The sequence below is a fragment of the Muscardinus avellanarius genome, assembly GCF_963383645.1.
Source record: "Muscardinus avellanarius genome assembly, contig: SCAFFOLD_36, whole genome shotgun sequence".
In the NCBI taxonomy this organism is placed as follows: domain Eukaryota; kingdom Metazoa; phylum Chordata; class Mammalia; order Rodentia; family Gliridae; genus Muscardinus; species Muscardinus avellanarius.
The window spans coordinates 1-265,000 of NW_027664401.1; the positions used below are offsets into that span (position 1 = coordinate 1).

Below are 265,000 nucleotides of genomic sequence, written 5' to 3' on the forward strand. Positions count from 1 at the left end.
TTCTAAAAGTAGAGAATGGCAGGTTCCATTTACAGATAGCTCAATTACATCACAAAACTGATTTGTTCTTTGCAAAGGGAAGAGATATTCTAAGAATCATACGGTACTTCACAGGGAAGCCAGGTGTAGACTCTAAAACCTGTAATCCCAGTGTTTGGGAGGGTGAGACAGTATGATTGTAGGTTCCTTGCCAGCCTCTGCAACATATTAGTCCCAGAGGAACTTCTTTGAAATAAAACATGCAATAGGGCTGGGGTTTCCCTAACAGATAGGGTTTCCTATCTGTGGGTCCAGGCTCCAGTGCCACAAGAAATACAAGAAGAAAGAGGAGGTAAAGGAGGAAGAAATATAGAGAAAATAGGCAGAGAGAGAGAGAGAGAAGGGGGGAGATTTTACCTTATGTCATTTGTGAAACTGCAAGTGTTCTTTACCCACAGAGTTAAGATTTTCTTATAGCATTCTGGGTCTCTGAGCAGCCCGGTAGTAGATTTCCTATTTTCCATGAATGAGATACTGGATTCAATGGTCAATACCAAAAGGACATGATATTTTCATTTCTTAAGTAAAAAATTAAGCAATTTTAAAAAAGAATTAATCTTTTTATGAAGTCAAATTTAAGGAGTAAATGTTTACAAGAGGTTTTAGAGTAAAACATAATCATATGTCTTTGTTAGTTCCTTCATCCATCCCTTGTAAATATATGTATATTTTACCTCATTATACTAATGAATCTTTAGTAAGATAATTTAAAAGGGCTTTCTACCTTCATCTGCTCCTGTTGTTTTTTTTAGTTTTTACTGGTGAATTGTACTCTTACATCTTAATGGAGTACAAGATGTTAGAGGCATACATGCACACCTCACTCATTTAGCCCTTCCTCAATGTCTACCCCATTCCCTCCATCCTTCCTCCTTCTCATGTTTGGCTTACTGATTGACTTTGATAGTTTGTGAATGTGCATCATGTACATTCGGCAGTTTCCCTCTCCCCCTCACATCCCACTCGTTAGATCACCTTATTTGCTCATCTGTGGAGTTCTTTGTCTAGAGTTTCTTTGTAACCCTTTTTCTTTCTGAAGTTGCTCCCTATAGAGGATGTTTCTATATTGCTGTTGACTCTAAATTGAAATTGAAAGTAGTCTCTCAATATATTCAGGCATGGTTAAACACATTTTTCTTTCCATCTGACATTTGAAAGGCACCATCACCATATCATTACAGCCACGAAGTCTCTATTAGGTTCAGTGCAATATATAGGCACAGATTGGAACATAAGTACAAAATAGCTTTAATATCAATGATTGGCTTTTCAAGTTTAGAGATTTTGGTTATGACTGTTTAGCAAGGGCGAGATGCAGTTGTTTTGCAGCATCAGCCATAAGGTAAGAAGTGCTCACATAGTGTTGGTTGATAGATAATAAACTATCTGTAGAGGATAGATTACTTAGTAAATAGAAGGATTGTCCAAAACAAAGGACAGGGTGAGATTCACAGCATCTTCCAGTGCTCACAGCATGCCACAAGGCAAGACAGTGGCCCCTGGAGTGAATGTTGTGAGTTAAACATACACACACAGACTCAATCTGACACACATGAGGATTACAGAGTGTTCCATACAGTTAATTGATGGGTAAAGCAAGAAGAAGGATAGGACTTCTGCTGTTACACAAAGGGCAGCAGAGAAAGGAGCATTCCTACTGTTGTCCACTCTATGGTGTGAGATATTATCTCCCTAGAACGTATTTGTCCCTGGGGCAGGACATTGCCTCTAACACCAAGAGTCAAGGTCTCTTCCCATTCTCAACCCAAACAGAAACTGCTGGTAAGAAAGATGCTCTTCAAGTCTCCCATCAAACATGAGAAAATGAAAGAGACAACATAAAGCCTAGTAGAAAGAGAAGGAAAACCCCATAAAGCCGACTTCAGTTGACCTGAAACTGTTCATCTTGAAAGAGGCGGGCCCAGCAGCACCTGGAGTCATGAGTCAGACCTAAAGAACAGTGGACAGCGACCTGGAGCCGGGCAGGGGGGGTCGGGCCCAGCCAGGCAGAGGCGAACACAGAGCAGATAAGAACACTTTTCACATAAAGTTGACCTCTTGACCCTATCTCACCGCCACGCACACCCCAGTCACTCCTTATAATCCCTCTTCTTGGAGAGAAACAAGGCAGCTTCTATGTGAAGTTCTTCCTTGCATTACTTTCCTATCCCAGTTTCCTATTTTTTTTAACTATTAAGCATTTTTTGGCATATTTTAATATATTTTTGTGCTTTTGTTGGTGCATATAGTCTCACATCTAATGTAAATCTGTTGACAATGAAATACATGCGCACACTCTTGGTTCCTCCTCCCCATTTTTCTTTCTCCCAGTACAGAGCAAACAGATTGACGTCAGTATATATAATGTATACACCTAGTCTATGGTAGTATTTCTATGAATGAGCCTAAATCCTCCTGCACCCCTACCCTTATGTCTCCTCCCTGACTCCCCTGATGTTTCTCCTCATCTAGAGTCTCCCTTGTATCCCAGTAACTCCCTATCCTGCACATATTAAAGAAAATATATGATTCTCCACTTTCTGTGCTTGGCTAATCTCACTTAACATAATGATATTCAGGTCCTTCCATTTTTTTGCAAATGATGTAAATTTATTTTTCTTTATTGCTGAGTAGAATTCCATTGTGTATAATTCCCATAACTTTGTAATACATTCATCTATTGATGGACACCTAGGTTGGTTCCATAGTATGGCTATTGTGAATTGTGCTGCTGTGAACATGGGTATGCATATATTACTGTAGTTTTCTGGTTTCAACCCCTTTGGAAAGATTCCTGTAATGATATGGCCAGATCGTATAATAGATCCATTCCCAGTTTTCTAAGGACTCTCCACACTGATCTCCATATGGATTGCACTAGTTTCTAATTCCATAAAAAAGGCAGAAGGTTGCCTATTTCCCCACAGCCTTGCCAACATTTATTGTTATTTGGCTTCTTTATGATTGCCATTCTGGTCGGGTTTAGATGAAAATTTTTGTGTAGTTTTTTTTTTTTTTTTTTTAAGTACTAGAGATTGGGCCCAGAAGCATTCTACCTCTTGGCTATATCCCCAGGCCTATTTTTAATTTTTTTTGGAAACAGAGTCTCACTAAGTTGCAGAGGGCCTCATTCAGTAGCTGAGGCTAGCCACAAACCTGGGATCCTCCTATCTCAACCTCCTAAGTACTGGGATTATCAGCATGTGTCACCACGCCCAAGTTCTGTGTAGTTTTGATTTGCATCTCCCTGATTGCTAAATGATGTTGAGCATTTTTTCATGTATCTATTGGCTATTTGTATCTCCTCTTTGGTAAAATGTCTATTTAATTCAGTTGCCCATTTCTTGATTGGATTATTTGCTTTTTTTGTGTAAAGTCTTTTTTTAAAGTTTTTGTATATTCTAGAAATTAGACTTTATCAGAGGAATAGCTGGCAAAGATCATCTCCCATTCTTTAGAATTTCTCTTGAGGATTTCCTTTGATGAGCATAAACTTTTTAGCTTAATGCCATCCACTTATTTCTTCCTTAGTTTTATGAGCTTTGGAGATCTTGTTGAGAAAATTTCTTCCTCTGCCTATATTTTGGAGTGCTGAACCTATGCCCTCCTCTAACAGCTTGCTAGATTCTGGTCTAACTGCCAGGTCTGTGACCCATATCAAGTTGATTTACGTTCAGGGTTAGAGGTAAGGACTTTTCTCTATTTTTCTACAAATCAATAGCACCATTTGTTGAAAAGGCTCTCTTTTCTCTACCATAAGTATTTGGCCTCTTTGTGGAAGATCAATAGACAATAATTGTGTGGGTTAGTTTCTGTATCTTCTGTTCCATTGGTCTGTGTGCCTGTTTTGTGTCAATACCATGTTGTTTAATTACTGTATCCCTGTAGTATAATTTAAAGTCAGGAATTGTGATGCCACCTACATGGATATTGCTGAGTATTGCTTTGGTTATTATGGGTTTTTTGTTTCTCCATATGAAGTTCATGGCTGATTTTTCTAAATCTATGAAGAATAACATTGGTATTTTGATAATGATTGCATTAGTTCTATAGATCACTTTGGGTAGAATGACCATTTTGATGCTATCCACCTGCCTATCCATGAGCAAAGGAGATCGTTCCATCTTCTAAGGTGTCTTCAATTTCTTTCTCTAGTGTGTTATCATTTCCATTGTAGAGGTCTTTTACCTCTTTGGTTAGGTACATTCCTAGGGATTTTATTGGTTTTGAGGTTATTGTAAATGGGATTGTTTTCTGTATTCTTCCTCTGTGGATTCATGGTTGACAAATAGAAAAACTGCTACTTCCTTTAAGTTGATTTTGTATTCTGCTAATTTGCTGAGTTGATTAATCAGCTCTAGTAGTTTTTTTGGTTGAGCTTTTGAGTCTTCTAGATATAGGATTATGTCATCTGCAAACAAAGAAAATTTTTATTTTTTTCCTATTTGAATTCTTTTGATATGCTTCTTTAGTCTTATTGCTCTGGCAAGAGTCTCAAGGAATATATTGAAAAGGAATGATGATAGTATCCTTGTCTTGCTCCTAATATTAGTGGCAATTCCTGCAGTTTTTCCCCATTCCATATGATTGGTTTTGAGTTTATTCTATGTTGCCTTAATGATGTTGAGATATATTTCTTCAACTCCAATTTTCTGCAGTTTTTAAAAATATGAATGGGTGTTGGATTTTGTCAATGCTTTTTCAGCCTCTATTGATATTATCATGTAATTTTTGTTCTTAATTCTACTTATGTGTTGAAAAACAAATTTATTTGCATATGTTGGAGCCAGACTTGCTTTCCTGGGATGAAACCAACTTGGTCATGGTATACAAGTTTTATGATTTGATTTTGAATATGTGTGGCACGTATTTGGTTTAGAAGGTTTGCATTATGTTCATCTATGATATTGTTCTTTAATTTTCTCTTTTTTGAGATTTCATTATTTGGCTTTGGTATTAATGTGATACTGGCCTCAAATGAGTTTGGAAGAATTCCTTCACTTTTTATGGTAAATATCTTTCTTTAGTGCATTGTATTTAAACATCATAATGGGGTAAAAAACTTGTGTAGACATAAATGCACATATCACCCAGCCAGCCCCCACCATGTCCCCACCTCCCTCCCTCCCCATCCCTCCCTCCCATGCTTGGTTTAGTGGTTAATTTCGATATGAATAAGTACATCATGTGCTTTAAAGAGTTTCCTTCTCCCCCCACCCCATCCCCACAGTTAGGTTGCATTATTTGCTCCTCTGTAGGATCTCCTTTTTTACCTGGAGTTCCTTCTGTGACCCCATTCACCCTAGCTTTCACATATTAGGGAAAACATCCAATTCCTTACTTTCTGCAATTGACTAATCTCGCTTAGCATAATGTGCTCAAGATCCATCCATTTCCCTGAAAATACCGCCATTGTATTTTTCTTTATGGCTGAGTAAGATTCCATTGTGTACATATCCCATAGTTTTGTACAATCCATTCATCTGTTGACGGACATCTTGGCTGTTTCCACAGTTTGGCTATGGTGAATCGTGCAGCTATGAACATAGATACACATGCATTAGTTTGGTAGTTTGGTTTCCTATCTTTTGGGTAGATACCCAGAAATCGTATTACTGGATCGAATGGTAGATTTGTTCCCATTCTGCTGAGGATTCTCCATACTGTTTTCCAAAGTGGTTGCACTAATTTGCAATCCCACCAACAATGTCTTAGAGTTCCCACTTCTCCACATCCTCGCCAGCATTTGTTGTTGTTTGTGTTTTGAATGATTGCCATTCTAGTTGGAGTTAGGTGAAATCTCAGGGGAGTTTTGATTTGCATCTCTCTGATTGCCAATGATGCTGAGCATTTCTTCATGCATTTATTGGCCATTTGAATTTCTTCTTTCGTGAAGTGTCTATTTAGTTCACTTGACCATTTTGTTATTGTATGCTTTGTTTTTTTAATGTTGATTTTCTTGAGATCTCTGTATATTCTAGATATTAGTCCTCTATTGGAGGTGTAGGTGGCAATAATGTTGGACATTTTTTCATACATTTATTGGCCATTTGAATTTCTTCTTCTGTTAAGTGTCTAGTTCTTTGCTCATTTTTTTTGATTGGGTTATTTGTTTTCTTTGTGGTAAGTTTCTTGAGTTCTTTGTATATTTTAGATATTAGTCCTCTTATCAGAGGAGTAGTTAGCAAAACATTTCTCCCATTCTGTCAGCTTTCTGTTGATATTCTTGATAGTTTCCTTTGTTGTACAGAAGTTCTTCAGTTTAATGCAATTCTATGTATTAATGTGTCATTTAATTTCTTGTGCCTTGGGGGTCTTGTTGAGACAGTTTTCACCTTTGCCTATGTGTTGTAGTGTTGGACCTACGCCCTCTTCACAGGCTGCAAGGTCCCTGGTCTGATTTCCAAGTCTTTGCTCCATCTTGAATTGAATCTTGTGCAGGGTGATGAAGTGGGGTTTATTTTCATTTTGTGTATATAGTTAACCAGTTTTGCCATCACCATGGGTAGGAGAGGCTGTTTTCCAGTCTATGTTTTTGGCTCCTTTGTCAAAAATCAGTTGGCTGAAAGTGTGCAGATTTGTTTCTGAGTCTTCTATTCTGCTCCATTGGTCTATGTGTCTGTTTTTGTTGCAGGGCCATGGTGTTTGTATTACTATGGCTTTGTAGAATAGTTTGAAGTCGGATATTGTGATTCCTCCTGCATGGTTTGTTGCTGAGAACTACTTTGGCTATTCTGGATTTTTGTTGTTCCAAATGAATTTAATGACTGATTTTTCTATGTCTTTGAGGAGTGACCTTGGTAATTTAAAGGGTATTATGTTGAATCTGTTGATCACATTTGGAATAATGGCCATTTTTATATTTATTCTGCCTATCTAACAGCATGAAAGATCTTTCCACCTTCTGTGGTCGATTTTGTTTTTTTTTAATGTTTTATAACTGTTTATACAGGTCTTTACCTCCTTAGATAGATTTATTCCTAAGTATTTTATTTATTTTATTATTTATTTATTTATTTAGTGAAGTACTGGTGATGGAACCCAGGCTTATTCTGCCTCCGAGCAATACCCCAACTCTATTTATTTATTTATTTATTTATTTATTTATTTACTTACTTATTTGTTTATTTGTTTGTTTTGCAGTAATGGGGATGGAACCCAAGGGAATTCTACCTCTGAGCTACAATCCCAGCCCTACTTTTTGTTCTTTATTTTGAAACAGGGTCTCACGGAGTTGCAAAGGGCCTCACTAAGGAGTAACTAAAGTTGTCCTCAAACCTCGATCCTCCTGTTTCAGTCTTCCAAATACTGGGATTACAAAATCAGTCCTTAAATTTATCTGGAATAACAAAAAGCCCAGAATAGCCAAGGTAGTTCTCAGCAACAAAAACCATGCAGGAGGAATCACAACACCTGACTTTAAACTATACTACAAAGCCATTGTAATAAAAACAGCATGGTACTGGCAAAACAAACAAACAAACAAAAAAAACAGATACATAGACCAATGGAGCAGAATAGAAGACCCAGAAACAAGTCCACACGATTGATTTTCACAAAGGGGCCAAAAATATACACTGGAAAAAAGATAGCCTGTTCAACAAATGGTGTTGGCAAAACTGGCTAACCATATGCAGAAAACTGGAAATTAATCCCACTTTCTCACCCTGTACAAAAGTCTATTCAAGATGGATCAAAGACTTGGAAATCAAACCAGAGACCTTGAAGCTCCTTGAAGAGGGCATAGGTCCAACACTGCAACACAGAAGCACAAATAAACACTTTCTCAACAAGACCCCAAAGGCACGGCAAATTAAAAGGTAACTCAATACATGGGATTGCACGAAACTGAAGAGCTTCTGTTCAGCAAAGGAAACTGTCAAGAGCCTCAATCGAGAGCCAACAGAATGGGAGAAAATTTTTGCCACCTACTCCTCTGATAGAGAACTCATATCTAGAATGTACAGAGAACTGAAGAAACTCAACACTAAGAAAACAAGCATCCAATAACAAAATGGGCAAGTGAACCAAATAAATACTTCACAAAAGAGGAAATTCAAATGGCCAATAAATGCATGAAAAACTGCTCAACATCACTGACAATCAGAGAGATGCAAATCAAAACTCCCCTGAGATTTCACCTAACTCCACCTAGAATGGCAATCATTCAAAACACAAACAACAACAGATGCTGGTGAGGAAGAATGGGAGCAAATCTACCATTTGATCCAGCAGTTCCACTTCTGAGTATCTACTCAAAAGATAGGAAACCAAACTACCAAACTAATGCATGTGTATCTATGTTCATAGGTGCACAATTCACCATAGCCAAACTATGGAACCAGGCAAGATGTCCATCAACAGATGAATGGATTACAAAACTGTGGGATATGTACACAATGGAATTTTACTCAGCCATTTAAAAAAACTAAATGACATAATTTTCAGGGAAATGGATGGAACTGGAGGACATTATGCTAAGTGAGATTAGTCAGCCACAAAAAATAAGAAATGAGATGCTTTTCCTAATATGTGAGAGTTAGGGAGAAATGGGTCATAGGAGGAACTCTAGATGAAAAAGGAAATCCTATAGAGGAGCAAGCAAGACAACCTAAAGGAGGAGAAAGGAGGGGGGAAGAAGAAAATCTCTAAAACACACAAAATACTTAAACATATCGAAGTCAACCACTAAGCCAAGCAAGAGAAGAAGGTACGGGGAAGGAATGGGGTGGGAATTGGGTAGGGGTTAAATCAGGGATATGTACATGTATGTACACACAAGTTCTTTACCCCAATATGATGTATGAATATAATGCACCAATAAAAAAATAAAAAAACAATAATAATATCCATGTTAAAAAAGTAAAAAAAATCCAAACAGAAAATATATGCTCACAAAATCAGTTGAATTTATAAAAATCTGTGAGCTCAAGAAGTGAAACTATATATAGTAAAAACTATATTCTGCTATAATTTTTTTTCTCTTACTGAAAGGGGTTAGAATATAAAGCTCTAGCTGGGTATGGTGGTACATCCTTGTAATCCCAGTACTTAGGAGGCTGAGACAAGAGGATCGTAGGTTAGCAGCCAGTCTCAACAACTTACTGAGGTCCTTTTTTCTCAATTTAGTGAGATCCTGTTTCACACTAAAAACATAAGGCTGGGAGTGTAGCTCGGAGATAGAATGCCTTTGATTTCAATCCACAGTACTACACGCACAAATGTAAGCATCTATCTACACAAGGTAAAAGTTTTCCAGTGTTACATCTCTCAGAGACAGCAAGTAGGTGGTCCCAGAGAGGTGGCTTTAAAGTAGACAACTACCTTCTAATGTTATTTAACTTGTGGTGGTGGAAAGGTTTTTTTTTGTTCTCTTTCCCTCCACACAATGTAGGGTGGAGGTTTAAACCCTGCCCTCCATGGCCAGAAACTGACCCAAAGTAGCATCCCAAATTGTTAGAGAGCCCAGGTCAACCAAGTAGCTTTTTTTTTTTTTTAACCCAGTTCTGATTAGCTTAGAAAACATGCTGCTGAGGCAGCCATCCATTCTCATGCAAAGTTAGCTAAGTTAGAAATGGCTTTTTGACTGCAGCCTGAACCAGTCCTGGGGGCTCTACCCTGAGGTCACCAGGGATTGATAGTGACCTGCATGTAATTTGACCCCTTCACATAGCTGCATCTGCATGCAGGCAACAGAGAAAACCCCTTGTTGTTTTCATGGGACTGTGGACCACCCGGTCAAATTCCGGTGTGCATGTGCTTGCTTCAGCTCTAAGCACCACACACAAGGAATAGGGTTAGTGGAGACCTGGTGTGCTGACTCCCCCCTTGCTGCTGTGGCTTCAATGCATCAGCTGGGGGGGCAGTGGTTTGATGCCCACAGTGCCGTGGAATCCTGTAAGCCCAGTGCCACCCATGTACTTTTAGCCAGACCAAATCTTAATGTCAGAGTTGAGGCAGCTGCTGCAATAGCAGCAGTCACGACAGAGACAGCAAGAAGCACCAATTTCTGGTTTTTTTTTTTTTTCCTGTTTAATTGCTCTGTTTCCCATCTTATGCACATGGGCACCCAGCTACTTTGCTTTGCTGGCTCTTATTTTTAAGAGGCGCAGTACAGACAAAGTCTAACTGTAAGCCACATGGGGTCAATCTGCTAGATCTGAACCTTTAAGAAACTGTGGCAGAAGCCCCAGAAGAAAAAGCTCACTTTTTTTCACTTTCTGAACAGAGGTGTCTCCTCTTACAGGGTTCTTGTCCATTGAGTTTTGTCAAATGAGGTCCAAGGACTAGTGAAATATGGAAGTTTCTTGTAAGTCAGGGAGAGAGAGAAGACAAAGCAGCCCCCCCCACCAAGGGGGTGTGCAGAAAGAGGGTGACCACCGGAGCTCTTGGGAAGAGGGCCTTTAAAGGTTATTGAGGTTTCCCATCTGCTCTCTTATGATTGGTCAGAATTGGATTTGGGGGAACCAATAACTTTTGTACAGTCTTTATCCTTAATTTGAATTGTTCTCTGGTGGGCTGGTGGGCACTGGTTTCCTGGTGCCCACCCATCTGTCCTCTTCCTTTCACTTACCCCCCACCTCACAACAGGTGATGCAGGTGTCCTGCTGTATCCTTCCTCTTCGCAGGTCTTCTGCCCTGACTCACTTGGGAGGCTGAGACTGGAGGATCACAGGTTCAAAACCAGCCTCTGCAACCTTGCGAGGCCCTCCATAACTTAGTGAGAACTTGTTTCAAAATAAAAAATAAAATAGGGCTGAGGGTGAGCTCAGAAGTAGAGTGACTCTTAGTTCAATTATCATACCACAATAAAAAGAAAAAAAAGAAAAAGATTGCCCTGGAAAAAATACCAAAAAGTAATTTAATTTATAAGAACATCCAGTTTTTTCTGTGATGCTACTATTTTAAGTTTAATTTTACTTGCAACACTAAAAACAAAAACAAAAACTGGCATAGCCTGGTGTTAAGCCCAGTTCTTGGGAGATTGAGACAAGAGGAACACGGGTTGGAGGCCTGTGAGACCCTGCCTCAAAATGAAAAAAGGGCTAGTGTTGGGTTATACGGGGACAAAGAAAACACAGTTTGATGGCAAGAAACAGGGTTTGTTCAGAACTAAAACCTGGGAGGAGGCAAGTGACCAGGAGAAGAGTCCACAAGTGTCAGGGGCCCCCTCCTTACAGTCTTGGGCCTTTTGTAGGGTGTTAGGAGTCAGAGAGAGCAAAGCAGTCATGTATTTCTCCAATTGGTGGGCTTGATGCTGGCCAGAGGAGGTGAGTTCATGAGACTAGGGGCAGGCGATGGTCAAGGTGTTTATGTTTGTGCCTTTCCTGGGTCCATTTGTTCTCGGTCCTCTGTGGTCAGACCTCACACCTGAATCTTACCATCAAATCTCACAGTGCCCACAGCTAGGAGTAGCTACGAGTGGCTCGGTGGTCCATTCCACAGTACCACAAACAAACAGACATAATACAAATGATACATTTGGTCTTATTATACCTGAAAATTTTTTATCACTCATATATATGACTCTTAGGCTCCAGATGTACCTCCCAGATCTGCCTTATCTAGGGCTTCCTCAACTTAGTGGGCTGGCAGTGCACAGGGCAGTAGGGAATGCGCCCGGAGGGAGCAGCCCCTTTGCTCACTGAGTCACTCTTCACAGAGCTCTAAGAGGCAGGCAGCACGGAAGCTGGACCGCATCTCTCACCGTATGGCAGAGCAGGAGATGGACTTTGCCGACCAGAAAGCCCAGTACCAGCTCGAGATAAGACACCTCAGGTGGATACTACAGGAGAAGCAGGAGGTCTTGGATAAGGTGCAGCGACAGAAACGGTACGGTCACCCAATCACAGCCACCAAACAGGAGGCCCTTTGTGTCAGTGCTTCATAGAATTTTCTGGTAAAAACCCTCTGGGCCTGCCTCATTTGCTTGATTCATTTTGTTTTTACATATTATCTAAATTTAACATTGGCCTCGATTTTTATTTGCCCCTCCTTTGCTTTATTCTCCTTTTTAAAGGTTTGTTATTTGAGCTGGATTTCTGAAAATAATGCAGTCCTCTAACTGCCTCTCCTATTTATTTCTTTGTTTATTTTTATTTCTATTTTTAGTTTTTGTGGGTCTGGGGATGGAACGCAGAAGCATTCGACCACGAGGTACACTCTTTGTCCTATTTTTTATTCTTCATTTTTAAACAGGGTCTCACTGAGTTGCGGAGGGCCTCACTAAGTAGCTGAGGCTGTCCGCGAACTGCGATGTTATGGTCTCATCCTCCTGAATGCTGGAATTACAAGTGTGCGTCAGCACACCTGGCTATAAATTGTGTGTGTGTGTGTGTGTGTGTGTGTGTGTGTGTGTGTGTGTGTGGTACTTTGGATGGGACATAGGGGCCTTCTATTTCTGGGCTACACTCCCAGACCAATTTTATAATTTTATTCGAAAACAGGGTCTCACTAAAGTTGCTTAGAGCCTCACTCAGTAGCTGAGGCTGGCTTAGAATCTGTGTGACCCTCCTGTCTCAGCCTCCCAAGTACTGGGCTTACAAGCATGTGCCAGCACGACCAGCTTAGTAACCATTAATTCTACTCTCTACTCTGAGATCAACTTTCTTCAACTTCTTATGTGAGTGAGATCATGTGGTATTTATCTTTCTGTGCCTGGTTTATTTCACTTAACAATGTTCTCCTGTCTCAAATGACACAATTTCATCTTTATAGCTGAATAATATTCCATTGTATATATGTACATTGTGCATATTCCATTGTGCCGCGTGTGTGTGTGTGTGTGTGTGTGTGTGTGTGTATGATACTGAAGGCTGAACCAAGGAGCATTCTACTTCTGAGCTATACCCCCAGCCCTATTTAATTTTATTCTTTTTTATTTGGAAGCAAGGTCTCACTAGGTTGATTTGGTCTTAAACTGGGATCCTCCTGTCTCAGCCTCCCAAGTCCTGGGAGTACAGGTGTGCACCACCATGCCTGGTTTGGGGGTGTTTTTCATCAAGCTGTGCCTGGTGCTTGGCCAGTAGCATGGACTTCGAGGAAGCAATGGCTCACAGGAAAAGCAGCTCTGGACAAGTTGGCACGTCACCACCTCCCTCAGCCTCCTGCCTTGCTGTGAAAACAATAGTGCTATGTCCCGCACTTGCTAATCCAGTTTCTAGCATTTTCCACAACCATCTGGTAGTGTCTGAGAAGAGGTGGCCTCTCAAGCCCTGTGCTGCTGGGCAAGGCTTTTCCTGCTCCCAGGCAGAGGCCAGCTGTTTCCTTCCCATGCGCTGCCTGGAGCCCCTGCCCTGTGAGGTGGTGGCTGGTTTGTTCCCCAAGGGCGCAGGCTGGTGAGGGCATGAATGCCCTTGTCTGTCCTGTTATCCATAGCAGACATGGTCACTCACCCAGAGCCCCTGTCTTGCCACATTTCTGTATCTTGCAAGCCTCGGCTTTCTCTGGCCACTGTCCCTCCTGCACAGGGTCCAGGTCAGCATCTGTGTCCTCAGGTAAGTGCCCCACTCCTCTGGCTCCTCCCCTCACCCCCTGACTCCTCGTCATGTCTGAGCCCATCGGGGCTTCTCTAGGTGGATGCCTGTGAAAGGACCCCAGGTTGCAATGGGATAGCAGAGGGAAGACACTGGAGAGCCTGAAGACTCATGCTGTGGTGCCATGGTGAGGCATAGCTCTGTGGCCTTTACTGGCTCAGGCCGGCCACCACTGCCACATGTTATCACTGCATGTGTTAATTCTTTAGGAAACAGGGCATGCATGTGTGTGTGTGTGTGTGTGTGTGTGTGTGTGTGTGTGTGTGTGGTGTTGATGCCCAAATCAAAGAAAAGTCCACATGTAGAGGGCAAGGTAAGGAGTCTTTGCAGCCAGGGTCTGTGTCGTTTTCTATTGCCAATGGACCTGGTGCTCCAGAGCTGAAGCAGTGGCTCTGTCCTCTGGTGCTATGCAGTCTCACATTTCAGTCCTGACTACTTTAGATTCATAAAGGCTCTATAAATGTTTTTAAGTTGTGTGTGTGTGTGTGTGTGTGTGTGTGTGTGTGTGTGTGTGTGTGTATTGTATGTGGTGATGGGAATTGGATCCAGGGGCATTCTACCTCTGTGATACTTCTCCAGCTCCATTTTATTTTTTATTTTGAAAAAGGGTCTTGCTCAGTTTCTGAGGCTGGCTTCGAACCTGTGATACATCTGATTCAGCCTCCCAAGAACTGGGACTACAGGCATGTGCTAATTTTTACCCTCCCTAATTTTTGCTATTTTGAATGTTTATTTTATTTTGTTTATTTCTCTCAGAATAATGGAGAATCAGCTTGGAGTTTTTTGCAACTCTATGTCTAAGGACAACCAAAGAATGCTAGAACCTGAGAAGAAGCTTGAAGTTGTTTGCACGTCTACCTCCAGAACTTGTCAAGGAAACTCCAGAGAAGACAAGCATATGGGATGCCTCGAGAGCTTTCCAGGACCCCTGCCCTAACATCAGCTCCCAGAGGAACCTTTTTTCATGGACTTCCTCATATGCACATAATAATTAAATGCTGAAATGTATGAAATACTTTTTATAAATTTAAATACTATTTAAATATTGTTTAATGTTATTAATCTAAAGGGTAATGTAAATAAAATCATTCATGTTAAAATTGAAAAAAATAGTTAGCTTTACATGTTTGTTGATACAGATGCAACTTTTCTTTTGATCAGTGGAGATGTTGAGTCTTTTGACTTTATTAAAGTTGCTGAATAGCTTTAAATTCATTATTGTCCTTTTCTGTTTTACTTGTGAAAATATAATGCACTAAGGGGGAATGGAACAACTGTTTGTATTCACCAGTTATAATGAGGAGAAGGTTTTTGTGTAAGTATGTGTTACGGTTTGAATGGTGGGGGTTCATTTTCTTATTCAACTAAAATTTGTCGAATAGAAAAATTAATACTAATAGGCATCTCAATGCAGCTTTAACAAATCTTTATTATGAAATCCATAGGAGATAGAGCAGTAAGAAATGGAGAAGGAAAAAGCAACATGCTGACCCACATGCTGGAGAGCCGGAAAATGGAACTCTGGCCCCTTTTGGGGACGCCCAACCTTTAAATAGATCTTGTATTGGTAGCTTTCTCATCAGCGTCACCAAGGCAATGCGCTAGTTACTTATTCCTTAGCCAGGTGGTGCCTCCTTTTCTCTGGACAGTGCACTTACTAAGTGCAAGGGTCAAGAATCTACCTGGCCCTTGTCTCTATTGTATTGGGCAGTATTAGTTGCTCATCAACTAGGGTGCTTTGAAGCCGCACACAAAGTTTACCTTTCCTTTGCCCAGGCCGGATCACAGAGGAGAGGAGGTAAACAGAGGCCCCGGTTGCCTCTATAGCTTAATCATTAGATTGAAGGGCAAAGACAGAGAGGAACTCTGCATTGTGATAGCTGCAGCCCCCTCCCTGCCTGAGTGCCTGCACAGCACTCAGGCCCTGACTATATTTTACATTTTGGATTATCAAAGCAATTTTCCAATACCAGCACATTAATTAATACATTTTGACACCTCTTCCCAATACTGGTATAGTATGTATTGTATAATTGATGCATGTTTATTTTTAGCATTATTGGTGTTAATAAATGAACAAATGCCTATCTGAAGGAAGAGCTAAGAAAAAAAGAAGGCTAATCAGTTCTTCAGTTTTTCATATTAGGCAGGAGCCTGGCTATTTGCTTGATAATGCCTCTGGGCTAGAATCTAGAAGAGTACATTAGTCTTTTCCACAGGCTCCCTCTGAAGTGAACACAGTAGGTCCTGCAAGATAAAGCATATAACTCTGGAGAAAAGAGAAACAATGCACATGACTGCCATTGTGCTTCTGCCTCCTGTTTACACTAGGCAAAACAAATCTCACAATCACGCCACCCTTCTGAAGTGTAAGAAAGTACATAAAAGAACTTGCATATTCTGAACTCAGGGCTTTGACCTGGAGCGTTGCTACTGAGCCTCACCAGTGAATAAAGAGACCTGCTATCCTAGTGGTGAGATAGAATAGAAGAAATAACATTTTAGGTAGAAAGGAGGCATATTGGGAAGGAAAGAAAAATACTGTTTTAAAATCTGAAATCTTCAGATTCACAGTGATAACAGAGCTTGGTTATGCTTAAAAAAGCCAGGCCCACACTTTCAGATCATAATGGGCTGGCTCAGGAAGTTCCTGCGGCAGTTAAACCTGAGAGAGATTCACCTTTTGTCAGAGTTCTAAGAAGATCCCCAGCCAAGTCATGAACCTTTTGTTAAAGAGCCCTGCACCTCAGCAGCCCCACCTTCCTGTCTCCTCCACTACTGAGGAGTCCTGTCCCAAAAAAGGATTCCTACCTTTTGTGAACCAGAAAGCTTCAAAACGAAGAGGCAGCCTTCTAAAAAATCGGACCGGGGGTGTAGCTCGTAGGTAGAATGCCCCTGGGTTCCATTCCCTGTACTGAAAAAGAAAAAAAATGAAGGTTAGTTCTCTTGCCTTCTTGCTGGTGAAGTCAGCATGCCTGAACTCTTTTGAAGTTCATACACGAAGGTCATGTATGTGTTTCCATACATCAGACAAGCATCTGGAGGGTACGGTATTTGCTCACACCTACGGCCCTTCCAGGGGAGGTCAGAGAAGGCCTTGTGATGGCTGGCTGGCACCCTAAGTGAAGTTGTAGTGACCCAGGGAAGAATCCAGAGGAGGAATAAACTTACAACATCATGGGAAAGAGGAATAACAATGGAGCAGAGAATGCCCACAACCCACAACATCATAACCTGATAACACAGAAATTCAGAGATCTCTAGAAGATCAAATTGGGAAGATAACTTTAGAAATAATAGAGGACTTTTGAAAAGAATTCAGAGAGAGTCAAAAAGAGATAAAGGATACAATTAGAGAAGTAAAAGCCTCAATTCAAAGTATAAACAACAGATTATACCACATGGAAAATAGAATCTCACTCCTAGAAGATGATCACTCCAAAAATGAACACATATATTTTTTGGGGGGTCTGGGGATGGAACCCAGGGGCATTAGACCTCCGAGCTACACCCCCTGCCCTATTTTTTATTCTTTATTTTGAAACAGGGTCTCACTGAGTTGCAGAAGGCCTCACTAAGTAGCTGAGGCTGTCTGTGAACCACGATCCTCCGGTCTCAGCCTCCCGAATGCTGGGATTACATGTGTGTGCCACCACGCCCGGCTTCATATTTTCTAATTTAGAAAAAATAATCCGACAGCAGGAATCTGACACTGAAGAAATATGGGCCCATTTTAAGAGAGCTAACCTAAGAATAATTGGAATAGAGGAGGGAAAAGAAGGTGAAACCAAAGGGATCAATAATCTCTTCAAGGAAGTAATAGGAGAAAATTTTCCAAACATAGAGCAAGAGGTTGATACACAGGTCCAGGAAACTTATAGAACTCCCTTTAGACAGGATTGGAGAAGAGGATCCCCACGCCACATAATTGTTAAAATGACTAATATGGAAGCCAAGGAGAGAATCTTAAAGGCAACAAAAACAAAGGGTCAAGTGACATTCAGAGGCAAACCAATTAGAATCACTCCAGACTTCCCAAACCAAGTCATGAGAGCCAGAAGGGCTTGGAGTAACATATTCCAAACTCTGAAAGAAAACAACTTCCAGCCAAAAATTTCCTACCCAGCAAAACTATCAGATTAGATGGGGAAATAAGCTTCCATGACAAACAGAAACTGATGTAATTTATGTCTTCAAAACCAGCACTAGAGAAAATACTCAAGGAGATTAACTGCAAAGAAGAAATAGGTAATAAATGCCAGAACCAAAGAAACAAGATTGCCCATACAGCAGACAACTAAGAAGAATAAACAGTATCTCAAATAGAAATAAAATGTTAACATGTTAGGAATTAAAAATTATCTCTCTATAATCACACTGAAAGTAAACGGCCTCAACTCTCCAAGAAAAAGACATAAAGTGGCAAAAAGGATTAAAAACCAGAATCCACCCATCTTCTGCTTACAAGAAACACACCTGACAAGTATAGATAGGAATAACCTCAAGGTAAAGGGCTGGAGCAAGGTAATCCATGCTAATGGTACTCGAAGATAAGCAGGAGTAGCAACTATGATATCAGACAAGTTAGACTTCAAACCCAAACTTGTTATAAGAGACAAAGAAAGTCATATTTTACTGGTAAAAGGAATAATCCAGCAAGAGGAAATAACAATTATCAACATCTATGCCCCAAACATAGGTGCAGCTACTTTCAAAATCAAACACTTTGTGACATGAAGTCACACATAAATCCGAACACAATAATACTGGGAGACTTCAACACACCTCTAACAATACTAGACCGATCTTCCAGACAAAGGGTCAGTAAAGATGCCTCAGAACTAAAGAACACCATTAAACAAATGGACCTGTTGGACACATGTAGAATATTGCACCCAACTACAGCAGAGTTTACATTTTTCTCAGCTGCTCATGGAACCTTCTCCAAAATAGATCACATCCTGGGACACAAAATGAGCACTAGCAAATTAAAAAAAAAAGTTGCATACTTCCCTGTGTCATTTCATACCATAATGGAATGAAACTAGAAATCAACTATAAGAAGACCCAGAGAAACAACATAAACATGTGGAGACTGAACACCACACTTCTGAATGAAGAATGGGTCATAGAAGATGTAAGAGGTGAAATAAAGACATTTCAAGAAACAAATGAAAATAAAGATACAACATATCAAAACCTCTGGGACACTTTGAAGGTAGTATTAAGAAGAAAATTAATAGCACTGAGTGCTCACATAAGAAAAACAGAAAATCTTCAAATAAATAACCTAACGACACACATCAAAGCCCTTGAAAAGCAGGAACAATTGAACCCCAAAGCTAGCAGAAGACAGGAAATTATTAAAATTAGAGCAGAAATTAACGTAATAGAGAATAAAAACAATACAGAAAACCAACAAAACCAAAAGCTGGTTCCATGAAAAAATTAACAAGATAGATAAACCACTAACAACCTAACCTAAAAAAAGAGACTCAACCCAAATTATGAAGATAAGGGATAAAAAAGGAGAAATTACTACTGACAGTGTAGAAATCCAGATGATTATCAGAAACTACTTTGAAAAACTATACTCCAACAAAATGGAAAATCTGGAGGAAATCGACAACTTCCTAGATAAATACGACCTTCCTAAACTGAGTCAAGAAGATATAGAGCACTTAAACCAACCAATAACAATCAAAGAGATTGAAACAGAAATAAAGAGCTTACCATCAAAGAAAAGTCCAGGACCAAATGGTTTCCCAAGTGAATTCTATGAAATTTTTATAGAAGAGCTAACCCCAATACTCCTCAAACTATTTTGCAAAATAGAAAAAACAGGGACTCTCCCAAATACATTCTATGAAGCCAACATCACACTAATAACCAAACCAAATAAAGACAGTTCAAGGAAGGAAAACTACAGGCCTATATCTCTGATGAACATGGATGCAAAACTATTAAACAATATACTAACAACACGCATTCAAAACCATATCAAGAAAATCATACACCATGTCCAGGTAGGGTTCATCCCAGAGATGCAAGGCTGGTTCAATATATGAAAATCAATCCATGTAATTCATCATATAAACAGAATGAAAGACAAAAATCACATGATCATTTCAATAGACACTAAAAAAGCATTTGATAAAATTCGACATCCATTTAAGATAAAAAAAAAACACTGCAGAGAATTGGAATAGAAGGGACATATCTCAACATTATTAAGGCAATCTACAATAGGCCCACCACCAACATCATAATAAATGGGGAAAAACTTCAAGAATTCCCCCTAAAAACCGGAACGAGACAAGAATGTCCATTATCACCACTTCTCTTCAATATAGTACTAGAGACTCTAGCCAGAGCAATAAGGCAAGAAAAGGAAATCAAAGGAGTACAAATAGGGAAAGAAGAACTCAAACTTTCACTATTTACAGATGACATGATACTATATTTAGAAAACCCAACAAACTCAACCAAAAGGCTTACAGAACTGATCAACAAATTCAGCAAAGTATTTGGATACAAAATCAATCTTAAAAAATCAGAAGTTTTCCTGTACACCAACCATAAATCCACTGAAAAATAAATTCAGAAGACACTTCCACTCAGGATCTCCCCCCCCAAAATTAAAATATTTAGAAATAAACTTGATTAAGGAGATAAAATATCTCTACAAAGAAAATTATATAAGACTGAAAAAAGAAATTGAAGAAGATCTTAGAAGATGGAAGGATCTTCCATGTTCATGGATTGGCAGAATAAATATCATTAAAATGGTCATCCTTCCAAAAGTGATTACAGATTTAACACAATGCCCATTAAACTACCAAGATCATTCCTCACAGACATAGAAAAATCAGTCCTTAAATTTATCTGGAGTAACAAAAAGCCCAGAATAGCCAAGGTAGTTCTTAGCAACAAAAACCATACAGGAGGAATCACAATACCTGACTTTATATTACAATGCCATTGTAATAAAAAACAACATGGTACTGGCAAAAAAAAAAAAAAAAAAAAAAACAGATACATAGACCAATGGAGCAGAATAGAAGACCCAGAAACAAGTCCACACACTTTTTGACAAAGCGGCCAAAAACACATACTGGAATAAAGATAGCCTGTTCAACAAATGGTGTTTGCAAAACTGGTTAACCATATGCAGAAAATTGGAAATTAATCCCACTTTCTCACCCTGTACAAAAGTCAACTCAAGATGGACCAAAGACTTGGAAATCAAACCAGAGACCTTGAAGCTCCTTGAAGAGGGCATAGGTCCAACACTACAACACATAGGCACAGACAAACATTTCCTCAACAAGACCCCAAAGGCACAACAAATTAAAAGGAGAATCAATACATGGGATTGCATGAAACTGAAGAACTTGTGTTCAGCAAAGGAAACTATCAAGAACCTCAATCGAGAGCCAACAGAATGGGAGAAGATTTTTGCCACCTACCCCTCTGAGAGAGGACTAATATCTAGAATATACAGAGAACTCAAGAAACTCAACACTAAGAAAACAAAGCATTCAAAAACAAAATGGGCAAGCGAACTAAATAGACACTTCACAAAAGAAATTCAAATGGCCAATAAATGCATGAAGAAATGCTCAATATCACTGGCAATCAGAGAGATGCAAATCAAAACTACCCTGAGATTTCACCTAACTCCAACTAGAAAGGCAATCATTCAAAACACAAACAACAATAGATGCTGCCGAGGATGTGGAGAAGTGGGAACTCTAAGACATTGTTGGTGAGATTGCAAATTAGTGCAACCACTTTGGAAAACAGTATGGAGAATCCTCAGAAGAATGGGAACAAATCTACCATTTGATCCAGCAATACCACTTCTGAGTATCTCCCCATAGGAAAGATAGGAAACCAAACTACCAAACTAATGCATGTGTATCTATGTTTATAGCTGCACAATTCACCATAGCCAAACTATGGAACCAGCCAAGATGTCCATCAACAGATGAATGGATTACAAAACTGTGGGATATGTACACAATGGAATTTTACTCAGCCATTTAAAAAAACTAAATGACATAATTTTCAGGGAAATGGATGGAACTGGAGGACATTATGCTAAGTGAGATTAGTCAGTCACAAAAATAAGAAAGCAGATGCTTTCCCTAATATGTGAGAGTTACGGAGAAATAGATCATAGCAGTAACTCTAGATAAAAAAGGAAATCATACAGAGGAGCAAACAAGTCAACCTAAAGGAGGAGAAAGGAACGGGGAAAAGGAAAATCTCTAAAATACACAAAGTACTTAAACATATTGAAGTCAACCACTAAGCCGAGCAGTGGAAGGAGGGACAGGGAGGGAATGGGGTGGGAATTGGGTAGGGGTTAAATCAGCGATGTGTACATGTTTGTACACACAAGGTTTTCACCACAATATGATGTATGAATATAATGCACCAATAAAAATTAAAAAATAAAAATAAACAGAAGAAAATAAAGAATTTTATTAAAAAGATAGATATACAGAAGACATTAAAGCCCCATGCCATTCAGAAATGGCACAGGGGGCTATTCGAGCAAATTCACCAAAGGAACCACATGTGGACCCGGCTTAATAATCATAATAATAATTATCAATATATAATATTAATATATAATAATTAATCATCAGAGCTTTCTCAAATCTTCCTAAGCCATTCCCAATACTGATACACTTAGTCCTTTTTATTTTGAACCAGAGTCTTGCTGAGGTTTTGAGGCCTTTCTCAGTCTCCAAAGTACTAGGATTATAGGCACCACACCTGGCTGTGAACATTTCATTTGCCTTTTTTTTTTTCTTGTAGTACTTTCGGGTGGTCTGTTCTTTTTTGGGTGTGTTTTTTTTTGCGTGGTCATATGGCACATTTCTCAATAATTTTACTCTTGTTCCTCATTTTCGGAACTTATCTGGCCTCTGATATCCCAGTTCAGTTAGCAACAAGACTCCTCTGTCAAGTCCAGGACCCGGGATGAGCCAGCAGGGATCCCACTCCACCCCAGCCTACAGGATCAGGGAAGTGGGCTCCTTCCTAGTTCCTACCAGTGGCTCCTGTCCTGTCCAGTTTTTCTCCTGCCTGCCCTCCACCTTCCACGGCTCCGGATTGGCTGTGGTGTCAGTGACTGACACCTGATCCCTCCAATAAGAGAGACAGTGCAGCCACTTTCCTATTGGCGGAGATTCAATTAAAACCCAGTCGTTGCCAAGAGCAACATTTGTGAAAGCGGCTTTGACTCTGATTGGTCAAGGCCAAAACAGCCAACTGCAGAAGTTGTTGTTGGGAAGTCTGAGAGAAAAGACAGCTGTATTTGAGGCAGAGAAAGCACAATAGTTTGATTGGGTGATAGTCTTAGGTCTGTGTCTGGGGCCAGGCCACCTCCAGGAGCAAGGATGCTCCAGCAGCTTCGGAAAAGCAGCCGGAGACTGTTGGTAAGTAGATCCCACAGGTCCTGCCCTAGCCTGGTGGTGCCTGGACTAGGGGTAAGAAGTTGGGGCAGGTTTGGGGTTTGTCCTGAGACTGAGACGAGGCGGGGCATGAGAGGGTGTGGTTTTCAGTTTGACCTGACCTGAGTTTTCCTCTTGTAAAGAATCTTGTCCTGTGTTCTCCACAGACAGACAGGAATTATTGTCTGTTTAGCAGCTTTTGCTCTGTGTCGGGGAGTGTGCTCCTGCCAGGCACAGACTGGCTCCACTGCTGGATCCCCCATAGGGGATCTTCTTGACTTCTTCCTTTTCCACCCGCCCCATCCACCCATTGGCATATCCACCGATTCCACCCACCATATGTACCTGCAATTGGTGCCCACCCGACCACCAGTGTCTGGCTGCCTGGCCTGCTCCCTAAGCAGCTCCTCGCTAGCTTCTCTGCCTTCACCCTTGCTCTCACTCGAGGTCCATTCTCTGCATGGCGTCAGTCATGCCTAACATGTGCCATGCCGTGGGTGGGATCCCCAGCACTATACCCCCAGAAAAAGTTGGTAGAACCAAGTTGTAGGTGAGCAGTAGGGAGGTATCAGAGGATTAGGGGACCAGGACCCTTGAGGAAGTAAGAAGGACAGCAGGGGTATTCAAAGGATGAGACTGGGAGTATGAGCACACAGCGACAGAGTGGCCATGGGAAGATTTGCAGGGAAGCAAGGCAGGCAGAAGGAACAGAAAGGGGGAGGCCTGAGTGGAGCCGGTGGGGGAGGGGCGGGCAATTGAGGGCACTGGGTTCTAAGGAGGGCAGTGGCACGATCAGGCTTGCGTTTTATTTTTAATTCGTGTGTGTGTGTGTGTGTGTGTGTGTGTGTGTGTGTGTGCGCGCGCGCGCGCGCGCGCACATGTGTGCGCGCATGCTACTGGGGTGGAACCCAGGGGCTTTAATACCTCCAGGATACACTCCCAGATCTATTTTATACTTTATTTGGAAACAAGGGCTAAGTTGCTGCGAGCATCACTAAGTAGCTGAGTCTGGGTTCTAACCTGTGGGATCCTCCTGTCTCTGCCTCCCAAGTGCTGGATTACAAATCGGCACCAGCATGCCGAGCTCTAGGTTTGAGTTTTAAAATAATTTATTTATTTTTTTGGTACTGGGGTTCCTGGAAGCCCTTCTATCTCCGGGCTACACTCCCAGACCTATTTTTACATTTTTATTTGGAAACAGGGTCTCCTAAGTCAGCACGCGCGGCTAGCTTCGAACCTGCGCGATCCTCCTGTCTCTGCCTCCCAAGCACGGGGATTACAAGCGTGCGCCACCACGCCCGGCTAAAATAATTATTTTGAGCCCAGGGTGGTGGCGCAGGCTTGTAATTCCAGCATTTGTGAGGCTGAGACTGGAGGATCGCAGTTCGTGGATAGCCTTAGCTACTTAGGCCCTGGAGTAGCTTGGCACAATCAATAATGTAGAACATAGTGTCTTTTGGGAAAAAAATCTTGTGACCTCATTTTTTCATTCTTTGTTGCCAAATTGAAGATAATTATGAGCAACCAATAAGGTTAAGTATGAACTAATGTATGATAACGAGCATGAACATAGTTTTTTTTTTAGTTTAATTATTTTTTATTGGTGCATTGTAATCATACATCACATTGGAATACAAGAGTTGAGAGGATATACAAACACACATCATCCAATTAGCCCTCATCCAATCCCCATCCCATTTCCTCTGCCTCCCTTGATCCCGTGCCTGATTGGTGATTATCTTTGATACATTTGTTTACGTACATCCTGAGTTTTAAAGAGGTTCCATCCTCCCCCATCACATTCCCTCTGATTGGTCAACTTAATTGCTTCTCTATAGGGCCCTTTCTACTACTTGATCTCCTGTTAACCCTTTCCTCCTAGTTTTAGCTAATTAGGGGAAGCATCTGGTTTTTATTTTCTGTGCTATTTCTCTGTGCATGCTGCATTGCAAATTCCGATCCCACTCTGGACGGCCCCAGTAGTGGCCTGGCCACCTGGAGGACTCTGATCCCGACCTTGCTGGCTCCATCATGGGCCTTGCCTCAAGGCAGGCTGCCATCCCAACCTCGCTGGCCCCCACACTGGCCTAAACTCTAGGCAGGCTCCAATCCAGGCCTCGGAGGCCTCAGTAGTGACATTGTCTCATGGCAATCTCTGATCCTGGCCACGCTGGCCTCGGCACCGGCCTAACCCTTTGGCAGTCTCTGATCTCGGCCTCGGAGGACCCGGCAATGGCCTTGCCTCATGGCAGGCTCCAATCCCAGCCTTGCTGGCCCAGCACCAGCCTAACCCCTCTACAGGCTCTGATCCCAGCCTTCAAGGTCTCAGTAGCAACTGTGCCTCATGGCAGGCTCCAGTCCCAGCCTCGCTGGCCCTGGCACCAACCACACCCCTCGGCAGACTCCGATCCCAGCCTTGGAGACCCAGCACCGACCTATCCCCTCGGCAGCCTCCAAAACCGGCCTTGCTGGCCCTGGCACTGGCCTAACCCCTCGGCAGGCTCCGATCCCGGCCTCGAAGGCCCCAGCACCGGCCTTGTCTCACTGCAGGCTCCAATCCCAGCCTTGTGGACACTGGCACTGGCCTAACCCCCCAGCAGCCTCTGATCCGGGCCTTGGAGACCCCAGCACTAGCCTTGCCTCACGGCTGGCTCTGATTCCAGCCTCCCTGGCCCCGGCACCGGCCTAACCCATCTGCAGGTTCCAATTCCAGCCTCGGAGGCCCCAGCAATGGCCTTGCCTCACAGCAGGCTCTGATCCCAGCCTTGCTGGCCCCGGCACTGACCTATCCCTTTGGCAGGCTCCAATCCCAGCCTCGCAAGTTCCGGCACCAGTCTAACCCATTGGCAGGCTCCCATGCCGGTCTCAGAGGCCCCAGCACTGGCCTTGCCTCACAGTAGGCTCCGATCCCAGCCTTGCTGACCCTGGCACTGGATAACCACTCGGCAGGCTCCAATCCCAGGCTCAAAGTCTCCTGGCCCAGACTTGCTTCACAGCAGGCTCCAATCCCAGGCTCGCTGGCCCCGGTACCAGCCTAACCCCTTGGCAGGTTCCAATCCTGCCCGGCCTCGGAGGCCCCAGCACCAGCCTTGCCACATGGCAGGCTCCAATCCGAGCCTTGCTGGCACCGGCACCAGCCTAACCCCTTGGCAGGCTCCAATCGCAGCCTCGGAGGCCCCAGCACTGGCCTTGCCTCATGGCAGGCTCTGATCCCATCCTCACTCGCCCCTGCACTGGCCTAAACCCTTGGCATGCTCCAATCCAGGCCTCGGAGGCCTCAGCAGCGGCTTTGTCTCACGGCAAGTTCCGATCCTGCCACGCTGGCCTTGTCACCACCCTAACCCCTTAGCAGGCTCCTATTCCAGGCTCGAAGGCCCCAGCACCAGCCTTGCCTCACAGCAGGCTATGATCCCGGCCTTGCTGGCCCTGGCACTGGCCTAAACCCTCAGCTGGCTCCAATTCAGGGCTCAGAGGCCTCAGTGGGGACTTTGTCTCATGGCAGGCTCCGATTCCGGCCACACTGGCCCCAAAACTGGCCTAACCCCTTGGCAGGCTCCTATCCCAGCCTCGAAGCCCCCAGCACCAGACTTGCCTCACTGCAGGCTCTATTCTGGCCTCACTGGCCACAGCACCGGCCTAACTCCTCAGCAGGCTCTGATCCTGACCTCAGAGCCCTCAGTAGCAACCTTGCGTTATGCCAGGCTTCGATCTCGACCTGCTGGTTCCGGCACCAACCTAACTCCTCGGCAGCCTCTGATCCTGGCCTCAGAGACCCCAGCACTGGCCTCGCATCATGGCAGGCTCTTGCTGTCCCTGAAACCGGCCTAACCCCTCAGCAGGCTCTGATTCCTGGCTCGGAGGCCCCAGGCCTTGCCTTGCTTAACAGCAGGCTCCGATCCCAGCCTCGCTGGCTGGGGCACCAGACTAATCCCTTGGCAGGCTCCAATCCCTAATCCCTTGGCAGGCTCCAATCCCACCGGCCTCGGAGGCCCCATCACTGGCCTTGCCTCACGGCAGGCTCCGATCCCAGACTCGCTGGCCTGGGCACCGGCCGTTCCCTCAGCAGGCTCTGATCTTGGCCTCAGAGGCCCCAGCACTGGCCTTGGTTCACGACAGGTTCCAATCCCGGCCTTGCTGACCCTGACACCGGCCTAGCCCCTCAGCAGGCTCCAATCCCTGGCTCGGAGGCCTTAGGCCTTGCCTTGCTTCACAGCAGGCTGCGATCCCAGCCTCACTGGCCATGGCACCAGACTAACCCCTTGGCAGGTTCCGATCCTGACCGGCCTCGGAGGCCCCAGCACCAGCCTTTCCCCTCGGCAGGCTCCGATCCAGGCCTTGGAGGCCCTAGCACTGGCCTTGCCTCATAGCAGTTTCTGATCCTGGCCTCTCTGGGCCCAGCACTGGCCTAATCCCTCAGCAGGCTCTGATTCAGGCCTTGGAGGCCTCAGTAGGGACTTTGTCTCACATCAGGCTCCGATCCCAGCCACACTGGCCCCGAAAACGGCCTAAACCCTTGGCAGGCTCCGATCCAGGCCTCGGAGGCCTCAGTAGCAGCCTTGTCTCATGGCAGGCTCCAATCATGGCCTCGGAGGCCCCAGCACCGGGCTTGCCTCACGGGAGGCTCCGATCCCAGCCTTGCTGGTCCCAGCACAAGCCTAACTCCTTGGCAGGCTCCGATTCCAGCCTTGAAGGCCCCACCACTGGTCTTGCCTCATGGCAGGCTCCGACCCTGGCCTTGCTTATCCCGGCACCGGCCTAACCCCTCGGCAGGCTCCGATCCCAGGCTCGAAGACCCGAGGCCTGGCCTTGCTTCACAGCAGGCTCTGATCCCAACCTTGCTGGCCCTGGCACCAGCCTAACCCCTTGGCAGGGTCTAATCCCGCCTGGCCTTGGAGGCCCCAGCACCTGCTTTACCTCAAGGCAGGCTCCAACACCAACCTCGCTGACCCTGGCAGTGGCCAAAACCCTTGGCAGGCTCCAATCCAGGCCTCAGAGGCTTCAGTAGGGTCTTTGTCTCACACCAGGCTCTGATCCTGGCCACACTGGCCCCGAAACCAGCCAAATCCCTTGGCAGACTCCAATAGTGGCCTTGGAGGCTCCAGCACTGGCCTTGCCCCATGGCAGGCTCCTATCCCAGCCTCGCTGGCCCCAGCACTGGCCTTGCCTCACGGCAGGCTCCGATCCCAGGCTTGGAGACCCCAGGCCTGGCCTTGCTTCACAGCAGGCTCTGATCCCAGTCTCGCTGGCCCTGGCACCAGCCTAACCCCTTGGCAGGGTCTAATCCTGCCTGGCCTCGGAGGCCCCAGCACCTGCTTTACCTCAAGGCAGACTCCAACACCAACCTCGCTGGCCCTGGCAGTGGCCAAAACCCTTGGCAGGCTCCGATCCAGGCCTCAGAGGCTTCAGTAGGGTCTTTGTCTCACGCCAGGCTCTGATCCTGGCCACACTGGCCCCGAAACCAGCCAAATCCCTTGGCAGACTCCAATCGTGGCCTTGGAGGCTCCAGCACTGGCCTTGCCTCATGGCAGGCTCCTATCCCAGCCTTGCTGGCCCCAGCACTGGCCTTGCCTCACAGCAGGCTCCAATCCCAGCCTCGCTGGTCCCGGCACCAGCCTAATCCCTCGGCTGGCTCCAATCCCAGCCTTGAAGGCCCCAGGACCGGAATTGCCTCACTGAAGGCAATGATTCCGGCCTAGCTGGCTCTGGCACCAGCCTAACCCCTCGGCAGGCTCCCATCCCAGCCTCAGAGGCCCCGTCACCAACCTTTCTCTTCGGCAGGCTTCGGTACCAGCCTTGCTGGCCCTGTCACTGGCCTAACCCCTCGGCAGGCTTCGATCTTGGCCTCAGAGGACCCATCACTGGACTTGCCTCACGGCAGCCTCCAATCCCACCTTCACTGGCCCCAGCACCGACCTTTCCCCTCGGCAGGCTCTGATCCAGGCCTCAGAGGCCCCAGCACTGGCCTTGCCTCATGGCAGGCTCCGATCCTGGCCTCTCTGGCCCCGGCACCAGCCTATGCCCTCGGCAGGCTCCGATCCAGGCCTTGGAGGCCTCAGTAAGGGCTTTGTCTCATGGCAAGCTCCAATTCCGGCCTCACTGGCCCCGGCACCAGCCTAAACCCTTGGCAGGCTCCAATCCAGGCCTCGCAGGCCTCAGTAGCGGTCTTGTGTCATGGCAGGCTCCAATCCTGGCCTTGCTGGCCCTGGTACCGGCCTAAACCCTCAGCAGGCTCTGATCGCAGTCTCAGAGGCCCCACGACTGGCCTTGCCTCACGGCAAGCTCCAGTCCCGGCCTCGCTGGTACCGGCACCGGCCTAACCACTCAGCAGGCTCCGATCCCGGCCTTGAAGGCTCCAGCACTGGACTTGCCTCACTGCAGGCTCTGATTCTGACCTAGCTGGCCCCAGCACTGGCCTAACTCCTCAGCAGGCTCTGATTCTGGCCTCAGAGGCCTCAATAGCAACCTTGCCTGACAGCAGGCTGGAATACCAGCCTTGCTAGCCCCGGCACCAATCTAACCCCTTGGCAGGCCCAATCCCAACCTCAAAGACCTCAGCTGCAGTCTTGCCTCATGGCAGGCTCCAATCCCAGCCTCGCTGGCCTTGCACTGGCCTTTCCCCTTTGCAGTCTCTGATCCTGGCCTCGGGCACGGCCTCCTGCCATGCACCATGTCTTCCTGGGGGTAGGCCAAGACACCTGCCCCCCGCCCGAGGCATTGGTCTTCCGGCCAGTGCCTCTGGACCTTTTGAGGGGCCACTGGGCCCCGCGCGCCCCCTGCCCGGGGAACGAGGGCTTTGTGGCCGAGGCCCCAGTCCTTCCGGGGGGCCGGTGTGCCCTGCGCGCCCCCTCCACAGTGCCCATGATCTTGTGGCACAGGCCCAGTTCTTCTGGGAGGCCAGCGTACCCCACGCGTTCCCCGCCCGGGGCCCAGGGCCCTGCAGTCCCAGCCTCTGGACCTTCCCAGGGGCGAGCATGCCCCACGTGACAGCCCGCCTGGGATCCAGGGTCTTGCAGCCCAGGCCCCGGTTCTTCTAGAGGGGTGGGCATGCCCAGCAAGACTCCTGCCAGGGTCCCAGGGCCTTGCGACCTGGGCCTCTGGTCTTTCCTGGGGTTCGGCGTGCCACACGCAAACCCCGCCTGGGTCCTAGGACCTTGCGGCATGGACCTTCAGTCCTTCCGGGGGATCGACGTGCCCCGCGTGAAGCCTGCCTGAGCCCAGAGCCTTGCGGCCCGGCCTGCAGACCATCCGGAGTCCGAAGTGCTCCACGCGACCCCCACCTAGGGCCCAGAACCTTGTGGCCCCGGCCTCCGACCTCCTGGGGGGCGGAGGTGTCCTGCGTGATCCCCGCCAGGGGCCCAGGGTCTTGCTGCCTAGCCCCAGGTTCTTCTGGGGGGTCCAGCGTGCCCACCATGCCTGGCTCCATTATTATTGTTGTTTTTATTATTTATTACTTAGTATGGTCCTGTGGATTGAAAAAAGAAGCATTCTACCCCCGAGCTATACCCTCAGCCCTTTTTAAAATTATATCTTATTATGAAACAGAATCTCATTAAGTTGTTGAGGGCCTCGCTGAATTGCTGAGGGTGGCCGCAAACCTGTAATCCTCTGTGTCAGCCTCCCAAGTACTGGGATTCTAGGCATGAGCCACCACACCTGGCTGAGTTAGTTAAAGTTCTGAGACAGGGTCTTCCTAAGTTCTCTAGTCCCCAAAGTGTGATCTTCCTTTTTTGGCTTCCCGAGTACCTGGAATTACAGATCTTCATCCTCATGTCCAGCCTGAAGTCCTTTTTGTTTTGTTTGTTTTTCTGGTGATACTGGGGATTGAACCCAGGGGCATTCTACTTCTGATCTATACCCCGGTCATTTTATATTTTATTTATTTTTGTGTACTGGGGATTGAACCCAGGGGCAGTCTACTTCTGAGCTATACTCCAAGCCCTATTTTTATTCTTTATTTTGAAACAGGGTCTCACTAAGTAGCTGAGGCTGGCTTTGAACTTATGATCCTCCTTTTTCAACTTCCTAAGTACTAGAATTATAGAAATGTGCCACCATACCTGGCTAGAAGCATAGTGTGTGTGTGTGTGTGTGTGTGTGTGTGTGTGTGTGTGTATGTGTGTGTGTGTGTATTACTGGGGATTGAACCCAGGAGTATTCTACCTCTGAACAACACCCCCAGCCCTATTTTATTTATTATTATTATTATTATTATTATTATTATTATTATTATTATGATGTGTGTGTGTGTGTGTGTGTGTGTGTGTGTGTGTGTGGTACCAGGGTTCCTAGAAACCCTTCTATCTCCGGGCTACACTCCAAGACCTATTTTATATTTTTATTTGGAAACAGGGTCTTTAAGCCAACGAGGCTGGCTTCGAACCTGTGCGATCCTCCTGTCTCCGCCTTCCAAACGCAGGGATTACAAGTGTATGCCCCTATGCCCAGGATTATTTTTTATTTTGAAACAGGGTATCACTAAGTTGCTGAGGGCCTCACTAAGTACCTGAGGCTGGTCTAAAACCTGATCCTCCTCTTTCAGCTTCCCAAGTACTGGGATTACAGACCTGTACCACTACACCCAGTTCTTGATGCATATTTTTGAATTAGAATTTACCAGTTCAACTGGGTATGATGGCTCATGCCTGTAATCTCTGTTGGGAAAATGAGTAAAGAGGTTCTCCATTCCAGGATGGTCTTAGCAATGTAGTGAGAGCCTGTGTCAGAATAAAACGTTTTTAAAAGGGCTACAGGCATAGCTCAGTGGTAGAATGCCCCTGGGTGCAATATCCAATACAAAAACATATATATATATATATATATATATATATATATATATATATATATATATATATAGAGAGAGAGAGAGAGAGAGAGAGATTTGTGGTACTGAGGATGGAAACCAGGGGCATTCTACCTTTGCGCTACATCTTCAGCCCTATATTTTAATTTTAATTTTTTGAGGGGAGGGGTACTTGGGATGAAACCCAGGGCTATTCTACCTCCAAGCTACACTTCCTGCACTATTTTTTAATCTTTATTTTGAAATAGGGTCTCACTGAGTTGCACAGGGCCTCACTAACTAGTAGCTGAGGCTGTCTGCAAACTTCAATCCTCCTGTCTTAGTCTCCCAAATGCTGGGATTACAAGCTTGTGCCACCACACCGAGCAATGATGATTTTACAAATGGAAATATGTTAATTCATTTTTATTCAAAGCATTAACATTCACAGCAATTTCCACTGTTCAGATATACACAGCTGATGGACAGCCTGTGGCTGCACTGTCTAGAAGTTAGACAGATCCATTAATAATTCTATCCATAATGGTAAAACAAGAACTTCTGTAGAGGTTTGTATCCTGGAAGAGGGAAAATAAGTCAGCCTAGAGAGTTGGCCTGGGTCCTCCTTGAAGGAGTGTGGAGAGCACATTCCAGGTGGAGAAGATGACATATAAGAAGGACTAAAAAAGAATGTACTATTTAGCAGGGCGTGGCAGTCCATGCCTGTCACCTCAGTGCATGGGAGGCTGAAAGAGGAAGATCACAAATTCAGGGACAAGAACTAAGACCCTGTCTCAAACTATAAATAACTCAGCCAGGTGTGGTGGCCCATGCCTGTATTCCCAATATTTGGGAGGCTAAGACAAGATCGCAGATTCATGGCCAGCTTCAGCAATATAGTGAGACCCTGTTTTAAAAATAAAATATAATATGGCTCGAAGTGTAGCTCATAGGAGGAACGCCACTCAGTTCAATTCCTAGTACCCCCCCAAAAGAAAAAAAGATTGTGTTATTTGCTGTTTGGAAAATGGAAGGCAATTGTGGGTGGGCAGAGGACTCGCAAGAGACATAACTGGTGCATTGGTAGGAACCAGCTTGTAGTAACCTGTGCCATGCTACAGCATTTAGTGAGCAGGAGCAGGGCTGTCCTAAATGAGCCCTACTCATCAAGTGAGTAGGGCAGTGCCTGAGGGTGTTCATGCTAGGTAGAGTTTAGAGCATCCTGTCCTTTAGACTAGAGGTATGAGAAGCCAGGCTTGGTAATGCATACGCGTAATCCCAGTACTTGGGAGGCTGTAACAGGAGGATCACAGTTTGGAGACCACTGAGGCTGGTCAGTGAGACCCTGAGTGAGACCTGTATCAAAGTAAAATATATGCCAGGTGTGGTGGAGCACACTTGTAATCCCAGCATCAGGAGGCTGAGACCGGAGGATCTCAGTTAGCAGATAGCCTCAGCTGCTTACTGAGGCCCTCCATAACTTAGTGAGACCCTGTTTCAAAATAAAGGATAAAAAATAGGGCAGGATATATAGCTCGGAGGTCAAATTCCTCTGGGTTCCATCGCCAGACACGCAAAAAGAACAACAATAAAAAATCAAAGTAAAAAATATTTATTTACGTTGGCAGCATCCTACCGACCCCTCCTGAAGAACAGCGGCACTGTTGCCAGGAGCAAGGGGCTTATGATACACAGTGCTTCACTGCCAGTTTCTTTTAGATGGATATAGCTGCGACCTGAAACTTTTAAGTCCTTTCCACTTCAGATGCAGGTCTAGGTCTTTCATAGAAAACTACCCTCGCAGGCTTTTTGCTGAGAATGAGAGTCCCTGACTTCTTAGGAAGATCCCCAGTGGCCGGCTTCATCTTAGCTGAATCAGGGCATGCCACCTGCAGCCCACTAACCTAAGTGCCCAGGCCCAGCCCCAGACAATAAAGCCGCAGCTCAATCACAGGGCTCCTCCAGGCGTGCCTCCTTCACCAGTTGCTGTGGTCCTGTTTTTTCTTGATTTTTAACTGTGCAAACCAGGCCCTGTAGGTTAGGGTGAGGGTGGCTGTCACCTGGACTGAGTGAAGAAGGTGTGGGTTTGCTGTGATACCGCTTGTCCTACCACTGGCTTGAATTCTGGGGTAGAAGCATTACTCAGTTGCTGGATACTTGGAAACTTCTGAAGCAGAAGAGAAGCTTTAACTTTTCCAACACCTGGGATCTGTTGCACAGTTCAAAGGAGGGATGGCTCAGAGAGCAGAGACCTTTTCTTCCTGAGGAAAGGGTTTTTACTGGGTTCTTTGGATTGCTCAAGAACCTGAAGGAGAAATTAAAGAATTACAGAAGCGCCCCCTGGAGAACTGGCAATTTTCTTAAGATCATTTTCCTATTTGATTCAGCTTAATTTAGGGTTCAAATGTTTTCACGTGCCATGAATATAACTTTCCAGACAAGAGTAAAATTATTGAGAGATGGACCATATGACCACACAAAAAAGATAAAAATAATTGACAAAAAACATATTTTTTTCAGAATCTTAAAGCTAGAGGTAGTGAAAAACATGGTCTGAGGAATATAAATACTTTCATCATATGGTCCAGAAAGAAATGACCAAGCTGGGCATGGTGGTGCATGCTTTTAATCCTAGTACTTGGGAGGCTGAGACAGGAAGATCACAGGTTTGCAACCAATCTCAGCTACTTAAGCCCTCCAAAACTTAGTAAGACCCTATATAAAAATCAAGAATATAAAATAGGGCTGGGGGTATAGATCAGAGATAGAATACCTTTGGGTTTATTCCCCAGTGCCAAACACAAAAAGAGGCCAGAGCTAGCCGAATGTGGTGGAACACATCTCTAATTCCAGTACTTGAGAGGCTGAGCAGCTTTGAAGCCAGCCTCAGAAACTTAGATTCTGTTTCCAAATAAAATAGAGCTGGGGGTATAGCTTGGAAAGAACATGCCCCTGAGTTCAATCCCCAGCACTACAACAACAAAAAAATGAAAAAGTCATGTTTACAGCCAGGTGTGGTACCTATAATCATAGTACTTGGGAGGCTGAGATAGGCCTCAAAAACTCAGCAAGACTCAACCGGGCATAGTGAGTACACTTGTAATCCCAGCATTCGGGAGGCTGAGACCGGAAGATCACAGTTCGCAGACAGACTCAGCTACTTAGTGAGGCCCTCTGCAACTCAGTGAGACCCGGTTTCAAAATAAAGAATAAAAAATAGGGCAGGGGGTGTAGCTCATAGGTCAAATGCCCCTGGGTTCCCTGCAGTATTGTGAAAGAGAAAATGAGCACTTACTAATTGGATGATGAGGCAAGATGCTTCTATCTGGTTGGTCACAGGAAGTAACACCATCCCCAGGTCCAGCACAGTAAACTTCTGTATGGCTGAAAAGTACTGTTCACTCATCTGGGTTTTTTCAACTACTACAATCCCTTGAAGATTTCCAGACTTCAAAGAAAAATACATCATTTTGTAACAAATTTACAAAGTTAAGAAAGCTATCACTTTGCATTTGAAATGGCTAATGGCATTATATATAAATTATTACAAGTGATGGAGGAAACGCTGTTCAATTTCAGTTTAATTCAGAACTTAACATTTGTAACTTTTGTTCTGTGTGTAGTACTGGAGATTGAAACCAGGGATATTCTACCTCTGAGCTACACCCCAGTCCTTTTAAATTTTTTTGTTTATTTTTTATGTGTATCTATTTTTATTGGTGCATTGTAGTCAAACATCACAATGGAGTACAACTCTTGTGAGGGTATACCAGCAACATCATTCAATTAACCCGTATCCCCTCCCTGTCCCATTCCCTCCCCATCCCTCGATCCCATGCTTGATTTGGTGATTAACTTTGATTCATTTGTTTACATATATCATGCATTTTAAAGAGATTCCATCTTCCCACATCCCATCCCCTCTGATTGGTCACATTAATTGCTCTCTCATGGGGCCCTTTCTTCAACTAGATTTCTTCCCTTACCCATTTCTTCCTAGTTTTTGCATATTAGGAAAAGCATCTGATTTTCTATTTTCTGTGATGATTCTCTAAGTATCCACATTGCAAGTTCTGATTCTGCTCCTGAAGGCCCCGGCGCCAGCCTGGCCCACTGGAAGACTCTGATCCTGGCCTCGCTGGCTCAAGTACCAGCCTTGCCTCAAAGCAGGCCCCAATCCCAGCCTTGCTGGACCCAGTTCTGGCCTAACCCCTCACAGGCTCCGATCCCAGCGTCGGAGTCCCCAGCACTGGCCTTGCCTCACGGCAGGCTCTGATCCCGGCCTCACTGGCCCCGGCACAGGCCTAACCCCTCGGCAGGCTCTGATCCCAGCCTCAAAGGCCCCAGCACCAGCCTTGCCTCATGACAGGCTCCAATCCCGGCTTCATTGGCCCCAGCACCGGCCTCATCCCTTGGCAGATTCTGGTCCGGGCCTCAGAGACTCCCACACCGACCTTGCCTCAAGGCAGGCTCCAATCCCAGCCTCACTGGTCCCGGCACCAGGCTCATCCCTCGGCAGACTCCGATCCCGGCCTCGGAGGCCCCAGCATCAGCCTTGCCTCATGGCATACACTGATCCTGGCCTCACTGGCCCCGGCACCAGCCTCACCCCTCGGCAGGCTCCAATCCTGGCCTCTGAGGCCCCAGCACCTGCCTTGCCTTACAGAAGGCTCCAATGCTGGCCTTGGCTCTGGACTCACCCCTCGACTGGGTCCAAGGCTGAGGATGGTCTTGAGCTTGCAATCCTCCTCTCCTCTCTCAGCTTTCCAAATACTAGAATTAGAGGTATGTTCCACCATGCCTGACTTAGTACTTACATTTCTAATTCGAACAAGTCTCTTTCTGTAGCCATTTGCTGCTACCAAGTCAGCTGTGGTGATATAAAGAATGCAAGATCTGCTGGACAGGTAAAAATCTACCAGTGTCAGGCCATCCTCAAAAATGTGTTTAATTTTCCCTTAAAATGGAGGAAATGAGCACTGTTAACTTAGGCAATAGGTAGATTTTAAAATTTATTTTTATGATATATATTTTGTGTGTGTGTGAGTCTGGGGATGGGACCCAGGGGCATTCAATCTCAGAGCTACACCCCCTTGTGATGACTAGCTCAGTACTGGGCACAATAAATCCAGCACTGAGTCCGCTTGGGAACAAGAGTCTCAGAAAGGTGGGCAAAGGTTTCGGTTGTAGTTCTGCAGCCACTTATCTGCAGCGAATTTTTCCCTTTTTATGAAATAAACTCCTTAAAGTTCCTGTTCACGGCACTAAAAGTGGAAATTCCTCTCCGTGAAAAACCTGAAATGACTGACATGCACAACTGCCTCTTGTGAAATTGACAAAGTTTTAATTTTCATCACCAGTACTTGTACCCAGTGTAAGCACCAAAGGACAATAGTGAGGAATTAAGTGTAAACAAGATAAACAGGATAAAAGAAGATCCATGGCATCACAGTTTAAGATTCATCTGGGACTGGGCGATTAAAGTCAGCCCCCTTGGCTTTTGTCACAGGTTTCTGGCCTTACAGGTAAACCCTAGGGGGCAAAGTCCGGAATCTGGAAAGGCGAGGGGGGGGGGGGTCACACCAAAAGTCCGTTTTGGAGAAATTCAGTTTTCTAGGATCTCCTTTGATCCTTCCAGAGTGTTTTGTCCCCAGGGATTAGTCCAGGCCCTCCTCTATCAAGATCCATAGGGCTGTGGCGAGGATTTGTCCGGTCCTGTCTGCTCCGCCATCCCCTATAAGGCAATACTTATATTACAGTTAGTAGACAGGGCAAAAACATTATAACACAGGTGACTGGATTTCTATAATTGTTCTTTAATGCATAATCTTGAAGCAGACTTTTGGGTTTTTTACTCTCCTGCTGCTGAGTCACAAACAGTAGGCTTTTGCTAGAAAAAAGCTTATTAGCATCTCTTAAGGGGGAAACAAATGGTCCAGATTCCAGAGACAGTTTTACATCTCTTTGGGAAATGGGGCAAAAGGTAGGTTTGCAGCTTCCCCTGCTGGCAGAGAGGTGCTGGGAGCTAATCTTTAGATCAAAGGACCTGCCTGCGGAAAGGCCGAGAGAAATTTTGCAGCCCCTGAATTCTGACTGCCCTTTATTACAGCTGGAACAATACAGAGAAAGTCTGAAGGCTCAGACATTTTACTAGAAAATTTATCTTTCATGGACTCAACTTCTTTCAGAGTCCTAATTCTTAAGATCCTGTTTTAAATCATTGGAGCTTTTTAGTGTAGAAATCTAAGAGCAGGGAGTATTTTTGCCAGAGATGACGTTTCCTCCTCGGGGCTCGCCTCCGTGAGGCCTTGCCAATTAATACAAGCATTTCTCACGCTCATATATGCCAAGAAGGGACAGCAGCACCCCCTGTCCTATTTTTATTCTTTAATTTGAAACAGGATCTCACTAAGTTGTAAAGGGCCTCACTAAGTAGCTGAGGCTGTCTGAGAACCATGACCCTCTGGTCTCAGCCTCCTGAATGATGGGATAACAAGTATGTGCCACCATGCCAGGCTAAAATTTGTTTTTAAACCACAGAAAGGAAAGGGCATATGACAGAAGGCAGGCCACTGACCTTGCATTTTCTATCGTCCCCTAAGACTCCGACCCGCAGGGGCTTAGAGAACGACACAGACACCTTTTCGGCTGAAATATGAATTCTTCTTTAATGGATCCTTTTGTCTCTCAATATGTCTCTCTCTTCTTTCTTTCTAATATGTCTGACAATGAGTACACAATATATATCAGCATCATAATCCCTCCTTCTATTCCCTACCAACCCCAAGCTTCCACAGCTAGGGCATGCACACTTCTGACTCTCTCATAGGCAGGCTGGTGGTAGGCGTCACTGATCATTCTGCAGGCATGTAGCATGGCACACTGCGCATGCTCAAGGAGACGTCCATCTTGTGAGTCTCATGACTTGGCTGCAAGCCTAGGCGCCATCTTGAATCCACGCTGGCAACAAGCCTGGGTGCCATCTCAGTCCAGCCGAGTGGGCCCCGACACATTTCCTGTGCCAGCTGCTACCCATGCCATTTCTCATTGGCCACAATGTGCCCAAAATGTACATGTACTGGACCCACGCGGTCAGGAGGATGCCTTTCCATAGGTGGTCTCGACCTAGTGAGGGAAATGCAATTTACCTCTTAAGCCAGCCTTCCTGCACACAGCCCCAAGGTCCACTGGAAAGCCAGGGACTCTAGCAGGAGCCTGTCTGCTTAATGGTCTTTCAAAGATGGAATTGTGTGCTAAAGTCTAAAAACCTGGAGATTATGGCCCTGGCAGCTGTGTTCCTCATTTTCAGAACTTGTCTAGCCTCTGATATCCCAGATTGTTCAGTGCCATGGCTCCTCTGTCCAGTCCAGGATCTGAGATAAGCCAGCAGGGAGCCCCCTCTAACCCAGCCTAAGGATCAGGGAAGCACATTCCTTCCTAATTCCTACCAGCTGTGCAGGTCCAGTTTTTCATCCTGCCCACCCTCCACCTTCCTTGGCTCTGGATTGGCTGCTGTGTCAGAGATTGACACCTGAACTCTCCAATAAGAGCTAGACAATGCAGCTGCTTTCCTATTGGTGGAGATTCAAAAACACCTGCTAGTTGCCAAGAGCAACCTTTGTGAAAGCAACTTTGAGTCTGATTGGTCGAGGCCAAAACAGAGCCAACGGCAGTTGTTGTTGTTGGAAAGTCTTCTGAGAGAAAAGGTGTTTGGATTTAAGCTAGAGAAAGCGCAATAGTGCGATTGGGTGATAGGCTTCGGTCCCTGCCTGAGACCAGGCCACCTCCAGGAGAGAGGATGCTCCAGCGGCTTTGGAAAGGCCGCTGGAGCCTGTTGGTAAGTAGATCCCACTGGTCCTGCCCTCACCGGGTGGTGACTGGAGTTAAGGGTAAGAAGTTGGGGAAGGTTAGGGGTTAGTCCTGAGGCTGAGACTGAGACAGGCGGGACATGAGAGGGCGTGGTTTTCAGTTTGAGAAGACCTGAGTTTTCCTGTTGTAAAGAATCTCTGTTCTGGGTTGGCTGCAGACAGACAGGAATCACTCTGTTAGCAGCTTTTGCTCTGTGTTGGGGACTGCGTTCCTGCCAGGCTCAGACCAGCTCCATTGCTGGATCCCCCATAGGGAATCATCTTGACTTTTCCCTTTTCCACCCACCCCATCCACCCATCAGCAAGTGCACCGATTCCACCTACCATATGTACCTGTAAGTGGTGCCCACCGACCTCCAGCGTCTGGCTGCCTGGCCTGCTCCCTAAACAGCTCCTTGCTAGCTTCTCTGCCTTCACCCTTGCTCTCACTCGAGGTCCATTCTCTGCAGGGCATCATGTGCCATGCCCTGGGTGGGATCCGCAGCACTATACCCCAGAAAAAGTTGGTAGACCAAGTTGTAGGAGAGCAGTAGGGAGGTATCAGAGGATTAGGGACCAGGACCCTTGAGGAAGAGAGAAAGACAGCAGGGGTGTTCAAAGGATGAGATGGGGAATATGAGCACACAGCAACAGAGTGGCCATGGGAAGATTTGCAGGGAAGCAAGGCAGGCAGAAGGAACAGAAAAGGGGAGGCCTGAGTGGAGCTGGTGGGGGAGGGGCAGGCGGTTGAGGGCACTGGGTTCTAAGGAGGGCAGTGGCATGATCAGGCTTGCGTATTATTATTTTATTTCTTTTTGTGTGTGTTTTGTACAGGGGGTGGACCCCAGGGGCTTTTCTACCTCCAGGCTATCCTCCCAGACCTATTTTATATTTTATTTGGATACAGGGTCTCACTAAGTTGCTCAGAGCCTCACTAAGTAGTTGAGGCTGGCTTCAAACTTGTGCAATTCTCCTGTCTCAGCCTCCCAAGCGCAGTGATTGTAAGCATCCACCACCCCGCCCGGCAATGATAATTTTACTAATTCAAATCAGCATGTTATTGAGTTTTTATCCAAAGCATTAACATTCAGAACAGTTTCCACTGTGTGCAGATATAAACAACTGATTGACAGCCTATGGTGGCACTGTCTAGACGTTAGACAGGTGACTGGCAAGGCCAGGGCAGCTGCTCTGGGAAGGACTACAGGCCCCATGGTGGACAGGTGCAGTGGTGCCCCCTGGTGGATGCACTGTCTGGCATATGGGGCTTGGGAATGGGAAGGCAGAGTGGGGCTCCTGGTGGGCTGGATCCCTGGTGGCCAGTGCAGGTTTCACTCCCACGTGGTGATGGTGATGGCGACAGGACCAGGCGATTCCCACCCCCCATGTCAGTGACCTGTGTTTTGTTTGTGCAGAAAAACATCTTCCCTTGTGTCCGGCCGGCAGCTGACATCGATCCCAAGACAGCTGTGCCCTGCACACCTGCTCCCTGCAGCCCTAGCCAGTCTTCAGAGAGACCAAGGTGAGTCTCAGATGGCCAGGCACTGAGGTTTTCCCTAGCTCAGCACCAGGTCCTGGATCCTGGAACTGTTCAAAGTGGCCAGAAAAATCACAAGACTTATCCTTACAAATATTTACCACAGTGCTGTGGTGCTGCACCTAATCTGGCTTCTCTGAGGGCTCATGGACTTGGGGATCTAGTCAAGTAAAGTGCACGATGTTCTCACATTTCAGGATTGGATGCAATTAGTATATTTTGAAATATAAGCATTAAAGTCCATATGCTTGGGTTAATACTACTTATTCTCTTTTGTATTATTTGTGCTAGAGATGGAACCCAGGGCCTTCTGCATGCTAAGCATGCTGTACCACGTAGCTACGTCCTCTCCACCCCTTTTATTCCTGAGACATTTTTCTATGCCCTCCAAGATTTTAGATAGAGTTTTGAAATTTTTTTTTTCTTTACTGGGGATGGAACCCATGGTCATTCTACCTCTGAGCTATATTTTTTTTCTTTATTTTGAAACAAGGTCTCACTAAGTTGCAGAGGGCCTCATCAAGTGAGACTTTCTGTGAACTTGAGAGTCTCCTGTCTCAGCCTCCCAAGTACTGGGATTACAAATGTGTACCACCACACTGGGCTTGGAATATTTTTTCCATTCTTTCTTTCCTTCTTTCGTTCTTTTCTTCTTTTTTTAAAATGAGGATTGAACCCAAGGACAATCCACCAGCCCTTTTTATTTTTTATTTTATAATTTGAGACAGGGTCTCACTAAGTTGCTGAGGCTAGCCCTTAACTTGTGATTCTTGTGTCTTAGCTTCCCAAGTACTGAGATTACAGGTAAGTGACAGCACACTGTTTTGGGACTATCCCCAAATACATTGACTTGAACCTAGGGATGGTGCTGCATGCCCATAATCCCAGTACTAGGGATGCAGAAGCTTTCTTCAAACCTGCAATCTTCCTATGTCAACCTCCCAAGTACTAGGATTATAGGCATGGGCCACCATGCTGGGCTAGAATCCCTAATAGTTATGAAGTTCAGTTTATCAAGTTTCTTTACTGGATCATACCAAAGGAATCTTTGCCTAATCCAAGGTCACAAAGATTTTCTCCTATGTCTTCTTCTACAAGGTTTAGACCTGGGCTTTACATTTAAATTCATGTTTTGTTTGATTTATTTATTATTAATTGCAATTTTAATTTTTGTAGTACTGTGGATTGAATCCAGGGGCATTCTACCTCTGAGCCACACCCCTAGTCCTATTTTGTCTTCTTTATTTGAAACAAGTTCTCACTAAGTTGCAGAGGACTTCACTAAGTAGCTGACGCTAGCTGTGAACCTGTGATCTTTCTGTCTCAGCCTCCCAAGTACTGGGATTACAAGTGTGCGCCACCACGCCTGGCTTGATTTATTTTGTTTTGTTTTGTGGCACTGGGGATAGAACCCAGAGACAGTCTGCCTGCAGGCTACATCCCAGTCCTGTTTTATTATGTGTTTGGAAACAGAGTCTAGCTGGGTTGATGAGAAATTTGCTACTTGCTGAGGCTGGCTGTGAACCTGCACTCCTGCGGCCTCAGCCTCTCAAATACTGGGATTACAGGCATGTACTATTATGCCTGGCTTATTTGATTTAAATTTTATATATAGCATGTAATATATTGTTAGGGTCCGAGAGTCACCCCCTTACCCAAATAACGAAGGACACACCAAGGTTGCAACTCACAAGCAGAGTTTATAGTGCTGCAGCTCTTACTGGCACGCCAGTGGTCGAGACTCCTTCACTAGCTTGACTGTCAGTAGAGGAATTGCCCAGCAGCTACCAGAGGGAGCCTCTGGCCGAGCTAGCGTTCAGCCTCAGTAGACAGCAAGGAAAGTGGTCGGAGCTCGACCCCTAGCACACTTCAGGCTCTATATTTATAGCCCCTGAAGGGGTGGCTACACACGTCACAGCCCGCCAAATTGTAGGATACAACCAATCAGATAAAAAGGTAAACAAGTATAACCAATAATTTCAAAAGAAAGCACACACACACTTGAATCACAGCAAATAGTCTTAAAGGACAGCCTTTCTACGTCACTGCCCGCCAAGGAGTGACTTTCTCTTTCATGCTCGGTTACTATGGTAACCTTCAGCTCGGCCCTTGAATACCAGGTGTCTTCTTTAGATAAGGTTTATAGCGGGCTTGGAACTCACTTCCAAGAAAAGTAGCTTCATATAGCTTCACTCTCTAAACTACTTTATACTATTTTAAAATGTTTCAAACTTTAGTAATATCCTTAAAATAATTTCTAACAGTAACTTAGGTTTTAAAATAAAACAACTTTTAACATTAAGGTAGCTGGGATATAAGCAAGCAGTTTCACAGAAGCCAAAACTCAGGCAGTTATCATAAGCAGGAACTTATAAGTTGTACTTTATATTGGCAAGTGGGGTTACCGAAGCAGAGACTCACAGTTTTATTCTAGGTTAATTCTTCACATTTTAATTTTATCAGGAGAGGGGAATGTTTCCTCACAGTACTCTCACATGTTTTTGTTACTCTCTTACTTCTACAAGGGTCCTATTTTAATTCTAATATCCTGCTTTCTTATTTCTAGTAGATTCCCTATACTAGTATTGTCAATATCTTAGATTCTTCTTCCTGCATTCCTTCAATATAAATCCAAGTTATTCATTTATTTACTTTTACATATGGATAATCATTTTTCCAGCAGCATTTGATGAAAGCCTAAAGCCTGGTGTGAGGTGCACAGCTATAATCCCAGTATTTGTGAGGCTGAAACAGGAGGATCACAGGTTCCAAGGTAGCTTCAGCAATGTAGGAAGACCATGTTTTCAGTTTAAAAAGGCCAGGGATGTAGCTTGGAAGTAGAATGCCTCTGGGTTTAATCCTCAATACCACATAAATAAATAACTATGTAAGTAAACACACACAAGTCTGTACTTTGTGTGTGTGTGTGTGTGTGTGCGTGCGTGTGTGTGTGTGTGTGTTACTGAGTTGTGGAACCCAGGAACTTTCTACCTCTTGGCCACACACCCCAGCCCTATTTTTTATAATTTCTTTGGAAACAGAGTCTCACTAAGTTGCTGAGAGCCTCACTAAATAGCTGAGGCTGGCTTAGAACCTATGCAATCCTCTTGTCTCAGCCTCCCAAACACTGGGATTATAAGTGTGTGCCACCACACCCAGAAAAGTCTGTACTTTATTACTTATATATTGCTATGTAACAAATCGCACCAAAATTTAGTGGTTCAAACATCAAACGACAGTAATTTTTATCTCACATTTTACTTTTTTTTTCCCCTTGGGTACATGTGCATCGAACCTCTGAACTACAACTTCAGTCCTATTTAGTTTTTCTTCTTCTTCTTCTTTTTTTTTTTTTTTTGGTGGTATTGGGGTTCCTGGAAATCCTTCTGTCTCTGGGCTACACTTCCAGACAAATTTGGAAAAAGGGTTTCTTAAGCCAGCAAGGCTGTCTTTGAACCTGAGGGATCCTCCTGTCTCTACCTTCCAAGTGGGGGATTACAAGCGTGTGCCACCTTGCCCGGCTTTTATACTTTATTTTGAAACAAGCTCGCAGTAAGTTGCAGAGGTCCTCACTAAGTAGCTGAGGCTGGCTGCAGACCTGTGATTCTCCTCTCTCAGTATCACAAGCACTGGGGTTACAAGCGTGGGCCACCGTGCCAGGCAAAAAAGTGAATTTCAAATTGGAATGGACATAACAGAAGCAAACGAAAGGACATAGTTCACAACAGAGGAATTATGACTCCACACAAATAAGTGGAAAACATTCAGTAATCTCAATAAGAAATGTTTATGTAGAGAATGAAGTTTAAAGTTTTTGGCAAATTTTAGACAAGTACTCATACATGTGGTTGCAGGTTGAAGAAATGATTTGTGAAATAATTTCATGCTGTATCATGTAGGCACAAAATATTAATTTCATTTGTCTCAGCAACTTATGGTGTGGTGGTTTGTTGTATAGAATTAACACTTAGTAGAGAAGAGGTTATCTGTACATAGATCTTCATTACAGGCTTATTTATAGCAGTGAAAAGCCGAGAATAAAATCAAAGGCCACTGAACAGGGGAATTGCTGAGTTGGTATATCTACTTGATTCTTCCCTTTGTGTGCATGCAGTAGGAGTCAAACCCAGGGCTTTATGCATGCTAAGCACATGCTCCACCACTGAGCGACGCCCCCAGCCTTTTTCCTATTTTTTTTTTTTGGTAACACTTTTATGGACTATACTCCCAGACCTCTTTTATATTTTTATTTGAAAACAGGGTCTCTTAAGGCCAGTGAGGCTGGCTTCAAACTGGAGTGATCCTCCTGTCTCTGCCTCCCAAGCACAGGGATTAAAAGCATGTGCCACCACGCCTGGCCTTTTTCCTAATATTAAAATATTGGCTGTAAGCCGGGCATGGTGGCACACATCTATAATCCCAGTACTTGGGATGCGAAGATAGGAAGGTCATAGCTTTGCAGCCAGCCTCAGCTGTTTAGGGAGGCCCTCCATAATTTAGTGAGGCACTGCTTCAAAATAAACAGTAAGCCAGGCATGGTGGCACAGGCTTGTTATCCCTGTGTTTGGGAGGCTGAGACAGGAGGATAGCACAGATTCGAAGCCGGCCTCAGCTATTTAATAAGACTCTCAGCAACTTGGTGAGACCCTGTTTCCAAATAAAATATAAAATAGGTCTGGGAGCATAGCCTGGAGGTAGAGAGCCCCTGGGTTCCAGCCCCAGGACCACCAACAAAACAAAACAAAACAAAATAAAAAACCCAAATAAAGAAAAAATATAACTGGGGGTGTAGCTTGGAGGTAGAATGCTACTGGGTTCAATTCCCTGTTCCACAAAAAATAATAAGTTAATTAATTAAATAGGCCTGGGCATGAAGTTTGGAAGTAGAATGTCCCTGGGATCAATCACCAGCACCACAAAAAGGAGAAAAAAAATTGGCTATAAGAACTTATTGTACACAAGACAAACTGTATATGTGTGTAGTGGAAATTATAAAATAGGAAGAAAACTAAAAAATCCTAAGAGAGTACAAAGGGATGGATTAGTGGGCAATTTCATCTTTAGCTGACATATATTATGTGATATGACACTTTTCTGTTGGGAGCCTGGAGGCAGCACCATTAATATGTGTATATGTCAATGCCAAGTGTTATGTTTATTTTACTCTTTAATGTTTTAATACAGACCGTGTGGGCAGAGTGAGAAGAGAAGACCGTTACGGTTTTTGGAATTGTTGAGCTCTGGGAAGAAGCTGATGTTGAGTCACAGGTGAGGGACATGTCAGTGATACTGTGGATGCTGTATCATCCAGGACTCAGGTGATTGCAATGTTCTGGAGTTTCTCCCTCAGAGTTAACGCAGGGCAAACTGTACAGTGTGTAGGGGCAAGCATTTTGTTTTGTGTGTGGTAGTGGAGATTGAATGCAGGGGCGATCTACCTCTGCACTATTGTACCAGCCTTATAATTTTTTAATTTTGGGGTACTGGGGATGGAACCGAGGGACATTATTCTACCTCCGAGCTACACCCCCAGCCCTATATTTATTTTATTGTTTATTTTGAAACAGCGTTTTACTGAGTTGTAAAGGGCCTGATTAAGTAGCCGAGACTGACCTTGAAACATATCCTCCTGTCTCAGCCTCCCAAATGCTCAGATTCCACGCGTGTGCCACCAAGCCCGGCTTTATATTTCATTTTGAAATAGGGTCTCACTAAGTTGCTGAGACTGGTCTTGAACTGGCAATCCTCCTGTCTCAAACTCCCTAGTACTGGGATTACAGGTGTGCACTACTGCACCTCGCTGACTAAGTATTTTCTCTTCTGCATTTGATAGATTTTGCTTTGGGGTTTATAATTTTTTTTGTGGTAATGGGGTTCCTGGAAGTCCTTCTACCTCCGGGCTACACTCCCAGACCTATTTTATATTTTTATTTAGAAACAGGGTCTCCTAAGTCAGCGTGGGCGGCTGGCTTCGAACATGCGTGATCCTCCTGTCTCCGCCTCCCAAGCGCAGAGATTACAAGTGTGTGCCACCACGCCCGGCAGGGTTTATAATTTTAATGTGTTTATTTGTTTAGCTAACATTTAACCTCTTTCCTCTGTCTTTCAAAGTCAAGTCGTTTAAAGACAACAGCTTCACATGCTAAATGTTGATTTCTATCAAAGATGAATAATGCGGCTCTGTCCTCTGACCCTGAGCTAATTTTCCTGTCACTCCTTTAGTACCAGGCTACACATTACAGCCTTTCTTCAAATTCACACTCAGTGAGCTTTCTTACTATTTTCTTAGGGTTTCTAATACTTTGCTTTAATTTCCAAATACAGAAGACTTTTGACTTTACAAATTAGTGTTGTTAGGTTTGGGGACTTTATGTGCATGAAATTATGGAACACATATTTCTGCATATGATTCCATTGCTCTATATGTGTAGAAATGTAAAATGATGTCTTCCAGAGCCAGGTGAAGTGGTGCAAGCCTATAATCCTAGACCTTGGTAGACTGACAGCAGGATTTCAGGTTCAAAGCCAGCATGTAGTCTCTTAGTAGGACCCAGTTTCAAAATAAGAAAAGAGCTGAGCTGAGGGTGTAGCTCCTGGCTAGAATATTTCTGCATCTGATCCTTAGTACTACACACAAGCACAAAACTTCTATCTTCCTATTCATTTGAACATTATATTATCATTATAGTGAAGTGCTCTATCTTTAAAAATGCATCTTGATGCGTACCTGTGATCACAGTACCCTCAGTAGGCTGAGACAGGAGAATTGCAGGTTTGAGTCTAGTCTCAGCAGCTTAGAGAGATTCTCAGCAGCAACTTTGTAAGACCCTGTTTCAAAATAAAAATAAGGCTAAGTATGGTGGCACACGCCTGTCATCCAGTACTTGGGAGGCTGAGACAGGAGGATTGCGTTTGAAGCCAGTCTCAGCAATTGAGTAAGACCCTATTTCAAAATGAAAAGATCTAGAGGTGTAATTTGGAGGTAGAATGTCACTGGGTTCAATACCCAGTGGGATTAATAAATTAATACATACATATATAAAGTAAATATAAGCCAGGCATGGTGGCGCACACTTCTAATCCCCGCGCTTGGGAGGCAGAGGCAGGAGGATCGTGGAGACTTGCTGGCTTAAGAGACCCTGTTTCAAAATAAAAATATAAATAATAGGTCTGGGAGCATAGCTTGGAGGTAGAAGGGTTTCCGGGAACCCCAGTACTACACAAAAAATTAAACATTTCTCAGTAGAGTTAATTAACATCCTTATCTACTTTTTCAGCAGAAATTAGAAACTTAACATTATACCTATACATAATGGAAAATTTAGCAGACGTTCAAAGCCTTCCCTTATAAGGTTTGGATTGAGAAACATAATATCTTCTCTCAGCATTTTGAAAACATCATTTGTTGCAGTTAAGGGGGTTCTTTTTCAAATCTCCTGTAAGAAAAAGCCTGTTTGTGCACCTCTGCTCAGCATTTGCAGCCAAGTCACATGTTTAGGAAGTGAACTTGCAGGCACAGAAGGGCATGCCTGGAATCCCAGTATCTGGGAGGCTGAGACAGCAGGATTGCAGCTTAGTGAGACCTATTTAAAACTAAAAATAACTAGGAGTGTAGCTCAGGGGTCATGGCCTCCTGGGTTCAATCCCCAGTACCACAGGGGGAAAAAAGGGTGGGGAGAAAGTGACCTGACAGCTGTCACTCATGGTCCTGCCTATAAAGATGGAGCCCTGAACTCCTAGGCAAGAGTCAGAGGAGAGCCCAGAGAGGACGCAGATCTGCTCAGATCCACCAGGACAGGAGGGCTCTAAGGTTTAAGATTCAATTGTAAGAAATAGTGGAGATGAAATTCCTAAAGCTTAGAAACTCAGCAAGAGCCTCAGGAAATTAATAAGACCCTACTTCAAAACTAAACAATGGGCTGGGGATGTAGCTTGGAGGCAGAATGCCCCTGGGCTCACTCTGCAGTATCACAAAATAAATCAATAAATTCCTAAAGCTAAAGCACACTAAGAAGCCCAGAGCGCAAAGGAAGGACCTGCACAGGTGACGCCGAGTCCTCTGTCCCGCGTACCCTTGGGAGGTGTCGAACACCGCACTCACACTTATTTCCTCTTTTCCTTCCCCAGAATGAAGAAAGACCGGTATTTAGGAAGCCTCCTCCATCCCCAGGTATTTGGCTTTTGAGGTTCATTATGATTGAAAAGTTTTTGTTGTAAAGCCAGGTTGGTGGCGCATGCTTGTGATCTCAGCATTCAGGAGGCTGAGGCAGGAGGATCACGGTTTGCGGACAGCCTCAGCTACTTAGTAAGGTCCTCCGCAAATTAGTGAGACCTGTTTAAAAATAAAGAAGTGAGTGAGGCTTGGTGGCACACGCTTGTAATCCCAGCGCTTTGGAGGCTGAGACAGGAGGATCACACAGGTTCAAAGCCAGACTCAGCTACTGGGTGAGGCTCTCAGCAACTTAGTGAGACCCTGTTTCCAAATAAAGTAAAAACTAGGTCTGAGAGTATAGCCCACAGGTAGAAAAGCCCCTGGTTCCACCCCCAGTACCATATAAAAAGAAAAAATAAACCAGAAAGAAATTGGGAAGTGGTGTTGTTAAGCTGACACCTTTGCCTCCAGAGAGAAGACCCAGCCACTGGGTGGTGGATATGGATGTCTGCATGGGCTGTGCTCAGGTCCTGAGTGTGGGGGGCTGTGGGATGTGTGTGTGTCCTGGGGTGGTGGGCTATGGGGTGTGTTTGGGTTCTGGGGGAGGGGGGCTGTGGGATGTGCTTGGGTCCTATGGAGGGGATTAGGGTTAGGGTGGTGTCAGGCCCTGGGGAGTGGTATATGTAAATCAGCCCACTTAGGGGCTGACTGTGGGATGTGCTTGGGTCTTAGAAGAGGGGATTAGGGTTAGGGTGGTCTCAGGCCCTGAAGAGTTGGTATATGTAAACTAGCCCACTTAGGGGCTAATCTTTATGGAGTTCACCTTCATTGCATTTTGTCAGCTGTAGCAGCTTTTATAGTGGATTGAAATTTTTGACTATCATATATTACTCATGTGGAAATCCTCTTATTATCTATCCTGCATATCTTGATTGACAATATTTTTATCCTTTTTATTTTGGTGTTTTTGATATTATATTTTGGGAAAGTGCTGGGGCTTTCTAGCAAGTTTATTCTCTATGATACTCTGCTAGCCAGGCGAGGTGGTGCACACCTGTAATCCCAGTACTTGGGAGGCTAAGACAGGAGGAGCAGAGGTTCCTGACCAGCCTCAGCTACAAAAAGCGGTACATTCAAATACACGCACAGCCTCTCTTGATGGCTCCCTCCTAACCTCCTCCAGCTCCTGCTCCTCCCTCTCTGTACATACTGGTAAGGTTGTTGGTGATACCTTCATCTATGGACATAATATTTCTGCTGTTTCCTTCCCCAAGATTCCTCTCCCTCCCCTTCTACCTCCCCAGCCCCTTCTCCTACTCTACTGGTCCCTCTCCTTATTATCACCAAGTTTCTCTTTCTTATTTTCTCTCTAGCTTCAGCTATAAGAAAAATCATATGACCCTGACTTTCTGAGACTGATTGATTTCACTTAGCATCATGTTCTCTGATTCCATGTATTTTCCTGCACATGATGGGATTTGGGTCTTTAGTGTTGAGTCAAGCTCCATTGTCTATATAGACAACATTTTCCTTCCCACTCATCGGATGATGAATGTTAGTTCCATAATTTCCCTTTTGTGAACTTTTCTGTTTTCAGTATGAGATTTCTAACTTTAATTCTTTGGGAAAGAAACCAAAATTATAAGTTTAATTCCTCTGGGAAAATAGCAGTGGCATAGCTATTCATTTTGTGTGTGTGCTGCTAGTGTTTGAACCCAGAGGCATTCTCCCTCAGAGCTACACCCCAGCCTTTTGATTTTATACTTGTTTTGGCACAAGATCTCTCTGTTGTTGAGAGTCTCAGTAAGTTGCTGAGGCTGGTCTTGAACTTGCGATTTTTCCATCTCAGCCTCCCAACTATGTGGGATTACAGGCTTGTGCCACCACTCTGGCTGCTATTCATTGTTTTTCTTTCTTTTTTTATGATACTGAGGTGGAACCCTGGGACATTCTTTTCCCAAACTCTACCCCTGGCCATTTTTTATTTTTTATTTTGAAAGAAGTTCTCACTAAGTTGCTGAGGCTGGACTTGAATATGAGATCCTCCTATATCAGCCTCCCAAGTACTGGGATTACACGCATGTACCACCATATGCAGATTGCTCCTTAAAACCCTTTGCTATCTCTTGCTTCCTCCCCCAGGTACCTCTAGACTCTGGCCATAAATCTCTCCCAAGCACAGAAATTGTCACAGGACAAAATGACATCAGACTGAGTATAATGACTTTATTGTGCTTTCTCTGCAATTCTCTGAATGGACACCGTAGCTCCAACTCCCAACCCTCCCTCTCACTAAGGGAGTGCTCTAGGACAGTGACCTTGAAGGCCTTGGGGAATGGGTTTTAAAACCTTCCTGAGGTTTTCTATCTGTTCTTTTATGATTGGTCAGAATTGGGTTGGGGGGGGGGACCAAGGACTTTTGCACAATTTTGATCCTTAATTTGAATGATTTTCTGTGGGCTGGCCCAGGCCCTGATTCCCTGGGGCCCCTCAGTCTCTCCCGTTCCTGCTCACCTCCCCAACCTCACAGAAAGGGGGATGCAGATGGCTGCTTTAATTCTTCCTGTTCCCAGGTCCTCTGCCCTGCCTCAAAACTTCCACTCTGCATAAAAATCTCACCTTTCCTGTTACCTCTCTTCTTGCCACTCACTGAAGCCTCACCAGACCATGCACTCACTTTTAAAAAATTTTATTTATTTATTTTTAGTACTGGGAATTGGACCATTCCACTGCTAAGCTACACCCAGCCTGATTTTATTATTATTTTTTATTTTGAAACAGGGTCTCTCTGGGCTGTAGAGGACCTCACTAAGTTGCTGGTCCTCCTGTCTTAGCCTTCGGAGTGGCCACCATGCTGCCCGGCTGACCACCCACTCTTTCCTGAACATGTCATTCCTGATCCACTGATCATACCAGCCTTGAGCGTTCTGGGCGAGATGAAGGTCAATGTACCAGTTTGTGTCCCAAATTGTTACCAGTGATCTAGTAAACTGCCATCAGCCCTATTATTATCAATAAGTAATCATAATGCATTAAAAAGTTACTTGCAATCCTGTAGAATTAGGCGTAAGTTGTTGTAAAATAAAAAACAAACGAACCTGTTTTGTCAGAACTGGCAGTATAAAGAAGGTAGCACTGGAAGTGTCTGAGTCATCTGTAATGCCAAATACCCTTCATTAACTCTTAATGTGGTTAGGCTTTGGGACCCAGTGTTTGGAATCTCAGACTTACACGCTTTTCCCATAGGTCACACAACCTATGATCTTCACTCAGCCTTATTATTTATTTATTTTATTGGAGACTGAACCCAGGGAATAAAATAGGCCTAGGGTGCAGCTTAGAGGTAAATGCCTATTCATTCAATTTTAAGTACCAAATACATTACATGTGTGTGTCTGTGTGTGTGTGTGTGTGTATGTACACATATATGTATATATACCATGTATATATGTATATATTATATATAATAATATATATATTTTTTGTGGTAACTGGGGATGGAACCCATTCTACCTCTAAGCTACACCCCTAGCCCTAGTTTTTCTTCTTTACTGTGAAACAGTCTCACTGAGTGGCAAAGGGCCTCACTAAGTAGCTGAGGCTAGCTGCAAACCATGATCCTCCTGTCTCAGCCTCCCAAATGCTGGGATTACAAGTGTGTGCCACCATGCCTGGCTTAAATATTATTTTATATGGAGATGTACAGTCACTACTTCTGTGAGCCTAAAAGGGAACAAAGGCAAATGATCAGCAATTTTTATAAAATCATGACAGGTCTGACATAATTCATGACATTGAATTGCTTTTTTCAGGAGTCCCTGAAACTGAATTAATTCATCTAAGGAAAAAAAATCAAGAACTGGTGAATGAAAATAATGACTTGAAAATGATGATCCATCATTTGAACTTACAAATGAGTCAATATCAAGCAGAATTTGGGTGTTCATCCAAAGAAGAGGTAATGTTTTCAATTATGGAAAATCAGACCTTTTTTATCCTTTTACTGTTGAGTCAATTTATAATTCTCAAGGGTTCTTATTTATTATAATTTAGCTAAAAAGATGCATCCAAAGCACAGTCTTTCTAAAGATCATTTCATTTCCTTTCTTCCTTCGCCATAATAAAGAAAAGAAAGACCCTGTGTAAAACACTGGGGTCATATAGAAGGTCAATTATTGGAAGTCTATCTCATCTGCTTCATTTTCTATCCTGTTCTTAAGAGTTATATCTCTTACTTATCAACACACAAACTTTGAAAAGAAAGGAGATGGACATATATTTTTACTTTTGTGTGTGTGTGTGTGTGTGTGTGTGTGTGTGTGTGTGTATGTGTTGTGTGTCATGGGGCTTGATCCCAGGGGCATTCTACCTCCGAGTCACACTGCTGGCCCCATTTCATTTTTTATTTGGAAACAAGGTCTCACTGAATTGCTGACGCCTCACTAAGGTGCTGAGGCTGGATTCAAACCTGCGATCCTCTTGTCTCAGCCTCCCAAGTACTGGGATTTACCATTGTGCACCACCACAGTTGGTGGATTTTTACTTTAGTAAAGTGATTGTTGAATTCAGTTTTACAGACTCCTACTGAGCAAGCTACTATGTCAGATGCTGTGAGGAATGCAAGGTAAAGCAGGTCAGGCCCCTGGTCTTGGAGAACTCAGGGTGTGAAGGACACATATGGACACAGGAGGAAGACATGTGCCTGGTCCTTGCTGAGCCTCGCGCATCCACCACTGCAGTCAATTTGAGAGCACTCTCCTCACATCAAGGAATTTCATACCCACCGGCAGTCACTATTCATTTTCCTTAGCATCTGTTCCCTCCACTTCAACCATATAGGCATCCACTACTTTCTGTGTCTATGAATTTGCCCATTGTCAGAATATTTTTTTGTGTGTGTGTTACTCGGGTTCCTGGAAACCCTTCTACCTCCGGGCTACACTCCAAGACCTATTTTTATATTTTTAAAATTTGGAAACAGGGTCTCATAAGCAGGCGAGGTTGGCTTTGAACCTGCGTGAATCTGCTGTCTCTGCCTCCCAAGCTCAGGGATTAGAAGCATGTGCCACCACGCCTGGCTCTCAATTTTTTTAAACTCCACTTAGCATAATATTAATTGTGTGTGTGTGTGTGCGCGCGCGCACGTGTGTGTTACTGGGGATAGAGCCCAGGGGCATTCTACTTCTGAGCTACATTCCCAGACTTAAATTATTATTTATTATTATTATTACTGTTATTATTATTATTACTATTATTATTGTTGTTATTATTATTATTATAATAATTATTATTATTATTATTTGGTACTAGGGCTCCTGGAAACCCTTCTACCTCTGGACTACACTCCCAGACCTATTTTTATATTTTTAAAATTTGGAAACAGGGTCTCATAAGCAGGTGAGGTTGGCTTTGAACCTGCGTGAATCTGATGTCTCCACCTCCCAAGCGGAGGGATTACATGGGTGTGCCACCATGCCCACTGACCTTTTTTATTTTTTGATTTGAAATAGGGTCTTGCTAGATTGCTGAGAGTCTGTGTTGCTGAGGCTGGTCTCCTGTCTCAGCTTCCTAAATTCTGGGATCATTAGTGTATTCTACCATCCCTGGCTTGATATTAACTTTTATTTTTTGATGCTCGATTCTGAACGCAGAGCCTCATGTATGCTAGACAAGCACTCTAGCTCTGAGCTACACCTCCAGCCCCATTATTAGCTTTGTTTTTTGTTTTTGTAGCACTAGGAATGGAACTCAGTGGGTATTCTACCTCTGAGCTATAGCCCAGCACTATTTTTTATTCTTTATTTGAATAAGGTCTCACTAAGTTGTAGAAGACCTCCCTAAGTAGCTGAGGCTGTCCACAAACCACAATCCTCCTGTCTCAGCCTCCCAAATATTGGGATTACAGGCATGCGCCAGCACGCCCAGCCAGTATTACCTTTTAACAAGAAAACATTTTGGGGGTCACATGTTAAAAAATGTATTCCCTGGTCAGGTTCTTGTATGGGCTATGGGTGGGATGGAGCACCCTGGCCCAGTGACAACCTTCCTGCAGCCCCACCCATCCTCTAATAACCCTTCCATACACCTTTCTTCGACTCTATGCAAATGCCACATTTTTGTGTTAACAGCCTTTCTTAATCATTCAAGCCAGAAGTGATATTTCTTTTAAATCATAGTAGACTTTGTTTGTACCACTCTGAAAGCAGGAATATCATTCTGCCCTGTATATTATCTATCTATTGGATTCATTTTTATTAAAACACTTAGGTCTGTTATTAGACTATACAATCCTTGAAAATAATGTTGTGATGTCCATATGACTTTGTGGAAAGAATGAGTGATGAGATAGAATGATTACATTAGAAAGCATTAGAAAGTTTTTATTAAAACTTATTTAAAGGCTTCTTGTGAGGTACTTCTTGGGAGGCAGACTCTTCCTGCCTCTGGGCTTCCGGCCCCTGCCCCTGCCCTTGCCACTGGACCTCGACTTATCACTTAGTGAGGCCCTTTGCAACAGAGTGAGGCCCGGTTTCAAAATAAAGAATAAAAAACAGAGCAGGGGTATAGCTCGGAAATCAAATGGCACTTGGTTCCATCCACAGACACCCCCCACCCCCCAAAAAAGAAGAAAAAAACCCAAAAGGACTAAAACTAAACTAGGCGTGGTGGTACACGCTTGTAATCCCAGTACTTGGGAGGAAGAGACAGAAGGATGACAGGCTCATGTTCAGCCTCAGCTACTTAGTGAGGCCCTCCACAGCTTAGTGAGACCCTGTTTCAAAATAAAGAATAAGAAATAGGGGGGACTTCCGGGAAGATGGCGACCGAGAAAAGCGGGGCTTAAGAGCCCCGCTAACAACAAATCTCCATTAACACAAAATCAGTGCCTTTCATAGCCAGAAAACACCATCACCAGTGAAATAAAAAATCACCAGGCTCCAGAGAGAAAGCAGACTGAGAACAGAGCCACAGAGGAGATAACCGGCCTCAAGCCCGAGGACGCGGCAGACGCGGCAGCAGCGCCATACTGCCGGCGGCACTGGCGAATTCACAGGACGGCTATAGCAGGCCGAGGTGAGCCGCTGCGGAACAGCCAGGCGGGATTTCTCTGCACAGAGAGCATCTAAAGCTCCCAGTGGCCGAGCTCAGCACACGCTGCAGGGATTCAGAGTGGATTCAAAACCAAGAAGAAAAATACCAGCCCCACAGCCAAGGGCGTGGCAGTGGCACCATATTGCCACCGGCGTCAGCAGCACTGAATTCAGCGAGGCCAGTACAGCTACATCTGCGTACTCTAGAACAGTGAGTCAAATTGCGGCCCACAGAGGAGAAATCCCAGTACTGTACTCACTGGGACTTGACCCAGTGGGGGAGGGGCGGTGGCAGAGATATCACACCATAGGAGAACGCGCAACCTGGCACCCCCCACAGTCTAAAGCAGCCTGTATCGAATCTCTGGGTCGGAGACTCTGTGATAAAACCCAGTAAAGGAGTAGTGGGGTCTGAGATACTACTGACTCATGATCCAGAACACCTTAAGTGAAGTCATAGTGACCCAAGGGAAGAACCCAGAGAAGGCACAAACCTCCGAAATAATGGGAAAGAGGAATAATACTGGAGCAATAAATGCCCACAACCCCACAACATCAGAACCCAATAAAACAGAAAATCAGAGATTTCTAGAAGATCAAATCAGGAAAATAACTGTAGAAATAATAGAGGTGCTTCGAAAAGAACTCAGAGAGAGCCAAAAAGAGATAAAGGATGCAATTAATGAAGTAAAGGCCTCAATTCAAAGCACAAACAACCGGTTAGAACACATGGAGAACAGAATCTCGCTCTTAGAAGATGAGCAATCCAAAAATGAACGCATAGTTTCTAATCTAGAAAAAAATATCCGACAGCAGGAATCTGATATTGAAGAAATATGGGCCCATTTTAAGAGAGCTAACCTAAGAATAATTGGAATAGAGGAGGGAAAAGAAAGTGAAACCAAAGGGATCAACAATCTCTTCAAGGAAGTAATAGCAGAAAATTTTCCTGGACTTCCGGGAAGATGGCGACCGAGAAAAGCGGGGCTTAAGAGTCCCGCTAACAACCAATCTCCATTACCACAAAAAGAGCGCCTTTCATAGCCAGAAAACACCATCACCAGAAAAACAAAAAAAACCACCAGGCTCCAGAGAGAAAGCGGACTGAGAACAGAGCTCAGGGCCACAGAGAAGACACACGAGCCCGAGGACGCGGCAGCAGCGCCATACTGCCGGCGGCAGCGGCGAACTAACGGACGGCTACAGCAAGCCAGGTGAGCCGCTGCGGAACAGCCAGGCGGGATCTTTCTGCGCAGACAGCATTTAAAGCTCCCAGTGGCTGAGCTCAGCACACGCTGCAGGGATTCAGAGTGGAAATCAAAACCAGAGAAGAAAAAATACGCCAGCCTCATGGCCGAGGGCGTGGCAGAGGCGCCATATTGCCACCGGCGGCGGCAGCAGCAGTGAATTCACCGAGTCCAGTACAGCTACATCTGCGTACTCAAGAACAGTGAGTCAAATTGCGGGCCACAGAGGAGAAATCGCAGTATTGGGCCTCCTGGGACTTGACCCAGTGAGGGAGTGGTGGTGGCAGAGATATCACACCATAGGAGAACGTGCAACCTGGCACCCCCCATAGTTTAAAGCAGCCTCTATCAACTCCCTGGGTCGGAGACTCTGTGATACAACCCAGTAAAGGAGTAGTGGGGTCTGAGATAATACAGACTCGAGAACCAGAGCACCTTAAGTGAAGCCATAGTGACCCAAGGGAAGAACCCAGAGAAGGCACAAACCTCCGAAATCATGGGAAAGAGGAATAACACTGGAGTAATGAATGTGCACAACCCCACAACATCAGAACCTGATAAAACAGAAAATCAGAGATTTCTAGAAGATCAAATCAGGAAAATAACTGTAGAAATAATAGAGGTGCTTCGAAAAGAACTCAGAGAGAGCCAAAAAGAGATAAAGGATGCAATTAATGAAGTAAAGGCCTCAATTCAAAGCACAAACAACCGATTAGACCACATGGAGAACAGAATCTCGCTCTTAGAAGATGAGCAATCCAAAAATGAATGCATAGTTTCTAATCTAGAAAAAAATATCCAACAGCAGGAATCTGACATTGAAGAAATATGGGCCTATCTTAAGAGAGCTAACCTAAGAATAATTGGAATAGAGGAGGGAAAAGAAAGTGAAACCAAAGGGATCAACAATCTCTTCAAGGAAGTAATAGCAGAAAATTTTCCAAATATAGAGCAAGAGGTTGATACACAGATCCAGGAAACTTATAGAACTCCCTTTAGACAGGATCGGAGAAGAGGGTCCCCACGCCATATAATTGTCAAAATGACCAATGTGGAAGCCAAGCAGAGAATCTTAAAGGCAACAAAAACAAAGGGCCAACTGACATTCAGAGGCAAACCAATTAGAATCACTCCAGACTTCCCATACCAAGTCATGAGAGCCAGAAGGGCTTGGAGTAACATATTCCAAACTCTGAAAGAAAACAACTTCCAGCCAAAAATTTCCTATCCAGCAAAACTTTCTATCAAATTAGATGGAGAAATAAGAAGCTTCCATGACAAACAGAAACTGAAGGAATTTATGTCTTCAAAACCAGCGCTAGAGAAAATACTCAAAGAGATAAACTCCAAAGAAGAAATAGGTAACACTCACCAGAACCAGAGAAACAAGATTTTCCATCCAACAGACAACTAAGATTGGTTATCTGTGGAGATTCATTATTTATGTTAGTCTTTTACCTATCTCTAAGTTGTATTGTTTGCCTTTATTGTTGTTAATTTTTAGGATTTCTAGTTGGAATATTAATATACCTTCAGATATAGCATTTGGAAATATTTTATCCAATTCTATTAGTAACTTTTAACTCTGTTTACATTGTCTTTGGATATACAATATTTTCTTTTATTTTTTAGGGAGTTTGTATATTCTTCTGTTGCCTGTGCCATTGAAATCATATCCAAGAAATCACTGCCAATTTCAATGTTGTGAGGTTTTATGACCCAGATTTTCTCCTAAAAGTTTATAGTCTTAAGATTTATATTTAGGTCTTTTATCTATTTTGAGTTAATACTTGTATATGGGATTAGGTAAAGGTCCAGTTTTATTTTCCATGTAATTATTATTTTTCAACAATATTTAGTTAAAAGATTATTATTTCCACCACCAAATGTTCGTGGAAACCTTGTCAAAAATAACTTGACAATATAGGGAAGAATTTAGCTCTAGGCTTGTATTTAACTCCAATGGTCTATATATCTGCCTTTAGAACAGTACTACACTGTTTCAATTATTGTAGTTTTATATGGTTTGAAATCAGAAAATATATATCTGCTAGCTTTGTTCTTTTTCAAGATCGTTTTGGGTATCTAGAATTCATATTCCATATTAGGATAGATTTTTTTCTAAAAAATAAATATATAAATATATGATAGTTTCACCTAAAAAAACAGAAAAAAATATGCTCTAGTAAGAAAGAAAGCACAATGAAATATTGAAATGCTATCTTTAAATCATCAAACACTTGGTATCAGACAAATGAAACTGTTATGTGAGATTATCATTTTTAATTTTGGATAAATTGCTATAATACTAGATGTCAACCACTAAGCCAAGCATGGGAAGGAGGGATGGGAAGAGAATGGGGTGGGGATCGGGTGGGGGCTGACTGGGCGATGTGTGCATGTATGTCTACAAAAGTTTGTATCCCACTATGATGTATGAATACAGTGCACCAATAAAATAAAATTAAAAAAAAAAAGAAAATTTTCCAGACATAGAGCAAGAGGTCGATACACAGGTCCAGGAAACTTATAGAACTCCCTTTAGACAGGATCGGAGAAGAGGATCCCCACGCCACATAATTGTCAAAATGAGCAATGTGGAAGCCAAGCAGAGAATCTTAAAGGCAACAAAAGCAAAGGGCCAAGTGACATTCAGAGGCAAACCAATTAGAATCACTCCAGACTTCCCAAACCAAGTTATGAGAGCCAGAAGGGCTTGGAGTAACATATTCCAAACTCTGAAAGAAAACAACTTCCAGCCAAAAATTTCCTACCCAGCAAAACTTTCTATCAAATTAGATGGAGAAATAAGAAACTTCCATGACAAACCGAAACTGAAGGAATTTATGTCTTCAAAACCAGCACTAGAGAAAATACTCAAAGAGATTAACCATAAAGAAGAAACAGGTAACACACTCCAGAACTAGAGAAACAAGATTTTCCATCCAACAGACAACTAAGATTGGTTATCTGTGGAGATTCATTATTTGTTTTCTTTTACCTATCTCTAAAGGGTATTGTTTGCCTTTATTGTTGTTAATTTTTAGGATTTCTAGTTGGAATATAAATATACCTTCAGATATAGCATTTGGAAATATTTTATCCAATTCTATTAGTAACTGTTAACTCTGTTTACATTCTTTGGATATACAATATTTTTTTTATTTTTTAGGGAGTTTGTATACTCTTCTGTTGCCTGTGCCATTGAAATCATAACCAAGAAATCACTGCCAATTTCAATGTTGTGAGGTTTAATGACCCAGATTTTCTCCTAAAAGTTTATAGTCTTAAGATTTATATTTAGGTCTTTTATCTATTTTGAGTTAATACTTGTATATGGGATTAGGTAAGGGTCCAATTTTATTCTTTTCCATGTAATTATTTTTCAACAATATTTAGTTAAAATATTATTATTTCCACCACCAAATGTTCGTGGAAACCTTGTCAAAAATAACTTGACAATATAGGGAAGAATTTAGCTCTAGGCTTTTATTTAACTCCAATGGTTTATATATCTGCCTTTAGAACAGTACTACACTGTTTCAATTATTGTAGCCTTATATGGTTTGAAACCAGAAAATATATATCTTCTAGCTTTGTTCTTTTTCAAGATCATTTTGGGTACCTAGAGTCCATATTCCATATTAGGATAGATTTTTTTCTGAAAAATAAATATATAAATATATGATAGTTTCACCTAAAAAAAAAGAAAAAAATATTCTCTGGTAAGAAAGAAAGCAAAAAGAAATATTGAAATGTTATCTTTACATTATCAAAAGCTTGGTATCAGACAAATGAAACTGTTATGTGAGATTATCATTTTTAATTTTGGATAAATTGCTATAATACTAGATGTCAACCAATAAGCCAAGCATGGGAAGGAGGGATGAGGAGGTAATGGGGTGGGGATCGGGTGGGGGCTGACTGGGCAATGTGTGCATGTTTGTCTACAAAAGTTTTTTCTTATCCCACTATGATGTATGAATACAGTACACAAATAAAAAAAAAGCAAAAAAAGGAAAAGCAAAAATCGTGGTACAAAATTTTACTCTTAGCATATTCTTTTGTCATATATAACTTAAAAATAGCAGTATTCTTATTGGTTATTATTTTGTTTGGAAATTAAATGATTTATGAATTAATCAATGAGTTAAGATGTAATAATTTACAATTACTAGGAAAACATTATTACTTTTAATGGAATAAACACAAGGAACAGACACATGATATTACTATCATACATATATAGAAATTTACAACGAGACTGATAATACTCACTTAAGATAATAGCAACTATTGAAAATTCCTCCTAAGACAATTCAAAATAGATCTACAATTTTGGAATATGAAATCGTTTTCTAATAGTGGCTAAAAATCAAATTTAACCAGAAAACATTTTGTTAAAATTGCCTGCAACTTGGGCAATTTTACCTGACCTGTAGCCATGGTAATTAATACTTAGGAGGTACCCAAGCCAGTTTTAAACCTATTAAATCATTCAATGGCCAAGGCTATCTACTCACCAACTAATGTTAGACACTTCTTCCCAAAAGACAGCCAATCAGAGACAAACTCACTGCAAGAATTATGCTCCCAATCACCCACAGGCACCAATCACCAAGGCTATCAGTAAATAAACATGCTATAGGAGTCAACCAACCCACTTATCTTCAGGACGTTGGCCGATCAAGGGCCCCACTGTTCCCAAAATCCTATGTAAGATAAAAAGACTGCTGTTTTACAAGTCACTTGTATACCGTGGCCTGTATAGCTCTCTCTTGCCATAGAAAGAAGACATTCAACATTTGTCTTTTCATTTTAAATATTAAAAACCTTCTTAGTCCTTTTAAGTCCATTACATTGACTGCCCTTTCTATTTCTCAATAAAATGCAATCAACTTTGCAATTCCTTTGATCTGCTTACTATAACTAAAGCTATCATAAATGCCGCAAATGAATAAGTAAGCAATGACCCGTCACGATATTGGACTTTTCTGCCTCTGTGGGAGAAATACAGGCCTGCAGCTCCGCCCTGCCTCGAGGCTGTGAGCGGAGCTCCCTGGCGGCCCAGCTGTCAGCTGCTGTGGCCGGTGGTGCCGAGCGCAGCAGGAGCGGTTGCGGGAGCGGTTGCTCCTTGGCCTGAGAGGTGGACGGGGCTGTCAGGCACCGACACCTCCCACCTGGGTGGCGGTGATCCGTGACCCAGAGGGGGTCCATGCCGCCTCGCTGCCTGTCGGGGGTGGGCTCCAGGCGCCCTCCTCCCCGGAGGACGCTGCAGTCGCTCTCCGGAGATGTTTTGAAGGTAGACCTGACAAGACTGTTGAGAGACCAGATGTGAAGCCTACGGGACCATGAGCCAATGACACCGAGGTATTTTGATGGAGTAACTGGAAGCCTTGTCTTGAGCTTAAGTAGGAATGGGACGGGCGAGAGAAAAGATATCAGGACCTCAGTTGGGGGACCTGCTGAGTTTGCCATGGCCAAAAGCTGACCACAGCGCAGTGTCAACACGTAGCTGGACATGCAGGTCTGGAATTGATGAGACAGAATTAGGCTGGAGACAGATTTGGAAAAAATAGTAGAAACAAAGAGGTAAAAGTCAGGAGATAAAAGGTCAAGGGCTGAGCCAGAGCCACTTTATTGGAAAAGGTAGAGGACAAGGACTTGCATGGACCAAGGAAGATGGACCACACAGGCTGAAGGAAACATGTGAGTGACTAGAGTTTAAAAGTGAATGAAGAACCTGTTAGGCAGGACTTCTCCATCGGGGAAAGGATGCTGACAGCGAAGTCAGATGAATTCAAAGGAGTTAGGTCAAGACTTAGCAAAGAGGAAACCATGTCCACCTGGGCACACACAATTTTGAAGGAGAGGTTGAGTGACAGTGACCGGTTGACTCGAGAGAATGCAGGGCTGGGGAGGGGCTCAGGGAGAGCACTTGCTGGGCATGCTCCTCAATCCCAGCCTCCAGAAAGGAAGAAAGAGCGGGAAGGAAATTCAGGCAGTGGACACAGTAGAGGAATGGCAGAACTGAGTGAGGAGGAGCTCGGTTTCTGTTTGTTTAGCTGCATTTTTTTTCAGGTCTTATGCAATTAATAGCTAGACCATTTACAACACTTTAATTTTTTTTTTTCTGGTACTAGGGATGGAACCCAGGGGCATTCTACCTCCAAGCAACATTCCCAGCCCTATTTTTTATTCTTTATTTTGAAACAGGGTCTCACTGAGTTGCTAAGGACCTCACTAAGTAGCTGAGGCTGTCTGTGAACTCACTAAGTAGCTGAGGCTGTCTGTGTCCTGTCTTAGCCTCCTGAATACTGGGATTACAAGTGTGAGCCACCTCGCCTGGCTCACTTTAACGTTTTAATAACTTGAGCCACCAAAAGTACTAAATTCATAAAATTAAAAACTACACAGTCTTGTGAAAGTTTTGTAGCTACTTACTAGCTGATTATCATTTTGCCTGTATTGTGAATAATGACCACAGACACACTAACATTTACACCTAATTCTACATATTATAGTCAACCATCAAAGTATTAGATTCAAATATGGAATTATATACCAGGAGTAGAAATTCAGAAAAGAATCTTTTACACACTGATATTTTATAATTATATATGCTAGAACTGCTGAGAAACATGGTGTGGTGTATATGGAGATCAGTTTAGAAAAGATGATGTGTGTATAGTGAGCCTTGAAAGAGGATTCTGTGCATCAAGCAACTTAGTGTCTGTGGGCCAAAGCCAGCCCATTGCCTGATTTTGTAAATGAAGTCAAGGGGTCTGAGGAAGGGTTTGTATGCAGTGCTACTAAAGGAATCAAGGGTGTAGTATGTGCTAGTTAAGTACTCTACTGCTGAGCCATATGTCAAACCTCTGAAAATAAAAGTTTTATTGGGATGTAGACATTCCCATTCACTTCTTACCCATAATGGACCTCAGACTGCAGTAGAGACCTATGGCCCCTAAAACCTAAAATATTTGCTATTCTGGATATTTGCAGATGTTTTCAATTCCTGATTCAGCATATCAAAGATCCTTTATTACTTTAACAGCTTTTACTTGCCTACTGAACCACTGATGAAACATGGATTCCCAGTACAACCCTTAGCAATATTCAGATTGACTGGGGGTCCTATAATTGAGTGCTCATGCATTGGGAACAAAAACAAAAGTCTACTAACCAGTAGATTGTCTGGTGCTGGGGAGAGCTCCACTGTGACAGGAAGCTTCTTTTGTAGCTCAGCAGATCTCACAAGTATTAGAACACATTTGCTTAACATGTACCCTCCAACTAAATGCTTTGAGTAGCAACTGTAATTGTGAATTACCCAGGATGCTACTATGCAATTTTGCTTTTGAAATGGTTTCATACTATATCATTTTAGGGATGAGATTGATCACTTACCTACTTTCCTATTGACGAATATTTAGATAATCTGCAATGTTATGATATGAAATTGCAATGATAACTATTCTAAACATACACACATATATTTATGCATGTAACATATTTAAATACCTTTAACATACATACTACATAAACTTCATGTACTTAATGTATATATTAAATGTAGTCATTTGTCATATGTAATAGGTAATGTATAATGAGTTCTTTGAGTGCATGTGTGCATGTTTGTGTTGGAAAATCATGATTTTCTGTCCCACAAGGATCCAGGTATGCAAGTGAAGCTGATAGGTTCAAAGAATGATACATTTAAAATTCAGCCAGGCATGGTGGCACACACGTAATCCCAGTGCTTGGGAGGCTGAGACAGGAGGATCACACAGGTTTGATGCCAGCCTCAGCTACGTAGTGAGGCTCTCAGCAACTTAGTGAGACCCTGTTTCCAAATAAAATATAAGATAGGTCTGGTAGTATAGCCTGGAGGTAGAAAGCCCCTGGGTTTTACTCCAAGTACCACAAAAAAGATTCAGATGCCTGTTCCTAAATTACCCTCCAAAAAGTGTTTTCCAATTGCCTGTGTCAACAGCGCATCAGAATAACACTGTCCTCACTTTTGCTGATGCTAGTTTTTATTATCATTTTTATAAATACTTATCATTATAATTGAGGGAAAGGGTGTGTTACTGTTTGTTTGCAGATTTCTGATAAAGCATGCAATGTGGAAAATGCTTCTGCAAGCTTAAATTTTGTTCATAATGAATAGTGGTCTAAATTAAAGTAGGTGTGATAGGACAATAACACCAGGTCCTGTGAAACGTTTCCATTCTCTTACCAGTCCACTGGTTTACCCTCCTCAGGAGGAAACTGCTGGATACCTGGCTCTCCACTATTGTCTTGTTTACTTGACGTGCTAGCTACCACAGACGTGCCTTCACATTCATTTTCTCTATTTTCTTCATTACTTTGGGGTATTGTCCATTTTTTTCAACCTTTCAAGAAAAAGTGTGATACTAAGAAAGCTGGTACCTTTGGTGTTTTTATTGGTGTATTGCAGTCATACATTTTAATGGGGTATAAGATGGTGAAGGCATTCATGCACACATCACTGGTGGCACTTTTCATTGAAAGACTTATGTATTTTTTTTCACTGAGATTGTAACTTGACTCAGTTTAATTATTATGATTTCATTCCATAACAATATTTTTGTACCCACTCTAACTTTATCATTTTGGCAATTTTCTTTCATTTCTGTCTGAGTGAAAACAAGTTTTCCAAGATTTCGAAGAGCTATTCTCCAGTCCATGCTTTTATTTCCATCCACTCCTTGTTAAGTAACACTCCCCAGGGAGAAGTGAACAGAAAAAGACACAACTGCCCCTTCTGTCTTCACTTCCTGGGTCTTCCTTAAACAGGTTGGGAGAATGTGATCTGGGGCTTCAGCACCAACAGGATCCCTTCCCTCTGTACACTGATCTATTCTTTGTCAAGGCCTTTCCCACTTCTCTGTTCATTTGAATCCTGGGATATCCCAAAGAGAAGGTGCTCACTGAAACAGGAGCCACAACCCCAGAGCACAGTGAAAGTGCCCAGCTGCTAGTATGAATAGCTGCGAGTATAAAGCTCCAGGAAGGAAGCTGCTGCCCAGAGTTCATCTTCAATAGCCACACACTTGTCCAGCTGGAGGTACAGAAGGAATTACCTACTGTCCCCATCATCTACTTATAATTGGAGCAAAAGCAAGAAAAGTGAGATGATTCCTTAAGGTGAGATGATTCCTTCCAAGCTCTTTCATGACAATAACCTAGCATTTATGGCACCAAAAGTGATTAGACAATTCCCTAACACAAGATTAGAAAATGCATCAAATCAATAAGTTAAAAGTGAGACTTTGGCAAAGTAATTTAATGTCTCTTTGCAAGTACAGATGTGTCATGTATGCATAAAGCCTATCTTTGTGTTTTTTTATTTTCTATCAATTCTTATCTGAAAACTCAATTTCCTTCTTTGGAGTCAAGTTGCAAATTTTTGGCTGAGAGTTTATGCTTCAAAGGGACAATAGTATACAGGACAAAATTTACCAAATATGAAACAACATAAGGGAAAAGGCTGATATAACAAATGCACATGAAGGTAGTAAAATTTTTATTTTCTTGTTGTTATTAATTTGGTGCATAGTATATCCATCCTATCAGAGTACTGAGTGTCCAACAGATGCTTGAACACAGCTCTTAGTCCTATCCCCACCATATCCCTCCCACCTCCCTGACACTCCCCACCCATATCTTGCATATTGAAATTGGATGAGTTGTATACATTCATAGCATCATTTCTACTATTACACTCTTTATGACTTTAGCTTTATCCTTGTACTTTGCTCAGTAATTTTTATAATATCTTATCCTTCATTTTATATTTTTCTCTTGGGCCTGAGGGAAAAAACAAAATTATTTTAAGCAAATATGAAATCTGTAGAACACAGGAATAGTTATTTTCCATTTATATAAAGTCTTTGCATCAATAGTTCATTTTAACTCTTTATAAATTTATAGGCTCTTTAAAATACTACTGTTTTCTGCAAGGGCAATTTCACTATAAAAAGAAAGATATGATCTTAAGAAAAAAGAATACTACTACTACTACTACTACTATGACTACTACTACTACCGCTACTACCACTACTATTACTACTACCATAATAACAAAGGAGTAAGTTTAAGCCAGGCATGGTGGTCCATGCATGTTATCCTGGTACTTGGGAGGCAGAGACAAGAAGATCCCGTGTATGAGAACAGTCTCAGCAAAGTAGTAAGACTCTCAGCCAGCTAGGGACACCTTGTTTCAAAAACAACAAAAATAAAAAAGTGCTAGGAGTATAATGAAAAGCAAAATACCCCCGGAATCAATAAACACGATGACACAAACACACAAAAAGATATAATATTATCAGCTACTTAGTGAGGTTCTTTGCAAGTTAGTGAAACCCTGCTTCAAAATAAAGAATATAAAATAGGGCTGTGCATATTGATCAAAGTTAGAATGCTCCTGGGTTTAATTCCTAGAAAAACAACAACAACAACAACAACAACAACAATAACATTTAATTTTAGATCTCAAACCTTCTGACACTCAAAGCAAAAAAAAGTATGTTGCTTGTATTGCTTGATACGAACAAATGGGAAAGATTGTTTGATAAGTTCATTTATTAAAAAGTAAACTTTTATGCATACTAAAACCCATTTGTAATATACTCCCTAAGATCTTCTGTGAGAGAAACTCTTTCCATGTTGACAGGAATTTGCTATTTGCTACTTCAGGATCTAATAATATAATGGCAGAAAACTGGAAAAGATAATTCACCCAGTAAGTTACACCAATGGTATTTTAACTCCTGGAAAAAAGTTCAGCAACACTGTCATTAGTGTAATGCACAGTAAAACCATACCAATATGCAAACACATACCCCGTATGAGTGGTCTATAGAATCAACACAGCAAGGCTGAATTGAGCATTTGTAGGTGGAGATGGAGTTGGAGAAGCATGCCTGCCTCAGGTTGTATGTGCTTATGGAAAGAGGGAATAGGATGCTTCTCTGGGAGCCTGAGATTGAAGGATGATAAGTTAAGGACAGCCTCAGCAATGTAGTGAGACTCCGCTTTTATGAACCCTAAAGCCCAACTGGAATATGCTGCCTACATCCTCATAGGGAAAACTTTTTAGACGGTGACAGGAGGTTGCTCTGTCAGGAACTACTATGCAATTACAATGCACCATTTTGAGCACTGGACATGTTTCAAACTCATGTAATCCTCAATTCTGTGAGACATGTAACAAGAAGATACTTTATAATAAAAGAAACTAGGCAGACAAAGGCTAGATACCTTGCCCAATCTCATACTTATGATCACAGGCAGACCCAAAGTTCAAACCAGAAATTCTGTCTCCACAACTTGTGGATCACAATGTGCTCTGACACTAATATTTGTCTTTAAGAATTTTGAGTGGTATAATAGCAGGTGAATTTATAGAATTGTTCCATTCCTGATTGTGACTGTAAACAGTGAACATTTTCAAATATTTTTTAAAATAGTTAAACAAAGGCTGTTTTGAAAATTGACTTTCAATAAATTACATTTTCATGTTCCTGAAGAAATGTATCAATAGGCACCATTTATTTCAGTTATTCACCCAATACAGAATAAGCTAGTAGAATGAAGCCAGGATTCTATGCTTTACAATGATCTAATGAATTCATCTCTGCTAAACTGTAAATATTTTATTTCTATGCTTCTGCAACAAAAGTTTCCCCTTTAATCTACAATCTGCACATATTAAATTGATACCATGATACCTTAAGTGCTTATACAATCATAGCTAGTCATGGTGACATGGCCAAACATAGGAATAATTAAATTCTGCTCAGTAAAGTCTATGTTTTTATTTTATTCCATAATTTAAAATATCTATTCATGATCATTTATCTTTTATACAATCATTTGCACCTTCATTTACATTAGGATATTACATCTCTTAACAAATTCAGGGAAAAAAAACCTCTTACTATAAAAATATATGGGAATACAAGTTCTAAGGACAATAACTTTACTATAAATCCTCAAAAACAATGATCAAGCTTTCTAATACAAACTCACTAAACTGAATATAAATGTCTTTTTTATTCTATCATATCCAACAGCAGAAAAATATTTTCTAGACCATTCTATGTAAAACAAAATAACTCTATTAAATCCACATTCTTCCTCCCTTATTGCCCTCTTCACTTTGACTGCCTTTCCCAGAACATGTGAGTTAATAAGTTGTCTCTGCTTCTGCACTACCATCAGGCTTCTCTGGGAACCAGTTACTAAAACTGCTCCTTGTTCGAGTCCCTTGTCCCTCTCCCCATCGACCTTTCAACACCACTGATGCTTTTGAATATCTCTCACTTTCCTCAGACTTTAACATTCTGCTTTGTTTTCAGAAAAGGACATCATTACAAACATTTCTACAGAGGGAGTGAGGAATTGATTTTATATATGAAAATATTTAACATCTTTATTCATCAGGAAAATGCAGATCAAAAATTCCATCACACTTCATTTATATGACAATCATCAAAAATACAAATAACAATAAATGTTGTTGAGGATTGGAGAATGGGAGTGGAGGAGGAACACTGTACACTGTTGGGGAATATAAATTAGTACAGACACTATGAAAATAAATATGGAGATTTCTGAAAAATTATAAGTAGAATTCCTGTATTGACACCTCTCCTTTGTATTTACCCAAAAGAATTAAAATGAGCATGATTTAGAGATACAATGTTTATCACAGCAGTTAACAATAGCAAAGTTATGGAGTTAGATAAACGGGTAAAGGAAATAAGATATATATGCATAATGGAGTTTTATTCAGCCATGTAAAAGAATAAAATTGTGTCATTTGCAGTGAAATGGATAGAATTAGATACCATAACTTTGAGCAAAATAACTGAGACTAAGAATATTATTGTATGTTTCCCCTTATATGTGGAAGCTAAAGGAGAAAAAGGGAATGCTACTCAAGTAAAAGGGTGACCATTAAGATAGAGGGCAGGGATCAGAAGTAGAGAGGTGTCAGTAGGGTTACTGAGGAGTGCAACTGACCAACTGTCCATGTATGTGCAAATATGCCACGATGAAACCCATCAGTAAAAGTGAGGCCTACCAATATAAAAGTCTTTGGGTATGCAAAATTGTGAAAGTGGACAGGAATTTGTCCTTCTGTACAGTTTTCTTGGTCTCTGTGTCCTTATTCTACCCCCACATCCCTCTCCCTTGTAAACCCACAGACAAATAGGGCTCCCAATCCAGATTTTCTATATTACAGACAGCATCTGTTGAACCTTATTTTCTGAAAAACTTGTATACTCTCTGACTTTTCAAAAGACAATAAAGTTAATCAGATGAGCCAACACCACACTATAGTATAACCCAAAGCATTTCCATCCTTCATAGTCCTTTGGAAAGTGCTTGTGCAGGACTGAACATTTTTTCTTTAAAAAATTTTTATTCTGCTTTAATATTTTTAATTTATTTTTTTCATTGGTGCATTGTATTTATACATCATAATGGGGTAAAAACTTTGTGTAGGCATAAATGCACCCATCACTCAGCCAACCCCCACCCAGTCCCCACCTCACTCCCTCCCCATCCCTCCCTCCCATGCTTGGTTTAGTGGTTGACTTCGATATGAATGAGTACATATGCGCTTTGAAGCTTTTTTCTCTCCCTATCTCCCATCTCCACAGTTAGGTTGCCTTATTTGCTCCTCTATAGGATCTCTTTTTTTCACCTGGAGTTCCTCCTATGACCCCATTCACCCTAGCTTTCACATATTAGGGAAAGCATCTAATTCCTTACTTTTTGTGACTGACTAATCTCACTTAGCATAATGTCCTCAAGATCCATCCATTTCCCTGAAAATACCACAATTGTATTTTTTATAGCTGAGTAAAATTGCATTGTTTATATATCCCACAGTTTTGTAATTCATTCATCTGTTGATGGACATCTTGTTTGGTTCCATAGTTTGGCTATGGTGAATTGTGCATCTATGAACATAGATACACATGCATTAGTTTGGTAGTTTGGTTTCCCAGAAGTGGTATTGCTGGATCAAATGGTAGATTTGTTCCCATTCTTCTGAGGATTCTCCATACTGTTTTCCAAAGTGGTTGCACTAATTTGCAGTCCCACCAACAATGTCTTAGAGTTCCCACTTCTCTACATCCTTGCCAGCATTTGTTGTTGTTTGTGTTTTGGATGATTGTCATTCTAGTTGGAGTTAGGTGAAATCTCAGGGTAGTTTTGATTTGCATCTCTCTGTTTGCCAATGATGTTGAGCATTTTTTCATGCATTTATTGGCCAATTAAATTTCTTCTTTCGTGAAGTGTCTGTTTAGTTCACTTGCCCATTTGTTATTGGATGATTTTTTCTTTAGTGTTGAGTTTCTTGAGTTCTCTGTATATTCTAGATATTAGTCCTCTATCAGAGGGGTAGATGGCAAAAATCTTCTCCCATTCATTTGGTTCTTGGTTTAGAAATGAGATAATTTAAAATCATGCTCAGAAGAATTAAAAAAAAGCAATAGAACTTTCATGCTGCAACTATATTGAAACCCCAAATAAGAAGCAACATGTGCCTTCTCACAGGTTCTAATATTCCAGTGTTGCACTGACCAGAAAATTTTAAGTTCTAACTTTGATGATTATTCCATTCTTTGTGTCTAGTAACTCAGAGAAAAATAGCTATTGTATCTTAATTTAACTCCATTTATTTATAAATATTACCACATTATGCCTATACTATATTGTACTCCACTAAGATGTACAATCCACCAATAAAAATTTTTTAAAAATAAAATAACAGAAGCATCTCCGAGGACTCGGACAGTGATGGAGATGACAATGCTGCTGCTACTGATCCTTCTCTATCCGACTCAGAACCATCAGAGAGCTTTGCGAGAAGCATGTGTAATCACCACATTTACCTCAATGGAGAAGGCAAAACTCTCCTCATGTATGCAGAGTGATGAGTCATGATGGGGTTAACAAATATAACATTCTTAAAATCAATAAATTTACTTTTTTTAATCTGTGCATTGTAATCACACATCTTGATGAAGTTTAGCAAAATATAGGCTAATCTACACACAGCACTCCAGTGCTTACCCCACTTATTCTCCCTCTTCGGCTTCCTGTGCTCAACACAGGGATTGACTTTGATAAGTGTGTGTATGGACATCATGTCCACTGACGTGTTTCCCTCTAAGTCCCCCATCCAGGTCTGCCTAAGTTAGGTTCCCTCCTTCATTCCACTAAAGTTTTTCCTCCCTTGTCTGGATCTACTTTAAATTCAGAGAAGTCTGCTACAGAGCTTCCTTGGAAGGCCACTTTGAAGATATTCTGAAACACAGGCAGACACACAAATAGCTTGGGAGAGTTCCATTTCTCTGAAAATCAGATCACTTGAGGGGCCAATTAAAAGTTGGCACCTGCCCTGGGGACAGATGATAAGGAACCTCCTACAACTTAAGGAAAGATTCTACAGAAATATAAAGGAGGGTTCAGTTCTGGGGGCAAATGTCAAAGGAAAGTTTGACCTCTTCCTGCAACATCATTTGAACCTATCCAAGAGTTGAGGAGGATCCCGACTGTATTGGCCAGCAGAAAAGACGAAGGGATCCACGGGGAATTCAACATGATGTCTGGGCTCCGTGTGGGCTCCAATTATGGCTGACAGGAGGAGAGTTGTTCACTAGGGTGTGGCTACATCTAGGAAGCTCAGCTGCCAAACCATAGTGCTCTGCTTTGGGAACAGTGGCAGAGCATAAAAACCTATACACAGGTGAAATAAATGAGATGGAGCTTTTCAGGCTAAATATGTGTGTGACCATGAAGACTCAGGGATCTGGATCAGTAAGGACAACCTGGTAGTAAAGCTTAATTCATCTTAACTGGACCATAGGACCAATTTTAAAAGTAACACTGCAGCAACACAGTCAAAACACTGATTCTTCTTTTCTTCTCCATTCTCTTCCTTGTGGAAGAAGACTATGATCCATGTGCTTAAGGAAGCCCTAGGTTCATGGCATGTTCAGGGAGGAGGGTGTAGAAGCAGCTTCCAGGGGAAAGTAAGAAGATTTTCTGCTATGCTGGTCTTTTCCAGATCCAAATAATGAATTAGAAAAAAAAATCAAAGGTGACTGTATTTGACTCCCATGCCTAGGAGTTGGACTTGTAGTGCAATGGACCATGCTGAGAACTCTCAGGATAAAAACTTTAAAGTCCTGGGATATTGCTTTGGGGCATTGCTGGGAAGAGCAGTTCTCTAGCATGCATGAGTCCTAGGGTCAAATCTGAGCACTTTCAAAGGAAACAAAGGGTCCTGACATAAAGACTCCTGCATACACTGCAGCTTCTGAAGGTCACTTTTTGCCTGGATTCTGGCTGATGAAGTGGACTAACCCACCAGCATCCCAAAACTATGGGAACTAAACTGAACTCTGACCAGATATATAAGATGCAACAGTTGTAATTATTGTGAACCTGCATGTAATGTTAACTAGCATTTCAGCTAAACACTTATATATCACAGCCACTGTCTCTAGCATAAGATAATGCCATCCTTCCATAAAAATATTTGGTAAAAACATTGACCCCTCACAGAAGCAAAACCTTTTGTTCTCCACAGATTATATGAAATTGATTGGCCAGATTTTAACCTTGGGTGGCCACAAGAGGGTACCATGGATCTCCCTTCTGCCCTCAGAGGGCAGAGGGTCATCTAAGGGTGACCAGGCCATCCTAATCAAGCTCTCTCCTCACCCTCTGACTCCTGTCCTCCTCAGTACCTGCATGGGATCCTCTTATGGCCCTCAGCATGACCCCATTCTCCCTTTATGCCAGGCCCCTTCGGTGGCCAGTCCCTTCATGGTTTATGTGCTGTTTACTACTAGTGACTTGTATAATTGTAAAAAACCAAAATCCTTCTTTCTCTGCATTCCTCAGGGTATCATCTGCCTCCCCAAGTCTATCTTTTTCACCCAACAGCCTACTTGGCACAACTGTCAGCAGCTCCTCCTGACTCTATTCACCTCTGAAGAGTGGGAGCAGGTCTACCATGATGTGCAGCGAGCAGTCCTTGGCCCTGATGACCACCCTACTACTGACCCTGCCCAATTGGAGAATGTCTTTCCAAGGGCTCACCCCAATTGGGATCACAAGGAAGATGAAGGTAAGAAGTCTCTAGACCAGTACCACCAGACTTTCTTGCAAGGGGTCTGGGCAGCTGCCTATACGACCACAAATTTGTCCAATGTGCAAAGCCCTTCAGAAGCACCCAGTGCTTTCTTGGAGTGCCCCTGAAAATAGGCCATAAATCTGGCTTTTGTTTCTCAGTCGGCCCCAGATATCAGAAAAAGTTACAGAAATTAGAAATTACAGAAATTAGAAGGATTCAAGGGTAAGGTACTGTCAAAATTAGTGGAAATTCATCAATAAGTCTTTGATAACCGGGACCCCTCAGAAAACAGACAAGTGAGGTACCTGGCTAAGATTCTTCTAGCTGGCTTGGGGGACAGCTTCTAGTTATAAAAGACTCTCTCTAAAGGAAAACAGAAGTCCCAAGAAGAACCTCTGCTGGGAAAGGACCAGTGTGCCTACTGTAAGGAAGAAGGTCATTGGAAGAATGAATGTCCTAACAGAAAGAAGGGCCCAACAACTGGACTCCAGTTTCAAAATGAAGAGGACTGAGGAAGTCAGGGCTCCTCTGTATTGAGCCCTGGGATCCCAGGGTAACCTGGATACAGAGAGCATACCTGTCAATTTTCTGGTGGACACTGGAGTCACTTCCTCGGTTCTAACCCAGACTTTGCTAAAGGATAAAGTTCCTATCCAGGGAGCAACAGAAAAAACCCAGAACTATCCAAGGACAAAAGAGAGAATTACTAACCTAGGAAAAGGGATGTTCATCCACTCATTTTTGGTGATTCTAGTGTCCCTACCCTCTGCTGCAGCATGATTTGTTGCAAGAACTTCAGGCCACCATTTTCTTCCAAGGGTATGAGGCTTCTTTGAGCGGGCAAGCTCCATCACACATCTTAGTGACTTGTCCCTTGGGGGAAGAATATTTGTTAAATGATTTTCAAGTAAATTAGATAAATAAGAACAGACTGATCTTTTGGCTGAACTAAAACTCAAGGTCCCTCAGGTCTGGGCAGAAGACAATCCTCTGGAAATGGCAAGACATCAACTTCCCTATTGTGGTTCAGTTGGGCAGCAATGCCACCTCAATAAGAATAAGACAATACCCAATAAGTCTAAAAGCCCAGAAGGGAATAACTAAACATATTAATAGACTTTTCAAGGCTGATATTTTTACCCAGTGCAAGTCTCCATGGAACACTCTACTGCCTATACAAAATCTGGGCACTGACAATGATCGACTGGCCCAGGATCTGAGGGAAGTAAACAAAAATGGAAATCCTACACCCCACTGTGCCCAATTCCTATACTCTTCTCAGCTTCCTACCACTGAGCCATGTCATCTACAGTGTCCTGGACTTAAATGATGTGTTCTTTAGCCTTCCTTTTGGCTGAGGTGAGTCAGCCCCTCTTTGCCTTTGAATGGACAGATCCTGAGTGGGGATTCTCAGGACAGCTCACGTGGACAAGGCTGCCCCAGGGGCTTAAAAACTCACTGACTCTGTTCAATGAGGTGTTAATCCAAGGCTTACAACCTTTTAGGCATGCCCATCCAGAAGTTATATTACTTTAGTATGTAGATGATTTGCTTTTGGCAGCTAGGACTGTATCTGAGTGCCACACAGCTACTCTGAACCTGCTGGAGACTTTTCAAGAACTGGGTTACGAAACTTCACCACAAAGGCCCAGGCCTGCTGTCCCTAGGCCACCTACTTGGGATATTTATTTTAAAAAGGAGTCCTGAGCCTCTGCTTACATCAGATTCAGGCTATTACACAAATCCTGAAACATCAAATCCATGAGTTTCTGGGGCTGCTGGATACTGTTGGCTTTGGATTCCAGGGTTTGCAGAAATTGCTAAGCCACTCGATGAAGCCACAAAAGGAAGGGAAAGAAAATACAATGAACAAAGGTCAAACATGAGGCCTTCCAGGTGCTAAAAAGAGCTTTGACTCAGGCACTAGCCTTTGCCCTCCCCAATTTGGAGAAGTCTTTTCAACTGTATGTGGATGCAAAGGGAGAGATCTCTAAAGTGGTCCTTGGTAGAGGCCAGTTGTTTAGCTTTTGAAGAGAACAGACGATGTGGCTTCAGAATGGTCCAACTGCCTAAGGGCTGTAGCAGTGACTGCCCTTCTCGTCAAGGAGGCTTCAAAATTAGCCATGAACCAAAAGCTTCAAATAATTGTCCAACATGCCATGGAAACTGTTCTCAGATCCCCCCCATCCCAGATGAGTAGTTCTCCAATGCATGATTGACTCATTATCAGACCTTAGTCCTAGATATACAGAGAGTTAAGTTTCTTTTCACTTCATCCCTGAACCAGCCACAATGCTGCCGAACAGTGTCACTGATACTACCCCAGAACATGATTGTCTGATGACCCTGGAAAAATTCCAGGGGACAAGACTGGATCTGAAAGATTCACCCTGGGATCAGCCAGACCAAAACCTCTTCACAGATGGTATCAGCTTTATCCTGGATGGTATATGCTGGAACAGCTTTGGTAACAGCTACTAAGGTAATATGGACACATGCACTGGGATATGGGACTTCAACTCAGAAGTGAGAGCTCATTACTCTGACACAAGGTCTTTGGTATGGCAAAAACAAAATTATTAATGTCTATACAGACAGTTGCCACTGGCCATGTCTATGGGTCCATATATTAAAAACAGGGACTCCAGACTTCAGGATGAAAAGACATAAAAAATGTCCCTGAAATTCTGGCACTTCTGGAAGCCCTCTAGCTCCCCCAAGAGGCCATCATTCATTGTCAAGCTCACCAGAAAGATAATTTCTTTGAGGCCCAGGGAAATAATTTGGCTGATCAAGCTGAAAAAGCATCGGCACTAAAACCAGTGGGGCCATTACAAATCCTGTCCACAATTCCAGACCACCATCTCCTGGAACACCCACATTATTCAGAATGAGATGCCAGGGAGTTGCAAGACAAGGGAGCAAAGATTGACTTGAGCATGGGATGGGCCATGCAGCCAAATGGACAGATTTATATCCGCAAGGCACTAGGAAAAACCCTAGTCTAGCAATTCCATTATTCTACTCACCTGGGAGAGATAAAGCTTTATGAACTCTTAAAAAAGGACTATTACATTATCAAGGGGCGACAGCTTATCCAGGACACTGTGTGTAGATGCTTGATCTGTGTTCAAGTAAATTCCTGGCACCATGGGGGGCCACCACCAAACTCTATGAGACAAACTGTCTGGGAGAACACTGGGAGGTGAACTTCATGGAGGTAAATCCCAGCAAATATCAGTACAGGTATCTCCTCGTTTTTGTTGATACCTACTCAGGATTGGTAAAAGCCTTTCCCACAAGCACTGAGACTTCCCAGGTAGTAGTAAAAAAGTTAGTCTTAGAAATCATTCCTCAATTTGGTATGCCCTTTACTGTGGGGTCTGACGATGGCCGGCCATAATGGCCAAGGTTACAAAAGACTTATCTAATTTACTTAAAATAGACTAGAAACTCCACTGTGCTTACAGACACCAGAGTTCAAGTGGAAAGGATGAACAAGAACCCTCAAGGTAGTCCTCACTGAACTGATTCTGGAGACTGGCGGTAGTTGGGTAGAGCTCCTCCCCTTTGCCCTCTGGGTATGGTGTACTCCTTAGGTAAAGGGAATTACCCCTTTTGAAATTCTATTTGGACATCCACCACCAATACTGTCTAAGTTGGATCAAAACACATATATAAATATTAATCAGGATTTGCTTAGTTCATTATAGGCTCTGCATAAAATCAGGACTGAAATTCAAACTGCAATGGCGACCAGCAGAGTAGATCAGCAGGAGAAGCCTACGCAACTGCTCCATGCCTTCCAACCTGAAGACCAGGTGCTTATAAAAAAAAAAACAAAAAAAAAACTGCCTGTATCTTCTTTAGAACCTGGATGGACCAGTTTGGTCCCTGGATTATGATTCGCATCATGTGAACCTCCATTAAGGTCACTGGAAAGTCAGCGTGGGTACATTGGATGCACATAAAGCCAGCCCCAGACCAGGATCCTGTGGAGAACATGACATGGAAGGTGGCCTGACAATCAGACCCACTAAAGATAGACTTTTAAGATCTTGGTTGTAATAGCCCTCAACTGCCTTATCCTGGTTAAATGTTGGGAGTGTAGCAAATGTCTTTCTTGGGCTACCCCTCTCTATTCATCAAACCTGTTCGCAAGAACTATTACTAGGTAAAAGCTCATGCTCCACTGGTGGTATCACATACTACTAAGAATCTGTCTTCATAAAGGATAATACACAGGGCTGTGGTGGAAGAATAGGACAAGTAGGGGGAAAAAAAGAGAAGTAGTTTTCTGGGAGCATCCCTTAACCCCTAATGCAGGGCTGCCATTCTGTAGTTGCAATAATAAGAATATGGGCTATTATGGAAGTAGGCTGCTATGAATCACCCCAAAAGTGTATGGTGAGTGGAATAACCTCCTGGCAGGTAGTATCATCAGGACAAACTGCAGGGAGAGAATATGCGCTGGGAAAAAAGGTGATATCATGTGTTGGTTTTTGCATCCCCCACCTGGTATGTCGGATGGAGGAGGAGTACAAGACTTAGCCCAAAAAGAGTATATTAAAAAGAGAGTTGAAGCTATCCGATTTGAGCCTGATTTCCCTGTGTACCACCCAGTGCATCTCCCCAAGATAAAAGGGCCCCAGTTTTGGGACCCTGAGACCCAAACCCTGTTGGAAGTAGCTCATGGGCTGTTAAATTCAACAAACCCTACCCTGGCTATGTTTGCAAATAGAGCCCTTGCAGAATTCAGCACTTCTAGTTGATTACAACAGCACCTTGGTCTCTTTTCCATCTCAATGATCCACTCTGTCCCCCAGAGTTGAGATCTCCAGTTCTTGTGAGCAGGATCCTGTAATCTGCACAATGAGTCCAGGCACTGAAGGAGATGGAAACATGCTCTGTGATTTGTGCAGTTTTAATCTGTCTCTATTCACTTTGCCCCCAGGACCACTAAGTTCACCCATAAGTGGCACTGTTTTCTTGTGTGGAGATACAGCTTACAGCATCCTTCTGGCTAACTGGACAGGACTGTGCACATTGGCCTTGCTGCTCCCCAGAATAGACATTGCACCCAATAACCAAACTCTACCCATCTCTGTATATGAAAACTTCAAACCCGAGAGCTATCCAGCTTGTGCCATTGCTTAAAGGATTTGGAGTAGCCACTGGTAAAGAAACTGGGGTAGCAGGAATAGGTACCTCCTTACATTTCTATAAAACCGTGTCAAGTCAAAGATAGATGATTTGCATTAAATATCTGAAACTATTCTGGATCTCCAAGTCCAGCTAGATTCCCATGCTGAGGTGTTTTTGCAGAATAGAAGGGGTCTGGACTTTCTAACTTCAAAAGAAGGTAGGGTTTGTTTATTCTTAGGAGAGAAATATTGCTTTTATGCCAATAAGTCTCATATTGTACAGGATAAGATTAAACAGCTACAAGATAATTTAGATAAAAGGAGGGAAAACAGGCAGCTAGGTATTCTGTGGACAGGGTTACATGGATGGCTCCCGTATCTTTTTCTTCCTTTGGGCTCTGTGCTAGTAATCTGTCTATTTGTGCTTACAGGGCCTTGTCTCATTAATTGCTTCACTGGATACATACAAAATCGCATACAGGCAATAAAGTTAATGGTACTCTGAACTCAATACATTCATCTGGCCAACATGGAGAACCAGGATACAGTATAAACCAAAGATTTTCTTTATGAGTAACAAAACCCAGAAGGGACTGTAAAACCAAAGTAACCCCATTTTGTCTCCCCTGCCATTTTGTAACTAAGTTTTCATTAGCTCTCCTCACCTCCTTCCCAGCCCCTATATAGAGTTGTTTGTGCAAGATTTAAAACACGTGGTTCCTGTCAAACAGGCTCTCGTAACCCCAACATTCTGGTTGGCCTCAGCAACCACCATATATGGATCGCAGCTGTGTGTTCCCATCCTAACCCCCTGCTGACAGCTTTTTGGCTTCTGTATTTGGCTTGCTTGCAGTAGCTCATGTGTTGATTGGGTTAATATGAAATGTGTAAGGATCTGATTGGTCCCTTGTTAGTATAAAAGGTTCCTGTTGCCTGGTCTTGGTGTGTTCCTACACCCATCCTTCTTTGCTGAGGGTATTGATGCTGGCCAGCTAATAAAGGCTTCCTATAGGAAAGACCCCTGAACGCTCTCCTTACTCACTAAAATTGCATTCAACATTAGTAAGGTAATTTAGTTATGTAATTTAATACTTATTTAAACAGCTAATTTGATCCATACTACCAATTTCGTATCTGCCTGTACATGCAAAGTAGCAGACATAGCATCTTGTGAGCTCAAAAGCTCATCATTGAGAAAAACAAATCAGAAGCCTCCTGTCCTGCTGGGGTTGAACATAGTCGAATCAAACAGTTCTCAGATTGACAGTAACTATGCTGATGTCATTTCTCTGAAATAAGTAAATGTAAAGTAGATTTACATGGACAATTCTCTATTTCTTCCCTAGTGTGATGTAATATCTTATAATTCCTAGTTAACTATATATCAAATGAGGAAAAGTATTATTAAAGTACTAATATGAGGAATAATGGTAAAAATGCTAGTCATAGGAGTTCCATGTGGTGATGCTGAAAGTCCGTACTAGACAACAAATGTTGTACAGATCAAATCTTACCACCACCATCAAGTGTATATCATCTTCCTTTGCATATTTGGTGATAAGTAATGTTCCCAAGGTCACATAAGTAGCAAGTGGCAAAGCTAACAAAGTCAGTTTTGTGTGAATCTAAAGCTGATCCTTCTCTCTTTATCACCCACCAGGACTTATGTTGATGAAAGCAAAAGTTTATAAGTTTCTTTCCTCTGCCTATTCCTATTAAAAATAAGAGTATCATGGTGCATTAGAAATGAAAATGAGGGGGATCCTGGGCGGGATTCAGGTGGGGCACGCCGGAACCCAGAAGAGCCGGGGCCCGGGTCACAGGACTCTGAGCCCCGGGCTGGACCACACGGAGCATGCCAGACCCCTGGAGAAACCAGGCTCAGTCGTAAGACCCTGGGTCCCAGGCGGGGGGTCAGGCGGGGCACACTGGACCCCTGGAGAAACCAGGCTCAGTCAGTCGTAAGACCCTGGGTCCCGGCTGGAGGTCCAGCGGGGCACGCTGGACCCTGGAAGAGCCGGGGCGTGGGTCACAGGACTCTGGGCCCTGGGCGGGGTTGTGCGGAGCACGCCAGACCCCTGGAGGAACCGGGGCCCGGTCGCAAGGCCCTGGGCCCTGGGCCCTGGGCAGGGGTCAGGTGGGGCATGCTGGACCCCTGGGAGAGCCATGTCCCAGGTTGCAGGACTCTGGGCTCCAGGTGGAGTTGTGCGGAGCACTCTGGAGCCCTGGGGAAACTGGGCCTGGGTCACAGTGCTACTGAGTGCCTGATCCCACAATCTCCTCAAACCACACATACTGTCTTCTCCAATTAAAAAAAAAGGAAAAGGAAAAGAAAAATATTGGAGAAGGGTCAAGAAGACCATGGCAGATGCCAGGATACTGGAGATGCAGACAAAGTTTATCCAAATGAACTGGAACTTTTGGAAAAATTCCCTGTGAAGGAGGACTGCTTCTTCTCTACATTGTTAAGAATCTTGGACATCACCTGTAAGGAGAGAGTTTAGCGGAGACCAAGGAGAAAGGCAGTGTTGAAAGTGGTCTCTGCGATGGCGGTGGAGACTTGTATTCAGGAGAAGTAGAAATTGGAGCCTACCAATCTTATTTTTTTGGAGAAATTACACCAAATGTCAAATGCTACCATCGCGCATGCTTAGGAACACTGGACAACATTTAGAGTGGAAAAAGAGTTTGGGAAAGATTTAAAATGGTGGAGGCAGTGGCAATGGCAGTGGCCAGTACTCAGGAGAGGCAGAGATCTGATGCATTACACCTGGAACCTTTGAAGTAATAACCCCAGAGGCAGAATGCTACCACCGTGCACTCTCAAGAATGTGGGACAAATGGTTGAGCGAGGAGGGTGTTCGGATTGGAGCTTGCTGAGGGGTGAGGCCGGCAACAGACACAGCAAAGCTGGGATTGGAGCCTGACATGAGGCAAGGCTGGTGCTGGGACCTTTGAGGCTGGGATCGGAGCCTGCTGAGGGATTAGGCCGGTGCCGGGGCCAGCAAGGCTGGGATCGGAGCCTGCTGTGAGGCAAGGCTGGTGCTGGGGTCTCCCAGGCCAGGATTGGAGCCTGCCGAGGGGTTAGGCCGGTGCCGGGGCCAGCAAGTCCTGGATTGAAGCTTACCTTGAGGCAAGGCCAGTGCTGGGGCCTCCAAGGCTGGGATCAGAGCCTGTTGAGGGGTTAGGCCGATGCTGGGGCCAGAGGCTTGCATCGGAGCCTGCCATGAGGCAAGGCTGCTACTGAGGCCTCTTAGGCTGGGATTGGATCCTGCCGAGGGGTTAGGCCAATGCTGGGGCCAGCGAGGCAGGCATCAGAGCCTGCCGTGAGGCAAGGCTGGTACTGGGGCCTCTGAGGCTGGGATCAGAGCCTGCCGAGGGGTTAGGCCGGTGCCGAGGCCAATGGCAGGCATCGGAGCCTGCCATGAGGCAAGGCCACTACTGCGGCCTCCGAGGCTGGGATCAGAGCCTGCTGAGGGATTAGGCTGGTGCTGGGGCCAGCAAGGCCAGGATCGGAGCCTGCCGTGAGGCAAGGCCGGTGCTGGGGCCTCTGAGGCCGGGATTGGAGCCTGGCGAGGGGTTAGGCCAGTGTCGGGGCCAGCGTGGCTGGAATTGGAGCCTGCCGTGAGGCAAGACTGGTGCTGTGACCTTCGAGGACAGGATCAGAGCCTGCCGAGGGGTTAGGCTGATGCCGGGGCCAACGGCCGGCTTCAGAGCCTGCCATGAGGCAAGGCCACTACTGGGGCCTCTGAGGCTGGGATCAGAGCCTGCCGAGGGGTTAGGCCAATGCCGGGGCCAGCGGCCAGCACTGGAGCCTGCCGCGAGGCAAGGCCAGTGCAGGGGCCTCCGAGGCTGGGATTGGAGCCTGCCGAGGGGTTAGGCCGATGCCGGGGCCAACAGCTGGTATCGGAGCCTACCATGAGGCAAGGCCACTACTGGGGCCTGCTAGGTCGGGATCAGAGCCTGCCGAAGGGTTCGGCCAGTGCTGGGGCCAGCGAGAGAGGCATCAGAGCCTGCCATGATGCAAGGCAGGTCCTGGGGCCTCCGAGGCCAGGATCAGAGCCTGCTGAGGGGTTAGGCCGGTGCCAGGGCCAGCGGCCAGCATTGGAGCCTTCTGTGAGGCAAGGCCACTACTGAGGCCTTCGAGGCCGGGATCGGAGCCTGCCTTGAGGCTAGGCTGGTGCTGCAGCCACCGAGGCTGGGATCAGAGCCAGCTGAGGGGTTAGGGTGGTGTCAGGGCCAGTAAGACCAGAATCGGGGCCTCCCATGAGGCAAGGCTGCTGTTTGAGCCAGCGAGGTCTGTATCAGTCCACCAGGTAGCCAGGCCACTGCTGGGGCCATCAAGAGTGGGATTGGTACTTGCAACACGGCATGCACAGAGAAATATCGCAGAAAATAAAAACCAGATGCTTCCCCTAATCAGCAATAACTAGGAGGAAAGGGGCAACAGGAAGAGGTCGAGATATAGAAAAGGCCCTATAGTGAAGCAATTAAGGTGACCAATCAGAGAGTATGGAATAGGGGAAGATGGAGCCTCTTTAAAACTCAGGAGGTACATAAACGAATGTACCAAAGTTAATCACCAAACAAGCATGGGATTGAGGGAGGGGGAGGAATGGGATGGGGACTGGATGAGGTGTGCTTGTTTATCCTCTCAAGTCTTGTATTCCAGTGTGACATATGATTACAATGCACCAATAAAAATAAATTTAAAAAAAAGATAATAAAAAAGAAGAGAAATGAAAATGGGGGAAAAACCTGAACAGCATTTACTATCAGCAATTAATATTCACCCAGGGATGACCTAACATCAGTATTCTTCATTGAAAGCCATTAAAACCAAAGAGTCATCCCAAAGAAAAAATGAGTTTCAATTTCAGTTAGTGCAAAATGTACATTTTCCAGGAAAAGTATAAAAGAAACAGAGCTTTAAAAACATTATAAAAGAGTAGGACTTTTAATATTGAGGCAAAAAGTAAACTAAAATTTTGTACTTAATAAAACAATGAAATCCCTTTAGCCAATACATCAGAAGTAAATGACCACCAAAACTAAATTGTAAGTAATAAAGATGATCTAAGGGAATCCTACTATATGCTGTTGTTTCTGTTGCCCAGTCTTAATCATTGCTAACATGGCATTTCTGATTTTAGGGATTGTTGCCACCCTAGACTATCACCAAGATTAATGACAGAGAGAGAGGGGGGGGAGAGAGAGAGAGAGAGAGAGAGAGAGAGAGAGAGAGAGAGAGGGAGGGAGAGAGAGAGAAGAGAGAGAGAAGAGAGAATTTTACCTTCTGATCTCATCAATTGCATGAACGTTAGCTCCTTTATTCAGAAGAAACTCTATCATGAATTTTTTCTCTTCTCAAAGTGCAAGCAGGAATGGTATCGACAGAGAATTCAACATGATGTCTGGGCTATGTGTGGGCTCCACCTATGGCTGACAGGAGGAGGGTTGCTCCCTAGAGTGTGGCTACATCTAGGAGTACTCTGCTTTGGGAACAGTGGCAAAGCATAAAAGCCTATACACAGGTGAAGTAAATGAGATGGAGCTTTTAAGGCTAAGTTTGTGTGACCATGAAGACTCAGGGATCTGGATCAGTAAGAACAACCTGGAAATAAAGCTTAATTCATCTTAACTGGACCATCAGACACATTTTAAAAGAAACAATGCTGCAGCAACACATTCAAAAGACTGATTCAAAAGGCCTTTTCTTTCCCTCCAGCTTCCTTGTGGAAGAGGACTGTATTCTATGTGCTTAAAGAAGCCCCAGCTTCAGGGCACGTTCAAGGAGGAGGATGTAGAAGAAAGCTCCCAGGGGAAAGTAACAAGATTTTCTGCTATGCTGGACTTTTCCAGATATAAATAGCTAATTAGAAAAAAATCAAAGGTGACTGTATTTGACTCCCATGCCTAGGAGTTAAAATTTCAGTGTAATGGACCATGTGGGAAACTCTCAGGATAGAACCGTAAAGTCCTGGGATATTGGTTTGGGGTATTGCTGGGCAGAACAGTTCTCTAGCATGCACGAGTCCTAGGGTCAATCCTAAGCACTTCCAAAGGGAAAAGGAAGTCCTGATATGAAGACTCCTGCACATACTGCAGCTTCTGAAGGTCACTTTTTGCTTGGTTTCTGGCTGATGAAGTGGACTAACCCACCGCCATCCCAAAACTATGGGAACTAAACTGAACTCTGACCAGATATATAAGATGCAACAGTTGTAATGATTGTGAACCTGCATGTAATGTTAACTAGCATTTCAGCTAAACACTTACATATCACAGCCACTGTCTCTATCATAAGACAATGCCGTCCTTTGGTAAAAATCTCTGGTGAAAACATTGACACCTTACAGGACCAAAAACCTGACTCAGTGTCTGGAGCCAAATTTTATCACCAGCATGAGGGTAGATCTGAAACAATAGAGAGGTTACTTATAAAGTTATTTAGTAAGGTAATTTAGTTAGGTAATTGAAGGGTTATTTAAATAGGTAATTGGATCTATACTACCAATTTCATATCTATCTGTCCCTGCAGAGCTGAACTTACATGCAAACTAGCAGACACAAGCATCAAGCCAGAAGCCTCCTGTCCTGCTGGGGTTGAACATAGTCGAATTGAACAGTTCTCAGATTGACAGTAACTATGCTGATGTCATTTCTCTGAAATAAGTAAATGTAAAATAGGTTTACATGGACAATTCTCTATTTCTTCCCTAGTGTGATATCATATATTATAATTCATAGTCTGCTAAATATCAAATAGACAGACTATTGTCCCAGTTAAAACACTAATATCGGGAATAATGGTAATAATGCTAGTCATAGGAGTTCCATGTGATGATGCTGAAAGCCCATACTAGACAGCAGTTAAATGTTATACAGATCAAATCTTACCACCACCATCAAGTGCATTTTATCTTCCTTGCCGTATTTGGGTGATAAGCAATGTTCCTATAACTAGCGTGGCAGAGCTAGCAATTAAAGCCAGTCTTGTGTGAATCTAAAGCTGACCCTTCTCTCTTTGTCAGGACTTACCTTGATGAAAGCAAAATTTTATGACCTTAAAGATACCTTTTTCCTCTGCCTATGCTAAGTAAAAATAAGAGTATCAAACTGCATTAGAAATGAAAATGGAAAAAATTCTCAATAGCATCTACTAACAGCAATAAATATTCATTCAGGGATGACCTAACAGCAGTATTCTTCGTGGAAAGCCATTAAAAGCAAAGAGTCATTCCATAGACAAAATGAGCTTCAAATTCTATTTGTGCTTAATGTATATTTTCAAGAAAAAGTATAAAAGAAATAGAGCTTTACAAAAACATTAAGAATAGGAAGTTAAATATTGAATCAAAAAGTAAACCAAAATTCTGTACTTGAAAAAAATCAGTGAAATCCCTTTAGCCAATACAAAAAAAAAAAAAATGACCTCCAAACCAAATTGTAAGTAACAAAGATCAACTAAGGGAATCCTACTATATGCTGTCATTTCTGTTCCCCAGTCTTAATCATTGCTAATATGGCATTTCTGATTTGAGGGATTGTTGCCACCCTAGACTACCACCAAGTTTAATGACAGAGAGAGAGAGAGAGAGAGAGAGAGAGAGAGAGAGAGAGAGAGAATATTGCCTTCCGATGTCATCGATTGCATGGATGTTAGCTCCTCTATGAGGAAGAAAATCTATCATGAATTGTTTGTCTTCTCGAAGTGCAAACAATAATGGTGTCAATCCCAGCTGTGAGAAAACAGAAAAGAGTAATTGCAAAATACATTTGTCCCAGCAGAAATGAAAGTCTCATCTGAGACCCTGTGAAGGCGAACACCTGGTAAACACAGCAGCCCCTTTCTTCCCCCACTGCCCTCACCTGCTGCTCCTTCCCTTTGCGATGCCCAGCCCTGCCTAGAGCCCCACAGGAACTCCAGTCTCCTCCAAAACTGACTTCACACTCACACTGCTTCTGAAGACTTTGGCCCCTATCACATTGATTATGGTGGTTTGGAGTTAAGTGATTGCTCCCCATCCTAGAAACCAAGACCTGCCGGAGGGCAGGTGCTGGATCTTGAACCACCATAGCCCCAAGCCCTATGACACAATAGGAGCAGCTCTAAGTGTTTTTTCTTGAAAACATAAAATAAATCATACTCTCTAGAAAAGGGATTTTTAAATGGATATCCCAAACAATATATACTTACCTAGACATGAAAGATTCCATGACCATCTTTTTCAGAAAGAAACAGGACTGGGAGTTATATGTCCAGTACTGCAGAATCTCTTTCACTTTGCTTAATTTTCCTATTGGACAACACTTTTTTTGTGGCAAACACTAACATGTCAGGAATTTGAGTTTTACAAACACAGTTTTAAGAGCTTTTTGATAAAATGGAATCTTCCTTCAGGGAAGGAATAAACGTACCTTGATTCTCTTCTCTGTGGCATCAGGATCAAGATACTGATTTCAGGGCACTTCAGCTCAAAGTGGTCACACTAAGGAAGTGGCTCTGACTATAAAGACAGAGGTTTCAAGTGCACTTTAGCCAACTAAGGACCCATGTGGTTTCTCCTATGGCCTGATGGAAGGGTTTAATCTTAGCTGTTACAGCACTCACATAGCAATGATTATGGGAGCCTACTGCACAGCTCACCTAACAGCAGTGTGGACTCAAAGGAGACCCCTTGTCACTCTTTCAGAGAAGCTTGAAATCCAGGTTGTTTTTCTAAACTGGAAATTGAACAGAGGGAGTTGGGCATTCTACTCTGAGCTACATACACAGTCCTATTATATTTTTTAATTTTGAAACAGGCTCTTAATAAGTTGTTGGGGCTGGCTGCAAAATTCTTATCTTTCGGTCTCAGCCTCCCACTGAGTTTATAAAATATCCTGATTAGATAATATAGTGTCCTGAGATTATAGATGGGAGCCACCACACCTAGGGAAATCCAGACTTCTACATGAGTCTGCTGAATTTGAACTGTTGACTCAACTTATCGATACAAACTAAATGCTGGTATAGACTTTAGTTTGAATCCAATGCATTCCTTTGCAAGGCCTTACACAGATGCTAGAGGTTGGGAACACGGAAAGTCTGCCCTACACATATCACATGTCAGGTACTTTGATAATAAAGATGGTGGGTCTCACCTTGTTTCCTGCTTCAATATTGGCATTGTGCGACAGCAGTTCTGTTGCTATCACCGTGTCTTCATTAAGCACGGCATAATGAAGAGCAGTGTTGCCACTGTGCTCTGCAAAATTCGTGTCAGATCCATGTCTCATTTGAATCTGCACACATTCTGTGTGCTGGCGTTGTGCAGCCTACGATATGGTACAAGAAACAGAAGGTCAATTCAAGGAATTCCAAAGATTTCTATGTAAATGGAGTGAGTGCATTTTTCTAAGCCTGCAAGTCCAGTGTACCTTTATCACGGCTGTGCAGTGCTCTGTGTCATATAGGTTGACTGCACATTTGATTTCCAGGAGGAACGTTACCACGTGGGGATGACCGTACGCGCTGGCAAAATGAAGAGCCATCCTATGGAAGTGAAAGCACTTTTCAGGAAATTGGAGAATACTATCTCAAAACTTTACTTATGGAGATTATGATCAATATTAAGTATCACATGATTTCTCTGCCTTCCAATATTTTATTTTCTTGAAGAAAGTACACTCTTTCATCAGGGTGTGGTGACACACACTTGTGATCTCAGCACTTGGGGGCTGAGACAAAAGGATCACAGGTTCACAGCCAGCTTCAGCTTCTTAGTGATGCCCTCCACAACTTAGTGAGACCCTGATTCTCTCTCTTCTCTGTGGCGTCAGGATCCAGATACTGATTTCAGGGCACTACAGCTCCAAGTGGCCATACTAAGGAAGTTGCTCTGACTATAAAGACAGAGGCTTCAAGGGCATTTTGGTAGCCAACTAAGGGCCCATGCGGTTTCTCCTATGGCCTGATGGAAGGGTTTCATCTTAGCTGTTACAGACCTCAAATAGCGATGTTACAGATCTCACATAGCGATGATTATGGGAGCCTATTGCACAGCTTACCTAACAGCAGTGTGGGCTCAAAGGAGACCCCTTGTCACTCTTTCAGAGAAGCTTGAAATCCAGGTTGTTTTTCTAAACTGGAAATTGAACAGAGGGAGTTGGGCATTCTACTCTGAGCTACATACACAGTCCTATTATATTTTTTAATCTTGAAACAGGCTCTAAAGTTGTTGGGGCTGGCTGCAAAATTCTTATCTTTCGGTCTCAGCCTCCCACTGAGATTATAAAATATCCTGATTAGATAAAATAGTATCCTGAGATTATAGATGGGAGCCACCACACCTAGGGAAATCCAGACTTCTACATGAGTCTGCTGAATTTGAACTGTTGACTCAACTTATCGATACAAACTAAATGCTGGTATAGACTTTAGTTTGAATCCAATGCATTCCTTTGCAAGGCCTTACACAGATGCTAGAGGTTGGGAACACGGAAAGTCTGCCCTACACATATCACATGTCAGGTACTTTGATAATAAAGATGGTGGGTCTCACCTTGTTTCCTGCTTCAATATTGGCATTGTGCGACAGCAGTTCTGTTGCTATCACCGTGTCTTCATTAAGCACGGCATAATGAAGAGCAGTGTTGCCACTGTGGTCTGCAAAATTCGTGTCAGCTCCATGTCTCATTAGAATCTGCACACGTTCTGTGTGCTGACGTTGTGTGGCCTACGATATGGTACAAGAAACAGAAGGTCAATTCAAGGAATTCCAAAGATTTCTATGTAAATAGAGTGAGTGCATTTTTCTAAGCCTGCAAGTCCAGTGTACCTTTATCATGGCTGTGCAGTGCTCTGTGTCATATAGGTTGACTGCACATTTGATTTCCAGGAGGAACGTTACCACGTGGGGATGACCGTACGCGCTGGCAAAATGAAGAGCTATCCTATGGAAGTGAAAGCACTTTTCAGGAAATTGGAGAATACTATCTCAAAACTTTACTTATGGAGATTATGATCAATATTAAGTATCACATGATTTCTCTGCCTTCCAATATTTTATTTTCTTGAAGAAAGTACACTCTTTCATCAGGGTGTGGTGACACACACTTGTGATCTCAGCACTTGGGGGCTGAGACAAAAGGATCACAGGTTCACAGCCAGCTTCAGCTTCTTAGTGATGCCCTCCACAACTTAGTGAGACCCTGATTCTCTCTCTTCTCTGTGGCGTCAGGATCCAGATACTGATTTCAGGGCACTACAGCTCCAAGTGGCCATACTAAGGAAGTTGCTCTGACTATAAAGACAGAGGCTTCAAGGGCATTTTGGTAGCCAACTAAGGGCCCATGCGGTTTCTCCTATGGCCTGATGGAAGGGTTTCATCTTAGCTGTTACAGACCTCAAATAGCGATGTTACAGATCTCACATAGCGATGATTATGGGAGCCTACTGCACAGCTCACCTAACAGCAGTGTGGGCTCAAAGGAGACCCCTTGTCACTCTTTCAGAGAAGCTTGAAATCCAGGTTGTTTTTCTAAACTGGAAATTGAACAGAGGGAGTTGGGCATTCTACTCTGAGCTACATACACAGTCCTATTATATTTTTTAATCTTGAAACAGGCTCTAAAGTTGTTGGGGCTGGCTGCAAAATTCTTATCTTTCGGTCTCAGCCTCCCACTGAGTTTATAAAATATCCTGATTAGATAAAATAGTATCCTGAGATTATAGATGGGAGCCACCACACCTAGGGAAATCCAGACTTCTACATGAGTCTGCTGAATTTGAACTGTTGACTCAACTTATCGATACAAACTAAATGCTGGTATAGTCTTTAGTTTGAATCCAATTCATTCCTTTGCAAGGCCTTACACAGTTGCTAGAGGTTGGGAACACTGAAAGTCTGCCCTACACATATCACATGTCAGGTACTTTGATAATAAAGATGGTGGGTCTCACCTTGTTTCCTGCTTCAATATTGGCATTGTGCGACAGCAGTTCTGTTGCTATCACCGTGTCTTCATTAAGCACGGCATAATGAAGAGCAGTGTTGCCACTGTGCTCTGCAAAATTCGTGTCAGATCCATGTCTCATTTGAATCTGCACACATTCTGTGTGCTGGCATGGTGCAGCCTACGATATGGTACAAGAAACAGAAGGTCAATTCAAGGAATTCCAAAGATTTCTATGTAAATGGAGTGAGTGCATTTTTCTAAGCCTGCAAGTCCAGTGTACCTTTATCACGGCTGTGCAGTGCTCTGTGTCATACAGGTTGACTGCACATTTGATTTCCAGGAGGAACGTTACCACGTGGGGATGACCGTACGCGCTGGCAAAATGAAGAGCCATCCTATGGAAGTGAAAGCACTTTTCAGGAAATTGGAGAATACTATCTCAAAACTTTACTTATGGAGATTATGATCAATATTAAGTATCACATGATTTCTCTGCCTTCCAATATTTTATTTTCTTGAAGAAAGTACACTCTTTCATCAGGGTGTGGTGACACACACTTGTGATCTCAGTACTTGCGGGCTGAGACAAAAGGATCACAGGTTCACAGCCAGCTTCAGCTACTTAGTGATGCCCTCCACAACTTAGTGAGACCCTGATTCTCTCTCTTCTCTGTGGCGTCAGGATCCAGATACTGATTTCAGGGCACTACAGCGCCAAGTGGCCATACTAAGGAAGTTGCTCTGACTATAAAGACAGAGGCTTCAAGGGCATTTTGGTAGCCAAATAAGGGCCCATGCGGTTTCTCCTATGGCCTGATGGAAGGGTTTCATCTTAGCTGTTACAGACCTCAAATAGCGATGTTACAGATCTCACATAGTGATGATTATGGGAGCCTACTGCACAGCTCACCTAACAGCAGTGTGGGCTCAAAGGAGACCCCTTGTCACTCTTTCAGAGAAGCTTGAAATCCAGGTTGTTTTTCTAAACTGGAAATTGAACAGAGGGAGTTGGGCATTCTACTCTGAGCTACATACACAGTCCTATTATATTTTTTAATTTTGAAACAGGCTCTTAATAAGTTGTTGGGGCTGGCTGCAAAATTCTTATCTTTCGGTCTCAGCCTCCCACTGAGATTATAAAATATCCTGATTAGATAATATAGTGTCCTGAGATTATAGATGGGAGCCACCACACCTAGGGAAATCCAGACTTCTACATGAGTCTGCTGAATTTGAACTGTTGACTCAACTTATCGATACAAACTAAATGCTGGTATAGACTTTAGTTTGAATCCAATGCATTCCTTTGCAAGGCCTTACACAGATGCTAGAGGTTGGGAACACGGAAAGTCTGCCCTACACATATCACATGTCAGGTACTTTGATAATAAAGATGGTGGGTCTCACCTTGTTTCCTGCTTCAATATTGGCATTGTGCGACAGCAGTTCTGTTGCTATCACCGTGTCTTCATTAAGCACGGCATAATGAAGAGCAGTGTTGCCACTGTGGTCTGCAAAATTCGTGTCAGCTCCATGTCTCATTAGAATCTGCACACGTTCTGTGTGCTGACGTTGTGTGGCCTACGATATGGTACAAGAAACAGAAGGTCAATTCAAGGAATTCCAAAGATTTCTATGTAAATAGAGTGAGTGCATTTTTCTAAGCCTGCAAGTCCAGTGTACCTTTATCATGGCTGTGCAGTGCTCTGTGTCATATAGGTTGACTGCACATTTGATTTCCAGGAGGAACGTTACCACGTGGGGATGACCGTACGCGCTGGCAAAATGAAGAGCCATCCTATGGAAGTGAAAGCACTTTTCAGGAAATTGGAGAATACTATCTCAAAACTTTACTTATGGAGATTATGATCAATATTATGTATCACATGATTTCTCTGCCTTCCAATATTTTATTTTCTTGAAGAAAGTACACTCTTTCATCAGGGTGTGGTGACACACACTTGTGATCTCAGCACTTGGGGGCTGAGACAAAAGGATCACAGGTTCACAGCCAGCTTCAGCTTCTTAGTGATGCCCTCCACAACTTAGTGAGACCCTGATTCTCTCTCTTCTCTGTGGCGTCAGGATCCAGATACTGATTTCAGGGCACTACAGCGCCAAGTGGCCATACTAAGGAAGTTGCTCTGACTATAAAGACAGAGGCTTCAAGGGCATTTTGGTAGCCAAATAAGGGCCCATGCGGTTTCTCCTATGGCCTGATGGAAGGGTTTCATCTTAGCTGTTACAGACCTCAAATAGCGATGTTACAGATCTCACATAGCGATGATTATGGGAGCCTACTGCACAGCTCACCTAACAGCAGTGTGGGCTCAAAGGAGACCCCTTGTCACTCTTTCAGAGAAGCTTGAAATCCAGGTTGTTTTTCTAAACTGGAAATTGAACAGAGGGAGTTGGGCATTCTACTCTGAGCTACATACACAGTCCTATTATATTTTTTAATCTTGAAACAGGCTCTAAAGTTGTTGGGGCTGGCTGCAAAATTCTTATCTTTCGGTCTCAGACTCCCACTGAGTTTATAAAATATCCTGATTAGATAAAATAGTATTTTGAGATTATAGATGGGAGCCACCACACCTAGGGAAATCCAGACTTCTACATGAGTCTGCTGAATTTGAACTGTTGACTCAACTTATCGATACAAACTAAATGCTGGTATAGTCTTTAGTTTGAATCCAATTCATTCCTTTGCAAGGCCTTACACAGTTGCTAGAGGTTGGGAACACGGAAAGTCTGCCCTACACATATCACATGTCAGGTACTTTGATAATAAAGATGGTGGGTCTCACCTTGTTTCCTGCTTCAATATTGGCATTGTGCGACAGCAGTTCTGTTGCTATCACCGTGTCTTCATTAAGCACGGCATAATGAAGAGCAGTGTTGTCACTGTGGTCTGCAAAATTCGTGTCAGCTCCATGTCTCATTCGAATCTGCACACATTCTGTGTGCTGACGTTGTGCGGCCTACGATATGGTACAAGAAACAGAAGGTCAATTCAAGGAATTCCAAAGATTTCTATGTAAATATAGTGAGTGCATTTTTCTAAGCCTGCAAGTCCAGTGTACCTTTATCACGGCTGTGCAGTGCTCTGTGTCATATAGGTTGACTGCACATTTGATTTCCAGGAGGAACGTTACCACGTGGGGATGACCGTACGCGCTGGCAAAATGAAGAGCCATCCTATGGAAGTGAAAGCACTTTTCAGGAAATTGGAGAATACTATCTCAAAACTTTACTTATGGAGATTATGATCAATATTATGTATCACATGATTTCTCTGCCTTCCAATATTTTATTTTCTTGAAGAAAGTACACTCTTTCATCAGGGTGTGGTGACACACACTTGTGATCTCAGCACTTGGGGGCTGAGACAAAAGGATCACAGGTTCACAGCCAGCTTCAGCTTCTTAGTGATGCCCTCCACAACTTAGTGAGACCCTGATTCTCTCTCTTCTCTGTGGCGTCAGGATCCAGATACTGATTTCAGGGCACTACAGCGCCAAGTGGCCATACTAAGGAAGTTGCTCTGACTATAAAGACAGAGGCTTCAAGGGCATTTTGGTAGCCAAATAAGGGCCCATGCGGTTTCTCCTATGGCCTGATGGAAGGGTTTCATCTTAGCTGTTACAGACCTCAAATAGCGATGTTACAGATCTCACATAGCGATGATTATGGGAGCCTACTGCACAGCTCACCTAACAGCAGTGTGGGCTCAAAGGAGACCCCTTGTCACTCTTTCAGAGAAGCTTGAAATCCAGGTTGTTTTTCTAAACTGGAAATTGAACAGAGGGAGTTGGGCATTCTACTCTGAGCTACATACACAGTCCTATTATATTTTTTAATTTTGAAACAGGCTCTTAATAAGTTGTTGGGGCTGGCTGCAAAATTCTTATCTTTCGGTCTCAGCCTCCCACTGAGATTATAAAATATCCTGATTAGATAATATAGTGTCCTGAGATTATAGATGGGAGCCACCACACCTAGGGAAATCCAGACTTCTACATGAGTCTGCTGAATTTGAACTGTTGACTCAACTTATCGATACAAACTAAATGCTGGTATAGACTTTAGTTTGAATCCAATGCATTCCTTTGCAAGGCCTTACACAGATGCTAGAGGTTGGGAACACGGAAAGTCTGCCCTACACATATCACATGTCAGGTACTTTGATAATAAAGATGGTGGGTCTCACCTTGTTTCCTGCTTCAATATTGGCATTGTGCGACAGCAGTTCTGTTGCTATCACCGTGTCTTCATTAAGCACGGCATAATGAAGAGCAGTGTTGCCACTGTGGTCTGCAAAATTCGTGTCAGCTCCATGTCTCATTAGAATCTGCACACGTTCTGTGTGCTGACGTTGTGTGGCCTACGATATGGTACAAGAAACAGAAGGTCAATTCAAGGAATTCCAAAGATTTCTATGTAAATAGAGTGAGTGCATTTTTCTAAGCCTGCAAGTCCAGTGTACCTTTATCACGGCTGTGCAGTGCTCTGTGTCATACAGGTTGACTGCACATTTGATTTCCAGGAGGAACGTTACCACGTGGGGATGACAGTACGCGCTGGCAAAATGAAGAGCCATCCTATGGAAGTGAAAGCACTTTTCAGGAAATTGGAGAATACTATCTCAAAACTTTACTTATGGAGATTATGATCAATATTAAGTATCACATGATTTCTCTGCCTTCCAATATTTTATTTTCTTGAAGAAAGTACACTCTTTCATCAGGGTGTGGTGACACACACTTGTGATCTCAGCACTTGGGGGCTGAGACAAAAGGATCACAGGTTCACAGCCAGCTTCAGCTTCTTAGTGATGCCCTCCACAACTTAGTGAGACCCTGATTCTCTCTCTTCTCTGTGGCGTCAGGATCCAGATACTGATTTCAGGGCACTACAGCGCCAAGTGGCCATACTAAGGAAGTTGCTCTGACTATAAAGACAGAGGCTTCAAGGGCATTTTGGTAGCCAAATAAGGGCCCATGCGGTTTCTCCTATGGCCTGATGGAAGGGTTTCATCTTAGCTGTTACAGACCTCAAATAGCGATGTTACAGATCTCACATAGCGATGATTATGGGAGCCTACTGCACAGCTCACCTAACAGCAGTGTGGGCTCAAAGGAGACCCCTTGTCACTCTTTCAGAGAAGCTTGAAATCCAGGTTGTTTTTCTAAACTGGAAATTGAACAGAGGGAGTTGGGCATTCTACTCTGAGCTACATACACAGTCCTATTATATTTTTTAATCTTGAAACAGGCTCTAAAGTTGTTGGGGCTGGCTGCAAAATTCTTATCTTTCGGTCTCAGCCTCCCACTGAGTTTATAAAATATCCTGATTAGATAAAATAGTATTTTGAGATTATAGATGGGAGCCACCACACCTAGGGAAATCCAGACTTCTACATGAGTCTGCTGAATTTGAACTGTTGACTCAACTTATCGATACAAACTAAATGCTGGTATAGTCTTTAGTTTGAATCCAATTCATTCCTTTGCAAGGCCTTACACAGTTGCTAGAGGTTGGGAACACGGAAAGTCTGCCCTACACATATCACATGTCAGGTACTTTGATAATAAAGATGGTGGGTCTCACCTTGTTTCCTGCTTCAATATTGGCATTGTGCGACAGCAGTTCTGTTGCTATCACCGTGTCTTCATTAAGCACGGCATAATGAAGAGCAGTGTTGTCACTGTGGTCTGCAAAATTCGTGTCAGCTCCATGTCTCATTCGAATCTGCACACATTCTGTGTGCTGACGTTGTGCGGCCTACGATATGGTACAAGAAACAGAAGGTCAATTCAAGGAATTCCAAAGATTTCTATGTAAATATAGTGAGTGCATTTTTCTAAGCCTGCAAGTCCAGTGTACCTTTATCACGGCTGTGCAGTGCTCTGTGTCATATAGGTTGACTGCACATTTGATTTCCAGGAGGAACGTTACCACGTGGGGATGACCGTACGCGCTGGCAAAATGAAGAGCCATCCTATGGAAGTGAAAGCACTTTTCAGGAAATTGGAGAATACTATCTCAAAACTTTACTTATGGAGATTATGATCAATATTATGTATCACATGATTTCTCTGCCTTCCAATATTTTATTTTCTTGAAGAAAGTACACTCTTTCATCAGGGTGTGGTGACACACACTTGTGATCTCAGCACTTGGGGGCTGAGACAAAAGGATCACAGGTTCACAGCCAGCTTCAGCTTCTTAGTGATGCCCTCCACAACTTAGTGAGACCCTGATTCTCTCTCTTCTCTGTGGCGTCAGGATCCAGATACTGATTTCAGGGCACTACAGCGCCAAGTGGCCATACTAAGGAAGTTGCTCTGACTATAAAGACAGAGGCTTCAAGGGCATTTTGGTAGCCAAATAAGGGCCCATGCGGTTTCTCCTATGGCCTGATGGAAGGGTTTCATCTTAGCTGTTACAGACCTCAAATAGCGATGTTACAGATCTCACATAGCGATGATTATGGGAGCCTACTGCACAGCTCACCTAACAGCAGTGTGGGCTCAAAGGAGACCCCTTGTCACTCTTTCAGAGAAGCTTGAAATCCAGGTTGTTTTTCTAAACTGGAAATTGAACAGAGGGAGTTGGGCATTCTACTCTGAGCTACATACACAGTCCTATTATATTTTTTAATTTTGAAACAGGCTCTTAATAAGTTGTTGGGGCTGGCTGCAAAATTCTTATCTTTCGGTCTCAGCCTCCCACTGAGATTATAAAATATCCTGATTAGATAATATAGTGTCCTGAGATTATAGATGGGAGCCACCACACCTAGGGAAATCCAGACTTCTACATGAGTCTGCTGAATTTGAACTGTTGACTCAACTTATCGATACAAACTAAATGCTGGTATAGACTTTAGTTTGAATCCAATGCATTCCTTTGCAAGGCCTTACACAGATGCTAGAGGTTGGGAACACGGAAAGTCTGCCCTACACATATCACATGTCAGGTACTTTGATAATAAAGATGGTGGGTCTCACCTTGTTTCCTGCTTCAATATTGGCATTGTGCGACAGCAGTTCTGTTGCTATCACCGTGTCTTCATTAAGCACGGCATAATGAAGAGCAGTGTTGCCACTGTGGTCTGCAAAATTCGTGTCAGCTCCATGTCTCATTAGAATCTGCACACGTTCTGTGTGCTGACGTTGTGTGGCCTACGATATGGTACAAGAAACAGAAGGTCAATTCAAGGAATTCCAAAGATTTCTATGTAAATAGAGTGAGTGCATTTTTCTAAGCCTGCAAGTCCAGTGTACCTTTATCACGGCTGTGCAGTGCTCTGTGTCATACAGGTTGACTGCACATTTGATTTCCAGGAGGAACGTTACCACATGGGGATGACAGTACTCGCTGGCAAAATGAAGAGCCATCCTATGGAAGTGAAAGCACTTTTCAGGAAATTGGAGAATACTATCTCAAAACTTTACTTATGGAGATTATGATCAATATTAAGTATCACATGATTTCTCTGCCTTCCAATATTTTATTTTCTTGAAGAAAGTACACTCTTTCATCAGGGTGTGGTGACACACACTTGTGATCTCAGCACTTGGGGGCTGAGACAAAAGGATCACAGGTTCACAGCCAGCTTCAGCTTCTTAGTGATGCCCTCCACAACTTAGTGAGACCCTGATTCTCTCTCTTCTCTGTGGCGTCAGGATCCAGATACTGATTTCAGGGCACTACAGCGCCAAGTGGCCATACTAAGGAAGTTGCTCTGACTATAAAGACAGAGGCTTCAAGGGCATTTTGGTAGCCAAATAAGGGCCCATGCGGTTTCTCCTATGGCCTGATGGAAGGGTTTCATCTTAGCTGTTACAGACCTCAAATAGCGATGTTACAGATCTCACATAGCGATGATTATGGGAGCCTACTGCACAGCTCACCTAACAGCAGTGTGGGCTCAAAGGAGACCCCTTGTCACTCTTTCAGAGAAGCTTGAAATCCAGGTTGTTTTTCTAAACTGGAAATTGAACAGAGGGAGTTGGGCATTCTACTCTGAGCTACATACACAGTCCTATTATATTTTTTAATTTTGAAACAGGCTCTTAATAAGTTGTTGGGGCTGGCTGCAAAATTCTTATCTTTCGGTCTCAGCCTCCCACTGAGATTATAAAATATCCTGATTAGATAATATAGTGTCCTGAGATTATAGATGGGAGCCACCACACCTAGGGAAATCCAGACTTCTACATGAGTCTGCTGAATTTGAACTGTTGACTCAACTTATCGATACAAACTAAATGCTGGTATAGACTTTAGTTTGAATCCAATGCATTCCTTTGCAAGGCCTTACACAGATGCTAGAGGTTGGGAACACGGAAAGTCTGCCCTACACATATCACATGTCAGGTACTTTGATAATAAAGATGGTGGGTCTCACCTTGTTTCCTGCTTCAATATTGGCATTGTGCGACAGCAGTTCTGTTGCTATCACCGTGTCTTCATTAAGCACGGCATAATGAAGAGCAGTGTTGCCACTGTGGTCTGCAAAATTCGTGTCAGCTCCATGTCTCATTAGAATCTGCACACGTTCTGTGTGCTGACGTTGTGTGGCCTACGATATGGTACAAGAAACAGAAGGTCAATTCAAGGAATTCCAAAGATTTCTATGTAAATAGAGTGAGTGCATTTTTCTAAGCCTGCAAGTCCAGTGTACCTTTATCACGGCTGTGCAGTGCTCTGTGTCATACAGGTTGACTGCACATTTGATTTCCAGGAGGAACGTTACCACATGGGGATGACAGTACTCGCTGGCAAAATGAAGAGCCATCCTATGGAAGTGAAAGCACTTTTCAGGAAATTGGAGAATACTATCTCAAAACTTTACTTATGGAGATTATGATCAATATTAAGTATCACATGATTTCTCTGCCTTCCAATATTTTATTTTCTTGAAGAAAGTACACTCTTTCATCAGGGTGTGGTGACACACACTTGTGATCTCAGTACTTGCGGGCTGAGACAAAAGGATCACAGGTTCACAGCCAGCTTCAGCTACTTAGTGATGCCCTCCACAACTTAGTGAGACCCTGATTCTCTCTCTTCTCTGTGGCGTCAGGATCCAGATACTGATTTCAGGGCACTACAGCGCCAAGTGGCCATACTAAGGAAGTTGCTCTGACTATAAAGACAGAGGCTTCAAGGGCATTTTGGTAGCCAAATAAGGGCCCATGCGGTTTCTCCTATGGCCTGATGGAAGGGTTTCATCTTAGCTGTTACAGACCTCAAATAGCGATGTTACAGATCTCACATAGCGATGATTATGGGAGCCTACTGCACAGCTCACCTAACAGCAGTGTGGGCTCAAAGGAGACCCCTTGTCACTCTTTCAGAGAAGCTTGAAATCCAGGTTGTTTTTCTAAACTGGAAATTGAACAGAGGGAGTTGGGCATTCTACTCTGAGCTACATACACAGTCCTATTATATTTTTTAATTTTGAAACAGGCTCTTAATAAGTTGTTGGGGCTGGCTGCAAAATTCTTATCTTTCGGTCTCAGCCTCCCACTGAGATTATAAAATATCCTGATTAGATAATATAGTGTCCTGAGATTATAGATGGGAGCCACCACACCTAGGGAAATCCAGACTTCTACATGAGTCTGCTGAATTTGAACTGTTGACTCAACTTATCGATACAAACTAAATGCTGGTATAGACTTTAGTTTGAATCCAATGCATTCCTTTGCAAGGCCTTACACAGATGCTAGAGGTTGGGAACACGGAAAGTCTGCCCTACACATATCACATGTCAGGTACTTTGATAATAAAGATGGTGGGTCTCACCTTGTTTCCTGCTTCAATATTGGCATTGTGCGACAGCAGTTCTGTTGCTATCACCGTGTCTTCATTAAGCACGGCATAATGAAGAGCAGTGTTGTTTTTTTTTTTCCAAAATGGCGACTGAGGGACACAGCACCTCTCAGTAGCTGAAGTAAATAAAGTTTAAATACTGAGAAAGCAGTGTCTAAATCAACAAAACAAATACATACCAGGAACCAAAACACATCCTGGTACCTTGGCGGAACCCTGAACTTGAACAAGAAGAACAAAGATCGGACACGGGACCTGCTGCAGATACAATCTGACCGCGGACCAGAACGCTGAGCCGCGGGCTGCTTTGGCAGCTGTCCAAGGAGCTGCCTGCCCGATATTTCCACGGCAAGATAATCCGGGAATAAAAACGGACTTAGGGCCGCATCCTAAGCAGCGAGCAGCACCCACCAGAACTCTGTCTGCCCACCAGCGACCGGATCACATCGGCACAGAGACTCACACGGATTCCTGCACCAAGACAGGTACCTGAGGGCGCCCTAGTAACTGGGGTCCTAGCGTGTGCGCAGTCGCAGTCTCAACCCCCCACCACGGGCTCAAGCCTCAGAGCACTCTCCTCGCGCATCCTGCCTGTCCCCTACTAGTAATCAGTGCCTGTACACTGCCCTCCTAAATTGGAGCCTGCTTCTGTGGCTAACCCCTGCCACCTTGCCAGAGCCTACCCTCCAGGCTGCAAAAGCACTGGGAGACCCGGAAATCTCCTTGGGGCACCCCCAGCCTCTACGTCCCGCGGGACGCAGAGACCATTGCTGGACACCGCACACTGGACCCTTGAGCACCTACCCTGCACCCCTGGCCCACCGCGGGGTATTCCCAACCTCCTGGTAGCCAGATGCTTAGTTCTAAGTGAGAACACAGCTCAATACACCTTGGAAGAACATACCAGCAGCAATAGACAGCTGCACCCACTCTCACTAGGGTCCAGTATTAACAGTGCATCCAGCCTGCACTCTTGGAATAGGCAGAGCTCTGGCAGTAAGTGTGGCCACCCAGGAACCAGCATTCATTTGCCCAGGGCACATCTTGGGACCACACCGGCTAGCCCAGCTGGAATTTCCAGAGACACAAGAAAATCCATCGGGCCACAAAATCTGCTCAGGACCTCAGGGGGAAGTTCCAATTACACTTTAGTCACTCTCCACCCCTGCTGTAGGGAAGCACAGGCTGGAGGCGAGGGTGGTGAGTGCAGATGTGCTGACCACAGGTTAGAATTTCGCAGAATCTGTGAACTGTACAGAATCAAATAACAGTGAAACCAGACACCCGGACACATAAACCTAAAGCAGCTAAAGGAGAAAAAGGTGTCCAAACACCCAGAGTGACTTAAGAAGATAAAAATAGAGTACAAAGAAAACTAAGAGACATTGGACGGTATCCTGAAAGCTACCAAGCAATCAGATACGCACATATTATATGGACCTGACCCCATATGCGTAAATAAGGAGGACTGTTTGTTTTACTTTTAATGTGGATGTTATGTTTTCTTTTGCTTTTAAAGTGCTTTTGTTTTAGTATGGTTATTGCTGATTTCTTTTTTTTCTTTTTTTTTTTTTTTCTTCTTTTAATCCAAACTTCTCCTACTTTAACTTGTTGTTTTATATATATATACATTGGATAGTTTGCCTTATTTTTTTATTTCACACGGCTGCTAGTTCCTTTTATTTTATTCCTCTTCCTTTTTCCTCTCTCTTCCCTTTTCCTTCCTTTTCTTTCATTCTCCTCCTTTGATTGGTTTACCTTCCTTTTTCTTGGATTACATAATAGTCTTGGTATCTTGAGGGGATTCTTTTTTTTTTTTTTTTATGTCTGTCTGCTCCTACCAGCATCCCTATTTACAAACCTTCCCACACTAACCTACATACATTTCCCCCCCAAAACTTTTCCCCATAATATACCTCATGGTTTAAAACTCAAAGTATTTTTTATATCCATAACTACTCTACTAACAACAAGAGTCCTAGTAGTTAACTCTCTCTCATTCATAGCAAGTTATTACTTTATCATACTTAAAGTCCTTCTCAACCTAACATATCCTCCACCTAATCTGACTCCTTTACCCATCACCCCAGCTCCTCCCACATCACCCACTTTCAACACTGGAAAGGCTCAGCTGACTGGCCGATACTCCTAAACTCCTAATATTAAGATTTGACTAAACACATTACTCACGAACGATGGGTAGAAATCAGAAAAACAGGACAGAGAACACTATAAATATGAGAACCAGGAGTTATGAAGAGACAGCAGAAATCACGAATACTGACCTACTAGAAATGCAAGAAGGGGAGTTCAGAATCTTGTTGTTCAATATGATGAAAGGTTTTAAAACAAGTATAGAGGAGGTTAAAGATGAAATAGAAACACTAAAAAAGAATCAGAAAGAGGTCTGGAATGAAATGAAAGAGGCAATAAGTGAAATGAAGACAGCAATAGAAAGAAACTCTGGAAGATTAGATGAAATGGAAAACAGAATATCAATATTAGAAGACAGTACATCCCAAACCGAAAACACAGTCAGCGATATACAGAAATCTTTACAGCAACAAAACCTAAACATCCAGCAATTATGGGATAATATGAAGCGCCCTAATTTACGGATAATAGGCATTGAGGAAGGGATAGAGGTACAGACCAAGGGCATATGTAATATCTTCAAGGAAATAATCTCAGAGAATTTTCCAAATATGGAAAGAGACTTGAATCTTCAAGTACAGGAGGCATACAGAACTCCACTGAGACAGGACCAAAGAAAAACCACTCCACGCCACATAATAACCAAATTGACCAGCATAGAGGCCAAGGAAGGAATCTTAAAAGCAGTGAGAACAAAAGGACAGGTGACATATAGAGGCAAAACAATAAGAATCACCCCAGACTATACAACCCAGGTCAGGAATGCTAGGAGAGACTGGTACGACGTGATTCAGACCCTGGAAGAACATAACTTCCAGCCCAAATTAATCTATCCAGCAAAACTACTATTCAAGATCAATGGGGAAGTCAAAGTCTTTCAGGATAAACAGAATCTCAAAAAATTCATGAATTCAAAGCCAACACTAGAGAAAATTCTTAAAGAAATAAATCATAAGGAAGAAAAAAGAAGCAGACTCCAGAATCAGAGAAGAGAGGAAGTTAATAAGTGGGCCATTTAAGTAAAGAAGAAAGATCACAACACCCAAGAGTAGACAGAACACAAAATGGCAGAAAACAAAAAGCATATTTCAATAATATCACTTAATGTCAAAGGACTTAACTCACCAATCAAAAGACATAGACTGGCAATGTGGATTAGGAAACATAATCCAAACATATGCTGTCTGCAAGAAACTCACCTCACAGCCAAAGACATTCACAGGTTGAAGGTGAAAGGATGGAAAAAGATATACCATGCCACCAGTGACCGAAAAAGAGCAGGGGTAGCAACCCTGATATCCAACAAAACAGACTTTAAAATAAAACACATCAAAAGAGACAAATCAGGGCACTTCCTTTTATTAAAAGGAACAATACACCAAGAAGATATAATGATAGTAAATATTTATGCCCCAAATGTGGGTGCAACCACATTCGTAAAACAAACCCTTCTGGACATAAGATCCCAAGTAGACCCAAATACAATAATTCTGGGAGACTTTAATACGCCTCTCACACCACTGGATCGATCTTCGAGGCAAAAGATGAGTAAAGATGCTTTAGAACTAAAGGAAACCATAAACCAAATGGACCTAATAGACGTTTTCAGAGTATTTCAACCAGGAACTACAGAATACACTTTCTTCTCAGCAGCCCATGGAACCTTCTCCAAAATAGATCACATCCTGGGACACAAAGAAAATACCAGCAAATTCAAAAAATGTAATATAATCCCATGCATCTTTTCAGACCACAATGGAATAAAAGTAGAAATCAACAACAGGAAACTCGAAAGAAAGTATTCAAATTCATGGAGAATGAATGATACACTACTAAATGACGAATGGGTAAGAGCAGAAATTAGGGAAGAAATAAAGAAATTTATGGAAACAAACGAAAACAGAGACACAACCCACCAAAACCTATGGGACACCATGAAGGCAGTACTAAGAGGAAAGTTTATCGCATTGAGTGCCCACATAAAAAGGATGGAGAACCACCAAGTAAAGAACCTAATGAAACAACTCAAGGATCTAGAAATTCTGCAACAATCCATTCCCAAAGCCAGCAGAAGACGAGAAATCATCAAAATTAGAGCAGAAATAAATGAAATAGAGAACAAAAAAACAATTCAAAGAATCAATAAAACAAAAAGTTGGTTCTTTGAAAAGATTAATAGAATTGATAAACCCCTGGCCAACCTAACCAAAAGAAAAAGAGAATCAACTCAAATTACCAAAATTAGAAATGAAAAAGGAGATATCACCACTGATAGTGAAGAAATTCAAAACATTATCAGAAACTACTTTAAAAATTTATACTCCAATAGATTTGAAAACCTGGATGAAATTGACAGATTTCTAAACACAGTTAACCTTCCTACACTCAACCAAGAGGACATAGCAAGCCTAAACCAACCAATAACAACCAAAGAAATAGAAACGGCAATAAAAATTCTTCCACCAAAGAAAAGCCCAGGCCCAGATGGGTTCCCAGCTGAATTCTACAAAACCTTCAGTGAACAACTAATACCAATACTTCATAACACGTTCCGGGAAATTGAAAGAGATGGAACTCTTCCAAATTCCTTCTATGAGGCCAGTATCACATTAATCCCCAAACCAAATAAAGATACCTCAAGAAAGGAAAACTACAGACCAATATCCTTAATGAACATAGATGCAAAAATTCTAAACAAAATACTAGCTATACGCATTCAAAACTATATCAAGAGAATAATTCATCACGACCAAGTCGGTTTCATCCCAGAAAAACAAGGCTGGTTCAACATACACAAATCAATACATGTTATTCACCACATAAATAGAACCAAGAACAAAAACCACATCATCATAGCAATAGATGCTGAAAAAGCATTCGACAAAATCCAACACCCATTTATGTTAAAAACACTGCAAAAAATTGGGATAGAAGGAAAGTACTTCAACATCATCAAGGCAATATACTGCAAACCCAAAGCCAATATTATATTGAATGGGGAAAAACTGCAAGAATTTCCGCTACAGTCAGGAACAAGACAAGGATGCCCACTTTCACCTCTCCTTTTCAATATAGTCCTTGAGACTCTTGCTGCAGCAATCAGACAAGAGAAGGAAATCAAAGGAATCCACATAGGAAGAGAGGAAGTGAAATTATCCTTATTCGCAGATGACATGATCCTTTACCTGGAAGACCCAAAGAACTCAACCAAAAGACTTCTGGAGCTGATCGACAAATTCGGCAAAGTCGCAGGTTACAAAATCAACCTAAAGAAATCAGTGGCCTTTCTTTATGCCAACAACGAATCCACAATGAAGGAAACAAAAACAACAATTCCATTCACTATAACCTCAAAACCAATAAAATACCTAGGAATAAACCTAACCCAAGATGTAAAAGACCTCTACAACAAAAACTATAAAACATTAAAGAAAGAAATAGAAGAAGACCTTGGAAGATGGAAAGATCTCCCGTGCTCATGGATAGGCAGAATAAATATCATCAAAATGGCCATTCTGCCAAAACTGATCTATAGGTTCAATGCAATTCCCATTAAAATACCAGTGACATTCTTCAGAGACCTAGAAAAATCAATCATGAACTTCATATGGAGAAAGAAAAGACCTAGAATAGCCAAAGCAATTCTCAATAACAAGAAACACGCAGGAGGCATTACAATCCCAGACTTCAAACTATACTATAGAGCAATAGTAGTAAAAACAGCATGGTACTGGCACAAAAACAGATATACTGACCAGTGGATTAGAATAGAAGATACAGAAACAAACCCACACATCTTTAGTCAATTAATCTTTGACAAAGGGGCCAAACACATACGCTGGAGAAAAGACAGCCTTTTCAACAAGTGGTGCTGGGAGAACTGGCTAGCCATTTGTAAAAAGATGAATCTAAACCCCTATATCTCACCTAACACAGGAATCAACTCAAGATGGATCAAAGACTTAGAAATTAGACCTGAGACGGTGAAGTTAGTAGAGGAGAACATAGGTTCAACACTACAACATATTGGCACAGGCAGTAACTTTCTCAACAAAACCTCCAAAGCTCAGGAAATTAAAGCAAGAATAAACAAGTGGGATAACATTAAACTAAAAAGTTTCTTCTCATCAAAGGAAACTATCAATAACCTAAAGAGGAAGCCTACAGAATGGGAAAGGATCTTTACCAGCCACCATTCTGATAGGGGGCTAATATCCAGAGTATACAAAGAGCTCAAAAGGCTCTACACCAACAAAACAAACAACCCAATCAAGAAATGGGCAAATGAACTAAATAGACACTTCACAAAAGAAGAGATACAAAGGGCTAATAGATACATGAAAAGATGTTCTTCATCACTGGCCATCAGGGAGATGCAAATCAAAACTACACTGAGATTCCATCTAACCCCAGTGAGAGTAGCAAGCATAAAGAAATCAAACAACAACAAATGCTGGCGAGGATGTGGGGAAAGAGGAACTCTTTTACACTGTTGGTGGGAGTGCAAACTAGTTCAGCCACTATGGAGATCTGTGTGGAGATTCCTAAGAAAGGTGGGAATAGATCCACCATATGATCCAGCTATACCACTCCTGGGTATCTTTCCAAAAGGGTTGAATTCAGAGAAATACAGCAACATATCCATACCTATGTTCATAGCAGCACAATTTGTAATAGCCAAAATATGGATCCAACCCAGATCACCATCAACAGATGAATGGATAGCAAAACTGTGGGAAATACACACAATGGAATTCTATTCAGCCATAAAGAAGAACAAAATTTTATCATTTGCAAGAAGATGGAAAGCCCTGGAAAGCATCATGTTAAGTGAGATCAGCCAAGCACAGAAGGAGAAGATACACATGTTTCCTCTAATATGCCCAAACTAGAAAACACAAAGGATACCAGTAGGACCCCAGATATTAGAGGGGAAATACTAGCTAAGTTTTAATGGAAAGATAGGAGAGGAGAAAGGCCGATCTTGATTAAGGAGCATCTTCACCTGAACATGTGTAAAATTATGAATAAGACATGGTTAACCTGGCCAACCATTGGTGGGGGGGGGGAGAAAACGGGGGCGGGGGGAGAGGGCACCAAATATAGTGTAAATGTATACTATTTATGTTCAATAAAAAAAATTGTTAAAAAAAAATAAAATAAAATAAAAAAAAAAAAAAAAAAAAAAAAAGAGCAGTGTTGCCACTGTGGTCTGCAAAATTCGTGTCAGCTCCATGTCTCATTAGAATCTGCACACGTTCTGTGTGCTGACGTTGTGTGGCCTACGATATGGTACAAGAAACAGAAGGTCAATTCAAGGAATTCCAAAGATTTCTATGTAAATAGAGTGAGTGCATTTTTCTAAGCCTGCAAGTCCAGTGTACCTTTATCACGGCTGTGCAGTGCTCTGTGTCATACAGGTTGACTGCACATTTGATTTCCAGGAGGAACGTTACCACATGGGGATGACAGTACTCGCTGGCAAAATGAAGAGCCATCCTATGGAAGTGAAAGCACTTTTCAGGAAATTGGAGAATACTATCTCAAAACTTTACTTATGGAGATTATGATCAATATTAAGTATCACATGATTTCTCTGCCTTCCAATATTTTATTTTCTTGAAGAAAGTACACTCTTTCATCAGGGTGTGGTGACACACACTTGTGATCTCAGTACTTGCGGGCTGAGACAAAAGGATCACAGGTTCACAGCCAGCTTCAGCTACTTAGTGATGCCCTCCACAACTTAGTGAGACCCTGATTCTCTCTCTTCTCTGTGGCGTCAGGATCCAGATACTGATTTCAGGGCACTACAGCGCCAAGTGGCCATACTAAGGAAGTTGCTCTGACTATAAAGACAGAGGCTTCAAGGGCATTTTGGTAGCCAAATAAGGGCCCATGCGGTTTCTCCTATGGCCTGATGGAAGGGTTTCATCTTAGCTGTTACAGACCTCAAATAGCGATGTTACAGATCTCACATAGCGATGATTATGGGAGCCTACTGCACAGCTCACCTAACAGCAGTGTGGGCTCAAAGGAGACCCCTTGTCACTCTTTCAGAGAAGCTTGAAATCCAGGTTGTTTTTCTAAACTGGAAATTGAACAGAGGGAGTTGGGCATTCTACTCTGAGCTACATACACAGTCCTATTATATTTTTTAATTTTGAAACAGGCTCTTAATAAGTTGTTGGGGCTGGCTGCAAAATTCTTATCTTTCGGTCTCAGCCTCCCACTGAGATTATAAAATATCCTGATTAGATAATATAGTGTCCTGAGATTATAGATGGGAGCCACCACACCTAGGGAAATCCAGACTTCTACATGAGTCTGCTGAATTTGAACTGTTGACTCAACTTATCGATACAAACTAAATGCTGGTATAGACTTTAGTTTGAATCCAATGCATTCCTTTGCAAGGCCTTACACAGATGCTAGAGGTTGGGAACACGGAAAGTCTGCCCTACACATATCACATGTCAGGTACTTTGATAATAAAGATGGTGGGTCTCACCTTGTTTCCTGCTTCAATATTGGCATTGTGCGACAGCAGTTCTGTTGCTATCACCGTGTCTTCATTAAGCACGGCATAATGAAGAGCAGTGTTGCCACTGTGGTCTGCAAAATTCGTGTCAGCTCCATGTCTCATTAGAATCTGCACACGTTCTGTGTGCTGACGTTGTGTGGCCTACGATATGGTACAAGAAACAGAAGGTCAATTCAAGGAATTCCAAAGATTTCTATGTAAATAGAGTGAGTGCATTTTTCTAAGCCTGCAAGTCCAGTGTACCTTTATCACGGCTGTGCAGTGCTCTGTGTCATACAGGTTGACTGCACATTTGATTTCCAGGAGGAACGTTACCACATGGGGATGACAGTACTCGCTGGCAAAATGAAGAGCCATCCTATGGAAGTGAAAGCACTTTTCAGGAAATTGGAGAATACTATCTCAAAACTTTACTTATGGAGATTATGATCAATATTAAGTATCACATGATTTCTCTGCCTTCCAATATTTTATTTTCTTGAAGAAAGTACACTCTTTCATCAGGGTGTGGTGACACACACTTGTGATCTCAGTACTTGCGGGCTGAGACAAAAGGATCACAGGTTCACAGCCAGCTTCAGCTACTTAGTGATGCCCTCCACAACTTAGTGAAACCCTGATTCTCTCTCTTCTCTGTGGCGTCAGGATCCAGATACTGATTTCAGGGCACTACAGCGCCAAGTGGCCATACTAAGGAAGTTGCTCTGACTATAAAGACAGAGGCTTCAAGGGCATTTTGGTAGCCAAATAAGGGCCCATGCGGTTTCTCCTATGGCCTGATGGAAGGGTTTCATCTTAGCTGTTACAGACCTCAAATAGCGATGTTACAGATCTCACATAGCGATGATTATGGGAGCCTACTGCACAGCTCACCTAACAGCAGTGTGGGCTCAAAGGAGACCCCTTGTCACTCTTTCAGAGAAGCTTGAAATCCAGGTTGTTTTTCTAAACTGGAAATTGAACAGAGGGAGTTGGGCATTCTACTCTGAGCTACATACACAGTCCTATTATATTTTTTAATTTTGAAACAGGCTCTTAATAAGTTGTTGGGGCTGGCTGCAAAATTCTTATCTTTCGGTCTCAGCCTCCCACTGAGATTATAAAATATCCTGATTAGATAATATAGTGTCCTGAGATTATAGATGGGAGCCACCACACCTAGGGAAATCCAGACTTCTACATGAGTCTGCTGAATTTGAACTGTTGACTCAACTTATCGATACAAACTAAATGCTGGTATAGACTTTAGTTTGAATCCAATGCATTCCTTTGCAAGGCCTTACACAGATGCTAGAGGTTGGGAACACGGAAAGTCTGCCCTACACATATCACATGTCAGGTACTTTGATAATAAAGATGGTGGGTCTCACCTTGTTTCCTGCTTCAATATTGGCATTGTGCGACAGCAGTTCTGTTGCTATCACCGTGTCTTCATTAAGCACGGCATAATGAAGAGCAGTGTTGTTTTTTTTTTTCCAAAATGGCGACTGAGGGACACAGCACCTCTCAGTAGCTGAAGTAAATAAAGTTTAAATACTGAGAAAGCAGTGTCTAAATCAACAAAACAAATACATACCAGGAACCAAAACACATCCTGGTACCTTGGCGGAACCCTGAACTTGAACAAGAAGAACAAAGATCGGACACGGGACCTGCTGCAGATACAATCTGACCGCGGACCAGAACGCTGAGCCGCGGGCTGCTTTGGCAGCTGTCCAAGGAGCTGCCTGCCCGATATTTCCACGGCAAGATAATCCGGGAATAAAAACGGACTTAGGGCCGCATCCTAAGCAGCGAGCAGCACCCACCAGAACTCTGTCTGCCCACCAGCGACCGGATCACATCGGCACAGAGACTCACACGGATTCCTGCACCAAGACAGGTACCTGAGGGCGCCCTAGTAACTGGGGTCCTAGCGTGTGCGCAGTCGCAGTCTCAACCCCCCACCACGGGCTCAAGCCTCAGAGCACTCTCCTCGCGCATCCTGCCTGTCCCCTACTAGTAATCAGTGCCTGTACACTGCCCTCCTAAATTGGAGCCTGCTTCTGTGGCTAACCCCTGCCACCTTGCCAGAGCCTACCCTCCAGGCTGCAAAAGCACTGGGAGACCCGGAAATCTCCTTGGGGCACCCCCAGCCTCTACGTCCCGCGGGACGCAGAGACCATTGCTGGACACCGCACACTGGACCCTTGAGCACCTACCCTGCACCCCTGGCCCACCGCGGGGTATTCCCAACCTCCTGGTAGCCAGATGCTTAGTTCTAAGTGAGAACACAGCTCAATACACCTTGGAAGAACATACCAGCAGCAATAGACAGCTGCACCCACTCTCACTAGGGTCCAGTATTAACAGTGCATCCAGCCTGCACTCTTGGAATAGGCAGAGCTCTGGCAGTAAGTGTGGCCACCCAGGAACCAGCATTCATTTGCCCAGGGCACATCTTGGGACCACACCGGCTAGCCCAGCTGGAATTTCCAGAGACACAAGAAAATCCATCGGGCCACAAAATCTGCTCAGGACCTCAGGGGGAAGTTCCAATTACACTTTAGTCACTCTCCACCCCTGCTGTAGGGAAGCACAGGCTGGAGGCGAGGGTGGTGAGTGCAGATGTGCTGACCACAGGTTAGAATTTCGCAGAATCTGTGAACTGTACAGAATCAAATAACAGTGAAACCAGACACCCGGACACATAAACCTAAAGCAGCTAAAGGAGAAAAAGGTGTCCAAACACCCAGAGTGACTTAAGAAGATAAAAATAGAGTACAAAGAAAACTAAGAGACATTGGACGGTATCCTGAAAGCTACCAAGCAATCAGATACGCACATATTATATGGACCTGACCCCATATGCGTAAATAAGGAGGACTGTTTGTTTTACTTTTAATGTGGATGTTATGTTTTCTTTTGCTTTTAAAGTGCTTTTGTTTTAGTATGGTTATTGCTGATTTCTTTTTTTTCTTTTTTTTTTTTCTTCTTTTAATCCAAACTTCTCCTACTTTAACTTGTTGTTTTATATATATATACATTGGATAGTTTGCCTTATTTTTTTATTTCACACGGCTGCTAGTTCCTTTTATTTTATTCCTCTTCCTTTTTCCTCTCTCTTCCCTTTTCCTTCCTTTTCTTTCATTCTCCTCCTTTGATTGGTTTACCTTCCTTTTTCTTGGATTACATAATAGTCTTGGTATCTTGAGGGGATTCTTTTTTTTTTTTTTATGTCTGTCTGCTCCTACCAGCATCCCTATTTACAAACCTTCCCACACTAACCTACATACATTTCCCCCCCAAAACTTTTCCCCATAATATACCTCATGGTTTAAAACTCAAAGTATTTTTTATATCCATAACTACTCTACTAACAACAAGAGTCCTAGTAGTTAACTCTCTCTCATTCATAGCAAGTTATTACTTTATCATACTTAAAGTCCTTCTCAACCTAACATATCCTCCACCTAATCTGACTCCTTTACCCATCACCCCAGCTCCTCCCACATCACCCACTTTCAACACTGGAAAGGCTCAGCTGACTGGCCGATACTCCTAAACTCCTAATATTAAGATTTGACTAAACACATTACTCACGAACGATGGGTAGAAATCAGAAAAACAGGACAGAGAACACTATAAATATGAGAACCAGGAGTTATGAAGAGACAGCAGAAATCACGAATACTGACCTACTAGAAATGCAAGAAGGGGAGTTCAGAATCTTGTTGTTCAATATGATGAAAGGTTTTAAAACAAGTATAGAGGAGGTTAAAGATGAAATAGAAACACTAAAAAAGAATCAGAAAGAGGTCTGGAATGAAATGAAAGAGGCAATAAGTGAAATGAAGACAGCAATAGAAAGAAACTCTGGAAGATTAGATGAAATGGAAAACAGAATATCAATATTAGAAGACAGTACATCCCAAACCGAAAACACAGTCAGCGATATACAGAAATCTTTACAGCAACAAAACCTAAACATCCAGCAATTATGGGATAATATGAAGCGCCCTAATTTACGGATAATAGGCATTGAGGAAGGGATAGAGGTACAGACCAAGGGCATATGTAATATCTTCAAGGAAATAATCTCAGAGAATTTTCCAAATATGGAAAGAGACTTGAATCTTCAAGTACAGGAGGCATACAGAACTCCACTGAGACAGGACCAAAGAAAAACCACTCCACGCCACATAATAACCAAATTGACCAGCATAGAGGCCAAGGAAGGAATCTTAAAAGCAGTGAGAACAAAAGGACAGGTGACATATAGAGGCAAAACAATAAGAATCACCCCAGACTATACAACCCAGGTCAGGAATGCTAGGAGAGACTGGTACGACGTGATTCAGACCCTGGAAGAACATAACTTCCAGCCCAAATTAATCTATCCAGCAAAACTACTATTCAAGATCAATGGGGAAGTCAAAGTCTTTCAGGATAAACAGAATCTCAAAAAATTCATGAATTCAAAGCCAACACTAGAGAAAATTCTTAAAGAAATAAATCATAAGGAAGAAAAAAGAAGCAGACTCCAGAATCAGAGAAGAGAGGAAGTTAATAAGTGGGCCATTTAAGTAAAGAAGAAAGATCACAACACCCAAGAGTAGACAGAACACAAAATGGCAGAAAACAAAAAGCATATTTCAATAATATCACTTAATGTCAAAGGACTTAACTCACCAATCAAAAGACATAGACTGGCAATGTGGATTAGGAAACATAATCCAAACATATGCTGTCTGCAAGAAACTCACCTCACAGCCAAAGACATTCACAGGTTGAAGGTGAAAGGATGGAAAAAGATATACCATGCCACCAGTGACCGAAAAAGAGCAGGGGTAGCAACCCTGATATCCAACAAAACAGACTTTAAAATAAAACACATCAAAAGAGACAAATCAGGGCACTTCCTTTTATTAAAAGGAACAATACACCAAGAAGATATAATGATAGTAAATATTTATGCCCCAAATGTGGGTGCAACCACATTCGTAAAACAAACCCTTCTGGACATAAGATCCCAAGTAGACCCAAATACAATAATTCTGGGAGACTTTAATACGCCTCTCACACCACTGGATCGATCTTCGAGGCAAAAGATGAGTAAAGATGCTTTAGAACTAAAGGAAACCATAAACCAAATGGACCTAATAGACGTTTTCAGAGTATTTCAACCAGGAACTACAGAATACACTTTCTTCTCAGCAGCCCATGGAACCTTCTCCAAAATAGATCACATCCTGGGACACAAAGAAAATACCAGCAAATTCAAAAAATGTAATATAATCCCATGCATCTTTTCAGACCACAATGGAATAAAAGTAGAAATCAACAACAGGAAACTCGAAAGAAAGTATTCAAATTCATGGAGAATGAATGATACACTACTAAATGACGAATGGGTAAGAGCAGAAATTAGGGAAGAAATAAAGAAATTTATGGAAACAAACGAAAACAGAGACACAACCCACCAAAACCTATGGGACACCATGAAGGCAGTACTAAGAGGAAAGTTTATCGCATTGAGTGCCCACATAAAAAGGATGGAGAACCACCAAGTAAAGAACCTAATGAAACAACTCAAGGATCTAGAAATTCTGCAACAATCCATTCCCAAAGCCAGCAGAAGACGAGAAATCATCAAAATTAGAGCAGAAATAAATGAAATAGAGAACAAAAAAACAATTCAAAGAATCAATAAAACAAAAAGTTGGTTCTTTGAAAAGATTAATAGAATTGATAAACCCCTGGCCAACCTAACCAAAAGAAAAAGAGAATCAACTCAAATTACCAAAATTAGAAATGAAAAAGGAGATATCACCACTGATAGTGAAGAAATTCAAAACATTATCAGAAACTACTTTAAAAATTTATACTCCAATAGATTTGAAAACCTGGATGAAATTGACAGATTTCTAAACACAGTTAACCTTCCTACACTCAACCAAGAGGACATAGCAAGCCTAAACCAACCAATAACAACCAAAGAAATAGAAACGGCAATAAAAATTCTTCCACCAAAGAAAAGCCCAGGCCCAGATGGGTTCCCAGCTGAATTCTACAAAACCTTCAGTGAACAACTAATACCAATACTTCATAACACGTTCCGGGAAATTGAAAGAGATGGAACTCTTCCAAATTCCTTCTATGAGGCCAGTATCACATTAATCCCCAAACCAAATAAAGATACCTCAAGAAAGGAAAACTACAGACCAATATCCTTAATGAACATAGATGCAAAAATTCTAAACAAAATACTAGCTATACGCATTCAAAACTATATCAAGAGAATAATTCATCACGACCAAGTCGGTTTCATCCCAGAAAAACAAGGCTGGTTCAACATACACAAATCAATACATGTTATTCACCACATAAATAGAACCAAGAACAAAAACCACATCATCATAGCAATAGATGCTGAAAAAGCATTCGACAAAATCCAACACCCATTTATGTTAAAAACACTGCAAAAAATTGGGATAGAAGGAAAGTACTTCAACATCATCAAGGCAATATACTGCAAACCCAAAGCCAATATTATATTGAATGGGGAAAAACTGCAAGAATTTCCGCTACAGTCAGGAACAAGACAAGGATGCCCACTTTCACCTCTCCTTTTCAATATAGTCCTTGAGACTCTTGCTGCAGCAATCAGACAAGAGAAGGAAATCAAAGGAATCCACATAGGAAGAGAGGAAGTGAAATTATCCTTATTCGCAGATGACATGATCCTTTACCTGGAAGACCCAAAGAACTCAACCAAAAGACTTCTGGAGCTGATCGACAAATTCGGCAAAGTCGCAGGTTACAAAATCAACCTAAAGAAATCAGTGGCCTTTCTTTATGCCAACAACGAATCCACAATGAAGGAAACAAAAACAACAATTCCATTCACTATAACCTCAAAACCAATAAAATACCTAGGAATAAACCTAACCCAAGATGTAAAAGACCTCTACAACAAAAACTATAAAACATTAAAGAAAGAAATAGAAGAAGACCTTGGAAGATGGAAAGATCTCCCGTGCTCATGGATAGGCAGAATAAATATCATCAAAATGGCCATTCTGCCAAAACTGATCTATAGGTTCAATGCAATTCCCATTAAAATACCAGTGACATTCTTCAGAGACCTAGAAAAATCAATCATGAACTTCATATGGAGAAAGAAAAGACCTAGAATAGCCAAAGCAATTCTCAATAACAAGAAACACGCAGGAGGCATTACAATCCCAGACTTCAAACTATACTATAGAGCAATAGTAGTAAAAACAGCATGGTACTGGCACAAAAACAGATATACTGACCAGTGGATTAGAATAGAAGATACAGAAACAAACCCACACATCTTTAGTCAATTAATCTTTGACAAAGGGGCCAAACACATACGCTGGAGAAAAGACAGCCTTTTCAACAAGTGGTGCTGGGAGAACTGGCTAGCCATTTGTAAAAAGATGAATCTAAACCCCTATATCTCACCTAACACAGGAATCAACTCAAGATGGATCAAAGACTTAGAAATTAGACCTGAGACGGTGAAGTTAGTAGAGGAGAACATAGGTTCAACACTACAACATATTGGCACAGGCAGTAACTTTCTCAACAAAACCTCCAAAGCTCAGGAAATTAAAGCAAGAATAAACAAGTGGGATAACATTAAACTAAAAAGTTTCTTCTCATCAAAGGAAACTATCAATAACCTAAAGAGGAAGCCTACAGAATGGGAAAGGATCTTTACCAGCCACCATTCTGATAGGGGGCTAATATCCAGAGTATACAAAGAGCTCAAAAGGCTCTACACCAACAAAACAAACAACCCAATCAAGAAATGGGCAAATGAACTAAATAGACACTTCACAAAAGAAGAGATACAAAGGGCTAATAGATACATGAAAAGATGTTCTTCATCACTGGCCATCAGGGAGATGCAAATCAAAACTACACTGAGATTCCATCTAACCCCAGTGAGAGTAGCAAGCATAAAGAAATCAAACAACAACAAATGCTGGCGAGGATGTGGGGAAAGAGGAACTCTTTTACACTGTTGGTGGGAGTGCAAACTAGTTCAGCCACTATGGAGATCTGTGTGGAGATTCCTAAGAAAGGTGGGAATAGATCCACCATATGATCCAGCTATACCACTCCTGGGTATCTTTCCAAAAGGGTTGAATTCAGAGAAATACAGCAACATATCCATACCTATGTTCATAGCAGCACAATTTGTAATAGCCAAAATATGGATCCAACCCAGATCACCATCAACAGATGAATGGATAGCAAAACTGTGGGAAATACACACAATGGAATTCTATTCAGCCATAAAGAAGAACAAAATTTTATCATTTGCAAGAAGATGGAAAGCCCTGGAAAGCATCATGTTAAGTGAGATCAGCCAAGCACAGAAGGAGAAGATACACATGTTTCCTCTAATATGCCCAAACTAGAAAACACAAAGGATACCAGTAGGACCCCAGATATTAGAGGGGAAATACTAGCTAAGTTTTAATGGAAAGATAGGAGAGGAGAAAGGCCGATCTTGATTAAGGAGCATCTTCACCTGAACATGTGTAAAATTATGAATAAGACATGGTTAACCTGGCCAACCATTGGTGGGGGGGGGGGAGAAAACGGGGGCGGGGGGAGAGGGCACCAAATATAGTGTAAATGTATACTATTTATGTTCAATAAAAAAAATTGTTAAAAAAAAATAAAATAAAATAAAAAAAAAAAAAAAAAAAAAAAAAAAAGAGCAGTGTTGCCACTGTGGTCTGCAAAATTCGTGTCAGCTCCATGTCTCATTAGAATCTGCACACGTTCTGTGTGCTGACGTTGTGTGGCCTACGATATGGTACAAGAAACAGAAGGTCAATTCAAGGAATTCCAAAGATTTCTATGTAAATAGAGTGAGTGCATTTTTCTAAGCCTGCAAGTCCAGTGTACCTTTATCACGGCTGTGCAGTGCTCTGTGTCATACAGGTTGACTGCACATTTGATTTCCAGGAGGAACGTTACCACATGGGGATGACAGTACTCGCTGGCAAAATGAAGAGCCATCCTATGGAAGTGAAAGCACTTTTCAGGAAATTGGAGAATACTATCTCAAAACTTTACTTATGGAGATTATGATCAATATTAAGTATCACATGATTTCTCTGCCTTCCAATATTTTATTTTCTTGAAGAAAGTACACTCTTTCATCAGGGTGTGGTGACACACACTTGTGATCTCAGTACTTGCGGGCTGAGACAAAAGGATCACAGGTTCACAGCCAGCTTCAGCTACTTAGTGATGCCCTCCACAACTTAGTGAGACCCTGATTCTCTCTCTTCTCTGTGGCGTCAGGATCCAGATACTGATTTCAGGGCACTACAGCGCCAAGTGGCCATACTAAGGAAGTTGCTCTGACTATAAAGACAGAGGCTTCAAGGGCATTTTGGTAGCCAAATAAGGGCCCATGCGGTTTCTCCTATGGCCTGATGGAAGGGTTTCATCTTAGCTGTTACAGACCTCAAATAGCGATGTTACAGATCTCACATAGCGATGATTATGGGAGCCTACTGCACAGCTCACCTAACAGCAGTGTGGGCTCAAAGGAGACCCCTTGTCACTCTTTCAGAGAAGCTTGAAATCCAGGTTGTTTTTCTAAACTGGAAATTGAACAGAGGGAGTTGGGCATTCTACTCTGAGCTACATACACAGTCCTATTATATTTTTTAATTTTGAAACAGGCTCTTAATAAGTTGTTGGGGCTGGCTGCAAAATTCTTATCTTTCGGTCTCAGCCTCCCACTGAGATTATAAAATATCCTGATTAGATAATATAGTGTCCTGAGATTATAGATGGGAGCCACCACACCTAGGGAAATCCAGACTTCTACATGAGTCTGCTGAATTTGAACTGTTGACTCAACTTATCGATACAAACTAAATGCTGGTATAGACTTTAGTTTGAATCCAATGCATTCCTTTGCAAGGCCTTACACAGATGCTAGAGGTTGGGAACACGGAAAGTCTGCCCTACACATATCACATGTCAGGTACTTTGATAATAAAGATGGTGGGTCTCACCTTGTTTCCTGCTTCAATATTGGCATTGTGCGACAGCAGTTCTGTTGCTATCACCGTGTCTTCATTAAGCACGGCATAATGAAGAGCAGTGTTGCCACTGTGGTCTGCAAAATTCGTGTCAGCTCCATGTCTCATTAGAATCTGCACACGTTCTGTGTGCTGACGTTGTGTGGCCTACGATATGGTACAAGAAACAGAAGGTCAATTCAAGGAATTCCAAAGATTTCTATGTAAATAGAGTGAGTGCATTTTTCTAAGCCTGCAAGTCCAGTGTACCTTTATCACGGCTGTGCAGTGCTCTGTGTCATACAGGTTGACTGCACATTTGATTTCCAGGAGGAACGTTACCACATGGGGATGACAGTACTCGCTGGCAAAATGAAGAGCCATCCTATGGAAGTGAAAGCACTTTTCAGGAAATTGGAGAATACTATCTCAAAACTTTACTTATGGAGATTATGATCAATATTAAGTATCACATGATTTCTCTGCCTTCCAATATTTTATTTTCTTGAAGAAAGTACACTCTTTCATCAGGGTGTGGTGACACACACTTGTGATCTCAGTACTTGCGGGCTGAGACAAAAGGATCACAGGTTCACAGCCAGCTTCAGCTACTTAGTGATGCCCTCCACAACTTAGTGAGACCCTGATTCTCTCTCTTCTCTGTGGCGTCAGGATCCAGATACTGATTTCAGGGCACTACAGCGCCAAGTGGCCATACTAAGGAAGTTGCTCTGACTATAAAGACAGAGGCTTCAAGGGCATTTTGGTAGCCAAATAAGGGCCCATGCGGTTTCTCCTATGGCCTGATGGAAGGGTTTCATCTTAGCTGTTACAGACCTCAAATAGCGATGTTACAGATCTCACATAGCGATGATTATGGGAGCCTACTGCACAGCTCACCTAACAGCAGTGTGGGCTCAAAGGAGACCCCTTGTCACTCTTTCAGAGAAGCTTGAAATCCAGGTTGTTTTTCTAAACTGGAAATTGAACAGAGGGAGTTGGGCATTCTACTCTGAGCTACATACACAGTCCTATTATATTTTTTAATTTTGAAACAGGCTCTTAATAAGTTGTTGGGGCTGGCTGCAAAATTCTTATCTTTCGGTCTCAGCCTCCCACTGAGATTATAAAATATCCTGATTAGATAATATAGTGTCCTGAGATTATAGATGGGAGCCACCACACCTAGGGAAATCCAGACTTCTACATGAGTCTGCTGAATTTGAACTGTTGACTCAACTTATCGATACAAACTAAATGCTGGTATAGACTTTAGTTTGAATCCAATGCATTCCTTTGCAAGGCCTTACACAGATGCTAGAGGTTGGGAACACGGAAAGTCTGCCCTACACATATCACATGTCAGGTACTTTGATAATAAAGATGGTGGGTCTCACCTTGTTTCCTGCTTCAATATTGGCATTGTGCGACAGCAGTTCTGTTGCTATCACCGTGTCTTCATTAAGCACGGCATAATGAAGAGCAGTGTTGCCACTGTGGTCTGCAAAATTCGTGTCAGCTCCATGTCTCATTAGAATCTGCACACGTTCTGTGTGCTGACGTTGTGTGGCCTACGATATGGTACAAGAAACAGAAGGTCAATTCAAGGAATTCCAAAGATTTCTATGTAAATAGAGTGAGTGCATTTTTCTAAGCCTGCAAGTCCAGTGTACCTTTATCACGGCTGTGCAGTGCTCTGTGTCATACAGGTTGACTGCACATTTGATTTCCAGGAGGAACGTTACCACATGGGGATGACAGTACTCGCTGGCAAAATGAAGAGCCATCCTATGGAAGTGAAAGCACTTTTCAGGAAATTGGAGAATACTATCTCAAAACTTTACTTATGGAGATTATGATCAATATTAAGTATCACATGATTTCTCTGCCTTCCAATATTTTATTTTCTTGAAGAAAGTACACTCTTTCATCAGGGTGTGGTGACACACACTTGTGATCTCAGTACTTGCGGGCTGAGACAAAAGGATCACAGGTTCACAGCCAGCTTCAGCTACTTAGTGATGCCCTCCACAACTTAGTGAGACCCTGATTCTCTCTCTTCTCTGTGGCGTCAGGATCCAGATACTGATTTCAGGGCACTACAGCGCCAAGTGGCCATACTAAGGAAGTTGCTCTGACTATAAAGACAGAGGCTTCAAGGGCATTTTGGTAGCCAAATAAGGGCCCATGCGGTTTCTCCTATGGCCTGATGGAAGGGTTTCATCTTAGCTGTTACAGACCTCAAATAGCGATGTTACAGATCTCACATAGCGATGATTATGGGAGCCTACTGCACAGCTCACCTAACAGCAGTGTGGGCTCAAAGGAGACCCCTTGTCACTCTTTCAGAGAAGCTTGAAATCCAGGTTGTTTTTCTAAACTGGAAATTGAACAGAGGGAGTTGGGCATTCTACTCTGAGCTACATACACAGTCCTATTATATTTTTTAATTTTGAAACAGGCTCTTAATAAGTTGTTGGGGCTGGCTGCAAAATTCTTATCTTTCGGTCTCAGCCTCCCACTGAGATTATAAAATATCCTGATTAGATAATATAGTGTCCTGAGATTATAGATGGGAGCCACCACACCTAGGGAAATCCAGACTTCTACATGAGTCTGCTGAATTTGAACTGTTGACTCAACTTATCGATACAAACTAAATGCTGGTATAGACTTTAGTTTGAATCCAATGCATTCCTTTGCAAGGCCTTACACAGATGCTAGAGGTTGGGAACACGGAAAGTCTGCCCTACACATATCACATGTCAGGTACTTTGATAATAAAGATGGTGGGTCTCACCTTGTTTCCTGCTTCAATATTGGCATTGTGCGACAGCAGTTCTGTTGCTATCACCGTGTCTTCATTAAGCACGGCATAATGAAGAGCAGTGTTGCCACTGTGGTCTGCAAAATTCGTGTCAGCTCCATGTCTCATTAGAATCTGCACACGTTCTGTGTGCTGACGTTGTGTGGCCTACGATATGGTACAAGAAACAGAAGGTCAATTCAAGGAATTCCAAAGATTTCTATGTAAATAGAGTGAGTGCATTTTTCTAAGCCTGCAAGTCCAGTGTACCTTTATCATGGCTGTGCAGTGCTCTGTGTCATATAGGTTGACTGCACATTTGATTTCCAGGAGGAACGTTACCACGTGGGGATGACCGTACGCGCTGGCAAAATGAAGAGCCATCCTATGGAAGTGAAAGCACTTTTCAGGAAATTGGAGAATACTATCTCAAAACTTTACTTATGGAAATTATGATCAATATTAAGTATCACATGATATCTCTGCCTTCCAATATTTTATTTTCTTGAAGAAAGTACACTCTTTCATCAGGGTGTGGTGACACACACTTGTGATCTCAGTACTTGGGGGCTGAGACAAAAGGATCACAGGGTCACAGCCAGCTTCAGCCCTCCACAACTTTGTGAGACCCTGTTTCAAAATAAAGAATACAAAATGGGGGGGTTGTAGCTCAGGGGTAGAATGCCTCTGGGTTCAATCTTCAGTAATGCAGAAAGAAAGACGAGAGAGAGAGAGAGAGAGAGAGAGAGAGAGAGAGAGAGAGAGAGAGAGAGAAAGAAAGAGAGAGAGAGGAGAGAGATAGAGTGAGAGAGAGAGAGAGAGAGAGAGAGAGAGAGAGAGAGAGAGAAGGAAACGGAGAAAGAGAGAAAGAGTCATTTCTTAGTTATTATTACTCACTAGATTAATAAAAGTGTAGCCTATTTCATGGACATGGGTGGGGCTGTTCTGGGACGGAAACCCAGGACCTGGCACATGCCAGGCACACAATGTCCCTGGAGGGACATCCCAGCCCAAAATGCCAATATGAATGGAAAGAGCACAGCACATGGAGTTAGCTGATTTACTCGCTATTGCTTAGCATTTCTATGTCTCTATTTCCTCGCCCATAAAATGAGCATTACATATAATATTTATCTCACAGGACACCCCAATGGTGATTAAAAGAATCTATGCAAAGTATTTAGATGTCTGCAGCACAAACAGCAGCGTGGTAATTGTTAGATAATAGAATTGTTACTAGTACCTAACAAAACAGCTCAATTAAGAGAAATCATACGATAATACCATTTGTAATGATGTTTTAACTCTTCTGCATTTCACTGCATCTAAGGTGCTCCTCTTTTCACATTGGAAAATCTCTGATTTTGGACACCACTTGTAATTCATAATGGTCAACTCTTTAAACTGGCATCACTTAAAACTTAAGACACAAAAGGACACACAGTGTCATCATCCACTTCATAATGCTCCCATTAAACTGATATTTTCAACAGGTGTATGCCAGATCTCATCATATAATGAGCATTTATATCAATTTTAGTTCTTAAAATTACTTTGGATAATAAAATTAAAAACCTTTGCTTTGATTTGAAGAAACCTTTAAGCTGAAGGAAACTCAAGATTTAAATGAAGAAGTATGGCTTGTTTAATTCAATATTTCCAGTTCTAGAATCAAACATTTTGGAATTATTTCAATAGTATGATTTCTAGAAAAGGAGAAATTTCCCCCACTTAATTTCAACATTCAGTGCTGCTATAAACTTTTGTAAGTGCAGTCAAAAGTTACAAATTGCCTGGCATGGTGGCGCAAGCTTTTAATCCCAGCATTTGGGATTAAATTGAATTGTGGTTTATGGACAGCTTCAGCTGCTTAGTGAGGTACTTTGCAACTCAGGGAGACCCTGTTTCAAAATATAGAATAAAAATAGGGCTTTCAGTGTCACTCGGAAGTAGAATGCCCCTGGTTCCTTACCCAGCACAGCAAAAGAAAAAAAAAAAGCTATAATTTCCTAACTTCAGAAATGCTTTTGTTTGAATGTGTAGTGGAAAGCTCCAATTGAAATGGAGCTACTACTTCAATTGCATACCTGCTAACTTGTTAGACTGAACAGGGGAACATGATTTTGGGGTGAACAGGTCCTGAGAGATATTAGACTCTCTTTCAGGGGTTGTGAAAGGAGGGTGTCATGTATGAAAAGTCTGGTCCAGATGTTATATCTTTGGTGGGGCATTCATTTCAACTACCTCACTATGCCATTCTTGCATGGGGTTGTAACTAGCTTCTGTATTTCTATCTTTTTAATAAACTTCTTTAAATCTTCAGCAAAAGTCCAGGCTAATGTGTATTTATCCTTAGCTAAGGACAAGAACCTGCGGATTTTCAGTTTTTCGGATTTTTGGGTTTTGTTGTGGTTTGAGGGAAATTGTGTCCAGGACCCTAACAGGGGTCCTTGGGGACAGTTTTTCCAAAGCCATAATATCATCCGAAACTGTAACACATTTTGCGTCCAATGTCTTGGGGCAACGTGGGACGTGTGGCTCTGTACTTTTCACAGGACTTTTTGGCCAGTGGGTTGGTGGGCAGCAGCAGCTTTAGCTCCAGCTATAGAGCTGTTGAGCTTTAAAACAACTATAGAGCAGCCTTTGAATCAGTGCATTTCTGAAAGTGAATTCCAGGGCATCTCACCAGTGGTCCTGGTACCACTGCACCCCAAAATATACGTAGCTTCTTGGAGCGATAAGGAATTCCCCCAGAATGACAGCTGTTCTTCCAGAATCTGGGAGGCAATTCTAGTTTGTGGGGACCCTCCGCCAAGGAACTAGCCTTTGGTCGAATCCCCTCCAGGAAGTAAACTATTTATTTATTTATTTATTTATTTATTTATTTATTTATTTATTTGGTGGTACTGGGGTTCCTGGAAACCCTTGTACCTCCCAGACCTATTTTTATGCTTTTTTATTTGGAAACAAGGTCTCTTAAGCCAGTGCAGCTGACTTCAAACCTGCACAATCCTCCTGTCTCAGCCTACCAAGCATGGGGATTATAAGCATGCACAACCACACCTGGCTGCAAGTAAACCCTTTAAGTAGCATAGGCTTGATAGGCCCAATGAGTGCCTGTCCAATGAGTGCCTCTTTTAAAAGCCCTATACAAAGTTAAATCTAAAAAGAAATGCCCATGGCTCACCTTCAGAAAGCTTCCCAAACAGCAGACACCAGCTAGCACCAAACAGGCAATGCCAGCCAGCATCCATTTAAAAAATGGTAGTGAGTTTTTTTTCTGTAATTGGAAACAGGTTCTAGGGAGATAAGCTAGCTTGCTTTGGGCGGCAGCATCTAGGAAGTGTGGCCAATAGCAATTGCGGCCACGTGCACCCTGTTGGTCTGTGAACTATGGCAGTTTGTAGTCCCCAGCAGCTATTGGAAGCCTGAATAGGTAAGCTTCTCCAAGAGCACAAGAAAAAGCCCTAGTCAAAAGTTTTAGCCAGATAACTGCTAGACAGGCTTGCTAGGTGAATGGCCACACCCAGGAGGCATTGTCAGGCATTCAGCAGGCAGTTACAGCTCCATTTGCATAAGAAAGCCCTCAAGGGAGGAAGCTCAGGAGGAGGCCATGCCCAAGCACATGGCAGCTCAGGATTCTTAGACACACCAAAAATTACAGAATATTTTCAGGGAAGCAAATTAATAAGGTTATTAAAAAAAAAACTATTTTCAGCTAGAAAACCTCACTGAGAGGAGGGACAGGTAGGAGGGGCAATGCAGGGCAGAATGGAGGGTGGCTAAAAGTTCAAGCCTGCATTGCCCTTCTGGTGGACTGTGAGGCCACTCTTGTGGCTCCATGCACACAGGCATCCCAGCTGGATGCCTCCAGTTGGGCTACTAGCTTTAGGGAATGCAGGAAACTGCATCTGGACAGAGAAGGGCCACACAGCTCAATTGGATGGGGGAATATGGAGCAAAAGGAAAGGGTGGCAAAGCCTCTTCCCATTTAATACCCTCCTGGTGGGCAGCAAACTGGTGGGAAATGAGGCCACACTCAAGGGACACACACACACACACACACACACACACACACACACACATGATGCAGGGACAGGAGGATGACCTTCTGAGCACAAAATACCTCTCTCTGTCTTAAGATGAGATTCCTGCAATATCCTAAATGCTAGGGTAATTGATTTTAGATTGGGAAGCTCTGGGAAGGGGAGAAAACCTTGCCCAGACAGGCCACTAAAACCCCACCCTTTCTCTCTCAGATGGGGTCCCAGAAATCCATAGTGGAAGCTGGATCTCCACTAGCATGGGTCCTCCAAAACTGGAAAAAAAAATTGACACCAAAACACTAAGGAAAAGTTTAATTCCAAAATGCAAAGATTCTTTGGCATTTGAGCCCAGCCATAGTAAAGCTGGACCATCCCAGGCACAGCTTCAGTGGCCTGGGATCCACAGGGTCTTAGTGCTGCCAGATTAGTCTCCAATTAGTTCTGCCTACGGGCCTCCTTATACCACCTGGAGAGGAGAGTTTAGAGTTCTATCTGTCCATATGTGGAGCTTAAAGCTGTATCACCAACTCAAACAAGTGCTGGCATTCTTAGTTAATTTTGGTAGAAGGGGAGACCATCCTCAGACAAAGACTACTACTGCAGGCTGCCAATTCAGTTTAACAGGGACTTGAAAAGGGAAAGGCAGATGGGCAAAACCCATGAAAAAGATCTGGCTGAGCACAGAAGCCTAAGTTCAAGCCTGTTTTAGGGGTGGAGAACAAGGGCATCTCTGGCATAAATGCCCTGCACTATGAGGCCAAAAAGGCCCTCCAAGGCCTGGCTCATGGAACAAAGGGGGGGCCATTAAATGGCTGAGCACCCCCAGTTCTGGAGGGAACTGGGGTCCCCAGACCTAGCTTCCCAGTGATTCCTCCCAACTCCCACCACCTGAGTTAAGACTAAAGAGCCTTAGGTGATAACAGTGAGATCCCACAGAAGGCCAGATGTAAGGCATTACCCACCTTTCCTGGCCCAAGGTCCAAAAGCTTAGCTAGGTTGAGGGCCATATCAGGCCAGGCCCCAAACTATTTTTTTTACCCAATACTCAGCCTGCGGCTTTCAGGATAACCTGCAATTCTCCCATTCTCAGTTAAACTAAAGATTTCAATTCCTTTCAGGAAATCAACTTGTTTTTCTTTATGCTGGCTACACTAAAATTATTGCTGAAAGTTTTAATTTCAACCAGTCTTAGCTAAAATGTAAACTTCTAAAAAGCTGTCCAATTAGACCTGTATGAAATGTGATTAAATACAATATGGATTGCTTTTAAAGTTCTTTTTCCTTTGACAAAATTAATGTTTTAGACACTAATGATGTTTATCTGATGTCTTGGTTTTCTGTGGTAATTTATAATACAGTTTTTAAGGTGTGTGATCAAATATGATATGCATTGTCTTAAATTTTATTCCTCATGCAAAATTAAGGTTTTAAGGTGCTAGTGGTAGTTATCTAGTGTCCTAATTTTTCATGTGATCTATAGTTCAGTTAAGTTAAGAAAATATAAAATGCAATGCTTTAAAGTGCTCTTAACTTCATAAGTTTTAAAGTAACACTTCAGTATTTTAAATGGGCTTTTCTTAAATTGCTAGTATATGAACAACATTATAAAATGGTATTTTTTTGTTTAGCTAGTATGTAAGAATAAAAGACAGATGTAGAGAGTCTATAGATGTATTTCTTTATATTTTGGTAAATACAGAAAAGGAAATTTTGTGAGACTAAGAAAGCACATTGTAAGGTTTATCCTAAGATTGTCCCAAATGGGAAACAAAAGACCAGGATAGAAAAATTAGAGGGTTAAAATAAGTTGTAAAGCACTGGTGGAATGTTTCTTTGTTTGTAAGTTTTATCCTAAGATTGTCACAAGTGGGAAAGAAAGGACCAGGATAGGAAAATCAGAGGGTTAGAGCAAGTTTGCAGAGTGTTTGTGGTAAGTTGCAGAATGTTTGTGGTATGTTTGTTTGCATATGTGATGAAGATGGATTATTAAAAGAGTGTAGGTTTCTAATAAGCCTATTCCCAAGAGAAAAGTGATAGAGTTCAGCAGCAGGGGTGTACTACGGATAGGAGAGGATAGAGGATTACTTAGAGACACCAAAGTCTGTAATAATTCTTTAAAACTGGCTTCAAGGTTGTTTACCAGAAAAAAGTGACTGGAGACTGAGTCATATCATACAGGGATTTGAAATTTGCTTTAGAAATTAATTCCAAAAATAGCTTGTTAAGTCCACCAGGCAAGCAATCTAGGGCACATGTCCAGGTGAAGATTGGCAGCTTGGTTTCACTCATAAGCCACAGGAAACTTTTAGGTCTTGTCTGACTGGGACATAGTCCTAGATGGCAATGTTACCCTATTGTCAGCGTACCAGCAAGTTAAGTAAACTCCAAACAGTACCAGAGGAAAAGGGTAAATTCTGTTTTATCCAGGTGACCTGGTACTCATCAAATCATCTAAAATCTTTATTCCAAAGCTCATTTCAGGTCTTCACAGTACTAATTCCTGGATTTACTTGGTGCAAAATAAGCTAAATACATCCCAATTTTGTGTATTTCAGCCTAAGTCAGCAAAACAGGTCTTAATTTCTCATTTAAGTGCTATGTTTAGGTTTTCATGGTTAACCTGTATTGTGAGTGTTGTCTCATAGGTTTGAAGCTTTCAGACATCAGATGGTGGTATGAGCAGACCCAAAGAGAAACATCTATGAAAGCCCTTTGTATGGCCATAAAGACATACTCACCCATCTGACTCCCTCACCACCAACCTGCATGAATGTTACCGGAAAGCTGGGGCCCCCAACTTCGTCCCTGTTCAGCTAGAAGCAGTTTATGACTGAATCGACATCCTTATTCCTTTGCTAAGGGGTACATTCATGTGATAGAAATGAGGGAAAATTAATGGAAATTGAGCTCATGTTAAATGTTTATAAAATTGTAAAAGTCAAAATGTATTTTCTGTATCTACCTTTGGCCTGACAGATGTTGAAAGTTACTAGACAGAGGGGGTAATGTACCAGTATTGGGAATGGCCTAGGAAGATTTGAGAATGCTCTGATTATTAATAGATATATTTCAAAAACAATTGTGCCAAAATGGCAGACCTGGGGAAAGGAAGACTTGGTCTTGGTTTCGGTCAGGAAGCACACAGATATTGAAACTTAGATTGACTTAGCTAAAAGTAATTAGCAAGTTCATAGGAGAGGGGAGCTAGGAGTTCTTCTTTCTAAAGATAGATCTACATAATAATCTAGCTAGGATGGGAGGAGGAGATTGACCTTTGTGAGAGACAACTTGGCAGGGGGAGATACCTTACAGAAGGGGAGAAACCTTACAAGGTTTTAACTATGTCAGAATTATGTGAACAAGATGGAGGGTGTCATGTATAAAAAGTCTGGTCCGCATGTTGTATATTTGGTGGGGCATTCATTAGAACCACTCCCCCCATGCCATTCTTACATGGGGCTGTAACTATCTTCTGTATTTCTATCTTTTTAATAAACTTCTTTAAATCTTCAGCAAGAGTCCGGGCTAATGTATATTTACCCTTAACCAAGACAAGAACCTGCGGTTTTTCGAGTTTTTCCGTTTTGGGGGGTTTTGTTGTAGTTTGAGGGAAATTGTGTCCTGGACGCTAACAAGGGTCCCTGGGGACAGTTTTATTCTCAAACTGTGACATCTTCCTCCAAAATCATAACAACATCTTCACAAAATCATAACATATTCTCTGTAACACATAGAATCCAGCTATACCACTCCTGAGTATCTTTCCAAAGGAACGGAAGTAAGAATATCACAGTGATACATGCATATCCATGTTTATAGCACCACACTTCCCAATAGCCAAATTATGGAATCAGCCTAGGTGTCTTTCAACAGATGGATGGATTATGAAATAAGGGAATATATTTGTATCCTCATAAGAGTATGTTTTAAACAGCAGAAGGCTTAAATTTTGATAAAGGCTCAGTTTATTTGTTCAATTATGGGTTTTGATATTTTTGTCAGCATAAATCTTTGTCAAGCAGAAATTTAGAAAAAAACCTTTATCTCATAATTTCTTCTAGTCATGTAGGTTCAGGTATTTCTTTAAGATTTATGATCCATTAGAGTTTATTTTTGGTATGCTATGAGCCATATAGCCAACTTTATTTGGGGTGTTAGAACCACACATTGAGAAAGTTGTTTTTCTTCACTGCACTGTCTGTGCCTTTGTCAAAAAATAAATGGACTCAGAGTTACATCATTTGCACAGAAATGGATTGAACTGGAGAAAATGTTGCTAAGTAAGATTAAAGTAAGATTAGTCAGTAACAAAAAGTAAAATATTGGATGTTCTCCTTAATGTGCAGAAGCTAGAGAGAAAATGAGTCATAGGAGGAACTCTAGATGAAGAATGAGAAATCATACATGAGCAAATGAGGTGACCTAACTGAGGGGGATGGGAGGGAGGAAGAGGTAAATTCCCTAATGTCCATGATATACATTCAAAATCATACCAAAGTCAATCACTAAGCCAAACATGGAGAGAGGAGGTGTAATGTGGTGCGAAATGGGGAAGGGTTAAATGAGTGATGTGTGCATGTATGCCTCTACCATCTTGTACCCCCATTAAAATGTATGACTACAATTCACCATAACAGAAAAACTTAGTGGGCTATCTTATGTGTGCGTCCCGTAATCCCTACCATTATCAGTCCTAGAAGCACTGCCTTCCCAATGGCACATGCTCAGTGGCACAGTATCCTAATGGCACAAAGGTAGCGAGATTGCTTCCTAGCTCAAGGACTTGTATGAATGGCTTAACAAGGGTTCAACTACCTGTCTCTTACTCTTAGTGAGTGAAATTGATCTCCCGTGAAGAGACTAGGATTTTATAAGATGACAAGGCCATATAGAATTTTAATTGATTAGTCCCCACAGATTTACATGTTATAACCTTCTACTAGAAATAGCTTGATGCCTATTGGGTTAACAATTTTGTTGGGGGTAATCTTGGTATCTAATTAACCTCTGAATGCCATTAGATCTAGACTAGACAAGTCAAAATCATAAATGATTTAATTGGTCCAAATATTTGACCAACAGCACAAATTTCCCTAGGATAACAACACAAGCTTAATGTTTGATTAGAACAGCCCATAGTGTAACCACTATGAACGATTTATTTATTTGATAATTAAGGTCTTATGTGATCTGAATTCAAAATGGATTCAGATCTATCCAATTTCTATTTAAATTTTTTTCCTGTATGGAAAAACCAAGAGAAATAAGACTAAGATATTAACTAAGCCTGCTCTTTTAATAGAGTATATAATCTTAATTTAATAATTTTCCAATGCTCTCATCACCCAAGAGCAAGGTTGGGTAACACAAAAAATAAATAAAATAAAATAATGCTCTGGGTATTACTTGTATGTAGAACACCTTTGGCTTCTATTGCCAATAACACCAAAAAATTTAAAAAACTAAAAAATAAAATTTAAAAATCGATGGCCACTTATATAATCACTTGCTCTACTTAACACTATTACTACCCAATCACTATCACTATGTAAATTCTCTCCTCATGCATGAGTCTTTAATTACTATATATACATGTGTATACACACATATATACATATATTTAGCAATTTTATTTCTTCTTAGTTTCATCACACCTTAGTATATACTCTATCTTCTATTCAGGAAAAGCATCAAATTCTAAGTACACATTTATTACAACTCTATGAGTTATAACTCACTTTCATGTGAAGTCATTCTACCTATGAATTCACAATCTCTATATTAAAAGTGTCTCTCACTTTATCAACACTAACCTTAAATCAAGAACGTATATGATAAATGTTACCATCTTGAACATTGGCGATGATGTGATTTCTCTCAACACTCGCAGGCTCCTTTGGACTTCACAGGTTCATCTGAACTTGTACCAGGTGTTTATGTTGAGTATGCAAGCAGGACTATTTGCCCTATTTGTCATCGCAGAATACACTCATCATCACAATAAATCTTTTCCTTTCTCTTCTCCTCTTCCCAATCCTAGTCAAGCACATTATGACCTTCCAAACCTTGAAATTTTCACACATAACACCATCTTCAAAACCCTACTGTATACTCCTATGAAACTGAAAATCCAAGCCATGCTTTCAATATGATCAACCCATCTTTTATGAAAAAACATTTTATCCCCACACTAGCCCTGCGTATCTGATGTATATTCTCTAAATGATACAACAACAGATGATTATCTACATAGATTGTGTGCATTCGTGCCATTTTTCTTAAGTTTTCTAATAGTTCCAAGCTATGGTACTTCTTAGAATTTCCTAAAATCATCTATTACCAGGAAAACAATTCTCCTAATAGGACATGATGACCCATGTTTATTCACAGTGTTTGACTGATACAGGAGGATGGTTGGTTCAAGGTCAGCAAATTTTGTGACTTTCAGCAATTTAGCAAGGCCCCATTTCAAAAAATAAAAGGTAAGCCGGGTGTGGAGGCGCACGCTTGTAATCCTCGCACTTGGGAGGTGGAGACAGGAGGATCACGCAGGTTCGAAGCCAGCCTCGCTGGCTTTGGAGACCCTGTTTCCAAATGAAAAAAAAATATAAAATATAAGTCTGGGAGTGTTGCCCGGTGGTAGAAGGGTTTCCAGGAACCACAGTACCACAAAAATAAATAAATAAATAAATAAATAAATAAATAAATAACATTAATAACATAAAGTAGGGCTGGGAGTGTAGCTCAAATGAAGAATGTCCCAAGGTTCAATTCTCTCTACCCCCTCCACAGGACTCAGAGTTCGAGACTCTCATCAACCTAGAGAGACCTTGTTTACATAATGAATAACTTCTAGGAGATAGGCTAAATTTCCCCAAGAACCTACAGGATGGTACCTCTGAATTTTTTCAACTACTGGAGATAGGAGCGGGCCTACACCTGCATTAGGTCAGAAGCAATTGAAAAGACTAAACAGGATGTAAGATAGTGAATCCTCATAATCACATAAAAATGCTTGCCCTGGAGAGAATGGGCAGATATACACCTAGTCAGGTCAGGAAAACTATTGGTCAGGTAAGAGAGAAGATAATAAATCTTTATAAAAACTGTTCTGTATCCAAAAACTTCAGTGTCTTACTTCCAAGGCACTCCACCACATTTTCTCTGATGTGATGCTTTATTCCTCTGTCCCTTTTTTCCACCTTTTTAAAAATAAAAATTATTTAAGCTTGCAGCATGGTTCTGGCTATTCTTTTCTAAGGTAGCTGAGAACAAGAGCCCACGGCTCCATCTCACACAGTTACAGTTTTGGCACCTCAAAATGGCACTACATCTCACACCATTACACGTGGATCACGAATGGCATGATCCCTTTTTCACTCCCTGCCTGGCTGCAGATTGGTGAATAGGGTGTCACCTTGGGGGCCAAGGCTGTGAAGGGAGCCCTTTACTTGCCCCTCCCAGAGCTGGGGCTGAGGGAGCCTCCTCTCCTGTCTGAACAACCTCCAATCCTGAACTGTATATTTTTACTAGGAGCCCCAGATTCCTGTTTTTTGTTTTTGTTTTTGCAGTTTTGGGGAAGGAACCCTGATGGCATTCTATCTCCAAGCTAATACCCATTCCTATTTTTTATCCTTTTTTTTGAAACAGGGTCTTGCTGAGTTGTAAAGTATCCCATTTAATAGCTGAGGCTGTCCACAAACTGTGAGTCTCCTGTCTCAGCCTTCCAAATGCTGGGATTACAAGCATGCCCCAAGCCACCTGGCTTCCTGTGTTTTTAATATAGTGTACACTGACTGACAGAACTTTAAATAAATGGATTTAAGTATTTAGGAGTAACCTGGGAGTTGACTCCATTCCTTGCATGCATTTGGGGTGATGGCATGGAAGGTCGAAGGCAGCTCTGGGATGTTGGCTACCTGGGGATGCTTCTGGTTCTCTCGCCCCTGCTCAACAGTGTTGAAAGGAGGAAGAGGAGGAGGAGGGGGGGGGAGGAGGAGGGGGAGGAGGAGGAGGGGGAGGAGGAGGGGGAGGAGGAGGAGGGGGAGGAGGAGGAGGGGGAGGAGGAGGTGAGGGAGGAGGAGGAGGGGGAGGGAGGAGGAGGGGGAGGAGGAAGAGGAGGAAGAGGAGGAAGAGGAGATTCCACCATCATTCCTCCAGAGAGGATGCTCCCATGCTGAAAGGCCACAGTACCACAGCACTTGGCAGAAGGTAGGGCATAGCAGGGGTCACAGGCACCCCTGAGGTGTGCAAGGCTAAACTCAAGCTGGCTCAAAACTGCCCCCAAAGACCAGGGCTTCCCTCTATTCACCTGACACCAGCTTCCTCCTTGACATCAGTAGGTCTATGTTGAGAGGCTCCATGGCCCCACATTCAGCAGCCAGTGGGTTTGGCTGCAGTGTGGGGCAATTCAGGGGTGTGTGCTAATTTTCTCTCTCTGTAATGCTGGAGTAACCAACTTATAAACAGAAGAGTGTCATGATACACAGTTTTTGAAGTTTCAGTCCCTGACAGGTTGGCCTCATTGCTTTAGGCCTGTGTTAGCAGTGCACACCTGGGAGGTGGGCTTCACCCTGGGAGGCTGACACAGGAGGATTGCAGGTTCATAGCCAGCCTCAGCAACTTAGTAAGACCCTGTTTTTGAACAAAAATAGAATGGTGCAGCTTGAGTGTAGAGTGCCCTGGCTGCAATTCCAAGCTACAAAATAAATAAATAAATAAATAAATAAATAAATAAATAAAAGCTTACCTCATGGCTAGAAACAGCAAGAGAGCAGGGTCCCACAGAAACCTTTAGAGGAACATCTCCCATGACCTAAAGAACACCAGCCAAGCCCCTCCTCTCACAGTTTCTGCCACTTTCCAATAGCAAAAAGCTGGGGACCAGTGTTATCCCACACGGCTCTGGGGGACACTTCAGTTCTGGCTATAGTCATATGTACCAGTGCTTGGTTAGCAGGAAGACAAACACTTAGATATTTCCAAGTGGGAACTGTTATGAAAGAAATGGAAAAAAGATCAAGAGAGGAAGTTGAGGCCAGGCATCATGGCGCATGCTTGTAATCTCAGGATTTGGGAGCCTGAGACAGGAGGATTGTGGTTTGTGGACAGCTGCAGCTACTTAGAACTCTTGAAACTCATGAGACCCTGTTTCAAAATAAACAAAAATAGGGCTAGGGGATGTAGCTCAGGGGTAGAATGCCCCTTGACTTTATAACCAGTACTGAAAAAATAATGAACAAACTGACCCTAGCCCTGAGCTTCAGTGATGAGCAGGTCTGCCATCAGCCTCTCCATTTCCTCTCTCTCCTGAGAGCCAGTCCACCATTCTGAACTTTCAGGTCCTTTAGATTCATCTCAGCCAGGAGAGGAGCAGCCCCAGGGTAAGAAGAGGAGGGGAAGAAAGGGGGAGGAGGAGCTTGGAAGTCAGTAGCCTAACTGGGGAATCTTCTGGTCAGCTTGCTAGGTGTGCGCTGCACCCCAGCTCTATGTGTACCACAACTCTCCTTGTTCATTTTCCCCCTCTCCCCATTCTTTTCCAAGCCATCAGGTGGAGGAGAAACAGGGAACAGCTTTGGCACAGGGTTTAAGCCCCAGTGCCATCCCTGAACAGGTTCAGGATAAAGTGAATCACATCTCATTTCAGAGGTGAAGACAAGTCTCGAGACCAGTGTGCGGTCTCCAATGTGTCTCCCCTTTTGGGGGGGGGTGATTATGGGGTTGGGGGATTCTCAGCTTCCATCCTCCTTCCCAGAGTCTACTGTGCATGCTGAGCCCCAAATAGGTGCATAGCCCCAGGGAGCTGTCACACCGGTTTCCATTCAGGTGTCCTCCCAGGAGACAGAGCAGCACAAGCTTACACATTCATATACCACCCTAGCCTATCACCAAACTATTAATGTATGAATCCATTAATTAAAAATGCTTACCCATTAATATACCTGTCTAGCCTATCACCAACCTATTAATGTATCAATACATTAATTAATCACTTGTCACTCGTGATTTTTTTCTCTCCTTTTTTTGTGGCATGATACTGGGGATTGAACCCAAGGGCACTCTACCTCCAGGCTACATACCCAGCCCTATTTTTTAAATCTTTATTTTGAAATACAGTCTCAACTAAATTCCAGCAGGACATATCAAGTAGCTGAGGCTGTCTGCAAACCTGCGATTCTTCTGGCTCAGCCTCTTAAGTTCTGGGATTGTAAGCATGCCCCAGCAGGGGTGGCTCACTGCCTTCTCTTCTACTCAGTGTCCTGTCTCCAATGTGTCTCCCCTTTTGGGGGTGATTATGGGGTTGGGGGATTCTCAGCTTCCATACTCCTTTCCAGAGTCTACTGTGCACCCCACCAGAGGTCTCTTGGGTAATAAAGTGGTCCCCTCATACCCTGCTGGATGCCCAGCATCTCCCTGCTCAGTGAACAGAACCCAAAGCCCTATCTGTGCACATGACCTTGAACTAGTGAGGGAAAGAAGAGACAGCTAAAGTCTGACTCTCCTGAGGCTTCCTGAACATTTCTTAGGCTCCTTAGAAATCAGGAGGAAACTCCAAGACAGGCTCCTCCCATTACTCATTCACTGCCTGAGATGGAAACACCAGGACCTGGGAACCTGGACCTTGCCTTGGGAAACAGTCTTCATGCCAGCCCTCCTGTCCCTGGGCTGCTGTCTCCTGCCACAGCCTCCCTCTGAGCCCTAGGCATCTAGCTCCTCACTCAGCACCCTGTGAACACTTGCAGTTGCTGACAGTCCATACGTAGGTCTGGTCTTTCAGAGGATTTCTCTGTGCTACTGCTCTAACAAGGAGAAAATATCACTGTGGAAAGACCAAACTGGAGCTGGGTGAGCTATCTAGTGACTGTAACTGCAGTCCTTGGGAGACTGACACAGGAAAATTGCAGGTTTAAGGCCACTCTAGGCACTTAATGAGCCCCCTGCAACTTAGGGAGACCCTGTTTCAATAAATAAAAATAAAAAAGGGCTGGGAGTGCAGCTCAGAGGAAGAATACCCTGAGTTCAATCACCAGTACCAAAAATAAATTAAAAAATGAATATCCTGTGCCTATCAGTTTTTCATCTCAGGTATTAGTGTCATAGTGGCAGAATGCTAACTAAACAAGCCCTCTAAGATGGCATTCTTTAGGTCTGCTGGTCAATGGCTGCTGGGAATCCACCCCCAGCCCTGAGACTCACTGGCAGGAAAGGTGACAGGTCAGAAACCTGGAAGAACAAGAGCAGAGTTCAAGCTGGACGTGGTGATACACATCTGTAATGGGAGTATTTGCAGGCTTATATAAGAGGATCACAGATTCGAGGCCATTCTCAGTCAATCAGAGAGGCCCTCAAAAAATTAGTAAGATGCTGTTTAAAATGATTCAAAATGGCGACTGCAGGACACAGCACATCTCCTTAGCTGAAAAAAATAAAGTCCAACTACCAAGAAGGCAGTGTCTTGACAAAAAAAAAAATACACAAAGCAGTGCTTCCACACATGAACCAAACAAATACTCATGAACCAAAACAACATGGGATCCACGACAGAAAGAATCCGGTTCTCTGAACACCAGATCCACTGCAAAAAGTCTGAGCACATGACTGACCTGGTGCAGCCGCCGGTGCCATCTTGGGACGCTGTACCAAACTGTGAGTGCCAACTCCAGCTTTGCAGCCCCAAGAAATTTTGAAAAGTAATCCAAGAACTAAGTGCAGAAAGTGGTGGCAGAGCTCCAACATTTTTGTTTTGCAAGTCTGGGAATAAAACCCAGAGGCATTTGACCTCTGAACTACACCCCCTACCCTTTCTTCTTCTTCTTCTTCTTCTTCTTCTTCTTCTTCTTCTTCTTCTTCTTCTTCTTCTTCTTTTTTTGGTGGTTCTGGTGATGGAACCCTTCTACCTCTAAGATACACTCCCAGACCTATTTTATATTTCATTTGGATAACAGGGTCTCTACCTGCACGATCCTCCTGTCTCTGCCTCCCAAGCTCAGGGATTACAAGCGTGCACCACCACACCGGGCTTATTCTTTATTTTGAAACAGGTTTTCACTAAGTTGTGGGGAGCCTCACTAAGTAGCTGAGGCTGTCCTCAAACCACAATCCTCCCATCTCAGTCTCCAGAATGCTGGGATTACAAGTGTGCGCCACCACATGCGATTTGAGCTCCAATATCTTAAGTGACCAGGTCCATGCTTTGGGGATACAGAAAAAGATCCCAAAGCCCATGTGCTCACCAGAGGCATCACTTGCAGTGGCGCGCCATGCCCTCCAGAGACCTGGCCCACAGGATGGCCCGGGAACTGCACTGAGTACTCCTTACTCAGCGGAAGACCACCAGAGCAGCAGCGGGACCCCAGAGGGATAAGACTGGGTGGCCCAGCATGGAGGTATACAGTTAGAACCTACAGAAACACAGAAAAAGCCCATAGGGTTCAAAATGCAGTAACTGCACAGGGTCACAGGATGTCACTGTGAGACTACACAGGGCGGCCTCTGCAGGTGCAGGTAGGGAGGCACAGCCCAGGGCAGGAAGGGAGAGAGCAGAGGGCCTGAGCCCAGGGCAGAGAGCTCAGAGCCAGGGCCGAAGAGTGCTGAGCCCAGGGCCGGGGGCATGCAGAGCAAAGGGCGGGGAAGTGCAGAACCCTGAACTTACATGGAACTAATTACCAGTGTCACTTGAAGCCCTGATACCTAAACACAAATCTGTCAGAGGTGAGAGAGGAGCGCAAACACTCATAAAGTGGGTCCAAAACCTGACAATGGGTTATGGAGCAAATGAGAGACATTGGAATATACTCCAGCAGGGATGTCCCCCCAGTTCTTCAAATCAGAACTCCAGAAATCAATTACTCCATGTAGCGTATCTCATGGACAAACTCTCCTACAATGGGCCCTGTGGTAGGGAGTGGCTGGAGTGGGAAGAACATTAAAGGATGCAATGGGGGCAGCCTCTTTTCTGCAATGGTATCATTCACTCTTCCCTCCTCTTCCTCACCAGGGCTGCTTTTCTGCCCACAGGCCACTCAGCCGTGTCACTTTGGAGGCGCTGTGAGCTGTTGGAAAACCTGCTCATGTGTAGAATGTCACTTTTCCTTCAGAGTTTACAAACTCCATGGCTACCAGCTGCTCTGGCTGAGCCATGCCCCACCCTGACTCTGTGCAAGGAAAATGCAAAACAAAGAGATAAATATCTGTGCTCATCTTTCATGAGCATCGACTTTATTATAAGATTCTCAGAAACACAAATTCATTAAGAACCATGCCAGGACAGGGGGCACTCCCCAGGAAAAGTCTCAAGGTTTTGCTTGCAGGTAGGGAAGTGGCCTTGTGGCTCAGCCTGAAGTCTGTGACTTTGATGATCCCTTCCTGGGCTTCTACCTCCCAAAGGCCAGTGAGCGGCCTACCTGCGGGTAAAGCTCGTGTGCAGAGGGCACCAGCTCCATGTTCTACCTGCTGATGAACATGTGTGCAGAAGGCACAGTTCACTAACCTACCTGCTGATAGACACCTGTGCAGAGGGCACTGCCTCAAGGACATACCTGCTGATGGAGAATGCATGTGGAGGGCACTGGAACACGGTGTACATCTGTGCAGAGGGCACCCGCTCATGGACCTGCCTGCTAATGAGCTCCAGTGTGGAGGGCAGTGGCACACAGCCCTACCTGCTGATGAGCATGTGTGCAGAGAACACCGCCTCATCGGCTGACTGCTAATGGAGCACATGTGTGTAGGCATCGGCTCACGGGCCAACCTGCTAGTGAGTTCATGTGTGTGAGACATTGACTCATGGACCAGCCTGCTGATGAGCATGTGTGCAGAGGGCACCGTCTCACGTGCCTACCTCATGATGAAGCTTAAGTATGTAGGGCACAGGGTTACTGACCTCCCTGCTGAAGAGCATATGTGCAGAGGGCACTGACTCACGGGCCAACCTGCTGATGGAGCCCATGTGTGGAGGGCATTGGCTCATAGGCCAACCTGCTAATGAGCACATATATGGAGGTCCTCAGAATCACAGGCCAACCTGCTAATAGAGCATGTATGTGGAGGGAATGGCACCTGGGCCTACCTGCTGATCCAATGTCAGCATTAAATATCTTTGTCATACAATAATAATAATACTTTTTAGTTTCAGGATGGAGAATTATTTATTTATTTATTTATTTATTTATTTATTTATTTATTTATTGCAGTACTGGGGTTTGAACCCAGGGGCATTTTACCTCCAAGCTACACCCCAGCCCCATTTTTTCTTCTTTACTTTAAAAAAGTGTCTCACGAAGTTCCAGAAGGCTTCACTAAGTAGGTGAAGCTGGCTGTGAACCTGTGATCCTCCTGTTCTAGCCCCCCCCCCACGCCTGGCACCATATTTATTATGAAAGTCTAGTAAAAGACTCACAGGTTTCTGACCATATGGTGCTTTAGTAAGCATAGACGGTTTAATATAATTTATATTTATCATGTAATTACTAGCAAAGTGTTCACAATACAGATTTTAAGGGTACATATAAAATAATATCAATTTGATCTTTTTATGGTACTGGAGGTTGAACCCAGGGGCATTCTACCTCTGAGCTACACCCTCAGCTCCTATTTTATTTTCTATTTTGAAATAGGATCTTTCTAAATTAAGTTATGCTGCCTTTGAAGTTGAGATCTTCTTGTCACAGACTCCCACCTAGAAGGAAATTATAGGTGTGTGCCACTGTGCCCCGCTTAGTATTTATTTTTACTTTATGTTACTTATTATTTTGGGGGTGGGCACAGAAGATTAAGCCTAGGGGTATTCTACCTCTGAGCTAACTTTTCAGCTGGTTTTATTTTTTAATTTTTATTTATTTGTTTGTTTATTGTGGTACTGGGGATGGAACCCAGGGACATTCAACCTCTGAGCTACACCCCCAGCCCTGTTTTTAATTCTTTATTGTTAAACAAGGTCTCACTAAGTAGTTTAGAGCCTCACTAAGTAGCTGAGGCTGTCCTCGAACCACAATTCTCCTGTCTCAGCCTCCTGAATGCTGGGATTACAAGCGTGCGTTACCATGCCCACTTCATTTATTTATTTATTTATTTATTTATTTATTTATTTATTTATTTATTTATTCAGGAGTATTGGGGACTGAACCAAGAGGCAGTCTACCACCAAGATTCCCCCCAGCCCTATTTTATTTTTTATTTTGATACAGTCTCACTAAGTTTCAGAGGGCTCAGACGGTTGCTAAGGCTGGCCTCAAACCTGCAATTTTCCTGTCTGTCTCCCAAGTACCAATATGACAAGCATATGCCACCACTGGTTTATTTTTGTTTTGAAAAAGTGTCTCATTCAGTGTCTGAGGGTCTCACTAAGTTGCTGAGGCTGGCTTCCAACTTGCAATCCTCCTGTCTCAGCCTTCCAGGTATTGAGATTACTAGTATGTGCCACCATTCTCAGCTTGGTGTTTATTTTATTTTCTTTGTTTATTTTGTGGTACTGAGATTGAAACAAGGGACATTCTAACTCTAAGCTACACCCCCATCCCTACTTTTTTTTTTTTTGAAACAGGTTTTTTCTACGTTGCTGAGGGCCTTGCTAAATTGCTGAGGCTAGCTTTAAAACTGCAATCCTCGTCTCAGTTTTCCAGGTATTGAGATTACAGGTGTGTACCACACACCATTTAGTGTCCTTATTTATTTATTTACTTATTTATTTGTTTGTTTGTTTTCAGTCCTGGGGATTCTACTTCTGAGCTACACGCCCAGCCCTTATTTTATTCTCTCTTTTTTTTTTTTCTTCAGTACTACAGATGGAATCCAGGGGCATTCTACATCCAAGCTACATTTTTAGCCCTATTTTTTATTCTTTTATTTTGAAACAAGACTCAATAAGTTGCAGAGACCCTAAGTAGCTGAGGCTATCCATGAACCTGTGATCTTTTTGTCTCAGCCTCCCAAATACTGGGATCTATTTTGTATTGTTTATATTGAAACAGTGTCTCACTAAGTTGTGGAGAGCCTCACTAAATAGCTGTGGCCAGCAAAAAAAACCTGCAATCCTTCTGTCTCAGCCACCCAAGTACTGGGATTATAAACAGTGCACCATCATATCCAGCTAGTCTTTAATTTTAAAGACAAGTTTATAGTTTCTGGTCTAATTTCTAAGTCTTTGATCCATCTCGAGTTGATTCCTGTGCATGGTGAGAGGTAAGGATTTAATTCCACCTTTCTACATACGAATAGCCAGTTTTCCCAGCACCATTTGCTGAAAAGGCTGTCTTTTCTCCAGCGTATGAATTTGGCCCCTTTGTCAAAGATTAATTGGCTATAGGTGTGTGCATTTGTTTCTGTATCTTCTATTCTGTTCCACTGTTATTGTGCCAGTACCATGCTGTTTTTACTACTATTGATCTATAGTATAATATGAAGTCTGGGATTGTGATGCCTCCTGTGTGATTCTTATTGCTGAGGATTGCTTTGGATATTCTGGGTCTTTTCATTCTCCATATAAAGTTCATGATTGATTTTTTTGGTCTGTGAAGAATGTCATTGGTATTCTAATGGGAATTGCATTGAATCTATAAATCACTTTTGGCAGAATGTCCATTTTGATGATATTTATTCTGCCTATCCATGAGTATGGGAGGTCTTTCCATCTTCCAAGGTCTTCTTCAATTTTTTTCTTTAATGTTTTATAGTTTTTGTTGTAGAGGTTTTTTTTTTTACATCTTTGGTTAGGTTATTCCTAGGTATTTTATTGGTTTTGAGGTTATAGTGAATGGAATTGATTGCTTTATTTCTTTCCTTGTGGATTCACTGTTGATGTAAAGAAAAGCCACTCATTTCCTTAGGTTGATTTTGTATCCTGAAACTTTGCTGAATTTGTTAATCAGCTCCAGAAGTCTTTTGGTTGAGTTCTTAGAGTCTTCAAGATAAAGGATCATGTCATTTGCAAATATGGATAATTTTGATTCCTCGCTTTCTATTTGAATTCCTTTGATTTCCTTCTCTTGTCCTATTGCTGAGGCAAGAGTCTCAAGGACTATATTGAAAAGGAGTGGTGATAGTGGGTATCCTTGTCTTGTTCCTGATTTTAGGGAAAATTCTTGCAGTTTTTCCCCATTAAATAGAATGTTGGCCTTGGATTTACAGCATATTGCCTTAATGATGTTGAAGTATGTTCTTCGGTTCCAATTTTCTGCAGTGTTTTTGACATAAGTGGGTGTTGGATTTTGTCAAATGCTTTTTCAGCATCTATTGCTATGATGATGTGTTTTTTGTTCTTGATTCTATTTATGTGGTGAATGACATGTATTGAGTTGCGTATGTTGAACCAGCCTTGTTTTTCTGGGATGAAACCAACTTGGTTGTGGTGTATTATTCTCTTGATATGGTTTGAATGCATGTGGCTAGTACTTTGTTTAGAATTTTTGCATCTACGTTCATTAAGGTCTGTAGTTTTCCTTTCTTGAGGTATCTTTATTTGGTTTGGGGATTATGTGATCCTGGCCTCGTAGAAGCACTTTGGGAGAGTTCCATCTCTTTGAATTTTCTGGAACAAGTTATGAAGTATTGGTATTATTTCTTACTGAAGGTTTTGTAGAATTCAGCTGGAAACCCATCTGGGCCTGGGCTTTTCTTTGATGGAAGGATTTTTAACGCTATTTCTATTTCTTTGTTTGCTATTGGTTGGTTTAGGCTTGCTATGTCCTTTGGTTCAGTTTAGGTAGGTTAACTGTGCTTAGGAATCTATCAATTCTTCCATGTTTTATTGTCTATTGGAGTATAAATTTTTAAAATAGTTCCTGATAATTCTTTGAATTTCTTCACTATTTGTGATGATGTCTCCTTTTTCATTTCTGATTTTAATAATGTGATTTGATTCTCTTTTTCTTTTGGTTAGGTTTGCCAGGGGTTTATCAATTCTATTAATCTTTTTAAAGAACCAGCTTTTTGTCTTATTGATTCTTTGAATTGTTTTTTGTTCTATATTTCATTTATTTTTGCTCGAATTTTAATAATTTCCTGCCTTCTGCTGGCTTTGGGATTAGACTGTTGCTGTCCTTCTAGGTCCTTGAGTTGTGTCAATAGGATCTGTACTTGATGATTCTCTGTCCTTCTTATGTGGACACTCAATGCTATAAACTTTCCTCTTAATACTGCCTTCATAGTGTTCCATAGATTTTGGTAAGTTGTGTCTCTGTTTTCATTTATTTCCATAAATTTCTTTATTTATTGTTGTCCTGTAAGGACCATCTTAGAAATCATATGGAATCCAGTTCTCAGCTCAAGATTGCAAGAATTCAATGCAGTAATTAGAAACAAGCCCATAAAGCATGCATGTCTTTTTTAAAAGAAGAAATAGTATCAAAGCCAAACCCTCTCCAATTAGTTTGCTGCAGCAGATCAAGATTAAAAGTGACAGGAAACTGAAAGCTAGTCCCAAGATTTAAAAGACATTAGTTTTGGCAGAGCTGGATCCACTCTTTGTTCAAAAAATTGTATGATTGTTTTTTATTTTTTTGCCACAGGGGCCAAAGGGGGAGGGAGTGTTGGCACCAGGGCACTCGTTCCAACTTCTTTTCCTGGGCTTTTTGAGGCAAATGTGATCTCCTTCTGATTTTTTAGCATGACCTAGATTTTCCTCTGACAATTTATATACATGAAGCAATTTTTCAGTTGCACTTTCCTATATAAAAAACCGTGCCGTCAATTTGTTGAATGATAATTCTAATTAAAGACTAAATGACCCACCACTAGGGGGAGGTGTTTCTCCTCTTGCCAACAGGCTTTCGTAATATATATGTATATTTTTTCGAATTCTGTCCCATATCTCTTTGTCTAGAGTCCCTTCCTCGGGAAGCCAAAGAATGCATTCTATTGCTAATTTATAGCAACTTTGCAATTCTTCTGGTGACATCTTTATCTTATATTGCCTTAAAGGATGATGTACTAATTTTGTAAAAGGATTCTTACTCACTGCATTTCCCATACTGCTTCCTGGTGCTTTCTTAGCACTACTATTATTAGCTTTCTTATGATTATCTTCGCAATCTTTACTCACGTGTCCTAATTGGCCACATGGGAAATGTACCTCTTTTCCAACCAGAGGTGTTCTTTTTTGAATCTGCTTTATATATGAATTAAATGTTTGTCCTTTCATGACTACAGCGTACATCATTCCCTGAATGACTGCTGATGAGGCATTTAATGAGTGCCTCATGGCTACCTGTTATCCTCTCACCTTCTTAAAACTGATGAGTTTAGCAACGAGCCTGCAGCGCTCTGGCGAGGACCTATCCTTTGCCTAAAATTAAAGAAATAAAGAAAAAAGAGATAGCTTACCTTCCAAGACTCAGTCTGAGAAGACCATTGGGGTCTCAGGCCACCTGGTTGGGCGCCACCTGTGATGGACCAGCTCAGTTGGGCACTGAATCCGTTCGGGACTTAATTCCTGAAAGGTGGGCAAAGAGACTCGGCTGTGTTCTGCAGAGGCCTCTCTGCAGCGATTTCCCTCTCTGGCCAAGTAAAACTCCTTCAAATCCTTGTTCAGCGCTAAACGTGGGGATTTTTCCCAGGACTTGGGAGAGAGAGATCTGAAAATGACTGGACACGGACAACTGCCTCTGGTCCAATTGACGGAGTTTTATTTTTCATAACCAATATTTATACCCTTATCCCCAGTGGCAAAGTGTAAATACCAAAGAACAATAGTGAGGCATTAAGTGTAAACAAGATAAACAGGATAAAAGGAGGACCTGTGGCATCACAGTTTAAGATTTGTCTGGAACCTTGTGATTAAAGTCAGCCCCCTTGGCTTTGTGATTGAGATCAGATTTCTGCCCTCACAGGTGAGCCCTAGAGGGGAGAGTCTGGAGTCCAGAAAGGCAGGAGTCACACCCAAAGTCTTTTTGGAGAAATTCAGCCTTTAGGATCCCCTTTAACCCTTTTGGAGTCTTCCATTCCTAGGGCTTAGTCCATGCCCTCCTCTGTCTAGCAAGGTCCGAGTCGTGTGCGTTTATGATGATCCAAAGGGCTGCGGTGGAAATCTGTCCGGTCCTGTCTGCTCCGCCATCTCCTATGAGGCAATACTTATAGTATAGTTAGTAGACAGGGCCAAAAACATTATGACACAGGCGATTTGATTTCTATATTTGTTCTTTAATAAATAACCTTGAAGCCAGTTTTTTATTGCAGACTTTGGGATTTTACAATTTGTTAGAAGTACTTTTATAGCTCCTACTCTCCTGCTGCTGAGTCACAAATGGTAGACTTTGGTTAAGCCAAGGCCAGGAAAAGGCTTATTTGCATCTCTAAAAGAGAAGCAAATGGCCAAGATTTCAGAGAAAACAATTTCACACCTCTTGGGGGATGAAGCAAAAGGTAGGAGCCCCTGTTTGGAGGCAGGGCAAATTTGCAGCCTCCCCTTCTGGCAGAGATGGTGCTGAGATACAGGAGCTAATCTGTAGATCAAAAGACCTGCCTGTGGAAAGGCCCAAAGGAACTTTGCAGCCCCTCTCCAGCCCCTGAACTCTGACTATGTTTTATTAGCAAGGCAAAGGACATTTAAAGGCTTTTAAAGGCCCAGACATATTACTAGAAAATTTATCTTCCACGGACTCAACTTCTCCCACAGTTCTAATTTTGGGGATCCCATTTTACATCATTGGAGCTATTAGTATAGAATAAGAGCAAGGAGTACTCTGGGCAGAGACAACGCTCCCTCCTTGGGGCTTTGCTTTCGTTAAGCATTAGCCAGTCATGCGTGCAGGCTCACGCGCACAGATGCCGAGGAAGAGGATGTGGTGGCAAGGGCCAGGGGTCTTCACAGACATAGAAAGACCAGAGCCTCTGCCCTGGGTAACTTCTTGGTGATCCCAAAGGGGGAAGAATCAAGACTGTCTTATATGACCTTGGGCTTCCCCCAGGTCAGCAGATCCTGGGAATGGTATGGTCACTGACCATGCTGCTGAAAGCCGGGCAAAGTGCTTGGCACTCCAGTGCCTCTGTATTTTGTTTTTGGTACTGGCTATAGAACCCCAGGGACCTACCTCTGAGAAACATTCCCAGCCCTTGTTTTATTTTAACTTTTGAAACAGGGTCTCTCAAAATTGGTCAGGTTGTTCTCAAACCTGTGGTCCTCCTGTCTCATCCTCCCAAGTACTGCGATTACGGCCATGCAGAACTGCTCCCAGTTCATAGATATCCCCATTTGCTGAGGAGAAAGGAGAGCCCAGAGAAGGGAAGGAATTCTCTGACAGCCAGATGGTGACCTTCAGAATGAGAATGGAAGCAGATTCCTGACACTTGCTCAGACCATACTCACATATTAGAAGGCTCCTTTGGTGACATCCCCAAATGGAAACAACCCTGGTTCTGAAACTCCAGACAGAAATTCCCTGGGTAAATTGGAGTCCACAGAAGCAGAGAAAAACCCCCAGACAGGGTGTGTGTGCCACAGCCTGGGGGCCAAATCAAATCTACCACTTCTTTCTGCAGGGCCATCCAGCTACCTGGCCATCCAGTTTTTACACTGAAAAAGATAAAAAATAATTTTAAAAAACAACTGGTGGACAATTTAATTCCAGCACTTGAGAGGCTAAAAGAGTAGGATCGTAGGTTCAAGACCAGCCTCAGCAACTCAGTGACCATCTCAGTAGCTTACTCTGAACCACCCCATAAGGACTGAATTTTCAGGTTAAACATTATGAAATGGCCATTTTATATAAGTTTTAAAAGACCTGGGTGCAGGAAGGGAATGTATGTGTCTGGTTCTCTTGTTATAATCATAAGACAATAATCACTGATATCTGTTTTACCTCCTCTATGTCACATGTATATGTGAGATTGGTGGTGCACGTTTGTAATCCCAGCATTCGGGAGGCAGATACTGGAGGATCGCAGTTTGCAGACAGACTCAGCTACTTAGTGAGGCACTTTGCAACTCAGACCCTGTTTCAAAAAATAAAGACTAAAATAGGGCTGGGGGTGTATCTTGAAGGTATAGTGCCCCTGGGTTCCATCCCCAGTACCACAAAAACCAAACACACACACACACACACACACACACACACACACACACACACACTTCAAGATTCTTGTGAAACAGGTCAGGTTCTGGTCTTGGCATCTCATTTTGCAAGTAGGCACAATGAACTATGGTGAGGTCAAGTAACACATTCAAAAAAATACAAGATTGACTATTGTATAGGAAATAGACAGTGTGTGCATGTGTGTGTGTGTGTGTGGTGCCACGATCAAAGTCAGGCTGAGTGAGTCCAGGCCCTGCACACTTAACTACCAGGTGCACTTCCAGGCAGAAACCTAACCATGTCAAGTGACCACGTGGCCAACTTGCCCTGCTGTGTTATCTGGCCTATGCGTTTAATTTTTTTATATTGAGGACTGAGCCCAGAGGCAATATACTTCTGAGCTATATCTGTAGCACTCTTGTTTTTATTTATATTGCTATATTGATGAGAGTCTCACTACTCGATGAGGCTGTCCTTGAACTTGCGATACTTCTGTCTGAGCCTCCCAAGTACTGGGATTACAGATATGTGCTATCATGCTTGGCTCAGCCTGTGCATTTTAAATGCTGCATCCTCTTAACAGTGAATTGCTAACTGGCCCATCTGTGTACACATCTGGATTATTTCTGAGTGAACAGCTAAATGTGACTCAATTATTACTGAACCAAGGTCTTCTGACTTGGGTTATCTGTATCTTACAAGCATGTATCTCTTTCCTCATATATTCAGTCTTTCATACCAGGGCTCAGACTCACATTGGTGGTAGGACAGACAGCCAACAATGACTTCACGTGTACCAGGTGGTTGACACTGGGCTACACAAGGGGCAGTGGTGGAGAGGTTCTTCTAGGCAGAGATAGCAGCGTGAGCAAATGCCCAGTGACACAGATGAGCAGCACCCATCCAGGAATACACAGACAAGGCCTCCTGCATGGAGTGACCTCCAGTCACTGAGAACCAGCATATTCATGGACCTCTCACTGAGTCCCCACAGCAACCTTGTGTTAAAGTACTGCTACCAAGCTACAGTACCAACAGCAACTACAATATAGTTAGTGTGTTCAACCTAACTGGCCTGCAAGACCCAACGAGTGTCCTAGGTGACCATGATCCAGATGACCCACATGTCAGAAGTGTTATCTACAGCAAAGCTAGTGAAAGACTAATAATGAATCTCCCAGCAGTGAGACCTCCACAATTAGTGTTTGTTAAGTCAACTAAGAGCAAGTGCCGCTGGAGGCTTTATTTAGGTTTCCCCTGTTAATAGAAGCAGATGTGAGGGTTTCTGGAGTTCTGATACAAGCAGTACAGAATTTCCATACAATCATAAATATGTAGAAAAAAGTCTGGGCTAGGAGTGCATCTCCTTGATAGATCACTGGCCTATCACGTGTGAGACACTGGGTTCAAACCGAAGCACTACAAAAGCAAACAAGCCTGAATGAGAGTAACAATTGGTGAACCTAGTGCTCAGAATTTCAAAAAAATACAAGATTGACTATTGTATAGGAAATAGACAGTGTGTGCGTGCGTGCGTGCGTGCGTGCGTGTGTGTGTGTGTGTGTGTTAGTGGGGATAGAACTCAAGAGCATTCTACCTTTGAGCTGCCCCTCTCCCAATTTCATTTTGAAACAGGACTCATTGAGTGGCTGAGGGCCTAAATTCCTGAGGCTGGCTGCAAAACTGCAATTCTCCTGTCTCAGTTCCCCAAGTACTGAGATTACAGGCATGCACCTCTACACCTAGCTGTTTTACATTATTAAATGGATTTATAAAGTAAAATAAAACAATTTGATTCAGCAAAAATATTTAACAAAAATGTTGCTTGATGTGTTAGTGCACACACGTAACACCAGCAGTCTAGGAGGCTAAGGCATAAAGATCGCAGTTCAAGGCCAGCGTGGGCTACCTCATGATACCCTATCTCAAAATAAAAAGATTTGTGTATATTGCTCAGTAGGTAGAGCACACCTGGATTCAATACCCAAAATAGTTTCAGTGTCTGAAAACCATTGGTTTCCCAGTGAAGTGCTGAGACTTACTGATAGACATAGGAAGTTGTTAAAATTCAATTTAAAAATCTCCCCTTAGATGGTCACCGTGGCACATGCCTATAATTCCAGTACTTGGGGGGGCTGAGACAAGAGGATCATGGGTTAGAGGCTAGCCTCAGTAACTTAGTGAGACGCTGTTTCAAAATAATGTAGGGCTGGGGGTGTAGCTCATAGGTTTTATGTCCCTAGATTCTAACCCTAGTATGACTAAATAAATAGATGAATAATTAAATAAATTAATTGATGAAAAATAAGGGCTGGAGTGTGGAATGACATTTAAGAACACTAACTCTGAATAGACATACATGTTTTTAGATGTCAACCTTGATTTTTTTTTTAAGTTTTTGGTATTGAACCTCTGGGTGCTCAACCACTGAGCTGTAACCCCATCCCATTTTACGTATTTTTAATTTGGAGACAGAGCTGGTGATGATAACACAAACCTGTAACCCCAGTACTTTGGAGGCTGATAAAAGAGGGTCACAGGTTCAAGGCCAGCCTCAGCAATTTGGTGAGGCCTTCAGCAATTTATTGAGGCCTTCAGCAATTTAGTGAGAGGCTATTAAAAAAAAAAAGTAAAATAGAGTTCAGGATGTAACTCAGAGTTAAAATACCCCTGTGTTCAATCCCCAGTGTTCCTCCAAATTGATAGAGGGTCTTACTATGTTGCTGAAGTCAGCCTTCATAGCTCTGGCTTTCTTGGGAGAGGGGGGTACTAGGTAGTGAACCCAGGTGCATTCTACCTCTGAGCTACATCCAAGCCCTATTTTACTTTAGTATTATCCTTATTACACTCTCCCAGTGGGGTTTTAGGAGCTTGGCTGTCTCAGGCCTTGCCCAAGGGGAGCAGCAGCAGTAGAGACCCAGGTGTGGGGGAAGCCAGGCTGCTCTCACAGGCCTCTTCTTTGCAGGCAGATCTTGGCACTTTTGGAAGGAGGAGACCCTGCTGGGGCTGCAGTTGATTCTGGAGCAGCATACAAGCTGACCACCATGGAGACAGTGGGCAGAGAAGCACTGAGGGCTACAGAGGATGCTGCGCTCCTGGGCTTCCAAATCCTACAATGATGAGCCTGTAGCCTTCAGGGCTGGGGGCAGAGAGCTGACTGCATGGTCTATCACTGGAGGAAAAGTGCTCAGCAGCTAGAGAAGTACATCTGAGAATTAAATCTAAAACTTCATGTTACTTTTTGGTGTTTATCCGCTAAACTGTGTTGTGAGTTTGTTTAAGCTTTCAGACTTCAGATGGCATTGCAGACAAAACCCGGCAGACCTCCATCGCAGCCCCTTGGATCGCCATATCTCCCCATGCCAAATATACGGACTAAGCCCTAGGAATGGAAAGTTCCAAAAGAGTTAAAGGAGATTCCATGAGAGGCCGAATTCTCCAAGCCCTGGGCGTGCCTGTGCCTTTTGCAATGTTCACTTTGGAGCTGCCTGTCTCCAAGGGCAGGGGGCTGGATTTGGTCAGAGGATCTGGAGCTAATCTTGAATGCTGGACTAGTGTCCTTTTATTTGTTTATATGTCCTTCACTATTGTTTTGTGGTGTTTACACTTCTTTTTTACTATTAATCTCACTGGTGAAAGAATATAAATTTTCCTGGGTTCTTGTAATAAAGGGTCAATTGCACAAGAGGCATTTGTCCATGTCAGTCATTTCAGATTTTTCCCGGAGAGGAATCGCCACTTTTAGTGCCATGAACAGGAACTTAAAGGAGTTTATTTCATAAAAAGGGAAAATCGACTTCCGGTAAGATGGCGACCGAGAAAAGCGGGGCTTAAGAGTCCCGCTAACAACCAATCTCCATTACCACAAAAAGAGTGCCTTTCATAGCCAGAAAACACCATCACCAGAAAAACAAAAAAAACCACCAGGCTCCAGAGAGAAAGCGGACTGAGAACAGAGCTCAGGGCCACAGAGGAGACACACGCGCCCGAGGACGCGGCAGCAGCGCCATACTGCCGGCGGCAGCGGCGAACTCAGCGGACGGCTACAGCAAGCCGAGGTGAGCCGATGCGGAACAGCCAGGCGGGATCTTTCCGCGCAGACAGCATTTAAAGCTCCCAGTGGCTGACCTCAGCACACGCTGCAGGGATTCAGAGTGGAAATCAAAACCAGAGAAGAAAAAATACACCAGCCTCATGGCCGAGGGCGTGGCAGAGGCGCCATATTGCCACCGGCGGCGGCAGCAGCAGTGAATTCACCGAGTCCAGTACAGCTACATCTACGTACTCAAGAACAGTGAGTCAAATTGCGGGCCACAGAGGAGAAATCCCAGTATTGTGCCTCCTGGGACTTGACCCAGTGAGGGAGTGGTGGTGGCAGAGATATCACACCATAGGAGAACGTGCAACCTGGCACCCCCCATAGTTTAAAGCAGCCTCTATCGACTCCCTGGGTCGGAGACTCTGTGATACAACCCAGTAAAGGAGTAGTAGGGTCTGAGATAATACAGACTCGAGATCCAGAGCACATTAAGTGAAGCCATAGTGACCCAAGGGAAGAACCCAGAGAAGGCACAAACCTTCAAAATCATGGGAAAGAGGAATAACACTGAAGTAATGAATGTGCACAACCCCACAACATCAGAACCTGATAAAACAGAAAATCAGAGATTTCTAGAAGATCAAATCAGGAAAATAACTGTAGAAATAATAGAGGTGCCTCGAAAAGAACTCAGAGAGAGCCAAAAAGAGATAAAGGATGCAATTAATGAAGTAAAGGCCTCAATTCAAAGCACAAACAACCGATTAGACCACATGGAGAACAGAATCTCGCTCTTAGAAGATGAGCAATCCAAAAATGAATGCATAGTTTCTAATCTAGAAAAAAATATCCAACAGCAGGAATCTGACATTGAAGAAATATGGGCCCATCTTAAGAGAGCTAACCTAAGAATAATTGGAATAGAGGAGGGAAAAGAAAGTGAAACCAAAGGGATCAACAATCTCTTCAAGGAAGTAATAGCAGAAAATTTTCCAAATATAGAGCAAGAGGTTGATACACAGATCCAGGAAACTTATAGAACTCCCTTTAGACAGGATCCGAGAAGAGGATCCCCACGCCACATAATTGTCAAAATGACCAATGTGGAAGCCAAGCAGAGAATCTTAAAGGCAACAAAAACAAAGGGCCAAGTGACACTCAGAGGCAAACCAATTAGAATCACTCCAGACTTCCCAAACCAAGTCATGAGAGCCAGAAGGGCTTGGAGTAACATATTCCAAACTCTGAAAGAAAACAACTTCCAGCCAAAAATTTCCTATCCAGCAAAACTTTCTATCAAATTAGATAGAGAAATAAGAAGCTTCCATGACAAACAGAAACTGAAGGAATTTATGTCTTCAAAACCAGCGCTAGAGAAAATACTCAAAGAGATTAACTACAAAGAAGAAATAGGTAACACTCACCAGAACCAGAGAAACAAGAGTTTCCATCCAACAGACAACTAAGATTGGTTATCTGTGGAGATTCATTATTTATGTTAGTTTTTTACCTATCTCTAAATGGTATTGTTTGCCTTTATTGTTGTTAATTTTTAGGATTTCTAGTTGGAATATTAATATACCTTCAGATATAGCATTTGGAAATATTTTATCCAATTCTATTAGTAACTTTTAACTCTGTTTACATTGTCTTTGGATATACAATATTTTCTTTTATTTTTTAGGGAGTTTGTATATTCTTCTGTTGCCTGTGCCATTGAAATCATATCCAAGAAATCACTGCCAATTTCAATGTTGTGAGGGTTTATGACCCAGATTTTCTCCTAAAAGTTTATAGTCTTAAGATTTATATTTAGGTCTTTTATGTGTGTGATTAGGTAAGGGTCCAATTTTATTCTTTTCCATGTAATTATTATTTTTCAACAATATTTAGTTAAAAGATTATTATTTCCACCACCAAATCTTCGTGGAAACCTTGTCAAAAATAACTTGACAATATAGGGAAGAAGTTAGCTCTAGGCTTGTATTTAACTCCAATGGTCTATATATCTGCCTTTAGAACAGTACTACACTGTTTCAATTATTGTAGCTTTATATGGTTTGAAATCAGAAAATATACATCTTCTAGCTTTGTTTTTGCTTCGAGATTGTTTTGGGTATCTAGAGTCCATATTCCATATCAGGATAGATTTTTTTCTGAAAAATAAATATATGATAGTTTCACCTAAAAAAAAGAACAAAAATATTCTCTGGTAAGAAAGAAAGCAAAAAGAAATATTGAAATGTTATCTTTAAGTCATCAAAAGCTTGGTATCAGACAAATGAAACTGTTATGTGAGATTATCATTTTTAATTTTGGATAAATTGGTATAATACTAGATGTCAACCACTAAGCCAAGCATGGGAGGGAGGGATGGGGAGAGAATGGGGTGGGGATCGGGTGGGGGCTGACTGGGCGATGTGTGCATGTATGTCTACAAAAGTTTGTATCCCACTATGATGTATGAATACAGTGCACCAATAAAATAAAATTAAAAAAAAATAAAGGAGACCATATACAAAAAAAAAAAAAAAGGGAAAATCACTGCAGATAAGCGGCAGCAGAACTACAACCGAAGCCTTTGCCCACCTTTCGAGAAACCAGTCCCAAAGGGTCCCGACACCCTGGCAAAGTCCTTAGTGTCCAGCTGAGCTGGTCAGTAGCACCGCATGGCCTGGCTTCTTCTCCTCCCTAGAGCTGAGAGCAAGGACCAGCTACTGGAGGACTGACAGGGTCCGTCCTTCTCCAGATCACTGAGGCCAGAAACTGGACCTGGCTGTGGCCCTGCAGCCCAACTTCACCTGCCTGGGGAAGTCCCTGCTGATGGCCCTGAGACACCTGGCCCGCTCACCATCCACCAAAGGTACTGCCTCTTCGGGCTCTGTCACCAGCTTCCTGAAGGACATTCTGCCCTCCCCACCTTGCCTTGGCCCCTCACCTCAGGGACCACCTGCCCCTCTCCACTCCCGGCCACACAGAGGCCAGAGCAGGAGCTCCTGGGCCAAGGGGATTGGGTGACTTGCATTCATTCAGGAGGGCTGCTGGCCCAGGCTCACTGCCCATCACTTTGCAGGCTGCAGAGATTGAAGTTTTCTGATTGGCCTCAGTAAGGCAGGCGATGACAGAGTTAATAGACACGTGGTACTCCAGGGGACCTGGGCACCCATGAGCTCAGCACAAATGAGGCTCCTGTGCTCAGATGTATGTTATGACCTCTGTGCCTTCATTTCTGTCTTGAATAGTTTGTCAATAGCATTTAATAAAAAAAAATTGGAGGTTTAGCCAGACATTGTAGTGCAAGCCTGTGATCCCAGTACTTGGGATGCTGAGATAGGAGGACCACAGGTTCAAGAACAGCTTCATTAACTTAGTGAGGCCCTCAGAAACCTTGTGAGGTTTTTTTTGTCAGCATTTGGACATATCCAGGTTTTATTACCATTGTATCTAGAAATTTAACACTAGCATCTCTGCAATACTCCCCTGAAGAGGGAGAACACTATACACAAATATTACACACTAAGAACAGACCACATCTGAGAAGACCATTTCTCCATCAATAAACCTAACTTGACAAACCAACCAACTCAAGGTGGCTGATTCTAGTTATAGGACATAAGTGAACTTTTTACTTAGTGAACATTGCAAATAATATTAAAATGTTATGCAGAGTTACAAAAGTTACAAAAGTTCAGAATTTTTCCCTAAGACTATATATATTTAGACAGGTTCCACAATATAAAAACCTGTACCTTATAGCACTCTGAGGTTTTAGCAAAGCATACATTATAGACACATTCGCCATACAGTGCAATTTTATTGTGTAAGACATGAATAATAGTGCACTTAAATCCAAGAGTCACATTCAAATATATCAAGAATACAATCCAGATACCCGGTTATTGAAGAAATACATATTTTTTTATAAACTAAGTTGTACACATACAGTATTTTTAGTGTAGATGGTGGTAGACAAATAAGTATTCTAAAGTGTGGAATTCAGGGTGTATCTGTGTGGAAATAACCTCTCCAAAGATAGGTGCATTTTAAAAGTAAAGCAAACACAGGCAGTGTTGCACAACTCCCTCTTATTACAAATCACAAAGCGTTAATCCTTAGATGAGCAGATGGTTAAACAGAATGGCTCTGAAAGTGAGCAGGCTCTCAGGACAATGTACCTTGTGAGTTACTGTTTCAAAACAAAAATAAAAAGATCTTGGTGTATAGCTTGGAGGTAGAGTGCTTCTAGATTCAATCCCTAGCACCATATACATACACACACAAAAGCAGGATGTTCAATGATGTGTGTGTGTGTGTGTGTGTGTGTGTGTGTGTGTGTGTGTGTGCATTACCTCCAAGCTAAACCCCCAACCTTTTATTTTTCTTTCTTTGTATGTGTGTTTAGTACTGGGGATTGGACCCAGGGGCATTTAACCTCTGAGATACACTATACCTCCATTTCTATTTTATTCTTTTATTTTGAAAAAGAGTCTTACTAAATTGAAGAGGACCTTACTAAATTGCTGAGTCTGGCCCTGAACCTGTGATCCTCCTGTCTCAGCTTATATTTTATTTTGAATCAGGATCTTTCTGGGTTGATGAGTTTCTATTTGCTGAGGCTGTCCTTGAACCTGCGATCCTGTCTTAGCATCCATGTACTGGGATTAGAAGCATGCATCACCATGCCTGGCTTCCATTTATTCTTATTATCAACAGGTTAATCCAAAACATGAATTGATGCTTAAAAATGTTCCAGTGTAGCTAGGTATGCTTCCAGGTGCACACCTGTAATTCCAGTACTCGGGAGGCTGACAGGCAGATTGTAGGTTTGAGACCAGCCCAGCAAATAAGTAAGACTATCCACCTAGCGAGAGCCTGTTTCAAAATAAAAATAAAATAGGGCTGTAGGTGTAGCTCAGAGAATTTTCCCGGGTTAAATCCCTGACCCACCAAAAAAAGCTACAGCATATGTCATTGAACTGTGAAGAATGCAAGGTTTTCACTGGAGATCTTGAGAAGGGGTGTGTGTGTGTGTGTGTGTGTGTGTGTGTGTGTGTGTGTTACTGGGGATGGAACCCAGGAGCATTCTATCTTTGAGCTACACCCTGGTCCTTTTTTGAAGTCATTTTATTTTTTGAAAAAAGGTCTCACTGATTTGCAAAGGGTCTCACTAAGTAGTTGAGGCCATCCGTGAATTGTGATCCTCCTGAATGCTGGCATTACAAGGTTGCGCCAGCACACACAGCTAACTTGAGAAGTTTTTGTTTGGGGTTTTGGGAGAGGTTATTCCTGAGGATTGAGTCCAGGGGTAGACTACTCTGAGCTACACCCAAGCCCTTTTTCGGGTTTTTTTTTGTTTGTTTGTTTTTGTTTTTTGGTGGTACTAGTGTTCCTGGAAACCCTTCTACCTCCGGGCTACACACCCAGATCTATTTTATATATATATTTTTGGAAACGGGGTCTCTTAAGCCAGTGCACGTGGCTTGCTTCGAACCTGCGCAATCCTCCTGTCTCCACCTCCCAAGCATGGGGATTACAAGCGTGTGCCACTATGCCCAGCAATCTTTTTCAGTTTTAAAGGTTGAATTTTAAGAAAGGTGCTGAAGTTGGCAGTGAACATGTGGTTTTGTCTTACCCTCCTAAATCAGGGTCTCACTAGTTGATGAGAGTCTCGCTGCTTGCTGAGGCAAGGCTGTCCTTGAACCCGCAATCCTCCTGTCTCAGCCTCCCTAGTTTCAGGATTACAAGCATGCACCACCGTGACCAGCTCCAGATTAAGATTTTGGTGTATTTCTTTACAGGAAGTTTTCAGTCCACAGAGATACCTAGAAAACTGTGGGTGTTGTGTACAGACAGCTGTATATAATCCCGCTCTCCTATAGCCGCCATTCATCCCAGTGAGCGCTCTCCTCCTTCCTCCCTCCCTCTCCTGGTGGAGGGGCAGGTGCCTGAGGGGGGGACACTTACTGCTGAGCACCTATGGCTGTGGCGGCTGGGTGGGGTGGGACTTGGTGTGAAGGACTTGATGCTGTGGGGAGCAGGGCCAGGTTAGAGGCCTGGTGGGCACCTTCTACGGGCCGGACACTCACTTGGGACCTGGCAGGAAGCCGCCAGTGATGCCAAGGGCTATGGCACTCCTCCTTTCCTTCACAACTCAATTTGTACACAATCCTGCTCCACCTCCCAGACGATGGGCACCTTAGAGCTGGCTCCTGGAGCTGCGGGTGTGACTTACAACCCCTCTCCCTGACACCTGACTGCCCAGGAGATCAACTGAGCGATGAGTAAGGACAGATGGGCAGCCTGTGATCCTCCTGCTTCAGCCTCCCAAGTGACTGTGGTTACAGGCGTGCGCCACCGCCCTCTAGTGTGGATTCCAACTTTGCTCCACTGTGGCTAGAGCCCAGCTTGGGGTGGGGAGCCTGTGGCTGGCAGTGGAAAGGGCGCAGGGGGACCCAGAGTATTCACCAGGCTGCTCTCCCAGGAGATGGGGCACTCCAGAACTGCAGGTGGGACAACACGGGGCTGGGGCTCAGTATCTACCAATCCTCCAAGGCTCCCACCACCCAGGCCAGCTTCCAGCCCTGCACCCTGGAGGGGGCCATGCTACCTACCAAGTTGATGGCCAGTGAGGGAGAGAGGGAGGATGGGTTAGAAGAGATCAGAGCGAGGCTCCTGGTGAGGGCCTTGTCTTTCTCCCACTCCTACCCAGTACCCATCTGCCACCAGCTCCCAAGGAGCCCAAGGATGCTCAGAGGCAGGTGTGGGCCTTCCCTTTCCCAGACAGGGCTGCTTGACAGCTGGGGCTGCCCTGGAAAGGGGTTCAGGGGATGGAGGGCAGGCTGGGCCCACTGAGTCCCCTGGAACTGTTCCATGGGCATGGGGCTGGGGAGGGAGAAGAGCGCCTGTTTCAAAATAAAGAATAAAAAGTAGGGTGTCTGCGGCGCCTCCCTCATTGGCGCTCGCGGGTCCTGATAAGGGGCAGCCCTGCTCGGTCTCCTGCTCCAGCTTCCTGCTTCCCCACTATCCACATGCTCTGCTGCCTTCTGACCATATAATGGTAGAGTTATTTAATATCACTGTTTGTCTTCTACACCGAGGGTTAATTACCTAGCAGGGGTGTTGTGTGATTTACATGAAGTAGATGTAAAAATGCTTAGAACCGATCCTGTCACATTGGAAAAGGTGGCCAGTAGTCGCCGGGCTGTGATTTCCTCCCTGAGAAGCCCACAGTTCCTGAACGCTTCGGAGAGCAGAGGTGGGTGCTGAGCTGAGCCATGGAGCCTCTGGCCCCTGCCTGGCCCTGCAGGAAACAGCTGTTCCTAAGGATTCCCCCGCGTGGTGACCTGGATATGGAGGAGAAGAGAGTGGGAGAAAGGAAATGGGGAGATGATAAATTATGCCCTGAAAGCTCTTTGAGGAGACTGTTTAACTACCAGATGAAGTTATTATAACAAGAAAATAGGGATAATGAGCTGGGCATGGTGGTGGGCGCTTGTAATTCCAGGGCTTGGGAGACTGAGACAGGAGGATCGCACAGGTTCAGAGCAGGCTCAGCTACTTAGGCTCTCAGCAACTTAGTGAGACCCTGAGACCCTATAAAATAGGTCTGGGACTATAGCCCGGAGGTAGAAAAGCTCCTGGGTTCCACCCTCAGTACCACACACACATACACACACAATGAAAAATAAAAAGACTAAAAAATAGGGCTGGGGTATAGCTTGGAGGTAAAATGCCCCTGGGTTCCATCCCCAGTACTGCAAAAAAAAAAAAAAAAAAATAGGGTTAATGTTATTCATTGCTAAGACGGACCCTTTGATGAACTATTTTGTTGCTGTTCTTAACTTTCTCTCTCTCTCTCCCTACCTCCCTCCTTCCCTCCCTCCCTCTCTTCTCTCTTCTCTCTCTCCTATAAAAGTCTTCTATAAAAGGACAATATTTATTTATCTACCTATTTATTTATTTTGGTACTGGGGATTGAACCCAGGGACATTCCACTCCTGAGGTACCCTTTTATTTTGACTGAGGGTCCCATTAGTGGCTGAGGCTGGCCTCCAACCTTGTGTCCTCCTGTCTTAGCCTCCCAAGTACTGAGATTACAGGTGTGCACCATGATACCCAGCTCTCTTATTAATTTCTAAAAACTCTCATGCAGGAGTTATTTAGAGTAATATTTTACAATTCCAACAGGAGGATTTTGATGGAGAGTGCTGTGGTTAATTAGTAGTGTAATTTTGTTGTGATTTAAGTGACTTGTCCTTTTATAATTTATGGATATTTCCTTGCTGAGCTATTGTTACGGTCTCTACTCTGATATTTAATAAACTTTTATTTATCAACACCTGGCTTTATTTCTTAGAATCCGCGCTGGGATTGGTCAAGTCTGAGCTTCTGTCAAGGGAAATAAGGCTTTGCCCCACTGTATTTGTGTAATCAGGTTATAGGATTGAAACAGTCTATTACAAGTGACTGAGCCATTGCAAAAACAAACAAACTGTGGGATATTCTTGAAGAAGGAAGTATTGGAATGTAGATTATTTGTTTACCTGCAGAGACATGAACCAGCTCAATGCTCTCTTCCTCCTCCTCCTCCTCTTCCTCCTCCTCCTCCTCCTCCTCCTCCTCTTCCTCCTCCTTTTCCTTCTTTTATGGTGCTGGGATTGAACCCAGGGCCTTGTGCATGATAAGCACACATTCTGCCACTGAGCTATACCCAGGCCCTCATTTTATTTTTCATATAAATGTTGAGCCTAAAGCCAATTTCAGCCATCAAAGTACAAATTTTTTTTTTCTGGTACTGGGATGGAACCCAGGGGCATTCTACCTCCAAGCTACATCTCCAGCCTTATTTTTTATTCTTTACTTTGAAACAAGATCTCACTGAGTTGCAAAGGCCCTTTCTAAGTAGCTGAGGCTGTCCTCAAACCTGTGATCTTCCTGTCTCAGCTTTTCAAGTACTGGGATTACAAGCGTGCGCCACCATGCTTGTAAAAAAAAGAATGAATTTTTAAGGCTGTTTCAAGTCTACTAGTGTGACTTGCAAAGGTAAACATCAAGTAGAAGGATTAGGAAAATGGAGGAGAAAAGAAGAAGAGCGAGAAAGAAATGCAAAGCAGCAAAAGAAAATTAGCTAGAGTAAGGATTTATTTCCATTTTTCTGCAAATGGAGTGAAAATTATAAAACACTAAAGAAATTGAAGAAGATCTTGGAAGATGGAAAGATCTTCCTTGCTCTTGGATAGGCAAAATATCTTGACTTGCAGGCAGCATATAGATGGATAGAGCTCTCACCCTGCACCAGAATCAACTTGAGATGGATCAAAGTTCTTGAAGTTAGAACATAGACTATAAAGAGGAGGGCATAGGTTCAATACACCAACATATAAGCACAGGTAGAAACATCCTGAACAAGACCCCTAGAGCTCATGTAATTTAAACAAAAATTAATAAGTGGGATAGCATCAAACTAAAAGTTTCTGCTCACCAAAGAGTCTAAAGAGAAAGTCTAGAGAATGGACTTTACCATCTATCCCTGTGACAGAGGACTAATATCTAGAATATACAAAGAACTTAAACAACTCTCCACTAGAAAAGCAAATAACAATCAAGAAATGGGCAACTGAATTGAATAGACGCTTGACAAAAGAAGAGATACAAATAGCCAATAGACACATGAGAAAAATGTCCAACATTGCCAGGTGTGGTGGCACACGCTTTCAATCCCAGCATTTCGCAGGCAGAGGCCGGAGGATTGTGGTTCGTGAACAGCCTCAGCTACTTAGCGAGCCCATTTGCAACTCAGCGAGACCGTGTTTCAAAAAATATAAAGACTAAAAAAAAATAGGACCGGGATGTAGTTTGAAGGTAAAATAACTCTGAGTTCCATCCCCACTACTGAAAAAAAAAATGTCCAACATCATTAGTGGTTAGGGAGATGCAAATTAAAAGTACACCGAGACTCCATCAAACGCCAATCAGAATGGCAATCATCAAGAAGTCAAATAACAATAAATGTTGGCAAGGATGTGGAGAAATAGGAACTCTTCTACACTGTTGGTGGGAGAGCAAACTAGTTCACCCATTATGGAGATCAGTGTGGAGATTCCCTAGAAAACTGGGGATGAATCCACCATGTGATCTGGCTTTACCACTCCTGGGTATCTTTTCAAAGAGGTTGAAAACAGAGAACCACAGTAATATGCATACCCATGCTCAGAGCAGCACAACTCACAATAACCAAACTATGGAACCAACCTAGGTATCCATCAACAGATGAGGGAATTACAAAATTACGGGAAGTACACACAATGGGATTCTCAGCAAGAAGAAGAAAATTATGTCATTTGCAAGAAGATGGAAGAACCTGGAGAGCATTATGTGAAGTGAGATCAGCCAATCACAGAAAGTGAAGGGTCACATGTTTTCTCTAATATGTGCAGGATAGGGGGCGATCGGGATACAAGTAATTGGGATAAAATGGAGGAGAAACCCCCGGAGCCAGAGAGGAGATCTAAGGGTAGGGGAGGAGGAAGACTGAGGTCCAGTAACAGAAATACTGCCATCAACCATGTGTATACATGTGAATATACCAATGTCGATCTTGGTATTCTGTACTGGGAGGGAGGGAAATGGCGGGGGCATGTATGTCATTGTTAACGCGATTTACATTATGATGTGGCACTATAACACATCAATAAAAGTACATTGATATAGCTTTAATAATTAGCTAGAGAAGGGAGATGATGGAAGTAGAGAGAAACAGAGAACAGCCAGGGTGTATCTAGAGATCATCCTGTCTTTTCCAGACATTGACTTGAATGGACCTCAGAAACAGACTGATCCTTAGCTGTGATCACACGATTCTTGCTTCCTTCACTTGCTTTTATTGGCGCGCTGTGCTTGTATCATAATGAACTCAGACTTGCCAGGTGAAGCTCCTGGGACGGGCCCGCCCTCCACATGAGCTCCATCTCTGGTCCCCGGTGCCATCCCGTGAGCTTCACTGGCAAGTCTGAAGTGTCCGAGGCCTGGGGGTGGGCAGTAAATGAACTGCACTGGCCTCAGAGGACAGCGGGGCCACAGGTGCTCAAGGAAGAGCCCGCGCGCCCTCTAGTGGCCGCCTCCTGCCAGGCGAGCAGGCCAGGAGGGAGGGAGGGAGTGAGGGAGGCTGAGCCTGGACAGAGGACACCTCAGAGGGGGGGTGAGGGCTAGAGGAGGCCCTGAGGTGGGAGGGCTGGGAAGCAGCAGGGGGAGGAGGCTCTGGGGAGGGCCCGCCCACGGCTCAGATCTCTGCACTGCCACCCTGGGCTGCTCAACCTGTTGAGGGCTGTCAGGGGCTTGGGGGAGTTTGGCACCAACTGGGGACTCTCCCCTCTAAGGGCTGGTAAGATTCCCTCCCCTGCTGTGGCACCAAGTGTCTCAAGGCACTACCAGATGTCCCTGGATAACAAACCCCCCTGCTGAGTCTCGCCTGTGCACACTGACCTCCAGGAACAATTCAAGATGAAACCCTTCCCCTCTTGGCAGACTCTGGAGTCAGGAGGGACAGAGACTGAGCGATGGCCTGTCACTGGTCGGTCCTGGGGAAGGCGCCTTAGGGCCATGGGACCTGGGGCCTGAGCCTCAGCAGGGAGTGACGGTTTCCCAGGGTCCGTAACCACCCTGATGGCACCACGAAGTTTCATTACAGCATGGGACGGGGGAGATCCCTGGGCCTTGGGAAGAGGACCATGTGACACAAAGCCACAGGACAGTCCACCAAGCTGCCCTCTCCACCTCAGGAGACATCTGGGCAATGAAGGCAAAGTCAGTTCTGTGTGTAGAAGAAATGGCTTGGTTCTTAAGGCAAAATAAAATGGGTCACAAAAGGGATTTAGGCATTCTGAGCTCGTTTATTAGTTATTTAATTGCCTTATTTGATGCCAAGCTATGTTTCTTTGAACGATGTCAGGAACAAACACCAATTTAGTCATTCCTCCTGCCTGATTACTGGGGCCTTAATATTGAGAGCTTGGGCTGGGGAATTAGTCATATACTTGGGAAAGGTGAGCTTTTTTCCCCTAAAGGGAAAGCCCAAACATTAAAAAGTGACCAATGCCTGTGGATTGTTTTTTTTTTTTTTTTTTGGCTTCATTCTAAGTGATATCAATTACATGTCAAGGTCCTTTTTGGTATGGGGCCGGTTATCTTGCTTTCTCACACTGTGCTCTGGGAGGTCATAGACATTATTGTATTATATTTGTAGGTGTCAGTGGACATTTAAGTCCTAAAACTTGTCCATTTATTTAAAAAAAGCTTGTTTTTGCAGTACACATCTTTGCAGATGCCCTATATTAGGATTATAGGAGTCCTCCTGAGATTTTACAAAGAGGAGACTGAAGGTCAACCTGGAAAAAAAAGGGAAAGAAAATAGTTTTTAGAAATAGATATAATTTGCTCTTATCCTATGTCTATATTGGCTTAATAAAAAAATACTTTTAAAAGGTTTTCATTTTAGTTTTTTTTTGTGTGTGTGGTACTGGGGGTGGAACCCAGAGGGTTTTCTACATCCGGGCTATACTTCCATACCTATTTTATTCTTTATTTTGAAACAGGGTCTCACTAAGTTGCTGAGAGCCTCACTAAGTAGCTGAGGCTAGCTTCAAACCTGTGTGATCCTCCTGTCTCAGCCTCCCAAGCACTGGGATTACAAGCGTGCGCCACCACACCCGGCTTCATTTTAGTTTTTTTCAGATTTTTTCACTCAACCATAGTGATTTTTGATCTGTGGTTTATCTCGAATACTGGTCCTTTTTAAATGGTAACGCTTTGTGTTGCTGGCAACATTGATCCTAATCTCCCTCTCCTTCCAAAGCTATAAGGCTTTTATAACCCACACGCAGGTAGAAGGCTATATTTTACTTAAATATAGCTTAACATTTGGACCGTCCAATGTATTGTTTCTCTACAAAATCAGGTTACCCTGTAAATAACATTAACATAACCAGAAATGTAACAAGGGCAGTTAGTACACATCAAATTTATTTCTAAAATATTGCCGTGGATTCAACCCCCTGAATTCCAAACAGATGTACTTCCAGAGTATTACACATGTCCTATATATTTTACATTTTTTTGGTTCAAACCCAGGGGATCGACACGATAATTAGATTGAGAATATCTGTACCAAATCCAAACCATTTCCCTGATCCTTCCCCACGGGAGGAGTTTCTTTTTTAAAAGAAGCCCCTGCACATTTTACATTTTATTTGTCTACCACCTTGAGGGCAGTTGCTGGGTCTGCCAAGGCTCAAACAGGAGGGCAGGGAGGCCTGCTGGGGTGCTGGGTGTGGATGGGGTGGGGTCTGCACTCACCATGGCTTGGTTGGCAGCGCCCCTTCCTGCCAGGAGCCTGTGGCTGCAGGTGTGCGGGCCTGGGCAGGGATTGGGCGCCGCTGCCCTCTACCAGGCCAGAGCTGCACAGAGCCACTGGCCATGGGCGCTGGGCTCCCATCTGCCAGGGCAACCAGCTCAGGAGTCCCTGCTCGCCCCTATGGCACACAAGTCAAGCTTGAGATGGGGGCGCTGGGCAGCCCCCCTTGGGCATCCAGGCACCTCCCCTGGGTGGCAAGCAGGCCCCTGACGCCGGCCAAGGACCCGGGACACAGGCTTTCCCTGAATCCCTGGGACTTTCATTTCGGCCCTTCCTTCAAAAATGCCCAAATCACTTCTCGGATCAGCGGTTAAGAGTCCAACTGGCTGAAAACACCATTGTTTTCCACTTACATGCTTTATTTTGTATTCCAGACATTTTGCATACATATACTTTTCAAGATTAAAGAATTTGGGGATTTGTTTTAACTAATGACACATTAATGAAACTCGGGCAAGTAAAAATCCAGTATTAACTACTGGAAACTCAAACACGCATGAGTGTGTAATCTATTAAAGACGATGAGCAGAAACACGTGTGCTTTTGCCCAGGTTTCTGCAAAATACAAAATAAAAAGGAAATCTAAACAGAATTAATTTTTTTTTGGCTTAAAATTTAGCAGTCCTGCAAACTTGGGACCGCTTTCTGTGTTGGGCGGGTGCACCCACACTTTGCAACTCGTTGCCCCCCAGGAGTAGACGCCGAGGGGTCTGAACACAGTGGCTTCCGGGGTTGCTCGGCAGCAGCGCTGCGCGGGGTTGGGGCCCAGGACTCTCCTCGCGGGGCCTCCGCGCCCAGCCCGGGACCCCCGCCACGCTCGGCTCTGGGTGTGGGCCCTGAGGTTTCGGGCTGCTTCCCCCCAACTTCGCTTTGTTGTGACCTACCCACCCGAGAATAATTGTCCAAAGCCAATTGTGTCTGCAAAGCCACACTTTATTGCAGGTTCAAACCTGGACCCAAGCGCATGTGTTTCCACATAGGCAGCAAGGGCCCAGATCTCCATTTGGGGGGAACTTACATACTGTTTTACAACATTTTGCAAGTCATCTTTTTACATCATTGATGAGGCTTTTACATTTTACAATTCTATACTTTAAAGTAACTTATACAGACATTTTTAAGATAACAGGGGTAAAGGTAGAGGGTCTCTTATCTGAGGTATGCGACCTGGACATGGGCGTCTGTTCTTAGTTATCTTGGGAATTTTCTTGTGAGCTATTTCCCGCCTTTGTGCCTGGGTTTACAACTTAAAGAGAAAGTTAGTTTAAAACTTTTTATTTATTTATTTATTTATTTATTTATTTATTTATTTATTTATTTATTTATTTTTGGTGGTACTGAGGGTGGAACCCAGAGGCTTTCTATCTCCAGGCTATACTCCCAGACCTTTTTTATGTTTTATTTGGAAACAGGGTCTCACTAAGTTGCTGAGAGCCTCACTAAGTAGCTGAGGTTGGCTTCAACCCCGTGTGATCCTCCTGTCTCAGCCTCCCAAGTGCGGGGATTACAAGCGTGCACCACCACGCCCAGCCGCTTAAAACTTATTTAAAACTACAATTAAACTCTATTGGGAGAACACACTAAAATATTTATTTTATTACTACTTTGAATCCTAATATTTATTATAACAAATTGTATTATTAAAATTTAAACTATATTAAGTATTTTATTTTTAACCTACAATTATGTACCACACAAATGTTTTATTGTTGATTGACAGTATTAATTTATCTATTATTACGCAGCACACCACAGCACACCTAATGTATTTAACACTTGATCACAGCTTGTTATATAAAAACTTCAACTTATTTTAATATAAACAAAAACCTAAATATTAAGCACAACAGCTTCTCCCCAACTTGGAAACCTGCTTCCAGCAGGGACCGGGCACATTGTCGCAGCGGGAGCCAGAATGGCGCAGGGTAAGCGCCTGCCATGGGACTGCCCAGCGCTTCTGCCCCTGGCCTGGAGGGCTGCCCCCCCAGGACCCAGGCCCAAGGGCCCACAGGTGGGAGGAGTCAGAGCCGGCACCGCCCACTCGGGTGGGCGGGGTCGCAGGGCAGGGCTGCTTTGTCATGCGTGGGCGGTCACCACTCCAGTCCTGCTCCAGTCCTGCTCTAGGCATCCAGGCGGCTCCAGCGCTCCAGCCCTCTCCAGCAGCCTCTCCAGCCTTTCCAGCCTCCAATGGGTCTCCAGATGCCAGCTGCAGGTCTGACTTCTCCTCCCGGGGATGCTCGCTGGGGTGGGGGTTGCAGGGGGCGGAAGGGGAGGAGGGGGCGCCAGCGGGAGCACAGCCCAGTAGTGGACAAGTCCCTCTCGCTCCCGGGCCCCATTGATAACTGGCCTGATCAGAAATTTATGGATCAGGCCAGGATGGCCCGGGGAGCCACCGCCCCCCACCTCCCGGTTGCTGCCCCCCCCCGGTTTCTGCCCCCACCCCAGCGCCCCCTGACCCTGCCCGCCCCTCCACCGCTGCCCCCGTTGTCCGCCCCCACCCCGGGTGCCACTCCCCGCCCTGCCAGCCCCTGCCCGCCTTGTCCCAGGGAAGCTTGTGGGGAGCTGCTGGGGTGAAGTGCCCGCCTACCCAGGGGAGGCTGAACTGGAGCTGAGGGCGCTGCGGTGTCTCCTGCTCTGGAGGGTCTGAGCAGCCACCAGGGGCGGGATTCCGGCGGCCACGCCCTCTGCCCTGGGCTTGGCCGCTGGCCCAGGTGTCCGCCCCCACCTTCGGCGCCCCCTGACCCTGCCCACCCCCCCCCTGCCGCTGCCCGGGTCTCCGACCCCCACCCCGGGCGCCCCCTGACCCCGCCCGCCCCCTCCCGCCGCTGCCCCCAGTGTCTGCCTACACCTCGGGCGCCCCCTGACACTGCCCAACATCCCGGTCGCTGCCCCCGGTGTCCGTCCCCACCTTGGGTGACCACCGACCCTGCCCGCCGTCCCTGCCGCTTCCCACTGTGTCCGCCCCCAACCCGGGGGCCCCCTGACCCTGGTCGCTGTCCGGGTCGCTGCCCCCAGTGTCCGCCTCCACACCAGGCGCCCCTAGACCCTGCCCACTGTTACCTTCGCTGCCTCAGGTGTCTGCACCCACCCGGGGCGTCCCCTGACAATGCCCGAGGTCCTGATCGATGCCCCCCGGGCGACTCCCCCTGTCGCTATCCCCTGGTGTCCGCCGCCTCCCCAAGCGCCCCCTGACCCAGCCCACCCTCCCCAGTCACTGCCCCCGGTGTCCACCGCCTCCCCGGGAACCCCCTCCCCCGCCCTGCGCGTCCCTGCCCGCTGTGTCCCGGGGAAGCTGCTCAGGTGACACAGGTCTCCTCAGGAGTGGCAGAGCTGGAGCTGGGGACACTGCTGTGCCTCCAGAGTGGCCACTGGGGGCGGGGGTCTGGCGGCCACGCCCCCTGCCCCACCTCAGCTCTGGCCTTCCATCAGGTTGTTTAGGTCCAGGGCGCCGGACCCCCCTGCAAGCTCAGCAGCCGCCTGCTGTTTCCTGCCCCTGGGTGTTTCCTGCCCCTGGCACGCTGCATGGACCTGCAGGGCTCTTTGGGAACTTGGCTTCTCAGAGCTGCAGCTTTCCCTGATCCCTGGCCCCTATGACGCACACTGCCCGGCCTGGAGAGCCTCCTCCCCGCAGGGCCCTCACTGCGTGCCCTGGCCATCACTGGTGGCCCTCATGGCTGCCCGCCCCACTCAGTCCCTCCTCAGACAATGTCCTCCCGCTGGTTCATATCGCCCTGGAGCATGCGCCAGTCCGCAGGGCGCCCTCTCTGGCCAGGTTCTCCCTGGCAAAGCCCTGGACCCCGCTGGACTGCTGCCTGTGGGGCCAGGGGCCAGACTCTGAGCCCCTGGAGCGCCAGGGGCTGAGGCTGGGGCTTCCCATCCTGAGCCAGAGCAGCCGTCTGGGGGTTCCTGCCTGCCGCCCCCACCTGGGGAGCCACAGGTCCCGGGGTCCACCTGCACGTGCCAGCTCAGTGCTCACAGCACCTAGACAGCCCGGGACTCTGCCAGGTGGATGTTGAGTGTTGCTGGAGCCAAGTTGAAGGTAAGCCAAGTGGCTTGGGGGCTGAAGCTCTTGAGCCCTGGGGGCGGGAGAGGTGGACAGTCCTGTGGCTGGGAAGGGCCCGGGATGATCTTGAGCAGGGTGGGGACGTGGGGTACTGGCAGTCTGTGTCTCTGCTTTCTACATCTGTCCTGCCCAGAGCACATGCTGTCTGTCTTGCTCACCTTCCTGGTGCTCTTGTCCTTATCAGCAGCAGTTTGGCTTTAGCCCTGGGGCTCAGGCCCTGGGGACAGACTCTCTTCTTTCTTTACTGTCTCCCCAGGGCAGGTGGGTCTGGCCAACTCAGCAGGTGCACATTTTGTGACTGGGACCATTGTATCTGCTGCTCACCTAGCAGTCATTTGACTGGCTCTTTCTACCCCAGGCCTGGAGTGGTTTTCTGATTTTTTTTTTAACCTTCTTGGACAGCAGTTGCAGAAAGAGAGGCTTGGGATGCTCCTTGAGATTGGACTTGGAAGGAAATCTTGCACCCTCCTTCAGGTGTCCTCTCTCTGCTGATGCCTTCTGGCCTTGGCAGCTGGGTGGGGGAGGGGCCTCTGCTTCTGATCAGTCAGGATGAAGTGTGTCTGAGGTCAGAGACAGAACTTTTGGTTCTGGTTAATTTCTGTACTGGGGTCGGCAAAGGACCTAGGAGGACGCGCTGGTGGGTCGCCGGTCAAGGGTCTTGCAAGACCTATCTCATATCTTATTCAAAATCCAAAATGTTCCCGCATCTGAATTTGTTTATTATCTTGGAGTGTTTGGGACGTTCAGGATTTCAGGTGGTGGGATGGAGGCTGTTCAGCCTGTAATCGCCCAGAGGCTAGGAAGGTGAAGTGCATTCAAGTATGAGAACTCGTGGCAGATGCTCAGCAAGTGCTTTCTTTCTTCCCTCTCTCTTCCTTCAGTGAGTGGTGAAGACATCTTAGGGCCTGAAGCACTGAGCTATGACAGGGCCTGAGCAGGAGAGCGAGGGAGGGTAGAGAGAGACCAGTGTCCAGCTCTTACAAAGCCTTTACCACGGCCGGGACAGTGGCCAAGTAACAAATGATATGCCTGAGGTTTCAGGCAGAGATGAGAACAAAAATAGAGTAACATGGCAGTGAGTGGTCATGCATGGGTGAAGACACTTCAGGGACTCTGAGAGGGTGTTTGGAACCCAAGAAGTAAACCCTTCTGTAATCTTTCTCCCCCTACCCCACACATGGGGATTTTGAAATCCCAATGAATGAATTTGGACAGGTTCTTTAGCAGTGAGGGCCCTAGAATTGTTTTCAATTGAAGGCCTGTTCCTCTTTGATGACTTAGTATGTAGTTAGTTTTAAATGTCAGATTCTGTCTCTCTCCATTTAAGCCCAGTGGTGCCACTGAATTTGAAATCTTGTTTTAGGAATGCTGATTCTGGGGAAGAATCCTAGGCAGTAGATAGAGCTAGCCTTACTCTCTGTCCTCATCGCTGGCAGCAGTCAGAGCTGCCCTGGTCTCAGCCCAGGGGTAGTGTGGGCTGTGCTCTGGGCCGCACTCCCTTTCCTCCAGGCCCTGATGGCGCCTCCAGCCTCGCGAGCTGAGCTGTCTGCATGGCTGGAGATGCCTTTCCTTCCTGAGCCCTGTGTCGCTTTCTTCATGTGTCTCGCAGTTTCTAAAGGGCTATTTTAAAGAAACATCACAAATTATCTGAAAGTTTTAATAGCCGTCAAAAGGAAAGGGCTGTAATTAGATCCCTGTGGGCGGAGTTTTGGTGGTGACCTTGCTGAGCCATGCGTCCTGTCCTGTCTAAGCCTCCGCTTTCTCATCCAGCAATGGGGGCGATGACAGCTACCTTTGTGGCGTGACAGACACAGTGCTGTGGAATTTCCAGAGCAACTTTTGCAAGTTGTAGAGGCTCAGCCAAAGAATGACGTGTTGTTCCCCGAGGATGTCAGATCTAAGAGTGTGTCCACATTCCCGGAAAAGAACCATTTGTCCCTGAGGAGATGGCCTTCTATTTTCCCTTGTCTTCTATAGGCTTCTGTAACTAACCTAGCATTACTGCTCTGGGCACTGTAAAGCCTTGGATGAGACCTAGAAAACACCCACTTTTCAGGGCCATGAATTAATTTGTGTGGGCTGAAGAAATTATGACCTGGGTAGGGCCCAGGAGAACTTTTTTCTTCTTTTTTGAGGTACTGGGGATGGGACCCAGGGGCATTCTGCCTCTGAGCTACACTCCCAGCCATTCTTTATTTTGAAACAGGGTCTTACTTAGTTATGGAGGGCCTCAGCCCTATTTTTTATTCTTTATTTTGAAACAGGGTTTCACTGAAAGTTGCAGAGGGCCTCAGTAAGTAGCCGAGGCTGGCCGCAAACCTGCAATCCTCCTGTCTCAGCCTCCCAAGTACTGGGATTACAAGCATGCACTACCATGATTGGTTCCAGAAGAATTTTCTAGTCTTCTTGGGAACTATACATCTCTGTTCTAGTTGTTTGTTTGTTTGTTTGTTTACAGTACTGGGGATGGAACCTAGGGCATTGTACCTCCAAGCTACACCACCAGCCCAATTTTAAGTCTTTTTGGTATTTGAATCAGGATCTCACTGAGTTGCAAAGGCCGTGCTAAGTAGCCGTGGCTCTCTGCAAACCATGATTCTCTGGTCTCTGCCTCCTGAATGCTGGGATCACATGCGTGCGCCACCACGTCCGGCCATCTCTGCTCTAGTGATGGAGACTTATTTACCACCTGTTTTCTCCTTCCTTTCTGAGACTAGTGGTAACAGTCAATCTTCTAAGCTTCATCATTGCAGACTGTTAGGGAAGTATTCCCAAGGACCTGTGCTACATGAGAGAACATACTTCTTGAATTTTTTTTTTTTTTTTTTTTGCAGTACTGGGGATTGAACTCAGGGGCATTCTATCTCCAAGACACACCCCCAGCTCTATTTTTTAACTTTTATTATTTATTTTGAAACAGGTTTTCATTCAGTTGTGGAGGGCCTCACTAAGTAGCCAAGGCTGGCCGTGAACCTGTGATCCACCTGTCCTAGCCTCCCAAGTACTGGGATTATAGGCGTGCGCCTCCATGCCCAGCTCTTCTTGGGCTTTTTGATCTGAACCCTGCTGACTGCTTGCCTTCCACCATGACCCACTTCACATTCCATGTTCTGGCCAGATTTCACCATTTAATAGTTTCAGGCCCTACCATGCCCTGTCTTATACAATACCAACCCAACCCACAATCATTCTTCACTGAACTAATTTGTGTAAGTCCTTAAAAATTTAGCTCATTGCCCGATAAGAACTGCAATGGTGGATTTGAAAATATTGATAAGAACAAAATATAATGTTCACCCAATTCTTTCACACAACAGGGAATGCAAGGAAAGTTGTTTCAGAAATAAGCAAAACGCAGAGGAAAGTTCCTGATGCTGACTTGTAATTCTAGTTCTTAAGAGGGTGAAGCAGGAGGACTGCAGGTTCAAGGACAGCCTCAGCAAGTAGTGAGATTCTCGCAGTGGCACTGTGAGGTCTGGCTGTGAGGCCTGGCCAGAGGAGGTGAGAACAAAAGAGCTCCAGCAGTGGCAGGAAAGTAACCCTAACCCCTCCCCTGCCCCAGCCTCATTAATCTACCTGTCCTGGCCCCATGTCAAGACCATCAATAGGGAAAACCCACAACTGCCTAGCTCCGATCCCTCCTAATGCCCCATAAAAAGCACTTAGTCTGTAAGGAAGGGGACTTTTTCTGACTCTCATCGGACCTCTTCTCAGTCAGTTCCCCCTTTCAGGCTTCCCTCCAATAAAAGAGCCTGTTCTGGTCTCTAAGGCTGTGTTTTCTTTCTTTTCTCCCTATATTACCTAACAGTTATCAACCTAGTAAAACCCTTTTCAAAATAAACTAAAATAGGGTGGGGGTGTAGCTCAGAGAAAGAATGCCTTTGGGTTCAACCCCAAGTACCACACACACACACACACACACACACACACACACACACACAAAGTTCCTGACATGCTGTAACTACAAGCCAGATCTCATTTGGATCTGAAGCCCCAATGTTCTACCCTGGCTGCTTCAGAACCTCAAGTCAAGAGAACTGAATTTCAAGCAGTCCCTTCTCAATGTCTTATGTATCAAATAAAAGCAAAAGACTTATATGGAAGAACATATCTTGATCCCAGGCTTTTAAGAATTCCTATGACCTGGGTGTGGTGGTGCACACATGGAATCCAAATATTTGGGAGACAAGAGGATCACGGGTTCAAAGTCAGACTCAGCAACTTAGCGAGACATGTTTCCAAATAAAATATAAAATAGGGCTGGAGGTATAGGCTGGAGGTAGAAGACCCTTGGGTACCATGCCCAGTAAAACACACACACACACACACACACACACACACACACACACACACGCCATGCATGATGGCACATGCCTATAAGACCCTATTTTAAAATAAAAAGAGCCAGAGATGCAGCTTAGAGGTAGAATGTTCCTGAATTCAATCCCTTGTACCAAAAAAAAATTCCCATAAAGAATGGTCCCCCCAAAATAAATAAGTAGGACATGGTTTGAGACAATCAAGCACACAAAAACAAGACATCATAAGCAATAACTACCCAGAAACAAGACAATAAAAATAAACCTATGGTGACTTTCAAATATTAGAATTATCAAAGATTATATTGAAATTATATTTAACAAGTAGATGACCAATTTGAAAGAAATATTTTCAAAGAATGATGAATTAGAAATTGTCTATGCAAGGCTGGGCATGGTGGTGCACACTTGTATTCCCAGCATTCAGGAGGCAGTGACTGGAGGATCGCTGTTCGCGGATAGTCTCAGCTACTTAGTGAGGCTCCTTGCAACTTAGTGAGACCCTGTTTCAAAAATAAAAAATAAAAGCCAGGCGTGGTGCACATGCTTATAAACCCAGTATTTGGAAGGCTGAGACAGGAGGATTGTGGTTTGAGGACAGCCTCAGCTACTTAGTGAGGCCCTTTGCAACTCAGTGAGACCCTGTTTCAAAAATAAAGAATAAAAATAGGGCCGGGGTGTACCTCAGAGGTAGAATGTCCCTTGTTCCATCCACAGTACTGCATGAAAGAAAGGAAGGAAGGAAGGAAGGAAGGAAGGAAGGAAGGAAGAAAGAAAGAAAGAAAGAAAGAAAGAAAGAAAGAAAGAAAGAAAGAAAATTAACCATGCAGATTTAAAAGAAAAACTAAAGCCAGGTGTGGTGGTACATGCTTGTAATCCTAGCATTTGGGAAGCTGAGACATAGCATCGTAGTTCACGGCCAGCCTCAGCTACTTAGTGAGGCCCTCTGCAACTCATTGAGACCCTGTTTCAAAAATAAAGAATAAAAAATAGGGCTGGGGTGTACCTCAGAGGTAGAATGCCCCTTGTTCCATCCGCAGTACTGTAATCCCCCGCTTGGGAGGAGGAAACAGGAGGATCTTGCAGGTTCAAAGCCAGCCAGGCTGGCTTAAGAGACCTTATTTCCAAATAAAAGGTATAAAATAGGTCTAGGAGTGTAGCCCCAAGGTAGAAGGGTTTCCAGGAACCCCAGTACCAGTACCACCTAAAAAAAAAAGATTAAAAAGAAATAGAAGCCTTTGCCAATTATATGGTTGTGTATGTAGAAAAACCTAAAGCTACAAGAACTAATGAGTTTAGCAAGGTCCATATACACAAACCAGCTGTATGTACATTTACTAACAATAAGCAATAAGAAATTGAAGTTCACTGAGTGTGAACAAGCCTATAATCCCAGTACTTGAGAGGCCAGAACAGGAGGATTGCAGGTTCAAGGAGAGCCTCAGCAACATAGTGAGACTCCTAGCAGTGTACTCTATTTTGAAAAAAAATTAAACAGAGAACTCAAGAAACACAACACTAAGAAAACAAAGCATCCAATAACAAAATGGGCAAATGAACTAAATAGACACTTCACAAAAGAATACATTCAAATGGCCAATAAATGCATGAAAAAATGCTCAACATCACTGGCAATCAGAGAGATGCAAATCAAAACTACCCTGAGATTTCACCTAACTCCAACTAGAATGGCCATCATTCAAAACACAAACAACAACAGATGCTGGCGAGGATGTGGAGAAGTGGGAACTCTAAGACATTGTTGGTGGGATTGCAAATTAGTGCAACCACTTTGGAAAACAGTATGGAGAATCCTCAGAAGAATGGGAACAAATCTACCATTTGATCCAGCAATACCACTTCTGGGTATCTACCCAAAAGAAAAGAAACCAAACTACCAAACTAATGCATGTGTATCTATGTTCAGAGCCGCACAATCCACCATAGCCAAACTATGGAACCAGGCAAGATGTCCATCAACAGATGAATGGATTACAAAACTGTGGGATATGTACACAATGGAATTTACTCAGTCATCAAAAAAAACCCCTCAATTACATCATTTTCAGGGAAATGGATGGAACTGGAGGACATTATGCTAAGTGAGATTAGTCAGTCACAAAAATAAGAAATCAGATGCTGTCCCTAATATGTGAGAGTTAGGGAGAAATGGGTCATAGGAGGAACTCTAGATGAAAAAGGAAATCCTATAGAGGAGCAAACAAGGGAACCTAAAGGAGGAGAAAGGAGGGGGGAAGAGGAAAATCTCTAAAACACACAATGTACTTAAACATATCGAAGTCAATCACTAAGCCAAACAAGGGAAGGAGGGACGGGGAGGGAATGGGGTGGGAATTGGGTAGGGATTAAATCAGAAATGTGTACATGTTTGTACACACAAGTTTTTTTATCCCAATATGATGTTTGAATATAATGCACCAATAAAACAATTTTAAAGATTAAAATAAATAAATAAATAATAATAAAAAATAAAAAAATGAGAGATCAAAGTTAAAAAAAATTAAAAAAATTAAAAGGGCTGGGGGTGTAGCCCAAAGGTAGAATACTACTGGGTCCAATTCCCAGTACCACACACACCTCCCCCCAAAAAAAGAAAAAGAAAGAAAGAAGAAAGAAAAAAATTGGTTACAAATATATATCTAAATACATATATTTATTTATCTACTTACTTTGCGGCACTGGGGATGGGATCTAAGAGCATTCTACCTCTGAGATACACCCTCAACTCTATTTTTTACTTATTTTTGAAACAGGGTCTCACTAAGTTGCAGAGGACCTCACAAAGTAGCTGAGACTGATCATGAACCCTCAATCTCACTAAGTTGCCAGGCTTACTTCTCAACTTTTTTTTTAAGTTTTGGGGATTGAACCCAGGGACATTCAACTTCTGAGCTACTCCCCAGACCTACTATTTATTCTTTATTATGAAACAGGGTCTCACTAAGTTGCAGAGGCCCTCACTAAGTAGCTGAGGCTGGCCACTAACCTGTGGTCCTTCCTGTCTCCGCCTCCCAAGTTCTGAGATTGCAAGCATGCACCACCACACCTGGCTGAAGTTACAAATATTACTTATGACAGAATATAAAAGATGAAATTGTTGGGGATACTTTACAAAACAGGTGCACAATGTGTTATACACTAAGAACTATGTAACATGACTGAGAGGAGTTAAAGAATATGTAAATAAACAGAGGGTACAACGTGTTCCTGGATGAGGAGACACAATACTATTAATGTCTGTGCTTCCCAAATGGTCTATTGCTTTAATGGGATCTCAGTTAATACCAGAGCAGCTTTTTCTTTTGTTAAAAATTGACGGTGGTGCACGCTTATAATCCCCGCGCTTGGGAGGCTGAGAAAGGAGGATCGCGCAGGTTCAAAGCCAGCCTCAGCTGGCTTAAGAGACCCTGTTTCCAAATAAAATATAAAATAAGTCTGGGAGTGTAGCCCCGAGATAGAAGGCCCCTGGGTTCCATCCCCAGTACCATACACACACACAAAAAATGTTCTCAAGTTTCACCTATGTTATAGCATATATCAGAATTTCATTTTTTTCTAAAAAGAAATGGTTATTATTTATGGGTAAATAATTCCTTTTGAGCCAGGCCTGGTGGCACATGCCTCTAATCCCAGTACTTAGGAGGGTGAGACAGGAGGATCACAGGTTTGAAGTGAGCCTCATTAACTTAGTGAAGGTCTCAGCAACTTAGCAAGACCATTTCCAAATAAAAATAAAAGAGGGCTGGGGTATAGCCCAAAGGTAGCTGCCAGGGTTCTATCTCCAGTACCACAAAAAATAATTCCTGTGAATATATATGTATTACCTATTTCTTTTTTGTAGTTAACCTCTTTTGAGTATTTTCTCTAGAGTTGGTTTTGAAGACATAAATTCCTTCAGTTTCTGTGTGTCACGGAAGCTTCTTATTTCCCCATCTAATTTGATAGATAGTTTTTCTGGGTAGAAAGTTTTTGGCTGGAAGTTGTTTTCTTTCAGAGTTTGGAATATGTTACTCCAAGCCCTTCTGTCTCTCATGACTTGGTTTGGGAAGTCTGGAGTGATTCTAATTGGTTTGCCTCTGAATGTCACTTGGCCCTTTGTTTTTGTTGCCTTTAAGATTCTCTGCTTGGCTTCCACATTGGTCATTTTGACAATTATGTGGCGTGGGGATCCTCTTCTCTGATCCTGTCTGAAGGAGTTCTATAAGTTTCCTGGACCTGTGTATCGACCTCTTGCTCTATGTTTGGAAAATTTTCTCCTATTACTTCCTTGAAGAGATTATTGGTCCCTTTTTTTTTTTACCTTCTTTTCCCTCCTCTATTCCAATTATTCTTAGGTTAGCTCTCTTAAAATGGGCCCATATTTCTTCAATATCAGATTCCTGCTGTCGGATTTTTTTTTCTAAATTATAGACTATGTGTTTGTTTTTGGAGTGATCATGTTCTAGGAGCGATATTCTATTCTCCATGTGGTCTAGTCGATTGTTTATACTTTGAATTGAGGCCTTTACTTCAATGATTGCATTCTTTATTTCTTTTAAACTCTTTCTAAATTCTTTTTGAAGGTCCTGTATTATTTCTACAGTTATATTCCTGATTTGATCTTCTAGAGATCTCTGAATTCCTGTATTATCAGGTTCTGATGTTGTGGGGTTGTGGGCATTCATTGCTCCATTGTTATTCCTCTTTCCCATGATTTCAGAAGATGTTAGATGTGAAAACCCAGGGTCCTAAAGAAAAATAAAGTTTGAGGGAGTGCTACCCTTGGAGAGGGACGCAGCCACATTTTGTGAATTCCATACTGGCCCCAAGCTGGCCTGTGAGCCTCGCTGTATGCAAACAGAGCAGGTGTAGCACTGTGAGGCCAGGGTGAGTCGCCTCCGCCTCCCTGGCCTCAGCCTATTTTAATTTTTATTTGGAAACAGCGTCTCACTCTATTGCTGAGGCTGGATTTGAACTCCTGTCTCAGCCTCCCAAGTACCAGAATTACAGGCATATGCCAACGTACCTGGCATATTATTTTTGAGACAGGAGCGGGAAGGAGGGCTCAACAGTTAGAGGAGAGAAGGGTGTAACGGTCAGAGGGGAGGAGGGAGCAACGGTCAGTAGAAAGTAGGGTGTAATGGTCAGCAGAGAGGAGGGTGCAACGGTCAGTGGGGAGGAGGGAGCAATGATCAGCGGGGAGGAGGGAGCAACGGTCAGTAGAAAGTAGGGTGTAATGGTCAGCAGAGAGGAGGGTGCAATGGTCAGAGGAGAAGATTGTGCAATGGTCAGCGGGGAGGAGGGTGCTACGGTCAGTGGGGAGGAGGGTGCAATGGTCAGAGAGGAGGGTGCAAGGGTCAGTGGGGAGGAGGGTGCTATGGTCAGCGGGGAGGAGGGTGCATGGGTCAGAGGAGAGGAGGGTGCAATGGTCAGTGGGTGTAATGGTCAGAGGAGAGGAGGGTGCAATGGTCAGCGGGGAGGAGGGTGCAATGGTCAGCAGGGAGGAGAGTGCAATGGTCAGTGGAAAGGAGTGTGCAATGGTCCACTGGGTGGAGGGTGCGACAGTTAGCAGAGAGGAGGGTGCAACGGTCAGTGGGGAGGAGGGTGCAATGGTCAGAGGAGTGGATTGTGCAATGGTCAGGGGGAGGAGGGTGCTACGGTCAGTAGGGAGGAGAGTGCAATGGTCAGTGGAGAGGAGAGTGCAACAGTCAGCGGGGAGGAGGGTGCTATGGTCAGCGGGGAGGAGTGTGCATGGGTCAGAGGAGAGGAGGGTGCAATGGTCAGTGGGTGTAATGGTCAGAGGAGAGGAGGGTGCAATGGTCAGCAGGGAGGAGGGTGCAACGGTCAGCGGAGAGGAGGGTGCAACAGTCAGTGGGGAGGAGGGTGCAACGGTCAGCGGAGAGGAGGGTGCAACAGTCAGTGGGGAGGAGGGTGCAAAAATCAGCGGGGAGAAGGGTGTAATGGTCCGTGGGGAGGAGGGTGCAGCGGCCAGTGGGGAGGAGGGTGCAATGGTCGGTGGGGAGGAGGGTGCAATGGTCAGAGGAGAGGATTGTTTAACGGTCAGCGGGGAGAAGGGTGCAATGGTCAGTGGGGAGGAGGGTGCAGCGGCCAGTGGGGAGGAGGGTGCAATGGTCAGAGGAGAGGATTGTGCAATGATCAGTGGAGAGGAGGGTGCAATGGTCAGTGGGGAGGAGGGTGCAATGGTCAGAGGAGAGGATTGTTTAATGGTCAGCGGGGAGGAGGGTGCTACGGTCAGCAGGGAGGAGGGTGCAAGGGTCAGAGGAGAGGAGGGTGCAACGGTCAGCGGGTGTAACAGAGGAGAGGAGGGTGCAATGGTCAGTGGGGAGGAGGGTGCTACGTTCAGCAGGGAGGAGGGTGCAAGGGTCAGAGGAGAGGAGGTTGCAACGGTCAGAGGAAAGGAGGGTGCAGCGGCCAGTGGGGAGGAGGGTGCAATGGTCAGAGGAGAGGATTGTGCAATGATCAGTGGAGAGGAGGGTGCAATGGTCAGTGGGGAGGAGGGTGCAATGGTCAGAGGAGAGGATTGTTTAATGGTCAGCGGGGAGGAGGGTGCTACGGTCAGCAGGGAGGAGGGTGCAAGGGTCAGAGGAGAGGAGGTTGCAACGGTCAGAGGAAAGGAGGGTGCAGCGGCCAGTGGGGAGGAGGGTGCAATGGTCAGAGGAGAGGATTGTTTAATGGTCAGCGGGGAGGAGGGTGCTACGGTCAGCAGGGAGGAGGGTGCAAGGGTCAGAGGAGAGGAGGGTGCAACGGTCAGCGGGTATAACAGAGGAGAGGAGGGTGCAATGGTCAGTGGGGAGGAGGGTGCAACGGTCAGCAGGGAGGAGGGTGCAACGGTCAAAGAGAAGGGTGCAATGGTCAGCAGAGAGGAGGGTGCAACGGTCAGCGGGGAGGAAGGTGTACCCTCCTTTCCTCTGACCGTTGCACCCTCCTACCCGCTGACCGTTGCATTCTCCTCTCTTCTGACCGTTGCACCCTCCTCCCCGCTGACCGTTGCACCCTCCTCCCCGCTGACCGTTGTATTCTCCTCTCCTCTGACCGTTGCACCCATGCTCTGAGGACCATCGCGTGCATTGCACCCCGCGCGCTGCCCGCGGGTTGACTTTTGAACTTGAGGCTCTGCCAGTCCTGGGGTTTGGTTCCTGAGCTCGCGGAGGCCACGCCCCCTGGTGCGTGGCGGTTGCCAGGCGACCCCAGTTCTGAGGCTGACAGAGTGGACCTGGAGCTTCCCAGGGAGACACTGCAGCAGCGGCTCTTGACTCTTGCTGGGTCTCAGCTACTGTGTTCCCTATCGAAAATCTGATAGAGTGAGAGTGAAAGTGAGAGTGAGAGTGAGAGTGAGGGTGGGGGGGAGAGGGAGAGAAGAGGAGAGGAGAGAAGAAGGAGAGAGGAGGAGTGGTAAAGGAGAAAGGAGGAAGGAGGGAGAATGGCCTGGAGGAAGGGGCAGGGGGGAGGCTGGAGGGTGGAGAGGCGGGTGAGGCCGGCAGCCTCTGCCATGCAGGATCAGGGCTGCTGCTGCTGCTTCAGCTTCCCGTGCTTTGGGAGGCGTAAACCCAAGTACCAGGTGGGCTACAGAGCAAGAACCAAGCTCCAGAAGGCTGCCAGCAAGGGCCAGCTGGACAGACTGCAGCGCCTCCTGGACAGCCAGCAATGCTGTGTGAATGAGGCGGACGGCCAGAGGAGAAGGTGACAGGGCTGAGGGGCACAGGCAGGAGCCCTGGGACATGGGCCACCTGCCAGGCTGCGCAGGGAGGGAGGGAGGGAGGCCGCTCCCTGCACAGGGACTCTGGCTTGGGGTGAGTCTGGCCTTGTTGGCTTAGTGTGGAATACTTTTGGGTCAGAGTTCTCTAGTGCTTCTAACTTTCTTAATTTCTTATCTGCAATTTCTACTGTAAACATGTAGGAAAGTTCCAGGAAAGTTTGATTGTTAATATCCCTTGCAAAGAGCTGAAATATTGATCTTGCATATATAAAATGTTCTCTGGCCATGTGTGTGTGTGTGTTTGCTTGCGCCCCCAGGTAATTTCTGCTAACATTTGGCCTCCTCTGAAAAAAGAACCTTTTGATCTGTGCTCATAGGTTTTATAGTGTATATATTTTACTAAAAATGTATGTTTTTTTGCAGGAGACTCAGTCTCCCCTTCTTCAGTTTCCCTGATTTCCAAGACAGGATTTCCAGAGGCCAAAATTAGAGACAGGTTTATTTATGGGCCAATGACTTAGTTGACAAACTCAGAGAACTGAGCCTCAAACAAAGGGCTCACTTGATTCTTATAAGTGTGAAAGTAAGTGCCTAGCCAGGCACTTAAGTTACATATGGTCCCCAGCTCTCCCAGGTCTTTTAAGTGTCTCTCTCTTGTTTACAGTAGAAAGAGCTCCTGGATCCCGACTCTGGGTTGCCTAAGCAACAGCTCCCTTATCTTTAGGAAGTGTCTTCTCCCTTGGTCCTAGAAAACTAGGGGGAGAGGTGGAAAAACTCTTACTCTCTCCCATCTGAGGTCTAAACTCCTGACAGTCTTTGTAAGGCTCTGAATGGGTGTCCTGTCTCACTTAAACTACATGTAAATTTGCTACTTATGTACATAATTATACCTTAAGCATTTATTTTAGTTGCAACTTTATGAAAAGAAAAGTACAAATAGCTTTTGTAGAAGTATTGCTTTACTTTATAAAAGTTTTCTTTAAAAATATCTAACTCTTCAATGATCCACTGTTTTAGCCCACTTATTCACCAACTGTGACCTGAATATTTATTATGCAGCAGACACAGTCTAATATCTCTCAGGACCTGTTCATCGAAATAATCCTGTTCCCCTGTTCAGTCTAGCAAGTTAACAGGTTTGAAGTTGAAGAAGTAGGACTTCATTTCAATGGAGCTTTCCTCTACACGTTCAAAAAAAGCATTTCTGAAGTTAGGAAATTATAGCTTTTTTTTTTTTCTTTTGCTGTACTGGGTAAAGAACCAGGGACATTCTACCTCTGAGTGACACTGCCAGCCCTATTTTTTTATTCTTTATTTTGAAACAGGGTCGCACTGAGTTGCAAAGGACCTCACTAAACAGTTGAGGCTGTCCGTAAACCACGATCCTTCTATCTCAGCCTCCCAGATGCTGGGATTACAAGCTTACGCCACCACGCCAGGCAATTTGTAACTTGACTCCCCTTATGAAAGTTTATAGCAGCATTGGATATTGAAATTAAGTGTGGGAAATTTCTCCTTTCTAGAAATGATACTATTGAAATAATTCCAAAATATGTGATTCTAGAACTTGAAATATTGAATTAAACAAGCCATACTTCTTCATTTAAATCTTGAGTTTCCTTTGGCAAAGGTTTTTTGTTTTAGATTTTTATTGTCCAAAGTAATTTTAAGAACTAAAATTGATTTCGATGCCCATCATATGATGAGATCTGGCATACACCTGTTGAAAATATCAGTTTAATTTAATGCGAGGCATCATGAAATGGATGATGACCCTTTGTGTCCTTTTGTGTCTTAAGTTTTAAGTGATACCAGTATATAGAGTTGCCCATTATGAATTACAAGTGGTGTCCAAAATCAGAGATTTTTCAGTGTGAAAAGAGGAGCACCTTAGATGCAGTGAAATGCAGAAGAGTTAAAACATCATTACAACTGGTGTTATTGTATGATTTCTCTTAATTGAGCTGTTTTGTTAAGTACTAGTAACAATTCTATTATCTAACAATTACCATGCTGCTGTTTGTGCTGCAGACATCTAAGTACCTTGCATAGATTCTTTTAATCACCATTGGGGTGTCCCGTGAGATAAATATCATATGTAATGCTCATTTTATGGACGAGGAAATAGAGACATAGAAATGCTAAGCAATAGCGAGTAAATCAGCTAACTCCAAGTGCCGTGCTCTTTCCATTCATATTGGCATTTTGGGCTGGGATGTCCCTCCAGGGACATTGTGTGCCTAGCATGTGCCAGGCCCTGGGTTTCCTCCCCAGCACAGCCCCACCCCAGTCCATGAAATAGGCTACACTTTTATTAATCTGGTGAGTAATAATAACTAAGAAATGACTCTTTCTCTCTTTCTTTCTCTTTCTTTCTTTCTTTCTTTCTTTCTTTCTTTCTTTCTTTCTTTCTTTCTTTCTTTCTTTCTTTCTTTCTTTCTTTCTTTCTCATTACTGGGGATTGAACCCAGGGGCATTCTACCCCTGAGCTACAACCCCCGCCCATTTTGTATTCTTTATTTTGAAACAGGGTCTCACAAAGTTGTGGAGGGCTGAAGCTGGCTGTGAACCTGTGATCCTTTTGTCTCAGCCCCCAAGTACTGAGATCACAAGTGTGTGTCACCACACCCTGATGAAAGAGTGTACTTTCTTCAAGAAAATAAAATATTGCTTTGAAGGCAGAGAAATCATGTGATACTTAATATTGACAATAATCTCCATAAGTAAAGTTTTGAGATAGTATTCTCCAATTTCCTGAAAAGTGCTTTCACTTCCATAGGACGGCTCTTCATTTTGCCAGCGCGTATGGTCATCCCCACGTGGTGACTTTCCTCTTGGAACGACAATGTGCAGTCAACATGTATGACACAGAGCACTGCACAGCCGTGATGAAGGTACACTGGACTTGCAGGCTTAGAAAAATGCGCTCACTCCATTTACATAGAAATCTTTGGAATGTTTCTCTTGAATTCCTTGAATTGACCTTCTGTTTCTTGTACCATATCATAGGCCGCACAACGCCAGCACACGGAATGTGTGCAGATTTTAGTAAGAAATGGAGCTGACACAAATTTCGCAGACCACGGTGGCAACACTGCCCTTCATTATGCCGTTCTTAATGAAGACACCGTGATAGCAACAGAACTGCTGTCGCACAATGCCAATATTGAAGCAGGAAACAAGGTGAGACCCACCATCTTTATTATCAAAGAACCTGACATGTGATATGTGTAGGGCAGACTTTCCGTGTTCCCAACCTCTAGCATCTGTGTAAGGCCTTGCAAAGGAATTAATTGGATTCAAAATAAAGACTATACCAGCATTTAGTTTGTATCGATAAGTTGAGTCAACAGTTCAAATTCAGCAGACTCATGCAGAAGTCTGGATTTCCCTAGGTGTGGTGGCTCCCATCTATAATCTCAGGATATTATATTATCTAATCAGGATATTTTATAATCTCAGTGGGAGGCTGAGACCGAAAGATAAGAATTTTGCAGCCAGCCCCAGCAACTTAGTCAGAACCTGTTTGAAAGTTAAAAATACAATAGGACTGTGTATCGAGCTCAGAGTAGAATGCCCAACTCCCTCTGTTCAATTTCCAGTTTAGAAAAATAACCTGGATTTCAAGCTTCTCTGAAAGAGTGACAAGGGGTCTCCTTTGAACCCACACTGCTGTTAGGTGGGCTGTGCAGTAGGCTCCCATAATCATCACTATGTGAGATCTGTAACAGCTAAGATGAAACCATTCCATCAGGCCATAGCAGAAACCGCATGGGTCCTTAGTTGGCCACCAAAGTGCACTTGAAGCCTCTGTCTTTATAGACAGAGCCACTTCCTTAGTGTTACCACTTGGAGCTGAAGTGCCCTGAAGTCAGTATCTTGATCCTGACGCCACAGAGAAGAGAATCAAGGTAGTTTCGTCCCTACCCTGAAGGAAGATTCCATTTCATCAAAAAGCTCTTAAAACTGTGTCTGTGAAACTCAAATTCCTGACATGTTAGTGTTTGCCACAAAAAAAGTGTTGTCCAATAGGAAAATTAAGCAAAGTGAAAGAGATTCTACAGCACAGGCCATATAACTCCCAGTCCTGTTTCTTTCTGAAAAAGATGGTCATGGAATCTTTCAAGTCTAGGAAAGTAAATATTGTTTGGGATATCCATTAAAAATTCCTACTCTAGAGAGTATGATTTATTTTATGTTTTCAAGAAAATATACTTAGAGCTGCTCCTACTGTGTCATAGGGCTTGGGGCTATGGAGGTTCAAGATCCAGCACCTGCCCTCGCGCAGGTCTTGGTTTCTAGGATGGGGAGCAATCACTTAACTCCAAACCACCATAATCAATGTGATAGGGGCCAAAGTCCTTGGAAGCAGTGTGAGTGTGAAGTCAGTTTTGGAGGAGACTGGAGTTCCTGTGGGGCTCTAGGCAGGGCTGGGCATCGCAAAGGGAAGGAGCAGCAGGTGAGGGCAGTGGGGGAAGAAAGGGGCTGCTGTGTTTACCAGGTGTTCGCCTTCACAGGGTCTCAGATGAGACTTTTATTTCTGTTGGGACAAATGTATTTTGCAATTACTCTTTTATGTTTTCTCACAGCTGGGATTGACACCATTATTGCTAGCTTTTCGAGAAAACAAACAATCCATGATCGATTTTCTTCTCGATAGAGGAGCTAACATCCATGCAATCGATGACATCGGAAGGTATAATTCTCTCTCTCTCTCTCTCTCTCTCTCTCTCTCTCTCTCTCTCTCTCTCTCTCTCCTCTCTTTGTCATTAATCTTGGTGGTAGTCTAGGGTGGCAACAATCCCTCAAATCAGAAATGCCATACTAGCAATGATTAGGACTGGGCAACAGAAACAACAGCATATAGTAGGATTCCCTTAGTTCATCTTTGTTACTTACAATTTGGTTTTGGTGGTCATTTGCTTCTGTATTGGCTAAAAGGATTTCACTGTTTTATTAAGTACAGAATTTTGGTTTACTTTTTGATTCAATATTTAACTTCCTACTCTTATAGTGTTTTTAAAGCTTTATTTCTTTTATGCTTTTCCTTGAAAGTATACATTAAGCACATATAGAATTTGAGACTCATTTTGTCTATGGAATGACTCTTTGCTTTTAATGGCTTTCCACAAAGAATACTGATGTTAGGTCATCCCTGAATGAATATTGATTGCTGTTAGTAGATGCTATTGAGAATTTTTTCCATTTTCATTTCTAATGCAGTTTGATACTCTTATTTTTACTTAGCATAGACAGAGGAAAAAGGTATTTTAAGGTTATAAACTTTTGCTTTCATCAAGGTAAGTCCTGGTGGATGACAAAGAGAGAAGGGTCAGCTTTAGATTCACACAAGACTGGCTTTAATTTCTAGCTCTGCCACGCTAGTTATAGGAACATTGCTTGTCACCCAAATATGGCAAGGAAGATAAAATGCACTTGATGGTGGTGGTAAGATTTGATCTGTATAACATTTAACTGCTGTCTAGTATGGGCTTTCAGCATCATCACATGGAACTCCTATGACTAGCATTATTACCATTATTCCCGATATTAGTGTTTTAACTGGGACAATAGTCTGTCTATTTGATATTTAGCAGACTATGAATTATAATATATGATATCACACTAGGGAAGAAATAGAGAATTGTCCATGTAAACCTATTTTACATTTACTTATTTCAGAGAAATGACATCAGCATAGTTACTGTCAATCTGAGAACTGTTCAATTCGACTATGTTCAACCCCAGCAGGACAGGAGGCTTCTGGCTTGTTTTTTCCCTTTTAGCCTTGCAGACAGTTCTCAACGATGAGCTTTTGAGCTCATAAGATGCTTATGTCTGCTAGTTTGCGTGTAAGTTCAGCTCTGCAGGGACAGATAGATATGAAATTGGTAGTATAGATCCAATTACCTATTTAAATAACCCTTCAATTACCTAACTAAATTACCTTACTAAATAACTTTATAAGTAACCTCTCTATTGTTTCAGATCTTCCATCATGCTGGCGATAAAATATGGCTCCAGACACCGAGTCAAGTTTTTGATCCTGCAAGGTGTCGATGTTTTTACCAAAGACTTTAACCAAAAGACGGCATTGTGTTATGCCAGAGAGAGTGGCTGTGATATGTAAGTGTTTAGCTGAAATGCTAGTTAACATTACATGCAGTTTCACAATCATTATAACTGTTGCATCTTATACATCTGGTCAGAGTTCAGTTTAGTGCCCATAATTTTGGGATGCCGGTGGGTTAGTCCACTTCATCAGCCAGAACCCAGGCAAAAAGTGACCTTCGGAAGCTACAGTGTGTGCAGGAGTCTTTATGTCAGGACTTCTTTTTCCCTTTGGAAGTGCTTAGATTTGACCCTAGGACTCGTGCATGCTAGGGAACTGTTCTGCCCAGCAATACCCCAAACCAATATCCCAGGACTTTAGGGTTCTATCCTGAGAGTTTCCCACATGGTCCATGACACTGAAATTTCAACTCCTAGGCATGGGAGTCAAATACAGTCACCTTTGATTTTTTTCTAATTAGCTATTTGTATCTGGAAAAGCCCAGCATAGCAGAAAATCTTGTTACTTTCCCCTGGGAGCTGTCTTCTACATCCTCCTCCTTGAATGTCCCCTGAACCTGGGGCTTCTTTAAGCACACAGAATACAGTCCTCTTCCACAAGGAAGCTGGAGGGAAAGAAAAGGCCATTCGAATCAGTCTTTTGAACGTGTTGCTGCAGCGTTGTTGCTTTTATTTATTTATTTATTTTTGGTGGTACTGGGGGTGGAACCCAGAGGCATTCTACTTCCAGGCTATACTCTCAGACCTATTTTATATTTTATTTGGAAACAGGGTCTCACTAAGTTGCCAAGAGCCTCACTAAGTAGCTGAGGCTGGCTTTGAACCTGTGCGATCCTCCTGTCTCAGCCTCCCAAGCGCAGGGATACAAGCGTGCACCACCAAGCCTGGCTCGTCGTTGCTTTTAAAACTGGTCCGATGGTCCAGTTTAGATGAATTAAGCTCTATTACCAGGTTGTCCTTACTGATCCAGATCCCTGAGTCTTCAAGGTCACACAAACTTAGCTTGAAGAGCTCCATCTCGTTTACCTCACTTGTGTATAGGCTTTTATGCTCTGCCAAAGTTTCCAAAGCAGAGCACTGTGCCTTGCCAGCTGAGCTTCCTAGATGTAGCCACACCCTAGTGAGCAACCCTTCTCCTGTCAGCCATAGGTGGAGCCCACACGGAGCCCAGACATCATGTTGAATTCCCCGTGGATCCCTTCGTCTTTTCTGCTGGCCAATACAGTCGGGATCCTCCTCAACTCTTGGACAGGTTCAAATGATGTTGCAGGAAGAGGTCAAACTTTCCTTTGATCTTTGCCACCAGAACTGAACCCTCCTTTATATTTCTGTAGAATCTTTCCTTAAGTTGTAGGAGGTTCCTTATCATCTGTCCCCAGGGCAGGTGCCAACTTTTAAATGGCCCCTCAAGTGATCTGATTTTCAGAGAAATGGAACTCTCCCAAGCTATTTACATGTCTGCCTGTGTTTTCAGAATATCTTCAAAGTGGCCTTCCAAGGAAGCTCTGTAGCAGACTTCTCTGAATTTAAAGTAGATCCAGACAAGGGAGGAAAAACTTGAGTGGAATGAAGGAGGGAACCTAACTTAGGCAGACCTGGATGGGGGACTTAGAGGGAACACGTCAGTGGACATGATGTCCATACACACACTTATCAAAGCCAATCCCTGTGTTGAGCACAGGAAGCTGAAGAGGGAGAATAAGTGGGGTAAGCACTGGGGTACAGTGTATAGATTAGCCTCTATTGTGCTAAGCTTCATCAAGATGTGTGATTACAATGCACAGATAAAAAGTAAGTTCATTGATGTTAAGAGTGTTATGTTAGTTAACCCCATGGAGAAGGGTTTTGCCTTCTCCATGGGAGGTAAATGTGGCAGTTAGGCAATGTTCTAGCAAAGCTCTGCAGATTCTGAGTCTGAGCAGATAGAGACGGAAGAGCAGAGCAGCAGCTGTCATCTCTATCACTGTCCAAGCCCTCAGAGATGCTTCTGTTATGTTATTGAGTGAGGTAAATATTTATAAATAAATGGAGTTACACAAAATCAAAAAGCTGATTTTCTCCGAGTTGCTAGATGCAAAAAAAGGAATGGTTAATCATCAAAGTCTGAACTTAAAGTTTTCTGATCACGGCAACACTGGTGTATTAGAACCTCTGAGAAGACATACATTCCTTCTTGTTTGAGGTTTCAATATCATTGCAGCATGAAAGAACAAATTATTCCATTGCTTTTTCTATTCCTCTCAGCATGGTTTTATATTATCTCATTTAATCTTCATAACAACCTGTCTTAAATACAACCTTTATACAAAGTTTGTTCAGGCATGGTGGCTCACACCTGTATTTCCAGCTACCTGGGAGGCTAAACGAGGAGGATCGCCAAGTTCATGGTCAGTCTGGGCATCTTAGGGAGACCCTGTCTCAAAATAAAAAGTCAAAATGAGTGAGGCTATAGCTCAGTGGTAGAGTGCCCTTGGGTTCTATCCATAGTACCAAAAAAAGAAAATAAAAGTTTGTAGATCTTCCAAATTCCAAGAGTATAGAATATAGTTCTGATAGTAGCTCTGATCGTATCTGATATTAATATACATGATAATTTTTTCCTACATCAGTATTAAAGTAATTTTATTTATCACTTTTTTATACATAGGTGCATGGAATTAATTACCTCAGCTCAGGATCTGAGACCTAAGCGACCTAAGCACCGATTTTGTGCCGGCCCATGTAAGACTTCTGTTCATTACTTTTTTCATGCCATACTAGGTAAAAAAGTGAGGGTAAACATTTTGATCACAAAAGAATAGTTTAAAAAAAAAATCAAGCTTGTCCGGGCGTGGTGGCACACACTTGTAATCCCTGCATTTGGGAGGCTGAGACTGGAGGATCACGGTTCGAGAACAGCCTCAGCCACTATTTAGTGTGGCTCTTTGCAACTCAGTGAAACCTTGTTCCAAAATAAAATTATAAAAAAAATAGGGCTATAGGTGTAGCTCGGAGGTAGAATGCCCCTGGATTCCATTTCCAGTACTGAAAAAAAAAGATAAAATAAAATTAAACTTTGATTATACTTATTTTTTTTTACTAGGTTTGAATTCAGAGTTATTTTGTAGGAAATTTACGATCTGAAGCCACTTTATCTGAAATAAGTATACATTTATTTAATGTTGATCCCTGAAATCCTACGTATCTCTGCATTAATGAGCGAATGGTGTGACATCAGCACGTGCTGTGCTCTTCTACAGCCACATTAAGCATATTGGTCTCATGATGAAACGGATGCTCCCTTTGGTCATTACACTGGAATGGCTTACTTTTAGAAAGTGAATATTATTTCATAGCTATGTTATTAAGAAAGGGATTTATGCCACTAAGCAATATGAAATATTCAACCATTCTTCTCAGTTATTTTTTGCTTCCATATGAAACTAAAATTATTCGTTTTGTGTATTTTCAATTCTTCCACTTAGGAGATGATATCCATATGGTTTTACTTTGGTCTTTATCTCCCATATAAAGGCAATGACATCTTGCTGTACTAGATGGTACTAGAGTCAGTGATACTGTTTTAAGAATTAATAACTTCATTTGTTTTGGTGGGGATGGAACTCGGGTCTTGCTCATGCTAAGTACATGCTGTACCACTGAGCAACACCTTAGCCCTGTCTTATTTCTGAATCAGTTTGGTAGACTGAGAAGCAAGACATTTAAAACAAAAGCCTGAGTTTTCTCAGCATCCAAACAGAAGAACTTTAAAGATGAACAGAAAAACCATCAAGTAAATGCGAGCAACCTTCAACAGTCTGTGGGGTTCATCTCACATCTCTCAATAGTTTTTGTCAACAAGGACGGAGTGAAGGATAGTTCTCCAGGTACCCTGGTTTGTCCATTTGTTCATGTAATCAGGATTTATTCTGTACTGGGCACTGAACATTTTCTACTGTAAATATTTCTAAACACATTCCCTCTGTCCTGCATTATCTTTATTTTGCACTGTTGACTTCTTTTTCATCTCCCTCCACTTGCTCGTATGCCCTTCACATTCCTCCTCCACACAGCCTATCCAGTGACCCATCTCTGGTGCAAATCTGACCACGAACCACTCTTGAAAACAGAAAGGTCTCGGCATCTTAAGGGTACTGACGAGGCCCCCGTCATCTGAGCCTGCCTGCCGCTCCATCTTTAGCACATCCTTCTGTCTGCCTCTTACTGGCGTTATTAAACTGCTGGTGCTGTTGTCCTTACCGGTCCTTATTAGACAAGTGCATACCCGCGTTAGTCCTGTCTTCCTAACTGCTGCTGCCTTTCCTGCCCTTGTGCCCTTGCCTTCCTGCCCTCTGTCTTCCTTTTCTTTGTGATACCGGAGATTGAACCCAGGGCATTGTATCCCCAGTTACACCATCAGTCTTATTTTTATTCTTGCTTTTGAAACGGTCTCACTAAGTTGCAGAGGGTCTGACTAAGTAGCAGAGGCTAGGCATGAAACTGCAATCCTCCTGTCCCTGGATTACAAGTGTGCACCAACACTCCAGGCTCTGACCTCAACTTGAAGGCTTCTTTGTCATTGCCTTTAGCAAAGCCACTCTGATACCTTTTCTGTATATTTTTTAAACCCCAGAAGCCAGCACTTGGCAGGAATTCAATAAATATTGGTTCAAAGAAATAAATACCATTTGTACCATGATGACATAACAGAATGTTCCAGTCTACAAGTAAAAGGCATTTCTAGAAATAACGTAAAGTGGTAAAGATACATCAGAAAATTCATGCAGCACTAAGGTAGCCCCAAGCATAGATGCCCTAGTTTAGGGGAAGATAGTGATAATCAAAGAAGACTTGACAGAGCAGACTGAGTCTAAGAGAAGAAATTTGTCAGAATGATGGAGCGAATCATTTCAAATATATGAGCCTGGTGCACTCACAGTTGAAGGTGTAAAAAGTCACAGTAATTTTGGAAAACATTAATGATGCACATAGGCGAAGTGGATGGTTTAAAAGTTACCGACTGAGCCGGGCGTGGTGGCGCACGCTTGTAATCCCCGCGCTTGGGAGGCAGAGACAGGAGGATCTCGCAGGTTCGAAGCCAGCCGCGCGTGCTGGCTTAGGAGACCCTGTTTCTAAATAAAAAAAATGTAAACATAGGTCTGGGAGTGTAGCCCGGAAGTAGAAGGGCTTCCAGGAACCCCAGTACCACACACACACACAAAAAGTTACCAACTGAGGTAGAGCATCCTGTACAGCTTGAGTGTATGTTTCCAGGGTACTTTTATAGCTTGTTTCTGAAGATTTCTTATTGATGTGGACTTGGTGAGTTTGTGGTTGAATCTTTGAGCTCATGAGATGTTGTGCCTTGAACCTGTGACATGGAGTGTTCTTCCAAGGAATGTGTTAAATGTTTGGATAATTAAGTTATTTCCTGAGGAAGTAACTTAATATGTAAAGATTAGCTTAATTAAAATCCTTACAGATGAAAATAAAAATAAGATTTTTAATGTTTTTCTCTTTAATTTCATAAAGATGATCAGTTTTTTTAATTGTTCTAAGTAGTTTCTGTAACTAATATATGGGTTTGTCTGCAGCATTAATTCCAGAGTTGACGCCAGTGCGCCCACCGGACAGCCCTTATTGGAACAAAAAGTACCAGCAGCAGGTATGTAAAATCTTAAATGCAAATTTCTGGTTCACATTTTTTGCCTTAATCATATAGCAAGAACCAAATAGAATTACCTTTCAGAGCAGCCTTTTAGAATGAATACATCCTAATTTAATATTTAATTTATGAAAATTTTAACTTGTTATTAAACTTCAAATATTTTTAGGATATAAGAAGTCCTAGCTAAAGTTGGGACAAAGTTTTTCCTGAATACTGTTTGTGTTTCCATGTTTACAACCTCCTTACTTGAAAAAGTAAGAAAGAACAAGTTGGGGGTGGCGGCGCCCACCTGTAATTTCAGTACTTGGGAGACTGAGGCAGAAGGATTGCAAGTTCAAGGTCAGCCTCCACAACGTAGTGAGACAGTTGGCTTCAGAACAAGATAAAAGGAGAGCCAGGTGTATTCCTCAGTGCCAGGGGGCCATTGGGCTCAGTTCCCAGTAAACACACACACACACACACACACACACACACACACACACACACACACATACAATTTAAGAACTTTTTGAGTTTTGTGATCTGATATCTGAAATTACAGACAATATATCAGTGACAGCAACCGAGTTGGGTTCATGTTAAAGGGTGACCTATCCCAGAGGCTCAAAAGTGGTGTCATGTTCTCAGTCATTAATGCCAAGATTCAAAAGTTAATTCTGCCTTGTGGTGTCTAATTGACTTGAGTGTCAACCGTGAGGATATGGTCCTAGAATTAACACCACTGTCTACTAAGAGGTTCAGACCTTCCGAAGCAGGACTTTAGGTGTTAGGGTACAAACACTAACTTGCTAACTTATTTCAATACGAAGTCAGTAAATATTAACAAAAATTTAATCTACATCTTTAGTGTAAGTTCTAATATATCAGAACTGGTCGGGATGGTGGCACAGGCTTGTAATCCTCAGCAACTTTGTGAATCTGTCAACAGCTTAATGAAGTGCTCTTCTAAGATAATAAAAAAGCTGAGAGTAGCTCAGAGTTAGCAATGCCTCTGGGTTTAATCTTTAGCAATGCACACACACGGAGTCGGAAATGGACCTAAGCTATATAGTCCTATTCATACATAAACACTATCACAATATATAATATTATTAAAGATTTAGAAATTTGTTTTTCATTCTGCTCTGTATTTATCACATAGGAAAATGACTTAAATGCAGTAGAGAGGGTTCACTAAAGCAATGGGAGGTAAAAATCCATTTTTTGTGAGGAAATCTTTATGATAAAGAAATTTGGCAAATTCATTTTCAGTAAATTTAACATGTAATGAATGAATTGAGTCCAAATAAGCAGTGATAGTTGTGTTTCATGTAAGGAAATGAGGATTTCAATTCTGAGGTACAATCTGAGAGTTTAGGAGAAAATAAGTATGTGTTAAGAAGTTTAACACTTAATTTGTAATGATTTTCCAATTATTTTTGAGCATACCCTTCAATTTCTTAAGGATAAGTATATTCTAAAAAGCATGCAACCCCACAGAAAAGACATCTGAGAATCAAATGAAACAAATGAGTCATTTAGCCTCTGACCTGCATAAAAGATCTTATGAACCAGGAATAAATCAGGAGTGTGATAAGATCTGTCTGTACACTCAGGACTTTCTTATTAGCAAACACCTGAGGGCATATTGATCAATAATCAGGGCAAAACAGAGTGGAAAAGTCTTGTCCAACCGACCCATCCCAAATCAGTAAAGCAGAGTTAAGTTGAACATTAGGACACAGTCTTTCTTTTTTTTTAAATTTATTTTTTTACTGGTGCACTGTATTCATACATCATAGTGGGATATAAACTTTTGTAGACATACATACACACATCGCCCAGTCAGCCCCCACCCGATCCCCACCCCATTCTCTCCCCATCCCTCCCTCCCATGCTTGGCTTAGTGGTTGACATCTAGTATTATAGCAATTTATCCAAAATTAAAAATGAAAATCTCACATAAGTTTCATTTGTCTGATACCAAGCTTTTGATGACTTAAAGATAACATTTCAATATTTCTTTTTACTTTCTTTCTTACCAGAGAATATTTTTTTCTATTTTTTAGGTGAAACTATCATATATTTATATATTTATGTTTCAGACAAAAAAAATCTATCCTAATATGGAATATGGACTCTAGATACCCACAACAATCTTGAAAAAGAACAAAGCTAGAAGATATATATTTTCTGATTTCAAACCATATAAAGCTACAATAATTGAAACAGTGTAGTACTGTTCTAAAGGCAGATATATAAACCATTGGAGTTAAATACAAGCCTAGAGCTAAATTCTTCCCTATATTGTCAAGTTATTTTTGACAAGGTTTCCACGAACATTTGGTGGTGGAAATAATAATCTTTTAACTAAATATTGTTGAAAAATAATAATTACATGGAAAGAATAAAATTGGACCCTTACCTAATCCCATATACAAATATTAACTCAAACTAGATAAAAGACCTAAATATAAATCTTAAGACTATAAACTTTTAGGAGAAAATCTGGGTCATAAAACCTCACAACATTGAAATTGGCAGTGATTTCTTGGATATGATTTCAATGGCACAGGCAACAGAAGAGTATACAAACTCCCTAAAAAATAAAAAAAAATTGTATATCCAAAGACAATGTAAACAGAGGTAACAGTTACTAATAGAATGGGATAAAATGTTTCTAAATGCTATATCTGAAGGTATATTAATATTCCAACTAGAAATCCTAAAAATTAACAACAATAAAGGCAAACAATACAATTTAGAGATAGGTAAAAGTCTAACATAAATAATGACTCTCCACAGATAACCAATCTAAGTTGTCTGTTGGATGGAAAATCTTGTTTCTCTGGTTCTGGTGTGTGTTACCTATTTCTTCTTTGTAGTTAATCTCTTTGAGTATTTTCTCTAGCGCTGGTTTTGAAGATATAAATTCCTTCAGTTTCTGTTTGTCACGGAAGCTTCTTCTTTCTCCATCTAATTTGATAGAAAGTTTTGCTGGGTAGGAAATTTTTGGCTGGAAGTTGTTTTCTTTCAGAGTTTGGAATATGTTATTCCAAGCCCTTCCGGCTCTCATAACCTGGTTTGGGAAGTCTGGAGTGATTCTAATTGGCTTCCCTCTGAATGTCACTTGGCCCTTTGTTTTTGTTGCCTTTAAGATTCTCTGCTTGGCTTCCACATTGGTCATTTTGACAATTATGTGGCGTGGGGATCCTCTTCTCTGATCCTGTCTAAAGGGAGTTCTATAAGTTTCCTGGACCTGTGTATCAACCTCTTTCTCTATGTTTGGAAAATTTTCTACTATTACTTCCTTGAAGAGATTGTTGATCCCTTTGGTATCACTTTCTTTTCCCTCCTCTATTCCAATTATTCTTAGGTTAGCTCTCTTAAAATGGGCCCATATTTCTTCAATGTCAGATTCCTGCTGTCGAATATTTTTTTCTAGATTAGAAACTATGCGTTCATTTTTGGAATGATCATCTTCTAAGAGCGAGATTCTGTTCTCCATGTGGTCTAATCGGTTGTTCATGCTTTGAATTGAGGCCTTTACTTCATTAATTGCATCCTTTATCTCTTTTTGGCTCTCTCTGAGTTCTTTTCGAAGCACCTCTATTATTTCTACAGTTATTTTCCTGATTTGGTCTTCTAGAAATCTCTGATTTTCTGTTTTATCGGGTTCTGGTGTTGTGGGGTTGTGGGCATTCATTGCTCCAGTATTATTCCTCTTTCCCATGATTTTGGAAGTTTGTGCCTTCTCTGGGTTCTTCCCTTGGGTCACTATGACTTCACTTAAGGTGTTCTGGATCTCGAGTCAGTAGTATCTCAGACCCCACTACTCCTTTACTGGGTTTTATCACAGAGTTTCCAACCCAGAGAGTCGATAGAGGCTGCTTTAGACTGTGGGGGGTGCCAGGTTGCACGTTCTCCTAAGGTGTGATATCTCTGCCACCACCCCTCCCCCACTGGGTCAAGTCCCAGGGAGTACAGTACTGGGATTTCTCCTCTGTGGCCCGCAGTTTGACTCACTGTTCTTGAGTACGCAGATGTAGCTGTACTGGCCTCGCTGAATTCGCTGCTGCTGCCACCGGTGGCAATATGGCGCCGCTGCTACGCCTTCGGCTGTGGGGCTGGCGTTTTTCTTCATGGTTTTGATTTCCACTCTGAATCCCTGCAGCGTGTGCTGAGCTCGGCCACTGGGAGCTTTAGATGCTCTCTGCGCCGAGAAATCCCGCCTAGCTGTTCCGCAGTGGCTCACCTCGGCTTGCTGTAGCCCTCCGGTGAATTCGCCGATGCCGCCGGCAGTATGGCGCTGCTGCCGCATCCTCAGGCGCAAGGCCGGTGTATCTCCTCTGTGGCTCTGTTCTCAGTCCGCTTTCTCTCTGGAGCCTGGTGATTTTTTGGTTTCTCTGGCGATGGTGTTTTCTGGCTATGAAAGGCACTGATTTTGTGGTAATGGAGATTTGTTGTTAGCGGGGCTCTTAAGCCCCGCTTTTCTCGGTCGCCATCTTCCCGGAAGTCCACACACAAATTTTATCTTCTCTGTATCTAGGCTGGATCACAAGGAGAGGGGGTAAACAGAGGCACCAGTTGCCTCCCTTACAGGTTTTTAGGGCTAATGGTTTCAGCTGACTCTTAAGGCTTTTACTGTAGGTTAATGATTAGAATGAAGGTCAGAGATAGAGGGGAAATCTGCGTTTTTAATTGCTGTGACTGGAATGCTCCCACTGCATCTGAATTCTGACTAGATTTTATTACTATTTGAGCAAAGCCGAGGGCATTTAGAGGCTTAGACAAATTACTTGAAAATTTATTTTCCACTGACTCAGTTTCTCTCACAGTCCTAATCTTACATTACCAGAGCAATTCATGTGGAAAATTAAAAGAATCATTACCAAAAGAATAATAGTTATGAAAGAATATCTAAGAGTGGGGGAGTACTTTGGCCAGAGACAACACTTCCCCTCGGGGCTCTGCTTCTTTAAGCTTAGCCAATTTCTTGTGTTGGAAATATCTTCACACAGATACCGAGGAAAAGGAAGTAATGGCGGCATCTAATGGCATTATATATAAATTATTACAAGTGATGGAGGAAACACTGTTTGATTTCAGTTTAATTCAGAACTTAACATTTGTAACTTTTGTTCTTTGTGTAGTACTGGAGATTGAAACCAGAGATATTCTACCTCTGAGCTACACCCCAGTTCTTTTAAACTTTTTTGTTTATTTTTTGTTTTTTATGTATATCTTTTTATTGGTGCATTGTAGTCAAACATCACAATGGAGTACAAGACTTGTGAGGGTATACCAGCAACATCATCCAATTAACCCGTATCCCCTCCCTGTCCCATTCTCTGCCCCTCCCTCGATCCCATGCTCGATTTGGTGATTAACTTTGATTCATTTGTTTACATATATCATGCATTTTAAGGAGATTCCATCTTCCCACATCCCATCCCCTCTGATTGGTCACATTAATTGCTCTCCCATGGGGCCCTTTCTTCAACTAGATCTCCTCCCTTACTCATTTCTTCCTAGTTTTTGCATATTAGGGAAAGCATCTGATTTTCTATTTTCTGTGATGATTCTCTAAGTATGCCACATTGCAAGTTCAGATCCTGCTCCTGAAGGCCCTGGTGCCAGCCTGGCCCCCTGGAAGACTCTGATCCTGGCCTCGCTGGCTCAAGTACCAGCCTTGCCTCGCAGCAGGCCCCAATGCCAGCCTCGTTGGCCCCAGTTCAGGCCTAACCCCTCAGCAGGCTGTGATCCCAGCCTCACTGGCCCTGGCACAGGCCTAAACCCTTGGCAGGCTCTGATCCCGGCCTCAAAGGCCCCAGCACCAGCCTTGCCTCATGACAGGCACCAATCCCAGCCTCGCTGGCCTCAGTTCTGGCCTAACCCCTCAGCAGGCTCCAATCCCAGCCTTGGAGGCCCCAGCACCGGCCTTGCCTCATGGCAGGCTCTGATCCCGGCCTCAATGGACCCGGCACAGGCCTAACCCCTTGGCAGGCTCTGATCCCGGCCTCAAAGGCCCCAGCACCAGCTTTGCCTCATGACAGGCTCCAATCCCAGCCTCGCTTGTCCCAGCACCAGTCTCATCCCTCGGCAGACTTCGATCCCGGCCTCGGAGGCCGCAGCCTCAGCCTTGCCTCATGGCATACACTGATCCCGGGCTCATTGGCCCCAGCACCAGCCTCACCCCTCGGCAGGCTCCAATCCTGGCCTCTGAGGCCCCAGCACCCGCCTTGCCTTACGGCAGGCTCCAATCCCGGCCGTGCTGGCCTTGGCTCTTGACTCACTCCTTGGCTGGGTCCAAGGCGGAGGATGGTCTTGAGCTTATAATCCTCCTCTTCTCTCTCAGCTTTCCAAGTACTGGAATTACAGGTATATTCCACCATGCCTGAATTAGTACTTACATTCCTAATTCGAACAAGTCTCTTTCTGTAGCCATTTGCTGCTACCAAGTCAGCTGCAGTGATATAAAGAATGCAGGATCTGCTGGACAGGTAAAAATCTACCAGTGTCAGGACATCCTCAAAAATGAGTTTAATTTTCCCTTAAAATGGAGGAAATGAGCACTGTTAACTTAGGCAATAGGTAGATTTTAAAATTTATTTTTATGATATTTATTTTGTGTGTGTGTGAGTCTGGGGATGGGACCCAGGGGCATTCAGTCTCCGAGCTACACCCCCTTGTGACGACTAGCTCAGTACTGGGCACAATAAATCCAGCACTGAGTCCGCTTGGGAACGAGAGTCTCAGAAAGGTGGGCAAAGGTTTCGGTTGTAGTTCTGCAGCCACTTATCTGCAGCGAATTTTTCCCTTTTTATGTAATAAACTCCTTAAAGTTCCTGTTCACGGCGCTAAAAGTGGAGATTCCTCTCCAGGAAAAATCTGAAATGACTGACATGGACAACTGCCTCTTGTGCAATTGACAAAGTTTTAGTTTTCATCACCAGTATTTATACCCAGTGTAAGCACCAAAGGACAATAGTGAGGCGTTAAGTATAAACAAGATAAACAGGATAAAAGGAGATCCATGGCATCACAGTTTAAGATTCGTCTGGGACTGGGCGGTTAAAGTCAGTCCCCTTGGCTTTTGTCACAGTTTTCTTTGCCTCACAGGTAAACCCTAGGGGACAAGGTCCGGAATCCAGACAGGCGGGGGTCACACCAAAAGTCCGTTTTGGAGAAATTTAGTCTTCTAGGATCTCCTTTGGTTCTTCCAGAGTCTTTTGTCCCCAGGGCTTAGTCCAGGCCCTCCTCTATCAAGATCCATAGGGCTGCGGTGAGGATTTGTCCGGTCCTTTCTGTCCCGCCATCCCCTATAAGGCAATACTTATATTACAGTTAGTAGACAGGGCAAAAACATTATAACACAGGTGATTGGATTTCTATAATTGTTCTTTAATGCATAATATTGAAGCAGACTTTTGGGTTTTTTACTGTCCTGCTGCTGAGTCACAAATGGTATGCCTTTGCTAGAAAAAAGCTTATTAGCATCTCTTAATGAGGAAACAAATGGCCCAGATTCCAGAGACAGTTTTACATCTCTTTGGGAAATGGGGCAAAAGGTAGGTTTGCAGCTTCCCCTGCTGGCAGAGAGGTGCTGGGAGCTAATCTTTAGATCAAAGGACCTGCCTGCAGGAAGGCCGAAAGAAATTATGCAGCCCCTGAATTCTGACTGCCCTTTATTACTGCTGGAACAATACAGAGAAAGTCTGAAGGCTCAGACATTTTACTAGAAAATTTATCTTGCATGGACTCAACTTCTTCCACAGTCCTAATTCTTGGGATCCTGTTTTACATCATTGTAGCTTATTAGTATAGAAATCTAAGAGCAGGGAGTATTTTTGCCAGAGATGACGTTTCTTCCTCGGGGCTTGCCTCTGTGAGGCCTTGCTGATTAATACAAGTGTTTCTCATGTTCATATATGCTGAGAAGGGACAGCGGCACACCCTGTCCTATTTTTATTCTTTAATTTGAAACAGGATCTCACTAAGTTGCAAAGGGACTCACTAAGTAGCTGAGGCTGTCTGAGAACCATGACCCTCTGGTCTCAGCCTCCTGAATGATGGGAGAACAAGTGTGTGCCACCATGCCAGGCTTAAATTTATTTTTAAACCACAGAAAGGAAAGGGCATATGACAGAAGGCAGGCCACTGACCTTGCATTTCCTGTGCCAGCTGCTACCCATGCCATTTCTCATTGGCCACAATGTGCCCAAAAGGTACGTGTACTGGACCCACACAGTCAGGAGGATGCCTTTCCATAGGTGGTCTCGACCTAGTGAGGGAAATGCAATTTACCTCTTAAGCCAGCCTTCCTGCACACAGCCCCAAGGTCCACTGGAAAGCCAGGGACTCTAGCAGGAGCCTGTCTGCTTAATGGTCTTTCAAAGATGGAATTGTGTGCTAAAGTCTAAAAACCTGGGGATTATGGCCCTGGCAGCTGTGTTCCTAATTTTCAGAACTTGTCTAGCCTCTGATATCCCAGATTGTTCAGTGCCATGGCTCCTCTGTCCAGTTCAGGACCTGAGATAAGCCAGCAGGGAGCCCCCTCCACCCGAGCCTAAGGATCAGGGAAGCACATTCCTTCCTGATTCCTACCAGCTATGCAGGTCCAGTTTTTCATCCTGCCCACCTTCCACCTTCCTTGGCTCTGGATTGGCTGCTGTGTCAGAGATTGACACTGGAACTCTCCAATAAGAGCTAGACAATGCAGTTGCTTTCCTATTGGTGGAGATTCAAAAACACCTGCTAGTTGCCAAGAGCAACGTTTGTGAAAGCAACTTTGACTCTAATTGGTCGAGGCCAAAACAGAGCCAGTGGCAGTTGTTGTTGTTGGAAAGTCTTCTGAGAGAAAAGGCGTCTGGATTTAAGCTAGAGAAAGCGCAAGAGTGCGATTGGGTGATAGGCTTTGGTCCCTGCCTGAGACCAGGCCACCTCCAGGAGCAAGGATGCTCCAGAGGCTTCAGAAAGGCCGCCGGAGCCTGTTGATAAGTAGATCCCACCGGTCTTGCTCTCACCGGGTGGTGCCTGGAGTTAAGGGTAAGAAGTTGGGGTGGGTTAGGGGATAGTACTGAGACTGAGACTGAGACGAGGCGGGGCACGAGAGGGCGTGGTTTTCAGTTTGAGAAGACCTGAGTTTTCCTGTTGTAAAGAATCTCTCTCCTGGGTTGGCTGCAGACAGACAGGAATCACTCTGTTAGCAGCTTTTGCTCTGTGTTGGGAAGTGTGCTCCTGCCGGGCGCAGACCAGCTCCACTGCTGGATCCCCCATAGGGAATCATCTTGACTTTTCCCTTTTCCACCCACCCCGTCCACCCATCAGCAAGTGCACCGATTCCACCCACCATATGTACCTATAGGCGGTGCCCACCCGACCTCCAGCATCTGGCTACCTGGCCTGATCCCTAAACAGCTCCTCGCTAGCTTCTCTGCCTTCACCCCTGCTCTCACACAAGGTCCATTCTCTGCATGGCATCAGTCATGCCTAACATGTGCCATGCCCTGGGTGGGATCCGCACCACTATACCCCAGACAAAGTTGGTAGAATCAAGTTGTAGGAGAGCAGTAGGGAGGTATCAGAGGATTAGGGACCAGGATCTTTGAGGAAGCAAGAAAGGCAGCAGGGGTGTTCAAAGGATGAGACGGGGAGTATGAGCACACAGCGACAAGTGGTCATGGGAAAATTTGCAGGGAAACAAGGCAGGCAGAGGGAACAGAAAAGGGGAGGCCTGAGTGGAGCTGGTGGGGGAGGGGCGGTCAGTTGAAGGCACTGGGTTCTAAAGACATTGGCATGATCAGGCTTGCGTATTATTATTTTATTTCTTTTTGTGTGTGTTTTGTACAGGAGGTGGACCCCAGGGGCTTTTCTACCTCCAGGCTATCCTCCCAGACCTATTTTATATTTTATTTGGAAACAGGGTCTCACTAAGTTGCTGAGAGCCTCACTAAGTAGTTGAGGCTGGCTTCGAACTTGTGCAATCCTCCTGTCTCAGCCTCCCAAGCGCGGTGATTGCAAGCGTCCGCCACCCCATCTGGCAATGATAATTTTACTAATTCAAATCAGCATGTTATTGAGTTTTTATCCAAAGCATTAACATTCAGAACATTTTCCACTGTGTGCAGATATACACAACTGATTGACAGCCTATGGTTGCACTGTCTAGAAGTTAGACAGGTGATTGACATGGCCAGGGCAGCTGCTCTGGGAAGGTCCACATGGCCCCATAGTGGACAGGTGTAGTGGCACCCCCTGGTGGATGCACTGTCTGGCATATGGGGCTTGGGAATGGGAAGGCATAGTGGGGCTCCTGGTGGGCTGGATCCCTGGTGGCCAGTGCAGGTTTCCCTCCCACGTGGTGATCGTGAAGGCGACAGGACCAGGTGATTCCCACCCCCATGCCAGTGACCTGTGTTTTGTTTGTGCAGAAAAATATCATCCTTCGTGGCTGGCTGGCAGCTGACATCGATCCCAAGCCAGCTGTGCCCTGCATACCTGCTCCCCGCAGCCCTAGCCAGTCTTCAGAGAGACCAAGGTGAGTCTCAGATGGCCAGGCACTGAGGTTATCCCTGGCTCAGCACCAGGTCCTGGATCCTGGAACTGTTCAAAGTGGCCAGAAAAATCACAAGACTTATCTTTAGAAAAATTTACCACAGTGCTGTGGTGCTGCACCTAATCTGGCTTCTCTGAGGGCTCGTGGACTTGGGGATCTAGTCAAGTAAAGTGCACCATGTTCTCACATTTCACGATAGGATGCAATTAGTATATTTTGAAATATAAGCATTAAAGTCCATATGCTTGGGTTAATACTACTTATATTTATTTTATTTTATTTTATTTTATTTTATTTTATTTTATTTTATTTTATTTTATTTGTGCTAGAGATGGAACCCAGGGCCTTCTGCATGCTAAGCATGCTGTACCACTTAGCTACGCCCTCTCCACCCCTTTTATTCCTGAGACTTTTTTCTATGCCCTCCAAGATTTTAGATAGAGTTTTGAACTTTTTTTTTTTTTTTTTTTTGCTGTACTGGGGATGGAACTCATGGTCATTCTACCTCTGAGCTATATTTTTATTCTTTATTTTGTTTTTTTTTAATTTTTTATTGGTGCATTATATTCATACAATTAATTGGGGTAAAAAAACTTGTGTGTACAAACGTACTCATCGCTGATTTAACCCCTACCCAAATCCCACCCCATTTCCCTCCCCGTCCCTCCCTTCCTTGCTTGGCTTAGTAATTGACTTTGATATGTTTAAGTACATTGTGTGCTTTAGAGATTTTTCTCTTCCCCCTCCTTTCTCCTCCTTTAGGTTGTCATGTTTGCTCCTCTTTTCTCCCTAACTCTCACATATTAGGGAAAGCATCTGATTTCTTATTTTTTGTGACTGACTAATCTCACTTAGCATAATGTCCTCCAGTTCCATCCATTTCCCTGGAAATGACATAATTGAGTTTTTTTTGATGGCTGAGTAAAATTCCATTGTGTACATATCCCACAGTTTTGTAATCCATTCATCTGTTGATGGACATCTTGGCTGGTTCCATAGTTTGGCTATGGTGAATTGTGCAGCTATGAACATAGATACACATGCATTAGTTTGGTAGTTTGGTTTCTTTTCTTTTGGGTAGATACCCAACAGTTGTATTGCTGGATCAAATGGTAGGTTTGTTCCCATTCTTCTGAGGATTCTCCATACTGTTTTCCAAAGTGGTTGCACTAATTTGCAACCCACCAACAATGTCTTAGAGTTCCCGCTTCTCCACATCCTCGCCAGCATCTGTTGTTGTTTGTGTTTTGAATGATTGCCATTCTAGTTGGAGTTAGGTGAAATCTCAGGGTAGTTTTGATTTGCATCTCTCTGATTGCCAGTGATGTTGAGGATTTTTTCATGCATTTATTGGCCATTTGAATTTCTTCTGTTGTGAAGTGTCTATTTAGTTCATTTGCCCATTTTGTTATTGGATGCATTGTTTTCTTAGTGTTGAGTTTCTTGAGTTCTCTGTATATTCTAGATATTAGTCCTCTATCAGTGGTGTAGGTGACAAAAATCTTCTCCCATTCTGTTGGCTCTCGATTGAGGTTCTTGATAGTTTCCTTTGCTGAACAGAAGCTCTTCAGTTTCATGCAATCCCATGTATTGATTCTCCTTTTAATTTGTTGTGCCTTTGGGGTCTTGTTGAGGAAATGTTTGTCTGTGCCTATGTGTTGTAGTGTTGGACCTATGCCTTCTTCAAGGAGCTTCAAGGTCTCTGGTTTAATTTCCAAGTCTTTGATCCATCGTGAGTTGACTTTTGTACAGGGTGAGAAAGTGGGATTAATTTCCAATTTTCTGCATATGGTTAACCAGTTTTGCCAACAGCATTTGTTGAAGAGGCTATCTTTTTTCCAGTGTATGTTTTTGGCCCCTTTGTTAAAAATCAATTGGCTGAAAGTGTGTGGACTTGTTTCTGGGTCTTCTATTCTGCTCCATTGGTCTATATATCTGTTCTTTTGCCAGTACCATGCTGTTTTTATTACAATGGCTTTGTAGTATAGTTTAAAGTCAGGTATTGTGATTCCTCCTGCGTGGTTTTTGTTACTGAGAACTACCTTGGCTATTCTGGGCTTTTTGTTATTCCAGATAAATTTAAGGACTGATTTTTCTATGTCTGTGAGGAATGATCTTGGTAGTTTAATGGGCATTGCATTAAATCTGTAGATCACTTTTGGGAGGATGGCCATTTTAATGATATTTATTCTGCCAATCCATGAACATGGACGATCTTTCCATCTTCTAAGATCTTCTTCGATTTCTTTTTTCAGTGTTTTATAAATTTCTTTGTAGAGATCTTTTACCTCCTTGGTCAAATTTATTCCTAGGTATTTTATTTTTTTGTGGGAGATCCTGAGAGGAAGTGTTTTCTGAATTTCTTTTTCAGTGGATTTATGGTTGGTGTACAGGAAAGCTTCTGATTTTTTAAGATTGATTTTGTATCCAGATACTTTGCTGAATTTGTTGATCAGTTCTATAAGCCTTTTGGTTGAGTTTCTTGGGTTTTCTAAATATAGTATCATGTCATCTGCAAATAGTGAAAGCTTAAGTTCTTCTTTTCCTATTTGTACTCCTTTGATTTCCTTTTCTTGCCTTATTCCTCTGGCTAGAGTCTCTAGTACTATATTGAAGAGAAGTGGTGATAGTGGACATCCTTGTCTCGTTCCAGTTTTTAGGGGGAATTCTTGAAGTTTTTCCCCATTTAATATGATGTTGGCGGTGGGCTTATTGTAGATAGCCTTAATAATGTTGAGATATGTTCCTTCTATTCCAATTCTCTGCAGTGTTTTTATCATAAATGGATGTTGAATTTTATCAAATGCTTTTTCAGCATCTATTGAGATGATCATGTGGTTTTTGTCTTTGATTCTGTTTATATGATGAATTACATGGATTGATTTTCGTATATTGAACCAGCCTTGCATCCCTGGGATGAACCCTACCTGGTCATGGTGAATGATTTTCTTGATGTGGTTTTGAATGCGTGTTGCTAGTATTTTGTTTAATAGTTTTGCATCCAAGTTCATCAGAGATATAGGCCTGTAGTTTTCCTTCCTTGAACTGTCTTTATTCGGTTTGGGTATTAGTGTGATGTTGGCTTTTTAGAATGTATTTGGGAGAGTCCCGCTTTTTTCTATTTCCCGAAATAGTTTGAGTAGTATTGGGATTAGTTCTTCTGTAAAGGTTTTATAGAATTCACTTGGGAAACCATCTGGTCCTGGGCTTTTCTTTGATGGTAAGCTCTTTATTGCTGTTTCAATATCTTTGATTGTTATTGGTTGGTTTAAGTGTTCTATATCTTCTTGACTCAGTTTAGGAAGGTTGTATTTATGTAGGAAGTTGTCGATGTCCTCCAGATTTTCCATTTTGTTGGAGTATAGTTTTTCAAAGTAGTTTCTGATAATCCTCTGGATTTCTACGCTGTCAGTAGTAATGTCTCCTTTTTCATCCCTTATCTTCATAATTTGGGTTGATTCTCTCTTTTTTTTAGTTAGGTTGGCCAGTGGTTTATCAATCTTGTTAATCTTTTCAAGAAACCAGCTTTTTGTTTTGTTTATTTTCTGTATTGTTTTTTATTCTCTATTTCATTAATTTCTGCTCTAATTTTAATAATTTCCCGTCTTCTGCTGGCTTTGGGGTTCAATTGTTCCTGCTTTTCAAGGGCTTTGAGGTGTGTCGTAAGGCTATTTATTTGAAGATTTTCTGTTTTTCTTATGTGAGCACTCAGTGCTATAAATTTTCCTCTTAATACTGCCTTCAAAGTGTCCCAGAGGTTTTGATACGTTGTTTCTTTATTTTCATTTGTTTCTAGAAATTTCTTGATTTCACCTCTTATATCTTTTATGACCCATTCTTCATTGAGAAGTGTGGTGTTCAGTTTCCACATGTTTATGTTGTTTCTTTGGGTCTTCTTATAGTTGATTTCTAGTTTCATTCCATTATGGTCTGAAATGACACAGGGAAGTATGTAACATTTTTTAAATTTGCTAGTGCTCATTTTGTGTCCCAGGATGTGATCTATTTTGGAGAAGGTTCCGTGAGCAGCTGAGAAAAATGTAAACTCTGCTGTAGTTGGCTGAAATATTCTATATGTGTCCAACAGGTCCATTTGGTTAATGGTGTTCTTTAGTTCTGAGACATCTTTACTGACCCTTTGTCTGGAAGATCGGTCTAGTATTGTGAGGTATGTTGAAGTCTCCCAGTATTATTGTGTTGGGATTTATGTGTGACTTCATGTCACAAAGAGTTTGATTTATGAAAGTAGCTTCCCCTATGTTTGGGGCATAGATGTTGATTATTGTTATTTCCTCTTGCTGGACTATTCCTTTTACCAGTAAAAGGTGACCTTCTTTGTCTCTTCTAATAAGTTTGGGTTTGAAGTCTAAATTGTCTGATATCATAGTTGCTACTCCTGCTTGTCTTCCAGTACCATTAGCATGGATTACCTTGCTCCAGCCCTTTCCCTTGAGTTTGTTCCTATCTTTACTTGTAAGGTGTGTTTCTTGTAAGCAGCAGATGAATGGATTCTGGCGTTTAATCCATTTTGCCACTTTATGTCTTTTTATTGGGGAGTTGAGGCCGTTTACATTCAGTGTGATTATAGAGAGATAATTTTTAATTCCCAACATGTTAAGATCTTATTTCTGTTTGAGATACTGTTTATTCTTCTTTGCTTAGTTGTCTGCTGGATGGGAATTCTTGTTTCTTTGGTTCTGGCGTGTATTACCCATTTCCTCTTTTGCAGTTAATCTCCTTGAGTACTTTCTCTAGCGCTGGTTTTGAAGACATAAATTCCTTCAGTTGCTGTTTGTCATGGAAGCTTCTTATTTCCCCATCTAATTTGATGGATAGTTTTGCTGGGTAGGAAATTTTTGGCTGGAAGTTGTTTTCTTTCAGAGTTTGGAATATGTTACTCCATGCCCTTCTGGCTTTCATAACTTGGTTTGGGAAGTCTGGAGTGATTCTAATTGGTTTGCCTCTGTATGTCACGTGGCCTTTTGCTTTTGTTGCCTTTAAGATTCTCTCCTTGGCTTCCACATTAGTCATTTTGACAATGATGTGGCGTGGGGATCCTCTTCTCTGATCCTGTCTAAAGGGAGTTCTATAAGTTTCCTGGACCTGTGTATCAACCTCTTTCTCTATGTTTGGAAAATTTTCTGCTATTACTTCCTTGAAGAGATTGTTGATCCCTATGGTTTCACCTTCTTTTCCCTCCTCTATTCCAATTATTCTTAGGTTAGCTCTCTTGAAATGGGCCCATATTTCTTCAATGTCAGATTCCTGCTGTCGGGTTTTTTTTTTTCTAAATTAGAAACTATGCATTCATTTTTGGAATGATCATCTTCAAGAAGCAAGATTCTATTCTCCATGTGGTCTAATCTGTTGTTTATACTTTGAATTGAGGCCTTTACTTCATTAATTGCATCCTTTATCTCTTTTTGACTCTCTCTAAATTCTTTTCGAAAGTCCTCTATTATTTCTAAAGTTATTTTCCTAATTTGATCTTCTAGAGATCTTTGGATTTCTGTGTTATCAGATTCTGATGTTGTGGGGTTGTGGGCATTCACTGCTCCATTGTTATTTCTCTTTCCCATGATTTTGGAAGTTTGTGCCTTCTCTGGGTTCTTCCCTGAGTCACTACGAGTTCACTTAAGATGTTCTGGATCTCAAGTCTGTGGTATCTCAGTGACCACTACTCCTTTACTGAGTTGTATCACAAAGTCTCAGACCCAAGGAGTCAATTGAGGCTGCTTAGACCGTGGGGGGTGCCAAGTTGGGTGTTCTCTAGCGGGGAGTTGTGACTATGGTATGATATCTCTGCCACTGCCACTCCCCCACTGGGCTGCACTGCTAAAATCTCCGACCCAGGGAGACTATCTGCGCAAGTCCCTGGGAGTGAAGTACTGGGATTTCTCCCTTAGGGGCCGCAATTTGACTCACGTTTGTTGAGTGTGCTGATGGAGATGTAGTGAACTCGGTGGATTCGCTGCTGCCGCCACTGGCAATATGGCACCACTGCCATGCCCTCGGCCGTGATGCGGCGTATTTCTTCTCTGGTTTTGAGCTCCGCTGAGTCCCTGCCAGGTGTGCTGTGCCTGGCCCTTGGGAGCTTTAGACGCTCCTTGCACCGGAGGAACTACTGACTGCCACCCGGCTGTTCAGCAGCGGCTTACCTGGGCTCGCTGTCCACCCCTCCTCTCAGGCGTCTGGTGGCTGGTTGTGTGGGTTGGTCTAGGGCCATCCGGTGAATTCGCCGCTGCCGCCAGCAGTAAGACGCTGCTTCTGCATCCTAGGCCGCGAGGCCAGAGTACCTCCTCTCTGGATTTGAGCTCTGTTTTGAGTCTCCCTCCTCTCTGGAGCCTGGTGCTGCTAGGGGAGATGTAGGCCGTGCCGCTCCGGCTGCTCTGCACCGCGGATCTGGCTGCTCCGCACCGCAGGTCTGGCCACTCCGGCCGCTCTGGACGTTCCGCGAAGCGGCTCTGGCTGCTCCAGCTGTTCTGGCTGCTCCTCTCTGGCTGCTCCGGCCGCTCCGCTCGGCTGCTCTGGCCGCTCCGCTCCGACTGCTCCGGCCGCCCTGCTTCGCGTGGCGGCTCTGACTTCTCCGCGCTGCGGCTCTGGCCGCTCCGGCTGCTCCGGCCGCTCGGCGCCACGGCGGGCGCGGCACTTCGGGCTGTTTTTTTTTTTTGGTGTCTTGTTTTTCCAGCCCTTTTTCTCTGTCCCTTGTATTTACCATCTTTATTTCTTTGCTGGTGGTGTTTTCTGGCTCCGAAAGGCGCTGGTTTTGTGGTAATAGAGTTCGATTGTTAGCGGGACTTGTAAGTGCCGCTTTCCTCCGTCGCCATCTTACCGGAAGTCCTTTTATTCTTTATTTTGAAACAAGGTCTCACTAATTTGCAGAGGGCCTCACCAAGTGAGACTTTCTGTGAACTTGAGATTCTCCTGTCTCAGCCTCCCAAGTACTGGGATTACAAATGTGTGCCACCACACTAGGCTTGGAATATTTTTTTCCATTCTTTCTTTCCTTCTTTTGTTCTTTTCTTTTTCTTTTTTAAAATGAGGATTGAACACAAGGACAATCCACCAGCCCTTTTTATTTTTTATTTTTTAATTTGAGACAGGGTCTCACTAAGTTGCTGAGGCTAGCCCTTAACTTGTGATTCTTGTGTCTTAGCTTCCCAAGTACTGAGATTACAGGTAAGTGACAGCACACTGTTTTGGGACTATCCCCAAATACATTGACTTGGAGCCAGGGATGGTGGTGCATGCCCGTAATCCCAGTACTAGGGATACTGAGGCTGTCTTCAAACCTGCAATCTTCCTATGTCAACCTCCCAAGTACTAGGATTATAGGCATGGGCCACCATGCTGGGCTAGAATCCCTCATAGTTATGAAGTTCAGTTTATCAAGTTTCTTTACTGGATCATACCAAAGGAATCTTTGCCTAATCCAAGGTCACAAAGATTTTCTCCTATGTCTTCTTCTACAAGGTTTAGACCTGAGCTTCACATTTAAGTTTGTGTTTTGTTTGATTTGTTTATTTATTATTAATTGTAATTTTAATTTTTGTAGTACTGTGGATTGAATCCAGGGGCATTCTACCTCTGAGCCACACCCCTAGTCCTATTTTGTCTTCTTTATTTGAAACAAGTTCTCACTAAGTTGCAGAGGACTTCACTAAGTAGCTGACGCTAGCTGTGAACCTGTGATCTTTCTGTCTCAGCCTCCCAAGTACTGGGATTACAAGTGTGCGCCACCACGCCTGGCTTGATTTATTTTGTTTTGTTTTGTGGCACTGGGGATAGAACCCAGAGGAAGTCTGCCTGCAGGCTACATCCCAGTCCTGTTTTACTATGTGTTTGGAAACAGAGTCTTGCTAGGTTGATGAGAAATTTGCTACTTGCTGAGGCTGGCTGTGAACCTGCACTCCTCCGGCCTCAGCCTCTCAAATACTGGGATTACAGGCATGTACTATTATGCCTGGCTTATTTGATTTAAATTTTATATATAGCATGTAATATATAAATTCAAGTTATTCATTTATTTACTTTTACATATGGATAATCATTTTTCCAGCAGCATTTGATGAAAAGCCTAAAGCCTGGTGTGAGGTGCACAGCTGTAATCCCATTATTTGTGAGGCTTAAACAGGAGGATCACAGGTTCCAAGGTAGCTTCAGCAATGTAGGAAGACCATGTTTTCAATTTAAAAAGGCCAGGGATGTAGCTTGGAAGTAGAATGCCTCTGGGTTTAATCCTCAATACCACATAAATAAATAACTATGTAAGTAAACACACAAACAAGTCTGTACTTTGTGTGTGTGTGTGTGTGTGTGTGTGTGTGTGTGTGTGTGTTTTACTGAGTTGTGGAACCCAGGAACTTTCTGCCTCTGGGCCACACACCCCAGCCCTATTTTTTATAATTTCTTTGGAAACAGGGTCTCACTAAATTGCTGAGAGCCTCACTAAATAGCTGAGGCTGGCTTAGAACCTGTGCGATCCTCTTGTCTCAGCCTCCCAAACACTGGGATTATAAGCGTGTGCCACCACACCTGGCGAAGTCTGTACTTTATTACTTATATATTGCTATGTGACAAGTTGCACCAAAATTTAGTGGTTCAAACATCAAACAACAGTAATTTTTATCTCACATTTTATTTTTTCCCCTTGGGTACATGGGCATTGAACTTCTGAACTACAACTTCAGTCCTATTTAATGTCTATTATTTTTTATTTTTTTGGTGGTATTGGGGTTCCTGGAAATCCTTCTGTCTCTGGGCTACACTTCCAGACAAATTTGGAAACAGGGTCTCTTAAGCCAGCAAGGCTGGCTTTGAACCAGAGCGATCCTCCTGTCTCTACCTTCCAAGCGGGGGATTACAAGCGTGTGCCACCATGTCCGGCTTTTATACTTTATTTTGAAACAAGCTCGCAGTAAGTTGCAGAGGTCCTCACTAAGTAGCTGAGGCTGGCTGCGGACCTGTGATTCTCCTGTCTCAGTCTCACAAGCACTGGGGTTACAAGCGTGGGCCACCGTGCCAGGCAAAAAAGTGAATTTCAAATTGGAATGGACATAACAGAAGCAAACGAAAGGACATAGTTCACAACAGAGGAATTATGACTCCACACAAATAAGTGGAAAACATTCAGTAATCTCAATAAGAAATGTTTATGTAGAGAATGAAGTTTAAAGTTTTTGGCAAATTTTAGACAAGTACTCATACATGTGGTTGCAGGTTGAAGAAATGATTTGTGAAATAATTTCATGCTGTATCATGTAGGCACAAAATATTAACTTCATTTGTCTCAGCAACTTATGGTGTGGTGGTTTGTTGTATAGAATTAACACTTAATAGAGAAGAGGTTATCTGTACATAGATGTTCATTACAGGCTTATTTGTAGCAGTGAAAAGCCAAGAATAAAATCAAAGGCCACTGAAGAGGGGAATTGCTGACTGAGTTGGTATATCTACTTGATTCTTCCCTTTGTGTGCATGCAGTAGGAGTCAAACCCAGGGCTTTATGCATGCTAAGCACATGCTCCACCACTGAGCGACACCCCCAGCCTTTTTCCTTTTTTTTTTTTTTTGGTGGTATTGAGATTCCTGGTAACACTTTTATGGGCTACACTCCCAGTCCTCTTTTATATTTTTATTTGAAAACAGGGTCTCTTAAGGCCAGTGAGGCTGGCTTCAAACCTGCGTGATCCTCCTGTCTCTGCCTCCCAAGCATGGTGATTACAAGCATGCGCCACCACGCCTGGCCTTTTTCCTAATATTAAAACATTGGCTGTAAGCCGGGCATAGTGGCACACATCTATAATCCCAGTACTTGAGATGCGGAGACAGGAAGGTCACAGATTTGCAGCCAGCCTCAGATGCTTAGTGAGGCCCTCCATAATTTAGTGAGGCACTGCTTCAAAATAAACAATAAGCCAGGCGTGGTGGCACAGGCTTGTTATCCCCGCGCTTGGGAGGCTGAGACAGGAGGATAGCACAGATTCGAAGCCGGCCTCAGCTACTTAGTAAGACTCTCAGCAACTGGTGAGACCCTGTTTCCAAATAAAATATAAAATAGGTCTGGGAGCATAGCCTGGAGGTAGAGAGCCCCTGGGTTCCAGCCCCAGGATCACCAACAAAACGAAACAAAACAAAACAAAAACCCAAATAAAGAAAAAAATATAACTGGGGGTGTAGCTTGGAGGTAGAATGCTACTGGGTTTATTCCCTGTTTCACAAAAAATAAATTAATAATTAATTAAATAGGCCTGGGCATGAAGTTTGGAAGTAGAATGTCCCTGGGATCAATCACCAGCACCACAAAAAGGAGAAAAAAAATTGGCTATAAGAACTTATTGTACACAAGACAAACTGTATATGTGTGTAGTGGAAACTATCACAATAGGAAGAAAACTAAAAAATCCTAAGAGTGTACAAAGGGATGGATTAGTGGGCAATTTCATCTTTAGCTGACATATATTATGTGATATGACACTTTTCTGTTGGGGGCCTGGAGGCAGCACAATTAATATGCGTATATGTCAATGCCAAGTGTTATGTTGCATGTTTACTTTACTCTTTAATGTTTTAATACAGACCGTGTGGGCAGAGTGAGAAGAGAAGACCGTTACGGTTTTTGGAAACGTTGAGCTCTGGGGAAGAAGTTGATGTTGAGTCACAGGTGAGGGACATTTCAGTGATACTGTGGATGCTGTATCATCCAGGACTCAGGTGATTGCAATGTTCTGGAGTTTCTTCCTCAGAGTTAACGTAGGGCAAACTGTACAGTGTGTAGGAGCAAGCATTTTGTTTTGTGTGTGGTAGTGGAGATTGAATGCAGGGGCGATCTACCTCTGCACTATTGTCCCAGCCTTATATTTTTTTTATTTTTTGGTACTGGGGATGGAACCGAGGGACATTATTCTACCTCTGAGCTACACCCCCAGCCCTATATTTATTTTATTCTTTATTTTGAAATAGGGTTTCAAGAGTTGTAAAGGGCCTCACTAAGTAGCCGAGACTGACCTTGAAACATATCCTCCTGTCTCAGCCTCCCAATTGCTGAGATTACATGCGTGTGCCACCAAGCCCGGCTTTATAATTCATTTTGAGATAGGCTCTCAGTAAATTGCCGAGACTGATCTTAAACGGCAATCCTGTCTCAGCCTCCCTCGTACTGGGATTACAGGTGTGCACTACTGCACCTCGCTGACTAAGTATTTTCTCTTCTGCATTTGATAGATTTTGCTTTAGGGTTTATAATTTTAATGTGTTTATCTGGTTAGCTAACATTTAACCTCTTTTCTCTGTCTTTCAAAGTCAAGTCGTTTAAAGACAACAGCTTCACATTCTAAATGTTGATTTCTATCAAAGATGAATAATGCGGCTCTTTCCTCTGACCTTGAGCTAATTTTCCTGTCACTCCTTTAGTACCAGGCTACACATTATAGCCTTTCTTCAAATTCACACTCAGCTTTCTTACTATTTTCTTAGGGTTTCTAATACTTTGCTTTAATTTCCAAATATAAAAGACTTTTGACTTTACAAAATAGTCTTGTTAGGTTTTGGGACTTTATGTTCATGAAATTATGGAACACATATCTCTGCATATGATTCCATTGCTAGGTGTGTAGAAATGTAAAATGATGTCTTCCAGAGCCAGGTGAAGTGGTGCAAGTCTATAATCCTAGACCTTGATAGACTGACAGCAGGATTTCAGGTTCAAATCCAGCATGCAGTCTCTTAGAAGGACCCAGTTTCAAAATAAAAAAAGAGCTGAGCTGAGGGTGTAGCTCCTGGCTAGAATGTTTCTGCATCTGATCCCTAGTACTACACACAAACACAAAACTTCTATCTTCCTATTCATTTGAACATTATATTATCATTATAGTGAAGTGCTATATCTTTAAAAATGCATTTTGATGCGTACCTGTGATCACAGTACCCTCAGTAGGCTGAGACAGGAGAATTGCAGGTTTGAGTCTAGTCTCAGCGGCTTAGAGAGATTCTCAGCAGCAACTTTGTAAGACCCTGTTTCAAAAGAAAAATAAGGCTAAGTATGGTGGCACACGCCTGTCATCCAGTACTTGGGAGGCTGAGACAGGAGGATTGCGTTTGAAGCCAGGCTCAGCAATTGAGTAAGACCCTATTTCAAAATGAAAAGACCTAGGGGTGTAGTTTGGAGGTAGAATGTCACTGGGTTCAATACGCAGTGGGATTAATAAATCAATACATACATATATAAAGTAAATATAAGCCAGGCATGGTGGCGCACACTTCTAATCCCCGTGCTTGGGAGGCAGAGACAGGAGGATCGTGGAGACTTGCTGGCTTAAGAGACCCTGTTTCAAAATAAAAATATAAATAATAGGTCTGGGAGCATAGCTTGGAGGTAGAAGGGTTTCCGGGAACCCCAGTACTACACAAAAAATTAAACATTTCTTAGTAGAGTTAATTAACATCCTTATCTACTTTTTCAGCAGAAATTAGAAACTTAACATTATACCTATACATAATGGAAAATTTAGCAGACGTTCAAAGCCTTCCCTTATAAGGTTTGGATTGAGAAACATGATAATATCTTCTCTCAGCATTTTGAAAACATCATTTGTTGCAGTTAAGGGGGTTCTTTTTCAAATCCCCGGTGAGAAAAAGCCTGTTTGTGCACCTCTGCTCAGGATTTGCAGCCAAGTCACATGCTTTAGGAAGTGAACTTGCAGGCACAGAAGGGCATGCCTGGAATCCCAGTATCTGGGAGGCTGAGACAGCAGGATTGCAGCTTAGTGAGACCTATTTAAAACTAAAAATAACTGGGAGTGTAGCTCAGGGGTCGTGGCCTCCTGGGTTCAATCCCCAGTACCACAGGAAAAAAGGGTGGGGAGAAAGTGACCTGACAGCTGTCACTCATGGTCCTGCATATAAAGATGGAGCCCTGAACTCCTAGGCAAGAGACAGAGGAGAGCTCAGACAGGACGCAGATCTGCTCAGATCCACCAGGACAGGAGGGCTCTAAGGTTTAAGATTCAATTGTAAGAAATAGTGGAGATGAAATTCCTAAAGCTTAGAAACTCAGCAAGAGCCTCAGGAAATTAATAAGACCCTACTTCAAAACTAAACAATGGGCTGGCGATGTAGCTTGGAGGCAGAATGCCCCTGGGCTCACTCTGCAGTATCACAAAATAAATCAATAAATTCCTAAAGCTAAAGCACACTAAGAAGCCCAGAGCGCAAAGGAAGGACCTGCACAGGTGACGCCGAGTCCTCTGTCCCGTGTACCCTTGGGAGGTGTCGAACACCGCACTCACACTTATTTCCTCTTTTCCTTCCCCAGAATGAAGAAAGAGCGGTATTTAGGAAGCCTTCTCCGTCCCCAGGTATTTGGCTTTTGAGGTTCATTATGATTGAAAAGTTATTTTTGTAAAGCCAGGTTGGTGGCGCATGCTTGTGATCTCAGCATTCAGGAGGCTGAGGCAGGAGGATCACGGTTTGCAGACAGCCTCAGCTACTTAGTAAGGCCCTCTGCAACTTAGTGAGACCTGTTTAAAAATAAAGAAGTGAGTCAGGCATGGTGTCACACGCTTGTAATCCCAGCGCTTGGGAGGCTGAGACAGGAGGATCACACAGGTTCAAAGCCAGACTCAGCTACTTGGTGAGGCTCTCAGCAACTTAGTGAGACCCTGTTTCCAAATAAAGTAAAAACTAGGTCTGAGAGTATAGCCCACAGGTAGAAAAGCCCCTGGGTTCCACCCCCAGTACCACACAAAAAGAAAAAAAAAACAGAAAGAAATTGGGAAGTGGTGTTGTTAAGCTGACACCTTTGCCTCCAGAGAGAAGACCCAGCCACTGGGTGGTGGATATGGATGTCCGCATGGGCTGTGCTCAGGTCCTGAGTGTGGGGGGCTGTGGGATGTGTGTGTGTCCTGGGGTGGTGGGCTATGGGGTGTGTTTGGGTTCTGGGGGAGGGGGGCTGTGGGATGTGCTTGGGTCCTATGAAGGGGATTAGGGTTAGGGTGGTCTCAGGCCCTGGGGAGTGGTATATGTAAACTAGCCCACTTAGGGGCTGATCTTTATGGCGTTTACCTTCATTGCATTTTGTCAGCTGTAGCAGCTTTCATAGTGGATTGAAATTTTTGACTATCATATATTACTCATGTGGAAATCCTCTTATCTGTCCTGCATATCTTGATTGACAATATTTTTATCCTTTTTATTTTGGTGTTTTTGATGTTATATTCTGGGAAAGTGCTGGGGCTTTCACGCAAGTTTATTCTCTATGATACTCTGCTAGCCAGGCGAGGTGGAGCACACCTGTAATCCCAGTACTTGGGAGGCTAAGACAGGAGGATCAGAGGTTCCTGACCAGCCTCAGCTACAAAAAGCGATACATTCAAATACACGCACAGCCTCCCTTGATGGCTCCCTGCTAACCTCCTCCAGCTCCTGCTCCTCCCTCCCTGTACATACTGGTAAGGTTGGTGGTGATACCTTCATCTATGGACATAATATTTCTGCTGTTTCCTTCCCCAAGATTCCTCTCCCTCCCCTTCTACCTCCCCAGCCCCCTTCTCCTACTCTACTGGTCCCTCTCCTTATTATCACCAAGTTTCTCTTTCTTATTTTCTCTCTAGCTTCAGCTATGAGACCAATCATATGACCCCGACTTTCTGAGACTGATTGATTTCACTTAGCATCATGTTCTCTGATTCCATGTATTTTCCTGCACGTGATGGGATTTGGGTCTTTAGTGTTGAGTCAAGCTCCATTGTCTATATAGACAACATTTTCTTTCCCACTCATCGGACGATGAATGTTAGTTCCATAATTTCCCTTTTGCGAACTTTTCTGTTTTCAGTATGAGTATTCTAACTTTAATTCTTTGGGAAAGAAACCAAAATTATAAGTTTAATTCCTTTGGAAAAATAGCAATGGCATAGCTATTCATTTTGTGTGTGTGCTGCTAGTGTTTGAACCTAGAGGCATTCTCCCTCAGAGCTACACCCCCAGCCTTTTGATTTTATACTTGTTTTGACACAAGATCTCTCTGTTGTTGAGAGTCTCAGTAAGTTGCTGAGGCTGGTCTTGAACTTGCGATTTTTCCATCTCAGCCTCCCAACTATGTGGGATTACAGGCTCGTGCCACCACTCTGGCTGCTATTCATTGTTTTTCTTTCTTTTTTATGATACTGAGGTTGAACCCCAGGACATTCTTTTCCCAAACTCTACCCCTGGCCATTTTTTATTTTTTATTTTGAAAGAAGTTCTCACTAAGTTGCTGAGGCTGGCCTTGAATAGGAGATCCTCCTATATCAGCCTCCCAAATACTGGGATTACAAGCATGTACCACCATATGCAGATTGGTGCTTAAAACCCTTTGCTATCTCTTGCTTCCTCCCCCAGGTACCTCTAGACTCTGGCCATAAATGTCTCCCAAGCACAGAAATTGTCACAGGACAAAATGACATCAGACTGAGTATAATGACTTTATTGGGCTTTCTCTGAAATTCTTTGAATGGACACCGTAGCTCCAACTCCCAACCTTCCCTCTCACTGAGGGGGTGCTCTAGGACAGTGACCTTGAAGGCCTTGGGGAATGGGTTTTAAAACCTTCCTGAGGTTTTCTATCTGTTCTTTTATGATTGGTCAAAATTGGGTTGGGGGGACCAAGGACTTTTGCACAATTTTGATCCTTAATTTGCATGATTTTCTGTGGGCTGGCCCAGGCCCTGATTCCCGGGGGCCCCTCAGTCTCTCCCGTTCCTGCTCACCTCCCCAACCTCACAGAAAGGGGGATGCAGATGGCTGCTTTAATTCTTCCTGTTCCCAGGTCCTCTGCCCTGCCTCAAAACTTCCACTCTGCATAAAAATCTCACCTTTCCTGTTACCTCTCTTCTTGCCACTCACTGAAGCCTCACCAGACCATGCACTCACTTTTTAAAATTTTTATTTATTTATTTTTAGTACTGGGAATTGGCCCATTCCACTGCTAAGCTACACCCAGCCTGATTTTATTATTATTTTTTAATTTGAAACAGGGTCTCTCTGGGCTGTAGAGGACCTCACTAAGTTGCTGGTCCTCCTGTCTTAGCCTTTCAAGAGGCCACCACGCTGCCCGGCTGACCACCCACTCTTTCCTGAACATGTCATTCCCTTTCCAGGGCCCAAGGCCACAGCACCAGGCCTAAGATGGTTGGGGTGTTAGAAACAGATTTTAGGGGAATATTGAAATAAATACTCATGAACTCAAAAGTAACTCAGTAAGTTCCTTTGCTTCTGTGCAGATGGGTTGTGCTCACACCATAAATAACCAGCATGCTGGGCTGGCAGGCCTGGCTCTTTTTTATCCTCCTATCTTATAGCCCACTGTGTCATCCATCCTTCATTGGCTGAGATGAGACCTCACAATCTAATCTGACTGGCTATTTTCCTTCTAAAAAAATTTTTTTTGGAACTAAGGAAAAAAATTAAACCTATACTTCTGCTAGTGATGGGATGGTTGGGGGGCATATAGACACATGTACCAGAGGATTACAGAATGGATTCCTAATGTTACAAAATGAATACCAGTCAGTTTTTATATGACCTTGTGACTTTGATAAAAAGATCATTTTTCTTTCTTATATTGGGAATAAAGTCGCAAGTGCTTTTGATGATAAATAGTAAACATCAGTATTTTAAGGTTTTTCTCTTACATCTTTGCAGATGTAACTAGTAAAATATGAAAAAGATGTAGAGAAAACAGCAAAGAAATTTCGAGGATTTAACACAGGAAATATGCACCTAAACAAACATGCTCCTTACCTCTTATCTAAGTCTAGCCAAAGAAGATATGAAAAAGTTATAGTTAAAACAAGGGAAACCGAGTATGGTGGTGCTTGTAATCCCAGGACTTGGGAGGCTAAGACAGGAGGATCACAGGTTCATGGCCAGCTTCAGCTACTTAGTGAGGCCCTCTACAACTTAGTTAGACCTTATTTCTAAATACAGAATAAAAAAATACGGCTGAGGGTGTACCTTGCAGGTAGAATGCTCACTACTTGCTGAGGCTGTTCTGGAACCAAGATCTCCCATCTCACACTACCAAGTACTGGAATTACAAATGTGTGCTCTCATTCCCGGCTATAATTTGTATTTCTTATTATTGATGAGCTTGAATATTCTCATATCTTTCTTTCATAAATTTGCCAACATTTTTTTTTTGGTACTAGGGAGCATTTTCCCTCCAAGCTGCACCCTCAGCCCTATTGTATTTATTGACTTACTTATTATTTATTTATTTTTTCAAGTTAATGGAAACAAGTCTTTATTAAGTAACTTTTAATATCAGAAAAATAAAACTCTTATAATTCTCTTTACAGCAAATATATAATATTAGTGCTTTGGCCATCTTAAGGCCCTTTATCATAAGTTATATGGTTTTAAACTTTACTCAAATTGAATTTATAATCCCTATGACTTCCCTACATATACATAACAAAAGAGTGTAGTAAAATTAGCAAATACTAAACTATATTGATAATTTATCATTCTTAGTTTGTGGTTTTTAGAAACAGTACACTCACCTAATATATGTTGATTCCTTGGCTTATTAGTTGCAGTGTACAATGCAACAAAATACAAAATACGTGCTTGGTGAACATTCATTAATATCTACAAGATGGCAGCTAGAGATTAGGTTTCAATACTGACATTTAACTATTCTACAAGCAATTAGCATTACATCATAATATGCCATCAAGGCAACTGAAAAAATCAAAATAAAAACCGTTATTTGTCAACTTTTATACGAAATGTAACTCTTCAAGTGGAAATAAAAAATAAAATTTGTCGATTTACTATTGAATACACATAGGATTTCAATTTTCATTATACTGAGAAAGAAAGCTCTTTTGTGTTGGGAAAATAATGCTTCAAAAAATTAGTAGAAAAACCCACCAGTATAATGTTTTGTCCTTTCAATGCCAGCACAGATTTGGGAACATACTGAGGATGAAGTTATGGACATCTACAGGTGAAATGTACAAGTGTAATTTAAAGAAATCTTTCCTTGTGATTGGAAATAGTTTTGAAATGAAGTAAACTGATTGGAGGTCATCACAGCTGCTTTAGTGAATTATGCCAAGGACATTATTATCTCCTTTCCCTCCCCTAAAACAATAAAAATATATTTATAATGTGCAAGAAAAATATGGATTGAACAGAAAATGTTTCACATTTTGATCTATAGTCTAAAAATGAATCAATAGCTTGATCAGACTAATGAATGGAATGTTCGCACCCTCAATTATCAGCCAATATAGGTACATCCCAAAGCCCTTCCTGTAACGGGAAAACCCAGGCGGTCATTTCCACATCCACCAGGGGAGGCTATGGGTACGAATTCACAATGGAGACAACTGCATTCCTGATCCACTGATCATACCAGCCTTGAGCGTTCTGGGCGAGATGAAGGTCAATGTACCAGTTTGTGTCCCAAATTGTAACCAGTGATCTAGTAAACTGCCATCGGCCCTATTATTATCAATAAGTAATCGTCATGCATTAAAAAGTTACCTGCAATCCTGTAGAATTAGGTGTAAGTTGTTGTAAAATAAAAAACAAACGAACCTGTTTTGTCAGAACTGGCAGTGTAAAGAAGGCAGCACTGGAAGTGTCTGAGTCATCTGTAATGCCAAGTACCCTTCATTAACTCTTAATGTGGTTCGGCTTTGGGACCCAGTGTTTGGAATCTCAGACTTACACGCTTTTCCCATAGGTCACACAACCTATGATCTTCACTCAGTTTTATTATTTATTTATTTTATTCGAGACTGAACCCAGGGAATAAAATAGGCCTAGGGTGCAGCTCAGAGGTAAATGCCTATTCATTCAATTTTCAGTACCAAATACATTACATGTGTGTGTCTGTGTGTGTGTGTGTGTGTGTATGTATGTATGTATGTACACATATATGTATATATACCACGTATATATGTATATATATATTATATATATAATATATATATATATATATATATATATATATATATATATATATATATATTTTGTGGTAACTGGGGATGGAACCCATTCTACCTCTAAGCTACACCCCTAGCCCTAGTTTTTCTTCTTTACTGTGAAACAGTCTCACTGAGTGGCAAAGGGCCTCACTAAGTAGCTGAGGCTAGCTGCAAACCATGATCCTCCTGTCTCAGCCTCCCAAATGCTGGGATTACAAGTGTGTGCCACCATGCCTGGCTTAAATATTATTTTATATGGAGATGTACAGTCACTACTTCTGTGATCCTAAAAGGGAACAAAGGCAAATGATCAGCAATTTTTATAAAATCATGACAGATCTGACATAATTCATGACATTGAATTGCTTTTTTTCAGGAGACCCTGAAACTGAATTAATTCATCTAAGGAAAAAAACTCAAGAACTGGTGAATGAAAATAATGACTTGAAAATGATGATCCATCATTTGAACTTACAAATGAGCCGATATCAAGCAGAATTTGGGTGTTCATCCAAAGAAGAGGTAATGTTTTCAGTTATGGAAAATCAGACCTTTTTTATCCTTTTACTGTTGAGTCAATTTATAATTCTCAGGGGTTCTTATTTATTATAATTTGGCTAAAAAGATGCATCCAAAGCACAGTCTTTCTAAAGATCATTTCATTTCCTTCCTTCCTTCCCCATAATAAAGAAAAGAAAGACCCTGTGTAAAACACTGGAGTCATATAGAAGGTCAATTATTGGAAGTCTATCTCATCTGCTTCATTTTCTATCCTGTTCCTAAGAGTTATAGCTCTTACTTATCAATACACAAACTTTGAAAAGAAAGGAGATGGACATATATTTTTACGTGTGTGTGTGTGTGTGTGTGTGTGTGTGTGTGTGTGTGTCATGGGGATTGATCCCAGGGGCATTCTACCTCCGAGTCACACTGCCGGCCCCATTTCATTTTTTATTTGGAAACAAGGTCTCACTGAATTGCTGGTGCCTCACTAAGGTGCTGAGGCTGGATTCAAACCTGCGATCCTCTTGTCTCAGCCTCCCAAGTACTGGGATTTACCATTGTGCACCACCACAGTTGGTGGATTTTTACTTTAGTAAAGTGATTGTTGAATTCAGTTTTACAGACTCCTACTGAGCAAGCTACTATGTCAGATGCTGTGAGGAATGCAAGGTAAACCAGGTCAGGCCCCTGGTCTTGGAGAACTCAGGGTGTGAAGGACACATGTGGACACAGGAGGATGACATGTGCCTGGCCCTTGCTGAGCCTCGCGCATCCACCACTGCAGTCAATTTGAGAGCACTCTCCTCACATCAAGGAATTTCATACCCAGCAGCAGTCACTATTCATTTTCCTTAGCATCTGTTCCCTCCACTTCAACCATATAGGCATCCACTACTTTCTGTGTCTATGGATTTGCCCATTCTCAGAATATTTTTTTGTGTATGTTACTCGGGTTCCTGGAAACCCTTCTACCTCCGGGCTACTCCAAGACCTATTTTTATATTTTTAAAATTTGGAAACTGGGTCTCATAAGCAGGCGAGGTTGGCTTTGAACCTGCGTGAATCTGTTGTCTCCGCCTCCCAAGCTCAGGGATTAGAAGCATGTGCCACCACGCCTGGCTCTCAGAATTTTTTTAAACTCCACTTAGCATAATATTGTGTGTGTGTGTGTGTGTGTGTGTGTGTGTGTATGTGTGCGCGCGTGCTTGTTATTGGGGATAGAGCCCAGGGGCATTCTACTTCTGAGCTACATTCCCAGACTTATTATTATTATTATTATTATTATTATTATTATTATTATTATTTGGTACTAGGGTTCCTGGAAACCCTTCTACCTCTGGACTACACTCCCAGACCTATTTTTATATTTTTTTAAGTTGGAAACAGGGTCTCTTAAGCAAGCGAGGCTGGCTTCGAAACTGCGTGAATCTGCTGTCTCCACCTCCCAAACGCAGGGATTACATGGGTGTGCCACCATGCCCACTGACCTTTTTTATTTTTTGATTTGAAATAGGGTCTTGCTAGATTGCTGAGAGTCTGTGTTGCTGAGGCTGGTCTCCTGTCTCAGTTTCCTAAATTCTGGGATCATTAGTGTATTCTACCATCCCTGGCTTAATATTAAGTTTTCTTTTTTGATGCTCAATTCTGAACGCAGAGCCTCATACATGCTAGACAAGCACTCTAGCTCTGAGCTACACCTCCAGCCGCATTCTTAGCGTTGTTTTTTGTTTTTGTAGCACTAGGAATGGAACTCAGTGGGTATTCTACCTCTGAGCTATAGCCCAGCACTATTTTTTATTCTTTATTTGAATAAGGTCTCACTAAGTTGTAGAAGGCCTCACTAAGTAGCTGAGGCTGTCCACAAACCACAATCCTCCTGTCTCAGCCTCCCAAATATTGGGATTACAGGCATGTGCCAGCACGCCCAGCCAGTATTACCTTTTAACAAGAAAACATTTTAGGGGTCACATGATAAAAAATGTATTCCCTGGTCAGGTTCTTGTATGGGCTATGGGTGGGACGGAGCACCCTGGCCCAGTGACAACCTTCCTGCAGCCCCACCCATCCTCTAATAACCCTTCCATACACCTTTCTTCTACTCTATGCAAATGCCACATTTTTGTGTTAACAGCTTTTCTTAATCACTCAAGCCAGAAGTGATATTTCTTTTAAATCATAGTAGACTTTGTTTGTACCACTCTGAAAGCAGGAATATCATTCTGCCCTGTATATTATCTATCTATTGGATTCATTTTTATTAAAACACTTAGGTCTGTTATTAGACTATACAATCCTTGAAAATAATGTGTTGCGATGTCCATAATGACTTTGTGGAAAGAATGAGTGATGAAATAGAATGATTAAGTTAGAAAGCATTAGAAAGTTTTCATTAAAACTTATTTAAAGGCTTCTTGCGAGGTACTTCTTGGGAGGCCGGCTCTTCCTGCCTCTGGGCTTCCGGCCCCTCCCGCTGCCCTTGCCACTGGACCTTGACTTATCACTTAGTGAGGCCCTTTGCAACACAGTGAGGCCCAGTTTCAAAATAAAGAATAAAAAACAGAGCAGGGGTATAGCTCGGAAATCAAATGCCACTTGGTTCCATCCACAGACACCCCCACCCCCCAAATAAAAGAAGAAAAAAATCTCAAAAGGACTAAAACTAAACTAGGCGTGGTGGTACATGCTTGTAATCCCAGTACTTGGGAGGAAGAGACAGGAGGATGACAGGCTCATGTCCAGCCTCAGCTACTTAGTGAGGCCCTCCACAGCTTAGTGAGACCCTGTTTCAAAATAAAGAATAAGAAATAGGGCTGGGCGTGTAGCTCAGGGGTGGAATGCCCGTGTTCAATCCCCAGTACCACAGAAACAAAAGAAGACTAAAACTCAGTCCGCTTTCTCTCTGGAGCCTGGTGATTTTTTTGTTTCTCTGGTGATGGTGTTTTCTGGCTATGAAAGGCGCTGATTTTGTGGTAATGGAGATTGGTTGTTAGCGGGGCTCTTAAGCCTGGCTTTTCTCGGTCGCCATCTTCTCGGAAGTCTGACAAATATCCAGTCTTTCTTCTTAAGTGTTTCTAACAATCTTTCAAGGGGCCTATAAACTGAGAAAATGATATAGCCTCATGCCATGTGACTCTCTTCACCAGAAGGGCACACAGGCAATTGCTAAAAAGAGTATCAAACTCTAGATACCTTTTCCTATGGGCTTCACGAAAATTGCTTTTAAACACAAGGCCGAATATGGTAGGAAGGAAGCAATGAGTGAGAAGAGCTAGACATACACATCTAGGTTGGAGAAGACCAGGAAACATCCAGCCAACTGACCAGGTTGTTGTGAGGCGTGCGTGCAAATTCATCTCTTTTACTCAAGTTACTGGAACGTCCATTCCAAAAATCCTTAGGTATTTTTCACATCTTGCATACCTCCACAGATACTGTTTTAATCATTATTTTCCTGGGCTTTTTCTGGATCAGCTTTCTTTTATATTGTTTCATACAGTTTGGTAAGTTTTTTCCTGTATGATTTGTCACATTGTAGCATAAACTCTCAGGCAAAATTTGAAATGTGACTCCAAAGAAGAAGCGGAGTTGTGAAGTAAATTCAGTTCTGAAGATAGAAACACAGAAGTGAAAAGATATACTTATGAATAGATGACACATGTGTACGTCCACAGAGACATTAAATTACCGTGCCAAAGTCTCACTTTTTGTGTGTGTGGTACTGGGGATGGAACCCAGTGGCCTTCTACTTCCAGGCTACACTCCCAGACTTATATTTTTATTTGGAAACAGGGTCTCTTAAGCCAGCGTGGCTGGCTTCGAACCTGCGCAATCCTCCTGTCTCAGCCTCCCAAGCGCGGGGATTACAAGCGTGCGCCACCACGCCTGGCTCAAAGTCTCACTTTTAACTCATTGATCGGATGAGTTTTCTGATCCTGTGTTAGGGAATTGCCTCATCACTTCTGGTGCCATAAAATGTCAGGTTACTGCCATGGATGAGCTTGGAAGGAATCATTTCAGCTTTCTGGCTTTTGCTTTGATTATAAGTAGATGATGGGACAGTACGCCCAGCTGGACAAGTGTGTGGCTATTGAAGATGAAATCTGAGAGCAGCTCCTTCCTGGAGCTCACACTAGCAGCTGGGCACTTTGTCTGCGCTTTAGGGTTATGGCAGACCTTGGCTCCTGTTCCAGTGAGCACCTTCTCTTTGGGATATCCCAGTGTTCAAATGAACAGAGAAATGGGAAAGGCCTTGGGGAAGAATAGATCGGTGCAGAGAGGGGAGGCGTCCTGTCAGTGCAGGGGAGGCGTCCTGTTGGTGCTGAAGCCCCAGATGATCACATTCTCCCAACCTGGCTGTTGAAGGAAAACCCAGGACATGGAGCCAGAAGGGGCAATTGTGTCCTTTTCTGTCCACTTCTACCTGGGGAGTGTTAAGTACAAAGAATGGGTGGAAATAAAAGCATAGAACTGAGAATAGCCCTCTTGTGTTCAATCAAACAGAAATGAGAGAAAGTTGCCAAATATAGCAATGGCTAAGGAAAACACTATAGTAGGCACAAAAATATTTTTTTGGAGTGAAATTTAGACAACAGCACTTAGTCAAGCGATAATCGTAATGAAAAGAATAGGTCCTTTTTAGTGAAAAGTACCAGCTTTCTTAGTGTCAAACTCTTTTGAAAGGCTGAAGACAAACGGACAAAGCCCGAAAGTCATGAAGAAAGCATCGGAGGAGAGTCTGAAGGTGCATCTGTGGCAACTACCACATCAAGGCAGCAGGACGGTCTCAAGCAGTTTCCTCCTGAGAGGAGTAAACCAGTGGACGGGTAAGAGACGGAAACGTTCCACAGGACCTGGTTGTTATTGTCCCATCACACCGTCTGTAATTTCGACTACTATTCATGATGAGAAAGTTTAAGCTTTCAGGAGCATTTTCCACACTGCATGCTTATGAAAACTGCAAACAAAGAGGGAGACACCCTTTCCCTCAATTATAATGAAAAGTATTCATGAAAATAATAAGAAGAGCTAGCATTGGCAGAGGTGAGGATAATGGCGTTCTGTTGCACTGTTGGCACGTGCAATTGGAAATCACTTTTTGAGGGTAATTTAGCAGTAGGTTTCCAAATTTCAAATGTATCATTCTTTGCACCTGTCAGCTTCATTTCTGTACCTAGATCTCTCTGGGAGACTGAACCATGATTTCCCAACACAAACATACACACATGCACTCAAGACATTCATTGTAAATTACATATTACATGCAACAGGTGACTATGTTTAATATATACAGTATGTATATGAGGGGTATGTAGTATATGTGTTAAAGGGGTTGAATATCTTACATATATATGTGTGTGTATTTGTGTGTTCAGAATATTTATCTTTGCATTTTGGTATCGTCATGTTGAAGACCGTCTAAATGGTCATCAATAAGGAAGTAAGTAATCAGTCTTACTCATAAAATAACATCATTTGTAACCATTTCAGAAGCAAAGTTGAACCAGTAGCATCCTGTGTGTATAGGAGCAGCACAGGCACACTGTATTTAAAGCATTTATTCTGAAGGCACATGTTTATCAAATGTATTTTAATGCTTGTGACATCTGCTGAGCTACAGAAGAATCTGCCTGTTACAGTGGCATATTGTCCAGCCACCAGCAAATACTAGTTAGGTAGAATTGTCAACTCTTCAGTTCCCTCTGTAGAAAAGCCGGCAGTCATGACATTTTCTGGAAACAAAGCAAAAGAGTATAGTCTGAGGAAAGTGAGCCTCAGTGCTGCTGAAAGGCCTTGGGGAGGAGGACAAGGAGCAGTTTCAGTAGCTGGTTCCCAGAGAAGCCTGGCAGGAATTTAATCACTCCTGTGTGTGTGTGACCATGCCAGCATGAGTAGGAATGGTTGTGTAAGGTACTCCAAGGTAACAGGTTATCAATTTAAAATTTCTTTAGAGGGTAATGAAAAGTGGAAAGGTTTTGTTTCAGACATGTAGAAAAGAAAATATTCACCATTCAACAGAGACAAATACTTTTGAATTATAACATTGTAAAGAATAGAAACCTCACTTTCCTGTACCAGCTGAGCTATGACATGTGTCCTATACTGAATGTTTGTGGAATGCATGCAGAAACAGTGGAATGAACACACCCTCTTCATGTGCTTCTTTAGAAAAATGACAATTTATTTTATTCAAAGTTAGTTTTTAAAATGGCCTAGGTTTTACTTCTTTTTACTTTTAAACATGTTTGTATAATTCAGAAACTAGTTATAATGAGATAGGGAATGGCCCTTGAGACTCACCTGTATTATATCACTCCAAAACACTTGAAGGGAAATGTTAGTTTCACAGCACATTGTGACCCACAAACTGTGGAGACAGAATTTCTGGTTTGAATTCTGGTGCTATGCCAGTCCGTTATCCACCAAAGACCACCAGGAGCCGAGTCCGATGTAGATTACATTAGGGATTATATTCAAGCTCAAGCTTGGGCTCTCCTCTACACCAACGCACTGGTCATGGAGGAAGAGCATTTTGCAGCCCATGAACTGCTAACCGCATCTTTTGCAGATCTTGAGAAAGCTCGGTCAGGGGATCCGCACGGCATAGATCCCCCGTGAAGAATGTCTAGCATTTCTTTCTTCAAAAAATTATCGTAGGATTATTTGGATTAATGTGCATAATTGGAATTTTATGTATAAGCATTATAACTAAAACTGATGGGCAGCGGCTATGAGAGACTCAGGCAGCAAAGATTCTTTCCCAAGGATAAAGTTATTGGGTCAAACAATAAGTTCAAACTGACCTTAGTTAGAGCCACTGTATAAGATAAAGTGTGAGTCAGCCTTGGGAAGTGAGACAAAATACATTATGATTGTTTAAATGTCTAGCACCCTTGCCCTAAACTTTATAGAAAATAATAACTTTTACTGTCCTTGGCAGTCCTGCTTGCATGACTATGCTCTTGCTTTTCTGCCAAAAAATAAAGTATAAAAACTGTAACAAATCCTGAATAAAATGGAGAAAGATGGAGAAAGAGGGAGAAAGGTTGATCTCGTGTGGCTTCTTCTCTCATCGGCCTCGGTTCCCCCTCATCAACACACGAACCCCGACTCTGCTAGGGCTGGACCCGGGCAATGAACAAAGCTTTTATCTCCTAAGACCATCCTTCCCACCATTACATTGACTGGTTGTTTTGTAACCCAGTAACCACTGTCAGTCCCCAATTGGTTTAGCTTTTGTGCCATAGGAAAGGGCTGTTGTCAGGAAAATTTCAGCCATCTAAGCTGACCTTTTTTTTTTTTTTTTTCTTGGTGGTACTGGGGTTCCTGGAAACCCTTCTACCTCTGGGCTACACTCCCAGACCTATTTTATATTTTTTATTTGGAAACAGGGTTTCTTAAGCCAGAGCGGCTGGCTTCGAGTCTGCGTGATCCTCCTGTCTCCACCTCCCAAGCACAGGGATTACAAGCATACGCCAAGACACCCGGCTTAAGCTGACCATTAAGTTGATTGGTCCGGCTCCTGGTTCCTATCTCAAGAATGTTCAAGTTGAGTGGGGGTCTCTTTTCTCAGAGCAGAGTGACCTTGCTTGGTTATCTACTGATTCTGGACACAGAGGTACTCTGCACTGATTGGCTGTGTCGAGGGGAAGGTCAGATGAACACAGTTACAGTTTTTCCAGAAGGGACAACGGGCTAGAGAAACTTCTAAGAAAAAGGAAACCTAGACCTACTTTACTTAAAGCTTTAGCTGAAGCCTGTCATGGCGTCACTTTGGTCCTTCACTGGGTCTTCCAGTGACCATGAATATGGGACTGGGCAAGATATCTAGTGTTTGTTTGACTAGTTTCTTCCATGATCAAATAGCTACTTTGTCACCTGCCTCACCACACTGTGAGGATTCATATGAGATTCGTACACGTCCAGTGCTTGGAATGGTGCATTGTCATTGCCTAGTAGATCCTGAGAGCAACATCCTGTCACCATCTAATAAGGCTTCCCCTGATATGAGGACTAAGGCAGTGTATTTCACATGGACATTAGTGCACATAACAGTTTATTTTGAATGAAAATGACAAGAACAAAAATCTGATGTATTTATTTCCAGCAAGAAATAAAGGCAGCATGCTTTCTTTTTGTTATGAATATCAAAACCTTTGATCCAGCCGAGGGTGGTGGTGTACGGTTATGATCTCAGCATTTGTGAGGCCGAGACCAGAGCATCATGGTTTGCAGACAGCCTCAGCTACTTAGTGAGGTCCTTTCTAAACCAGTGAGACCCTGTTTCAAAATAAAGAATAAAAATAGAGCTGGGGGTATAACTTGGTGGTAGAATGCCGCTGGTTTCTATCCACAGTACTGCAAAAAAGAAAAGTTTAATCCTTAATTACTTTTTGGTTTTTGTGGTTGGTGGTGTTGATGATAGTGGTACTGGTGATTGATCAATGGGTCATTCCAACTTTGAGTTAAACACCCTAACCCTTATAATTTTTTAGTCATTTTTTTAAAATCAGGGACTTGTGAGTTTGCTGAGCTCACTGCATTACTGAGGCTGTCTTTGAACTTTATATGCTTCAATCTCAGTCTCCAGGGAAGCCTCCCATTTCTTGTATTCACAAACCCATACAACCTGAGGCACACATGCCCCTTCTACTCTGTCTTTACCTGCAGATGCTATATTCAGTTTTGTTGTTTTTGTAGACCACTCATGCTTGATATGTATTTGCATATCAGTATGATTTTACCGGGGATTTAAACTTTTCTCCATGTGTTCATCTCCCATTTGAGTATCTTCTTTTGTGAGTTATGAGTGCTGAGAAATTGGACCCTAAATTCAATCTGAATATTGCTAAGGGATTGTTCTTGGGAATCCAGGTTTCATCAGTTTTCCAGGAAATTAAAAGCTATTAAAATGCATACAAGGTCTTTAATATGCTCAATCAGAAATTGGAAGTTTTATTGAAATATCAAGAATAGTAAATATTTATGTTTGGGAGATTAGAAGATCTCTATTTTTGTAATCTGAAGTCCATTATAAGTGAAAAGGGAATGGGCATATCACCATCCAGATAAAACTTTATTTTCAGCTTTATTTGGGCTCTATCCAGCTCAGCAGCAGTGTACTTGGTTCACACATAGCATCCTTGGTTCCTTCAGCAGCACCAGAGGAAAACCCTTCCTCAGACCCCAATAAGACATTTACAAAAGCGGGCACTGGGCTGTCTTTGGGCGACAGATGCTATTTAGCTGATTCTATGGGGCTTGGTGCAGGAATCTTCACCTCAGGCACCCTGCACACACATCACCATCCTTTTTAAACAGATCTTAGTATGCACCGCAGTATGTTTTTCCACAGTGCCTTCACATACAATTATAAAAATCATTAAAATAAAAACTAAAAAATAGAGCTGTAGTTTAGCTGGGTGGTAGAATGCCTCTGTGTTCCATCCTCAGTGCCGATAAACAAAAGAAAAATTGTCTCTTATTTTGACAAGATAATACTTTTTAAATTTATTTGTAACGTAGTGATCCTGCGTTAAGTTTGGAAACAGCAAAAACAAGTAAAAATGAGGAAGGCACCTTGGTAGAAGATGTTACCAGATTCACACCTGAGAAGACTGGTCCACTCACTGCAGCTCAGCAGCATAAAGACGCCTGCTTTTCACAAGAAGACCCTGAGGAACAAAGGTACAACTGCCAGCTCTGCAGTTCCCACTGTAGAAAAGCCGGCAGTCATGACATTTTCTGGAAACAAAGCAAAAGAGTATAGTCTGAGGAAAGTGAGCCTCAGTGCTGCTGAAAGGCCTTGGGGAGGAGGACAAGGAGCAGTTTCAGTAGCTGGTTCCCAGAGAAGCCTGGCAGGAATTTAATCACTCCTGTGTGTGTGTGACCATGCCAGCATGAGTAGGAATGGTTGTGTAAGGTACTCCAAGGTAACAGGTTATCAATTTAAAATTTCTTTAGAGGGTAATGAAAAGTGGAAAGGTTTTGTTTCAGACATGTAGAAAAGAAAATATTCACCATTCATCAGAGACAAACACTTTTGAATTATAACATTGTAAAGAATAGAAACCTCACTTTCCTGTACCAGCTGAGCTATGACATGTGTCCTATACTGAATGTTTGTGGAATGCACGCAGAAACAGTGGAATGAACGCTCCCTCTTGATGTGCTTCTTTAGAAAAATGACTATTTTATTCAAAGTTAGTTTTTTAAATGGCCTAGGGTTTAACTTCTTTTTACTTTTAAACATGTTTGTATAATTCAGAAACTAGTTATAATGAGATAGGGAATGGTCCTTGAGACTCACCTGTGTTATATCACTCCAAAACACTTGAAGGGAAATGTTAGTTTCACAGCACATTGTGACCCACAAACTGTGGAGACAGAATTTCTGGTTTGAATTCTGGGATTGCAGCGACCATGAATATGGGACTGGGCAAGATATCTAGTGTTTGTTTGACTAGTTTCTTCCATGATCAAATAGCTACTTTGTCACCTGCCTCACCACACTGTGAGGATTCATATGAGATTCACACACGTCCAGTGCTTGGAATGGTGCATTGTCATTGCCTAGTAGATCCTGAGAGCAACATCCTGTCACCATCTAAAAGCCTTTCCCAGCGGGCGTGGTGGCGCACGCTTGTAATCCCTGCCCTTGGGAGGCGGAGACAGGAGGATTGTGCAGGTTCGAAGCCAGCCACGCTCACTTAATAGACCCCGTTTACAATTTTAAAAAATATATAAAATAAGTCTGGGAGTGTAGCCGGAGGTAGAAGGGCTTCCAGGAACCCCAGTACCACCATATTAAATAAAATATAATAAAATAAAAGGCTTTCCCTGACATGAGGACTAAAGGAGTGTATTTCACATGGACATTAGTACACATAACAGTTTATTTTGAATGAAAATGACAAGAACCCAAATCTGATGTATTTATTTTCATCAAGAAATAAAGGCAGCATGCTTTTCTTTTTGGTGGTACTGGGGTTCCTGGAAGCCCTTCTACTTCTGGGCTACACTCCGAGACCTATTTTTATATAGTTTCTCTTTATTTGGAAACAGGGTCTCTCAAGCCAGTGTGGCTGGCTTCGAACCTGCGCGATCCTCCTGTCTCCTCCTCCCAAGCGCGGGGATTACAAGCGTGCGCCACCACGCCCAGCAGCATGCTTTTCTTTTTGTTATAAATGTCAAAACCTTTGATCCAGCCGAGTGTGGTGGTGTACGCTTGTAATCTCAGCATTCGTGAGGCTGAGACCAGAGGATTAAGGTTCACGGACAGCCTCAGCTACTTAGTGAGACCCTTTGTAGACCAGTGAGACCCTGATTCAAAATAGAGAATAATAAATAGTGCTGATAGTATACCTTGGAAGTAAAATGCCCTTGGGTTCTTATCCCCATTACCGAGGGGATTCTACGTCTGATCTACACCCCTTGCCCTACCTTTTTTTTTTTTTTGGTGGTACTGAGGATCGAACCCAAGAACATTTTACCTCTGATCTAAACCTCTAGGCCTATTTTTTATTCTTTTTTTTGTAACAGGTTCTCACTTAATTGAAAGGGCCCCAATATGTAGGTGAGGCTGTATGTGTACCACAATCTTCCTTGTTAAGCCTTTCGAATGCTGGGATTACAAGTGTGCACCACCACGCCTGACTTCCGACCTTATTTTTGATTCTTTATTTTGAAACAGGGTCTCACTGATTTGCAAAGGGCCTCACTAAGTAGTATGAGGCTCTGCGAATGCCATCCTCCTGTCTCAGCCTCCCAAAGCTGGGATTACAATTGTGCATCACCACGTTCAGCTTTTTTTTTTTTTTTTTGTGGTACTGGGGTTCCTGGAAGCCCTTCTACCTCCGAGCTACACTCCCAGACCTATTTTTACATTTTTATTTGGAAACAGGGTCTCCTAAACCAGCACGCGCACGGCTGGCTTCGAACCTGCATGATCCTCCTGTCTCTGCCTCCCAAGTGCAGGGATTACAAGCGTACGCCACCACGCCCGGTGCCACGTTCAGCTTTTATGAATATCTTGATGAATTAAAGTATGGAAGATTTGGGATTTAGAAAAATTACAAGTGTGGTGACACATGTTTGTAATCCCAGCATTTGGGAGGCTGAGACTGGAGGCTTGCGGTTTGCAGACAACCTCAGCTATTTAGTGAAGCCCTTTGCAACTCACTGAGACCCTATTGCAAAAATAAAAGACTAAAGAGTAGGACTGGGATGTAGCTCAGAGTGAGAATGCCCCTGGGTTCCATCTTCAGTACTGAAAAAGAAAAAATTGGTTCTTATTTTTACAAGATATTGTTTTTAAATTCATTTTAAAATGTAGCGCCCCTGCCTTGAATTTGGAAACAGCGAAAACAAGCAAAGATGAGGAAGAGGCATTGACAGCATATGTCACCAAAATCATATATGAGATGGCCGATTCACTCACTAAAATTCAGCAGCATAAGGATGGCTGCTTTTCACAAGATGAAGACCGGGAAGAAAGGTAAAATTGTCAACTCTTCATTTCCCTGTGTAGAAATGCCAGCAGTCATGACTTTTTCTGGAAGCAAAGCAGACGCGGAAAGTAGAGATACTCAAGAGCAACGGTGATGTTGAAAGGCTGCTGGGGAGGAGGACAAGGGACTGTGTCAAGGAGCAGTTTAGTAGCTGGTTCCCAGGGAAGCCAGACAGGAACTTAATCCTTCCTATGTCTGTGTGTGACTCTGCCAGAATGAGTAACTCTGACTGTGTAAGCTACTCTTAGGTAACAGCTTATCAATTTAATATTTCCTTAGATGGTAGTGAAAAGTGGAAAGCCTTGTTAACAAAATATAGAAAATAAGGTAGTCATCATTAAGCAGAGATGAATACTTTTGGATTATAAAACAAAAATTCAGATATAGATCTCTCTGTCGAGGAATAAAGAACGCACGTTTTACTTTTACTGTTAGTGTCAGAACGTTTGATCCATAATCACTTTTGTTGTTGTTGATGTTGGTGATGTTACTGGTGATTGATCTTTGGGCAATCTACCTTTGAGGCAAACACCCTTTTTCCTTTTAGTTTTTTAGTGTTTCGTTTGCTTTTGGAACAGGGCCTGCTCGGTTGCTGAATGTCTCACTACATGGCTGAGGCTGTCCTTGAACGTCAGTCTCAGGCTCCCAGGAAAGCCTCCTATTCCTTGTCTTCACAAACCCATACAACCTGAGGCTCGCAAGCCTCTTCTACTCTGCCTCCACGTACAAATGCCACGTTCACTTTTGTTTTGTTGTTTGTGTAGACCACTCCTACTGGATATTTATTTTCATATCAGAATGACTTTACTGTACATTACACTAGTGATAAAGCTGTCGAGCTTTCCCCATGTATTCATTTCCCTTTTGTGTGTCTTCTTGGGTGAGTGCATTAATGCTGATATACTGCACACTCAATTCAATCTGAATACTGCTGAAGGTTGGAGGTGGAAGTCCACGAGTAGTCAAGTAAAAGCTTTTAGAAGGCATACAGTGTCTTTCATATGCTCAATCAAGAGTCAGAAGCATTTTATGCAAATACCGAGAATGGTCAGTATTTTAGTTTTGGAAAGCTCTATGGTCTCTCTTGTTGAAGTCTAAAATTTATTATTTGTAATAAGAGAGTGTCATGCCTCCGTCTCGATAAAACTTTGTTTTCAGGGACCTGGGCTCTAGTTCAGCAGCAGTGTACTTGGCTCACACATAGTGTGTTTGGTTCCTCTGTAGCACCACAGGAAAACCCTTCCTCAGACCCCAGTAGGACACTGAGAAACACAGGCCATGGACTGGCGTTGGGTCACAGACACTCTCTAGCTGATCCAAAGGTGCTTGGTGTGGGAATCTTCTTCTATGGACATGCATGCACATCCTCATCCTTTCTGAACAGATCTCTGTGTGCACCACACCATGTTTCTCCACATTGCCTTCACATACAATTGTAAACAATTGTTTCACAAAATAGCAATCATTTTGAATTTCTACTGCTTGTAGAGAATTTAGTATTTTAAGATGACGACTAATACTTTGTGAGTTGACTCTAATAAAGTATTCAGTATTGAGGTACACGTCAGCGTGTCAAGTCATTGTTTTCTATTGGCAAAATGATAATCACAGAGTATGCAGCTAAAACATTGTAAGTGATATAATTTGTCTGTTGCATTTGTTTATTCCATTAAATGTAAGTACAGTGTTCTCTTGGTCAGTCTGAGTTTTTACATGGTATTAGACCCCAGATCATTTTCTTTCCATACAAAATGATAACCCATGATAATACATACTGCTGTTTGTGGACTATATAAAATGAGATATGTGTGTTTTAAAAGTAAGGCTATACAGTAAGATATTTTCCCTTTTATGTTTTCAGATAATATGTCTCCTTTAATTTTTGAAACTTTATTTAAAATAAATATTATATTTCTTTTCCTTTTTTCTTTTCTTTTTTTTTTTCTTTTTTGGTGGTTCTGGGGTTCCTGGAAGCCCTTCTAAATCCAGGCTACACTTCCCGACCTATTTTTTATACTTTTTTATTTGGAAACAGTGTCTCTTAAGCCAGCGCGGCTGGCTTCGAACCTGAGCCGATCCTCCTGTCTCCGTCTCCCAAGCGCGGGCATTACAAGCGTTCGCCACCACGCCCGGCTTAAAATAAATATTATATTTCTAAACACACTAAAATTTTGGCCAGAATTTCATTCTTGCTCCCATCAAAGAGTCATTGCAGCCGGGCCTGTTGGCGCACGCTTGTAATCCCAGCGTTCAGGAGGCTGAGACTGGAGGATCGTGGTTCACAATAGCCTTACCTACTTAGTGAGGCCCTCTGCAACTAGTGAGACCCTGTTTCAAAATAAATAAAGAATAAAAAATAGGGCAGGGTGTGTAGCTTGGAGGTAGAATGTCCCTGGGTTCCATCCCCAGACCTGCCCCCCCCCCAAAAAAAAAAGAGTCATTGCTTTGCAGGTAGTGAGATACAGATTTTAAGGGAAACCTTTTAGTTTAGTGAAGTGTTTATTTCTTATTCAACCTATTTTCTTTTTTTGTTTTGTTTAGTTTTGTTGGTACTGGGGGTGGAAACCAAGGGCTTTTCTACCTCCGGGCTATACTACCAGACCTAGTTTATACTTTATTTGGAAACAGGGTCTCACTGAGTTGCTGAGAGCCTCACTAAGTAGCTGAGGCTGGCTTCGAACCTGCACGATCCTCCTGTCTCAGCCTCCCAAGTGCTGGGATTACAAGCGTGCACCACCACTCCCGGCTCATTCAGCCTAGTCTCAGCTCGTCTTCAGCTCTTAGAGAACAGATGCCATGTGCTTCATCATTGTACTTACACTGTGTTCTAAGCAGAAGACCTCGCTGCCATTTTTCCCTGCTTAGTGATGGCCTCTTTTACACGTGGTCACTACTGTTACACCATCCTGTGCTCAGATCCATCGTCTTGTATAGGAAATCATCTCTATCACCTTGTATCCTAACTGTACATTCACTTGTGTATTTAAGTAGAGACTATCCATCTCCTTATAGTTGCTTGGCACATTAAAACACTTTTTATGAATATCTTGAATTAAAATGTGGAAGAGTGGAGGTTTTAGAAGAATTAATTCTTACATTTTCAGTAGAATTTTTTTTACAAGACAATGCTTTTTTAAATTTGTTTTTAAATGTATTTCATCTGCCTTTTGTTTTAGCTTGGAAGAAGCTAAAAGGATAGATGAGGAAGAGGCCTTCAGTGAACACGCTGCCACCTGTATAGTGGAGAAGGCTGACGCACCCAGTGAGGGTCAGCAGCCTGGGAGGAATGGCTGCCTTTCCCACAGAGAGGACACAGGAGAACAAAGGTAAAGTGGTCAGTTCTTCGTCTCTATGTAGAAATGTCAGCAGTCATGACTTTTTCTGGAAACAAAGCAGAAGAGTATAGTCTGAGGAAAGCGAGAGATACTGAAGACCATCGATGTGCGGGAGGCCGAGGGGAGGAGGCCAGGGACTGTGACGAGGAGCAGTTTTAGAAGCTGGTTCCCAGAGAAGCCTGGCTGGAATTTAATCATTTCTGTGTGTTTGACCATGCCAGCATGAGTAGAGTAAGGTAGTCTAAGGTATCAGGTTTTCAATTTAAAATTTCTTTAGATGGTCATGAAAAGTGGAAGGGTTTTGTTTCAGACACATAGAAAAGAAAATGTTCACCATTAAGCAGTGACGAAAGCTTTAGAATTAAAACATTATAAAGAATAGAAAACTTGCTTTCCTGTCCCAGCTGAGCTATGACCTGTCTCATGTACTGGATGTTTGTGGAATTCATGAAGAAACAGTAAAATTGATGCTATCTGTTGATGTGTTTCTTTAGGCAAATGTCAATTTAATTCATTCAAATCAGTTTCCTTTTTATTAATTTTTAACTTCTTATTGCTGAATTGCAGTCACACACCTTCCTGGGGTACAAGATGGCAGAGGCACACATGCACGTACCACTCATTTAGTCCTTTCCCAGTTCTCAGCCCATCCCTTCCCCGCAAAGTCAGTTTTCAAAACTGCCTAGGCTTACCTTTTTTTTTTTACTTTTAAAATGTTCGTATAATTCAGGAACTATTCAAGTTATAGTGAGAAATGGGATGATCCTAGTATATGCCTGCTTGTCTCAGCATATGGTGGCCCGCAGGTCCTTGTGAGACTGTCCTTGAACTTTGATCTGTCTGTCTCTGCTCCCAGGGAGGCTCCCTACTCAGGTATTCGCAAACCCCTGCGATCTGATCTGAGATAGTCAGCCCTCTTCCAGTCTTGTCATCACCTACAAATGCTATATTTGTTGTGCTTATAGACCACTCATACTGGACACACATAGACATATCACTATGGCTTTATTGCACATCACACTAATGACAAAACTGTTGAAAATTAGTTTTGAAATCCTTTATTGGAACACTATAGTAATACACCTTAATGGAGTACCAGATGGTAGAGGCATACATGCACATCTTACCTATTTAGCCCTTACCCAATTTGTTGAAGATTTTTTTTTCACGTGTTCATATCTCATTTCTGTGTCTTCTTGGATGAGTGCTCAAATATTGGGTCCTCAAATCAGTCTGACCATTCCTAAGGAATTGTATGTGGGGAATCATTTTCCATCAATATTTCAGAAGTCAGGCAAAAGCTATTAAATGCATAAACAATCTATGAGATGTTGAATCTGGAATGGGAATTTTTTCTGCAAAGATCATAATACTTAATAGTTTAGGTTAGGGAGACCATAAGATCTTTATTGTTGTCATCTGAAAACCAGTAGAGGTAATAAGTGAATGAGCATGTCTATATCCCAATAAAACTTATTTTCAGGGACTCGGGTCTGGCTCAGCAGCAGAGTACTTGGCCAGCATATTAGCAAGTGTCATCCTTGGTTCCTTCAGCAGCATCACAGAAAATCCTCCCTCCGACCCCTAAATTAACTTTATTCATAAAGACAGAAAATAACTGTCTTGGGCCCACAGACACTATTTAGCTGAACGGAAGGTGCTGTCGATGCAGGAAATCTTCTTTTAAGGGGCCTGCATGCACACCATCATCCTTTCTAAACCTTTCTCAGATACACCGCATTATATTTCTCCACAGTAGAGAATTATGAATAGCCAGTTTGTAATTTAAGATTTCTTTCTGAATTTCTAAGACTGGTAGACAATTCAATCTTTTAATATGACTAATTCTTTGCTAGTTGATACCATAAAATATCTAGCACTAGGTGTAAATGTCAGTGTGTCTGTGGTCATTATTTTCTAATATGGACAAAATGATAAGAGCGAGTATGTAGCTAAGATATCCTGAGTAGCTAGTGATATCCTTTGTCTGTTGGATTTGTTTATCCATTAAAAGTAAGTACAATCCTCCCTTGGTAAGTCTAGTGTTTTGTTTTTTTATTGGTGCATTGTAGTCATGCATCTTAATAGAGTACAAGATGGCAGAGGCATACATTCACACAACACTTATTTAGCCCTTCCTCAATCCCACCCTATTCCTTGCCCCCTCCATCCTTCTCATATTTGGTTTACTGATTGATATGTTTTGAATGTATGTCATATACATTAGTGTGTTTAGAAACATAATAATTTTTATGCTGGGGAATTTTCGTCTCCCCCAGTCCCATCCCCCTCACTTGGGTCGCCTTTTGTCCTCACCTATGGCTTCTCCTTCATCATCTAGAGTTCTTCCTCCCTTGCTTCTGCATTTAGGGAGACCATCTGATTTCTTACTTTTTTTGACTAACTAATACCACTTAGCATAATGCTCTCCATTTCCATCCATTTCCTCACAATCGATGTAATTTTGTTCTTCTTTATGGCTGAGTAGAATTCTATTGTGTACATTTCTCATAAGTTTGCAATCCATTTATTAGTTGATGGACATCATGGCTGGTTCCATAGTTTGGCAATTGTGAATTGTGGAGCTATGAACATAGTTCAGACTTCAGATCATTTTCAAACCAAATCATACCCCATGAGAATACTGCTGTTTGGAGACCTTATAAATTGAGAGATGGGCATTTTAAAAGTAAGGGTTTAGAGCAAGATATTTTCCCATTTATGTCTTTAGATGATATGTCTCCTTCCATTTTTGAAACTTTGCTTAAATTATATTATATATTTCTAAACACACTAAAACTTCAGCCAGACTCTCACCCTAACAAGTATTGTTTTGCAGGCAGTCAACTCCAGACTTCTCAGGAAGCCTTCTGCTTTAGTGTAGCGCTTATGACTTATTCAACATCTTTTCAACTTGTCTTTCTTTCCTTGGAGCCAGATGCCATGTACCTCATCGTTGTGCTTACGTTGTATTCTAAGCAGAAGAGCTTTCTCCTATGTTTTCTCCTTATCTCTTCTCTAAAGCCATCCTTTTCTGAGATTCACCTGTCATAGAAGAAGTCATCTTTATCACATTGTATCTTAATTGTACATTCTATTGTGTGTTGAATCAGGGAATATCCATTTCCTTATAGTGACTTAGCATGTTTAAGCAGTTTTTTATGAATTATTTGATGAATTGAGATGTGGAAGAGTTGGGATATTAGAAGAATTGGGTTTTACATCGTCAGTAAATTTTTTTTACTAATGAATGTTTTTATACTTCAATTTCAAACATAGTGACACTGGCTTGATTCTGGCCAAAACTTGTGAAAATGAGGAGCAGTCTGTGATAGAATCTGGGACCACGCTCACAGTTGAGAAGGCCAGATCGCCCACGGGAGTTCAAGCAAAGGATGGCTACTTGACTCCTGATGGAGACCTGGACGAGAAAAGGTAAAATGGTAAAATCAAGTCAACACTTCCCTGTGTAGAGATGTCAGCAGAGGTGATTTTTGCTCAAAACAGAACCAAAGAGTATAGTCTGAGGAACTCAAGAGATACTCAAACGCATCAATGGTGCTGAAAGGCCGACGGAAAGGAGTACAATGGATTCTGACAAGGACACCTGACAAGTAGATCCTAACAAAGCTATCTCCTGTCACCATTGAAACATTTTCTCTCATATTGAGGAATTAGGTAGTACATACCAAATGGTAGTTAGTACCCATAAAAGTTTATTTTCTCAATAAAGCTTTATTTTCAGAGGCTTGGGGGCTCGCTCAACAGCAAAGTACTTGGCTAGCAAGTACCATCCTTGGTTACTTCAGTAGCATCCCAGGAAAACCCTCCCTCAGATCCTTTTACTCTATTTACAAAAAGAGGCAGTGGGCTGCGTTTGCCCTAAGGACACTCTAGCTGATTCTAAGGTGCCCCACGCAGGGAATCTTAAGGCACCTTGCATGGATACTCTCACCTTTCCTTTTCTTAATGCTTTTATTGGTGCCTTATAGTCTCACACCATAATGGGCATCATACTGACAATGACACCCATGCATACACTAGCTGGTGCCCTCCCACACCTCCCCCTTTCCCTCCCTCCCATACCAAGCACCAAGATTGACAATTGTATATTCACATATGTACACATAGTCGATGGTAGCATTGCCATTAATGAGCCTCAGTCTTTCTTCTCTCCTCTCCTTTCTCCCTGGCTCCACTGAGGTTCTCCTTTATCTGGAGTCCCTCTGGTATCCCAAATACTCCTTAGCTTTTACCTATTGGAGAAAACATATGTCCCTTCACTTTCTGTGATTGGCTAATCTTACACTTAAAAATAATGTTCTCTAGGTCCTTCCATTTTCTTGCAAATGATGTAATTTTCATCTTCTTTATTGCAGAGTAGAATTCCATTGTGTGTATTTCTCATAATTTTGTAATCCATTCATCTGTTAATGGATACGTAGGTTGATTCCATTTTTGCCTCTTGTGAATTTTGCTGCTATGAACATAGGTGTGCATGTATTACTGTAGTTCTCTGGTTTCAACCCCTTTTGGAAAGTTACCCAGTAGCGGTGTAGCTGGATCGTACAGTGGATCCGTTCCCATTTCCTATGGATTCTCCACTAGACAAATCCTTTTCTAAGGATTCTGCACTAGTTTGCAGTTCACGAACAGTGTAGAAGAGTGCCTCTTTCCCCACATCCTTGCCAACATTTATCGTTACTTGACTTCTTTGTGATTGCCATTCTGATTGAGGTTAGATGGAATGTCAGTGCAGTTTTCATTTGAATCTCCCAATTTCTAATGATGTTGAAGGTTTTTAATGTATTTATTGGCCGTTGGTATCTCTTTCCCCCCTTTTTTGTGCACTGTAGTCATACATCTTAATGGGGTACAAGATGGTAGAAGAATACATGCACACGTCACTCATTCAGGTCTTCCACAATTCCCATTCCTCCTCCTCACGTATGGCTTAGTGAGTGACTTTGTGAGTTTCCATCATGGACATTAGGGAATTTCCCTCTTCACGTAGCTCACCTCATTTGCTCATCTATGACTTCTCCTTCTTTGCCTAGAGTACCTCCTGTGACCCATGTTCTTGCTAGCTTCTGCATATTAGGAAGAGCATCCAATTTTTTTACTTTTTGTAACTGACTAATCTCACTTAGCATAATGTTCTCCAGTTATATCCATTTCCCTCAAAATGACATAATTTTGTTCTTTATGGCTGAGTAAGTTTCATTTTGTACATATCCCACAGTTTTGTAATCCATTTATTTGTCGATGGGCATCTTGGCTGGTTCTATAGTTTGGCAGTTGTGAATTGTGCGGCTATGAACATGGGTACACTTGCATTAGTTTGTAAATTTGGTTTCATTCTTTTAGGTAGGTACCCAGAAATGGTATTGTATGATATTATGGTAGATTTGTTCTCATTCTTCTGAGGATCCTTTCATATTGTTTTCCCAAGTGGTTGCACTAATTTGCAGTCACATCAACAATGTATTAGAGTTCCCATTTCTCCACATCCTTGCCAGCATTTCTTGTTGTTTGTATTTTAATGAGTTTTTTTTTTTTTTTTGCGGTACTCGGTTTCCTGGAAACCCTTCTACCTCCAGGCTACACTCCCAGACACCTAGTTTTTATATTTTTATTTGTAAACAGGGTCTCGTAAGCCAGCAAGGCTGGCTTCGAACCTGCGCGATCCTCCTGTCTCCGCCTCCCAAGCACTGGGATTAGAAGCGTGCGACACCACGCCCGGCTAATGATTTTTATTCTAATGGCAGTTAGGTGAAATCTCAGGGCAGTTATGATTTGAATCCATCTGATTGTGAATAACATTGAACATTTTTTCACACATATAATGACCATTTGAAGTGTCTGTTTAGTTCACTTGCCCATTTTTTGATTGAGTTACTTGGGTTCTTAATGTCTAGATATTCGTCCTCTATTGGAGGAATAGTTGGCAAAAGTCTCTCATTCTGTCAGCTCTCTGTGGAGGTTCTTGATAGTTTCATTTGCTAAACAGAAGCTCTCCAGCTTCTTGCAGTCCCACTTATTGACCCTTCTTTTAATTTCTTGTGCCTTTGGGGTCTTGTTGAGAAAGTTTTTACCTGTGCCTATGTGTCGAAGTGTTGGACCTACACCTCTTCAAGGAGCTGCAAGGTCTTTGGTCTGATTTCCAAGTCTTTGATCCATCCTTTTAAAAGCAGCGCAGAGAATCAGAAGAGAAGAAGAAATATACAATAGGCCCACAGTCAACATCATAGTAAAAGTGGAAAAACTGCAAGGATTTCCCCTATAAACAGCAACAAGACAAGGATGTCCATTATCACTTTTTCTTTCCAGTATTGTACTTGAGGCTCTAGCCAGCGCAATAAGGCAAGAGAAGGAAATCAAAGGAGCACAAACAGGAAAAGAAGAACTAAAACTATCTCTATTTGCAGATGGCATGATACTATACTAAGAAGACCCAACAAACTCAACCAAAATTTTATAGAACTGATGAACAAATTCAATAAAATGTATCTCTTTATTGTGAAGTGCCTATTCAGTTCAGTTTCCCACTTCTTGATTGGGTTATTACTTTTTCTAGTATAAAGTCTTTAAAATTCCTTGTATATTCTAGATATTAGCACTCTATCAAAGAGATAGCTGATAAAAGAGATATTTTCCTATTCTGTAGGCTTCTCCTTAGACTCTTGATGATTTCCTTTGATGAGCAGAAACGTTTGAGTTTAATGCCATCCCACTTGTTAATTCTTGTTTTAAATTCCTGACATTTGGAGGTCCTGTTGAGAAAGTTTCTTCCTGTGCCTGCATGCTGGACTGATGAACTTATGCCCTCCTCTGATAGCTTCACAGTCTCTGGTCTCACTTCTAGGTCTGTGATCCATCTTGAGTTGATTCCTTACAGGATGAAGGTTAAGGATTTAGTTCCAGTTTTCTACCAGTGGATAGCCAGTTTTACCAGCGCCATTTGTTGAAAAGGCTTTCTTTTCTCCAGTGTGTGTATTTGGCCCCTTTATTGAAGATCATTTCACTATAATTGTGTGGATTTGTTTCTGTATCTTCTATACTGTTTGTCTGTGAGCCCATTTTTGTGTCAGTACCATGCTGTTTTAATTACTATACCTCTGTATTATCATTTGAAGTCAGGAATTGTGATGCCTCACTCATGTTTCTTAGTGCTGAGGATTGCTTTGGCTAATCTGGGTCTTATTTGATTATTATATTTCAACTTTTTAAATTTTGTATTGGTGCATCTTAATTGGGTACAAATTGGTAGGGTAATACATATTTATTATTTCTTTTCTTGGAGGTACTGGGGATGGAACCTCCGGGCTACACTCCCAGACCTTTTTTTCTATATTTTTTATTTGAAAACAGGGTGTCTTAAGCCAGCTGAGGCTGGCCTCAAACCTGCGCGATCCTTCTGTCTCAGCCTCCCAAGCATGAGGATTATAAGAATGTGCCACCACGCCCGGCAGTAGAGGAATACATATACACATCATTTATGTAGTCCTTCCCCAATTCCCATCCCATTTCCTCTCCCCTCCCTTCATCTCTGTTTGGGTTACTTATTGACTTTGATATGATCATTAATAGGTGTTTTGCAATTTTTAAAATTTCATCTAAGTTAAATATTGCATTTCTAAACACACTAACATTTCAACCCAAATCTCACTCCTGTTCCCCTATTTAAGAGTGTTTGCTCTGCAGGCAGTACGCTCTAGCCTTTTAGGGAGCCTTTTAGTTCAGTGTACTGTTTTGGGGTTTGTGTGTGTGTACTAGGGATGAAACCGAGGGGTATTCTACCTCCAGGTTATGCTCTCATTCGTATTTTTTATTCAGTATATTGAAATAGGGCCTCACTAGATTAAAAAGGGCTCCACTAAGTTGCTGAGGCTGGCCACAAACCCGGTTCTCCTGTCTCAGCCTCCCAAATGCTATGATTACAAGTATGCACTACCACGCCTGGCTAAATGTAGTGCTTATTTCTCATTTGACAAATGTCTTTCTATTCTAGGAAACGGATGCCATGTACATCATGGTTGTGCTAGCACTGTGTTCTGAGCAGAAGTGCTTTCTGCCATGTTTTTCTTAGTGAGCTCCTCTTTGACATGCTTTCTCTACTGTAAAGCATCCTGTGCTCAGATGCACCACTTCATATAGGAAATCATCTCTATCCTACGCCTCCTGATTGTACAGTCACCTGTGTGCTGATTCAGGGGATACCAATTTCTTTATACTTGATTGGCACTTTAAAGCATGTTTTATGAATTAATAAAAATGTGGAAGAGTTGGGATTTTAGAAGGATTGGTTTTTACATTGTCAGTAGAATTTATTTTACAAAAAATCTTATATTATTTTTAAAAGTGATGGCACTGCCTTGATAATGGAAAAAGTAAAAACTTGTCAAAATGAGGAGCAGTCTGCAGAACCCGTGAACACCTTCAGAGTTGAAAAGGCCGACACACCCACTGACGCTGAGCAGCAAGAAAAAAATGGCTGCACGTCATGCGAAGAAGACCTGGAAGAACAAAGGTAACATCAGTTCTTCACTTTCCTGGTAAAAATGTCAGCCAGCAGTCACAAGTTTTTCTGAAAACATAGTAGCAACTTATAGTTTGAAGAAAGGCAGAGACACTCAAGTGCTTCAGTGGTGCTGAAAGGCCGATGGGGACGAGGACCAGGGCCTGTGATGAGCAGTTCAGGAACTGGTTCCCAGAGAAGCCTGGCAGGAATTTAAACTTTCCTGTGTATGTGTCCTTGCCAGCATTGGGAGCTATGATTGTGTAAGATACTCTCAGGCATAGACTTATCAATTTAATATTTATTTAGATTTTAATGAGAAGGGGAGGATTTTCAGACACAGAAAAAATGTTTTTGCATTAAACAGATATGAATACTTTGAATTATGACATTGTAAAGCATAGAAACCATGCTTTTCTGTACTAGTTGAGCTGTTGACTCATGTAATAATGTTTATGGAATGCATGAAGAAACAGTGGAATTAATGCTGTCTGTGATGTCTTTCTTACGAAAATGACAATTTAATTTATTTAGTTTAAAAATTGCTTAGGTTTAGGCCAGGCGTGGTGGCGCAGGGTTGTAATCCCCGTGCTTGGGAGGCAGAAACAGGAGGATCGCGCAGGTTCGAAGCCAGACACATGCACTGACTTAGGAAACCCTGTTTCCAAATAAATTTGTAAAAATAGGTCTGGGAGTGTAGTCCGGAGGTATAAGGGCTTCCAAGAACCCCAGTACCACCCCCAAAAAAATTGCTTAGTTTTAACCTCTTATTTTTGTTTTTCAAACATTTTTTATTTTATTTATTTGGGGGGGGGTGTCTGGGGCTGGAACCCAGGGGCATTTGACCTCCGAGCTGCACTGCATGCCCAAATTTTTATTCTTTATTTTGAAACAGGTTCTCACTGAGTTGCAAAGAACCTCACTAAGTAGTAGAGGCTGTCAGTGAACCGCGATCCTCTGGTTTCAGCCTCCCGAATGCTGGGATTACAAGCATGCACCACCACGCCCGGCTTCAAACATTTTTTATTTTAAACATGTTTCTATACATCAGAAATTATAGTTATAATCAGAAATGGAGTGATCCTATAGATTCACTTGTGATTATATCACTCAAAACAACCTGCAAAAAAGTACAAGTTTCACAGCACACTGAACCACACTTGTGAAGACAAAATATGTGGTATCAGTTTCAGGCATGACAATGAGCACAGGTCAGAGACTGGGCAAGATCTAGTCATACCTTGCCTAGTTTCTTCCATTAAATTTTTTTTTATTGTTGCATTGCAGTCATACGTCCTAATGGGATCAAAGACTTGTGGAGACATACATGCACACATCATCCAATTAGCCCATCCCCGGTCCCCACCCACCCCTCCACACCCCCTTCTCAGGCTTGGCTGATTGATATGTTTAAGTACATCGTGCGCTTTAGGTCGTTTCCCTCTCCCCCCTCCCACCCCTCAGTCAGGTCACCTTATCTGCTCCTCTGTAGCATCTCCTTCATCTAGCCTTCCTCCTGTTACCCATTTCTCCCTAGTGTCCGCATATTAGGGAAAGCCTCGATTGCTTCTCTTTTGTGACTGACTAATCTCTCTTAGCACAATGTCCTCCATTTCCGTTCATTTATTTGTCACCTGTCTCACCACATTGTGAGGATTCCCATGAGTTTCTCACTGTCCAGCTTAGAATGGTGCATCATGATTGCATGTAGATCCTGACAGAGCAACCTCCTGTCACCATCTAAAAAGCTGTTCCTCATATGAGGATGGAGGCAGCATATTCAAATGGGCTTTAGTGGTGCCTCTAAAACTTTATTTTTAGTGAAATATAATACATTTCCTTCTATCAAGCAATACATGCTTGTTCTTTTGTTATAAGTGTCAGAAAGTTTGATCCATAATTTCATTTTTTTGGTGATGGTGGTCCTGGCGATTGATTCATGAGGTATTCTACCTTTGGGATAAACCACTGACCCTTAAATTTTGTAGGTTGTCCATTGTTTTTAAAACAGGGTACTGCTAGGTTGCCGAGTGTCTCACCACACTGCTGAGGCTGTCCTTGAAATTATCATCCTTCGGTCTCAGGCTCCCAGAGAAGCCTCCTCTTCCTTCTTTTCATAAGCACATACAACCTGAGGCAGGCATGCTTCTCCACCTACAGATGCTCTATTCAGCTTGTTGTGTTGTTTGTATAGACCACTCATACTAGTTATGTGTTTGCATATTGGTATGGTTTTACTGTGCACTACACTAATGACAATGTTGCTGAACTTTTTTCCATGCATTACATTACCATTGGTGTGATTTGCTGGGTGAGTTTTCTATTCCAGTTGTCTGCCATTATATGATTAGATGCTGAAGTAGCAAATAGCAAATTCCTGTCAACATTGCAAAGAGTTTCTCTCACATAAGGTCTTAGGGAGTATATTACAAATGGGTTTTAGTATGCACAAAAGTTTACTTTTTATAAATGAACATATCAAAAAATTTCCCCTGTTTGTTTATATCAAGCAATACAAGCAACATGCTTTTCCTTTGCTTTGAGTGTCAGAATGTTTGAGATCTAAAATGACATCTTTTGTTGTTGTTGTTGTTCTGGGAATTGGGCCCACGGGCATTCTAACTCTGATCTACACCCACTGTCCTATTTTATACTCTTTATTTTGAAACAGGATCTCACTGGCAGAGGACTTCACTAAGTAGTTCCTATCTCAGCCTCCCAAATGCTGGGATGACAAGTGTGCGCCACCACGCTTGGCTGTTCCTTTGTTATTTAGTAGTAGTAGGAGGAGGAGTGTTTTTTTTTCCTTAATATTATATCTTTTTATAGTGGAATTCCCCTTGCAGAAAACTGTAATATTTTAAAGAACCTATAAACTCATGAAGAGTCAAAATGAATTACTGATGCAAAGATTTTATATAAATGGAAAATTAAAATGAAATGTTCCTTGTGTTTTACAGATTTTATATTTGCTTAAAATGTTTTTATGTTTTTTCCCCCCCTCAGGCCCAAGAAGAAAAAATATAAAGCAAAGCACACGGTATTGTAAAAAATTACTGAGAAAATACAAGGATAAGGCTAAAGTCTTAAAAGAGTGTAATAATAGAAATGAGGCTATGAATGTATACAACTCATCCAATTCCAATATGCAAGATATGGGTGGGGGGAGTCAGGGAGGTGGGAGGGACACGATGGGGATGGGACCAAGAGCTGTGTACAAGCATCTGTCTGACACTCTGTATTCTGGTAAGGTGGAAAATATACCATGCACTGATTTAAAAAGAAGACCATAAAACATTTACTACCCTTGTGTACTTTTGTTAGATCAGCCCTTTCCCTTGTGTTGTTTCATAATATTTGGTAAATTTTGTGCTGTATAATATTGTCACTTTGAAGCACAACTCTCATCCAAAAATTTTCAACATGACTCCAAAGAAGGAAACTGAATTTCCAGGTATGAGTTTAAAGATAGAAAAGAAAAAAACACAAAGATGGGTTTTATGCCTACATGATACATCTGTACCTGCACAGAGACATTAAATTAGTTTGCCAAAGTCTCAGTTTTAATGTATTGGCTTGATGCATTTTCTGATCCTGTGTTATGGAATTGTCTCATCACTTTTGGTGCCATAAAATGTTAGGTTATTTCCATGAGTGAGCCGGGAAGGAATCATCTCAACTTTCTTGCTTTTGCTCTGATTATAAGTAGATGGGGACAGTAGGTAATTCCTTCTGTGCACCCAGCTGGACAAGTGTGTGGCTATTGACGATGGAACCTGGGCAGCAGCTCTTTTCCTGGGGTTTTATACTAGGAGCTGGACACTTTCCCTCTGCCCTGGGGTTGTGGCAGACTTGGCTCCTGTTTCAGTGAGCACCTTCTCTTTGGGATAGCCTGGTATTCAAAGGAACAGAGAAGTGGGAAAGGCCTTGGGAACAAATAGGTTAGCGCAGAGAGGGGAGGTGTCCTGTTGGTGTAGGGGAGGTGTCCTGTTGGTGTAGCCCCAGAAGATCACATTCTCCCAACCTGGCTGAAAACCCAGGAAGTGAAGACAGAAGGGGCAGTTGTGTCTTTTCCTATTCACTTCTTCCTGGGAGAGTGTTATGTAAAACAAATAGATGGAAATAAAAGCATGGAATTGTAAATATCTTTTTTTTAAATCTTGGAAAAGTCTTGTTTTCACTCAAAAAGAAATGAAGAAAAGTTGCCCAAACCATCAGTACTTGTGATGATAAAATTACAGCAGGCACAAAAATAATATGGAGTTAAATCATAACAACTAACCTGAGTCAAATTATAATTTTAATGAAATGAAATAAGTCCTGTTAGTGAAAAGTGCCACCAGTGATGTGCGCATGTATGCCTTCACCATCTTGTACCCCATTAAGACGTATGGCTACAATATGCCAATAAAAAATACCATGAAACAAGAGAAGTACCAGCTGTCTTAGTATCACCCTTTTTTGAAAGGTTGAAGAAAAATGGACCATGCCCGAAATTCATGAAGAGACAAGAGAAGAGCAGTCTGAAGGTGCTTCTGAGGCCGCTGGCACTGACGTGAGGCAACAAGACAGGAGTGGAGAGCCAGGCATCCAGCAGTTTCCTCCTGAAGACAATAAGCCAGTGGACCGGTAAGAGAACGGGAACTCTCAGCGGGCCTGGTGGTCACTGTCCTTTCACACCTACTCTGATTTGGGCTACTCTTCATGACGAGCAGTGTTGAAGCTTTCAGAAGCATCTCCACATTCCCTACTTATCAGAAACTGCAAACCAGAAACAACTGCAAACCCTTTCTCCAACTATCATGTTAAGTAATTTAAAAGTGATGATGAAAACTAGCATCAGCAAAGAGGAGGCCAGGGGCATTCTGATGCACTGTTGGCACGTGCAATTGGAAAACACTTCTGGGAGGCTAATTTAGCAGCAAGTATCTGAATGTCAAATTATCATTCTTTTGGGACAGTGAATCTTGATTTTCCAACACAGACATGAGCACATACATGCAAGACACTCATTACACATTACATAGTACATACAACAGATGAGTACATTAGATATTCCCATTATGTACACAAAGGGCATGTAGTAATATGTTAAGGTATTTGAATATGTTACCTGCATATATGTATGTGCATGTGTGTCTGTGTATGTTCAGAATGGTTATCACTGCATTTTCACATCATGACATTGGAGATTATCTAAATATTCATTAATAGGGAAGGAAGGAAGTGGTCAATCTCATCCCTAAAATAATGTTGTATTAAAACATTGCTAAAGCAAAGTTGGATAGTAGCATCCTTGGCATTTCACAATTACAGGTGGTATTTAAAGCATTTAGTTGGAGGGCACATGTTAGGCAAATGTGTTCTAATGCTTGTAAGATCTGCTGAGCTAGAAAATGAAGCTTCCGGCCCCAGTGGAGCTCTCCCCAGCAACCAGACAATCGGCTAGTTAGTAGACTTTTGTTTTTGTTCCCAGTGCATGCGCACTCAAATATAGCACCACAAATCTGTCTGAATTTTGCTAAGGGGTTGCACGTAAGGATCCCTGTTCCAACAGTGTTTTGGTAGGCAGGTAAAAACTACTAAAGGACATAAAGGGACTTTGATATGCTGAATCAAGAACTGGAAACATCTTCTGCAAATATCAAGAATAGTAAATATTTTAGGTTTGGCAGACCATATGTCTCTACTGAAGTCTGAAATCCATTATAGATAAGAAGTGAATGGGAATGTCTAATCCCAATAAAACTTTTCTTTTCAGCGGCTTGGAGTATGGCTCAGCAGCAGAGTACTTAGCACACACTACATCCGTGGTTTCTTCAGTAGCACTGTGTACGAACCTTTCCTTAGACCCCTTAACTTCATTTACAAAACCAGGCAGTGGGCTGGCTTTGGCCCACAGACACTAAGTCGCTCGATGCACGGATCTTCTGTGAAGGCACCTGCACGCACATCGTCACCCTTTCTAAACAGATCTCTCTGTGCACTGCGCCTTGTTTCTCAACACTGCTAGCATATACAATTATAAAAGCTTACTTTGTAAAAAAAAGATTCTTTTCTCAATTTCCACTCCTGGTATATAATTCAATATTTGAATAAGACTGATACTTTGTTAGTTGACTATAATATGTAGAATTAGGTGTAAATGTCAGTGTGTCTGTTGTCATTATTTACAAATTCAGGCAAAATGAGAATCAGCTAATAGGGAGCTAAGGAATTTTCATGAGACTGTGTAGTTCAGCTTTTAAATTTTTTTGTGTGGTACTGGGGGTGGAACCCAGGGGCTTGCTACCCCTAGGCTATACTTTCAAACCTATTTCTATATTTTTTATTTGGAAGCAGGGTTACACTAAGTTACTGAGAGCCTCACTAAGTAGCTGAGGCTGGCTTCAAACCTGCGCAAACCTCCTGTCTCAGCTTTCCAAGTGCTTGGATTACAAGCATGTGCCACCACACAATCTAGTTTTTAATTTTATGAATTTAGTTCTTTTTTTTTTTTTTTTGCGTGTCTGGGATGGAACCCAGGGCATTTGATCTACGAGCTACATCCCCTGTCCTATTTTTTATTCTTTATTTTGAAATCAGGTGTCACTGAGTTTCAAAAGGCCTCACTAAGTAGTTGAGGCTGTCCATGAACTGTGATCCTTCAGGTCTCAGCCTCCTGAGTGCTGGGATTACAAGCGTGCGCCACCACGCCTGGCTTGAATTTAGGTCTTTTGGTGGCCCATAAATGTTATTAAGACATTGACAAACATGAGAAGGAGGGAGGGGGAGGGAATGGGTTGGGAACTGGGTAAGGACTAAATGGGTGATGTGTGCATGTATGTCTCCACCATCTTGCATCCCATTAAGTATTTGAATACAATGTTCCCATAAAAAAATTTAAAAAACATTAAAATGTTGCAAATGTCCTAGCTAATAATTGCATAAGACCTGAAAAAATGAAGGTAAACAATCAGAAACTGAACTCCTCCTGAGTTCGGCCACTCCTCTACGAGTCTGCTTTAATTGCCTGCAATTCCTTTCCTGCTCTCTTTCTTCCTTTCTGGGTGCTGGGATTGACAGAGCATGCCAAGCAAGTGCTCTCCCTCAGCTCCGCCCCAGCAGTGCATTCTCTCTTGAATCATATGGTCTGTGTCACTCCCCCTCTCCTTCAAACTGTGTGTGCCCAGGGTGACACTGGTTTCCATTTTATTAAGTCCTGACCTAATTCCTTTGAACTCATCCAACTTTTGCTGTCAGCAGTCTTTGACCCGATGGAGAACTCCTCCCAAACAGGTTTTTCATTCACTTTTATATATTTTATTTATTCATTTATTTATTTATTTTGTGGGTCTGAGGATGGAAGCCAGGGGCATTTGACCTCCGAGCTACACATCTGCCCTATTTTTTATTCTTTAACTTGAAACAGGTTTTCCCTAAGTTGCGAAGGGCCTCACTAAGTAGCTGAGGCTGTGCACAATCCGCAATCCTCAGGTCTCAGCCTCTGCAATGCTGAGATTCCAAGCTTAGGCCGCCAGGCCCGGCTTCATTCACTTTTAGATTCTTCTCACTCACCTGTGTCCTCCAGCCTGTGCGGTCCATCCACTTGGTCCATTCAAGTCCTTGTCCTCCACCTTTTCAAATAAATTATCTCCAGCTCAGCCCTTGACCTTTCATCTCGTGACTTTTACCTCTTTCTTCCAAATCTATGTATTTTACCATTTATTTCTAAATGTATGTCTCCAACCTAATTCTGTCTGAGCAACTCCAGACCTACATGTCCATCTGCATGGTGACATTGCTCTGTGGTCAGCCATTGGTCGTGGCAAACTCAGCAGGTCCCCAGGGAGATCCTGATATCTTCCCTCTCAGCTGCTCCATTCCTACCTGAGCTCAGGACAACGCTTGCAGCTGCTCCACCAAATACCTCGGTGTCATTCTTGACTCGTGGCCCTGTAGGCCTCACGTCTGGTCTCTCAGCAGTCTTCTCAGGTCTACCTTCAACCCATCTCCAGAAGCTGGTCTCATCTCCCCGTCCAAGCTTCCACCAACTGCCATCTAGAATAGTGTGACCACGTGCCCACTGTTCTTTCTGCCGTGTTTGTTTGTTGTTTTTGCTTTTCAATCATCTTTCCATCCATTCTTAACACATGATCTATTCAATAATGTCATGTCACTTGGGCATAATGGTGAACACCTGTAATCCCAGTTCTTGAGAGGCTGAGATAGGAGGATTGCATTTTCAAAGCAGGACTTGAAAACTTATTGAGACCCTGTTTCAAAGTTAAACTAAAATAGGGCTGGCGTTTAACTCAGGTGGAATGTTCCTGGTATCAGTGCCCACCCGATTCCACCACCACAACTGAACACTGTTATGCCAGTCCTCTCTTTGCCTCCCAGTTCACTCAGTAGATGCCACCGTTTCTTCCTAATGCACTAGGTGAGACCCGATCTGACCCTATTTAGTCTCTGATCTTTCTTGTGTTTTCTGTCCAGTCAACAGATCCTGGCTGTATTCTGCAAACACTCCAGGCCTGCTCCTGTGCCTGTGGCTTCCCACCAGGTAGCTTCCTGGCTCGCTCTCTCTCTCCCTGCAGTTCTTTGTCTAAAGCCACATTCTTAGCATGGCCGTTCCTGGCCCCTTCCCCTCCCATACAACACAGCAGAAGTTCATTTTCCTGCCTTAGTTTTCCTGCTCTTCCAGACCATGTGTTTGACCTGTCTTGCTTGTTTCATTGCATACAGACTTCATTACCACGAACAGGATTTTTCTGTTTACTAGCATATCCTCGGTGCTTAGAAATGAGCCTAGCATATAGTTAAGTAGCTTCTCAATACCTTTTTGCTCCGCTGCTGAATTAAGTTTACTTGGGTTGATGTTGAAACATGAGACTAATTCTCACTTTAAAAAGTTTGATATGGGTTCATTGTGACAATTTCTTCTTGCAAATACGTGCATTTTAAAATTTGGTGTATTTCTATTAAACTCTATTCTCTATATTATCTTTTTTCCACAGAAGCAGAAAAGTCCAATATAGTGACTGGTCATTACTTACTAATTGTTCTAAAGACATTAATGATAGCTTTATTTATAGTAAATAGATCAAAGGATTTGCAAAGTCCATTGCATTTTATTGAGAACAATAAAAGAGTAGTCAGTTTAATGAACTTAAAGAAATAATTGCCAAAGGATTGAGAGGGTTTAATATCTGGAATAAAAAGGCAAATATTGAATGCCTTTTTTCTATGGTAAAAGAGAGCTATACAGGCCACAGTATACAAGTGTTTTGTAACACAGTGGTCTTTTTATCTTACATAGGATTTTGGAAACAGGAGAGGTCTGTGATCGGCCAGTGTTCCGAAGGTAAGTGGGTTGACTCCTTAGCAGCGTCTAATTCACGTGATAGGCTTGTTGGCTGGTGCTGAGGGTGATTGGAGCATAATTCTTGCAGTGAGTTTGTCTGTGATTGGCTGTCTGTTGGGAAATAATGCCTAACATTGTTTGGTGAGTGGAGGGTGTGGTCATTGAATGACTGAATAGGTTTACAATTGGCTTGGATGCCTCCAGTTACTAACTACCACGGGTACAGGTCAGGGAATATCGCCCAAGTGGGAGGCAATATTTTTACTTGTTTCTGCAGGTCTGGGGATGGAACCCAGGGGCATTTGACCTCTGAGCTACATCCCCAGCCTTACTATTTATTTTGAAACAGGGTCTCACTAAGTTGCAGAGGACCTCACTAAGTAGCTGAGGCAGTCTATGAACTGCGATCCTCTGGTCTCAGCTTCCAAATGCTGAGATTACAAGCGTGTGCCACCACGCCCGGCTTAGAGGCCATTTTAACAAGATGTTAAATGTGATTTTCAGCAGCTGTTAAAAATGACAATTATTTACTATCCTAAATTGTAGTGGGTCTCATTATAAATCTGGGTAGTTATATAATAGTGATATCAGGTGTCTTTTTCACGTGTTTATTTCATTAAAAGTAATTACTATGCTCTCCTAGTAATTGTAGATTGTTATATTAGAATTAGATACCAGATAATTTAATTTCTAAACAAAATCATAACCAATCAGAATACTGCTGTTTTGCTGGGCGTGGTAGCATACGCTTGTAATCCCCGCGCTTGTGAGGCAGAGACAGGAGGATCGCCGCAGGTTCGAAGCCAGCCGCGCGTGCTGGCTTAGGAGACCCTGTTTCCAAATAAAAATGTAAAAATAGGTCTTGGAGTGTAGCCCGGAGGTAGAAGGGCTTCCAGTAACCCTAGTACCACCAAAAAAAAAATACTCCTGTTTTTGAGTTATATATGACAGAAAAATATGTTAAAAGTAAGATTTTGCACCAAGATTTTTCCCATATACTTCTTTACATACATATCTCACTGAATTTTTAAAACTTTACCTCAATTAAATATTATATCTCCAAACACAAGTAAAAATTCAACACAAACCTAATTCTTACTCCCCTAAGAATCATTGCTTTGCTGGCAGTAAACCCAAGTCCTTTAGCCAAGCATTCCACTTTAGTGTAGTGGTTATCTCTTACGGGTCTTTATATTTCAAACTTGTCTTTAGTTGTGAGGAAACAGAGGCCATGACCCTGGGCTTGTGCTTCCATTGTGTTCAGAAGCAGAGGCGCTTCCCCCCATGGTTTTGCTCAGCGAGCTTCTGTTACCTGTGGTCTCTTCTGTGAAATCATCCTTGTGCTCAGTCGACCTTCCATGTAGCGAGTCATCTCTATCATACTGTGTTCTACTTGTAGGTTCACGTTTATTTTGACACAGAGAGTATTTTAAAGAACTTTTTATAAATTAATCAATGAATTAAGATGTGGAGGTGTTGGAATTTTACCAGAATTGATTTTCATATTTTCTGTAGAATTTTTCTTTACATAGCAATGCTTTTTTAAAGGATTTTCAAAAGTATTGTTCATGCCTTGAGAAAAAGGAAAGCGAAGACCAGTGAAAACAGCAAAGGCTTCTTCAAACAAGGGGCCACGGTAGTGCCTCAGAAGGCCAGTTCCAGCACCGGTGCTCAGCAGCAAGTGAAGGATGGCTGCTTCTTAGAGAACAAAGATCCAGAAGAGAAAAGGTAAAGTCACCAGGTTCTACTGCTCGGTGCAGAAATGTCAGCAGTGATGACTTTTTCTGAAGACAGAAAAGAACAGTACAGTCTAAGGAAAGGAAGAGATACTATAGTCCATCAATGGTGCTGAAAGGATGGTGGGGAGGAGGACAAGGGACTCTGACAAGGAGCAGTTTAGTAACTGGTTCCCAGCGCAGTGCGACAGGAATTTTAATCATTCCTATGTGGTTGACCATGCCAGCATGAGTAGCTATGATTGTGTATGGTACTCTAAGATATCAGGTCATCAACTTAATATTTATCTAGATTGTAATGAAGAGGAAGGATATCTTGGAGAAGCAAATGGTTAACATTGGTTGGTGAGTGTTAGGGCATGGTCACAGGATGACTGAATAAGTTTAAAACAGGCTTGGGTGGCCGGGCGTGGTGGCGCATGCTTGTAATCCCTGCGCTTGGGAGGCGGAGATAGGAGCATCGCGCAGGTTTGAAGCCAGCCACACTGGCTTAAGAGACCCTGTTTCCAAACAAAAATATAAAAAATAGGTCTGGGAGTATAGCCCGGAGGTAGAAGGGCTTCCAGGAACCCCAGTGCTACCAAAAAAAAAAAAAAAAAAGGCTTGGTTGCCTAGGTGCCTACTAATTACTAATCACCATGACTACATGTTCTGCAAAATAGTCCAAATTTGAGGCCGTTTTAACCAGATGTTTCCAAACAAAATCATAGCCATTCAGTATATGCTATTTTTGAGTTACATATAATGAGATATGGGTATATTAACAACAAGTTTTGCAACAAGATATTTTCCCATTTACATCTTTACATGATGTTTCTTATCAAACTTTTAAAACTTCATTTAAATTAAACAATTCTAAGCAGACTGAACACTAGGCACAAGTCCAACCTTGCTGTCCTAAGAGTCACTGCCTTGTAGACAGTGTTTGAGCTGTTTAGTGAAGCATTCCACTTTAGTGTAGTGTTTATGTATTTTCCAACATATTTTAATCTTGCCTTAGATCCGGGATACAGATTCAGGCACCTAATTGTTGTGCTGCCATGTGCTCTTCAGCTGAAGAGCTTTCTGTGGTGTTTTGACCATGCAGCTCCTCCTTTGCATGTTAGTTCTTCTTTATGACATCCTTGGGCTCAGATCCACTGTTTTATACAGGGACTCATCTCTATCACATTGTCTCCTGATTGTCTATTCATTTGTTAGTTGAAGCAGGGAATATTTATTTCCTTATAGTTGTCTAGCACATTAAAATGCTTTTTATATATTAATGAATTAAATGGAGAAGAGATGGAATGTTACCAGTATTGATTTTAACATTGTCAGTAGAAATTTTTTAATAAAACAACTCTTTTTTAATTGATTTGTAAAGTAGTGGTCCTGCTCTACATACAAAGGAAGCAAAGAAAATTAAAAATAAGAAAAAATTCTTCGAACAATGCGTGGCAACAGTAGCACCTCAGAAGGCCCATTCAACAGCTGGCACTCAGCAGCATAAATAAGCCAGCTTCTGGTCACGTGGAAAACGTTCAGGAGAAAGAAGGTAAAATTGCAAGTTCTTCAATTCCTTGTGTAGAAATTTAACAGTGGTGTGCTTTCTGGATACAAAACAGAAAAAAATAGAATCTTGGAGAATATATTTTGCATGCTGTTCAAAATTATCTATCTATTGTGTCCAACAGGACACTCAAGCTCTACCTTTACCAGGGTGAATCACAAAGCTAAACCAGGAGTCTATTGTTTGTCCCGAGAGTCCCTCCAGTTGGCTGGGCATTCTCCTCTGTGGATGGCGAGTTCACTTACGGTGTTGTTAAGCACTGCTCTGGATCTCTGGAGGACTTAATGTGCTCAGCTATAGCTGCCACAGCTTATGGGTGGGCATCTGGTTGGTCAGATGAGTGTGGAGAGTGGAGCAAGGTGTTGACCACTTATAATTCTGATGAGCTGCAGCCAGGAACATTGCATTCAGCCCTTGGATTATTTTCCAGGTTTCTCTGGAGGCTACAGTGCCAGCAGTGAGCTGTGGTTACATAAGATGTCAGGGAGTCCAATACACTGGACTTGAGTTCATTTCCCTGTGTCAGGGCCCAGAGCTCTCTCAGCAGGGAGCCATGGCACTGGAGAGGCTGACTGTATTTGTGTCCTCTCTGTAGGGCCATTGTCTTCATTGCCTTGAGTCCACAGTCCTGAAAAGTGTTGTTTGTGACATGTTTCTCTTTTGTTTTTGATTGGTTTTGACTGGACTGCACGTTGATTGCTGTTACTCCATCATGGCAGGAGGCAGAAGGCAGTGGAGCCTCAGCACAGTCCATGCACTGACTAGAATGGTCTCCTGCAGCCTCTGCCTAGCTGCTTCCTGCTCATCCTTCTTTCTCGGAGCAGCCACCTCCTTCACGGGCTGTCTTTCCAGGTTCAGTGTAAATGCAATTTCTTTATGTGATTCCAGAGCTCTTTTCTTAAAGCATGTGTCTGAATTTATAGTGGTTATTTTGTCTTTATTTTCAACTCAATTAAAGCAGAGCAGGGGTCTCTTAGTGTTACCTGCAAAGCTTAATATAATGTGCTCTACAGTGTATATAGTCTTTCATATATTAACCTATTTATATATTTTGTTTCTTTCATTTTTCCCTGAAACAGATTATGATTTCATATTGGAAATCCTAAATTAATTTTATTAATTTGAAAAATTAATACAAGAAAATGAACTCCTTAAAAGGAAATAAAATATGAAGTTATACAATGTTATAAATGTTGACCTGAAACTGACCACCTTGAAACAGTAGGGTCCAGCAGACCTGGAATCATGAGCCGCACCTGATGGACATCACACAGTGGAATGGAGCTGGGGTGGTGGTGGGCCAAGACCAGCAGAGGAGGGCAGAGAGCAAGGTAAGAACACCTCTCACATAACGTTCACCCCAGACCCCATCTATCCCCTCTAATCCAACCCCCAAACACACCTTAAGAAAGCACTTCATGGACCATGACAGAAGGCAGCTCTGACGTGAAGTTCTTCCTTCATCTCTTCTCCTGATTCCCACTCGACAAAGCTTAAGGGCAGGGAATTTGGGAGCTCCTCTTCTAACTTCCAACAGCAGATGGACAGATCCTATATTCCAGAAGGTCCAAAGAGGGCAGAGTGAAATAACTTCCTCCATTATGAAGGGCAGAAAAGGTGGTGAGGTCCTAGATGTTCACCTTAAGGGAACTGAGTTCCCAAATGAAGGAATAGACAGTCACATTCATTTCTCACATTCGGCTGAGACACCACCATCACTCGGGCTAACCCGTTTGCATTCATGAGGGCAACTGCAAGAGGTCGCCTCTTGGCTCAGCTCCTCATCAGCCTCTACCTAGAGGCAGGAAGCAGGTAGGCCCATGACACTTGGCCAGGTCGGCAGAGCTGGCCCTGTGACCAGTCACTCAAGGGTCCAAAAGACAAGGAAACAAACTCATTCCCATCTTTCTAGGGATCTTTCCACTTTAAGAGCTGGCTGTAGAGATACCTCCTCATAGAATCACAACTGAACCCTCAGCTGTCTGGACAACAAAATGACAGTCAAGTTTATGCCACTGTTGAGAAGAAAGGACACGTCTCTGCTTCAGCCGTAGGTTAAGCCCATCCCATGACCCTTGAAATATCTTTGGATAACACTTGGGTTTGAACATTTCTTCATGCCTTCAAGGCCATAGGGCTCAGGACCAAATTCCTGTGGGAATTTTTCATCTTGGTTGTTCACATGGATATTATCAGCACCTCAATATTCATTGGCTTTAGGAAGCAATGGAAGCTCACTGATTATGGCCTGATCACAGGTCATGTACAAGCTGTCCAGAGAGCTCTGACAGCAGCACATGCTATGAGAAAGGGCAGGATTCTACGCGCTAGGCAAAGGACCACTTCCTGGTGCAACAGGGCAGTACAGCAGCCCTGCACATTTAGCTGTGTTGAGAGAGAACTACACCTCGCAGAGGGTGCAGATGACACTTTCTCCTCTGCAGCTGCCCAGAGGATTTAAAGATTCTCTTTCTCTTGCACCAGGGTTCAGAGTTGGCTTCAGATACACTTATGAAAAGAATCTAGACTTCTAAATATATTATTTTGTGGTTTTAAATGCTGGGAAGTGAACATACAAGAGGACTATGGGGTGTTCCAAAAATTAATTAAAGGGTGAAGCAAGAAGAAGGATAAGACTTCTTCTGGTCTTCTGTTGCAGGGAGGGCAGGCAGGAAAAGAAGCATTCCTACCGATTTCCACTCTATGGTGTGGGCCAGTAGCTTCGTAAAAAATACTATGTCCTTAGGGCATGACACTGCTTCCAAAATACTGAGAATCAAATTCTCTTACCATTCCCATCCAAACAGAAGCTGCTGGTAAGAAAAACGTTCAAGTTCTAAAAACAAGATAAAATGAGAGCTATGACATAAAACCCTAACTGAAGTCAAGGGAAAGCCAAAGAGGCCAACTTCAGCAGCAGGAGAACTAAGAAAGTTGACCTTAAACTAATCACCTTGAAATAGGAGGGTCCAGCAGCTCCTGGAGTGATGAGCCGCACCCGATGAGCAGTGGACAGCAGACTGGAGCGGGAGGGTCGGGCCAGCCAGGCCCAGCAGGGCACAGTGCAAGGTAAGAGCACTTTTCACATGAGCCTTACCTCTGGACCCCATCTCAGCCCTCATCTCCAACCCCCACGCACACCTCATGAGTTCTCTAAATAGAGAGGAAGAGAAGGCAGGTTTGATGTGCAGTTCTTCTTTTCCTCCTCCCCGAGTCCACTCATAAAGATGAGTGCAAGGGATTTGGGAGGTCTTGGCTTGATTGCCAATAGCACTTGGGCAG

The 265,000-nt window shown here is 42.9% G+C and overlaps 1 pseudogene across 1 annotated transcript; it reads right to left on the reverse strand.

Moving 5' to 3' along the window:
- Positions 1–33,876: 33,876 nt before the first annotated feature.
- LOC308279591 (Fanconi anemia core complex-associated protein 24-like) lies at positions 33,877–202,957 on the reverse strand (annotated as a pseudogene). The gene is made up of 4 exons: positions 202,852–202,957; positions 201,100–201,239; positions 35,116–35,268; positions 33,877–34,125 (listed from the first exon to the last, which is right to left on the reverse strand). The product of its transcript is annotated as a Fanconi anemia core complex-associated protein 24-like (transcript).
- Positions 202,958–265,000: the final 62,043 nt, after the last annotated feature.